The sequence below is a fragment of the Amyelois transitella genome, chromosome 2 (genome assembly GCF_032362555.1).
Source record: "Amyelois transitella isolate CPQ chromosome 2, ilAmyTran1.1, whole genome shotgun sequence".
NCBI lineage: Eukaryota > Metazoa > Arthropoda > Insecta > Lepidoptera > Pyralidae > Amyelois > Amyelois transitella.
In genome coordinates this window covers 11,517,703-11,795,000 of record NC_083505.1, presented here as the reverse complement: position 1 = coordinate 11,795,000, position 277,298 = coordinate 11,517,703, and the positions used below count along the sequence as shown (strand labels likewise).

At 35.7% G+C, this 277,298-nt stretch overlaps 11 protein-coding genes across 24 annotated transcripts in view; 5 read left to right on the top strand and 6 right to left on the bottom strand.

Annotated features, from left to right (window-relative positions):
* LOC106143694 (patronin) overlaps positions 1 to 55,633 on the bottom strand; it is a 68,468-nt gene extending 12,835 nt beyond the window's left edge. For 6 of the 10 annotated variants that reach the window (XM_060946940.1, XM_060946959.1, XM_060946952.1 and 3 more), the window contains exons 1-22: positions 52,629 to 53,122; positions 34,499 to 34,594; positions 23,436 to 23,651; positions 21,682 to 21,873; positions 21,040 to 21,284; positions 20,454 to 20,545; positions 18,782 to 18,895; positions 16,588 to 16,758; positions 15,960 to 16,187; positions 14,766 to 15,107; positions 14,302 to 14,427; positions 13,853 to 14,049; positions 11,146 to 11,205; positions 10,296 to 10,366; positions 9,693 to 9,930; positions 7,900 to 8,136; positions 3,581 to 3,745; positions 2,675 to 2,778; positions 1,575 to 2,015; positions 900 to 1,005; positions 548 to 664; positions 1 to 54 (exon numbers count right to left, since the gene is read on the bottom strand). The exon at positions 1 to 54 is cut by the window's left edge and continues 66 nt beyond it. In XM_060946940.1, the coding sequence (XP_060802923.1) occupies positions 1 to 54; positions 548 to 664; positions 900 to 1,005; positions 1,575 to 2,015; positions 2,675 to 2,778; positions 3,581 to 3,745; positions 7,900 to 8,136; positions 9,693 to 9,930; positions 10,296 to 10,366; positions 11,146 to 11,205; positions 13,853 to 14,049; positions 14,302 to 14,427; positions 14,766 to 15,107; positions 15,960 to 16,187; positions 16,588 to 16,758; positions 18,782 to 18,895; positions 20,454 to 20,545; positions 21,040 to 21,284; positions 21,682 to 21,873; positions 23,436 to 23,651; positions 34,499 to 34,594; positions 52,629 to 52,748 (3,732 nt within the window). In that variant the 5' untranslated portion in view covers positions 52,749 to 53,122. Of the gene's footprint in view, positions 55 to 547; positions 665 to 899; positions 1,006 to 1,574; positions 2,016 to 2,674; positions 2,779 to 3,580; positions 3,746 to 7,899; positions 8,137 to 9,692; positions 9,931 to 10,295; positions 10,367 to 11,145; positions 11,206 to 13,852; positions 14,050 to 14,301; positions 14,428 to 14,765; positions 15,108 to 15,959; positions 16,188 to 16,587; positions 16,759 to 18,781; positions 18,896 to 20,453; positions 20,546 to 21,039; positions 21,285 to 21,681; positions 21,874 to 23,435; positions 23,652 to 34,498; positions 34,595 to 52,628; positions 53,123 to 55,220 lie in introns of those variants that run through there. The other 4 variants (XM_060946947.1, XM_060946944.1, XM_060946964.1 and 1 more) reach the window with 4 other exon arrangements.
* A 500-nt stretch (positions 55,634 to 56,133) lies between these two features.
* On the top strand, positions 56,134 to 57,951 carry LOC106129003 (serine/arginine-rich splicing factor 4). Its single transcript, XM_013327420.2, has 3 exons — positions 56,134 to 56,688; positions 56,879 to 57,204; positions 57,813 to 57,951. The coding sequence occupies exons 1-3, from the start codon at positions 56,304 to 56,306 to the stop codon at positions 57,897 to 57,899; spliced, it is 798 nt and encodes a 265-aa protein (XP_013182874.2). The 5' UTR covers positions 56,134 to 56,303; the 3' UTR covers positions 57,900 to 57,951.
* Positions 57,909 to 58,761, bottom strand: LOC106129004 (mitochondrial import inner membrane translocase subunit Tim13-like). The gene has a single exon (XM_013327421.2). The coding sequence runs from the start codon at positions 58,633 to 58,635 to the stop codon at positions 58,363 to 58,365; it is 273 nt and encodes a 90-aa protein (XP_013182875.1). The 5' UTR covers positions 58,636 to 58,761; the 3' UTR covers positions 57,909 to 58,362.
* Positions 58,762 to 59,223: 462 nt separating this feature from the next.
* Positions 59,224 to 60,628, top strand: LOC106129001 (U11/U12 small nuclear ribonucleoprotein 25 kDa protein-like). Its single transcript, XM_013327417.2, has 3 exons — positions 59,224 to 59,487; positions 60,051 to 60,122; positions 60,248 to 60,628. The coding sequence occupies exons 1-3, from the start codon at positions 59,341 to 59,343 to the stop codon at positions 60,482 to 60,484; spliced, it is 456 nt and encodes a 151-aa protein (XP_013182871.2). The 5' UTR covers positions 59,224 to 59,340; the 3' UTR covers positions 60,485 to 60,628.
* A 42-nt stretch (positions 60,629 to 60,670) lies between these two features.
* LOC106129002 (uncharacterized) lies at positions 60,671 to 77,582 on the bottom strand. The gene is made up of 20 exons (XM_013327418.2): positions 77,444 to 77,582; positions 77,102 to 77,361; positions 76,219 to 76,316; positions 75,672 to 75,839; positions 74,903 to 75,067; positions 74,248 to 74,457; positions 73,474 to 73,874; positions 73,065 to 73,393; positions 72,500 to 72,644; positions 71,590 to 71,742; positions 70,889 to 71,149; positions 70,085 to 70,279; positions 69,306 to 69,491; positions 68,413 to 68,545; positions 67,330 to 67,421; positions 66,474 to 66,610; positions 64,838 to 64,995; positions 63,577 to 63,713; positions 62,832 to 62,942; positions 60,671 to 61,431 (listed from the first exon to the last, which is right to left on the bottom strand). The coding sequence occupies exons 1-20, from the start codon at positions 77,474 to 77,476 to the stop codon at positions 61,294 to 61,296; spliced, it is 3,510 nt and encodes a 1,169-aa protein (XP_013182872.2). The 5' UTR covers positions 77,477 to 77,582; the 3' UTR covers positions 60,671 to 61,293.
* An 823-nt stretch (positions 77,583 to 78,405) lies between these two features.
* Positions 78,406 to 95,685, top strand: LOC106128973 (tyrosine-protein phosphatase non-receptor type 23). 2 transcript variants are annotated; one of them, XM_060945466.1, is made up of 22 exons: positions 78,406 to 78,617; positions 78,687 to 78,889; positions 79,343 to 79,665; positions 80,029 to 80,202; positions 80,855 to 81,141; positions 81,919 to 82,109; positions 83,112 to 83,256; positions 83,751 to 83,882; positions 84,287 to 84,386; positions 85,076 to 85,275; positions 85,820 to 85,952; positions 86,237 to 86,410; positions 87,264 to 87,413; positions 87,885 to 87,971; positions 88,132 to 89,817; positions 90,442 to 90,869; positions 91,491 to 91,634; positions 92,108 to 92,236; positions 92,554 to 92,732; positions 93,111 to 93,280; positions 93,770 to 93,892; positions 94,479 to 95,685. In XM_060945466.1, the coding sequence occupies exons 1-22, from the start codon at positions 78,531 to 78,533 to the stop codon at positions 94,697 to 94,699; spliced, it is 5,466 nt and encodes a 1,821-aa protein (XP_060801449.1). In that variant the 5' UTR covers positions 78,406 to 78,530; the 3' UTR covers positions 94,700 to 95,685. The 2 variants fall into 2 exon arrangements, with proteins under 2 accessions (XP_060801449.1, XP_060801444.1); XM_060945461.1 differs by having other exon boundaries at positions 88,126 to 89,817.
* A 17-nt stretch (positions 95,686 to 95,702) lies between these two features.
* On the top strand, positions 95,703 to 246,047 carry LOC106128974 (protein spire). Of its 3 annotated transcripts, none has more exons than XM_013327375.2 (17): positions 95,703 to 96,459; positions 137,985 to 138,022; positions 183,348 to 183,474; positions 197,754 to 197,908; positions 201,724 to 201,927; positions 203,569 to 203,741; positions 203,849 to 203,912; positions 204,513 to 204,627; positions 231,901 to 232,016; positions 237,253 to 237,364; positions 238,875 to 238,986; positions 239,322 to 239,466; positions 240,115 to 240,261; positions 240,824 to 240,925; positions 241,585 to 241,722; positions 242,285 to 242,496; positions 243,438 to 246,047. In XM_013327375.2, exons 1-17 carry the CDS (start codon positions 96,195 to 96,197, stop codon positions 243,634 to 243,636), a joined length of 2,424 nt encoding a protein of 807 aa, XP_013182829.2. In that variant the 5' UTR covers positions 95,703 to 96,194; the 3' UTR covers positions 243,637 to 246,047. The 3 variants fall into 3 exon arrangements, with proteins under 3 accessions (XP_013182829.2, XP_060801464.1, XP_060801458.1); XM_060945481.1 differs by lacking the exon at positions 95,703 to 96,459 and adding an exon at positions 130,419 to 130,561; XM_060945475.1 differs by lacking the exon at positions 95,703 to 96,459 and adding an exon at positions 130,422 to 130,583.
* On the bottom strand, positions 210,211 to 212,289 carry LOC132901752 (uncharacterized). 2 transcript variants are annotated; one of them, XM_060945498.1, is made up of 4 exons: positions 212,019 to 212,289; positions 211,280 to 211,340; positions 211,092 to 211,151; positions 210,215 to 210,992 (listed from the first exon to the last, which is right to left on the bottom strand). In XM_060945498.1, exons 2-4 carry the CDS (start codon positions 211,329 to 211,331, stop codon positions 210,706 to 210,708), a joined length of 399 nt encoding a protein of 132 aa, XP_060801481.1. In that variant the 5' UTR covers positions 211,332 to 211,340; positions 212,019 to 212,289; the 3' UTR covers positions 210,215 to 210,705. The 2 variants fall into 2 exon arrangements, with proteins under 2 accessions (XP_060801484.1, XP_060801481.1); XM_060945501.1 differs by lacking the exon at positions 212,019 to 212,289 and having other exon boundaries at positions 210,211 to 210,992; positions 211,280 to 211,560.
* LOC132901999 (uncharacterized) lies at positions 216,757 to 219,426 on the top strand. Its single transcript, XM_060945486.1, has 2 exons — positions 216,757 to 217,223; positions 218,203 to 219,426. Exons 1-2 carry the CDS (start codon positions 216,937 to 216,939, stop codon positions 219,119 to 219,121), a joined length of 1,206 nt encoding a protein of 401 aa, XP_060801469.1. The 5' UTR covers positions 216,757 to 216,936; the 3' UTR covers positions 219,122 to 219,426.
* Positions 217,354 to 219,847, bottom strand: LOC132902001 (uncharacterized). Its single transcript, XM_060945493.1, has 2 exons — positions 219,428 to 219,847; positions 217,354 to 218,149 (listed from the first exon to the last, which is right to left on the bottom strand). Exons 1-2 carry the CDS (start codon positions 219,603 to 219,605, stop codon positions 217,563 to 217,565), a joined length of 765 nt encoding a protein of 254 aa, XP_060801476.1. The 5' UTR covers positions 219,606 to 219,847; the 3' UTR covers positions 217,354 to 217,562.
* Positions 246,048 to 248,168: 2,121 nt separating the features above from the next.
* On the bottom strand, positions 248,169 to 250,733 carry LOC106143633 (cytochrome b-c1 complex subunit Rieske, mitochondrial). The gene is made up of 4 exons (XM_013345762.2): positions 250,411 to 250,733; positions 250,178 to 250,330; positions 249,109 to 249,286; positions 248,169 to 248,608 (listed from the first exon to the last, which is right to left on the bottom strand). Exons 1-4 carry the CDS (start codon positions 250,613 to 250,615, stop codon positions 248,323 to 248,325), a joined length of 822 nt encoding a protein of 273 aa, XP_013201216.1. The 5' UTR covers positions 250,616 to 250,733; the 3' UTR covers positions 248,169 to 248,322.
* Between the last annotated feature and the right edge of the window lie 26,565 nt (positions 250,734 to 277,298).

The window sequence follows — 277,298 nt, the reverse complement described above, 5'->3', positions numbered from 1 at the left end:
CGCCTGCTCTTCCTTCCTGGCTAGTTTGAGTTCCGCCGCGGCTTCTTCCCGAGCCTGGAATATATCATTATAAAACATAGTTATAACGGTGCCGTGTGGTTTCCGGCACCATTAGAAAAAAAAGAATAAGACCACTCCATCTCTTTCACATGGATGTCGTAAAAGACGACTAAGGGATAGGCTTATAAACATGGGATTCTTCTTTTAGGCGACGGGCTAGCAACCTGTTACTATTTGAATCTCAATTCTATCAGTAAGCCAAACAGCTAAACGTGGCCTATCAGTCTTTTTAAGAATGTTGGCTCTGTCCACCCCGCAAGAGATATGGACGTGATTATATATATGTATGTATGTAAACATAGTTATAATCACGGCCTTATAGATTTTGCTATTGAAAACCCTTTCATTAAATGATTTCAAGAAGACACTTCTACTGCTTCATTTTGCCGTATAGAAAAACTCCGTCCGCCTTTTTTTCTTCGTCTATGGTCACCAGATTGTAAACATTATGTGAGTGTGTGTGTGTGTGTGTTTGCGAGCCCCCTACCTTCCTGGCGGCGGCGGCTGCCTCGGCCCGCGCCCGCGCCGAGTCGGCCCGCTGCCGCCGCTGCAGCGACAGCAGCATGATGCGCTCCTTCTTGCGCTCCATCTCCTCCGCAGAATTCTGGAACAGTTGTTATTGTCGTTGTAAAAAAAAACAAGAAAGTCAATAAACCGAAACGGTGCTTAGAATTTTTATTAACAAAATCAAAACTTTCTAGAGATTTTCCTATATAAGGGCGATCATTTGACCATCAGCCATCTGGTTAACATCTCAAATCGTCTGTCTGAAACTTAAGATAGCTCGCAGAATATAACATTACATTACATACATATATACATATATAATGTAATGTTACCGGGTCGGGCGTCATCTCGCCGATGATCAGGGCGGCGGGCTCGGCGGCGGCGGGCCGGGCGCGCTCCCGCGGCGGCTCCGTCCGCCCCGTCTCCGCTGCAGAGCTTCTGGAAAAACAATTATTTATTTAATTAAAACACCTTATATTGTACAATAGGTGGACTTAATACCATAAGGCATTCTTTACAAGTCGAACCTTTAGACCAACCCGAGATTGTAATTTGGGTGGTCAAAAATGAGATTATCAACAATTCAAGTTAAACTAACCAAGTTGAATACAATTAAATAATTATTAATTATGATGCAAGTGTGAAAAGATACAAGAACAAAATGTCAGCAGTACAATGACTGTACTGTACACACTTCTGTAAAAGATAAGGCTGACATTATTTTCGTTATTTTCGAAATACAAAATATCCGCTAAGAAAGGGGTTTTCAACATCCTCGTAGAACAAGAATTTAATTTCGTGTTGAGAACTATTGCTGTAATTATGACTATACCTTTAAAATAACGAAAAATTGCTAGCTCATCGTTTATAGGAATAAACTAATTTTTACTGGCATTCCTATTAACTTTCACAAAGTCCGTGGAACAAGTGTAAGACAAGCAGGGGGTATACACACGGTTATTTATTCGTCCGCTGTAAACATAACGTAGTAATCTAATGAATCTCACCTGTGCACTACAAACGGTTCCTCCTCCGGCGCCAGTCTCTCACTCCACGTGTTCTCCGGACTCCTGTCGGGCGTGTCAAACGACCTCTCTTTCTTCGGCGACCCCCTTTTCGTCCGCAACGGGGGCTTAGGCCTTTTGGGCTGGTCATTATCGAACGATATATAGAAACCTTTCTCATTCTTCTCACTCTCCTCCTCCATTTGTTGAAAGGAGTTTCTGTTCAGCGACGGTCTGGTAGGAGATGGGATTCTGTAAGTTCTTGTGCCGGAGGAAATGTTGAGGCGATTGATGCCTTGTCTCAGGGCGTCGTCCTCCGCGTTGCCTATGAACGAAATGTTTTGTGGTTCCATGTCGTCGGGGGGTGGGGGAGGCTTCTGCGGTGTGTGCAGTTGCTGGAGACTGACCGGCTCTGGTCGTCTCGATTCGGGGAGAGAGCCTTGTCTGTAAGGGGAATAGGTCGTTAAAAAATATGTTTTGTCTCACATTATTTATTAACTTATTTTACATATTAAATAATGTACAAATGGCGGACATTATGGCATATGACATTCTCTACCAGTCTACCAGTTGATCAAAGACAAAGATGTTAAATAATAAAGATATAAAATAATGGTAGTTACTTCTTACTGATTCTAGATAAACGAGAAGTTTATAATTTCTGATAAGACAAATGGTTATACTTTAATCGCGTAGACGTTATCACGATATATGTCGCTTCTCTTTCTTCCTTTTCAATTCAACTTATTTACGAGAAAAGAGCCTAATTTTTATTACACATTACTCTTCACAAACGTTCGTACTTAACGCTCTTGAATAGCCATACTTTCCTACAAATGTTATAAACGATATTGCCGATATTATGTGTGTGTCTGTCTGTTACGCTTACTGGATGATCACAAAACACACAAAAATTAAATTCGCTATCGTAAATTGAATATGCTCTGTAAAGACCTAAACTGATGGAACACTAAACACACAAAAATTTTATAAGCTATCGCAAAATAAATATGATCTACCTACATACCCCTATAATGGTAGACCACTAAACACACAGAAAAATTAATTACGCTATCATAAACAGAATAATGACGTATAGAGACCTGTGCGCGGCGCCGGCGCGGCGCGGGCTGCCCACGGTGTAGCTGGGGTGGTTCTGTGGCTCGCGCTCGCCGCCGTTCTGGTAGCCAGAGCCGGAGTACTGCACCTGACGATACAATACATACATATGGTCACGTCTATATCCCTTGCGGGGTAGACAGAGCCAACAGTCTTGAAAAGACTGAATGGCCACGTTCAGCTATTTGGCTTAGTGATAGAATTGAGATTCAAACAGTGACAGGTTGCTACTAGCCCATCGCCTTAAAAAAGAAACACAAGTTTATAAGCCTATCCCTTAGTCGCCTTTTACGACATCCATGGGAAAGAGATGGAGTGGTCCTATTATTTTTTGTATTGGTGCCGGGAACCACACATACTATACATTTGTTTGCAAAATTGGATACAAGGTATTGACTTATTGACGTCATATCACTTAAATCTAATTATAACTACTACATACATTACCGATATAACTTTTACACGAGTGTCGCACTTTACAATAGCACCACCTTATAACTGAGGGATAGCCTTATAAACTTGGGATTCCACTCGTAGGCGATAGGGTAACTAAAGTAACTTGACATTATATGAATATCAGTGCATTCGTAAAGCCATACAGCTCAACTTGGTCTTTCAGTCTTTTAAAGACTGTTGGCACTGGCTACCTCGGGTTCCAATAATAAAAAAAAACTGTGAAACTGTAGAGCATTTTTTTCATTTAATATAAAAAAACGTCTTTATTCATATTAAATAAAAGAAATATTTTTATGTTTTCTATTATTTACTTTATCACACTTTTTATGTACGGTCGTCTTATCTTAATTTTCATGAGAATTTCGTAACTTTCATATAAGTACTATAAATAAGACCTAATTTATTGTTATTAACTATATTGGACCAAAACAAACCTGGAATGGTTGATTCTGATTCTGGTTCTGATTCGTTCTGTCGTGCAGAACAAAACCCTGGGGGTTCCAATTGCGTTCCGACGGAGGCTGGGGCGAGGGGGACTTCCACGTGCGAGGCGGCGGTTCCTGTGGTTGTTGGAACTGCTGGTGGTTCTGTTGGTGGAGCTGGAAAATTGGAATTGATTTATTATATTTTTTTTTAATGCGGTTTCTTCCTATCTGAATTCGTTATTCAAACCAAAAACCAGAATATAAATAGCGTTTTATAGGAAGCCCGTTAGCTTAATTGGCGTGAGGTTTGCAGCGCTTAATTTTTCGAGCTCTTCTATGCTTCGGAAGGCACATTCAGAAGTTGGTTCCGGCTGTCTCGGCTAAGTCAGATTTAGGCGCATGAAAATTCTGACACCAGTGTCAGTCCCTTACTTACATTACAAACAACTGTGATAAAATTTCACAAAGGAAACTTCCGGAAAATATGTAGAAAGTGCGACCACCACCATGTATTTGTTTTCCAGTGCAAATATTAACAGTTATATGTAGATTCGTAATCTACTTCAGTCTCTTGAAGAGACATTCGTGCTGACCTGCATTGTAGCTGATCATTAGTGTAAAGTGTAAGTGCGCTTTGAGCTGAATCGCCGACATACAAATTGCAATCTTCGCTTTTTTAATAATACATACATACATACATACATAAAATCACGCCTCTTTCCCGGAGGGGTAGGCAGAGACTACCTCTTTCCACTTGCCACGATCTCTGCATACTTCTTTCGCTTCGTCCACATTCATAACTCTCTTCATACAAGCTCGGCGGTTTCGGGTACTTTTGACCTGACCCTTTACCAGGACGTCCTTAATTTGATCAAGATACGTTCGTCTAGGTCTTCCCACTCCGACCTTTCCCTCCACACTCTCCTTGTATATCTGCTTAGTCAACCTGCTTTCATTCATCCTCTCCACATGACCGAACCATCTTAACATACCCTTTTCTATTCCTGTAACTACATCTTCTTTCACATCACAACATTCCCTTATCACGCTGTTCCTTATCCTGTCACTCAATTTCACACCCATCATACTCCTTAACGCTCTCATTTCCACTGCATTTATTCTGCTTTCATGCTTCTTTTGCCATACCCAACTTTCACTCCCATACATTAATGTCGGGACCAACACGCCCCTGTGCACAGCCAGTCGAGCCTTTTTGGATAGTTTCTGACTGCTCATAAAGGCATGCAAAGCTCCATTCACCATGTTCCCCGCGTTCACTCTCCTTTCCATATCACTATCATACTTGCCATCTGATGTAAACTTTGATCCTAGATATACAAACTCTTTTACTTGCTCCACTTTTTCTCCTCCAATCAAAATATTACATGCTGTCATTTCTTTCTCCATTTCAAAAACCAGTGTTTTAGTTTTACTTACGTTCACTTTCATTCCTTTCTCTTTTAAAGCTTCATGCATACAGTTTACCATCTCCTGTAACTCCTCCGCTGATGACGCCAGTATAACCTGATCGTCGGCATAGAGCAGACATTTGACGAGTAACTCATTCATCCTTAATCCACTTTTAGACTCTTTCAAATCTGTCAAACAGCTATCCATAAATAGGTTGAACAGCCACGGTGACGCAACACATCCTTGCCTAACGCCTTTCTCAATCTTAAACCACTCAGTGTGCGCTCCGTTTATCCTGACACAAGCACTCGAATCCTCATATAAGGATTTCAGTGCTCGTATTAAGAGACTGCTCACCCCATGCATAGAAAGTGCTGACCACAATTCATTCCTCTCAACTCTGTCATAGGCCTTTTCCAGATCTACGAATGTGCAATAGACTTTTTGACTCTTGGCCAAAAACTTTTCGGCTATGCACCGCAAGGAAAAGACCTGATCAGTACATCCCATTCCCTTTCGAAATCCCGCTTGAGCATCCCATATTTTGTCATCAGTTTCATTCCTGACTCTATTAATCAATACCTTAGCATACAATTTGCCGACGACGCTAAGCAGGCTTATACCACGATAATTTTTGCAGTCCAGCTGTGACCCTTTTCCTTTGTAAAGTGGCACGATAACAGCCTTACACCAATCTTTTGGTACTCGGCCGCTTTTCCAACACAAATTGAAAAGGCAGTACAACTGACTAGCTACTACGCCTTTTCCTGCTTTAAGCATCTCGACCGACACTCTATCACACCCAGCAGCCTTTCCCGCTTTCATACTCTTAAGTGCTTCCACAATTTCGAACATTTCAATTTCGCCTTCCATCTCATTCTCTTTTTCTTCGCTATAGCAGAAATCTTTCTTATTTCCTTCCTTTTTTTCAAATAAACTTTCAAAATAGTCCTTCCATATCTTTAGTACACATTCTTCTCCTTTCACAACGCTACCATCCTGGCATCTGATCCTAGTCAGCTCTCTGGTTATAGTATTTCCTCGGGCTGACCTTACGGATTTCCAGAATACTTTCAGATTTGACTGAAAGTCTTCTGATAGCCTTTTATCAAAATCCTCTTTATACTCTTCTTTCTTTCTAATCACAGCTTTCTTAACCAAATCTTTCATTTTCTTATATTCCTTACGTGCTTCATTCACATCTTCATCTATAACCTCTTGCATTCTTAAGTTAGCTTTTGCTGCTAACAAATCCAGCCATGCTTTCTTCTTTAATCGCACAAGTTCTTGCACATCTTTACTCATCCACGCATTTTTGTGATTTTTTCCTTTCCTTCTTCTACTTACACCACACACTTCAACAGCTACTTTCACAATTCTTTCTTTAAATTCCTTCCATCCATCTTCAATATCGCTCATTTCCTCTAAATCTTCAAATTCATCCTTCAGTCTATTAATATACTTCTTACCTACATCCATATCTTGCAAATTTTCTACTTTTACTCTTTCCCAAGCGCTGGTTTGCTCCGTTACCCTGTGCCGCCAGCGATTGAAGATACCCCTTATCCGGGATATCACCAGTAAATGGTCCGAGTCAATGCCAGCACCGCGATATGCACGGGTATCCAGCACTTTGTTCTTCAATCTTTCATCTACAATCACAAAGTCTATCATACTTTTTAAAATACCTTCCACTCTTGTGTAGGTGTGGATCTCTTTATGTTGAAACATTGAGTTCGACACAAAAAGATCCCACTCTAGACAAATTTCTAATACACTTCTTCCATTATCATTCACCTTTTCGTCACCAAACGCACCAAGCACCTTTTCATATCCATCACGCTTTACACCCACCCATCCATTAAAATCACCTAACATAATAATCTTCTCATTTGGCTTGGTAACTTTCAATACTTCTCTTACACTATTCCAGAACTCCTCGTTTTCGCTTTTTGCTGATGTTGTACCCCTCGAACCCACATCCCAAGGTGCATAAACACCTAGAACGAAGATCCGAGTGATTCCAACTTTCAGCCTAATCCATAGAAGACGAGGGCTGACACACTCATACTCATTCACGCACTCAGCCATTCGTGCAGAAAGAATTAGACCGACCCCTTGACAGCCTCGGCTGGTACTGGAAATTCCAGACCAATACGCCGTGTAAGGGCCGTGCTGCGTCGCGTCGCATCCTTTCCGCTTCGTTTCATTCACGCACAACACATCCAAACGTCTTTCATCCATCATCTGGCATACTTCCTCAATCTTATCCTTCATTCCTCCTCTTACATTCATCGTCGCAAAGCGGCTTTCAGCAGACCGCATACCGCTCCCGCCGGGAACGAGACGTGATGGGGTGCGGACACCATCGCCGCCATCTAGGTGCTCTTTCAAAAAATTTGCATCCATGCGATTCCCACGAGACGCTAGGGAAAAATTTTGTCCGCCCCAGCAGAGCCCCGCATGCCAGGGTAAGGCTAGCCATTACCTGGGGGTCGCCCAACCCCATGGCGGAAGTGGCACGCTCGAGACTAGGCTCGCCCCTAGCCATGCATCCATCGGCGCGGCAGACCTTAGATTGGCAGGGATTTACATTAAAGAGGAATCCCAAGTCTATCCCTTAGTCGGCTCTTACGACATCCGTGGGAAAGAGATGGAGTGGTCCTATTCTTTTGTAATGGTGCCGGGAACCACACGGCACGGCTTTTTTAATAATAGTTGATATATATTTCTATCAACGCGAATACTTATTTTACACTGATAAACATATTGCCGTAATTTTCTATACCTCGGTACTGGTTATTGTCCAACTCGTACAGTTGGCAGCACTGCTCGCTAGGTACATTCGTCTCATACATCTAAGACAGTTAAATCTCTCTAACTACCTTCACTATTACAAAAAACAAAAAATCACAAACCTGCCACCCTCTCATCTCATTCTCCTGCTGCATTTGCGCGTGCTGGGCCCACGTCCGTCTCTGAGGCGGTGCTGGACTATCATGCAAGTAGAACCTTCCGTAATCTTCTATATCTCGGTACTGGTAATTCTCCGGCTCGTACTGCTGGTAATAAGGCTCGCGGGCTATGTGCGGCGTCGAGCCGAACGCGTTTAGAGGCGGCCGCGATACGTTGTGCTGAGAGCTGAATTGGCTGTGCTGGAAGGTTAACAAGCCGTGAGGAGTAAAGCTATATTTCGTGGCTTTATTTACATTTTTATACCCAAATGTTTTATGGTAGAGATTGCATTTGCGATTTGTACCATCTCTTTCTGATTTGTATGTTTTACTCTTATCCTACTACTATTATAAAGGCGAAAGTTTGTATGGATGTATGGATGTTTGTTACTCTTTCACGCAAAAACTACTGAACCGATTACCATGAAATTTGGTATGTAGGTAGCTGAAGACCCAGAATAACACATAGGCTAGTTTTTATCCCAGAGTTCCCGCGGGATTGATAGGGTTTCCATGCGGACGAAGTCGCGGGCGGCCTCTAGTGGTGCAATAAAGAGTTTTATCTATCTACTAGAGGCCGCCCGCGACTTCGTCCGCATGGAAACCCTATCAATCCCGCGGGAACTCTGAGATAAAAAGTAGCCTATGTGTTATTCTGGGTCTTCAGCTACCTACATACCAAATTTCATGGTAATCGGTTCAGTAGTTTTTGCGTGAAAGAGTAACAAACATCCATACATCCATACAAACTTTCGCCTTTATAATAGTAGTAGGATAGGATCTATTAATACATTATCGGTTGAAGACAAAACGGCGGGATGATGCTGCACTAACTGTAGTTATAGGTAAGATCAAAACTGTTATTATTTATTCTAATTATTTTTATCTATATATTTATGTACATCAATGAAAAAAAAAATATGACTAGTACTTAGGATAAATTTAATACATGGGCATTTATTTCTTGGGTATTACTTATTTCCAGTAGGACCACGACAGGAAAATATTAAGAAAGGCATTGGCTTGTGTAAATAATTAAAAAGATATAAACTTACTGATCTTATTATAAAAGTTATTATTAGATTTAGTGAGAGTGATTGATACTATCATTGTCAAGTCATGTAATCCAAATCATTTGACAAACTGCGGTCGGTAAACAATTCAGTCTTCATTCTGCTGTGGATATGCCCTGATGATGACATAATTTTTTTTGTGCAATAAAGCATTTTGAGGCATTTCTAGTCGGTATCATTGTTTTTTGTTAGCAAAAGCTTGCTTTGGTCCTATTTTATTACAAGTTTTTGTTACTGTTGCCAAAGTGCAAGGTTATGGGCCTTTGCTTAGCTTGCCGTATTGTGTGTAACATACAAATATACAAATTTAATCTTGTAGCCGCATCGCCTAGTAGAATAACTGTTATGCCGGGCGAACCACCTTTTGCGTCAGATGCTGCTTTTTTTAGAAAATTGTTGTTGTTGCTGCAAATATTGTTGTTCTTGCTTACATACATATAGTTACGTCTATCTTCTTTAAAAGACTGAAAGGCCATGTTCAGCTTGGCTTTATGTTGGAATTAAAATTCAAATTGTGCCTGGTTACTAGCACACAAGAGGAATCCCAAGTTTAAAAGTCTATCCCTTAGTCGCCTTGTTCTAAATCCATGGGAAAGATAAGTGGTTCTTTTCTAAAGTGCCGGAAACCACACTGAACATTTGCATTGTTGCTTTGATAAATATATACTATATTACAAAACTAACCAATTGTGGAATGTTTGGCTGATAATTCTGAAATGGCGCCTGCGGTTGCAACGCCTGCTGGAACATCTGCTTCGCCTGCTGCTGCTGTTGTTGCAACTGTTGTTGTTGCTGCTGGAGCTGTTGTTGTTGCTGTTGTAGTTGTTGTTGTTGCTGCGCCGCCTGTTGTTGCTGCAACTGGCTCTGCTGGCTGGCGAGGCGCGCGATGTCGCTCTGTATGTCCTGCAGGCTGGAGTTCATTCTGTAACGTCGTGATTTTAATGCGGTATGGTTGGGCACGATTTGTGCGTACTATATTGAATGTGTAGAAAACAAGTTATCCTTGTATATGAACTGTAAAGATCGTAACATGTAACAATAAGCGTGATGTAAATGAAACTGATAAAAAGTGGGTAATCATTTCAGTTAGTGATGCTTGTCTATGGTCCAGTGTTAGTTAAAAATTCACTGAGGAATGTTTATGTCCATACATATAAATCCCATTCTGTATTGTGTATTTTAAAACTTATTACTTTTTAAAACGGCAAGACTTTCCAATTTTTATTGAATATTAGAATGAAATTTGATGTTATGAAATAGTTGATAAAGTATGTATTAATAACTTACTTGGCAATAGATTGTTGATACTGCTCCAACGCTACGTTTTCCACAGATTGTGTGGGCACGTCCGCCAAATCCTAAACGAAATACATTGTAAAATTTAAAAAATAAATAAAGTCATCTTTTCATAAATCAGGCAGAATTTGGATGAAAAGCTTTCGCGTTTGGAAATGAATATTTGAACTATCGAAATATTTTGGTTAAAATTTATAATCTGTTAATATTTATGTGAAATGTGACGTTAAACTTAACAGATGAACCCCAATGTGTTTTGGAAAAAATAAATTGTTACTGGTATGACATACATGCAATTTAATATAAATTTTGACATGCATATTAAGGCCATATTGACATGCAAATTTTGATCAAACGTGAGGAATGACGAACAACAATAAGATGATAGCGATGGGCTTTGAATAACTCATTAGCATAAAGTTCAATACTTCTTCATTATTATAAGTAAACGAGTATTTTTTTAACCTAATTTACACCACTGCTGGGCAAAGAAGAAATTTTTTTTTTTCATTTGCCTCTATTATGAACCAAATAATTTGTCCGTTTTTTTTCGAAATGTATCTTAAATCCTTTTACAATAAAGCACACAATTCTCAAATATAAAACTCTTTGGTTTAACGTATAAGGATTGTGTACTTTATTGCAATCAATTGTGATCAATTTTTGTAAGGAAAGCATCTCTAAAATTATCGAAACTCGAAAGGTTGGACATATTTTATTTTATTTTGCTCACATCTCTGAATTTTGTATATAGTCGATGAACGAAGCCTGCGAAAAAAAATCCCTGTCGAAAGCTGATTTTACATCAATCGACCCCGCACCCCCCGGTGTGATAGTATACCTGATTCTGCGCGTTGTCCTGTTTGTGTTCGTCCTCGGCCGGCGTCCGCGCACCCTTCCCCTGAAACACGCACGTGCAACCGCCACCGTCACTCCGCATGCTTTCACAGTTGATTGGGATATGTCACGCTAATTATGTGAATGTCACGTTACCATACTTGGGTAAGGAGAATTTTTGGAATACATATGTCATGCTACTTGGGTCAAGTGAATGTCACGTCATGATACTTGGATGATAAGAATTTTTGGGTTATGTCACGCTAATTTTGTGTTATGTATAATTGCTAGTTATGAATTGGGTAATAAGATTTTTTAAACATATTAACCTACTTGGGACTACGTTTTTGGGAGTACGGCTCAAACTTGGGCATTTTGAATCTCAAATTTTACTCGGGTCACACGAATGTGACGTCATACTCTTTGGGTTATATGAAGGTTACGTCAATTTATTAGTCATCTTTTAAATGTCATGTCACATTTCTACGACTACTATCACGTACATGTATATAAATTGAATTTTTCACGTTTTTAATTTTAAATTGTCAAGCTACCAGGGTCAGATATCTACGAGTACTATTGAAATAAAGGGTCACTTGACAACGTGATGTAAGGATTTGGTGCGTGTATTAATTTACAAACAATGAATTTTTGTTTTAGCGTAAAATATATATTCTACACTCTATTCGACAGTTATACTAGTATTTTGATTCAAATTCTCTTGTTGGAATCGAATACATTCTTAACTTATGATCATTAATCTGCCTCCGTAGCAAGGCACGCGCGTCGCCGTTTTATGACGCGAAATACTATACCTGTTTCACTTTTTATTATGACGTGAAACGGGACAGCGATAGATATTGGCGCGATAAAAACGGCGTCCGGTGTAACATTCTACGGGAGCTGGTTATTTAATGATTGTTAAAATTTAATTTTGGAAAAAAAAAATATTTATAATGTCAATTCCTATGGAGTAAAGTATCAAGAAATAAGTGATAAATACATCTAACATTGCATAGTTTTTAAAGAAATAAACAAATCAAAGAAAAGAGAGCCTAAACAGTCACAATACGGGGTATGTGATACGAAAATATATGCCAATCAACTGGTACATGCTTTAAAACAGTGAATTTCTATCGTGGACATTTGTACCTAAGTGCTTTTAGTGACAGTTAGACTATGAGTGACATCTTGTATTTTAACTTAATAAATTATTGATACATTTTATATACCTTTAATACTCTCATCTGCTGACTGACCTAATCGGTATTTCTTGTTATAAATGTAAAAAGTAAAGAACATGATTTTATAAAAATAAGTTTTATAAGAAAAATTTAAGCAACATGATTCGGCGAAGCCAATATAACGAAATGAAATCTCGCAACGTAACTATGAATGATCTTTTATTTTCTGTACACTAATTAAAAAGGCTGCCTCAATCTAAGATATAAGATTAGGCGAATTCTCGCTAACTCATATAAGCGATTTAATTTACAGAAAAAATTACCTAAAAATTTATAAAGTAATGAAAATATGTCAAAAAATGTAACAACTCGATATATATATCGAAAGCAGTGGAAAGCGTGTACAGATGTTCTATTACGACGAAAACAGGTGAGCATTAATTTTATAATATTGCCGGTTTGAAAAAAAAACGGTCCGTTAATTTAAGCATCAGTTATATTCACATTAACAATAGAATACAAGATTTAAAAAGTCTGTACAAATTCATTTTTAAAAGATAATTAATATCAACAATCAAAAAGTCCATTTGTTAAAAACCGACTAATGCCTTTTCCAATTGAAAAAAAAAAAACAGATTAAATAAAACGACAATCCAATGTCACCTGCTTTCTGTAAGAATCTGTCAACAACTAACTGTTCATATATGTTGATTATAAAAATGTGAAAATAAAATAAAATAAAATAAAATACTAGAAACTAAACCAAAAGAGGTTGTATCTGACCAGCCACTCACCAAAGAGGCCAGCTGGTATTGCAAATATGTATCCTAATGGAAGAAAGAAATATTTTATATGTGTAAGTAAAAATACGTTACTGAGAGACAAACTTATATGCTTCCAATTGCATAATTAAAGTGTACCAAAAATTATAGGTGAATTTCGGTGTTATATAGTAGATACAAGTAGTAGTAATTTTTATTGCAGTCTAAAATACTGGCAACATAATCTTGTATATTATTTTAAATCTACCACACTTTCTACTTAGAATATTCTTGAACTTCATGACACTATGTTAATATCAGTTATTCCACACCACCACCTAATCATACAGACGACTGCATGCATTTTTTATTTACTTTTTCACCACATTTTATTTCGATCCCTGTTTGTTGAACCAGTTACTTAAAACCAAACACACATACTCCCAAAGGCATCTGTCGTACACAATACAAAACAGATAAAAAAAAACAACTCAATACCTAATTCAATACACACGCACACTTTCAAAATCCCTATATACCATGTATTACGCCTTAACACACTCCTCTTAACCGCAAAATTAAATAAAGATTTTTTAATAACGTCGAAAAAGCCATGAAAACATCGTCTTTTTTGTCAAAGTACACAAGAAAACCACAAGTTTAAAAAAATAGTCTTGAATTACCACCTTAAAATCATTTCGATAAAAAAAGATTTTATTTCATGACTTTCTTGCCAGCCAGTGTTTCTATTATAAACTCCACTTACCCTTGTGACTGCCTGCAGAAACGCCTGTTGTCCTAACTGTTGTCTCTGTCTACTCATAGCGACCTCCATTCTTCTTTTCTCCTGTTCTATCCTCCGTCTCTTTTCCTCTAATTTAAGTCTAATATTATTGAGTTGTGCGGCCATTGCTTGCCCGCCGCTCGGTGATGTGTTCGCGTCGTCTGATAAATCGTCGCCATCTGAAAAGCAAAAACACAGACTATAAGAATAGAAACTTTTGCAATATTGTGGGAAGACGAAAACGTTTGTACTGCGGTAAACTATGTCAGGTTAACTTAAAGAATATTCCCATGGTTTGCATGTTATGGAATAATCCTTTCTTCTTAATTCAAATTTTTTTTCACGCCTCTATTCATATTCTATAAGTACCACATACATGGTGCTCGTGTGCTTTAAAAAAATATGTAATGTCAACAAACAAAATAACTCACTCGGATGATTTTCTTGTTGCATAAACTGTTGTTGCCACGTCGTCGTATTGGGGGGCGGCGTCGAGAAAGACGTGCTTTTCCGCCTCTCCACCGGGTCATTCTCTTGGCTGTACTGGGATTGTAGACCTGTCGAACAACCCTTGTTAAAACTTGTATTTTTTAAAACCTAACTTTGTCTGTTTATCGACGATGAATAAACAACAAGTAAGTGTATGAAGTTTTCCATTTCATGATTGAAATTTATACAATGGGAATATGTGGTCTGATAAGCGAGTATTAACAGGCAATGTGAGTAATCGATATTTGTGCAATTCAAATACGTTATTGCAAAATTTTTAGCATTCCAAGCTTGAACATAGAAAGCAATCTAAAATCAACCTTTTTTTTCAACAACTTCGTCGTTCCATTTTAAAAATACTAAAATTTTAAAAATGGAACGCGCGTTAATTTTTTTAACCACAAACCTTTCTGGTCACCGTTACTCCTAATCTTATTCAAGTCAGCGAAACTAGTTTTAGTTCCGTCGCCGTCCGTCGAGTCTCTGTCGTTCAAGAAGAATCCATCTCCGCCCCCTTTGTAGTTGAAACCGTAGTTCTGATTTAGCGTTATGGTGTCGCTACTGAGCTGCCTCCTGATTGGATAATACGGCTGATCGTTGTCGTTCCCGGTTTGTGGTTGGGAATGTTGTCTTTCGATTTTCTGCCTATCATCTTGTCCGTTTTGGAAATCGCCGTGGAAGAACTGTATTGAACCTCTGATGTCTTGGCGCGACGATCGGAGCGGCGGGTTGTAGTTGTCGAGCGGACCTGAGAAGTAAATGTTGCGATTCAATTTAGGATGACTTGACGCGAATCTGTAGCGTTTCAACTGCGCCATGACTAAAAAACAACACTAGATTTGTCTTTTTTATTACGAAAATTATATTTCAAACATTTCTTTATAAAGAACATACAGGTTTAAAGCGACATGTGACACTACAATTTAATTAAAATGAAGTGTAGGCTGTCTGCAGCCGCGCCCACTGCGAATAGTTTGCTCTCACGCGATGACCGTGAACGTAATGATTTTATGAGGTGAATTTTGGTAAATGTGTTTTTGAGAGCTTGGACAGTGTAACATATGTCAATGTCATTAGAATTTATTAGACGCGGTTATTTTGAATTTGACCATGTAAAATTGTGTGCATTAATATAGTGTCTCATATGGAATTCCTAATGTAAGCGATGGGCTTACAACCTATCAATATTTGAATCTCAATTCCATCATAAAGCAGCTGAATGTGGCGTTTCAGTCTTTTCAAGACTGTTGGCTCTGTCTACCCGGCAAGGGATATAGACGGGACTATATGTATGTATGAATTGCCTAAGTATGTTCAAATTACGTGTTTATAGAATTTGCTAATATTAATAAGTTTTTTTAATTACCTATTTTTTCATATCTGGGTTGATTAATTGTTTTTTTGAGAATATAAGTATACTAATATTTTTCACTTCTAGTGCGTAACTGGACTTGTTTAAATTTTTGAGTCATTCCTTACTTAGGAAGTGCAATATGCCTTTGATTTTAAATTTCCCCTCATAAAGAACTTGGCTCACATATTTCATCGGTTTTCACACACGCCGCGGAGTTTAAACCATTATGAAAGCAATATATATAACCTGTGGGAGCGGATATCTTCCTGACGTTGGCTACGGTAGCCAGTTCCTTCTCCGGATTCCTGCCGGCGAAGTGGAGCCGGTCCTGGGAGCCGCCGAAGTTCTCCACCGTCAGTTGGCTGTCGTCAGATATGGAACTCCTTCGGGAGCGCCTCCCCGCGTACGACTCGCGAGACTCCGCCCAGTTTGACGGACGCCCCGCCGCCACGTGTGGGGGGGTGTCTGATGACGCTATTGGCAAAAAATACTTTAGTTATTAGTTTGGTTGCTGTGATTCGCAATTTATCTGTCAATCAATATTTGTGTCATAGCACTTTGATGATTGATTATTAAGACAATCAGAATTTGAGTGAAAAAGGCAGGTAAAGTTACGTTCATTTGTTCTAATGATAATCCATGTTCTTACGATGAGATAAAACCACCTACTTTAAGGCTGCTAATAATATGTAACTATAATCAAGTCTTGCAGGGTCGTGAAGGTGAAATGAGAAGTATTCGATTCGTATGACAACCTGACTTGCAGAATCGTGATCACAGGACTCTACAGAGAGGTCAGACAGGTCACAATCGGGTCTTACACAATGAGTATTATGACTTGACGATCAGTTAAAGAATCATAAAACATATATACCGTCATCGTCCCTCCTGGCGAGCGAGGCCAGCGTGGTGACGGCCCGCCCGCGGTGCACCACGAACTCGTCCCGCTGCGGGCTCGCGCTGCGCCGCTCCGGCGTGGAGCAGGCCGAGCGGCCCGCCAGCGCCGCCACGCGCGCCCGGCCGCACGCCGACGGCGAACGGCCCGCTGGGAATCACACGGCACTGGTGAATTAATGTACCTACTGGAAGTCTGTTGTACAGTCGTGCAGGGCAGAAAGCTCCGATAGGACGATCTATACGAATTGATGGTAGAGTATCTGGCCTCGACTGTACGATCGAACAAACATTTAGTTTTCTCCCACTTGCGAAGGAAAATCATTCTTTCCCGAAATCTGCGATATCTGAATTGGTTCAAATAAAATAGAACAACGACGAATAGATTTAAAGTTTTTAGCCGGTACAATATAAAATATAATAGGCCGGTAATAGATAATCATAATATAAAATTTTTAGTTACATCATAAACAAGGACCATTCACAGGTTTCAGAATAAAATATTCGGGCGACCATTTCTTTTCCCTTACTTAGCAAATAGGAGAAATTTTGTTCAGATACATGTAATAACACTATATAAATTCTATTAAAGTAGCATAACAATGTATTGCATAACGACATCAATAAAAAAAATAACTTCATTAGCTTCCATCTGATCGAACTGAAATTACTTACGCATTATCTAGAAAATAATATAAAATTCTACTTCAAAATGCAACTTAATAAAAACATCTATATCATACTCACGATTAACACTGAGATCTAGACAGAATACAAATTATCATTAAAAACTAATACAATAAAGCTGACATAGTATAGGGAGTCATGGGGGCATAAATCAATGACTCCGTTAGTGCCAAAAGCTTGTTATTCAACCACATGCCAAAATATAGAAAGTGTTATTATAAAGCAGTTAAATATTTATAATATCAAAGCAGAGCGTGTTAGTAACATAAAAGTTAGTGTTGAATACAAATACACTGTGAAAATAGAGAAGTTAGATTGAACACAACAAAAAAAAAAAACCACAAAATTACGCAATAATAAACAATTAATTATAACAAAAACAGTTAATAAAATAAAAAAAAAAACAAAAGAACACCCCGGCTTGTGTTTTTATTATACACAACATTGAAAGTTAATCATTCCAATTTCATTTTAGTTCGTTTTAAGTAACGAAAAGAAAAAAAAAATACCACATTGATAATAATTGGTCCAATGAACGTCATACAGACAAAGAACGCGTACAGATTTTTTGAGTATAGGTTATTGATTGGGTGCATTTTCGTATTGCGTAAGAAATAAAATTTATTATCTAACACAAAATAACATTTTGTTTTTTTGTGGGTATGTAATTAAGATATTAATAGGTGGCTAATTCTTCAGATAGTCACTAGCCCAGTACATTGACTAAATTATACGATCTTCTTGACTAAATTATAGAGTTAGTAAACTAGACTCAAGTATAGAGATCACCCTTGACAAAATTATAGAGTTAGAAAACGGCTAGCTGGTTCAATTTATGTACTTTTTATGCCCACAAAACTAGCAGAATTTTTTTTATTTATTTAAATTTCAAAACTATAAACGAAAGCATACATTTCATCATAATACATCCCTTAAAACCTATTAAGACAAGATTTCACGAGGCCAGTCTTTAAATAAAACCATTACAAAAAGAAGTCAAATATATTTAATACCCTCACTTAAAAAAACTTACATTTCAAAAACGGAACACAAACGGTGATACAACACAACAAAAACACAGAACGTCGTGTACAACATAGCCGAATTAAGTTTACACCTCGCTGAAATGCGATATCGTGGCGCCAAACTTATAAAGAACGACAAAAAAGTCTAGCGCTTTTTTAATATTTCCACTCATTTTGTACTTGCCACTAGATGGCAGCACCATAATACATTGATATGTTTTTTTATTTTTGCTAAGTTAAAGTTAGATTTCAATACGCAACAAGAAATTCCGCGCAGTTCATATAATTCTTTAGTTGGTCATCTCGTGATAAATCATAATATCCTGTTACCTGCAAATGGCGGCACACTGTCATCACTTACGCCGACCACTACACTGTATTTTCAAACAAACAAACAAACATACGCCAGCGAGGTGCAAACAAAACGCAGTCTATATTGCAAGCACGCGACGCGGTAAGTACCTGCGAATGGCGGCAGGTTATCGTCGGCGCCGCGCAGGTCGGGGATGGGCGCGGGCGGCGGCGGCGGCAGGCAGCGCTTGTGGCGCACGCCGTGCTCGTTGCTCGCCGCGCACGCTGCGTCACACCGCCACCGGGGCTCGGTTTTAGAAACTTATTACAGTACTACCACGTTTAAATGTGTCGCATGTTTGGCAATGTTCGACGGCCGCTGAATGGAGCAAAACTCAATAAAATAACGACCTTATTACAAATACGTTAAACTCGAATTCGAAAACAAAATGGCTCTTGCTATCCTCGTTCATAATATTCAAATGGCGCGATCTGATAGGCTTAAATATTTTTGCTTCGTACAAAAATAAGACTTCTGCGCGGGCACGTAGGTAGGTGTAACTCATGAAAGTGGTAATACTGTACGTGGTTAAATATTACGCCGGCGGTGCAGTGATGACATTTTATTGGGGGAGGGACATTTACAATTCGAATATTTCATTTCGGACATCTCAATGAGAATTTTTGAGTTTTAAACATTTATAATTTATATTATAAATGTAACTTTCAACCAATCAAATATTTCAGTTATATTTAATTGACTTGTAAAATAGAAAAACCTAATCAAAATTTGTTACTTTTACTTACAATGGTAACTCGTAAGTTTACAATCATTCTTCAACTGTTTTAAAACGAACCGACCACAGTCCGTTTAATTATCAGATTTTTCATAATAAACCTATCACGTCACCCTGCCTTATCTTAATTTCATAACCTGAAAAATTTCAAATACTTTCCTAAACTTTTCACTGACCAAGTCTCTGTTATAAGACCAATTATCTCTCGTTATACTGCTTAGAATGTAATCGAAGGTTTGGTTGGGTTTTGGCTTTTTACCATGTAAAACGTTTACCTGGAAGTTATCGGCCCGCGGAATTCCTTTGAAGGTTTTTAAGTGATGAGGCTTTAAAGCACATTCAAGATCTCGGTTACTATTCTCATATATACTCACTCAAACGGCGAGGCGGATAACCATTCAATACGAAATAAAAATAAATGTCTCGCCAGTTTTGAGTAAGCTGAAATGTTGAAAAATAGCACCCCGACTTTATAGTGTAGGATACGCAAACCGCAAAGCAAGACAGGGTGACAATATTATAGGAAAACGTTATGCGGATAAAAGCTATTAATATTTCTTTACTCCACTTACCTCAAACATGTACATTTTTAAGGAATTGTTGGAAAACGAGTCAAATTAAATATTTTGAAAATAATTTACTAACGACCGATATTATGTTAGGGCTCATCATAACCACCACTCTATCTATCTGATTTATCAGCGAAATGAAATGAGCTACAATCTATAATTTTATAAATAATAATTGCACATTACAATTAGGTAGTTTGAAAATTATTTTCACAATTTTATTTAGCACTTATTCCGATCAACGTTCAATTATCACAATAGCATATTTAATATAAAAAAAAAATAAATAAAATGTACATCCCAAAAACCAAATTTCGCCTACGACTTAGCTCAGAGCGTTCCGCCTCCTTAAATTTGTAGATTTATATTATTAGTAGGCAAAGAATCTTTGATATTATGACCACATACTCCCATTATGTATAATTTGACATGCAATACTGGGATATAATACGGACAAGTTGGGTAGGTCGTACTCACCGCTGCCTGGGTGTTTGACTGCTTTGACAGGGTGAACTTCTAACATATTGAAGAGATCTGCCAGCATTGCTATTAAATTTTGTCGCATTGATCTGGAAATCAAATGAAAGTATCGTTAGTTACCATTAAAACCCCAATGCAATCAGCACTGTTACAACTAGAGCCCCATAAAAATAAAATACAGCCCAAGAAGGTCGGCACAAGCACTAGGTAAGGATTTTAACTATATCTACAATTGAAGGAGAATCTCTCCTTAAATAATTATGGGGGGAGGGAGTCAGTCTTGGCTCGTCCATAGACGTACCTATTGAAACAACTGCAGTCCGCTGTTTTTTTAGATCGACTTTCCTTCTGATTATTTTCAGAACCTTTTAAACGAACTATGACACTCACCCCTCATATAAGTGACGCCCTACGGCATTATAATATGAAACACATTGTGAGGCTAACAGTTCTGTCAGAACTCGTAATCTAGCATGAGATTGTGCCGGAAGTATTGTATGGACGCCATGCGTCCCACGCGTCCAATGACCAAGGTCTAAAAGTACCGATTATACCATTGTAATAAGCGACCAATGACACTCACCCCCTCATATACGTGACGTCTTCGGGCATCATATGGAACACGTTGTGAGGCAAACAGTTCCGACAGAACTCGTAGACCAGCATCAGGTTGTGGAGACAGTCCTGTATGGACGCCATGCGACCCACGCGGACGGAACTCCGTGGCAATGCTTCGGGACAGTAGAAGGAGATGAGGGCAGCTAACGCCGTGCCGTCGCACAGTTCTTGCAGGTTCGTTACCATTGGCACGTGGGATGAGGGGTCCTCCTGGAATTAAAAATGATATGATGAGATGAATAAATCTAATCAGAAGAGCACTTGGCCGTGTGGTTTCTGGGAGAATAGAATAGGAACACCCAAATTTTATCTCTGGATGACCCAAGAGGTGAGTTAGGAGAAAATAGAATCTGAACGAAACTAAAATACACGACAATAATTAAGCTATTCAAGTTTTGTTTGCAGACCAAACAGTTCCTCTGTGTAAGATGTGATTCTTTAAGATTTATCCACAAAAGGAGTCAATCTACGTGCAGTAAATTTTGCTGGGCGCAGTCCGAGGCTGACTAGCGCCGAATAATAAGGTTTAAAAAATTTACTCTCATAAAAACTGTAGGCGAATCTCTTCCATAGAAATGGGGCAGTATTCTATATGATGGTATCTCACCTCGGCCTTGTTGAGAGCCGCACAGGCCGCGTTGATCCAGCACAGGAGCCCGTCTTCGTGCGGCACATTGCTGGGCGCGGCCAGCGGCTGACTAGTGCCGAACCGCTGCGCCGCCGCCGACACGCGATCCAATGTGACTACTTCCCGCGCGTAAAGCACCATTAGTGCTTCTATGACTGCCATGTGTGCACTCTGGAAGAGAGAAAAGTTATGTCTATCGATTAGATTCGGAGTCTCATTAATTCAGTTTCGTGTGTAGAGTCTGTCTAGCGAGTCGTGGCATAACAAACCCCATGGAAAATTTGCGAATTACTTATTTTTTAACATTGATTATAATACGAAAAATACATTTCGATATAGCCTGACCAGTGTCGTGTCGTGTTTCCAAAAAGTGTGATAACAATCAAGTAAATTGATATATCGTAGTACATACAGTTCACAACTATAAAAAAATCACTAAAAATTAGTTATTTAGAAGTACATTTTTCTTGTGCAATTAAAATTGGTAAAAGAATTTAAGGTTGTAGCTACAGCATTTTGTCATATCTTATGTTTTGCTTTTGGACCATTTTGGAAATTAGTTGGACGTTTAACAATATTACGTGACAGGATGCGAGTTATAAGGAAATTATAAAGCATTTTCAATTACGTCTGCAGAAACAATATCTACTGAATCGCTTTCTCACGGACTAAATAAATCTGAAATCACATAACCAGATGAAAGGTGTTCATCAGTGTCACCAAAAAGAAGCAATTCCGATAAAAACATTAGAAATATAAATATTATGTAAAAAATCAGATTAATTTTTATCAATAAAATACTTACCTAATTCATTTGTTTACATACTACCTACACAAATGTTTATTATAGTAATACATAGATAAGATATCGTTTATATTGATTCACATTGACCTTTCTATTGATTTTTAGCATGTCAACAGAATGTGGTCAATGTTATCTTTCTAATTTAGGTATGTAACACACCTACGCGTAATATTTATGACCCATAAAGTAGGTAGTCGATTAGTCGCGCTGTCGATATTAATTTTAATCCCAGTATGAGGGCAAGAATTTATTGCTATTGTTGCAATACTTCGAATACAAAAAAAATCATATTAGAATAACGTAGAGTTAAAATACAAATTATATTTATGTATTTATATAACAAATACAATGAATGTTATTTATAATCGAGGTTCATTAGATTGCAAAATCAGCCGTTGGCTTCGGAGCCGGTGGTCTGTGAAAGACAAGATATTATGTATTTTTTCTACTCATTCCGCTCTACATTACTCTTTCTCCTCAATTTATAGACCTTTGGTCAGATGACTGTTTAACCGACACACGCTTTTTAAAGTTGTTGAAACCCTAGTATGTGTTTGTCTGAAAAAACTGTATTACTTACCATTCTCAAGGGGTAAGTCTGATATGGACCGTTTTCGTGAGTGCGCAAACGGGAACGTGTTAAGAATTTTGTAGCAGTTGAGATTGTGTGTCTTACTCGTACAAGAAGGTGTTACTCACCATTCTCAAGGGGTTAGTCTTAGGCGACCAACGCCCAAATATCACAATATAAAAAATTATAAGTAAAATGTACATTCCAGAAACCAAATTTCGCCTACGACTTAGCTCAGAGCGTTCCGCCTCCTTAAATTTGTAGATTATTATTAGTAGGCAAAGAATCTTTGATATTGTGTCTCTTTTTTTTGATGTTGTGTGATGATTGTGTGTCTTATAAGAAGGTGTTACTCACCATTCTCAAGGGGTTGGTCTGAATGAGGACAGTTTCCGTGAGCGCGCAGTCCGGCGGGTCTGGTACGTGGACTCCCTTCCTCGCGAGCGTCTGGAGGATGTTCCAGTGGTTCAGGCTGTGGTAGTTCGGATCTGAATACATGTTGGCTAGCGCCAGGCAGTACAGCTCCGCATTCGCTAAGCCCCCCACTATAGGAGGCTTGAGGTGCTCTTGGTCCTAGAAGAATGAGAGAAAAATGCTTGAGTGTTTTTTTTTTATTTACACATATTTTCCTCTCTTCTAGCATTTGTTTTTTCAGAGGAGTAAGTTGAGCGTACTTCAGTCTCGTCTATTTTCTAATAGTAATTCATATTTTTTGCTATTTACATTGATTCATATAATCACGTCTATATCTCTTGCGGGTTAGCCAGGCCACGTTTAGCTGTTAGGCTTAATTATAGAATTGTATTAAATAGTGACTGGTTGCTAGCTCATAAATAGAATCCCAAGCCTATCGTATTTACAAACTTCCAAAAGCAAATCTCGAAATTGAATTCTCGAAACTCGAAAACACTGCATTGCAAATGAAAACGTTAGAAGCCCAAAGAATTTTCAGGTAAGACGATATGAGTATTTCAGAGTAAATCGCTTGCACAAAGGCCGATAGAGAAGAGTATTAATCAGAGACAGTTGGTGCAAATATCTGGGAAATAAATGCAACCCGCAGCGAGATTGCAGTATGAGGACAAAAGGCGGTTCGCCCGACTTTTAATATCGTGTTGAAAGTGGACCAATGTCATGACCTATTTTTCTTACACTAAGCAGCTTCTGTTTTATCATTTTAATCTATAATGATCTCGAGAAGGCATTGGACTGTGGACATAAGAGTCTTATGAAACAAAGTGGCAACAAAGAGCTAAGCTAATAGAGTTGATATCCACAAAATTTGAGTGATAGGAATTCCAAGCAAATCAAGATTTTAAAAGTGTGGCGTCATCAATTACGTCACATGTAAACTGTCAATCATAGCGAAGGAATTCACGCGCTCAGCCAATAGCGAAGCGAAGAATCTAAATCGCGATTACAAAGATTTCACGGAGCTTAAATACAATCTCCGACTCAACATCGTCGGTTCCCCAGGCATAAGACCTAGCCTGGCGGTAGATCTTCCCTTTGGTGGCAGTTGAGCCTAATCATCGCTCCCGCTACATAAGTATCGTGTGTTTACTGTATGGTACATATTGAATTACACTCTTTACCAAGTTGTGTTTAAGACTGGGAACAACGTTCTATGGACTGTACAATTTTACTTGTCAGGTAATGTGGGGGCGTTTTCAATTAAATACTTAGCAAAGCCTTGTGCTGATAGTATATACTATATCGGAAACGAACAAAAGTTAAAACATATTAAATTCCCAATCCCATTTGTGGTTTAAGTTGGAAACATTGAAGGCAAACCACAAAAATGTCAGCAGAAAGTCTAGCTCGACCGCAGACGTCGAATGCCTGATAACACCTGCCTGCCTATCGGTGATTTTACAAGATTCACTCAGGTTTGAAATTTAAATGTCACTTATTGTTTGGAAACTTTTGACCAACATTATTTTATATTATTGTATTGCTAAATAGCAATACAATAATGTTTTTCAAAAGTTTTTCAAAACCTTGCAACGGTTTAAATATTTGATGTGGTTTTCAGCACTTTAGAATAGAACCACTCCATATACATTCCATGGATGTCGTAAAATGCGACTAAAATATAGGCAAAAGATAGATAAATAAGCACACAGATCATCAAAGTGGCATTATTAACATCAACAACGTAGATGTTAATAAAATCAACAAAGTGGCATTTTTTTTTCATAAAGTAAAGCGCTTCGTAAACAATAATCAGGTTGCAAATAATTAGATAATACTGTCCATTCGTTTCAAAAATTAATATGTACATAGACGAGTGTTATACTGTTACTATACATTTTTTATGAAACCCATACATATAATCACGTCTATATCCCTTGCGGGGTAGACAGAACCAACAACCTTAAAGATACTGAAAGGCCACGTTCAGCTGTTTGGCTTAATGATAGAATTGGGATTCAAATGAAGCCTATATTCCTACTTTTTATATTAGAATACAGGTACCTAATTTCATATAAAGAGATCTTTGTCAACAAATTGAGAAGATTGATAAGATGCAAAGTTTAAAAGCGTAGGCTTTTTAGATGACATTGTACTTATTTCTGATGATGCAGTCAATCTACAGATTGCGTCACAGTTTTCACTAAGCAGCGAAATTAAATGTCAGCGAGTCAACATTACGTCAACGTTTTTAACGGTGCAAACGCAACAAATGGGTGCGCCGGTGGTGGCAGGGTGAACGGGTATCATTAGTTATGTTTCACCCCTACTATATAAATGGGGATACCATTTATATAAATATCACTAGCTGACCCGGCAAACGTTGTTTTGCCATATAAATAATATTAAATAACGATTGATCAGTTATCGACCAGTGATGAAAAATGATTAAATTACTAAAATGATTATTGAAAAATAGGGGTTGGTTATAGAAGGGTATAAATTTAGGGTTGAATGGTTTCTTTAATGCGACATAAATAAAAAATAAAAATTTGTATAGAATTGTAAAAAAAATTTTAAGGGTGGACAACCCTTAATACTAAGGGGTATGAAATATAGATGTTAGCCGATTCTCAGACCTACTGAAAATGCATGCAAAATTTGGTTAAAATCGGTAAATCGTTTCGGAGGAGTACGGAGACAAACATTGTGACACGAGAATTTTATATATATAAAGAAAAGATAAAGATTTCAATAAATTTTGAAGATGATTCATGGATGTCGTAAAAGGCGACTAAGAGCTATTAAACAGATAAAGAATATACTTAGGATTCTTCTTTTAGGCGATGGGTTAGCAACCAGTCACTATTTGAATCTATGTAATCTTGAATTCCATCACTAAGCCAAAAAGCTAAACGTGGCCTATAAGCCATCTCAAGACTGTTGGCCCTGTCTATTCTGCAAGGGATATGATATATGATATATAGACGTGATTATATGTATACGTATGTGGAGAACGATTCACTTGACCGACACCACTGAATGTGTGAGGGCAATTTTTGAAAATATTACGAGTACAAGCGGAAACTTCGTTTATATGTGAGGCTAATAAAGTGACTGATACCAAAATCCAATCCAAGCATAGACAGAACCTCTACAGAGCCGTCAGATTTAAATCATTGAAATGGTTCTAGCTCTACTGATAAAGATATAATTCTTATTCATAAGGTCATATCATCAAACATCTATGTATACCAAGAGGAAAATATTCACATACAAGGTAAGGTAAAACAAAGTTACGTATGAAGCCATATTCATAAATGGCTGTGTATTGTATTCAATGGAAACTTTCAATACAATTTCAATTGAAACCCGATCACGTATGAATTTACATACATCTTAAACAAGTAGGTACTTCAGTATATTGATAAAATCTTATAATATTATTTTTAAAATTCAAATTCAAAATTTTTATTTATTACTATAGGATACTTCATATCTATACTAATATTATAAAACTGAAGAGTTTGTTTGTTTGAACGCGCTAATCTCAGGAACCACTGGTTCGAATTGAAAAATTATTTTTGTGTGTTTTGAATAGACCATTTATCGAGGAAGGCTTCAGGCTATATAACATCACGCTGCAACTATTAGGAGCGAAGAAATAATGGTTTGGTTTTTGGTTTCACAACATAGTTTAATGCCGCTTCCAAAGCGTCAGTGCAAAAGAAGCGGTAACAAATCGAATGAAATTAAAAAAAAATATTCTAATATTATGATGACATGTGGAGAGGGAAACCGATTAGTGGTACTTATATTCATAATGTAATCAATAAAACAGGTTTGACTGCGAAATCGTCATGACACACATTACCATCTCATTGACGGCGAAGTCAAATCACAACAAGTTGTGAAGCTTAAGTTATTGTATCTTTATAACTGTTTTTATATGGCAGTGTTTAGGGCGTAACATGAAAAATTCACTCAAGCCTCTTTTGAATGGTTTATCACTTTACTATATAAATACTTGTAGTAATCAACTATTGTCTAAAAAGTTGAGATTTTATACACATTAAAATTAAGACCTTCACAAGACAAAAATAAGATATACATATTTAGAAATATCCATCGTTATATGTTTGAAAAATAAAAATTCCATCCTCATTTTAAATAAAATTTTTGACAAATGTTATTTTGGCAATATTCTTTTTTATTTCTGTTTGACAAATAAATAAATAAATTTCATTTATAATCAGCTGGGTAGTTGGTCTGAAGATCTAAATCTTAACTGCTAATAAAATAGCATAAGGATTAAATAGTGGAACGATGTAAAAACTTATGAAGATGTAGATATCACCACTAATGATTCCGTGGAATGCTCAATGACCGAGTGGAACACAAGAAGCCTTGACCCGACCGGGGCAAGAATGCCGAGAATGCAACTAGATGCTAGATGCATGCCAGCATCAGTGACGACGGAAATATTCCGACACGGTTCGAAAGTAACACATTAAAACGCGGCGCATAACCTCAATTCATTTCCCTAATGGAAACCGCTAAATTTAAGATTAGATGGATGGAGTTTAAATCCATTCGCCTTGAACTAAAATGATGCCGCTGCATTTGGGGGTCGTTGACATTTTAGCAGATATAACAGCGCACGTTCTACTAATAGCTGAAGAAACCATTAATAATACAATTTCACGTAAGTCTACTAAGTGTCGTGTAGCAGAGCGGTTGTAGAGTTTAGAGATGTTTATCGGAATTGTCATATAACAGAATGTTATTGTTTGTAAACCAAAATTTAATATAATAAATAAAACCCATTTAAGAAAAGGAAATCCTTGTTACAACATTTGTTGTTTGAAACAAGAAAGAAAAAGCAAATTTAATTAACCTAAATTTAAATGAAAAGATAACACTTATACATAAACACAAGTGTAACAAAAACACACTCGCGTGAAAATTCCAATTTATATTTGAGGCACGCAACATAATTCGTATAGTAAATTTAAACAATGACAGTCTACAAATATATCTTTGCGGGAAAAAGGAAGGAACTGAAATACTGATTAAAGATTTAGAAAACGAGATGACAGTGGTGAAAAACGTACAGAAAATTAACCTGCATGTTGAGTAAATAAATTCTTAATGAATCGTCTAGAACACAAATCACACCTTATCTTGATAGTTCATATTATTATATTCTGCAGTGTCTTCAATTATATTTACTTCGTCTATTGATCAACAATCAAAGAATTTTCTCCCCGCTTCTCTGTTGCGTAACTACAATGCGCATTATTTGATTTTGCGTGCACCAATTAGACTCAATCATGCTTACCATCAGGTAGATGATGAAGCGCATTCAAATTCTCAATACAAGAAGATTTTTAATTTATTAAGTTTTCCATTAGGGTGGAAAACTTAGATACATTCACGTAGGTTCTTGAAATGTACTGTATATAGAGACGCAAGCCGCCGAGACGGCGCCCCTCTCCTTGACCCGACACGCAGACGACACAACGTCCTTTTGTTTTGTTTCTTGTTTTGACATCTCACACTTACAACCTTTACAATGAACTGGTCATCTCGAAGGCATTGTTGCCAGCGAAAAAATATCAACTCCACCAACTATTGTCGTTTCGACCTGAGATTTCTAAGTCTGATGCGTATGCGGAGAATCATGTTTTTATTTCTTCGGTATAATAATGTGTAGCTAACACATAATTAACGAAACTTAATGATGTTTCAAATATAACACCAGTCCAGTTGTAAGTAAGTACAATGCAATATACAGTTTGATTATAACTAAAATAAACAAGTTTAAAGAATTGCTGAAACAATGAAAAAGAGATCAAACAAACTGTTGAAGTCTTCCTTGTATTAAATTTTAACTATTAGAGGAACAAAGTATCACCGTACCATTCACCATTATAAATTAATTAGCAAGACAATGATTCACAATAAGTATAGAGCGATACAGCCTGAGATCATTGAGTCAGTGTCGTATTGAAATGCTGCCGTTGACTCATTGATCGAAAGCCTGACGGCGACACCACAGAATGATAAAAACGTGAGAAAAATCGCGAGACGATCATTGTGAGTACAATACATTTTAATGCTATTTCTGCTGTAAAAAACGTTTGTCGACTCGTGGAAAAAATTTTCGCCATTTGAATAAAAAGAACTGTAGAAGTAGTTTAAACCGAAAAAAGTGAAATGTTTCTTCGATCGTAAAATTATTAATGAAAATGATCAAAAACATAATATTGTAATAGGTTTTACGACTCATTTCGTTTTCACTCTTTATATAGAACGTAAGGAAATTATGTGCCAGGTTGAGAGAATTTAAAAGAATTTAAAATAAAATAAAAGATTAACGCATATATAGCCTCCAACCACTGGCAATATTGCAGTGCAGTTAATTATTAAAAACTTTCAATGAATCGTTATACATAGGCTAGTGTTGCTTGTTCCTAAAGAAATCTTTCCTAGCAGGTCGTACCCGTACCATATATTGCGAGTGAAAAGAACAAAAGATCACAGGTTACCCGAAGGCGGAAGCTGCACAGACTATTTTTACGGAACGACGATCCTATATTTGCCCCGGTGAAACTAGACGAGATGGCAATTTGGTCTTTACTACTTTTAAAATTGAATTCGTAATAGGTTCGTCCCGATTGGAAAATAAAATGCTGATCAATACAATTTACAACAGATCAAGTGTTATTATTGAGATTTATTGAGTACTTATGAGTTCCTGAGGTTATTATCGAAGAACTTAAAAAAAAATTATTTAATACAACTGAACCCTATGGTACTAAAACCAAATTGGTGTAATAACGTCTTGAGAATTAGAATGAACGAAACAATAGAATGGACGTAGGAGTCAGTGACATTCCGAGATATCAATTTGGTGACAGGCTGTATTTACCAAAGTTCAAGTGTTTATTAAGCCTATTATTACTAAGTTTAGCTTCCTATCATCTTACAGTATTCACCATATATATATATCATCTTACAGTTATTAAGAATTCCGAGAATTTAGTGAACAAGACTGGAGTGGAAGCATTGAACTCGGGAATTCTCAGGAAATATCGATCCAATATTTATAATAATTTTCAGTTTTTGCTAAACGAAGCTTTTTTCAAAAGAAATTTAGCATATACGATAAGTGCCAGATTTTTTGTTTGCTTACTCCCTTACAATTGGCCAGATCTGGTTCGAGAGATTTATTTGTATATATCGTCATCATTATGCAGATGATTATAAAAGAAAAACTTTATTACCATAATATTTACTAAAGTATTTCTAAAAGTTGCTTTAAACGATAATATTTAAGCGGGTGTCTCATTTGTAATCTGTAGAATATAGCTCGTCCTTTTTAATTTAAAACCTTAGTATTTAATAAAAAAACTAAAATCATCATCATTTGCTTTAGAGACTTGCACAAAGTGCACCACTGGACCATGGGATTTGAACCTGTTACATCATCATTTTTGTTGTACATCCGTAAACAAACACTAATCGTTTCTGGGAAACTAGTAATTAGAGCTCCAGAAGCAAGTTTACGGGCACCAGTTCCACATACAACTAGGTTAACCGCCCTTCTTACAGTCTTAATAATTGGTTAACTGTTTAATGACCTATTAAAAGCATTTCTTACATATATAGCTCAACATGGTTTTCTAGATAGAAAGCAAGGGACTCTACAGACCCACACCTCTCTCTTATCATAACATGTTTTCGATTACATTCTCAGCTATCGCCTTCAAGCTTGGGGTCTGCAAAACAACATGTGAGTGATTTACAATCTGAGAAATAATAACTAGGTCGAATGCATATCCCTTACCAACCCCATTGATATTTGCACGAAATAAAAAAAATAATTAAGTATAAAAAAACATCACCTATCTCACTCGAGCGTAAAAGAAATATATATTTTTAAAGAATAAGTCGTTTAGATTGGGAAGAAGCTAAGTACTTTCATTCCTGTAATTTCTGCAAATTTACATTAAATATCGGATTTTAAAAGGTTCCACAAAGAATTTACAATTTCTTGCAATCAATTTTCCATTACAATGTCTTACTATCTTCCTCCATTTCTGAATCATAATGTTGATTTCACACACGCAAATGTCACCTATATTCTGATAGCGGATAGCACACTAGTCACCGGTATGATGGCATAGGACACTCCCAAGAACAAATTTCGCACTGAATTTCGATACTCGCGTGACTTCGTACCAACCCCACGTTACTATGGATCGTCCGGATCAATATAAAGCCTACAGCTAAACCTGATGATATAACCGGCTTTATTTCAAGGGCAATGAGGTAATTGTGTTATCAGAGAAGTATAAACACAAAAAAACATTTATAACTGTATATTGAGTTAGTTCAAAGCTAACAGTGTATATAAAAAAATCTCATACCTAAAGTAGATATAAGTATTTTAATTTGTAATTGCTGATAATGATGAAGGTGGCCGGGCCGATTGATATCATAAAATGAGAAATTTTTCATAGACAAATTGGGCCATAAATAAATCAATTTATGGCCCAATTTGTCTATGAAACAAGATGCATGCTAAATTAATTTTCATTTGGATCTTGGTGAAGTTAGAGTATAAAAGTATAAGGGAAACAATCTAAAGAATAACTAAGGAGACTTATAAAACCAAGCCGACTGAAACTTGAAATATTACAGAACAGACGGTCTCTGAAAATAAAACCCAGGCATATAAAAACTTAGTTACTTACGTAAGATTTGCGCACGAAATTGAAGATTTATATTTTATAACATAGTGTTATTAAACTTATCTCTCTATTCCTTCATCACGAAGTAGCATTTTATTGTCAAGTTGTGTTAAGTACCACATCGTCAGAATAACTTTTCTTTTATGAGAATATTGTTATATTTGAATACGTGGTGTGAATAATGAGACGATACTCTAAACACTGTGAATTAAAATTTTTGCTTTAATGAAAATATCTGAACTAATTCTGTGGTATTAAAAGTAGTACGTTACATAGTTGGAAATAAATCTTACTCGATTGAAAATATTAAACATTTCCCAATAAGTATTTAAGACCATTTGTTCTATTTCGGTCATATTTCTCAACCGAATTAAAATATTGTTCATTGAGCAAGTCTAATGGGTGCAATAAGAGTCTGTATTCAAACGCCAAGTCGCGATTGCTCAATAACATTTGATTGATTCAGTAAACAAACGAAGAATAAATGATACCTACTCCCGGAGAAAACATCCCGAGATAAACATATATCATTCATTAGACGTGTATTTACATTATAAATAATTTATTGCTTGCAGACGAAACGAGTAGGCGGTCTCATATACTTTACGGCACACTTAATCGTAACTTTTATTTGTTTTTTCATTCCCAGATTATTTAAGACTTCCGAAGACCGTCAAAATTGAAAATCCAGAACATCAACACAACTAATATGTGAAACTTTAAGAACAAACATTTTGACCTCCCTCCAATAAATAATAATCATAGGCTGTGCATAAGAAGATCCGTGAAAATGGATCAAAGTTTGGCCACGAGTAATTATAGATCTCCAATCCGAAAAATACATACATAAAATCACGCCTCTTTCCTGGAGGGGTATAATAAAAATACATTCGCTAAAGTAAAAAGTTGTGACTTTCATCAGTAAATTCAAATAGGCTAGGAGATTTACATCGAAAACCTAAGCTTAGTTACCACAGTAAGCTTCGTGTGCTTACATAGGGATCGCATGTCAAGATGAATGAGATCGTGTCCCCTTATCTATGTTTACATCGCGAAGGGATTTAACTTTAACCTATCTTGTTTGAACATGGCGCGTTCTAGATACGATATCCCCGTTGTATAACCTTGAAACTATTAATGAATTCGAAATATTATCAAAATTATTTTGCCAGTGTGGCAGTTGTAATGAATTTGCTTTTTGGGTGCATCATTAGATCCAGTCTCAGGTATAAGCCCCGATCAGTTTCAATATGGAATACGACAATTCTGACTTCAATTTACTGTAGGTGTAAAAAGATTAATCACCTATATTGAAAATTAAGATGTCACTAATGTTTTATACTTATACATTACTTGCTAATAAAAAAAAGCAAATTATGTTATAGAGAGCATCTCGGGCCTCTACTAATAAATCACCCATATTTCCCACACTTAAACAGAGCCACGGCTCAAAAGTATCAAAATCTCCGTGTACCTATGTCATAATAAAAGGAACACACAACATCAACTGTAACCCGTTCGACAATTTCAACGCGTACAGCATTCTTCAAATGAGCTAACACTTCTTAATAAGACAACAAACAAACAAACCGGCGTTAAACAATGTTCACATACATACAATTGTAGTGAAATTGGACGTGAGAAATATCGCAGGGTGATGACACGTAACTGACGTGTGTCTAGTTGGTGAAATGTAACTGTAATATCAGGTCTTAAGTGGTCAATAGTACAATTTAACCTTTAGATCTATGACATAATAAAGACTGAGGAAAGCAAATTTCAGAAAAATCGGAAACCCTAAATTTAAATCTAACTATCAAAAAGTATTTACATCTATTATGAACCAAATTAAGTTGGTTAACAATATTATTGGCTCTCAAAATATGATACAATAATATTTCCTAGCTAAAATATGGGTTGCATCAAATCAGCGAGTACCGCAATGCTACAAAATGAATGGCCGCGAATTCTGATAGAAATAGGAAACGTAGCCAGAATTTAAGGAAGTAGAACCGGGAGTCATACCTTTATTACTAATTGTTTCTATGATTGCTTCTGTAAATACAGGAAATTTTAATTAGCAAAATCATTATGGGTCAAATGTTTCACATTCGGAACTCTCTCTCTATCATCTTTGAGTGCACCGGTAGCACCCACCATGGCTATGCTCCAGACCTGGGATCACTTTGTCCGGTATTCTACCTCCTCAATTACAATTACACACATTAATAATTATAACAATCGTACCTCGTGATCCCTATACAGCGGCTCCTGTAGGTTCTCCGGGACCCTGTTATTGAATGCCTTCGACAACAGCCATTTGATCGACGCCCGCTGTTTTGACTGAAACAAAAATAAGATACACGTGAATGTTTTATTAACATAATTGTAAAGCGGAGTTATTACTAATTGTTCTCATTTGAAACTCCAATACATCTTCGTGGAGTCATCACATATTTGTCTACAAAACTTTTTGAATATCTTAAACTATATTTTGATTGATATGTGGGGCAGCAGATAAAGAACCAGAAAACAAATGGATGTTGCTAATGAATGTTTCACACTATTTCAGTACACCTATGTATATTGTACTTTGTTGTTAAGTTTAGTCCTAATGAGAGCAACCAGGCGCCCCATAACATAAAGACAAGACATTACGAGGAATGGAGTAATCAAGCGCCGTGTGCTGACGCTAAATACTTGTGTAAGTAATCTGTGGCTTAGTGCTTCTGGTTTTGTTTAAATATAGGCAGAACTAGGAATAAATTTACATAGAAAATTTTAACACGCTTAAGAATTCTTATTTGTAAATTTTGTACTTTTGTGGTTAGGAAAAAGAGGTCGCATGATAATTCATGCTGCAGCATCACCTTAACTTTTGAGACATACAAGTTCCTAGTAGTAACAAAAATAACGATAGAATTTTTAAGTATTACAGAAGAGTTACCTAGTTATCTATTATTAGGTATTAGAATAAATTGCTTCTTGTCTTTATTTATCAGAGTAGAATAGGAATGTGTTCAATGCACTGTTTTTGTGTTTTTCATTTTGCCAATGAACATGCATACAAACAAGTTGCTAAATAAATTCCAATTAGGTCTAAAAGACATTCAGTCTATCATTAAAGCAAAAAATGAAAAATAAAGATTATCCACGAGAAGGAAGCTATTTGTGGCGATGTCAAGTTTACTCAACCAGGATCTTAATTTGTAAGGGTCAAATTTCTGCGGTTTTCGATACGCGAATCAGAAGTAATAATATGGCTCATTATAATTTTGTGGTGACCGTGCCCTGTGCGACAATTATTGGCAAGCACACTATGGCAACGTCCGCTTATTGTGATCGCATTCAGTGTGTTGTCGGGTCCTTGTCCTGGTTTGGGCAGTCGTGTGAACATTAAACTACTTTACCGGATTGAACTTTAAATTGTTAAAAGTAAAATGTCATTGCTTTCACTACTTGATTTTCTTTAACAATTGTCAGTACAAAAAGAAATCTAAATTGGAATAATATTCACGAAACTTACATTAATCCGAAATAAGCACTTAAAAAACATGCAAATGATCCGTAATGATCAAGGCGCAAGTAACCATGTTGGATAATTAGTACAAAACCAAAAACATAAAATGCAAGTAGCATGATATAAACATTGAAAGGTAATCAGATAAGGGCTCATGTCATGCATGACGCAGGTTTCATGCAATTTCATGCAAAAGGAAAAGCTGCTTCAAGTCAAAACATTGCGATAGTATCCTTATCTGACAATCTAGGGGGAAACACTAAAGTGATGTAAAGAATTGCCATTCAGTTTGTGTTGAACGGACTGGTATGGTCCGATGGCGACATCGAACGAGTATTTAAATAATTAACATGTTTACTACACCGCACATATATTCATTAAATTTATAACAAGTATGTAAATTAATTTATAATTAAGTCAGGGTTATGGAATTATTTATATAAGGCAGAGGTTAAGTCTTATAGCTTAGGTACGACACATCAATTGGACAAAGACCAATGTGAGCTTTCTTGCAAGTACTGGACCAACAAAATTATCTACCTACAACAAAATTATCTACTAAATTATAACAAACAAGCTCTCGCCTCAGATTCCCAATAACTGTAATCTTGCAACAAGTTAACTATACCAATAACAGTTAAAACGCCCACACTATCGTTGCGCTGAACCAGAATTTACAACATTATGAGAATCTTACAACTGCAATGTCTGTAATATACTGCACCTACAAGAACAAGACAAATTATAATACTATGCTGGTTAAATATTATAATAATGAATACACACCACATAATGTGTATACTTTATATTTTCATAACAAAGTGCGTTATAAAAACATTAACTAATCATTCAATAGGAGTTCCGAGACACAAAATGTCACGGTAGAAATTCTTATTCGTAATTAAAAGTAGTAAACGAAGAAACCTAGTAAAATTCGTTCTGGGTAAATTATCTTAAAAAGAAGTAGCTGTACAAATTGTATTGCGCCCTAGAGTTAACTCCACATTTGCGATTCCGGCAGACCTGGGTTTTGGCAAGGTCATTTAGGTAATGGCGCACCACAGATTGGTTTCAAGCCCTTCTGCACACAGAAAATTTAACTTTACGAGGGTTAAATTCAAACCTCAAAACTGTAAGTGTGGTCAAAACATTTAAAGGATTTCAAAGATTACATTTTGCAACAAAGAGTTCGCCTTGAACTCTGAACCTGACAAAGACAATTAGGTAATATCATTAACCGTTCAATGACTGTCCAATCTGAACGAGACATCGTCACGCAAAAGCATTCACGCTGCGAACGCTGATCTGTTATTACATTAGAACAAATTGATGGTTAAACACTTCTTGTAGATGCTGGTGCTGATATCGAACGCGAGGAATTATAATGGCTGAAGAAATTTAATTGAACCACTGGTTTATTCGCTCCGTGAAACAATGGGATAGATCAGTTTTATAAAAAAAATTATTTATACATATTTTATTTCTGAAGAGGTTTTTGGGTGTGGGTTGTATGTTGATAGCAGAAAATCGACATACGTATTGTGTTAAAAGTAAAATATATTTCTGTGCGGCTAAAAAGTAAAGGCAGACAACAAACTGATATTGAAATTATGGAAATTGGCATGCGTATAATGTGATTTACACGTAGTTCTTCTCTCTCAGAACCAGGGACAACTTGTATAAGATACATGACATAATTAACAAAATTGGTTTAGTATCACATCACACAATTCCCTTAGGTCAATATACAAAATGGAACCATATTAGGGGGGTGGTATGAAGAGAAGAGATGCTAACAATTCCGAACTGAATCTTTGAAGTCATGCGAAACGCATAAACAAACGTGTCGACATTCTGAATCATAATCTGAAATACGACGACAGGAACCCGTCGAGAGAAAACATAATAAAAGAGTGGGAGAGCTATCAATAACAGCATCAGAGCGCCGACAAATCATAAGACAGAAAGGTCGGCGCGTGCCGGCGCATGCCGCCCGGGTAAAAATAGGCCGATGCAGAGACACTCCCAAATAGAAGCCACTTCGACGAACACTCGGTAAGGCCATAACTAAATTAAGAAAGGCAAACAAACATTTCTAAACTTTTATATTTTCCAATAGATAATATAGGATATTTGAGATAAGCAGATAAACTAGAATATTGAAATGAAAATAAATTGATGGAAATCACAAACATTTAAATTTTATTTGAGGCGATTAAAAATAGTATAAATGATAATTTAAAAATCTAAATTATAAAATTGTTATGTTGGCATCGCATATATGTGTATTTATGCGTAAACTTAATTTATTAGTGGTACAACCAGGTGTTTACTTGAATCAAAACACATTTACATTCCATTTATTTTCATAACTTGTCAAATTACTCTTTTATAAACCGTCCGAATTATGAAGCATCCGATATTAATAAAACCGACAAAAATTCACTAATTCTTAAAGTCTGTTTTATGAAATTTGTGCCCAAAACAAAATTCAACTCAGCGACTTCAGGGAGCGTTTCGCTCGTAAAGCGTCTATTAAAGTACTTTCATGCGCCACGCTATAACATATAGCAAGTGGAGCGGGCAAGCCACTCTCTACACTCAATTCGTACTGGTTAATTGCTGTACAATTAGCGAAGTCACCACACACTCGCATTTCACTCTCTCCCGTGGCTAAACTAACAAGAGGCTTCGTCGCTGAGGTGCAGTTGACCGTGCCTTCATTGGCGGAAGATGCCACTTCCTGCCAGGCATCAGACTTTGCAAAGAAAACAATCCAAGCGTTGAACAGACACATTGACAATGACATCTGATGCTATTATTAGATTGATTCAGATAGTGTAGATCCGGAATATTATTTACGATAGCCATGAGAGATCCGTGTGGTTCCCGGCTCCAATAGAAAAAAGAATAGGACCACTCCATCTCTTTCCCATGGATGTCGTAAAAGGCGACTAAGGGATAGGCTTATATACTTGGGATTAACTTTTAGGCCATATATGCCAATCTAAGGTCTGCCGCGCCGATGGATGCATGGCTAGGGGCGAGCCTAGTCTCGAGCGTGCCACTTCCGCCATGGGGTTGGGCGACCCCCAGGTAATGGCTAGCCTTACCCTGGCATGCGGGGCTCTGCTGGGGCGGACAAAATTATTCCCTTGCGTCTCGTGGGAATCGCATGGATGCAAATTTTTTGAAAGAGCACCTAAATGGCGGCGATGATGTCCGCACCCCATCACGTCTCGTTCCCGGCGGGAGCGGTATGCGGTCTGCTGAAAGCCGCTTTGCGACGATGAATGTAAGAGGAGGAATGAAGGATAAAATTGAGGAAGTATGTCAGATGATGGGTGAAAGACGGTTGGATGTGTTGTGCGTGAATGAAACGAAGCGGAAAGGATGCGACGCGACGCAGCACGGCCCTTACACGGCGTATTGGTCTGGAATTTCCAGTACCAGCCGAGGCTGTCAAGGGGTCGGTCTAATCCTTTCTGCACGAATGGCTGAGTGTGTGAATGAGTATGACTGTGTCAGCCCTCGTCTTCTATCGATTAGGCTGAAAGTTGGAATCACTCGGATCTTCGTTTTAGGTGTTTATGCACCGTGGGATGTGGGTTCGAGGGGTACAACATCAGCAAAAAGCGAAAACGAGGAGTTCTGGAATAGTGTAAGAGAAGTATTGAAAGTTACCAAGCCAAATGAGAAGATTATTATGTTAGGTGATTTTAATGGATGGGTGGGTGTAAAGCGTGATGGATATGAAAAGGTGCTTGGTGCGTTTGGTGACGAAAAGGTGAATGATAATGGAAGAAGTGTATTAGAAATTTGTCTAGAGTGGGATCTTTTTGTGTCGAACTCAATGTTTCAACATAAAGAGATCCACACCTATACAAGAGTGGAAGGTATTTTAAAAAGTATGATAGACTTTGTGATTGTAGATGAAAGATTGAAGAACAAAGTGCTGGATACCCGTGCATATCGCGGTGCTGGCATTGACTCGGACCATTTACTGGTGATATCCCGGATAAGGGGTATCTTCAATCGCTGGCGGCACAGGGTAAGGGAGCAAACCAGCGCTTTGGAAAGAGTGAAAGTAGAAAATTTGCAAGATATGGATGTAGGTAAGAAGTATATTAATAGACTGAAGGATGAAATTGAAGATTTAGATGAGAGGAGCAATATTGAAGATGGATGGAAGGAATTTAAAGAAAGAATTGTGAAAGTAGCTGTTGAAGTGTGTGGTGTAAGTAGAAGAAGGAAAGGGAAAAATCACAAAAATGTGTAGATGAGTAAAGATGTGCAAGAACTTGTGCGATTAAAGAAGAAAGCATGGCTGGATTTGTTAGCAGCAAAAGCTAACTTAAGAATGCAAGAGGTTATAGATGAGGATGTGAATGAAGCACGTAAGGAATATAAAAAAATGAAAGATTTGGTTAAGAAAGCTGTGATTAGAAAGAAAGAAGAGTATAAAGAGGATTTTGATAAAAGGCTATCAGAAGACTTTCAGTCAAATCTGAAAGTATTCTGGAAATCCGTAAGGTCAGCCCGAGGAAAAACTATAACCAGAGAGCTGACTAGGATCAGATGCCAGGATGGTAGCGTTGTGAAAGGAGAAGAATGTGTGCTAAAGATATGGAAGGACTATTTTGAGAGTTTATTTGAAAAAAAGGAAGAAAATAAGAAAGAGTTCTGCTATAGCGAAGAAAAAGAGAATGAGATGGAAGGCGAAATTGAAATGTTTGAAATTGTGGAAGCACTTAAGAGTATGAAAGCGGGTAAGGCTGCCGGGTATGATAGAGTGTCGGTCGAGATGCTTAAAGCAGGAAAAGGCGTCGTAGCTAGACAGTTGTACTGCCTTTTCAATTTGTGTTGGAGAAGCGGCCGAGTACCAAAAGATTGGTGTAAGGCTGTTATTGTGCCACTTTACAAAGGAAAAGAGTCACAACTGGACTGCAAAAATTATCGTGGTATAAGCCTGCTTAGCGTCGTCGGCAAATTGTATGCTAAGGTATTGATTAATAGAGTCAGGAATGAAACTGATGACAAAATATGGGATGCTCAAGCGGGATTTCGAAAGGGAATGGGATGTACTGATCAGGTCTTTTCTTTGCGGTGCATAGCCGAAAAGTTTTTGGCCAAGAGTCAAAAAGTCTATTGCACTTTCGTGGATTTGGAAAAGGCCTATGACAGAGTTGAGAGGAATGAATTGTGGTCAGCACTCTCTATGCATGGGGTGAGCAGTCTCTTGATACGAGCACTGAAATCCTTATATGAGGATTCGAGTGCTTGTGTCAGGATAAACGGAGCGCACACTGAGTGGTTTAAGATTGAGAAAGGTGTTAGGCAGGGATGTGTTGCGTCACCGTGGCTGTTCAACCTATTTATGGATAGTTGTTTGACAGATTTGAAAGAGTCTGAAAGTGGATTAAGGATGAATGAATTACTCGTCAAATGTCTGCTCTATGCCGACGATCAGGTTATACTGGCGTCATCAGCGGAGGAGTTACAGGAGATGGTAAACTGTATGCATGAAGCTTTAAAAGAGAAAGGAATGAAAGTGAACGTAAGTAAAACTAAAACACTGGTTTTTGAAATGGAGAAAGAAATGACAGCATGTAATTAACATTATAAATGTTACGATTTTGGATTTAATGATTATTTCAGAAGGCTAATTTCAAGTAACAGGAACCACTAACGAAACGTTTCATTAACAATTTAAATAATAATTTCTTTATTTCTGTACCAACTTAGATCAAACATGTTTGTGACCGAGATCTCCTTTTAAGTAAGGAATTACCTGTGTTAGGAGATACCGCTCTTCAATAACAACAAGTATTTAAGTTTACGTAGTACATCATTACAGCTAAAAAATTTGATGATTATTAAACTCAAAGAGGTGCATTATAAAATGGTAAAGTTAACGAAGCAATTAGGATTGGATTGAGGCTTCGGACCAGCCGCTGGGAACTGGAAAGGTGCGTTGGCACCTGCACCCACGCGAGCCAAGGAGGTCGGCGCCCACGCCACACAGCCTCCCACAGACAGCTTGCAGTCCTGTTTTTACCTCATACGTCAAAACGGGATAACTAAAAATACACTTAATAAACCGTATCGATTGTCTCGAATGTTTGGCGATCATTTCGGACAGTTCTATTAAGGATCTTCGAGGCAACAAATAAAAGTTAATATGTGGATTGGAATGCACACTCCTATTTCTACTTCCCACAATAAAATCCTCAAAAGCTTATATTCAACGATCGATAAACCTGACCATGAGACACAAGTGCCGACAATTTGCCTTGTAAATGATTGTTTATCGTTAGAAACAAGTGAAGCAAACAGGCGTTTATTTCCATACATACGGAATGCATTAGTGAATTAGTGTCGTGTTTACAAAACTGTTTTAATTCCCAAGGGGAAGTTGAATACGGCATTTTAATGCAGCAAAGTCGTCCTGGTTGAGTGGATGGCAAAACAAACTATTCTTAAAACGGCCTATTAATGGCAAGATGATCAAGAAAGCACGCGTGGAGAGTAATTAACGCTGTTTTTTGTATGAGGACTACAAGTATGATGTAGTTTTGAATATAAAAACAAGATCCTCGCTTTAGTTTTTCTACTGACATCTGCATTCACCATACGGTGTACATATGTACCTACATCAAATTAATTTTGAGATTCACCTGTTGAAGGTGGACATTATTCAAACAAATATTGATGTTGCAAATTTCAAGTCATTGAATTTCTTATTTAAGGCAAAGGAAGACAGCTGACATTGTGCTTCAAAAGTTTCATCACGATTCAACATTCAAATGTAATGTATAGAGCGGAACAAGAAGTGAATCACTACTGTCCAAATAAGGCGACAAGTCAAAAGCGGTCAGGAGAAAAAGATCAAGCCTTCGGAACATGTACTTTAATAAATAATTCATTGGAAACTACACAGATGGCCATCTAATGCAGTGTTAAGCCGAGATACGATTAACTGGATTTTTGCAACGCGGTGATTAGTCGTAAACGAGCATGCATCTCCTTCTAAGGCAACGGGAAACGAATAACTGGTATCAACAATTCTATGAAAAGAAGATTGCTTGAAATATAATAAACGTGACCGGAATAGAATATCACACAGGTTATTTAAAAGTTATTGACAATAAAAAGGACTATAGAAAAAGGAAATAGGAAGTTGACGAAAAGTATAGTCAATATTCTATAACTACAAATAGAAACGATGACTATTGCCAAGGACAAAGATTGAGAGTTAAAAAGAATTGTCATAGCTTTCGCAGCCAGTGGAGCTACTGGAACTAATAACCTTACAATCAGTTTAACAACACAGGAAACGGCGAATGATCGGGGCACTTCTGAGTCATCAGATTGTGCTACCTGGACGACTGTTACTCACAAATTTCTTAGTAATTTAATTGTATTTTATTTCAAATTAGATATAATAATAGGAAAACATACTAAGCGTATAGCTAAATATCTGCTAAATTATTTAAGAATGAATGTAAACCATAACGTAATTTTAAGGACAAATCGTCGACAACAGAGCAACTGGATGAAGTCATAACTAATGGCAACTATAAATATAAAGCCCACGCGACGACTGCCATACATTGGCTTTATTGAGCACATAAGGCTAACTACCATATAAACTGAATAGTTCTTGCTTTATTACTAGATAAAATAAGAAACCTGACAATTTTTATACCAAGGCCGATACTCGAAAATGTTATAACAACAGCAATTATTTCATGTTTGATGTCAATTATACGGATGAGCCTCACTCATAGATGGATTTTAATGTGACTAGCGACACGCGAACGAACGGCAATGAAAATTATACAGTGGCCTTAGGGCCTACGCTGATATTAGCGAGGCACTGTCAAGGCTTGTGAGCTCTGCATAACTAAGGAAGTGACAGGAAAACACCAATCATGTACCGTAATTTTAATACAATATGATAAAGCAATTATAATTTAGGTAACCATCGAAAACATAATCAAAATAGTAATGATGAAATCAAAAAAATAAATATTTTATAATGTAACTGTGTACGAGATAAATTTAGCAAACAAGACATAATTTTGCATATCTGCCCGTTTGAGGTAGATAATTCACAATGTCAGATAAATGTTACACAAAAATAGACAGATAACACAGAAAATATATAAAACTGCATCTTACTTCTTTAGATTTGATACTATACAATATACCTGAGCGTCATTAAGAAGCAGTAAGTGTGGGTTTAGATTTCTGATTATATCTAGCATCTACAATGGATAGTGCAGACGCTGCGCAGACAGTCTGGGTGAAAGTAAGAGATGTCTAGCTCAGGGAGCAACCAGACGGTATACACATTTCGTAACCAATAATATAGGCACCGGACAACCGACGATCGATATGACCAACGGCACGGCTGGACATTACATAGTGGTTACGTCACTGTTTGACCAAAGTGTTTCTATTCAGATGTGTTATTAGGCTGTATCGAAAGTTGTTCCGGAAATATTGCGACAAGTATTAAATATTTGAAGAAGCATTGGAGAGGCAGATATTTTTTGGTACCAAGAAACGTTAATGTATGCCGATCACGGTAGCAAGAGGCTCCGGTCACGGCGACAACGTGTTCGTTAAGTAAATACGAACTTGGGAACACATGAATGGGATGGCGCAATTCATGAAGCCGTCATGTGGTAAAACTTCATTTATTGCCAAAATTCTTTCATACATCTAAAACTTATAATTGAAAATTTTATCCAACCGATCTGTTTATATAGTGATAGTAATACAAATAGAAAGTTCATTGTAAGTGTTAAATTACATTTAAAACATATCAAGTAAAAAACTCAAAATTTATACTAAAATTCCACAAAATTAGTTAAGTAGGCGTAACGACATTGCAAAGGATTTGTTTGTTCGCTGATTAACATTGGCCACAAGGTTCGAAGCCTAAATACTAGAAGGCTTTACATGCACCGACATACAAATTTAAAATATTGCAATATATATTTTTATTAATATATCCAATTATATATTTAGTGCCGTGTGGTTCCCGGCACTATTACAAAAAAGAATAGGACCACTCCATCTCTTTCCCATGGATGTCGTAAAAGGCGACTAAGGGATAGGCTTATAAACTTAGGATTCCTCTTTTAGGCGATGGGCTAGCAACCTGTCACTATTTGAATCTCGGTTCTATCATTAAGCCAAATAGCTGAACGTGGCCATTCAGTCTTTTCAAGACTGTTGGCTCTGTCTACCCCGCAAGGGATATAGACGTGATCATATGTATGTATGTATGTATGTATATTTATTATTCGTTTGAACTAATCATAACAAAAAACTAACATACATACATATAATAACGTCTATATCCCTTGCGGGGTAGACAACACAACAGTCTCGAAAAGTCCGATAGGCCACGTTTACTAGTAGCTATTTGGCTTTAAGATTCAAATAGTGTCAGGTTGCTAGCCAATCGTATAAAAGAAGAAGCCCAAGTTTATAAGCATATCCCTTAGTCGCCTTTAACGACATCCATGGGAAAGAGATGGAGTGGTCCTATTCTTTTTTCTATTTGTGCCGGGAACCACACGGCAACAAAAACTTAATACAGTTAAACGGTACATAACCAATAATGTAACCTGAAATTACAGGTCTTACTAGTTTCTTCACCCCTGACAGATAACATGAAGCTTCAAGCTTGAGTTAGTGAATTAAAATAACATTATGGTAATGTCGAAGATGGAATTGATCCGGTTCTATTTACGTTGAAAATATAAGAATAAAAGGGATGTTTGAAATACGCTTACCATTTTAGATTTTTACATACACATGTCACGTCATTATCTCTTACAGGACAAAAACTAAATACTCACAAGACGCTACGCAGCAAAAAAACGTTTAAAATTTAAATACATCAGTTCGGGTACTCTATCCGCATAAACTTCGTTTAGATGATTAAGGGAGGCTTAATTTTTTTGTCTTTTCTTTAATTTTGACAACGTTGCTGCATAAAATTTTCCGGGCGTAAATTATCTGGGATACGGTACTTTAACTAAAGAGAGTTTGACTTAATTTGTTTTTCATGTGAAAAAATTAATCACCGGTTAAATTGAGTTTGTAACTTACAGTAGTTTGGTCAAGTGAAACTTGAGAATCAATATGGTTGATATTTAATGACACTGGCGCTAACACAATAGAGACCATGAATAATAACTGTATATGATTAGTTCTTTTTCACAATACCACAAGTGTTTCTCACAGAAATACATAGATAGTATATGAAGACTATGAAACAAGTTTTCTCCTATACATTCATAGATTTCCAGGAGTTATTAAAAGCACTGATCTTATATCATATCAATAGATAATTAAGACAACTGCAATCCATGCAAAGATTGGACTGTTACGCGCCAATAAATATAACAACAATGTTTACGAATGTATTTAAACATGCAACAATATGTTTAAATGTCGCAATCTTGATACAAAACACAAGTCGGTTAACTATCGGCTGTAACATAGTTAGGCAAGCTTGTGTCAGGAAAAATACCGGTAAGGCGTGACTCGCGAAATAAGAGTTGATGCACGCGCGTCTCCATTTCATGATTTCCCACGGAGGACAAGACTATTTCAAACATGCCTGGAATCCCCACAACTTTACCTGCTGTTGCCCAAGAATCTCATTCAGAGGATGAGGCGGTTAAATAATCATGCTAGGAATTTTTAACTTTTGTGAAAGTACTTTCACAGTGGCTTCAAGGTATAAATAACATTTAATTGCGCTAAGTATAATAATTTGCGTTGCGAAACGAGATTTTCAACAGCAATTGCGAATCATATAATAAAAATGGTAAACTATAGCTATTATAATCTCTATTGATTTATTGTTCTTCAATTTTATGAAACGAAATGTAATGCTCATATCAAACATAAAAAAGCAAATACATGCATTAAGGGCGCTTAAGCACTATAAAGAACTATAATACCAAACAGAAACTTATTTATTCCAACCTATTAGTGTTTCATTAGTAAGACAGATAGAGGTTAGTATCAGTGAGATGCACGTGATCAATGTTTCAGAATCTGTTAATTTGCTCTTAGTAGATTAGCTACGGCTCCTTGGGAATTGGACATGTTATTTATTCATAGTTTTATTTTCATGATATTGAAGATTACAGGAAGGTATAAAAACTTATGTTTGTAATGTTACTCAATACACAGAGGCGATGTTTAAGCTTCTGTTTACTGCTCAAAAAGACCAAACCAGTTTAGAATATTGATAAAGTGTGTCATGTTCATGTAATATATGCAAATTTAAATTTGTGAGTACGATTTTAAGATCCGAACATAATAAATAAGTTAAATTTTGTGATCATGTAGCAATGAACGTGACAACAGACTTCAATGCCTCTGCTATAGTATCAAATGTAAAAGTAAATTACGATGAGACAGCGAAACGGCTTAAACCTTGATCTTGACTCGACGAAAGTCGCTACGGAGCTATAAATAAAATTTGCACAGCTCGTCAAAATTTTATTTCTAACGGAATAACGATATGTACTAAACATGATACTGTTCAAGTACTGTATGACTAAGTTATGTCGAGGTCATTCTTACGTTTGCATAGTAATTATAGCAGGCATTAGGGCCAATCAACGAGTATAATACAAGTGTATTCACAATACATGCACAATACGTATCATTTCAATCATTCAAAGGCAAACCTATGAATGAACGGAAATAAAGATGAAGAAGAAGAAAGCCTATGTGAAATTGTATAAAACACCTTTTAGTTACAACTACAAGAAACACAATTTCGTGTGAAATAACGACGTGAAGTTAAACGTAGCAAATCAATCGATTATTTCCATACCTAGATAATTATCTCAGTGAACAATCTAATCAAAAAATGGTTCACTTAATGCTATATTTAATGAACCTTACAACATTGTTTAATTTCTTCAGATCGAAACGACCCTACGTCAAGTTAACTACAAAGCGACATTTTTATATAAACCGTCATGGCAGACGCGTCGTTCGCTTCCTGCTCGTTTAGACTCTTGTTGAAACTGATCCTACAATGCGCAGCAGACTGGACTTCGACACTATTGAAATGGGGTTATTCAACTTGCAGTTCTGAAGACTCGAGAAACATAAACGACTTAACACTAAAAAGTACTTGTTTCATGTCGTTTTTCTTTAAAAGATAAAGAAACAAAAAAGCTTTCAATAATAAGAATGGTCATAATTGTTTAAGATGAGTTAATAAAAAATCGGTATCTACATATATGCTTTAATTACAAATTAAATAAATACTAGAAGAATCATTGACAGCAAGTTGAAAGTAACATTGGACGACAATGCGCGTAAATCATTCATATTTTTGTCTTTAAATTTTCTTGGGACTTCTTCTTAAAGGACACTATCTCCACGACAACATTATTGGAACAACGCCAGACACTATTATCTAGCAAATAAACGGTTTTAAACTTTCTGCAAAATCAACTGATAAAAGTCAAAACTTCGAGAAAGATAAAAGTATAAACATTACCTGCGTCGAAAGATAAACAAAGATTACGATAAAGTTGATAACACTTTTTTAAGAAAAGCTGATAAAAGAGTCTTAATAAGCGCAGCATTCATAAGAACAGATTTTCCAAGTTTTTGTCTCAACGATTTTCATCTCGTTGCACGCAAGACTTATTGGTATACAATCACGTAACGATTAATACAATGCGTTCCTTTTCATTTGCATAACATAATGTATTTGTGTTGTGAATGGAGAGAGCGGCTTCATTCATCAGATGTTTGGGCCCACGGGCGAACGTCTGATTGAATCTGACCAAAAACTTGCCTACAGGCTAATTTCACTTTTCGCATTCATTCATCGGACGTATAGTGACGATTACAAACGGTAACACCTCAATGCACACGTGATTGCTAACTTTATTAGTACTGACCAATTAAAATTTAAATATCGTATTACAAAACAACTGGTTTAAGATTTTTACTCCTTAATTACAAACCACGCTAGAGTTTATGCAATACTTTTAGCCATCTAAAGAAATTAAAACATGCAATTAGGCATTTCTCCCTATTACGTACTCACTAGACGGGGAAAGGTTGGAAGGTGAAGACTTCAAACATTTTAAGAAATAAATTATGACTACTGAAATGAAAACGATACACATTACAATAATATCAGACATCAATGATCTCTTGTAAGTAATGTAAACTTCATTTCACACACAGATGTTTAAAGTCAGGCGGCCGTATCTTCTGCCGTGTGTAATATAAAGCTTGCCACATGAAAGTAACCGCCAAACATTCCTCTTATAGCTTTCTCCAAGTCCATAAGATGCATTGTATCGAACTGTCGGAGCCGAGCTGTGAGATTACATTATTAAGAGTAACTATTACTTCGCGTAACCACAATTAGACGCTACTGAGGTTTAGTAAGGCATTCTTTAAAATCACGAATAAAAGAAAATCATTTCATTCTTAGTTAATTGACTTACTTTTCAGTACAATAATGTTATGAAAATGAAGATTCTTCTGCCACACGTTTAGAAGCCCAATAAACATATTACTTAATCAGCAAAGCATTTTTAATCTACATCGAAAAGCGTGATCACGGGTTTATCAAAATTCCACATCTAATTAAATGGAAGTTATTTTAAAAAGTCACAACTTCACATATATTTTACGCTCATTACTCTTCTAAAATATTAAATTTATATCGGAGCTAAGTAAATGTTCATACCATGCCAGTGTTTAGCTGTGAAAGTTTGAAATCTTGGCGTAGTTTAAGAGGATTAGCATCTGCGATACCAACACTTTCATCTTTGCAAATAAATTAGATTATATAGCTACAGCACGTTTTATTATTTGCACAAGATTTTCAAGATTCTAAGAATGACAGATGGTGTGTCAAGGACAACAAGTAGTAGCGGGCATAACATGCACTCTAGAGGGCCACCAACTTATAAAAATGTGGTTATAATTAGTAAAATATTTTTAGTAACTAGGTAACCTAAGTTAATTAAGTCATAATTGACGGTAATCGTAAAACATTAACAAAGGAAGTACCTTCTTATTATAATGATTTAACGATATCAGCCGTACTTCTTACTAAGAAGATATTTAGCTGAGAAATACGCACTTTTATATTCCTGATTTTGTAACAAGAAAACTGTTTATATTTTCGAAAATTAAATTAATAGGTACGGTACAATCTGCCATGCCCAATCACGATTTCTGTAGCGGATGTGTCGTAATTCTAACTACAGAAAGAAATTGTTAAATAGTATCGAAGAACCAATCTCCGCGATACAATTACATAGTTTTAACTCTAGCATGAGATCAAATGGCGTTGTTGATAGTATTCGTAGTAAATAACTGTATAATGCAATGCCGACCACTTAGGTCAATTTTGAAACATCCAGTTTCATCAAAGGCTCAGATAATATGATTTATTTACAGATCGCCTTTGCGTAACGTTCCCCCGGCAGTTTGCAGCAACCTACATACTATTTCAGGCGACGTTACTCATTATTTCCTATAAGACTGACCGAATAAATCGTTAAAAACCTATAAGCATTGCATATCCAAATAGATAACAGTTTAACTGATTTATGTTTTTGATGGAATCGATTTATTTAAGACATAATAATGAAATAAATAACATTGAAAAATTATACTCGAGTCGAAAGACATTAAAAGTAAAAAAAGCAGAACACCTTTGCATTCTGAGGCTTGTAGACTTGATTTTGTTGCAAAATATGTATTGACTATTCACGTGCCTACATAACAAGGTTCCATCCATATAAGAAATAGAACTGTGGGCGGAAGTATGCGCTGTCAAAAACGACAAAGTCTGTCGAAACTTCGTGCTTAGCACTAGAGCGACCAAAATAATGGTCAGAATCGAAAAACTATTTTCTGTACAATTATAAATCGTTATAGCGATAAACGTTTCCGATAACATTTAAATCGTTAATTATTTCTATCGTTAGAAAGCGTGTGAATTATGTACCCAGCTGTTACTGGGTCATATATAAGTTATGTCGTACTAACATTTAAGTTATTTTTCCGTGGAATTCTAATGTAGACTTCTTGCGGCAAACACATGTCTATTTCTGTATTTCAAAATAGGCATTCCAGCACCTCTTTTAGGGCAGACTAGTTCTTTTTGCCACACACGATGGGCCCTTGGGCGAAAAACTAAACGATTGCTTTGAATAGGTACTAAATTGTAATTCAGTTTCCCATTGACAATATTCTATTATTACCGCATTTGTTTCGTGGCGTTTCTTTACGCACCGGTAGCTCGTTTATTACTGCAATATCCTGAAGAGCATTTTAATATAACTACAAAACGATACTTACTGACAAGATCAAGTAACTAATAGTTTCGTTTTTTCCTTGAATTTAGTTTTGCTAAATGTTTGTAACTGTGACATTTGATTTGCAGCATCAACTCTCAGCGTTCCACGCTAATTCGGGGTAAAAAATCGAGTAAACGCCAAAGTGATCTGGGTCGGCATCCAACGTGGTGCGCACTCCTTTCGCGGTCGGGAGCCAACGAGCCGTGCTCTCCACGAACGAGATACAGCCACGGTCTGATGACCTAACCTTGTATCCATCCCGTATATTCCTCAACAGATGAGGATGATATCATCGAGAAAAGAAATATTGTAATAGAACGTCAGCGTCGGGCCAAGGCCGGAATTTCGATCGATGCTAATATAACAACGGAATAATAAAAAGGAAAGTAAGGTTGATGACCCTTGAACGGTCAGAGTGGACTAATGTTAACATGCTACATATATATGTTCGATTAAAATATTGGTAAAAATTAGCATGAAACAATAACCGTAGATAAACAACCCGGCACAAAATAATGCAGTGTTTTCTCAGAAAATTAATAGGGAGATAATTTTAATGCGATACATGTTCCTAAATTTTTATATACACAAGAATGTAATAAAATATTGTGTTATTTGACACTTTCTGCTTAAACGAGATGATAATTTTAATGTTAAATTTAGTCACATTAACTCTTTTTCCCATTGTGAATAATGGTTTTGTGGCACTTTCTAAGGCTTTAGAAATACTTTGAATGGTAGAAACAGTTTAGGTTAATGCGTTAAAACCACATCGGCTGAACTGCTCGGGGCATTCAGTTTTGTTATTATTTGATTGAGGTTTCACAATATCGAATGTAGTCTTAGGCAGGAAGGTAAAGCCTTGAAGGATCTTTCCGCTAAGACAGACTACTGCTTTGTAGATCAGGCTAGCCAGTGCCTAGCTATATTTAAATTTGGATCTAGTAAGATAGATTAGAGAATGTGGGAGTTACCGAAACCTCAAAAAAAGCTGCAAAGAAAGGTTTGCTGTGTTTTATTCGATCTATAACTAATAAGTAATTTAGACCACTTGCGAATGACGAAAATATGCATCGAACCATCAGGAATGCTGTCATACGTTATCTTAGCGATAATCGAACAATGATTACTTCGATCACCACGACTCACGGTGTCGCATCGATAAACAAGTCATCGAGTCGCATCAACATTCCACATAACGTTATCATGTAACGGCTCAGCCACACCAAATTACATGCGAAGCATATACAACTGTTTCTTCAACATTTCTTAGACGGTCAATCCTAGATTGTTTTATGTGGTTGTAGATTAAGAGGTCGTAGGTTCATTTTCACGAGAACCCTTCAGTTACAAACACGCTTATTTAAACAAATTAATGTAAAAGCCAAAGGCCATGAAAAGTTTAAAGCCTTGTTCACACAAAATCAAATGACAACACAACGGATTAGCCAACAAGTCAACTTACCGATACGGCGACAGATGTGGTGGGCACCACGCCCGCCTCCATGTCGCGCTGCCCTTCAGGAGCGCTAAGGAAGCGGCGCAGTGTGCCGTACCCAGAGGCCGAGGCGACCATCGCTACCATATTTCACAAGCACCGCACCAGACTTGCAGAGGATCGAGTCCTTAGTCCTTTAAGTCGCGGTGTGGTTATGAGCCTTTCGTAAATAGATTAGCAAAGTACTAGATTGAGTCTTGACAGGTACGACGAAAGACTGGTGAAAATAATTCTGACATGTGACTGAATAACATTTCAGTAACTTTGCAAAATGTTCCTTCATCCAATGTGATGAGAGACAATGAAAGTCCTGTTTATCAGACTCCTGAGCTCAAAAGCTATCCAACTATAAAAGACTCGATCTCAATTTTGACAACTCTTTACAGAGAAGGACACGAGCCTCTTCCCACAACACTACACTGTCACGTAGATGACATCACTCACGATGGCTGGCGGACGTCGGTGCGATGCGCGCGCGCCGTGCTGCGCCCGCGATGCGACTGCTGACCGAGACGCTGCGGACTCCCTACCCCCTACCAAGATTCCTAATCCGAACCGAAGTTATGACTTGAGATAAGTAACTATAACGCGATTTGCTGATCTTGGTCTTTTGATTGATTTAATTTTAGAACAGGTGGGAATAATACGAAAACTGGGCCGTGCATTGAGACCAAAAGTTACCAATGACCAAATGTTTACCAATTAATAAAAATAGAGTATCAGTTTTTGTTCTCTCAGATTTAGTTAAACTGTGGATAATAGAAAAATAAATTGTAGAAGCAACATGAAAGTTGTTTAAATAAGTTCATCAGAGAAACACTCATTCGAAATTAAAAAAAAAAACTTATCAAATTCACTTAAAAATTCAAGTTCAAAATTAAGTTTATCAGAAACAAAATTACGTAGTTGAATAAGTCATATGGTAAAATGAAGTTTGCTGGTATCATCACATTTTTATAAACATATATACCTAAATATTATTACGTTTATATCCCTTGAGGGGTAGACTGATAGGCCATGTTCAGCTGTTCGGATTCACAAAGAGACAGGTTGCTGGCCCATTGCCTAAAAGAAGAATCCCAAGTTTATTAGCCTATCCCTTAGTCGTCTTTTACGTCATCCATGAGAACAAGATGGAGTGATCCTCTTCTTTTTTTTGTTGGTGCTAGGAACCACACGGCACATTTTTATATCCTTTATGATTGATATAGCCTAACAGTCACTAGACTTGATGACTAAATTGCACCACAGATGGATATCTTAATGATGAAATGGTGATTCACATTAAAAATTCAAAATTTTTTATTCATTTTTTAGGATACTTCATATCGCTTAATGATTGTCAAATCTTTTGATTTCACAACATTGGTTGACGTCAAATAAATTACTTAACCTAAGTTTACTGCCGCTTCCAAGGCGTCAGTGCAGAAGAAGCGGTACCAAACTGCACTGCAGCATTTTCTTCAACAACGTAAACTTCCCAACTATCCAAACTTAAATATCAAGATAGAAATAGTGACAAGTTGCCATAATCCCTGCCTATCTTTTCTATTTACTTTTTTCACTACATCCATATTCACAACTCTTATTACAAGCTCATGGGTTAAGGGCACACTAAGGGATAGGCTAATGAACTTGGGATTCCTCTTGTAGGCGATGGGCTAGAAAACTGTCAGTATTTGAATCTCAATTCTATCAAAAAGCATACAGCTGCACATAGCCTTTCAGTCTTTTTGCAACTGTTAGCCCTGTCTTTCCCACAAGGGATTTAGACGATACTGTAAGTATGTATGTACTAACTTGTCTTGAACAGACTAAAAGGCCATGTTCAGCTGTATGGCTTGTCAATAGAATCATGATGCAAATAGAGACAGGTTGCTAGCCCATCTACCTACAAGAGAAATCCCAAGTCTATTATCAGATGCAACCCCCTTAGTCGTCTTTTACGAATTCCATGTTAAAGATACGGAGCGGTCCCGTTCTATAGTGCCAGGAACTACACATAACACTGTTTATTTTCTTGCCAACAATAAAAGGTTATAATAAGTTGTTGGTTATAAAAAAAAGTAAATGTCTAATTATCTACACATAAACCTCAGGTTTGTTAATAAAAATGATGCTTTGATCAATTATTATGTATCTCATTACAGTAGCAAAGACAAAAGAATCCATTCAATTACAATTGCATTTGATGTGACAAATATGGCACATAATAATGTTCTAATACAAATTATTTATTCAACAGCAGTGTGGGCTGAGGCCAACATCGCCCACTGCCTACCTTGGACACTTCTATTTAGTTTTAAAGGTGATATTGTCATTCCTTAAATTATAGTCCAATTCTATATCAAATTTTGGGATAATTGGGATGCGCATTCTAAGGAAAACAAACAATTTGTAGTAAACAACCCACGAAAGTATGTAAGAAAAGACATAAACGGAAATGCTAATTTTAATTTAAACTACCCTGACGACAACACTCAAAGAAAGGTCAATTTCACATTCGTTCGTATTGCCTTGGTGCTCAACAACCGGCAATTAAAATAGTGTTCAGCTCACCTGTTTTGTATCCGCGAAATCTGCGGCCTCCATGTTGGCATGTGATCGCTCTTGCCTCTCCATGATCTTGAAAACATCAAAATCCTCTGTACCAGGGTGTCGTGGATGTGTATAACACAAGCTTGAACATAACAATCACGATGGACTCTACAATTCCAATGAAACAATGTCAGTGCTTCCACCAACACGTTCAGCGATTTCTGTCTGTCACGGAACAACGGAAGGATAACGTAAAAAGACAATCACACATATGGACACATATTGATCGTCCTACTATATTAAACCGTGCACCAACAAATATTATTTAGTTAAACGAATCGAAAAACACAGTTGCTTCTTCACCATCTTAAAAATTTCACACACATTCCGTCATCGAGGCAAACTGACGGTCGCTGCCCTACATATATTCCGGCCTACGCATAATCGAATCTAACACAACACTGACAGCTTACTTCAAAAAAAAATTCTGTGCTTCACAAAATCATTTGAATTTTTTATTTGTGCTTTGGTACCTTATTTTATCTATGTTGCTTTTTTGTTACATGTACCTATATTTCAACAGATAAAATCCGGTTTAATTTTTATGATCAACTTCCCGAGAAATATATACAAGCGCAATTCAGCGCATAGATAATGGCGGACAGAACGGAACGTATCATTAAAAAGCGCCCTCTTTTGATTCGTTCCGGAAAAACAATTGTTTTTTAAATTAAAGTTTTGAACTGTAGCACAAACGTAGCGGAGGACATATTAACATTTATCAAATTCTTATATACAAATAAAAATTGCCTCGAATACTTCGAATATTATTTTTTTGTGCATGTATTTTCTACATATTTTTAATTAATTTTACAATTTAACACAATTATGCTGTTTAAAGACAATTCATTGGCAATCTTTCTTCTGTTTCAAAAAACGTATGCAAATGCAAATGTTTGTACGGGAGATTATTTACGAAACTTATAACCTAAATGTTTTAGCAAAATATCTAACTTTTTAGTATAAAACTGTGCAAATTATGCATCTAATAGTTCTGTACTAAAACTACGTCAATTATGCATTTAATAGTTCTGTGCTGAAACTATGCCTCGTGAAAAATCTCGTTACCGTGATAGGCGTAGCTCGTCTTACAGTTCTGAATCGTCCTACGAGCGAAAGAAATCAAAAAGCAAACATAAACGTAGGTCCCGCTCGCGAGATCGCTCTGAGTCTAGCAGTCACCGACGGAGACGCTCCGTTTCGCGATCGAGGCATAAGAGGAGTTATTCTAGAAGCTTATCTAGGGAGCGCGATAGGTACGAGTCCAAATCCAAGAGGAGATCGTCTTCGCGGTCACGTACTAAGCGCTCTAAACGTTCTGTCTCGAGGAACCGGTCCCGTTCCAGCTCTCATGGAAGATCTAGATATAAGAGCAAGAAGTCGAAGAGGTCCAGGTCTTCTAGCAGTCGCTCAAGTTCGTTTGATATTGGTATGTTTGCAACTGAATCACTAATTTTTTTAGTTCACTTTAAAATAATTGTGCTGATCTTATTCAGAATTAAATTTGAGAGCAAAAATAATACCACTATTAAATATACTAATAGAAATTTAATATAGGTACCTCCCAAGAGTAAAAACATTTATACAAATTAATAAGCACGGTATAATTTGTTTTGCAGAAAAACCTCAACCTTCCAAAAAGGTGAACTTAGATGACACAGAAACAAAAGTAGAAAGGGCAATCAAAGCTGCCGCAGCTGCTGGTCTCACCATGACCAAAATACCAACTTATGAATACAAGGACATTGAAATCAAAGAAGATATGCCAACAATACACGACAGAAACTTGTTGGCTGAATTCAACAATGATTCGTTTGTCCAGAAGTCCTTCACATCTTCAAGGACTAAGAAACAGTCACAAAACATTGTCATAGACCTGAATTCTCAGACAGTGACAGTCCCTGAATCGGAGGCCAAGAATGATGATTCCATTATTAATTTTGATGTAAGTTTTTGGTTACTACATATTTAAAATCAGGTGTTTATCCTTTATGGGATAGGCAGTGTCAAGTCTTGAAAGGGCTGTATGGCCATGTTCAGCAGTATAGTTGTTTACTAGGCTGATTAGAACAAGCTCCATGTCCCTTTTTTACAATTAATTCCCAGGTTTTCCCCTGTAGGGATCATGAAATTCCCTATAATGCACATATGAAAAACATTACATTCATATATTGATTAAGGTATTTTATGATTAAGGCTAATAAACTTGGGATTCTTCTTTTAGGCATTGGGCTAGCAACCTGTCACATTTGAATCTCAATTCCATTTTTATACCATACACCTGAATATGGCTTCAGTCTGTATGAGTTTGTTGGTTCTATCTGCCCTGTAAGGGATAAAGATGTGATTATATGTATGTATTCAGAAAAAATATTTATCTTTCTCCTTAAATATTGTATTCAATATATACATGTATTATCCCTCATGGGGTAGACAGAGCCAACAGTTTCATAAACACTAAAAATGCTGTATTCAGCTGTATGGCTCAAAGACTGAATTGATGGATTTGTATTCTATGATTGTTGATATAGAAAGTATTTCTCTGTTTTGTAGGCAATCCCTAGCGAGGAGGAGCTCAAAGAGATGTGGATAAAGAAATTGTACCAGTACAGGAAGAAAATGCTTAGAGGAGAAATATAAAAAAAGATATCAACAGCACTAAAAAGTTTTATTGTACTTTACATTACTTAGTTCTCCATTCAAATATTTTACTAAATGACTGAACATAATAATCTACACTTTGTTCATTATGAGCAGTTTTTTTAAATTAACTAAACAACTGCATGAATGCAAACCAAATACAACCTATTTATTAACCAAAAGCCCATTTCTTTTTTGTCATTAACTTGAAATTTATGCCAGTACAGTAACAGTATTAAATTATACCATACAAGCAATTTGTTCATCAGTTCTTTTGGCTGTAGTCTTCATGTTATGTAATGATAATTGTTTAGTTATCAGTAAACACACAAGTTAACCTAAAATCTTTTATTGAACACAACATAACAACTCGCAGGCAACACACAATTTTAACATTATATGGTACTTCTATTATATTTACAGTACTGCTTTGACTCGAGACAAACACAAGAAACTACAGGCTTCATAGGTTGTTCCTTTCTCTCTGAATACGACTGCTGTATGTCCGCGAGACAAGGTTCCACGCATCCATATATCTGTCCATGCACATAGCGATACATTTTTGCTCGGAGTTATCTAAAGCTGTGCCCGGCTTATTGATACATTTCTTGAAGCACTTCTCTGACATTTTTGTAAGCAGTTCCTGTGCGTTTGCGATCGCGATTTGTTGCTTCACCTGATCCATTAACTCCTCTTTCTGTGCACCGCTCAAAGAGCCCGTTGATAAAGTATCCATTGTCTAGTTTATTTCTGGCTTTGAGTAGGAAATTTATGTTTATCTTAGCCGATTTAGCCCCAATTTAAGTGATAAAAAGCTGGCTGGCTGATGAAACTAAATGTCAGACTTATTCTAACCTCAATTTTATTTTCTGACAACTGTTTTGCACTTCACTTTGGCATTGACATGCGTTATCAGGTTTATCGTTTACGACTAAAGCCTTTCATTTTTTAAAAATGAGTAGCTAATTACTCCATGAAAGAAATGTTATCATGTCGTTTTTTCTCCCTTTCTACTACTCCAGTTAAACTTATAGCTAGAAAGGGGGAGAATATAAGACATATTTTATATCCTTTATCAACTTTCGTGAAAAAGCGAAGGCCACGCGATTTGTTACGTTCACAGATTTAAAAACATTTTGGTAGCGTTTTATTTAGTGTAGGTGAAATGTTGCACGACGACAGAAACTAAATTGAAAAGTCATATCCATTGAAAGTGTTATTTTATTCCGTAGGTAGCTTTAAACTATGTTTACAAAATCGAAATTGAAAAAGTATTCATATTATTATGTCAAAGTCAAATCGGTTAAATTGAAAAATTTTGACTTGTGACTTGTTTTGTTTGTTGTTATTTTCCTTCAATTCTTTTATTTTCTAAACTATGACCTTTTGCAGTACAGAGTTTTTTAAACTTAGATTTTAATGTGAAAGATTTTCTTTCATCATGGATGATATAAATGATCTGGCTAAGACGTTAACTCATGACGACCTCATAGAGGTTACTAAATCTTCACTGTGTACATTGATTACCTCTGATCGCCTTCTTTCGGATCTTCCCCCTGATATTATACTGGAAGAAATTATATCACAGGTGAGTATGGCACACCTACATTTTGTAGTTGGCTATGACTGAAATATGATTTCCGGATAATCCTGCGCATTAGACGAGAGATCCCGGTATTTAAATTTAAAAGTTTTATTAGTTTTATTGATTGTCATATCTTTCATTTCACAACATTGGTTGACATCAAATAAATAAAACTAAGTTCACTGCTGCTTCTTAAGTATCAGTGCAGAAGAAGCGGACATCCAAACTTAGAATAGAAATGTGGACGCGAATACATACATACATAAAATCACGCCTCTTTCCCGGAGGGGTAGGCAGAGACTACCTCTTTCCACTTGCCACGATCTTTAATTATGATTAATTGATTTAAATACTAAAATATATAATTTTAAATGGAATGTATTGCATTTCCTTTTGGTGACAGACTAGCAACCTGTCACTCTGTCTCAATTTATTATTTAAGCGATGTTATTGATACAGGTGTGATATGAAGGTGACAGTTATAAGAACCAGTGGGAATGGCGACAGTGATTATATCTCCTTAGTAGGGAGCTATCATGAAAATAAAATGCACTTGATGATTTCAGATAGCTGTAGAGCATGGACAGTCAATAACAATATTCATTTCAAGAGAGGATGAGCCAGTGCTGAAAGTTATAGTAAGTATTTAACCGCCTTCAACAGACTTACTATTCACATCCACAAACAGATATGGAAGATTAAAGTAACCAAAAAAAATTCAGGCATCACATGGGTTCGCATTTAATATGATTTCTAATTTTAGGTACCTCAAAACGCCACAGTGATTGACCTAAAGAAGGCGATAGCGAGACATTTTGAGCTTCATCAAAAAAGAACTGGCAACAAAGTGAAGATCTCCTGGAAATATATTTGGAGAACTTATGACCTCAACTTTGATGGCATAATTTTGGATGATAACTGTAGTAAAATAGACAACTACGGGGTAACAAATAAAGTAACATTGACTTTCAAAAAAAGAAAAAAGAAAAAAAATATATAGAATGTCTAAATAAATCTTTATTTATTTCTGTTCCTTACATAATACAAACATTGCAGAATTTTTGCATCAATTTAAAATTAATAATTTTGACACAAACTGTACAGAAAATAAAAATCCGTAAATGAGCTTTATATTTTGAACTTAAACAAAATGACTACATAAATCTAATGGCAATGCCAATAATAAAAAATATACAGCATGATGAATTATTAGTTTATTTTATATAAGTATGTATACTTTCCATCATATCAGGTAAGACAATTTGATGAATTGTGACATAAGACAACAATTAATTGGAATCTCACTAACTCCTAAATAGACAAAGTTTCAAAGGTTCCACAATAGTTACAACTTATTATTGCTTGGACAACTATGGATTTCCACTTAACTATTATCTTTACAGACCTCTCCTGCTTCCTCAACATAGTCTGATACTGGAGATGCACCAAGTAACACTGTAGCTGAGTAACAAGTAGAAGTTTTACTTGGCTCAATTTCTTTCTTTCTCGTGTAAGTCGGTTCTATCAAATATACATTTCAACTACCAGTCGCTTGATCATTAGCAAACAAATAATTAACGTTGCACGTCATTGTAATGAAAAGTTTTTAATTAACGATTTACTGAGTGTAGTACTTAAATATATCTATCTACCTTAATATATTGCATTCAATCCGAGTTATTCGGCCGAGTACGAGTATAAAAAACCCCGCCGAACACCGAGTATCAACCGAGTACTCGACCATCTCTAGACTATGTTTGCACTAAATGTGCAGAATGCAAACTGTGATTATCTTGTTATATGTTGTATCTATAGTTGTTCGAAATCTGGTTGCGGCGGGGGCTCCTGAGGCAGGGGCTCGAAGTCCCCGAGCGTGTAGTGTGGCTCTTCATGGCGGGGAGTAGCCAGAGGACGGTCGTACGCATCCTTTAGCAGTTCTTGATCATGCTGAAAATTAATCTATATGTTATCGGGTGCGTTTATAGGTAAATCTTTTTGCTGCAGTGACAGCAGAGCTTGGTTACACGGAGTGACTACGTTAGTTACTACCGTATTTGTTTGTGACAGAAAATGTAATGGAAAAGCAGTCTTTACTTATATATTTACATTACATTATTATAAATCTGAAATCTTTTACCATACTTCTGTCGTTAGTCTCGGATGTGACCTAAACCCTCGTGAAAAGAGTATGGGATGCACTTAAGACTATAATCCTGGAGTGGGTAAGTCCGATTACACAAAGTGACTCCCGTTAGACCTCTGTTACACATCTGTCTCATGTTTACACATCCCGTTGTCTAAATGTGCAAGGTTCGGAAATTCAAAATTCAAAAATTCAAAATTCAAAATTTTTTATTCATTATTGTAGGATATTATTATATCGCTTAATAATTGTCGTATGGTTTAACAACTTGGTTGACGTCAAATAAATTACTTAAAAACTAAGTTTACTGCCGCTTCCAAGGCGTCAGTGCAGAAGAAGCGGTAACAAACTGCACTGCAGCATTTTCTTCAACAACGTCAACTTCACAATATTAAATTATACTTAGAATAGAATGTGGACGGGAGAATACATTGCTCACGGGAGATTTATATATTTATGAGATTTAATATTGAAAAAAGAAAAAAATATATATATATATATATTTTATGGATTGCCAATTTTAAAAAGATTTATGTACAGAGTGTACTGAAATTTTGATATAAGTTCAAATTAAACTACAATTAATTACGAGGTTCCTGTGCCAAGCTCGAGCCAGATGTTTTTATCATTAAGGTAATCATCAGTCCTATAATAAGCCTTCTCACAAAGTACTTTCTTTACATACTCTTTGAATTTTCGGTTGGGCATATCAAGAACAGACTCCGGCAACCTATTATAAAATCGTATACAGTTCCCCATAAATGATTTACTGACTTTGCTAAGCCTATGAAACGGCATGACTAATTTATGTTTATTACGTAAATTTCTATCAGTTGTGGCACTAACTTTTTGAAAAAAATTAAATTAAAATGTTATGCTATACTGTGCACGCAGCCTATTTTTTAACAATTTACACAGATTAATATGTTATCATCCAAAACCCAGTCCAAACGGAAAAGTTCTTTTTTGAACCTCAAAATTCGAACCCGGGACCTATTGTGTCAGTCCAAGCGCACTAATACCCCACAAGGGCCGTTAGTTATATGAGAAACAAATGTCTGTCTAACTAGGGATGGTTTACTAAGACTATGATGGTATTAGAGATCGTGGCAAGTGGAAAGAGGTAGTCTCTGCCTACCCCTCCGGGAAAGAGGCGTGATTTTATGTATGTATGTTTGTATGTATGATGGTATAACTCTAATACCTGGTCCTGCTGCAGCACGGAAGGCGGCGCGAGGTCGTCCAGAGACAGCTGCGTGTTCAGCACCGAGGGCGGGGCGTAGTCCGACATCACGGGGACATTGTCCACCGGTTGCTGGAAAATTGCATAATTAATATATTTTAAGAAACTTGAGCATCAAAGCCGTTAAGCTGCTGGTAAAGCACATGGGAATATGTGGTTCCTATTTTTGAATGGAAATATAATATACATTTATTGTATGATGATTATATGATGTAAAAAAACAACATAAAACTTTTAAAAAGAACAAAAAGAACAAAAGGTATATTTATTTCAAGAACATAATTTTGCCAGAATGCAGACTTCAAAATACATTTATCCAGGTTTGTTGTTGTCTTGCACAGCATTATTTATGGTTCTTTTTCGTAATGTATGTATTTTTTATTTATTTAAACTTCATGCATGTAAAATGTACAAGTGGACTTAATGCCACAAGGCATTCTCTGCCAGTTGAACCTTTGGACCAAACTGAGATGGATGTACGGGTAGTGCTATTTTGCAGTATGCATGTGCACTTTATCGCACCACCAACTTAAAACTTTTCTGTTTGGTCAGCTGGCAGACTGGTAGAGAATGCCAAACGGCATTAAGTCCGACTTTTGTACATTGTTTTCGTGCAATAACATTTTAAATAATAAAAAAAAAAACAGTAAGTATTCAACATAACATGACAACCTTACTTTTCTACTAAATCCTTTGTCAGACTTACCTCGTTGGTGACATCTTCGGGCTTGTTGTTGGCAGCGGCAGGCTCCTCGGCCTGGACAGTGTTGTTGCGGGCCTCCTGCTCGGAACTGTACGCTGTCTTGTGCTCGCAGATCAGCAAGTGAGTCAGCATGTCCGTGCCTGACAATGGAACATACATATTAATTGCTGCGGGTAGTTATTGCACTAAGACTAGAACTACTACTTGCATAATGTGTTGTGGGATTATTAGCCTATTATAACATCCACGTGAACAGTACAGATTCGTATTCAAAAGAATGCTGAAAGCTTTAAAAGATCATCTATAGCGGTTATTATTTTGCTGACTTGTTTTGACTAAAATTTTGGTCCTCCATCTTCCTCAAAATTTGGTTCCCTCACCTATCTAAACTAAGCCTTTTTTATTTAAAAAATCTTCAATCTTCTATAAAAGACCGGTAAACAATAAAGGAATTAACGAGTGATTTATTAAGATCAATCAACAGCTTATATACTAAGGTAAATTGTGAGAAGCGGGATAACCTCGCCGAGTACGTACTATGTGTTTCACGTGCAACAATATTATTTACTCTCTCTCTCTTACTACCGGCATAGTCTGTAAGAACCTCCTGTTCTTCACTTTCTCACCAAGCGATCCATTAGAAACTCACTGAACGGGCCGAGGGTCTGTTAGGTCGTGTCTGAATAAACCAGAATTTTGGTTGTTCGGCGTTGTAGGCAACCTTCTTTGTTTACGGTTGCCATGATGTTGTTTTAGAGTGATATGTAAAAATAAATTTTTATTGTAAAAGTTTCTCAATTTTTATGTTCATAATATAATTATCTTAAACTGATTATTTTCTCCTCTTTTCACCTTCTATCTTCTGTAGGAATAAATAACTTTTATAACTATGCCGTATGGTTCCCGGCACCAATACAAAAAAGAATAGAACCACTCCATTTCTTTCCCATGGATGTCGTAAAAGGCGACTAAGGGATAGGCTCACAAACTTGGGATCCTTTTTTAGGCGATAGGCTAGCAACCTGTCACTATTCGAATCTCTTTTCTATCATAAAGCCAAATAGCTGAACGTGGCCAGTCTATTCAAGACTGTTGGCTCTGTCTGCCCCGCAAGGGATATAGACGTGACCATATGTATGTAACTATACTTCCTACAGCGTCGTCTTACTGTCGTCTTGTCTCAGTTTCCTTTCTTCCATCAGTCTGTCATTCAGTTGTCAAAATGTCAAGTCAAAGCGTCCCGTCTGTCCACGGAGCCACTCACCCACGATGGTGCTGTAGCCGCAGACGCAGTGGGTGACGTAGTCGGCGTCGCGCGGCGCGTCCTCCAGCGAGCTGGGCCCGGCGCAGTACGCGCTGTGGTGCAGCATGGCGCGGTAGCACGAGCTCTTGTACGGGCACTTGCTGCACGCTGTCTCGCCGCTGGAATGGAAATAAATACACCATTCATATGGGAACTAGCGAACTGTCGTATAAGGTGACTAAAGAATAAGCTTACAAACTTGGGATTTTTTTTTAGGCGATGAACTAGCAACCTGTCACTATTTGAATCTCAATTATATCATTAAGCCAAATAGCTGAACGTGGCCATTCAGTCTTTTGAAGACTGTTGACTCTGTCTACCCCGCAAGGGATATAGACGTTACGACCAAATTAGTTCATAGTTACACATCCAATTGCCTGAACAAGCAAGCTACTTCACTATGTTCTCCCATACCGTAAAAGCATAGGTTAGTAATCAAACTAAGGTACAAGACTAAAAAAATAATTGGCAACATTTGAACCTAGTACCAACCAGGGCATCACGCTATTTTTTCACAAATTTTTAAATCTAGTATTTTAATCTTCCCGTCAGGTAACACCAACTCTTAACTCTTCGCATCACTGACACTTTGGAAACGGCAGTTAACTTATTTTTAAGTAATTTATTCGATCAATGTTGTGAAACCAAAATAATACAACTATTAAGTGATGTTTGAAATGTACCATAATAATGAATAATTATATTGAATTTGTACGATAACATCACTAAGCTGCGAGAGAAGCCGGTTGCGGCAGCTAGTATAGACACGAACTCACAGGAAGTGCTTGTCGCTGTCCAGCGGCGAGTCGCACTCGCGGCACACCAGGCCGTCGGGCAGCACCAGCGTCAGCCCCTCGTACGTGTCGTTGATGACATAACATGGTGGTTCACTAAGCTGCGAGAGAAGCCGGTTGCGGCAGCTAGTATACACACAAACTCACAGGAAGTGCTTGTCGCTGTCCAGCGGCGAGTCGCACTCCCGGCACACCAAGCCGTCGGGCAGCACCAGCGTCAGCCCCTCGTACGTCTCGTTGATGACATGACTGGTGGTTCACTAAGCTGCGAGAGAAGCCGGTTGCGGCAGCTACTATAGACACACACTCACAGGAAGTGCTTGTCGCTGTCCAGCGGCGAGTCGCACTCCCGGCACACCAAGCCGTCGGGCAGCACCAGCGTCAGCCCCTCGTACGTCTCGTTGATGACATGACTGGTGGTTCACTAAGCTGCGAGAGAAGCCGGTTGCGGCAGCTACTATAGACACACACTCACAGGAAGTGCTTGTCGCTGTCCAGCGGCGAGTCGCACTCCCGGCACACCAAGCCGTCGGGCAGCACCAGCGTCAGCCCCTCGTACGTCTCGTTGATGACATGACTGGTGGTTCACTAAGCTGCGAGAGAAGCCGGTTGCGGCAGCTACTATAGACACACACTCACAGGAAGTGCTTGTCGCTGTCCAGCGGCGAGTCGCACTCCCGGCACACCAAGCCGTCGGGCAGCACCAGCGTCAGCCCCTCGTACGTCTCGTTGATGACATGACTGGTGGTTCACTAAGCTGCGAGAGAAGCCGGTTGCGGCAGCTACTATAGACACACACTCACAGGAAGTGCTTGTCGCTGTCCAGCGGCGAGTCGCACTCGCGGCACACCAAGCCGTCGGGCAGCACCAGCGTCAGCCCCTCGTACGTGTCGTTGATGGCGTGACTGGTCGTGTCCTTCACCGGAGGGCGGGCTTTGGTCTGGAACATGGTAAAAAAATATATATATTATAGTAAGTACTCTTTACTATGTATATAAAACAATACGTGATACCTTGAATCCAGTTTTGAAAATAAATCTTTTCTATTCTGCTTGTGCTAAACAGAAAATTCCACTAATATCCATCTTCGCAGTCTTGAAAGACTGATAGGCCACTTTCAGGTGTTAGGCTTAATGATAGAATTGAGATTCAAATAGTGACAGATTGCTAGCCAATAGCCTAAAAGAGGAATCCCAAGTGTATAAGCCTATCCCTTAGTCGTCTTTTACGACAACCATAGGAAAGACATGAGGTGGTCCTATTCTTATTAATATGGCACTCCAGTGTATCCTGCAAATAGGGAATTACATGTCAAATTTCAAATATCTTGACTGTTTATATGTCAGTCAGTGTCCTCTTATTGATAACATTAAGGTTACTAAGAACTTTTCTTGACAAAATATATTTCAATTTAGCAAAAAATATCTAACTGAAGATAGGCAAGGCACATAAGCAGAAAGTTGCAGTGAACCACCAACTCTCAACCAATGAAAGAATAAATTAAAAAATATTGCAGGCAACACTTGGATTCAAAAAGAGAGAACTCAAATTCAAAATGATAAAGAATAATTTATATGTCGGTATGTATTATTTATACTTTAAGGGTTACTCAAAGAGTTTGAATTATTAACTTTAGTAAAGATTTCAAAGTCCTGTTACCTTAGGCTTAGTGACCAGATGTTCCTCGGAGCACAGCGGCTTGGCATCCTCTACAGTGTTGTGGTCACGGACCTGGTGCTCCTTCATTTGACCTGGAAATTAAACTGCTGGTTACACGGTGCCATAATACAAGTAATATACAAGATTTTCGATGAACAAGTAATTAAATTATGTACAACATCTATCCATCCATCAATATAATAACGTCTGTTAAGTGCCGTGTGGTTCCCGGCACCAATAATAAAAAAAAAAGAATGGGACCACTCCATCTCGTTCCCATGGATGTCGTAAAAGGCGACTAAGGGATTAGCATTAGCTAGTTTATTAAAACTTGGGATTCTTCTTTTAGGCGATGGGCTAGCAGCCCATCACTATTTAAATCTCAATTCTATCATTAAGCCAAACAGCTGAACGTGGCTTATCAGTCTTTTCAAGACTGTTGGCTCTGTCTACCCCGTAAGGGATAAAGACGTGATCATATGTATGTATGTATGTATGTAATAACGTCTGTATATCTTGCGGAGTGGACAGAGCCAGCAGTCTTTAAAGACAGGCCACATTCAGCTGTATGGTAGAAATGAGATTCAAATAGTGACAGGTTGCTAGCACATCGCCTATAGGTAAGGAGAATCCCAAGTTTATGAGCATACACCTTATGTACAACATGCTTTCTTAAAATGTCACGGTTATTCTCTTAGTAGCTTCTTACTACATTTTTCTTTACCTGGTGGTCTATTTATAAGTGTTGTAAGTCTCTTTTATAAGTTATAAGTGTTGGGAACACGACAGCTGCGATTCCTGCCCTCGTAGCATTGCAAGCGCGACGCCGTTTTCATCGCGCGAAAAACTATCGCTAATCCGCCTTTTGGATTTCACGGCGGCTGGTATGTAAAATAAATTTTTATGAGTACTAATTAATTACATCAGGGGTTTAAATCAACATACATACATACATACATAAAATCACGCCTCTTTCCAGGAGGGGTAGGCAGAGACTACCTCTTTCCACTTGCCACGATCTCTGCATATTTCCTTCGCTTCATTCACATTCATAACTCTCTTCATGGTTTAAATCAAACTTACCGAGATGGACAAATTTCAGCACGCATCTGTTGCAGCGCACCTCCAAATCTTTATCCAGGTGGAGTTTCAAATGGTCTATGAACAGCGCCACGTTTGACGCCAACTCGTGGCCGTCCGCGTAGATTGGTATCACCTGGGAGTTAACATATATATTGATTGAAAAAAAAGGGAAATAAAATACAAAACGACAAAATTGTTTAACAAGACAGGTCTAGTGGAAAATGAATCCATTTTTTTATGTTTTCATATCTATTTCATAACTTAGTTTTTAATTTTAAGACTTCGCTTTTTATCATAGTTTCTTCCTAAACTCAGGATTCTAGACACTTAACGATAATATTCATAGTTGAATTTTGCAGAGCTGAAAAAGAAACCTTATAGAGACTACGCTCGTGATCATAATGGTCTTGACGGAAAACAAAGTTATCAAAGATCTTTTTTTTTATCACCTACAGAACCATTAAATAATCTCTAATTCATCTTTGCGTGTTCCCATTTGCACCCTTTGCCACAAAGCTTCCTTTCCTTCTACTTACCCCGGTTTGTGGCGTCATCAGTTTCATAGTGCCGTGTAGTTCCCGGCACCAATAAAGAATAGTAAGACTAGTACCACTGCATTTCGTTCTCATGGATATCGTAAAAGGCGGCCAAGGGTTAGGCTTATAAATTTGGGATTGTTCTTTTAAGCGATAAATTAGCAACCTATCACTATTTGAATTCTCAATTCTATATAATTGATCTGAACATGGCCAATTAGTTTTACTACCCTTAATTAACCCAAATTACAGGTATCGGCAAACAACCAACTCCCTTCACGAATGTCATCAAAAAATTTACGCACAGGACTGGGATCTAAAAGAGAGAAGTCAAACAGCAATTGTATATACAGCGACCTTCAGACAGCGCGGGCACTGCGCGCAGCCCGCGGTCGCGTGCGCGCGGCGGAAGTGGTCGAGCGCGGCGCGGTGGCTGGAGGCGCGGTAGGCGCAGCGCGGCGCCGCGCACACGTACGGCAGCTCCAGCGGCGCGTGCGCCTTCTGCATGTGCGCCGCCAGCGTCAGCACGGCCGCGAACCGCACCTGGTCAATTGTTTTATTCCATTTGTTACACAAATCTATCGGTATCATCGTATGATTGCAGTTTGTTACCGTTTCTTCTCTTAGTTTTGACTAATTTATTTATTTGACGTCAACCGATGTTGTGAACCCAAAAGATATGACAATTATTAAGTGATATGAAGTGTCCTATAATAATGAATTAAAATTGTGAATTTGTATTAAACAGCCGATATTAATGGTTGTAGACAGTTGTATGTCTTGGGATTTAATTACCAAATACACAGTTCTCTTAATTTTGAGAGTTCTACTACTACGAGTGCGCTTGTCTGTGACACCGGAAATCTCGAGTTTGAATCCTCGCCAGGGCATGATAAGAAAAGAATTTTCTCTGATTGACCTGGGTCATAGATGTTAATCTTTATAAGTATTTATTATATTACAATATAGTGTAATTTATCTTGAAAAAAAAAGCTAAAATTGCATGTGTGTCAAGCACTTGTAGGTATATCACTGGGGAATGTGAGAAGGGATATCATTCGCGTGGAAATTTCGGAAATCCTCTATTGCTTTTCCTCATTCATCCTAATATATCGCAAACATTAAGCAGCACATACCTCACATATGAGACACGCGTAAGTAAATATCTCTGGCGACTTGGTGTCGAGCGGGTGGCGGAGCGCGAGGTGCGCGCGCAGCTCGCCGTCGGGCCGCGCCAGGCAGCAGGCGCACGCGCCGCCGCCCGCCACGTGCTCGAACACGTGCTCCATCAGCGCTATGTTGTTCGACAGCTCCGTGTGGCAGATCGGGCACTGAAATACAGGGTGACATTTAAAACAACTGCATCCTTTTAAACATAGACTATACCCATGCTTCTGAGCTGTTTGAGCCTATTTTTATCTAAATTAAATGTCATCATTTTCACATTTAAAAAACCCTCAAAAACTACGTCACACGCTTTTTTTAAGACAAATACTACAAAAAGAAATTAAAACAAAACATGTAAATAAATGTCTGAAAAATTAATTATTTTATTAGTATCCAGATCAAGTAAAGTATAAAGTTGTCGAGATCGCTCAGCTGAATGAATTGTGTCGTTGACCTCTGAATCTTACGCGTCGCTTTTCCGCCGGCCGGGGTGATATGACGTATTTAGGATCGCGGATTTTGATACGTTTATTATTTTCGTACTTTCTGAAATATGAACCTATATTTTTCTTTTAACGTTTTTAAATATCCTTTAAATGAGTACACTTAACAGTTAAATTTATGCAGTTGAATTAAAAGTCACCCTGTATGAACAAAAACATTTGAAAAAGAAAAAGAGTTAAAACTGAACGTGACCTAAACGGTCTTTTCGTGATTGTGGGCTCTGACTACCCCCTGTAAGAGATAAAGATGATGATGATTTAAAGACTTACCTCAACAGCAATAGCCACCCTCTCAACCGGTCCATCGCCCCCAATCTGTCCAAAGTAGTACCGCTCCATGGACACAGTCTCCTCCGGTTTCGCCTCCTTCTTGATCGCCTTCAGCGGCACGTCGTCCAGCTCGTCGTCCAGCGCGTACGTCTTGGCGGCCTTGCGTCGCGACCTGGCGGCTGGAGTGCCGTCTTTGGACTTGTCCTTGGGCTTGCCCTCTTGCTCCTGCTTAATTTTCGTACGACGGAGGGCGAGAGGCATCTGTGTAGGCGGAAATTTGCTTAATGAAAACAAAAATCAGTATTCAACAAGGTTAAGAGAAAATTTTTATGTTACTGAAATTCAATTTCATCTCTTTTTTAGCAACTAAAAAATTATATATATAATATGAAATAGTACTTTACGATAGAATCACTTCATCTCTTTCCCATGGATGTCGTAAAAGGCGACTAAAGAATAGGCTTAAAACTTTGGATTCTTTTTGTAGGCGATGGGCTAGCAACCTGTCACTATTTGTATCTTAATTCCATCATAAACAGCTGAACGTGGCCTTTCAGTTTTTTGATGACTGTTGGCTCCGTCTACTCGACAAAAGATATAGACGTGATTATATGTTATGTTACTCAATTCTCTTCCGTTCTCAACCTATAACAGGAATCTCAAGTACACGAGCCCAAGAGAATATTGGGAATAACTATCACCTCTTCTTCCTCATCATCATCGTCGACGTACGTGGTGACTGCCTTCCTCTTCTTCTTGGGCGGCGGCGACGGAGAAGGTTCCTTCTTCCTGCGCCCGCGCTTCGATCTGGTGCCGCTCGTTTCCGGCTCGGGCTCTTCAGCTTGCTTGCTTTTCTGATTGGTGGGAACAAGGAAATATTGTCAAATGTAATCAATCAAATGAGGCTAATGTTTTTATTCTTTGTGGATAAATAAAGGAAATCATCTATATTAAATGATAGCGAAAAACACTCAGTCACGGGAACGTGACTTATCACGTATATCTCGAAACTATTACTAGGCCGATTAAGATGAAATTCGGTAAGAAGGTAGATTCTAGTTAGGAGAGTCTGCTTAGGCTCCCTTTCTCCAGTATTTTTTGTAAATTCCTGTGAGAAGAGGAGGTAACTGTATTTTTGGTTTTACGCGGGCGAATCGCAGCCGTTATTTAATAAAGTCGGTGACAAATCAGTTTTAAAGTGCTTCTAGAAAAGCCAAGCCTGGTATTTTTTCGCTTTAGACAACACATAAACCTTTCAGTATGTGTACCTTTCAGTATGTGTGTTATCTGACCGCGACTAACCCTAGAAACCCAGCTTACTCAGAAACCTCTTTTCATTGATTCAAACCCCAAGTCAATGGTTTAGGAAGTGTGATCATAAATAAACCTTTTCCTTCTATATATTCCAACATTATCCGACTTTTCACTTCAGGATCTTGGTCACCCTGACTCCTCACATTCCAAGGGAGGTTCTCGCCAAAAATGGTGATGTCGTCATTCTGACCTGACTGATTATGATTGATGTATGACTAGTATGATAAAGAAACAATTGAAAAAACTCAAATACTATGCCGACCCCACGTTGAGTGAAAGAAAAGGTGATATGCTGACCTTGGTAGGATACTTCCAGTTCTTGAACGGGTTAGCTGCAATCTTGTTCAAACGCACTGTTATAGGATCTTTGGCGTCCAGTTTGGTTTGTTCGGAGATGTGCAGCACGATGTTGTCAAATGCTTGGCCTGGAGAGATGCCATATCTGCAAGCGGAGAAATAATATTTAAAGGCATTACTTCTTTGTGTTCAAATTTGTATTAAATGCTATTTGCAATTATGTTTAGGGAGTTCAATAGTAAGTATAGGTTATGATAGCTTTCGTTTAAAATTTGATAACCTCATTCCTAAAAATTGCATTTTCAGTGGCAGGAAAGGTAAAAACTTAGGTCTAGATTTGAATGAACATTTTTGTGAATGAAATATTTTATCCCAAACTTACTACTAATATGCATAGAACTATTTTCACAATTTACAAGATATATTATGTTGACAACTAGCTAAATATTTAAATTTAAATTCTATTACTATTCCATCATGAAGCCAACAGACTATTGGACACTGTTCGCTCTGTCTACCCAGCAAGGGATATGGACGTGACTTAATGTATGTAAAATTCTATTACCTTTCCCTCCAAACAAGCTCATCCAAAAACTGCTGGATAATTTGCCTGGACAGCAAAGACAGTGTGTTCTGGAACATTCTCGGCACGATTCTTCTCAAGTACTCCATTATATTCGCGTTGCTATTCCTCGAAGGCTGGTCAGAGTGCGACGAGGCCTGGTGCACGTTCTTGAAGCCCATAGACACTAGAGTGCCCTTGTCTACGGTCAAATCTGTGAGGATGACCGATGAAGGATGCACCCAGTTGCTGAGTGGTTCTAGGATTTTTTGGAAACGCTTTTTGTAGTTTTTCTCGTGTTCAGCTAAGGGTTCCACGGCGCGCAGGCGTATCTGTAATGTATTTTCGTATTATAATTTTAGATTTTATTCGGACAAAATAAAAATTATCATTTTAGTTCAATAAAACTCACCAATTTCTCAACCGGATCCAGCACTCCCAAGACTTCCACCTTCACCTGCCTCTGGGTGCCATCGTGGCTCGTTGTTCCAAGCGATATCACTCCCACTTCTACTTTTTTCCCGGCTCCACCCAACAAACTCAAATGCTGATGTATAGCCGATGAGCAAATAGCTCTTAGCCACGTAAACAGTCCTTTCACATATAAATTGTCCACTTTGACCCATTGGACCACGTTTTGCACATTGGTTTGGCAAGCCCAGTGGTAGATTAGTTTGAGGATAACGCTCGGAGGGAAAGTGGCTCCCTCGAATATGGAGCTGGAGAAGACGGAGACGAAGCGGGTGGGGCAGCATTCAGAGATCCACACGTAGCCGCCGGAGTAAGGGAACTTCGACACGTCCGAGTACATGCCTGGAAAATATGTCCAATATTCAATGATACTTTATTACGTCCCATTAAGAGAACATGTATATTTAAGGAATAAATAATTAGGATTCTGTAACATATGAAGCCATACAGCTAAACATGGCCTTTCAGTCTTTTCGAGACTGTTGGCTCTGTCTGCCTTAGTATGGATATGGACGTGACTATATGTATGTATAAGGAAAGTTCAATAACGTAAGTTTTTAGCACTGGTAATATCTGTCTATACTAAATTCTAATAACCACCTACATGATTAAACATATTTACATCTTAGTGTCAGAGCCTCTGAGTCGGAGGCAACATTCAACTTTGCATTCAATCCAGAATGCTAAAAATTCATTGATTCATTATATAACTTACCAAGCTTCAGTTTGTTCCCGGAATGTATGACACACCACTGCTCGGAGCGCACCAAGCCCTGCTGGATCAGCCACTCGGTGAACTTCATCGGAGTGTGCATCAGCACCGACTTCACCTTGCTGTCCAGGGACGACCGGTCGGACGGAGGAGGCGCCTCCTTCGATCTGAGGTACGGTCGAGCTACCACTACCAACGATGGGAATGTTTTGCCTGGACATATGGAAAAAATATTACAAATTAAGCAATTGAAATAAACTGGATACATTTTACCAAATTTCAACTTAAAAAACTATTAAGTAAGATAAATTAAGTACTATGTAGTTTTGAGGAAAGTGGAACCTCATCTTGTGGATGTCATCCTATGTGATGAGTCAGTTTTCTGTTACACAAACCACAAACTTATTTTACGGCTGGTCAATCAATGAGGGGTCCAAAAAAAATCAAATAAATGTCAAGTGCGTGTCGGGCCAAGCGCATTGGAGGGTTCCGTAATCGGAATGCCAACTTTTAGTTCACACTGATTAATATCTAAAAACGAACTTTCTAATATTTATAGTCTCTGAGAAAAACAAGAGACAGACAGACAGACATAGGCGACACTAAAATGGTTCCTTGTTAACTAAGGAACCCTAAAAGTTAAGTAATAACTTCTCACCTTGCAGCTTATTGAATGAAACTTCCCGCGAATCGGCCACATTCTTGCTGCCGTCATCTTTGGTGAGGTCCACGATAGCCGTAGCCTTGGTAGCACTGCCAGTTAACAAGCCACCAATAGCGGTGGCTTCTGACGGACGTACATTGGTCACCACACTGTGTACATCTGAAATATTAATAAGACCAAATCAATTTAACTTAATAAATGGTATCATCCTGTTAAAACTAAACATATATAGCTTCAAAATTCAAAAATTTTTATTCATTATACTTCATATCACTTAATAATAGTCAAATCTTTTGGTTTCACAGCATTGGTTGACGTCAAATTACTTTAACCTAAGTTTACTGCCGCTTCCAAGGCGTCAGTGCAGAAGAAGCAGTAACAAATATATTGTCAAATTAAAATATGGAATTGAAAATGAAGAAAAAAGGTGTACACAAAACTTGAGACAATTGAAAAGACATTCTCTGACTATCGCTGCAGAAAAGAGACATAATAGAATAGAGAAAAAAAAATTTTTTTTTTCATTCAAACGACATCAAGTAGTTACATTTAAATTTAAAATGCTTATATAACAATGACAGCTGCACCACCTCTAGCATAGAACGCGCGACCTGTTTTTATCGCGCGAAAAATGAAAGCTGTCCCGTTTAACGTCAAAAAAAAAAGCAATGATAGCTTTTACCTCCAAAATACTCAACTATCATTGGAAAATATAATAAAGTGGCTGAAAGAAAAATCCAAATAATCATGTAATCAAGCTTACTGGATGGGGCAAGCGTCTTGTCCTTTGTTTTGGTATCTTTTTCTTTCTCCCTTTCCTTCTCTTCCCGTCTCTTCTTTTTCTTCTTGTGGCGAGTGTCAACAGGCGATTTTGCGCGTTCGGGTGATGGAGAGTAATTACGGTCTTCATCTCTGAACTTCTTTGGGCGACCTGTGAGTTCATAATAGATAATTATACCTAATGTGTTTTTTAAGAATAAGTATATAGTTAAATATATCATCCATATAAAACTTACAAACATTTTAGTGTTTTACCTATTTAATTTTTTATTTTATATTTGAATTTACTAAAATGTTCTCCTGCTCCTGTAGCAAGGCACGCACGACGCCTATTTTATCGCGCGAAATAAAAACTATTGCTGTCACATTTCATGTCATAATAAAAAGCGTAACTATTACGCTATTGTTTTTCATTCACGCTATAAAAAGGGCGCCGCGCGTGTCACTCTATGGGATTTGCAATTCTTAAAGAACTTAGTTAAAAAAAACCTTGAAAGTTTAGTATTCATGCTATTAAATAGATTACAAACCTCTTCCTTTAGGTTTTTCCTTAGATATAGATAATGATCGAGATCTAGACCTCAGGATTTCAGCACTCTGCCTCTCCAAATCCTTCAACACTGGCTGTCTGTAAACAATCAAAATGTTTGAAACTAATACATTTTCAAATATTGGACAGGACATTTATAATTACATAAATATTGTCTGATAGCTGACTCTGGTGCGCAGTCACTTTCAATGTAAATCTTTATCGATAAAAATCAACTTTTAAATACCTGTCTTTAGTAATTATTCATATTGTTAACCCATGTACTTGAAATTGAAAACTATAACCATAAAAAAAGGAAGTGGTGACAACTGGGAATAGACATTTATTTATGTATTAATTATCATTAAAATTACATGAGATTTTAACATATTTATTGGTGTTAAACTGTTCACTGATAAAAACTATACAAAGAAATCATACCAGTATTTCAAATTTCTTTTAATTGACTATTATGAATCTAAATTAAAATTAATAACACCAGTTCTTCATAGTGTGTTCTTCATATGTAGATTAAGATGTAACTTTCCATTATCCTGTCATGATTTTTATGATTTATTTTTACAATAAATAGTGAAATAAATTCTATTTTTAATACTTATTGTAACAAAAAACAGTAAAGTAATGATATTATATCACATACTTACTTTAATTAAAAACACAAATAAGAATCTATAAGAATAAGGTATGTACTAGCACAATGTCTTTTATTAAAAAGACCAGGTGTATCAAGGATAACAAAACAACACTAAATTAACTTTCAAAATTAAAATAATTGGTTGGACAAGATCATACACCTTTGCTGATAACCTGATAATGATGCTTAGGTTTTAACATGGTAATAAAAATATGTTTCTTATACTCACTTGCCAAGAAGTTGGTAAGCTGTAAACTGATCTCCATTATAGACAATTTCACCACCAGTCTCCTTTACCATATCATCCAGCTTGTTCTGAATACTTTTGTATTCATCGTCGGCGTTTTTATAGGCTTGTAGTTGAATCTCCGAGAGCTCCTCTTCCCAGCACTCCAGCTCCAAAGTTGGTACATCTGGCCCAAAGTAAGTCCTTTTATAAAGATCAGCTTCTATAATCTCCGCCTGTGGAGGAACAACCTCCGGTATATCCTGCAATAAATTGAGAAAACGTGAATGGCATCGGCATTCTAAAGGTCAAGAAAGATAGAAAGGGATGATGAATATATATTACTTCAACATCTTCTTTTGGTTTCTTCAGTTTCATTTTTGGGTTTTCACGCTTCAAGAAATTATATCGTACCTATAAATCAAAAATAAACAAATGCATCTGCAACCGCAGCAGACGCAACGGCAACAATATGGCAACCATAGACACAGATATTATAATTTACACCATTAGTTGTCAATTAGTTGTCAATATCCAAGCCCAAAACATCGATATTTTAAATCGATATGCACATACATACATAAAATAACGCCTCTTTCCCGGAGGGGTAGGCAGAGACTACCTCTTTCCACTTGCGTCGATCTCTGCATACTTCCTTCGCTTCATCCACATTCATAACTCTCTTAATACAAGCTCGGCGGTTTCGGGTACTTTTGACCTGACCCTTTACCAGGACGTCCTTAATTTGATCAAGATACGTTCGTCTAGGTCTTCCCACCCCGACCTTTCCCTCCACACTCTCCTTGTATAAATCGATATGTAGTAGGTACTTGTCAAAGCAAAAATATTTTTTTTGTATGTTCTTTGTTAATATTGGTAGTAAAATAGAGTGGACTACTACAATTTTTAAGTTCTTTAAGTAGCAAAATCAGTACAAAATACTGAAATATATTCACACTATTAACAAAGAGAAAAGATTTATATTGTTGTATGTTTGTAAGGAATAAACTCAAAAACTACAGAATCGATTTTAAAGCTCAAATAATTGAAATCACGTCAGAAGTCTTTAAGGAGAACTGAGAAAAACATAGGTACCCTACCTTATACCATTCATCGACGAAAAAGACTGTTTACGTAGGATTTGCGCTAAACAACAATATCCATGTGCGAAGTCGTGAGCAACAGCTACAGTAAAGTTTTTATGGTCTTTTATTTAAACATAGAGTCGATTATCGTTTATAAATCGCCTCCCTATGATATGCCTACCTATACAGTCGAACGTCGAAAACAAAAATGATAAAAAGAGACAGCTTCGCTTGACACTATTTGATTGACATTCAAGAAATAAACCAATTTGTGATGAAATTTATTCATTGTAATATAATATTTGGGATTTCGGTGAAGTTTTGGCTATAATTTAAGTCTCAACAACATGGAAGCTGTCCCTAAATTACCGATGCTCAGCTTCGAGCTGAAGTCGAGTCCAGAAAGTACACATTTCGGGCCTAAACTTAAACAGGTAAGTAGGTCTTTCTAAACAGATTTTTTTTGTACAATCTCTTTGTCTAATTCTGTGTTTTTCCTTCAGTATATATCTGAAGTTTATCGAGAGGATCCAGATAGTTACAGCAATGAGATGCATCAACTCGAGGGCCTGCGGTCGGCCGCCGTGAGGCCGATTAGTGACATAACGGGCCTTAGCGTAATGAACAGATACTTTTGTCAGCTACGTGCTATGCAAAGCCGTTTCCCAATGGCGAAAGGACAACCCGCTGCTTGCACTTTTGTCTGGTGAGTTAGTTACCTATATTAACTACCTATATAAACTGTTTAGAACATGATTCATATCTTGTGCAGTGTGGATCCCAGCACCAATATAAAAAAGAATAGGACCACTCCATCTCTTTCCCATGGGTGTAGTAAAAGGTGACTTAGGGATAATCTTATGAACTTGGGCAATAGGCAATATTTAGGGATTGAATCTCAACTCCATAATTGAGCCTGAGCTGAACATGGCCTGTCAGTCTTCAAGTCTGTTGACTCTGTCGTCCCAGCAAACAACATGATTCTCAAATACATATATTATTATGATAGTCTACCCAGCAAGGGATAGACATGATTATATGAATGAATGAATAAATTCATCTCTTGTTTCTTCCATTATTCTTTTGTCAATATGTAACCTGTAACATTGTATAAGGTTATTTCTTCTTATGAAGTTTAATAAACTTGTAATGTTTTCAGGAAAGACCTCTATGCCAACATGAACTGTTCACTAGCAGACTTGCGTTTCGAAATGGCTTGTATACTTCACAACATTGGGGCTCTTTTGACTCAACTGGCTGCTTCAGAGCCTCGTACAACAGCAGACAGTCTTAAGGCTGCGTGTACTAGATACCAGAATGCTGCCTGGGCATTTCAGTATGTTAGAGAGCAGTACCCTCAGCCAACAGGTGTGGATCTGTCATCAGAGATCCTGAGGTTGTTTCAGGAAATATGCTTTGCCCAAGCCCAAGAGTGCATTCTTGATAAGAGCATCCAGGATACCAAGAAACCCAGTGTAGTTGGTAAGTTTTAATTTTTTTTTAAACAAATCAATTGCCTTCTTGTTAGTTATGAATCTATGAAATCTGTTAACATTTCCAAACAAAAAATAAAATAAAAAACACCAAAAAGTACCATGGCGCTTAATGTGTTTAAGATACAAATTCGCATTTTAAATTATCTTTGGCGTTATTCTATCATACATAACATATATTTTATTTAAATTCATTATTGGATTAGACATTTGTCTCCCATCTCACTTTATAGTAGGTGACAATGAAGATAATGTGACATGCCTATCCAAGGGATCCATTTATTCTACTTTTAATATTTGCAGACAGTACTTGTAAAGAAAAAAAGGTTTTTAATGAGATTTGTTTTTTCAGGGGCTGTGGCCACCCAGGTCCTTATATTCTACCGAAACTCCATGGGTCTACTCGGACCATCTGCTGGAGCTGACACGGTACATGAGATTGTTGGCACCAAACTCTACAACTATTGGTATCGGTACCTTCAGTTCAAATGTGCTTACATCGGCTCTATTGTTTGCCTATATCAAGGTGAGTATGATGTGTCATTCTAGTTTTATTCCAGTAGTATATATTTTTAAACCACCTTAAAAAAAAAGGTGGTTCTCAGTTTAACCTGTTTGTATGTTTACTTTTCGGTGATAAGCTCATATCTTTAAAACTACCCTTCTTTTTTTAATAGAGTGATTAAAGATTAAGGTTTAAATGTATAAAAGCTATCTGTGCAAAGCCATCGCAAGTTTATACACAATATTTGTAGGCTTACAATGGATAAACTTACCCCAGATGCTTTGAACATAAAAGAAGTGCCTATTATTTTTCAGATAGTCACAAGACTATGACATGTCATATTTTAGGGACACAGACATAATTCAATACTAATTTCAGAGCAAAGTAGACTAGGCGTTTAAATAGAATATAATACAAACATACATAGTCACGTCTATATCCCTTGCGGGGTAGACAGAGCCAAAAGTCTTGAAAACATTGAAAGGCCCCATTCATCTGTATGGCTTTATGATGGAATTGACATTCAAATGGTTACATAGGATGCTAGCCCTCCGTCTGCAAGAGGGATCCCAAGTTCAAAAGCCTATCCCTAAATTGCCTTCTACGACATCCATTGGAATAATATAGAGTGGTTCTTTTCCAAAGTGTTTTATGCTCTTAATAAAATCTACAGGTATGCATGCTGAAGAACAACAGAAGATGGGCGAGCGGGTAGCTTTCTATCAACAAGCGGTTGAAAAACTGGCCGAAGCCAGGAAGCTTGCCAAGTACATAGAGCCAGTTCAAATAACCCAGGAGGCTATGACCTTCACCAACGACGTGGTTGAAGGTAAACGGAAGGCAGCGAAGAATGAGAACGAGTTTATTTACCACGAAGAAGTGCCGGATAAGGATCTGCTGACGGAATTGAAACCAGTGTGCTTGGTTAAATCTTTGCCGATTAATTACAACGATCCAGATGTGAGTAGTTTGATTACTCACTTTCTTTTAGATAGAGTTATGTCTATATCACTTGCGGAGTAGACGGAGCTAACAGTTTTGAAGGTCAAAAGACTGAAAGGCTTTGTTCAGCTGTTCGTCTTAGGATGGAATTCAGGTTCATATTGTTTGACAGGTTGCTAGCCCTTCGCCTATAAAAAGAATCGCAAGTTTAGAAGCCTTTCCCTTCGTTGCCTTTTACGATATTCATGGATGGAGTGGTCCTATTCCAAAATGCTTTTGATAGCTTAATTATGGGTATTACTGCATATTTTTATCAACATTGTCTCTCTCTACATTGTCATTATGTGTACTATCCAAGGACTGTTTTGTATCTATACTAATATTATAAAGCTGTAAAGTTTGTTTGTTTGAACGCACTAATCTCAGAAAGTACTGGTTCAAATTGAAAAATTCTTTTTGTGTTGATAAACCATTTATCGAGGAAGGCTTTAGGCTTTATAACATCACGCTGCAACTATTAGGAGCGAAGAAATAATGGGAGAATGTGAAAAAAAACGGGGAAAATTATTCATCCTTGAGGGCTTCAATGATGCCCAAAATAATTATTCTACGCGGACGAAGTCGCAGGCACAGATAGTTTTGTTATACATATTCTGGTTTATGTGCAATAATGACTTTCCAAACAAAAAAAACAAACCTTTACACTTTGATATTTTCTTGCCAGTAATGTCTTTTTTTAGGGTATCAGATTTTATAGTTAAACCACATAATAACCACACCATATTTCTCCACCAGATCTCTGGTCCCGACATATTTTCGCGTCTGGTTCCTATGGGGGCTCACGAGGCGTCGTCATTGTACTCCGAAGAGAAGGCAAAACTCCTGAGGCAGGTGATGTCGCAGGTGGACGCCAAGAATACGGAGCTGATGGAGTTCATGTCGTCATTACAGTTGGATCAGCTTGAAGTCATACAGAATGAGCAGAAGTGAGTTCCGTTTTGTTAACCCCCGACGGAAAAAGAGAGGTGATATAAGTTTGACTTTTCTGTTTGTTTGTTTCATCATAGCTCACAAACGGAAGATGCGATTTCAATTAAGTTTTTCTTGAATTAAAGGTGATTTACGTACGAGTGTTCTGAGACTTGTTAGGTTAAAATCGGTTCAGCTATTCAAAAGTTGTGAGAGTTGAAAGTGGTGAAGGGAAACTGAATGTCGGCGAATATACTCGAGAGAAATCTGACTGATCGAGAATATTGATGATATATAAGAGAGGCAAGACAAGAGTGGATAGGCATTATTTGGACTTTTTTAACATCTTAGACCTCATCTTGCTTACGTTCTATATCAAAAGTGCGGTTGTATTGAAATCCTCATCCATTTTTGAAGTAGGTTAACTAAAGGGATCATCAAAGGATTAATGCACTTATATTGGTATTGTCACCTATATGGTTTCCTTTGTCTGGGTCCATATGTTTTATTAATTCACGATATTCTGCTTATCTCTAGTAGGCTGAGGCATATTGGTTACAAGAAAAGCGATGTGGCACTAATCGGTCTTTGACTGATAAGATAAACAAAAGTAAACTGACAGTCACAAATAGCGTATGTGAGTAATGACTCAATGGCTTGTTTACAGCTGGGATTGAATCATTGTTTTATTTATATAAATTTCGTTTGATAGGAATTCGAGAAAGTCAGTTATTTCAAAAAACATACAAACATAAAATGATTACTCTTCTCTGAAGGGGTAGGTTTGGCAGGCTAATGCATCTTTCCGCTTTCCAAAGAATGCCAACGCGTACATGTTACTATAAAACGCCTATAGCTTAGTCGCCTTCTACGACATCCATGACAAAGATATGGAGTGGTTCTATTCCAAAGTGCCGGACACCACACAGCAAAGTACCGGAAACCACATATCACTTTCCTCTTTTATATATTAGATTTTTATTAAAGGAATGTTTGAATGAATGAATTTATTTTCACAGGATTCCGCAAGAGATAGTTGACAGATGTGCTGCAATGAACGCCAAGCAGGAAGTCATACAAACGTTGGTGGACTCCATGAACAGTCTCGCTGAGACCATCAGTGATGTGGAGCATATGCTGACGGAGATCAAGACATTGATACAGGTAATGAAGATATTTAAATAAAGAATGATGTCCTAAGTCATTAGGACACGGTGTCTGTCAAGACACCGGGGTTTGTTAACAAACTTCAGCTTTACCGATTCTATATGAGGTCGTGGTACCGAATTCAACTTTCAATTTGCCGAATTTTTTATTAAGAAAACTACAAGAATCTGGATTACCTTTCCCACATCTTTGTTCCTTGATACATGTTAATAAGGGACTTTCAAGGCAAGTTTAACCTTTTTATTTGATGATTAACTTAATGAAAAAAATATGAATTGTGTTTATAATAGCTATTATACTATTGTTTTGTATTAATATTTTAATGTTAACTTTATCCCATAGTTTATGTTTTAAATCAACAATAGGTGAACTAAATTCTAAAACCATTATCCGCAAGTCGTGAACCTTTAGAAAATATCAAACATCAAACATGAATCCATTGTCAATTTGAGGTGTAGATACGTAACTATATAAATTTCCTATGAAATCAGGAGGACACCCGCAAAGAGAAGGAGTTCCAACAGGTGATGGGTCCCCGCCCTCCGTCGCTGGTGCAGACGGAGTACACTCGGGAGTACCACAAGTACCAGGAGGCACATTCCAGAACCACCGAGAGCAATCAGGTGGGGTACTTTAGTTATGATTTCGATAAACATAAGTACAATGACAATGAGCTTGCATGAAGTGAGTTATTATGTGGATGAAGTGAAAGAAGTATGCAGGGATCGTGGCAAGTGTCGATGTCTACCCTTAAAAGAGCACCGTTTTTCAGAAATATATTTTTTAAAGAAATAAGATTCTTAATTTGACAGTATAAGCTGAAAGTGCTTGTGTCCAGTCCACCCTGAAAAGGTCATATTTGTTCAGAATATTTTTTTAAACTCGTAAGGACGTGATGTAGTTCCTAAAATTCTTCAAAGCAAAAACTTTTTTTCTCCTATTGATCACTAAAGTAAAAATCTCGACAAGAGAATTATGTATGTTATAACTTGTGTAAATTACAATTTAAACAAGTTATTATATTCAGGTTCTGCATAAAGCTATGACCCTACACATCGCCAACCTGCGACTGTTGGCCCAGCCTCTAGACGTGCTGCAAGCCAAGATTCCCAGCGTTGAGAACATTGGTGAGTATCACCATTATCTCTTGTCCGCCCGGTCCAGGTAGAAGGGGCAGGATGAAGAAATCCTGGCTAGGAATAACAATGGTATTGAAACTGAAGAAGAAGACGAAGTGGAAAGAAAAGTGTCGGAAGGCGTACCCCAGGCCCCGAAGCATTGTGGCAGAAGGTGCTATTAAAAATATACGGATATGAGAGAAAATGTGAGACCTCACGGTCTCTCAGGTCAGTACAAGAGATCATTATCTTGTTAACTTTGCACAAGGTCTCTCAGGTTAGCACAAAAGATCATTATCTTGTTAACTTTGCTTAAGGCTCTGCGTTGTTTCCGGTTTGGAAATATCTAGATATTGACCATTGTTGTAACTTGGTTTGAAATGGATGCTGTCGAGGAGAAAAATAAAAGGATATATTCCGCTATAGAATACAATAAAATATTTTTAGTTTTAATATGTAACTGCATCAGTATCACCCGTCACGAACCCGAATCACGAATTATTTTCTATTTAAAATGTTTCATAACACGTAAATCTTTATGCTGAAAAAAGATTCAGTAATTTTTATTTCGGTTGTCTACCTAACAGGTGGGTTGACCGCCTTCAATCAAATGTCGATTAAATCTGCGTTACCTCCACTGCTTTACATAACTCTAAAGATGCCTTGGAAATTACTATTTTTTTCCTATAAATTCGTAGAAGGCCTAGACCGGGAGACTATGATGGAAATGCGCCGAGTCGTCGGCAAAGCCAAGGAGATGCAAACCCAGAGGGATTCGTTAGTGCAGCAATTTAGAGAAGCCGTCACATCAGATGATATCACAGCTCAATTATTAGCAAGAAGCTCTGAGGATGCCAATGAAATATTCAAACAGGAGATTGAAAAACATACGCCTAAGGTTAGTTTGAAATTAAATTTGAATCTTATTAGTATAGCATTTTGTTCAAATCTGTGGAAGATTCCCTTGTACCACAACTTAGAGAAGCCGTTGCGTCAGATGATATCAGCGCTCAGTCTTTAGCGAGAAATTCAGGAAATGATCATGGAAATGAAGGTGAGTAAATGTTTGATTTCAAACCGTTTATGTCAAAATGTAAATCCAGAGAGTTTCTCGTGTACATCATCATAATATCGAGGCTCAGCTACTAGCAAGGAGTTCTGAAGACAAATGAAATATTCAAGTAGGGATTGAGAAACATAAACATAAGGTTAGTACATGATTGATTTGAGCCCTAATGACTTGGATTAAATTCTAAAGAGAAGAGAGCATGGTTTCACATGTGTTTCTCACTGTAGTAGCACCGGTTAGCATTCAAACTAATGAAAGTAAACTCGGCAAAGATTCAATGGGTCGGTGGGATAAAAACCAGAGAACAGTACAGAAAAATATTTAGAAAAACTGAACCAATTTTTTTTTACTTAAACCTCCTTCTTTCTTTCAGGTGAAAATAATTGAACAAAACCTAGCGGCTCAAGAGAATATAATAAACAGGCTGACGTCACTGTACGCCAGTTACGGCGAATCTAGACGGCTGCTCACCGAAGTGTTGAGGAAAAGAGAAGGACTTATCAACGGTGAGTTTCTCTCAGTTGGTAGTGGTTTTTTTATCTTTCCAAATAGCGAAAGAAAAATTGTGAAGTTGAAGATGGCAAAGAAAAACATTTTTTTATCACAGCATGTATATTTTTAACACACATTACGAGTACACGCTCTTTTTAGCGATAAAGTTTTTTTGGTCTAAAGGTAAAAAATAACATGTATTATGATTTTTACCCTCGTAAAATTTCATGTATGCATGTTTTAGTTTGTCTATGTTTAATCTCTAAGCAAGTTATTAATCTTTTGTCAATCCTTCTAGCTCTGATCACTTCTTACGACACATACGAAGAGCTTTTGGGCAAGTCACAAAAAGGGCAGGAGTTCTACAAGAAGCTGTCTCACAATATGAGCACCACATTGAATAGACTCCGAGGTATATGTCAAGTGCAGGACGAAGAGAGGACGGTGCTGTTGGCCAAACAGTCCGCTAAAAGTGAGTGTTTTTAACAAACAAGTTATATTTTATTACTAGCTGTGGCCGCGACTTCGTCCACGTGGAATAGTTATTATGGGCATCATTGAAGCCCTCAAGGATGAAGAATTTCACCCGTTTTTTTCACATTTTCCATTATTTCTTCACTCCTTATAGTTGCAGCGTGATAGTATATAGCCTAAAGCTTTCCTCGATAAATGGTCTATTCGACGGAAAAATAATTTTTCAATTCGGACCAATTCCTGAGATTAGTGCGTTCATACACACAAACAAACTCTTCAGCTTTATAATATTAGTATAGATAACTTATACACTTGGGATTCTTCATATAGGCGATCGGCTAGCAACCTGTCACTATTTGAATCTCAATTCTATCATTAAGCCTAAAAGCTGAACTTGTCTACCCCGCAAGGGATATAGACGTGATTATATGTATGGATGTATTTAATTATTAAGACGGCACGGAGGCCGAGTATGGACACGATCGCCACAAGTGGAAGAAGAAGGGAGAGGCCTATATCCAAGACTGGTTCCTCAAAAGGCTACTATTATGACGATGATTTAATTATTAATCAAGGTTTTAAGATTCACCTTCGGGTGGGGATAGAGACACTATTTTTCCACAATACGTAAACAAAAACCTCTTCAGATCCGTGAATGTCATCTTGTGATGCTTGTGCAAGTTCTCTTTTTTTGGTTTCTCACCAAAGAATAATCTCAAAAAGTTATTATAGTACATTTCGGACGGTTACATTCGATTAATACATACTTACATTACATACAGTCTACATTTTTATGAGTCAAAAACAAACATCTTGTTTATTGGTTTTATCATGTAATTTTCTCCTCCCAGCTCCTCCGACTTCAGCCGCCACCACACCGGCCCTGCCCACCGCCCGGACTTCGGAAGCGACCACCGCGCCATCTTCTGGATCCCGGAAGCTAAAAGATTACCTTCCGTACATGAAGAATAGATCGCTTGCCGCACGAATACCTCCTGCTGGTGAGAAACCTTTATAGATTATGTACATTTGAGGGGGTTTTTTAAAGCATATATGTACTTATATTCATAAAATTACGCCAAAAACTACATCTTTCCACTTTCCACGATCCCTGCATACTTCTTTCGTTTCATCCAGTTTCATAACTCCCTTCATGCAGGCTCGTCGGTTTCAAATACTCTAAATATATTTTTTAATGTTGCCCATGATAAAAGCCTCTCAAAAAAGCCCTTCCTAATGTCAACCCCTACCCTTAATATAAGCTTATATCTTTCGCTTCGTAGTCTGTGTGTATCGTAATCCACAATGATGCAAAATCTGTTAGTTGCTCATAGCAACGTAATAACGAAGGTCAAACGGTTGTTGCTACGTGTAATTACCCGATTTACCCACTTTTGAACCATGGTCGTAGCGGACCCCAGACTCCTTACCTGGGAGGAAGCTAAGAGATGTTAATAAAATTTACATTGCAGCCCAAATTGAAGCGGTACAACCGGATTCATATTACCCAGAGTCCATCTACCCCACTTCGGTCAGACCAGCGCCACTTGGATCCGAAGGTAAATCTTTTAAACAATTTCTTAATCATATCAGTTTGGTAAAATATTATAGATCAAGGCTTTCTAAATGAATAAATCAAATTACCGTTATTGATTTAGGTCAATAGGACCGTTCCACCGCCTTTTATATGTTTAAATAAATAATTTCTTCCAGCTACAGATTTGTCACAAATGCCCGATGGCGTGGTCCCAGGAGCGCAAAACCCAAATCCCTACATGAGATACAATTCGCCATACGCGCCAAGCGAAACTGACTCTTACGTCCCCACCAGCAGTTACGGATACCCGAAAAATTCCTATGAAAAGCCCGAGGAACAACAATACAACTACAGCACATCATACACCCCACCACAATTTTCTACGCAAATGGCAGACCCGCAAATTTATTCGAACCCCTACTATTCGGCAACTCAAAACAATACAACCGCTGTGACAGATTCCCAGAATACTTCCTACCCTAACGTCAGTCAAGCCAATATGGCGCCTACGACTTCGCAATACGGCACTTACACCGATCACTATAACCCTGCTAATCATATGAGCACTATCCCTGAAGCGCCTTCTGTGTCACAGCAATACCCCTCACATAATCAGGATTTTAATACGAACTTCGCTCAAATGCACGTCTCTGGCCCCAAACAAGAGCCAGGCTACGGCGCAGATTATTCCCAAACTTACTACAGCGTTCAATACCCACAAAACTCCACACACAATATGGCCACTTACAGCCATGCGCCGCAAAATTCAAACACTAATATGACCCATTCTCAAATTCCTACTGATTACAACTCTTTAAATTATCCATACAGCAGTGATCAGCAATACCAAGCGAACCCTGGAGCTTCAACAGCGTATAGCAGTACTGATTATGCTAACTACATGTCCCAAGCTTACCCTGTTTACACAAATTCGGAGAGTATAGTTACGTCTACTACCAGTGTTATGCATAACCCGACCAGCCATTCCGGCATTCCTTCTAATTCAGCTTCCATCCCAGCTGGTACGGCCACCAGCTTTAACATGACCAATCCTTCAGGTGTTCCCAATACAACTACTCCAACTTTACCTCAAAATATGACAAATCCAATCAGTATCCCTAACAATCCAGAGAGTGTGGCCAATCCAGCCGCTATTGTACGTCCGTACAACGTTCCCGGTCAAGATCCCAGCTACATTGACCCAAATGTATTGTCTCAATTAGACGCTTTCGATAAGCCAATAAAATCTCACGTGAGAGGTGAAGCTCTTTCCGCAACTACATTCAATTCAAATTTTCCATCTTATCCCACTCCGCAAACAACTTATACTCCGTCTGAGCAAAGTTCGCAACCGACGCCGTCTTACCCCACTCCCCCAATGAATTATAATCCGGCCGAACAAAGTACGCCAACGACTTCTTACCAGTACACTGATCAGACGACAAACTATGTCCAAACCTTCCAAAATCATCCGGGTTATAACTTCAACGCAGCGACTGGAGCTTACGAATACAGCTATGGATCTCAAAATTCGTACAGCGGTTACTCGAACCCAGATCAAGTGAATATCAATCCTCAATCTGTGGAAGGGGCAAATTGGTCTGCTCAGGGTGTTTATACAAGTGCTGGTGGTTGCGACACTGTACAGTCACCTTCAGAAGCTCCTCAAGGAGCGTCACAAATTGAACAAAATAATCAGACGTATTATAATGCGCCATATGGATATCAAACTACAACAATGCCTTCAAATGAAGTGGTGACTCAAGTCGAGCCAGTATCGACTAATTATGGTGCCGACGTAAATCAATCGACTTATATGCAGTCAGGGCAGGCTCAGGATACGAGTGTGACATTTAGTAACAACCAAGGTAAGAGTTTGTTGTAATATGACTGAGTTCTAAACTTTTGCAGATTTTTAAGACTTTTAAACTTTATTTATAAGATTTGGTAATAAATTATGAACTTTTGGTTGCTAGAATATACCAACTTCAACCTTCTTTAATATAATATATGAATGGAAAGCGACGTTATGCCCAAAAATGTACAGAAATTTTTAAAGTAATGAATACAGGATCTTTGAAGAAATGTGTTGATTGTCGCGTTTGTACTTTTTATATACATTAGAGAACAAATATATTTTGTGTTGTTTGTATGAGATGTGATGTCAACGTAGGATATAATTTATATATTATTGTATTTTATATATTCAAAATCTAACTGTTTTATGATTACTTTCAACTCCATATTCATTCCATATTTATTTGGTGTTGGAAAATTTAACATTATTTTTGTCATTTAATTACGCAATATTTTTCTGTAATTTTTTAGTCTTGCTATTAGCCTAAAAAAATAATTTTAATGTTTACTTATTTTAGTATAGCTACTAGACTAATTTATCTTTCTATAAATGTATTTTCTATCTATTATAACTAACTTTAAATAAATATTTCTACAAATGACAGTCTTTTATTTATCTTTCATTTCCTTTTCAGTGACAACTCCCAAAGAAGAGATGGCACCGCCGAATTTTGAACCAAACCCACCAGCGTCTGAAATAGTACCAGAAACGCCGAAAGTTGAGGAGAAAGTAGTAAATGAATCAGTTTTTGATCTTCTATCTGATATTGATTTCACAGTTGAGCATAAACCTTTACAGCCGGAGATCAAAGTGCCACAGATTTCCGAAAGCGCTTTAAAGAAACATGTTTTTACGCCTAAACCTGAAATAGTAAAACCAGTGGTGAAAGAGGAAGTTATTGAAAGGCCACCTAAAAGGGATATATTCGCAGACCCTGGGCTGTTGAATAAGTTCACACAAGAGGTGAAGAATTTGCAAATGTTGGTCGATTCGTTGACCAATGTGACTCAGGGGGGGATGACGGTGTTAGACGCAAAGTGGAAGAAGTTCCAAGAAGTACAGGTTGGTGAAGTGAATATTTTTGAAGTCTTTCTCTCTTCTTCTGAACACGTTTAATTTAAATAACGTTTATAATTCTGTTCTCGTCTTAATTTCCCAAAATCTTATTTGTACCATCCGTATGCCAAACTTAAGAAATAAATTTTACAGTTTTATATATTGAATCCATTTAGTTGAATGTCGTAGATCGCGACGACTAAAAAGAAAAGTTCCAAGGGTAGTTCTGTCGGCTCTCGGTCGATCCGATCGCTAAGATTAAAAAAATAACGTCTTATCCGTCCTGGCGTAATCTCAGATAGATCCTAACCTCGCTGCAGAGTAGCCTAGGTTGATAATTCAGGTTTACATGAATGGTTTACATGAAGCGACTTCCGCCTTATCTCCGCAACCATTGCAGGGAAACCTTACCAATATTGTGATATCATGGTACCTAAATAATTGCACTAGATGAATGTGCTCTTAGTGGCCTTTTACGACATCCATGGAAAAAGATGGAGTTGTCCTATTCTATAAAGAGCAGACTCAATATAAGTAATTTAAAATTTTTAAAATAATTGAGATACAAATTTTTAAATTTGTGCTAATGCATCTCACAAAATTTATTCATCTTGCTATTTTTCGTAGACCAAAGAAAATATGACGAGATCAAAGACTATGGCGATGCGGCACTGTAATGGCAACATCGTGACGGAAGTAGTGCCTTATGACGACTCCAGACTGACACTCAAGTCTGATCCTGACGCGTATATCAACGCTTCGTATTATAAGGTGAGTACACGATATGTCGAAATGAATGTTGAATGAATGAATGTTACGCTTTCAAGCATGAATTTATTATTAAATAGCTGTTTCTCAAGGGTTTTTTCGCCAATAAACTAATAGTTCACTGATGTCTGAAAATAGCATACAAAAATACTGATAAGTATAAAAATAATTCTCCTCCCACCCCTCTAAGGGGCAATACAGGTGTCTGATTTTTTATTAAGATTGTCAGTGAACTATTAGTCGCACTAATTTCGGTTTGCGGCCACAGTAAATGCCCACACCCCTGACTCACCCAATCCAGGTACCATAATCAAAGGCACACCCCGGGCTCCTCGCCAAAGAGGTGAGGATGCAACCGGGACTCAAACCTGGATGAAGAAGGAGTAAATGCCCACAGCCCAAGTAAATTGGGTTGCAAAAAAATATCAGCCTGTACTGTATTGTAAACGTAAATTAAAACGTACATTTCATTTCAGCAATTGACCTCATGGTGCATTCCTTTAGTGATATCGAAAACGCCTTCCGAAGAAGAATGTGGAATATTCTGGAAGGCAGTGTTAGAGTACAAGATCGCCTGTATTGTTTGCTTACTTAGCGAAATTGAGGTGAGTTGTAAATTATTTTTTTAACGACAAACATAATTATATATGTGTGTATATTTTGGTTTTTGGTAGAGAAGAAAATTTTGTATTTATTCTTAAACTGTAAGCATATTTTTTTAAAATATACATTTTCTAAATTAGTTTACCCAGAAAGAAAGGGTCCTATTCATTTTAAATGCACCTTACATTATAATTGAATTTGCAAGCTTTTGGGCCTTGGACCACACCTATTACACAAAGTAAATATTTTGCTTGTGACCCACTGTACTTGAAACAAAAAATTATTATCTCTATTTGTTTCTTTTCTCTTTTACGTGAAGATGCAGGGGAAATTCTACTGGCCGACAGCTAAAGGTCAATCATTGGAGTATCCTGGCCTAAAGGTCACCTTGGACGACGTGACCTGCACCGTACACTGGACTGAAAGAAAACTCCGTTTGACCAGCGGAAGTTCTGTGTTGGCTGTCACCCATTTTCAGATCAACGTGTTCCCAGCCAAGTGAGTATTCTTCTCTTTTTAGGCTCAAATAAGGGTGCTGCTGTTAAAGAAAGCAAACGCGAGAGTATAGATTCGTATTGTCGATTGAAAATGAGCAACCTAATCGTTATTAGTTTATAATATTACTCAAAGTAGAACATCAATTCATATTGAAGAGATTTTATTAGTGAAAAGAATATTGTATTGATAAATGTCGCGACACGCAGTATACGAGTACTACGCCCAGCTAAGACTCGTAACCTTAATTGGGCGTACTATACAGCGTAACTTTCGGGCATGTTATGATTCGTGAGTCTTAACCACGCCACGCTGTCCATGCGTATATCAAATTCTATTGTTTACAGTTTTAAGAATCTTAAACTTTTAATTTTTTCACAGGATCGTCTGTTCCCCTCTTGTTCTCCTAGTAGACAAGGTGCTATCGCTCACCAGCAGTGAGTTATCTTGCTCGTGGCTGCAGTGTGCGGCGGGCGCGGGACGCAGCGCGTTGTTGGCGGCGCTACTGGCGGTAGTGGCGCAGATACGCTCCGGGGGCACCTGTCTCATTGGTATGTATGAGGGGAATACCTGAATAAAAGTACTTTTTCTGGCGAAAGGTCATGTTAAGATTACCCTAAACCGACGAGCTTGCATAAAAGGAGTAATGAATCTGGAAGAAGATAAAGTCTCTTCCTACCCCTCCGAAAAAGTTATTTTAAGTAAGAGACTTAAAAACCTATCTAATTAGAAATGTGAAAGTAAATTTGTTTGTTACTTCTTCACGCGTTACTCTACTACCGTCTGCTGACCATTTTTTTTTTAAATTTCATCCATACGTAATTAAGAGTGTTTTGAAGGACATAGTGTACCTTTCATCCAGGTAAAAACTACAGTTTCCGTGGGATTAGCATAATACTGTATTCTTTTGTAGGTGGCAGGTAATTTGCGCAGGGAAAGCTGCAGGTAATAGCTATTATTAAATACACATTGTTCTATGTGCACACCTTTTTTTATGTCCCAAAATGGGATTTGATATGAAACCTTCTCGTTATCAACAGATATTCTAGACGAGGCTCTCATAAACCTCTGCAAGCACAGAAGCAATGTGTTAGAAGACACCAAATTCGTGGCGGACGCGTACCGGACTGCTCTGTTCTTCGTGCAGGGCGTACTTTGCTCTGGTGGGTATTACTATCTATATAAACCTGTGTTCAAATATTGCAGTATGTTTGGATACCCATTAAGCAATTTATTGTCTTTTTCCTCCTGGAGTAGTCCCGGTAAAGCCGTTTGGTAAACTATCGTTATCCTGTTTCACGTCATAATAAAAAGCGAAACGGCGATAGTTTTTCGCGCGTTAAAAACGGCTTCGCGGGGTTAGTAGTAGTTATCTCCTTCATCGTTACACTCTTGACAGAGTGGCCGTGGTCGTCATGTAGTCAAGGAAGAAGAGGGGGCAATGAAATATTCCGCACGATACACTTTATTTATACATACATATAATCACGTCTATATCCCCGGCAGGGTAGGTCTCAAAGAGACCAATGGGCCACGTTCAGCTGTTTGGCTTAATGACAGAATTGGGATTCAAATAGTGACAGGTTACCAGCCCATCGTCTAAAAGAAGTATCCCAAGTTTTTTAAGCCTATCCCTTAGTCGCCTTTTACGACATCCATGGGAAAGAGATGGAGTGGTTCTTTTATTTTTTTTATTGGTGCCGGGAACCACATGGCACTTTAGTTATACGTACTGCATATTCCAAACAGGTACAACCATGTTCAACGGCGAGGCTGTATCGTTCCCGTCCGGGGCCGGCGTCCTCCCCCCGGTCCCCCCCGCCCCCGCAGCGGCGCCATCTTCCGGACAACGCAACAAATTCTCCCGGGAATCCTTCGAGGAGATGAAGCAGTCCCCGGGACTGAAGAGCGGCGATATGAAAGACCCCCTCAACTTTTTGGACCCCCTGTGGAGTTTAAAGAAGAAATGAGAGAACTAAAATGTTTGTAATGTTTATAGGAAAATCCATCAAAAATAAATAGATTTATGTTTTAAAATAAAGATCTCGTGTCTGTTTGTTTCCTTGCAAGATTTTAACTCTTAGACAACAAATTTTTTAATTCCAGTAATTATAATTAAATTTTTCTTATAGACGTCTTAAATGCAAGGTAGGCAAAACGAATTGTCTTGAAAAGATTCGAAGGCTGGATTTCTATGAACGTCATAGAAATCCATTCGAAAATCTAAGGGTTTATACCGATTAATTGCCATTTTAACCCCCGACGAAAAAAGAGGGGTGTTATAAGTTTATATTTGATTGGTTTTCCTTTTTGTATGCAATATAAAGTATTTACAGTGTGTCATTCTTAAATTGCATTTAAAAGTATATTTTAATTAATTTGTTATTAACATGATTTATGAATTTGGTTAGCTCTTATATAAATTTAATTGGATGAAAGTGGGGGGATATAAGGCTACATCTATTCGATTATCGGATATATAAATATTGTCACGTTTTATCAGGGATTGACAGAGTCTCGGACTGTGAAACATTAAATAATTTGTAAGTATTAATATATCTTAAACTTTTATATCAATTGTTCTATCCTATTGTATGGGAGGGGGATGAGGCTGGATGTGTTAAAATCGATTTGATATAACATAATATTTGGTAACAGTGACTGACGGAAAAATTGTGGTAGCTTTGTGAACATTTATATAATTTATATATATATATTTAAACTACAATATTAATTAATTATATTAGTTACATTCCGATATATGAAATACTACTTGTATGCAAAATAAAATTTTTAGGTGTTGCAGTAAAATGTTTATTTAGAATTAAATCATACTCTAGATTGTATAGTAGTATAAAAAATATAAATTAAAGCTAAAGTATTAACCGTTTGGATGAATATTGAAATTTTAGTTCAACGGTAGTTGATATTTACAGTGTACTCAATAAAGTGATTGCGACTGAATGTTGAGTTTTATTTGTATCTTATCATTGACGCCGGCGTCTAATTACAGCAAAAATATCTGATAGTGTTTAATACACTTGGAGGTAGCTATGTGATGAAGAACAAGGAAGCCAAGTAGGTACCAGAATCCAGGATGGTTGAGACGATAGGAAATGTTTCCGGGGAAGGGCGCATCTCCGTTCGTACGGAGGCTGCGGACGGCGAGAATTCGCGCCAGTCTGGCTCCGACCGCCGTCCGCGTACCACGTGTTACGTGCCAGCTTGTACCGCACCGCGCACGCGCGATCGCGATCGTGAACCAAACTAGAAAAAAAAACACAACCACCCACAAAACAGTGACAGTGACGTTTCGGGGGGAGACGGTGACAATAACACGCTGAAATAAAATTATGCTCAATTAAATTTGTCGATGTAAAAATTCTAGTGCTGAACTTTAGTGAAGCGATCGATCGCCGCAGTGTTGTGATACCGTGATGGTGAAGCCTCCTGGTGGTTAGCGCGATGATGCGCAAGGAAGGCGTCGGGGCCGCCGGCGGCACGGAGTTCTCGCTGGACGCCGCCGATTGCATCAACTTGCAGCAGATCCTGCAGGCTTTCAACTCGACGATAAGCGAGGAGCACGCGTGGGCGCTGTTCTACCAGGCCGCGAGGTGTTTCCAGAAATGTTTGGCGGAGGGCTCCAGCTGCTTCCTGGCGACGGAGCCGAGGCACGTCCTGCTGCATAAGGAGGGTACCGTGCACCCTAGTACACTGCTGCATCCAGGAGGTAAGTGATTTTTTACGTGTGTTTCAAAACGACTACGGTTTTACCATAACATAATTTTTTCCTCAATATTTTTGAACGCTTTTGGAAACGCGCAATTTAGTTTTACTACACGCGCAATACGTTTCTTATAATTCATATCTACGAGAAATTGTGTATCAAATGTGCCATCCCCTTACCCATTGGCCTGTACTTACGCCAAACAACTTCTACAAAAATTTATAGAACGCATTCAGCCTTGACCCCCTAAGTTAGGTCAAGTTTTTAAAGACTTGCACCTTTTTATGCACGATAAATACCTACATAGAAAAGACTAGCTACTAATGAAACTACTAAAAGAATAAGCAATTTTTTTTTGACGCCATCCCAACATTTCTCTTATCAGTGTTATCTGACACGACGACATTGAATGGTGTGCCCCGGTAGGTATGAAAGTTGAACAAAAATCTACTCTATCTTTGCTGTGCAAAAGATTTTTTATATTAAAATTTCTATTGTGCATCTCGAAAGTATGAAATTCTAGGATCCTACTTATTTGCATACTGCATAACATAACACATCGTGTGTTTCATAAAATCACGTTTACATCTGAAAATTAAACATGAAATGATCATTTTATCTTAAAGACCGCAGTCTCCATTTGAAATATTATACGTTTCTATTGTAAAACCATTAATAATGAATGTATTTTGTAAATGACCATCTAGAAAGTCATCTGTCTACCCCGCAAGGGACTATATAGACGTGACTATACTACACTATCTATATATTATAAAGTTGGATAAATAATATGATTGTTAATGACCTTGTGATATTGGCGTGTGTGCTCTTTTCTCTGTCGTTATCGACAACTGAACAACGTCACTACTGTGATTAATTATTTATTGTTTATCGATAGGCTTTTCTACACTAATATTATAAAGAGGAAAACTTTGTTTGTTTGTTTGTTTGGTTGTAATGAATAGGCTCATAAACTACTGGACCGATTTTAAAAATTCTTTCACCATTCGAAAGCTACATTATCCACGAGTAACATAGACTATATTTTATTTTGGAAAAAAAATAGGGTTCCGTAATATGTTTGGATTTTTCGGACACAAACTGAAAAAAATCAACCAAAAAGTTACTTATTTTGTGTACGCTGCCTAAACTACAAAAGATAGAAACATAAAATGTTTTAATTAATTGTAGATCTTATAAATATCTACAAAAAAGTCCGCGACACACTATACCTATCTATGTCGAGTGAGGCACAACAACAACATTTTTATTTAAAAATCTTGAATTTTTTTTTTGTCTACATTTAAACGCGTTTTTTTACTCATGCTATTAATCCTTATCAAAATAAATAATTTCATCAATAAGTTTATGTTTTAGTTTATGTAGATAATGTTTGAATGATTAAAATTGGACGGTTGGTTTTGAAGTTGTGATGAAATTAAAATATTACGATTTCTGCTGCACGGCCCGTTGCGAAGTGAGCAAGACTTAGTTAGCCGCTTTGCGGGCAGTCTTTTAGTTAGTTCTAATAGAGATATATTTAGTATCGGCTGTGCATCTGTGCGAAGCCGGGTAGTCATTTATATTTTTCGCAGGAATAAAATTCATTTAGTATCGGAAGCACAAACTGTCAACTTATGTCATGTATCATCGATTTATTCAAAGTCGTCATTCACTTGCATGCTTTACTACACATTGTTTTTCTTTTGAAACTATATCGTAGTTTAAAAATAAAACTATGTGTAGTAAAGCATGGAAGTGGAATAGGACCACTCCATATCTTAAACGGATGTCGTAAAGGTGACTAAGAGAAAGGCTAATAAACTTGGGATTATTCTATAGATCAGTAAGCCATACAACTGTACGTTGTCTGCCAGTTTTTTTTAATTCTTGGCCTTATCTACCCCTCAAGGGATATGCCATGACTTTATGTATGTATGAATTAAATATGCCAGTCACTTTTCATCTCGCGCTGATTGTTAATTTGTTGAAGTCAATCAAGAAAAAGGCTTACGAACTTTGGATTTTTTTGGCTATAAGCTAGCAACCTGTCATTCTCTTGGTATCTCAATTCCATTCAACAAGCCTTCCAGTCTTGTGACTTTTTCTTTCTACGGTAAGAAATATATTTTTATATTATTCACTACTTACTCGGCTCGGAGTCGTACTTCTGTACTGGGCTATCTACAGGAATCTTTGTAAGTGCAAAGATGTAGTTATTTCTACTATTACTACACTTCTTGTCGAGTAGAAATAACTATGATATGCACCAATCTCTAAAATTTGGCGAATGGGTTGGAAAAAGCCTGAAAGGGATATCCCGGAACTCGTTTGGCGAGGATTTCAATCTATTCGAAAATAGGTCATCGTGTTATGTCAGGTCGTGTGTCAACCAATCTCCACATGCCTTCATTGCCTTGCAGTTTCAATTTACGCCTGATGCGATTTCTATTAAGCCTATCGCTGACCTATTTGCGAAGCAAGTATTATATTAAGATGGATCGTTCTTCAACAATTAATGATTTATGATCAATATTCATGTGAGAATATCCACAGCGACAACAGCAGTCGTTGTTTATTGGATAATTATGTCTTTTAAGTCAAGGGCAAAAAATGCATCAATACTTCCGATTCGAATAGGAAGATTGATGAATGTGGATTAAGCAAAAGAAGTAAGCAGGATGTTAACAACAACACAGTAGTATTAAAAGGAACGACAAGGTTTAATTGAAATAGATAATGGTATTTTTTTTCAATTAAAGTAAAGATTGGTCTTTACTGTCCTAGTTTTGGATAGATACCATGTGTCAATATTTTCCTATGCTACGACACTTATGTATGTGTGTGGTAGATAGGACTGTACTCCTACATTATTTTGCTAGACGTTATTATAGAACATATAGTTGACATTATTTACAAAGCATGTCGAATAAATATGGATGAAATATATGGATATTATAGTCATATAAAGTCTACTCCTTTATAGAAATAGTTGATCTATACAATGTTAAAACTATCACAAGTCACGCTTTCGTGTTGTCTTTTACCTTCTAAGTCTTCCTTATTTGTTGCATTAACTTTATTTGTGTTGATACTGTCTTTAAACATTTTATCGTGTCACTGAAAATAAGTAAACCAAGTGAATTCAAGGTGAGCTCTCTAAATAGACGCCCACGTCTCAATCTGTTATGTCATCGGCAAGAACCGCAATTTTACGTTATTCAATGTCATTTCCGCGATAGTTGCTTCGAAATATATAGAAATAGATTTATTAAAAAATAGATTTAGTAAGTATGAAATGTAAAATGTACAAAGTTTAATCAGATTTTGACTTAAATTAAGTCAGGTCAGTGAGGGATTCAGGACGTTACGGAGGTAACTGAACACCCTTTATTTACTTGATCTGGGACTTACATAAAAACACATACGTTAAAAATACAATATTTGCCAATAAATCAGTGTGGTGTCGAAACGCACACTTCCTTCGTCATTATTTAACAAACGTTCTTAGGCTAATCGATCAAATAAAGTTCGTTTTTTCATCACGACCATCCAAAGACAATCAACAGGTTGTCGATCCCCAAGAGAAATCAGGTAAGTAGGTACGATAATAATGCAATACTTAATTACATTGAAGCGATAAATCCCATTCGCTTTATTAGCCTATCAGCCCGTTATTTTAGATCGAAACGCTCCTCTCTTATCACCGTTAACATTCGTGTCATTTCACATTGCCATTGTATTTATCATTATAAGACTACTATCTCTCTACGGACTCGATAGAACTGAGTTTTTCACCAAGAGACGAATAGTTTTTGCCGCATACAATATTTATTAGCCGTATTGTTCTGTCAAGATGTCTGCTGGGAAAAGAGCGCCCGGAAATCTTTTTGTGCTGAGAGAAATTAAGCGCATAGCTGTCATATCATACGGTATATAAGTACTTACTTGTTTCTAAATTCATTGAGAGATTTGTTTGCTGGTCTCAGTGAGGGATCGAATGCATGTTGCAGGTAATGTTGACAAGCGATAATTTACACAGTAACAATCTTCGATCATATTAGTCGAAGGTAACGATAAATTAACAACGTGAACTATTTTGTCGGTTTCCATTTGATAGAATCCTGACCCTATTTATTTTTAGTCTAACCAGGTTCATGGCGCCAGTAGTTGTTCGGACTGAGAAGTATGGCATGAATTCAAAGCATATTCAGGTTATGTTTTGTTTTGTCTGTCGTTCAGATTTTTATTTATTCCTATGGCTTTCAATCATTGCCATATCTTAAAGTTATCTTAGTAGGTACTGTTTGGAACTTGCAATCGATGTGTGTGCAGTATGGCAGCTATTTCCCAACTACGTGCTATATTAGCCCTAAAATTATGCTGAATGCTTCTTCTTCTAAGTTATCATACCTACTTGTATTTTATCCAAATATAGATTTCCATCGTTCCTTAATAAGGAGGAGAATTTAGAAAAAATGAAATCTCGTGTTACATCAATGTAAGTTTCAATAAGCTTTCCTTAAGATTTTACGTTAGGATACTATCTCGATATTCTGGAATACTTCGATACCTGTGGGAACCGGGAACAAGTGCAATTAAAGGCTCTGGCACAAAAAATGGTTGGACGGGTCGAGGAACCCAAAGAAACTGGGCTTCATTCATAGATAACGAGAAGAATATACAAAATCATTACTTTTAAAGAGAAATATTTCGATTTGACTGTTACCCGTGGCCCTTCTCCCGTGGGAAAAAGGTCTCCCTATGACACTTCTGAGTACAGTTTATGAAATCAATCAATTTTAATAACGAAGAACTATTTCAAAGAACATCTATCTATTGTAAGTACCTAAATATTATTTTTAGAGTTTTGTAGCTTCGCAATGTTGCAATCGGTCTTAAGCACTAAGTACAGACAGTAAGATTTCTCTTTTATTTTGACGATACATTATACACTAGATTCTAATTCTGGCCTGTACCCCAGTATCGGTTTTTATTAAATTAATGGAAGAAACACCGTTACTAACACACATTTTATATAAAAAAGTTGTTTTTAATAGTGACTAGATTGACTAGTTTTCATACATACTAATGAAATGATTGAATTGAAAATTACACTGTTGGTCTAACACTTTGGGCTTTAGATAGTTTGAAATGCGATGTAGATTAATAACTTCACATACATATATATATTGTTACGTCTATATCCCTTGCGGGGTAGACAGAGTCTTGAAAAGACTGAAAGGCCACGTTCGGCTGTAGACTTTGGTTTTGGAAGCTAAATATATTAAATTGCAAATTTTTCCAAAATGGTTTCCGTGGGTGAATAAGAACCTTTTTCTAATCAAAATAGCGTAATAATTCAATGAAAGTTAAATGACAATTTCTAGGCAAAGGCCGTAAACTGATCTTCATATTGACCGCTTGAAATTTAATCTGCTGTATCACGTCTTGTTTTCTTCAACGACATCTTGGCTACAGCGCTAATAAAACTTAATTCAAAAAGTGTGACAATTATGTCTATAAAGTTTGAGGATTTATTATCCAAATTTAAATTTCCTTTATTATTTCGCCAAATAAATAAAATTCGAAAAAAAAAGAACCAGTAGCGGTATCTTTGTTGCAGTCACATAAAATCCAATTTACATAGGAATCCTTTCTGCTCGGTCAATAAATGGATTTTGCCTTTATACGTATTCCACAAAAAACTTAACTACCCACAATAGGGACCTTCTGGATTTTTCCAATCTATTTTGTACCCTATCCTCATAGTTTTATAGACATCTTTTTTTTTTACCTGCCAACTATTCTAAGAATTGTTCCAATAAGGGATACAGGTATATGCGTTGACACCTCCGGTGTGTTATCAAAGGAAAAAAATAAATAAATTGAACAATACTACTTCAGTGTAGAATCAATATAAGTTTGTTGGTTTATGCGTAAGATTTTTGAAGTGGGCTGCTTAGAAGGTGAAGGGAGACATGTGATATATACATTATAAGGTAAGTTATGATAGATATTATGTATAACGTCTTTACTGATTTTCAAACCTACTGGTATTTTAATCAAATTCGGTTGGGAGGCTTAATAATGAGTAGACTGATTGACCCTAAGATACAAAAAGGGAAATTAATTATATTTATCATGTTTAAAAAAAATTATGAAACAAGTATAAGCTGTAAATGCGTACCTATAACAGTAACATATCGTATGCATTGAGATAGTATAATAGTTTGAACATAACAACACGGAATTTGTTTTGACGTTGCATATTTTTGACCTCAGGAGTCAAAAATGTCATCATAATTGTCATGATTGATTACTTTGAAGGGGACGCGAAAATGTCAACTGTCCTTAAGCGAGTGCTTAGAATATCTGCTAAGATTTATCGTCTGAACTAATGGGCGACCTTCCACAGCCAATAGCCATCTATACGACAACCAGAAGACCTCCAACTATAATACTTGCTCATTTGGTTAATTTTATTAGGCACTTATTCACTCGAAGACCATAATTGCGCATGAGTTTGCGATTGTGACACCGCCATTCATAGTCAGGGAGCTTGACGCGAAAGTGTCATAATAGGTGGGTTAGGTTAGGTATGCCACACGCTTGTGAATGGTGGAGAATGAATGAGTACTATTTCATATACTTTATGATGTTACAGTGTCCTCGGCTGAATTCTGATTTGTGAATCATAATTATTTACTTATGGATTTAGCGGATGTTTGTATGGAGTTAATGAGAGACTGTTCTGTCTCATTATATATATTCCCAGTCAGTACCAATGACTCGTATACATACAGCTTCTTCACCAGATTCATATCTGGTGAAGAAGCTGTTAAAAATGAAAAAAAGATTTTAAAATTGCCATCCATACTGCAAAATGTCTATTAATTTGCCACACATAGACACACCAGACGGTCAAGTAAAATTAATAACACCCCTCTTTTCGGTTGATAGTTAAAAACAAGTTAGGTCCATCGGACCCGTGCGCAATCATATTGTTCTATTATTCAGGGAACAATGACTGAAGATGCTGTAGGTCCGATTGTTACACTAGAACTGCGAAATGAATGGAGAACCTGAAGGATTTTTTATTAGATTACATCTCAGAATTGTTTTTCAAGGCGAGCATTTCCTAAACGAGCATCACCAAAAAGCCGTTAAAATTGTTAGTTTTAATATTTTTTTATTTATTAAAGCGATGATTTTGTGCTGGACAAATAATACATAAATATGTCGGTTATATCACTGAAATATGGAATGCGATAGTGAATGAAGCTTATACTTATCTATTTATTAATATTATCTGCCTACATTATACTCATCACTGCTCCATTGATGTGGTTTTCTCGCACGATACAAATATTTTAAACTTTATTCAAAAGATTAGTCTTGTTAAGATTTTGTGTAACACGATACTGTCAACCGTTTCACGAGATATTTACATCCAAACAAACAAAGCAGGAAGTGAAAACCGAATACGTAATGAGGACTTCAGTCAATGTTTGTGTGTAAAATTTACGTTAGTTACAAATTGGCATTTTTGTTCCTAAAACATATTCTTCTATGTATAACGTTGGCTAACGCGTACATTCGCCTACAGAGAAACTTAAACCAAGAACAGGTGGTTAACAGGTGACAGGACATGTTAACCTGCAGGCCATTGTACAAGGTCGGTATTATTTCACGGCCTCTGTGGCTCAGCGGTAGTACGCTTGTCTGTGACACCGGAGGTCCCGGGTTCGAATCCCGGTCAGGGCATGATGAGAAAAGAACTTTTTCTGATTGTCCTGGGTCTTGGATGTTTATCTATATAAGTATTTATTATAAAATATAGTATCGTTGAGTTAGTATCTCGTAACACAAGTTTCGAACTTACTTCGAGGCTAACTCAATCAGTGTAATTTGTCCCGTATATATTTATATTTAAAAAAAAAAAAAAAAAAAAAAATTTATTTATTTATTTGAACCTATGAAGTCAATGAACCTATGCATCTTGGTGTTATACTCTCTTATCTTAACCGTTTGACCAACGACGCTGTAATCTTAACTTTTTCATTTATTTTATACTATAAACACACTTTCCTGGGGCTCTCAAAACATCGAAGAAAAAATCTAAACAGTTGATCTGATATTACAGTTTCAATCTTTCCTTCAATGAACAGAGCGTATATAAACAAAGATGTATTCCAAGATAAGGGTGTTGGCACTGTGGCCTGGCGTCAAGGTCGCCGGATCGATATCCACCCTTTGTGACGTCACGGTACAGTTGTAACTCTGGGCTATTTGCGTCTTACAACCCCAGGGTTCTCGTAGGGTTCATATTTCAAAGGAAATCATTCTTATGACGTCAGAAGCAACATCATTGTGACGTAGAAGCATATTGAATGAGTTTGTAGGTTTTCTAAAAATAGTGAACATTGAAAGGGAGTTAAGATTAATTTGCAAGGGAATCTAAACCTAAACGTATTGGATAACATAAGTTGTCTAGATATGAAGGCCTTTTTAGTGATGTTTCTCACCGTAAGAACATCGATTAGCAATTAAACTAAGATACCTATATAAGATCTACTAAACTGTGTTTCAACTGTTAATTTATAGCGGTTTTGATTTTATATTTGGTTGCATCGTGTTCGGATTATAGCTTCTAAGAAACAAGAAGGCATGTAAGAAAAAAAAACCCACTGAAACTCAGAATGCATTTTATTTTTAAATTATGTAAAAATCTGTAGACTTTGATCTGTAGTTGTAACTTTCCAACGATCGCTCTTAAAAATATTTGTTTTAGGTAATAAGTGTACAGTCTTAATGAGATGCCACTTTTACTGCGAAGATTGATAGTGTCCGATGATTTATTACTAAGTTATCTTTTCGCTTGTAAAATGTTTATACGTTCTTAGACAAAAACTTTTTATTCGACAATAAAGTTAGGGTACCTACCGTATACACATTTCAATATTGACATTCTGTGAAACAAAATTTTACCTGCTTGCTATTTTGTACGTCCTATTACAAACAGATGTTTATTTGAAGGGAAACTTTGAGGCAATGGGCCGGATTAGTTTTAACCTGCTCATCTGGTTGCTCGCTGCTAATGTGAAATATACAAACAAAATATGCCATCTTTTTTCAATGCAACCTACTCTGTTTTTAAAACGCGACGCGTTCACGATTAACCCTTTTCGTACTATAAGTAAGATGTATTTAATAGATCTAAGAAAGATACTGTTTGTATAAATTCCCTTATTAAGATGGAGCAAAACGAAGGCGACTACTGTCAGACTTGCTCTCTCACATAATTTTTCATAATTATCTTGATAATTTATGAAGATATATTCAAACAGCGTGTAGTTAAGGTATCTGCGGTGGATGTCTCGTCAGATTGCGAAGCCAGTATGTCTAGTTCTGTCCTAGGAAGTGCTAGGTTTACACCGCAAGGGACACGCGACACCCGACTCAAGGGCCGATTCCTGTTGCTACTACATACATATGATCACGTCTTTATCCCTTAAGGGGTAGACAGAGCCAACAGTCTTGAAAAATTGATTGATTCATCGTGATATATTTGAGAACTAAGCTCTTTTACGACTGTTATTTTCTTATTAACTCTAGTTATAGTTTGTTTACATCGTTGTTATACATGTTCCGGAGTAACCATTAATGTTTATTTCACGTTTTTATGTTGGCAAATTATTTTTATATACTTAATAATATTGGACTTACGGCTGATATATATGGTGGGAACGTAATGGAGGTATTATAGAGTTTGCTAACATTATAAAAAGAACAATTCGTCCAGTTAGTCTTCAAACTAACAAATCATTAAAAGCAATTAGTTTTCAGGAGCAAAGATAAACCAAATGATTTGAATAATCTTTGCTCCTGGAAACTATCTGCTTGATTGGATTAAGACTAATCCAAGCAATCGACAAGGAAAATTGCTCTTACAATCCAGTGCCAACAGGAGCAAAGCTTGACGGGTGTTCAATTAGCTTCAATCGAATAGTCGTATCGATTAGGAGTACTGGTTCTCCGAGTAATCAATCGATAGGTTTCCAGACTCGACGTTTATCAGTTGGAAAGTGACTTTTTGCCTGTATAACGACTCGCGGCCAGTTTTTGTCAGATGAGTGATTGATTGCAACATTAACAGTTACATGCCATTAAGGTGCAATGTCTAATTTGTGTTACTCGCTATGATTATACTCGATATTTAAATAGGTAAACCCTTGCCTCAATTTTGTATGCGATCCTCTTATTGTCAGGTTGGCTAGAAGATATCCCACTTAGGAATATAGTATATAGAAAGACCGCCTTTGTATAGTATTTCTGTTTTGTAATGAACTCCTTTAGTGAACAATAAAGCATTTACTTACTTACTTGTAGGTTTATGTGGTTGACGTACGTTGATTCGACATATTCTTTTGCCCGTGCATATTGAAGTCTATCGTGAATGTCATGTTGACAGTAATTTTTCCTGATAAATAGTACCCAGGGTAGTGTCCAGGATGTAAAGATATAGATATGTAAAGTTTTATCGTAACCGAAGAACATTGCTAAAAAATATCACAGGATGATCCCCTGCATTACATTAACAGCATTATTAAAATAAAACATAATAAATATATAAATCTGTAGGAGGATTTATTAAAAGAATTGCCTTTAAGCCCTTTCCCACTTAAATAAATTCAGACTTCCTACACGATTCGTCAACTAATTTGGACGATGCAATTAAATAAAATGCTAGTGCACTTATTTGAATTAGTACCTAAGTGAATCCTCGTATTTTTTTAAATTTAGTCTATACGGATTTTTAGGGCGGCATGTAAGTGTTTACTTGTCTTACAAAATTAAGGTAACAGACTTTAGAAGATAAAAAACATGCAACAACAAAAAATGTTGACGTGACTAAATATTTGTTATCATTAATTGTAGGCTGATATGGAGCAAATGACCTTTGATTTGTACTGATAGGCACAGATTACATTTAGTTGATACACTTTGATACAATACTCTACATTAAAAATTATATTAGTTAGGTTATTATATAAAAATGCATTGTCACCTGTGAACCGATTTGAAATACCTACGAAAAATGTAAAATGCGTCAGCGCAATGTTGTTCCCGACAGAGTCGTTAAAGCCCATATAGGGACAAATCTTTAACATTGCGAGATATCAATACATAAATCCTGGCTGATGATGGTCAGCTGAGTCAAATCCACTTAATTTTTTCATATGTTTCCACTTACATCAGAATTATCAAAAGCCTCTTAGGATGTTTTCGTGGTTGTTTTAGTCATGTCTTTCACGTTTAAGACGAACTATATTTTTAACAGTATTTTTAATAAAAGTATTTTATCGGTCACCAACTTTGAAGTTTTCATAACTTATCCGCATTAATAAACACCGTAATACGTTTTATTATTGTCAAAGATAAAGATATTGTTTTATTTTACATATTTTATGGCTTTGCGTATTGATATGATTAACCTTATATGCTACTCATATACACGTTTATCAGAACTACTTCGTAAATTCATAGATTACAGTACTTCGTACATTACGCACTTAGTATAAGAAACGATTAACTTTTTGAGATCCACTTCTAGGGTTTTGATAACAACTGTTATTTAACTATGTTATTTACAGATTGTACATGATAACAATCTGTAAATGATATTTCATTGTCTAAATATTTAACAAATCAAACCCCATATTCACGTCAATAATAATTATACATCTAAGTACACTTCCTTTCCGTAATGCCCATCCCTATTTCCCAATGGCATATTTTATTAATTGTTTAATCGTGATCGATGTATTAAGCAATGAGACGATGTTCTGGCCATCGGGTTTAAAAAATTACACCTTCGATCACCCAGGCAATGTCCGGTTACGAACGGTTACGAAACAGTCTTTGTGTTTACTATGTAATGATCCATTTATAAAAATGAATTGATGAACCAACTCTTGCCCAATACGGTTCGAATTATAATGAGTGATCGTTCGGAAATGCTACTATGAAGTTTTTGAATCTAAAGCGTAGCTTTTCTTTATAGAAATGTAAATAATAACGTTAAGGATTAAGAGTTTATAAAGGCCTATACAGGCGTTCATCAGTGCACATAGTTAAATTTATCAGTTATACACAAACACTAAGGAGTATCAGTCACAATCCTTGATCAAAAAAGAGACATCCTGGCGAAAAGTCAGGTCAAAGTGGTAAGAAAGATGTAGTTAACTCACCGACTACGTATAGTGAACTAAATACCTTTACATGAATAAGAGGTTTCGAAATAACATCATTATATTTACTAGTGCCCGGTGTGTGGCTAGTTCTCCTTAACTAACCTACGCTAGGATTTATCACAGTTTAGTTTATGAGTAAGATAACAAGGATGTTTTTGGGTTATGTTTTGGTAACCTAGATCCTTGACCTTTATTTTAAGTATTATAAATTCGTGCTACCGTAATCTTTGTTGGTATTTTAAATCTTCGATTTAACTATAGTTTTCTACAATTATATAATTTTTTTTATATTTCCAATTTTTGTTGGGATGTTGACACGGTTTCGGTTAGTTCTCTGAATAAGTGTGAAATAATATTTCCTAAATGTATCTGTAAGATGGGCTATGAATTACTCAAGTCAGGGCCACAATCATTTAATTCACCTCCATGAGTCCGAGGTGGTATGTGGACTCTTAATTTCTAGTAAGTGTAGATAATGAGTATAAATGTACTCATTATCTACACTTTATTTTATCTCGGAGGTTTCGAATCATGTTACAATGATATGTGGTCACCGTGAGACATCCTTCTTTTACTCCATATACAATCTAATCACGTCCTTATTTCTTAAGGGGTAGACAGAGCCAACAGTCTCGCAACGACTGAAAAGCTACTTTCAGCTGGCTTTATGATGGAATTTCTTTTACTCGTCGTTAAGGGTACTACTACTTGACATGACCTTTTTACCAGAACGTAGTAAATTCTGTTCATACTTAGTTTACATTGTGGATTGAAAATTAATTCAACGTTTGTTTCCACACGTTTGGTGGAAAATTACCTTAATTATTTTAATTTTGAAATTTATTTTGTGAAGGTACAACAGTTGGGCAACAAATTGGTCAAAGCTTGTAATTGCTTCGATAAACGATGTTTCCTTCCCATAGTGAGTTATTGATTGTACTCGGTTATATTTCGTGGTGTCTTAATACAGTCGACGCCCCTGGGTGCTTGCTATAAATAATGAATGTTTAGAAGAAAAATCTTAACGTATTTTTTTAAATAACGTATCGCGTGTATGCTTAGTGTTTTGATTTGAAAAATAGTTTATTTAAAATACATGTTTGAAATTTCATCTTTGTTTCGTTAATTGAGGATTGGTTTGTAATTCTTCATTAAAAAATAAAAAAATTGGTAATTTTGAAAACTGAGCTCTGCAGGAATAGTTTCCACATAGTTTTAAACTACGTTACGTACTTAGTTATGTTGAGGTGAAAAATTCGGGACCCACTCATTTCTCGGATCGTGGGCATAAACGGACCCCGGACACGGGTGGCTGTATCTTGAGTTATTGATCTGTATACACGTTGTTTTACAAACTCTCTTAATAATACAGGTACCTGTTACAAATCGCTTGGACTAATGAAATTGTTAGTTTCGAAACTATGCCTGTGCTTTGGCCGTATGCTATGGGAACCCGAAGGCTTCCCATTTGTTTGCCTTTAAACAAAAGTAAATTATCAACAATTATCTTTTGTTGATATATTTGAGAATAAGAAAAATTTCATTTGGTGCTTGGTTGAATATCTTTCCAGTACATCTGTTTTATTGATAGTAAAAGTACATCATGGATACGATTTAAGAGCATTGGTAATTTAGCTTAGATAATTTTATCTAGTTAAAAATTCTAAACTTTTAATATTACTTCTTCTTATATAAATATGATTATAATTTATATTAATTAATATTATCAGTGTAAGACATTTTGTATACCAACCTAGATCGTAACAGAAAATCTAAGAATATTTTTCTCCACCCAGTTTCTGGAACGTAACAATGTTAGTAATAATTATTGACGACTATTGAGGCTCAATTTAAGTTTTTAAACGATTATTGCATAAACATTATTTATTTATTTAAATTTTTAAAGGTGATAGTGTTCTTTTTTTAAATATTCTTTTTATCGGTTAGTATGATGCAACATAGAAAACCACAAAGTCTGGCTCATCTTTTTTTTCTTTTGTGCCAGCGTCATGATATCTTATTCCCACCCGTGGGAACAATAAGTGCGAATTAGAGTCCACAACGAATCTCAGATGTTAGATAAAGCATAAAACAGCTTGTTAACCAACTAAAATGGAATCGCGTTTGTTTTCTTGCGATCGAAATCTGTGCAAAATCGCCAGTTTCCTTTACGGTAATCCTGTCTAATGTTATCTATTATCTATTCAATGTCACTTTCGTTGCCTCGGGTGGGTGTTGCGATAAATTTCATTGTTATATGGATATTAATGTTGTATAACGTTATTTCTATGATGATTAAATATAATGTCCATCCATTTGAAACTTTACGACCGCGACGGAGTAAGTTTATTATAAGCTAGCTACTGTAACAATGTGGTGAATACTCCTTGATAAAGATTACAGAAAAACGTAAAATTTTAACAGTGAGAAAGGCTTATGAACATAAGATTCTTCTTGCAGGCGATGGGTTAGCAACCTGTCACTATTAGTATCTCAATTCCATAATTAAACCATACAGCCGAACGTGGCCTTTCAGTCTTTTTACGACTTTTGGCTCTGACTACCGAACGGGACAAACACGTGATTATATGTATGTATGGGTATGTTTGTTAACCAACAACCTATCTTAGAAATAGTGCCGCGCGCTTCGGCTCATTAACGTCGAACGAGGATAGACTCCGTTAGCTATTATTGAGTCTATAATGTTTTGTCTAATGCTCATTACTGCTGTACCGTTAATTGGTTTTGACCAGTGCTGTGGATTCGATGCGGCCCAAATCGATGATTTTATATAATTAACAATATAACCTTGAAAATATTGATGTCATCAAATTTATAGTAACTAATTTTTGTAGACAGTTTATAAAGATGAATTTGATCGTCGAATTATCTGTGTTTTAAGATACAAATTTATTTGTCTTAAACAATTTGACTAACAGAAGTACAGTACGGTTCTAAGATGGTGAATTCACGCATGCGTAAGAAAGCCACTTTTAGCCGGAAAAAGCTCTTCTTATACAAAAGTTAAAATTGCATGTGTGTGATCCTTTTAGTAAGCAAAATCAAACATTCCTCTGAAAATAACACCGCATACTCACGTATTACGCTAAAATCCCTTACGAGGTAAACAGAGCCGTCAATAACAATACACGTTTAAAGTGGAAAGTCTGATGAAAGATTCAATTTATATATATATTAACTCATATTTTCCTTATAGGTAGAACACCAGCAGTTTCTGCAATCAATTCTTTTCACTTTGCATACACAAGTTTGTTATCAAGATTGATCTCGTGATATGCGGTATCAGGCTGATAAACGCACGATATTAATCTGAATGTCACATAAAGTGTCTGGGAAAAATACACCGTGATTACGTGATAAGACGAAGTTTATTAATTAATGATTAATCAAGTCTTTGCGATTTTCAAAGTTGCTAATTGTGATTTATGGTATGAATATATACTCTTGAGTATTAAATCTTACATTAAGAATGAAACTTTTGCTGTTATCTTCCCTTTGAGGGACAAAGACGTGATGTATGTAATAAATTGATTGAAACTGGTATTTAACAACAATATTTAAAATTCTGTAATGCGCATACGACGGTTAAAATATTCAAAAGGTGATATCTACACCGGGTAGAAAATAGTTAATAACATGATACTAATGTATATTTTGTTTGATATGATATGATGTAAATAATCCTTAAACAGGTAATTAATTATTTAATAATTATAGTGCCAATTTGTACTAAAATCAAAATATAATAAACAACCATGTATAAAAAAGCTTGTTTATTTTCTACGAAAATAGAGCTGGGCAGGTCTGGGTGGTCTTAAAGTTTTTTTTTTTCACTTCGCTACAAGTTCTCTATAACTAATAAATATAACCCAATGAGGGCCAATTGACTGTATCCCGAGAGTATTTCATCGTTTATTTTTTATGTTTCTTTATTTCGGACTATCCTTTGTTGTGTCATGTAACTGAGCCAGGAAGCTATTGATAAACGAAAATCTAAGCTAAAACAGTCAAGGTTTATTTGGCAAAATCATTAGGATCTCTTTGTGACCCAAGATATATTTATTATTATCAAGACACTATTTTATATTAGTATAACAAAATTCATTTAATGTGGAAAGAAGCGTGGAAGATAACAAATAAAATAACTGTTTATATTCTCAAAAATGTATTCTTAGTAAGTCAGTACAACATGACAGCTTCACTACTTTTACCGTTTATAATCATCATAATGAATCAAGAAATATATTAATTAAGAAGGCCGTCATTTCAATCTTTAAAATTTTGTAAATCATTAATTAAATTAAATTCAGGTACAAAACGCTCTCCACTTTCTTCGCGTGGGTGCCATCAATCACGAATAACTTTCTTTGGAAAAAACAAACTGATGTCAAAATTTGACAGTGCTAGACACACAACATTGTTTAAATTCGCTTCGTAAACTCTCGGTTTTGCCAAACAATGACCTTCATTAGCGTATACCTCTACAATCAGTTTACGAGTACTATATTATGTTCGCGAAGTAAAATAGGGTCTATTGTCAAATAATGTTTCATTTTCTGTTTGATGCATGCAAGGGTTGTTAAGTGTGTTAAAATTTTTATTGTTACAGTGTATGAATTGAATAATTGTTTTGGTGACCTTTGTGGCCAACTATCTCTTATTTTTGATTATTTAAAATTTTATCAGTCCAGTAAGACTTTGGTTGTTGATCATAAAGCATTATGATCTCAAACATAATGCTTTATGACCTTTTTTTTTGTTTTGTATGAGCAATTACCAATTCCTTTTCAAACTGTGTTCAGTCAGATAATATTTCGTGCATTGTTACATCTAGTTCTACCGGTTTAGCCAGTATGAATGTATTAACAATATCATCTTCAATACAATGACGAAATATACTCGTATGTCCTTGATCGTAATCCCAATACGGCACACGACAACCTTAGACCGTGTGAATCTTGCGACACCCGATATCTTGTCATTGATGTCCAAAGAGTCCATTGTACGCTCGGGTTGAACAAGCGGCAATCAAAACATCGTTAGCTTAGCTAGTTTTTCATCTTACACTGTTATGCAAATCTTTAAGTGTTTTTAACAATATCCATTTCACAAAATCACAATATGTTTAAGATATTTTGTGGACATTAAAGTTTTTGTCTAGTACAACAATTGTGTTTTCAAGATGGAGTTGGTTTTCCAGGCACATTAGGCAGTAGTCACTCACCTACTTCTTGATCGTGTGTTGAAATCCAGGCTTCTTGCGATGGTTGTGCAACCGGAAATATCATATAACAGCATCAACTCAGCTTGACTTTTTTATATTTTTTTTACGTGATTTTAATAAGTGGCTAAATCATCAGTTCAACTAGTGAATGAGAGAAAAAAGTGATGATAATGTTCAATGCAAATGTGAGGTACAATGACATAGGTACATCGATGTATTTAAAACAATCGATCAAATAACACCCTAAATTTGTAACCAAAAACATAAGTTACCTAAACGAAACTGAATCTCATTAAGCTGAAAAGGTTAATGACATCATCAATCCGCAGCATAGTTACAGAGATTAAAGAGCGATGCAAATTGAATGTAATAGCATTGGTAACTGACACATGATTCAGACATGACAATGCATTCCTTTCTCTAAGTGGGGCGTGGGTGCCCGGCCTTGGATCGCCCCTGGCTGCCATTTCACGTCAAACAGTGGGTTCGCATATGATGGTTTTATCAAGGGGTGATCTAGATTATTACGTTGAGTAATGACTATGTAGAAATTGTTGAGCTCTTAACAAAGTTCTGATGTTTGCATCGGTTCTGTCTGTCATTTTTGGGCCCGAGCAATGTTTTATCTCGTTTATAAACATTGATGGTTATCTTTAAAAAGGTGTAGATAATTTTTAGTCAAATTTTATAAGTTTACTTATTACATTTGTTGCGAGTATTACATATACGAGTTATATCAGTAATACCAGTGTTCAGTCGTAATGTAATGGTAATCGCAAGAAGATTTATCAATTGATAATCTTTACTATGAGTCATTATTAATTTTTAAGTAGGTACCTACTACTTATTGCTCTTGCAACATGTTTGTTATTATTTTCTTTAGCCTTTATTTTTTATAAAACCTTGGTTGACTAAATTGGTTGTGTTAAGAACGATCGGCATTTCAGCTGTTTCAATACTCTGTATGTCTGTATTATGGCTGAACCTACCCCGCAAGGGATATATGAATGCTATGTATATAAAGATCGAAATTTAAGCAAGCCCATAAAAAATGGACAGACAAACGGAATTAACAGTGACAGTTTACGTCAAATCGACGTTACTAGAAAAAAACACTACTTGTTTTAGTATTTATTTTTTGATTAAACGGGGATTCAACTATTCGGTTATCGTCTTAGTAATCATAAAATTGGTGCAATCCACTTAAAAATTACTGTCAAATCACATCTTTATTGACAACACGTCAGATTTACGAAACTTGATTTTAATCTTCAGTGATGAACAGCTTCCGCCCCGTCTGTGCAGTTTGAACTACTCTCGCCCCGCGGCGCTACTTGTTTCCACAGCCTCAGGTCATCGTTATGTACTTGACTTTTAATGCCTATTACACTGAATTGGTTATAACTGTAATATTTTACTCGGCTCTTGTAATATTTAGATTGATTACTATTGCTGTCATTAATTAATATGCGCATTTTTATTGCTTAGTCAATGTTACGCTCATGTTGTTAAAAAGCTATTTCTTTAGATGAGAATATTCTCTTAGGTTTCTTATGTTGTGGGTATGTCTTAGAAAATGTCATTTTACTTAATGAAATGAATCCCTGAATCTATATAAATCTCTTTCGTTACTAAGTGACTGACTGACAACAGCGAACAGTCCCAATCGCTGGGTCTCAAAATTTGAAATTTGGCGTGTCGGTTTTTTTTGTGATCTAGGGGTGCACTAAGAGGGTTTTTCGAAATTCCCGCGTGAACGGCAGTTAACAGACACCACTTAAAGCTATCACTTTCAGGTAACCTTTGAATTGTGTAAAAAACTTCACCCAGAGAAAAGATAAGCAGGTGGCGCTGAGTTAACTTATAGCCTATTCCATTGTCAATATATCTATTTATATATGTTATAAATTATATGTTATTAATAATTAGGTAGTATTTTTTTATGCATATGGGTCCTGTAACCTGAAATAAACGTAGTTTATTTATTAACATACATACATACATGCATATAGTCACGTCTCTATATATCTCGCGGGGTAGACAGAGCCGAAAATCATGAAAAGACTGATAGTCTACGTAGTCAAATACATAGCTGGGATGGACACTAGCTATAGCTATACTTCTCTTATAAGTGAGAATTTATGAAGAAAGAAAATTAAGTTTAACAAGGTTTTTAAAGAGAGACGAGTTATGAATATGTTCAAATGCGCATAAACATGAAGAATTCACTTTGTTTTACTACCTATTGTACCTAGACTTTGTCTCAACATACATTATTATTAAACAACGCCAGATTTCAATTAAACTTCTCACATTATTTCTGTATTCTTTTAGGGATCAGGTGATGAAATAGCCATGTTGAGGTTTATCTACGAAATGTAATGGTTAAGTTATTTTTAAACCGATTAGCCCACAGCGTGCTTCCTAATTTGGAGACTTAATTAGTATCTTCAAAGATAAAGACAAGATTGTATCTCGATGTAAAATTAAGTTGTTTATTTTGTTATTAATGGAGTTTGAAACTTTTCTGTTTGTAATATTTAATTTTTTTTGGCAATTATAATAGTTTCTTAATTTAAGAGAAACGTTTTAAAATATCAGTTTTAATTATGGCTGGTGTATATACTTTTCAGGTATGAACTCCACTTCCACCAACAAGTAAAATTTAAACTGCTTGTTGTACTATATATAGACATTCATATATATACCATAGTTCTCCACAATGATTTCATCATAACAACACTGATGGAGTACATCAATGCCTACCGGTACTGATGTCACGTGATGAAGACATGAGTGCGGTCAGGGTGCATGTCGGGACACGATGATAATCTGGAAATCCGATACATACTCTCAGAAACCGCAAGGACGCATCGCATAGCAGCGGTGATGAAGCGCATGCGTTCTAGTATTCATTAGAAGAAAATATTACTAGTAGTAGTATGAATACTACTTAGTAGAAATTATTTACTTGGTCAGACCATCGCGTTGGTGACCGGCTTCGTGATTGCCAACAATAATCTGATTTTCAATAGTGACATCCGTTCTTCGTTATTTTAATGTAGTTGTTTACATAAGCAATTCAAATACTATATGCAAGTTATTTATTTCAGCATCATACATACATACATACATATGATCACGTCTTCATCCCTTACGGGGCAGACAGAGCCAACAGTCTTGAAAAGACTGATAGGCCACGTTCAGCTGTTTTGCTTAATGATAGAATTGAGATTCAAATACTGACGGGTTGCTAGCCCATCACCTAAAAGAAGAATCCCAAGTTTATAAGCCTATCCCTTAGTCGCCTTTTACGACATCCATGGGAACGAGATGGAGTGGTCCTATTCTGTTTTTTTTATTGGTGCCGGGAACCACACGGCATTTCAGCATCATAATAATCTAGTAATTACTTACATAGAAAAGGCGGAATTTGTTTATGCATGTGGGATAGCGATTAGTTGGCAATCTGGCAGAATTGACCTTGGGGGGTTGCCAGTGGGCTGTTATTGGTAATTAACCTTGGGGCTACGTAACACCACTTACAATGTCACGACCTCATTATGAAAACCGTAATTTGAGTTCGTTTATGTTTGTGTGCGGTGTTGAATTTCTTTGGTCCTCTTGTTGGCAGTTGGGCCCTCCGGAAATAGCACAAAAATTAGTGCGATGTTTGTAGAAACAATAAAATGAACTATTTCTGGAGTACACGCTCGGCTCCGGCCACAAAAGATCTTATTTTTCCTCTCATTTTGGGAAAATCCCCCCTTACTGCACCCCTAGACCACTTAAGGAACATGCTAAATTTCAAATCTTTAGACTCAGCAGATTGGGTTGTGAGTTGATATGTCTGTCTGTTGATTAGTCTTCTTTATTTTATAAGAAATGTAGTTCAGAAGATGATGAAGACCACTTTTGCTAAATGAAGGTCCCAAACATGTACAATAAATCAATTTCATCCTAGCATATTTGAAAATCCCAATTTCCGTTTGAAATCCATATGTAATAAATTCGGTGAGATTTTTAGTCATTATTTATGTGTCTGTCCACTTTTTTCTTTCACTGAGCATAGACAATTAAAAAGTCAACGACCATTCGAAAATCGAATTCAAATCAATGTCAGTTATCCCGGGTCCAGCGACGTAACCTTGTGACGTCATTGACGTAACCGTCAATGACGACACAAGGTGAGCCCGTCGCCGTCCGTGACGCCCTGCTTGTTCCCTCTTGCGTAAACTACACTGCTGCCCTACAGATAAAAAAAACACATAAACTAAGGGTCTGGGTTTCATGATTTAAAGTCATCATTATCCTAACGTTCCTGGGTGTGTCCTCTCTGAGTACGATCCCGATTCGAGGTTCGCCGCCTGATGGCCCTGCTTACTCTCTTCTTGCCTTACCTGCAGTGCAGTGATATACAGTCAATATATACTTAGAATAAAGAGATATGGGTTGGAATAGCTTGTTTTATTAAAATTTTACTTGTTCCCCTTCTGGCGTCTCTGTGGAGGTGTCACCAGAGGCCATCTGACCCCACATACAGTTATTAAGACTTTAAGAATGAATAGGATTCCTGGTTTTAAGTCATCATTCTCATGGCATAGAGAATCCGAGACTCGTTTGCGATAACGATCTTGGAGTGGGTATGGTTTTTACACCAAAAGACTCCAGTCAGACCTGCAGGGAAATCTAACAGAGTTTGGATCGTGTTTAAGATTATTTTTGTATTTTACTTTAGTAATAATTAAAAAAATATATTAATAATCTACATGTAGATTGAACATGAAATTTGCTTAGCTGCATTACTGTCCAACACACGGTGGTCCAAGTCAATTACCCTGGGTAGGTACAGTTTATGTTCTTTATCTTCCAATCTTGATTTGTATCACATATGCTCGCTCCGTCGATGTTTTATATACTCATTGCCTACGTATTAATTTCTTGAAAGTTTGTTTAATGAAGGTATTATAAGGAGATATGATTTGATTTGTGTTTATTTAAGAATATTTTGGTTGATACATTATTGATTCGTTTCTTGTTCTATTTGTTTACCTTTTGAGCATTTTTTTCTCACTTTCTTACCGAAGACACTTTCATTATCATGTATTGAATAAAAACTTTCAACTTTCCCGCCAAAATGTCGGCGTCTTGACAGTTTCAAATTAGGATCACATTTTGCACAATTGGTTTACGAGAACGCATTCTGCTCTAGATTCGCAAGTCGCAGGCGACAGGTGCTTTCCGCCTGATTGGTTAACGATACTTAAGTTCATTCATCTGTATGTGTACAGCCCTAATTGAAAACAAAGATACTACCTTATTCTTACTTTTTTTCCCATAACAAAAGTCTCGAAATTACTTTGAGGCTAACTCTATCTTTGAGATTTGTCTTGATTTTATTAATGTATTTTTTTTTATGTTCTGACTGGTAGAGCTATTTACATTGTAACTTTGGGTCAATTAAAATTTTGAAAGACAGTGTATCATTGATTTATTTCATTTCTGACCGACTTCACAAGACTGTGCGAATAGTCTTCATTATTCAGTTAGGTATTTTAGCATTTCGACTTAGTCAAAAGTAATAAAACAAGAATGTTAATACGTAGTAAGCTGTTACATTTTGCATTAAACGTTGTTCTCGATAAAAACATTTGATGCGACGTGTTAACATATTTTATATTATTGCATAGAAAATCATGTGTTTCCGGTCTAGTAGTAGCTTCAAAAGGAAATTCGAAAGTTATATGTAGCAAATTTCTATATGAACATTTGTTAACACCTACACGATTAACCATAAAAGTTGATATTAGGTAAGTTTAAGATAGGAAGTAACGGATAAGGATACAAAAATACTTAGCATAATATATTATAATATCATAGATCATAAAATGAAAAAGAAAGTGTGGCCGCATGAGCTACATTTTTTGTGAACACGTTAAACAAATATGAGATCATCTCAATAATTATAACCTTTCAAATTGTTTGCTGCGGCAGGTGATAAAAAAATATAACTTTTTCTTGTAATAAGTTAAACAGAAATTCACTAATTCAACCTCTGCTTTCTGGCTTTATAATCTGAAGCGTGCGGAAGACAAAGAATTCCAGACAGTGAAGATGCAATAAAATCTTTATTTTGTTGAACAAAACTTTGATTAACTTGTTGCAGTAAAGTCTGTTAGCTATTACAGTTAGATTGAGTTTAGTTTTCATTAGTAATAAGCCGTAAGTAAAACAATCAAAGTGTTCAGAAATAGTTTTTGAGGGGACTTTTTGCCCCGTACCAAATCGCCCGTGAAATTTCTAACGTGATGGGTTCGTGGTCAAACATCAAAAAAGTGTCATTGGAAACATGAAAAAATGGCATTGAAGTGGATCGGTCATTGCATCTACTGTCCGGCGCTTTGTCTTTATTAGATAACGTTTATATAGGTATCCATTTAGACGAGTTGTCAGGTGGAAAAGTATTATCATAATTTCTGATCTTGTAGTCGGTTTTGCGTAGGTCTTTTACTTCGGAAATATTACGAGAAATTATTTGAAGATTAGAGGAGCTATTGAGAATTATTTTTAATTCATAGCTTCCAATCTTTTTAGGTTCTCCAATGGCAAAAATTTCGTAATAAATTGCGCTGCCTCATGTTTACTCTGTTGTTTGTTACGAGCATCTGATTCACATAATATGTTTTAGAGGCGTCTTTATTATTCACGATTTGAGTTCTGCCTTTGTTATCTCCATTAGATAATGTGCCATTGCCGACGTAATGTCTGTATCTTAAAGATCTTCTTTGTTCACTTTACTAAAATGATATCTATCATATGACTTTCTAACTTTCTTATCCTTGCCTTCATCGTGGGGACTTTTATTCATATCCGTACAAATAATATGACATATACATATACTTAAATTGTTATCGCCCGATGTCTGCACTTGAAAGGCAAAAAATATAAATGAGGGATCTACCTATGACAATTAGAATCCTAAATATTTAATTTTTAGATTTTCGCATCACGCGCTAACTATTGCTCTGATTTGAATGCGGTTTTCTCAGATTTAACTTGGTTCAACTTAAAAAATGGTGCACAAAAGTTTCTCCCCGCACCTCTCTGAGGGAAATACTAGGGGTCAGTTTTCATTCGTTCTATGGCGGATGCAGTCACTGGCAGCTAGTTTAGAAAAATATTCTGCCTCTAAATCGGCGATAGCCTCAATTAGTAGAAGCCACGATAATTCTTGTTCCACTTGTGTTACTTTCCAAGTGGCGACTGGGTAACGGTATCGGATGCTTTGTCTCTAAGATGAGACTTCTCAATTGGCCCTTCGTTTCTCACACACACTACTTTGAAATAATCGTGATAGTTTTCAGACCTACATATTCGTTATAATTTTGGTGGCTTGGTCGTGTGATGCTTGATATTAAACTATCACTGTTACAGCATGATATTGTAATTTTATGGATGGATAATAACAGCGGAGAAACATTTTTTTCTGGTGTCTTTTATTAAAGAGTTTATTTTTAAGGCAGTACCTTTTAAGAAATAGGTACCATGCTGGGATGGTAGCGAATTACAAATCATAGTGTACTGCTTCTTTCCCGCAAAGAGTGTAGAAGTCAATTAAGGGAAATGCTTTTTAACTTGGCTGTTAGGCGATGGGCTAGCAATACCTCACTATCTGAACCTCAATACCACGGGACATTATAGTCTTTTTAAGACTGCGTTTTCTGTCTACCCCGTTAGGGAAACGTATACATATTTGTATTTATAAACAATTATCACTTCTTGTGGCATAGGTAGTTAAAAATAAAGTAGGTACTACATTGTGGCTGTTCTCAATCCCGCTGTTACGCCACTGCCGGCAACCTGCGGTGTTTCACTGTCAATGTCAAGTGATGGATTAACGCCACCGGCTGCTTTGGCGGTTCTGATCACCTTGTGTCGTAAACCGTTCAATTAAGTCATAGTTTTTAATATATATGTTAATGAAGTTAAAATTCGAACTATTAAATCAACAAAAATAAATATATTATGATAAATTAATGTGTACAAATTACACAGATTGAGTTAGCTGCGAAGTAAGTTCGAGACTTGTGTTATGAGATACTAACCCAACGATACTATATTTTATAATTGATACTTAGATAGATTACCATCCAAAACCCCGGCCAATCAGAGAAAATTCGTTTCCCAGGTATGGATTCGAACTCGGGACCTCCGTGGTGTCACAGACAAGCGCACTACCGCTGCGCCATAGAGGCCATCTAAATATGATTTTCCTTTCGATTTCTTTAAAAAAAAAATACACAAGAAATATTTTGTCAACTTGAGTGTTCATTCTAGTTGGACACTTAAATACCCGAACTACTTAACGACATATTATTGTCATGCAAGTTCAGACATGTAAATCAAAACATTCTTGAGTTTTCCACCGTCACCCCTCGTCCACAGAAGTCCGATAATGCAACCTGATTGTTGTGCTAGTCACCCACACATCTCACCACATCTCATACACTCAACGTGGTACTTGACACTGTTCCACTGAATGCCAATGCCAGGTGAGCTAAATCCAAATCATTATTAACAGCTAACGCTGATATCGAAGACATTAAAATGCAAAAACCGCTAAATTCATAAACGATACTCCGTATTAACATGTTAATGATTTGAATCGAATTGATTTAATAAATACTTGCATATATTATCAAAGCCGATTTCTTTAAAAAAAAAATACACAAGAAATATTTTGTCAACTTGAGTGTTCATTCTAGTTGGACACTTAAATACCCGAACTACTTAACGACATATTATTGTCATGCAAGTTCAGACATGTAAATCAAAACATTCTTGAGTTTTCCACCGTCACCCCTCGTCCACAGAAGTCCGATAATGCAACCTGATTGTTGTGCTAGTCACCCACACATCTCACCACATCTCATACACTCAACGTGGTACTTGACACTGTTCCACTGAATGCCAATGCCAGGTGAGCTAAATCTAAATCATTATTAACAGCTAACGCTGATATCGAAGACATTAAAATGCAAAAACCGCTAAATTCATAAACGATACTCCGTATTAACATGTTAATGATTTGAATCGAATTGATTTAATAAATACTTGCATATATTATCAAAGCCATCCATAGTCGCGAAATTGCTTTTTTATTGACGTTGACATCACGAACTTGCAGTCGTAAATTGTATTGCAATATCATATTAATTTTCAGAATTAATTACTCTGATTTAGATAAACGCTAACGATCGGTCACGAGATTTTGTTTTGAAATATTTATCTTATTTTGTAATATCAAGTTCAAATTGCCAGTCAACCTTGGTAATGAGAGTTGGGGAAAATTTTAAAGTTTTAATGTTTGCATGAATAGATAAAACTTTATTCTTGTTGGAAAAAACAAAGTTACATAATCTCACGAGAACTATTGTTAGTTCAATATTTTATATAGTTATTTCCCACCGATATTTTACTATCATGGCTGCAAGGTGCAACGACTAGAAATACATTAAAAGTTGCACTTTGCTCGAGATAAGTTTATTCAGCGCCCACAGTGCAGGCAGTCGCAGCGATATTATCATAAAACTCAGTAGCTATGTGCCTTCGTGCAGAGTAAATATTTGATATTTGTACTCAATTGCTTTCCAAGTGCTTGTAGTTTGTGCTGCACTGCTACAAATTCTGCGCACTCTAGAATATTTATGAAATCGTAAGTGTCGTTCTGTGACGGAGCAAGATAAATAGAGATAATAGATACTTTTGAATTGAAAATATGGAAGAAATTATTTTAGATTTAATGTTTTATTGATTGAATGTTTTTGAAGATTGAATGGGCCTTTAGTCTCAAGTTTCATTCGACAATTGCCATTTATGGAAATCACGTTTAGTAATAGAAAATGATCAAAACTTAATCTTCGACCACGAAGAATTTGACACAAAAATTATCCGCGGGCTTTCAGTAGAGGTATTTCAATGGTTCTCGTGCTGCCTCTGGCCCGAATATGAGGTTAAATAGAAAGAATTGTTGGAAATCACGAAAGTTTGGTTGCGGCAAACTCTAGCGGCGTTTACGGTCGCGTGTTGACGTTAGGCTAACGTGGCATGCAACTGGAAACAATTTCAAAGATTGGAATTAAAATATTCTAGAATTGGTGTTCATAATTTGAAAATTACTTCATTAGGTCATGCTGGGGCGTGGTAATGCTGCTCCAGATTTCCTCATATTTTTCTAGTTTTCGATTGAATGTGAATATATATGTCACATTTTTCAATATAGTATATAACCAACTTTGTAATATTTAATGAATGAAAATAACACCAACAGCTCTATGTACATAAGTCTTGAATGAATAAAAGCTTCATTTTAGGTCGAGATAAAGCTCGTTTTCTAAACAAGGGAAAGAGCTTTTTGAAAATTAATGTTAATCATGTTTTTGGATCAGATTTTTAAAGAAGTTTGTTTGGGCTACTATTTTTCAATAAACTCTAGTCACCCATTCGATCCGTCAGTCCCAAAATAACTCTTAGTATCTTTCTTACTTGGATGGGCCATTGTCATCATTCTGAATTGTTTATTACCCCAGTTAATAATTTCCTTCATCCTTTCGCAGTCAACATCGATGTGAACGCCGAGAGCCCGTGACGCGTGACTCCCTGCGAATATTCCCATGCGATGAGACCCGCAGGTGGCATTGTGTTGATGAATTATTTATGATACTATTGTTGCCTTCACGGTCAGATGATGCTGTATTTTTTATAAGTCTTGCTCTGTTCTCTAGGATTTTAACTGTTTTACTATTCAAACCAATTTCTTCGGTTGTGTTTTTTTTTATTTCTGTTATTGTACAAATGAATTACGATTCATTTGTAACAGGTACGCTCGCTTAGGCCAATACTCCTTTGAAATACGATTGCGTCGTATTGTAGAGCGGAAGTGGATTTATTCAATACTTTTTTGCAATTTATCAATGGGTACAATATCCTGTCTTCGTCGTTTGGTTGAAAGTCCTTTTAAATACCTCCTTTCGTTCCGTCCTATCGTCCTTTTAAATAGTGTGTAATTGGTACCCACGAGAAACAGGTCTTTAATAAATAACTCAAGATGTTTTGCATCGCAGTTGTTTTCTCATTTTATATCTTTATCATCACCTACTTACATCGCGTTGTTTGTCCAACATAGTTGACTTGTCTCACAGACTTAGGAACCGGACTAAGTAAACAGTTTATGCTTTATTACCCAGGAATGTGTTTCAAGGCCATAAATCTTCTAGTTATTGTTTACAAAACCTTTACGTGACAACTTTCTTAATTCGCGACTCGAGTTTAATTTGACGTTGTTGTGCATATTAAACACGATTCTTCTTAGAAATTACTTGTTTCTATAACTCTCTCTGCATATCCGAGTTGCACTACATTTCAACATCTAGATATTTGCTGCATCTTTTCATTTTGTGCGGTTTGCAGCGTAGGTATTCATTTTTCAAACCATTGAGATGAAATTGAAATGACTTACGAGCACTATCACTGTTATTAATAAATTTGTGCTGAAAGATAACACGCATTTACCACCAGTAAATGTAACATCGTCATTATCTCTGGCGTTTATCCTAAATAAGTACTTTCTGATTGGAGCGAAGGCATGATCCAGAAAAAAATTAGCAGTGTTTAAACGTATTTGTTAAACTAATTACTTATATAATTATTGGCGAGTCATTTGTAATTTTAATGCATTTTTTTACGCTCACTCATCTTTGGAAATGAAATTACATATTTACAAGTAGTTATCTCCTTTGTGCTCTAGCCGCCTTAATAAATGCAGAACTATCAACTCCCAGCTATAAAGTCTCACTCGCAATTTACTTTTACTACTCGTTTTACATGCTGTTCACCGCCTGCTCGTCATTTCCAATTTATTTGTTACATATTTATTCATAGCTTTTTCACTTTCGTTCTATGATGAATGAGATCAGTGATCTTAACTTCGCGTTTTGTAATATAAGCGAATACATTTTGTGTTGCGTCATTTGTATTATTATTTTGTTTATCGGTTTTAGAAGTATTGTCATTGTCATTTTCTTTTAGAATAAAGTTGTAATTTCATTCTGTTTTATTATTTTGATGTAACAAAATTTTACTGTTTTCTTTGTAATTTTTGAGGCAAAGAAAAAGCACTTTGTATTAATGTTTTGGGTATTTAGCAATCTATAGCTCGGGTTCGGGTGTTAATCAGGTACCAAAAAACCAACGTGTGAAGAATGGAAGACTTAAATTGGGATATCATATGAATGAACAATAAGTTTGCTTGAAATGGAAAGAAATAAGTAAAGGAATGAGTTTACTTAAAGTGGAAACGTGTAGAAGTATTTTATGTATGTATACCTATTGCTTAAAACGTTGGAAGTGCGTATGTCTATGAGTGCGTTTACGTTTTTCCTTCAATCGCTTTCTATTCTTATCTATTATACATTCTCCATCGACGCTATGATTTATTTTCTTTTTACCAATTTCATATTTTGTTACGACGATAACTGGCCATTCAAAACGTCGAAAGTAATCTTCTGAGCCACAAACATCTCATTGCCAAACCATAGCTACGAAATTACGCGTCATTTTTTTCTGTTCATGACCCATTGTTCCTATAACGGTATGTTTTGACTTATCTCAAGAAATTATGACCTGTAGAGCTTTTGAGTGAAAAGGTGAATCTCATAGCAAGAACCCTGTTTTCCTTTGAAAGTATTTTAGACTAAGATATTTTATTGTGATAAGTAGCATCTTTGAATATTTCATATTAAGTCAAAACATATCATAATGTTATATCAAATCATATTACGTTAAATTTAAGGTATGTTTTGTTAATGAGATGAGTTTATTTTAAGTTTTATTCTTATTTTCCTTGATGTACTCGTACTAAATATATAAATATTTGATATATTATCTCTTTCTATGTCATGAATTATTGGTGCCAAAGTCATATCTGTTTCACTAATAAGGTTACACATGAAACTAATCATACATTTAATACCGCCCATTTCTCCTAAACTAAACACCATGAGGTCGAGACAAGCGAGGGGTTATGACGACTTAATGATAAAATGACGCTTTCTAAATCGTTATTATGAATCAAATGTTTGGATGACCACAACAATGCGAGGCGCTGCGTGGTCTGAGTTTTTGCGCCAGCTTTAACGTAGGGTCCTCAGCCTTTCTAAAGTATATAAGTGGATAAATTTTCATGATCGAACCGTATAAGAAGACTTGTCATTTCCAAGATAAAATCTTGAATGGAAATGATCTCTAGCGCTACTAGAACTATCAAAAATTGAGGGTCGTGCCGTGAATCTTTATTAATATTTTTATGTGTTTCAATCAGTAAACATATTTGATGAAATTACTAAATATACAAAGGTTCTTTTTTTTGTTTTTTTTTTCTTCAAAACTTTGATTTTTGGTATCAGTATGCTTTTGCAAAGTCTGTTATTATCTTTGAATCTAATTTCATCATATCACTGTTAGTAAGTTGGAAATTTGTTATGTCCAAATATCAATTTTTACTGGAGAAATTCTTCCATGGCAACCCTACTTTCACGACACCAGTCCTTATTAGTGTTCCGATATTGTTCAAATTTCGATTTCGTTTGACCGCCAATGAACGTTTATGGTATATGGCACTGGTCGTTATGGACTCTTTTTACTTTTTTTAACGTTGTTATATTTGGGCTTTTCTTGAAAGTAAAATAGAACCAGAGGTAGTAATGAGATTGGGATGCCATTATCAAAATTGATGGATGTTTGTTTTATATCGTTTTGATTTTGGTTAGCCAGTGCCATTACTACAGTCGCGCCTTAGATACATACAATACCTATACTCTTATCAGTCTTATTTATACTAATATGCTTTGTAGTATCTATCTAGGCAATTATTTGTCTATAGTTTTAGGTATGTTGCTTGTTAATCTTGTATGTCCATAAGATTAATCTTGGAAATGACTCCACAGTTATATCATTATTTAAGTTCGTTTTTTAGGTGGCATATCGCAAAATGTGAAAGGCTTTCTTTGTTATCGGCTATCATACAATCGCGTAAAATAAATGGAGTTATTTGTTGATAAGAAATATGGTTATTGATTATTTTTCTATAGCGTTAACAAAAAAGTAGAAATACAAAAAGTATTTTAGGGGTTAATCTAGGGGTTAGGGGGTTGACTTTATGAGACAAGACCTTTTTATTTATTAATATATGGCCGAGTTCAAAAGTTTATCTCATTTCTGTTCTCTCCCATATTAAAATTAAGTAATCTGATAAGCATATCAAAGCGGAAAGATCTGAGGACCTTTTCGATAATTGGATAAAGATTTAGTACACATCAGGCTCAAAATTTTTCATTTGACCTAGGACTTCGCTCCTTATAAAATTATGTAAACAAATACCATTTACATCTCAATAATCGATCAAGCATATCTACAAACAATTGTCAGCGGCTATTTGTTTAAAAACGATGACATTTCCGATAAAACGCCAATGTGTATTGTAAACCGATCTGTATCTGGTTGTCCTCTTGCAATAGGTTAGCTTTTCGAAATGTCTAATTAACCTTGTTTCGCAATTCGACCATTTTCATATACATTGCTGCTTTTCCTTGGGAGTCTCTTGCAGTTAGAAGTTTTAGTACGCATTGCGATTACATGTACGCTGTTTGAATGAAAGATGTGACAGTTAAATCTGTTTTATGGAAACCGCACGTGATTTGCGTACTCTTACAACAGCACTATTTCGAAGATTTTCTTCAGACTTACAGATTTCATTAATCTTTTTTTCACACATTTTCAACGATTAAGAGTAGAGTCATCTTTTTTAAAACATCCGCAGTTCGGCCCCTTAATTTTTGAGGCGTTTTGCCCACCCTTTTCAGTCAGTTTTGCCTTCTAAATAGCAATGTATACAGATAAAATGTGCATGTCAATTTGTAGCACATCGTTGTAGTAACGTTTTTCAATAGATTATCATTCGGATTAATAAATCCAGATACGCCATTTAGAGAGGCATTGGACAGTGAGGCTGAGGCGTTATTAAACGCTTCCTTGTTAGTGGTCACTTAGGAAATATTGTGGACACGACGCCCCGCAGCGGTCGCTTTCCGTGACTTATTGTTTCTCAGCTGGTCTGAGTTACCTCGTTCGCTTTCGGAAGTTTTATGGATGAATTATTAAGACTTTATTCCATACCTTAATATGCACGGTGCTCTGCTTCCTTGGGAATCACTTAAAAATACTTAGCGCTGTTTTTTATTATATGTCAGAATTGAGTATGCGTTTCCACAAATTGCTGCTGCGTGAAATTATTCATGTTCAAGATTTTTATTTTTTTACATCACAATAATTTTTGCTACTTTTTTATTTGTTACCTTCTACCTTTTTACAAGTAGACCAAAGTTCTATTCCCACTTTACAAAGGTTTCGGCTTTAGTTGTTTTCTTATCAGGAACAATACTTCTTTCACTCGTCCGAACATTTCATCCCTGAACCATATTGAGACCAAGTTTTATTCATAAATTGTTTTATCACTTGAGTTCTTAGGTCTATTTACAGAAGAGTTTATTCTTAGTGAGTATATTACAGAAGAGGTTATTTAGACGATTGGGGAAGAATATATTCTTACATATTTTCCGAATAAAATAGTCCATTTCTACCAGAGATATCGAATATGTGTGGCAAATCTTAGTTTAACTCTACCATGATTTCCAATTTATTTGTTTCTTCTGACACGTTTATTAGTTACACCTACAAATTTTCATTAAGATTAATATTTCACCTGTCTCACACAACGATTACTCAGTCGACGTGTCAGTGCATCTATTAAGGAAATTGGGACAAGAAATTAGCCGTGGTGTGAAATCTGCGAGGAAAGCAGATCTTGAGTTAGATGCTCGCTTTCCGCCAGAGAAAGCATAATGTGCCCCGGGCTCCGTATATTCTTATAATTTACTTAACCGCGTTACACTCTCGAGTTTTCCACCTTCTGTAATAGAAAGACGATTAATTTTAAAGGGATGATTCAGTATATAGTTTAAATCCATGTTTTTATGTGGCTCTAAATTAGAAATTATTATTTCAATTTAATGGTTTCAAAACACTGTATTCTGTGGTTTTAATACATCTTTTGAAAGTCATGAATCACGCGATGCTATAGATAATTTTTTGTATCATATGCGGTATCTTTTAATTAGTTTAAAATTCTACAGTGTTTTGGTAACTGTTGTAATATCCCTTTAAAATTCCTTAACTACAATATAAATGACGCTCATTTACTTTCATAAGAAAATACCCTCTTTTAGATAAGTAACGTAACAGAATCCATAGGCAGTAAGTGCGTTAATTAACCGATAACAGCTGTTATGATATCGTAAAGTTGGCGATAGCGCACTGAGTTACCACGCGCGATCGCAACCGAGTGGTTCGTGATAACGAAGTGACGATTTACGAGGTGCCAGAGTTGATAGACTGATGGGGACTGATGTAGAAAACTTAGATGTACAGTCACCTGCAGATCATATACAAATTTAAGTGCTTTAGGATAAAATAAAATGAAGAGTGGCACGTGAGTCTGCAATACGCAAATGGTATCAAATCATAGGATTAATGAATACGGAATATCTAATGTTAATATATTCAATTACAGCATATTAGTGCAAAATAATTTTTGACACAAGTTGGTGTCGAAAGCTATAATTTACATTATATTGCCTTTAGTTTTGCTGCTAACAGCTGTGGTAGAAGGTAAACTAGGTAGCTATAATAAAAGTGATAGTTTATAAGTTAATGAATTTACAAGAACCGTTCTAGTTACCAAAAATGTTGAAATATTAGTATGGGTGTAACATAATCGGTAATGTCTAAACATGTTATAGTAGGTACTTAATAGTTCACACATGTGTTAATACTGTAATTTCCTATACCGATCTGACTCAGCCTGTCAACAGCCTGATTTATAGCCTGTTAACAGTTTTATTTCGTTATCGTCGCTAATTGAGTCCCCACTTTCCACTGTCCAAACAGACAATAGAATACCTGTTAATGGCCAATCACTATATTAGACGCGGCCTTGCGCCCACGCCTGTAAACAGAGCGAAATGTCATGTGGGTGGTGCGAGGGAAATAGGGAAGTATTGTTTAAACTAATTCTTACAAAAGATTTGTTAAGAAAATTTTAAAGAAAGTGCGCGAACTACATATTACGATCGGATTGACAATTCGAGCCAGAGAAGCAGACAGGATAAAGGCTTGTGCAGAAACCCATACTCTTTCTATATTTATTTATGTCTGTATAAAGGAGGAAATCAAATGATAGACTGAGTTAATATTTAATGCACAACCCAAACAGCTGATTCAAGAGATTTAAATTTCGCATGAAGGTTCCTTATGTGACATATGGGTACACTAAGAGAGGATTCCCGAAATTTCTCCTGGGAACAGAAACTAAAAGGATTTTAAATGAGTACAGTTACTCTAGTGGGCAGTAAAGTCCAACAATTCAAAAAGTATAGCAAAACAAAAGGAATATAGTAATGAGCAAAGCTGTGCAAGTCAAAGACTCCTAAAACAACACATTTCTGAATTGTTTTCACAACTCACGTGTTCCAACTCTTACATAAGATCTAATTTGCAATCGGAACCTAATAGCAGTGTTTTAGGTCACGTCCTTGAGCCTACAGTTTCGTTTGGTAAACACGCTTTATCTTATCAACATCACAGTTTTAGTGCACTTGGAACGAATGGAATGAATTTTATGAGTCTAGGAGACGGAATGGCCCCGCTGTGATGATTAATCTTAATATTTTTTTTTTAAATATATAAGATAATCAGCAGAAATTATTCATTAATTTCTTATGTACCATGTTATAACGCGCACGTAACGTACCTTTATTTTATCTCCGACGTTTCGAATTATGTTACAATGACCCGCGGTCACCGAGCGATTTTTATACCTGTATTATTTATAAATTCATAGTATAATGCAACGTGAAAGTTTAAAATCAGTTGTTACAGATTATTCAAAAACAATGTACTGATGATTGTGAACGTACCTATGAGATTTTAATATCGCGCGAAAATCGATGGCTGTCCCGTTTCACGTCATAATAAAAAGCGTGTCGCGTGCTGTGCTGCGGGAGCTGGTGGAATACCTATTACTTACAATAAGTATGCCTGTACAATGTAAATGGCTGCGGTTGAAAAGTTTAACATTCTTTATTTAGTTAAAACAGACATAGAGGACACTAATGAAATATCTCCATCGAATCATATTATCTAGATAAATGTTAAATTAATAATCTTTCGGGTAAAAAAGGTTAACAAAATTTCTTGGATTATAGTACCTATTTTATTTTATTGTGCTTGGAAAACATACAGCCATATCTTGTACAAATCTATAAAAGTATAACATTAGTTAAGTTGCCATCATTTACATAGTGATAAACAGATGACTGTCTTGTGAGTAGATAAGATATGAACAAGGTGATTTGAGTAGTCTACATTTGTATCTACAATTCAGGCCATAATTTTACCTATTATGTTTGATCTATCCGAAATGGGACTGAGATAAAAGTAACTTATGTTAATCTAATGAAATAAAGATTTATCGTCATTACAATATGAAAATATCAACTGCTGATGTATTTAGATGCAGACCGATTTCAGAGGGAAATTTGGAGTTGGGAATCTATGATAAGCGTTCGTGTACTTAACAATAACAGTGGTTTGCTAAAATAATGCTTTACACTATTCACTTATTACATCACAAAATTATTCAAATAATAATCTAAATACAATAGTCGTCGTTAGTTCCAGGATTTGCGTTAAAACAACGATGATTTTTATCAAACCATTAGTGCAAGAGAATCAAAAGGTTTTTTCGGATCATTTACCTCAAGTGTAATCAAAGTGACCTAAAAAGGGAGAAAACAATTGTTGGAGATAATGCCTATGTTGCAAATCCGATTGGGTAACCTAACACCTACTTGATAAGTGTTGAAGTGAACCGTGTGTCATCATTTATGTGGGTTGATCAACAACATGAGTCTAATTCACCGAAGAGATAACTGGGAGTTCATATTAAACGGAAAGCTGACTGTACTGTATATGATGCAGCAATACTTAAACTGACCTGTCAGCAGACTAGGCATAGTCTTGTTAGCTAGTACCGATTTACTTAATCTGTAATGATAAATTCTATATTCAAAATAAATAAACCACATCGGGGTATCGCAACCTACAATCGGATTGACATTTTGCCTAATTATGCTGATTCCTAAATGTATTTATCACACGATTTCTTAAAGGTATAACAGAATCTGCATTATGAGGCCGTATTTTGCGCATCACTTAATTTTACTGCTTATATCATTGTCTCTGTTTCTCAGCATAAAGTATTTTCAAATTCCCGTTTGTATTCTCAATCGTTACCTCCAAAACTCGGAATCTGTTGCATTGCGAAATTGAAAATTTTTGGTTGGCAAGGTACCTTGATAATTTTTATATTGTGTGCAAAAAAGAAATTTTATTCTTATTGTACAAAAAATAAGTTTAACCTTGTTACAAATCACCTTGAAACACTAAGTGGTTCATAGACTCCTTTCACAAGGTCCTTTCATTCCTGACCATTGGGTGGATTTGCCGCAGATATTCCAGAAATGAACTCATATAGTAGCGGTGGGTCTGATCACAAATTGATTACGTACATCATTACCCCCTACGTGAGACCATTCCTGGTTTTTGTCTTGGTCGCCGCTCACTTATTTGCCACAGTGTATCTAACGTTAGAAACTGCCTGTTGCTAATTGAAACTTTCTTAATTTTTTTTTGGGTGGTGCGTTGGTTTGATGGTTTTAGTACTTTGTCTCAGGAGCTGTTATTTTTATTTATTAGCATGCAAAAGTTAAGTCCAACTAAGATTGTGGAGTTTGCCTCGAGTTTTATTGAATCAATTGACACATTTTATTTATTTGAAATTCATCAACAATACCTACTTTCAGTAACATCACCGTGTGAAGGAACAGATATTTACAATGTAAGTAGGTTGCATGTTTGGTTTTACTAGTGTTATTAAATATATCAGCGTTAAATTGGCGGAGGTAGCCGAGGCGACTATTCCCCGTACTGATAAGATCCGAACAGTAAACTCGGTGTGCATAATTTTAAAACCCCTTTGCGGTGTGGTCTTGTCGGGCAAGTGCAGGATGGCGCGAAACTGGCATTCTGTTTCATCGGTAGCTTGGCTATTATTTTGTTGATACATACAAACATATAGTCACGTCTGTATCCTATATATTCCTATATATCATATATATGGGGGGTACGCCCTTGACTATGGATTCTGAATTGGGTGAGTCAGGTTTTAACACGAAGTGACTCTCATCTGGGAACCTGAACCCGTATTGGGTTATAGTTACATTATCCATTCATTATTCAAAAGTTAAATGAACAAAATTGAGACATGGGTGAAGCTCCGGACGGGAGATGGTATATAAGTAATAATAATATATAAAAATCCTATAAAATGTCTACAAACATTGAAGTTTAATAGTCAACAGACAAATTTGGCTTCTATATATATTTGCAGCAAAATTTATGGAATGGGATATGAAATGGGAAAGACGAAAAAAAATGACATAATGGCACTAGTTTATAGTTTGGTTTCTGGTAATGGCGTTTTTGACGCAAATCATTTTTTGCCAGTAGTGTTAACTCGTCTTAATACTTAAGTGGATTTTATGAAACCACATAAATTACACAAATTAAGTCACATCATGGTACGAAAAACTTATATTACACCTTAATCGCAGAAACAAGGCAATGAACTATAAATTGATCGTACGGTAATCCGCTTTTCGTAAAACGTTGCCGGCATGTAGTGTTTTTGTACAATCAACAAAATCAGATTGTGGAACGAGACCCATTTGGTCAAAGGAGGTTTTTATGGATCTACTAAGAGATCATTGTTCTTGAAACAAATATTATATTTTACTCCCTTTCTTGTCAGCGATATTTCTGTTTTTTCATTGCATCCCTTGATCGTATTATCAGCAAATAAAGTTCGTGAAAAGCAACATAAACATTCATCATTTAGTTAATCTTGTCCATAATTTTGGCATAAATACACATTACTTAACACATTTATAATTTTCGTAAAAAAATTACCGAATGCAATTGTAGTACTCGAAAATTGTTTCATGTCTTTGTGATAGGTGTAGGTACCTACGCACGCGCATGGATGTTGTAGATGTTGGTTTCCGTGGAACTGTAATGTATGTATATGTTATAATGTCATGCCAGGATGGGTTTGTCACGCGCAAAGGGTGAATGCACTGAGCAAAGCTCGTAAAATAAATCTTTGTATTTGTCTAAATAATCGTCTAGTCCTAAGAAGGATTGTAGAGATGAGAGACGATTCGTCTTACTGATAATATCCGTGCGAAAAGAAAGCAATGTAGACATGCAATACTTAATAATGTTCAATTCTATTGCAGACGGTTCAGCAGAATTGTCACCATTCTGCTTGACTTCTAAAGACGATAAACACATTGCTATTAATGTCTTAATTTGTCTTCTATTAAATAGGTCGTAAAAGGATGAACCGATGAGATGCTTTTACTTGATAGTCTTGCAAGTGTACATAAATAAAATTTTGAAATGCATAGTTCTCAGACATACTGTGATTGAAAATGATTCTAATGGGTCAGGAGGGCCGATGGGATCTGGCCAAATAATGCTACCAGAAACTAAAGACAGCTCAAACAATTTTGTGATTACAAATAAAGTTGTTATTTGATTTGAATTAAGATAAAAATATTTGACATTCATTCCAATATATTTTAATCTGAATCAAAATTACAAACGCTTTATTTTCAGCCTTGAAATTTTACAAAAAAACGTTCTGATGTTGTCATTAATTTACGTTAAGGCGGAAACCATTAGAAGATTAGCCATGCATTTGGGTCGTTAAGCTGCTCAATGAACATTTGTTGAATGTTCAGGTATTATGTCTCGTCTGTCCATTTTACTTAACTCATTAACATCCCAAATTTACTAAAAGTGTCGTTTCGTTTGTATTTTTTTTTGCAAGTTCGTAAAAACCAACTTACTCGGATTAAACATAGCTTTTGAATTTTTGATTGATTTGGGTCTCGAATGATGAATGAAGTATTTTGTGTCGTTTAGCTAGTATACCGTAATGTGGGCCACAATCCGTGAAGCTTTTTGGCGGATGGTGCGACTTGGAACACGTCAAGATGAGAGAGTTGGTAAAACAAAGACAAAAAGATGATGACAGAAAAAGGAATGGTAAGATGATTTTGTCATGTGGAGCGGAGTGGATCAATGAAAACAAATTGACTAAATATATGTACAAGAGTGTGAATGTAAACGTTGGATGAGGAAGGCCTAGACGAATGCTCCTTGATCTAATCGGATATTTTTGAGTTAAGATTACCGTACAATATTGATGATGCAAAAATAAGTATTCAAGAATCGTAGCAATTAGAACGATGCAATCTCTGCCTAGCCCACCGGGAAAGAGACGTTATCATATGTATGTATGAAGGCAAGTTAAAGCGCATGCGTGACTGCAGCACATAAAGCTTAGTTGATTGCATTTTTGTAGGTTTGAAAGAAGTATAGAAATGACATGTGATTTGTAACATTGAAGATGCTTTGTTCTTTTGAGATATTTAACCTCAATTAATAAGAAAGTATTGTTTTATTTTTACCAGATTGTGCTAGTAGGATGGTTTTGTCTTTTTATTTATTAACCAATTTATGAACACAGATAACTTGAGATGCTGTATGGCGTGTATTTGAAAATCAGAAGGTGTTGTGAATTTAAAAATCTATTATGATATGTATGTAGGTATGTCAATTATTGGGTGTCCACGATGGGTGCAGAGCCAGTCTAAATGCTAGTTTTTTCCATAATTAGAAATTTTAAATGAAATATTTAAGAAGAAGATGAAAGTTAAACTTTAAAACTAATTGATAGATGTTAATTTTAAAGTGCAAGACGAGAATAAAATTAAATAAAGCGGCGCCTTTGCTGTTAAGTAACATGATTATTATCTTACGTTTTACGAGTCGGCCTTTATTATTATTGCAATGCAAAACACCGGAATAATACCACACATCTGACGTGTAATAAAACGGTTAGCGGTAGTGCTGTGCAGAGTTTTGTGTTTAACTTACAATTCCAACTAATGTTATAAATGCGAAAGTAAGTTTGTTTGTTTGTTACCCCTTCACGCGTTATCTACTGAACCAATTTTCTTGAAATTTATATTATTAACAGATTAGAGAAGCACATAGAGTACTTTTTATTAGTAAAAACTGTAGTTCCCGTGGAATTTGCGAAAATCGGTGTGTTATTCTGAAAATATTGAAGTATGGTCCCGGTACGATTTTACTAAATTTACATCGCACGTTGTAAAGTCATAAATCAACTATGTCAAAGCTACTTGTCCATAAAGAAAGCATAACGACAATTTTCTAACCCCGGGTTTCCCCGGTCATCGACCCTCATCATGGTGCTCTATGAAGCATCGTTATTCTGCGACATCTTGCAAGTTTACTAGACTGTGGCGTTGTTGTGTTCTCAAATTGAATTTTTTAGGCTGTGAAGTCTAACTCACAAGACCAATCGCATTAATTGGAAATTGATATTGTTCGTATATTAACTAGTTGCTGCTTGCGACTTAGACCGCGTGGATTTTCAAAAATTTGAACGCACGATGGACACTAATCGCTTAAATTAACTAGGGCCTAAATGGTGCCCAGGGTTAATTCCTTGAAAACAAGAAAAATTTAGATCCATTCAGTTGTTCAGGATAACTGACAAAAATTCGTATGTCGACTTCTATATTTTTGTTAAAGAAAAATACTTATGTTTAATTTACAGAACCATTTTTACTGTTTTATAAAAAAGAATAATTTGCCGGAAACAGTTTTTGTAAAAAATATCATTTTAATTGTTTCAGATGACATCACAAGGGAACAAGTAACATCGGAAACAAAGGTAAGCCTATTTCTAAACTCAAACGTCAATTACAAGGAATCACGGTTTCAATGACTTTTTTAAAGTGTAATTTCATTTCCATTTCAATTAAGATTATGATTGCCAGATATTACATACTATACAAAAAAAAAACAGAAACATCGGTTTAGCTTTAAATCGCTTAATGAACATTAAAAAAACAAGCATTTAATGAATCTTAAAAAACCTTTTTTAAAGAAAAATACTTTATTAAACTATATTTACTTACATTTTTTAATGTAAAACCAACCCTGCCGATAAGAACTGGCTCTTAAATGTAAGAAGATGTAAATGTGCAGTTTTTATTTTATCACACAAAGTGCATGCTATCACGCGTTACGCAGAAATGTAAATTCGCCAAGTATGCAAGTCCGATGCGATGTTAAAAGGCCCGCCGCGATAGATATAGTGCGGTCAATGAACTTGTAAAAATTAATCTTGCAGCCTCTTTTTCCATTGCTGCCTTCAATTGTGACGTGGGCAAAGTGTGGAACTTAGGTTTTTAGCTTTAAAGAAATGTAGAAAACATTATGTTTAATTTGCGTAATGACAGGCTTGAATAAATCAGAATTATGGGAACAATTTTAAAATTCAAAGGATGCGGATGATTTTAAAGTCACCTGTATAACAAAATAAAATTAAAGTTATAAAGGGAAACGAGAGTGTGTCTGTGGTTTCTTTCCAAAATCTGTGACACAATTTTGCCTGTATAAATTGAAAATGTTGTTTTGTTACGTCATCAATAAACTCCAATGATTGATATAATAAATTCAAAACGCAGTGTTTGTTTACTTCTCTTCTCATGAAACAAAGGTTGAGGGGTCGTGGGCATCAAAACAACATACGTGCAAATCCGTTATCTGAGTGCATTCAAGAACAACCATGTTCCGCAGGTCTGAAAGGAGGTTGTAATCGAAATTTATGAGTAGACCACACGTTGGCACAACCTGTTGTTTATTTCACTCATGCCATTTTTACCGTTATCCCAACTATAGAAAGTTCATATTGAATTGACTAGTGAAATGTTTATGAGAAGAGTGATCAAAGATAGAATGCAATTATACAATTCATAATTTAGAAGTGCTGGTGTTGGGATATTCACTACGATACAATTCTGTTTAAGTCTTTGTAAAATTATTTTCATATCACTGTCGGTTAACGTTGTGATGTTTAAAAAATCTTTTTTAACCCAATCACTAGGAACAGAGTATTGTATCAAAGAGATGGGGTAGAAAGCAGCCAGAACGGAAATCTTCTCAATCGTTATAACTTATGTCAAAACGGTGACTATTATTTATCAATAAGTATTTACAATCCCAATTAATGTAAAAAGGTACTGACGTGAGATGCGATAGTCACCACCGTCGATCAAACTGATGGATGTTAACTCCAGTCGTGGGAACATGGTTGTGTGTTTGGTATCTTCGTTAACTTAACGGTTTCTTGAAATGATCGAATGAATAGAAACACTTCTTGCAAGAAAACGAAATGGAACATCCTTGAGAATTAAACCGTTGTACTCAAAAAATAAAAAAGTTATTTATCCGAACGTCCACTACAATGAATCTTAATGAACAAAAAACGTATCATACATATATTCATGTGTTTTTGTAGAATAAAAGTGATTTCAGTTTCCAAGGTAGTATTAGGCAACCAGCAGACCGTAAAAACTTAGCTGAAATATCATATGCGTATCTGGATTCGACACTAATGGCTGAGAAATCTAAATATACACTGTAGCTCTCGCACAAGTTTGTTTGCGTATTACGTGAACATCTCAAATTTTCACATGACTTTATATAACACTATTCAATAACAAGTTCTCAAGGATACGAACAATCTGGGTTCAATCACATCGCTCTCGGTGAATGAAGCACAACCCAGCAAGTTGTAGGAGTCCAACCTTTGTTTGGTTCCGTTTTCAATAAAGTGCTTTTTCAAATGATTCGGATTTCATTGTAAGAAGCAGGAACCCGCAGAGGAAAGAACCAGCGCCTGCTCAACTACTTTTTGCGATAAGAATCGAATAAGCGAAAGTGAATCGATCGCTGGTATCGATCATGGGTTATGAGAATAATGTCTCGACGTCTAGAGAAATGTAACGAATGGATTTATTGCAATTTTATTGTGTTTGATATCGAGTTTCTTTGATCGAGATCTCGCTCTCGGTCAGTTTGTGATTATATTCAATTCATAAGAATTTAATTCTAAACTTGTACCAGTCGGTATAATACTGGCGATGGTACTTACTCTAGATCAAATTGATTATGTCGTACACAATCTCTACTTTTCTTCCTCTCGACTCATCAAATATTTCTCAATGAAAAATCAATGTACATTGTCTTATGCTTTACTTTTAGAGATCTTGCCTAGATTATCTATCTTTAATTATTTTAATTGATCTAGTAAGATGTTATTTAGTTCGAGTTTAATTTATGACAACACTAGTCGTATGTGCTGGCTAATCAGTACGACCAATATGCCGCCTGCTGTGTTTTCATCATAGCCAGTTCCATCATCACGTTAATCTGCTCCACTGATACTAAATAATGGTCCAGTATCAACATCGACACCCCGCGTGCCGTAGCAATAATTACGAGCTCCAACGACATGTTTACTGCCGTACCACACCGCTCCAGAAAGTCCTGTTACTTCTGATTTACGATGATTAGGAGCAAGTATATACAGATGTGTGTCGTAAATATCACTTACTGTGAATTTACTATGTACAAATTTCTGTGATAACTTGAGGATTTTCTATAAAATTTGAAGATTTTTATGTATGTTTTATATAAATTCAATTAAATTTTTTTCGAAAAACTGAATAACAAATCCGTTTAGGTTTACAAGTTTGAACTATTTGTGTTCGTTATATTTCGGTGTTTTAATCGTTTTGCCACAAATCAGCTTATTCTCGTTTTGCGAGACTAATTCTTCATTATTAGAGTTACTTTTAATGCTTTTAGTTGGTTCTGATAAATATGTTTTTCTACTATTTTTTTTCTTATTAGAATAAATCGCATGGAACTGATATTTATAAGTAATTTATGACTTCTGACAAATGCGGCATTAATATACCTACATACCGTTATTTATTCATCGCTCTTACTGCTAAGGTGCGTGTTCACCGATAACAATTTCCAAAACTGTGGAAAATTTTTGTTAATTGAGATTGCAATTTATGAGCTTTTAAATTTATTCTGCTTTAAGTGTCAATGTTACATGTCAAGTAATACCCTGCAAAAGTTGTGGTGGTCAGACGAAAGCCGCTTTTGGCTATCTAATTTGCAATACAGAATTATAGTGTAAAGGGCACCCGAGTTCCTACCAGGTTATGATGAAACTGGAATTAACCCCAGGAGGAAGAAGATGCTATAAGTTTTGAAACTTATGCCTTATGTTTTCTATTATCTCATTATTTTATTTGTGTATATCTTTTCCCTTATACCTCTCATAATTAAATAAAATATCAATGTTGTAATTTATTGTAACCCGAAAGTATGTTCGCATTGAGCATACACTCTAAGAAAATGAGCTTTAAGTAGAAATTATCACTCGCATAGTAATGAGTAACTTCATCGATTGCCGCGGGGACCTGTCGCCGACTGGTTTCTTTGGCTTTGGCATAGAAGCCTTATTATCAGAATAAATCAGCTTAGCGGCTTACAACATGTAATAAGTAATATTGCACATTAGGAGTTTGATTAATGGAAGAGTTAAATATGAACCAGTGTTGTTGAAGACAGTTATGTTAATTTACTTATAAGAAGCGACCTAAATGCACTCACAGATAGTATGCGTGCCAAAAGACAAAAATATAATGGAAGACTATTATTTACCTATAATTATATAAAATAAACTGAAAGAAAAGTCGCGATAACTTTAAATTCTAACAGTTTCGTAGTTTAGATGATTGTTGAAGATAAAATAAAATACACAAAAATTGTGATGCAAAATCTCCAAATGTTAGTCTAGTATTGATTTTTGTATTTATATCATTAGACTAGAAGATTACAGCTGATGATAACGTTGTTAACCGAGTAATTGTTTTACCTTTGACATTGTAATTAATGGCAGATGAGGTAATGCTATTAGGTCTGTCGGTTCCACCGCCATTTCCTGGCTCCAATGACTTCCGGTCGGACAATGTGTGCAGTCGTTTCGAAAAATTCCATGTTCATTAGTGTTTTGCACAGTTTTCAGATTGGAAAAGGTATATTTTTAAAATCAATAAATCCGTCGTTTTTTGAAAAATGGTAATGAGTATTACGAGTATTAAGGCCTACTTTATATAGTAACCCGTATTAGCCCAATATTACAACTTATATAGATAGCGTCAAATCTTTCGAATCTCTGTTTTAAAACTTCGTAATTTTTTGTGAAAATTTTAACTAACTTTAAACCTACATCATTAAAGAAACATGTAAGTACTTTTATTTTATGGACGTATTATCCAATTAAACATATCAGAGGCAAGTATTTAATTGGTATTGTGCCCACAATTGCTGGCCTCAATGACGTGTTAGCTTTTGTTGATGATGCTGTTCCGCCATTGCTAATGACATACAAGATTTATGTAATTATAATTGTTTAATTTAAGGAGATTAAGGAATGATGTCTTCATGGATTTTTTGTTAAGCACCTACATAGTGTTGTTTAGTTTTAATATTTCAAATTTTCCATTGATTAATTTTCATCCACTGGGTTTTTGTCCCTTAAACGTTCTGTCTTCTGAAAGAGCCCGAGGCCCGCCTATAACCATATAGGCGAGCCTCGGGCTCTTTCACAAGAAAGGAGATTCTCCTAGCCCTAAAGGGTGGTCCCTTTAGGGCTAGAAGAATCTAAACCATCTCAGTTCATGGTTACATTCTGCTTGAATATACCATAAACTAATACACTGCAGGCACATCTATATGATGATGAATTTTTTGATTGATTAGTCAGCAACATCGAAATATCACCGTCTGTCGTCGTACACTTCACCTTGACACCAACAAATCATTCGTTCATGTGATGAATACCAACAGTGAAATATTACACAGAACCGCTCAACTGTGAAACTTCTGACGATTTGATGTCGCTACCGTTAGATCACACTTCGTTGAATTTTATGATGTTATGATATTTCTAAATGCCATGTTTATTTCTATACGATTGTGGTTTGTGGTCTGTTTATGGTGTGCGATGATATAAAATTATAACAGAACAATAAAGGGGAGTTAGATCCATACGTCTTTCATTTATTATATCGCGTCAGTTTTATATTGCATTCATTACTCCAGTTTTATCACCTTTCTAATCTCACAGCTCATCGAATTAGACCTTTTAAAGCTCATCGGTGCTTTAAAGAAGATATACTACGGAAGGGACTTGTAGTATTCATCTTATTCTTATTTGTAAATATCCATACATATATCCATGTACCTCATCTGCGCAACTACGACCACTCTGACAAGAGTGTTCGACTGAGAAAAAATACTCATACTGACATTCAATGTGGAGTAAGAACTTGTCGCTATTTTAGGTCAGTTTTGAACATCCAATCCGCAACCACAGAACAAGGAAGATATCTAGACATCAGATAAGACTGTTGCGTTCTGTGGCCATTACACGTCGCTGTTAGAGATAGCAATTGCGTTGGTTATTGGATTGTTACGCGCCGCCCGCGGCTGTTCGATGCCTTTGCTGAACTTGACATTGATTCCACGCTGCCAATGCTCGTTCACACGATGATAGTCGCTGTGTAAGTGCAGTAAATTAATTTGAAAAGTTTTTTAATATTTTACAAGGTTTTGTTGAATGAAATAAAGCGTAATACGAGTATAAGCATAAAAGGATTTAAGTAAAATTTATTAATTTATAAACTTTTTTCTTGGATAGTGCTCGTAATGTAATAAATATTTTTTATATGGAACAAAAGATGCTTAGTTGCTAAATTGGAGTGTGCTTTGAATTCATACAACTCAAGATCACGCTTACAATCACAATTAGTTTTTATTTAAGTACTTCAAGAATTGATATTTATTTTTAGATGCCACGTACGTAGGTACTTATAACGAAACTAGTATCTATATATTATACTTTTTGTGTCATTCTTTTGAGGCATAATGAAAAAAGGATTTGTTACAGGTTAGTAGCATATGCTGTTAATGTTTTCATTTTAGATTCCTATGAATTGGATATGAAAATGTATTCTAATCATGTAAGAGATAGCGAACGCTTTTAATCTATAATGCGAATCACCAGCGATAAAACCATGGGTCTTGAGGCAAAACATTATGGATCAACAAAACAACCGTTAGACGGTGATAGGTAATTTCAAATAGGTCCCAGGGAATGTTTTGTAATCACTCCAACAGTTACACTGTTTTTCCCTACTTTACGTGAACCTGATGACTTATCTATCATACATAAGTTGCCTAACGGGCCCCAGTTACTAGAGTATCTTATCCAGCAAATATTTCAGAGTAATGTTGAAGATCAATTAAACATTTTAATAAAGGTTCACAAAAATGTGCAATTAAAATTTTTTTTGAAGACTGAATTGACAGGATCTATTGAAATCATCTCACAATCATCAATTTTCTCTTACAAAAATCTTATTAAAGGGAACAATATTTCTCTACAGACAAGCGAAATAAAAATAGTATAAAACGATACAAAGGCGGTATTTATATTGTTGGTCAGATATGACTAATCGCTCTCCAAATCTCTACGCACGATTCCCTGATTTTTGCCATTGTCACGTCTAGCCAAACCAACATAATTGACGTTCAATAACTTTGCCATTTCGACCGTCACAACCTCACAATGTTTCTTTCACATTTGACCAACAATCACTTCATCTTCTTGTCATTTCATTTCTGACATCGAAATTATTTCGAATGAATGAACTAGATATGAATTGTCTAGAGACGCTACAAATAAATTTTGTACCAATTTGGATTAGTACACTATTGTTGTGTTTCGACTTTGTCTAAGATTTTCAAACTAGAATCCCACGATTCTCTTGTAAGTGGTACTGCATTGTATATTTCTAAGTTTCCTGAGACAATTCTTGACCTTGTTCTAAATTTCATTTGTTTCTGTCCTCTGTTGCTCTTGATTCTCATCTTTCGGGACATCAAAAAGATTTAAAAAATTTATATCTTTATGATTTTCTACGCATATAAATAATAGACTGCCTTCGTATCATCTCGTTAAGAAAGGTAATTAATATGCCGTCCGAAGAATCATTAAGCGACTTCCTTTGCAAAATTTATTACTTTGATAAATTAATGTTATGTCAGACTTAAGTAGCTTTTCGCCTTTGGAGGACATGTTATTAGAATTGACTTCAGTTTCTGTAGTTTTCCTCTTGGTGGCTTTTGTAGATATATTAATTTACCCGTGACGCATATGCCAAGGGTATCCCAAGGTGCTTTAACGAATAAATCGATTTCTATAAGAAACTTATTAATTCGTCTTAGCGACACAAGTATGCAAGTAGCGTCTCTAAGAAAATTGTGATGATAACATGCGCTAAATTTATGATACCTTCTATTTTTAGATATTGACCTTTGTAATGTGTATTATAAATAGCAAAGGATTAAAACCGCACATCGATAAACAATATAGATACGACATACATTACATAGTTAATAGCATCTCGACGCGGGGCGTATTAAAAATAAATTATTGTAATTGATAATTTTTAAATAATTGTAATCGATCAATACATTTTCCGGACATTTATTTTTTATATTTACATGTGAGTGATTCAGTGAAGTATTAATGTTGTATTTCTAATTGTACCGATTGGTACTAAAAAATCATGTTCTTTATCATATAATTTTATTGAAGAGAAAACATTTGCATTTTAATTAGTAACAATTCTAAAAACTCTGTGCCGTGTGCTAATTTCGATGAAATATGGTTCAGTGGTGGATAATAATTGTAGTAAAGTATTTACTAGAATTACTACAGAACAAAAGTTTCATTAAAATCGGTCTAAGTTTGCTGAGGAAAATGAGCAAAGCACAATTTCAGAAACACTATTTCCTACGGGTCAGACCGTACAAATCGAGTACTGATCGGAACGGGGATGACGATGCACTGACAGACCGTGAAATCTTTAAACGTCTTGCGGCATAGCAGAGGGCAGACTGGGCGACGTCTTATCTTTATGTGAGGTCTCCATTTATAAGTATTTTTGCTAACTTGAGGTTCTGCTTATTCTTTTACAGATAAAGATTATATTTTTATAAGATAAATAAATTTGACATTTTAGAGCACAAAATTTCGCGTATGTATATATACTTAGGTATTCAAAAACAATTGACCCCGTTATTTCTACCGGTAAAGTTAACTTTGAATTCACTATAACCAAAGGATTATCAAAGATCTGGAAAGCTAATTCACACTTGTACGACCGCTCCGTAAAAGCCTTTCATTCCAAACCACCATTTAATTCAGTCTTCTTTAGAAATAGAAATTAATTTATTTTTTAAAAAGGGACGCAGGTTATCCCTTAATGACGTCATTAAGTTTTATCTTATCCAACGAATAAAAATTTAACTTTGCAGTAACTTTTTAACAGAGCATATCGTAATTAGTAAATCTCTAACAAGACTCAACGGGCAGAAATACTCACGATCGGCACGAAACCGGAGGCCCAGTTCCACTTTTAGGTCTTCAAACCTGTCCACATTCATCTCGATTGTCCCTAATAGACTTCCCTGTGTTTGAAGGGTTATTGGTTTACTTGCCGCAATGGGAAATAATATATGTATATGGAGTTAAGGTGGTGTTCCACTGTTGCTGCTGCTGAGATAAGCTACAAAATGTAGTTACGTGTATCAAAATAGGTATGGTATATACTGTTCAATACTAGTGATTATTGCTTCATTTTCATTCCGTATGGAATAAAGTTATGAATGTGTATGTATGTGGTATGCTTTAGGTGTGAGTGTACAGTTGAAAAAAATATAATGGAGCAATAGCGAATATAAGATGCACTATATATCGGTAATGAAAGTTTTAAAATTATCGAGCTGCCGAGTAACCGTAGCATTTTTGGCGGATATAAATGATCCACCATTATTAACATCTCTCGTCTTTTAAATCACCCACTGAGTAAACAGAACAAACGGGTTAGATTTATCAAATTCATCGCTTCTAATCGCGCAGCTATATCATACGTGGCTATGGAATAATGACTTTGTAAAGTTGAACGCGGTTCCTTGCAGGAATGTAACGTAAATTGGCTTTAGCAGGATGTTTTCTTATGGTACGGTTATGGGCGATTCGGATTCAAAAAGGTATTGGATCTATTGCTTACGGTTAGTTTATTTATTAGAATGATATTTATCATATTAATAAGAACGAGTTAAAATCTGTTAAAAGAGTTGTTAATAAAAAAGGGAATTGTCGTTATATTGATTTCATACTATTGAATTAAACGTTAACAGTATGTTACTTCGACCCATTATTAAACAAAATATAGCCAATCTTTTATATACACATTGTAATCTGGAACTGTTTTTTTGTCGTCACACATATCGCAGTTTTCAACTACTAGGTCACACGACTTAAGCAATCGAGTAACTGAATCGAGTTGCCATATTAATTTCCAGTCGGAATGGGCGCGTGGATCGGGGGCAGCCGAAGATGTTAACGGAGGCCGCGCCCTGCGCCTGCGCTGGGAAGAATAAGGTGGATTTATAGCAACTCGATACACCAATCAAGTTTACAGTTAGATGTTTATTCGATGGTCGAATCACGAAGGAAGCTTAAAGCAATGCCTAGTGTTATAGCTAATTGGTTGTTGATCGAATGTAAGATTAATAGACTTTATTGTAAGTTTTAAGCTTCTTCGATTTATTACTGCTATGAGATCGACTTGGTCATCTAGACAATAAAATTTCGTTGGCAAATTTTATAAGCAGAACGTTTAATTGAAATGGATGCGTAATAACTTCATAAAGACAAATAACTTCATTAGACATCCACTTTTTCCAGTCCGTGTTCGAAAGGAAATATAATTGAAAAATTTATTAAGAAGTAATTTCACATGGTTATTGTCTCGCTACAACTAAATATTAGTAACGTAGTAAGCATACATTAGAGGTAAACCAATAACCGAAGGAATCCTTGAAATAATATTGGATTGACAATCAGGCGGGTCTGCACGTGCGATAACGGGAAGAAATCGATCCTGCCGGTCATCTGCGGTCAGACCACGTGGCGACAGACACACAGACAGACAATAATGACAGACACGATGCTGCCGGTCACCGCAACAACCGCATTGATACTGCCATATATTAAGATGTAATTTATATGTTGTTCGATGAGTTTAACAATATAATACATGAACGCCTTGAGGGGGTGTAAAGGAGTCACTTAAATTTAAGTACTCATTCTATCTTAATATGGACGCAGACGTGCAACGGACAAATTTGTATGTTATCTGTACCTTTTAAAACTCGCATAATACTCTAACAAGCAAGATTTTTAATTAAGTGTGTCAGCCTTTAGTAGGCCTTACCTGCTCTATACAACTCTTTCATACTACTACAAATATGTTAACGTTGTGAGATTATATCAGTTTCTTTTCCTTCGTACAATGTTTCTGCATCAAATCTAGACGCCCATCCATAGAATTGTGCTATTTTAGTACCTCAAAGATGAAGAATGTAGGTGCCATCTTCCACTTCAAATCCGATAAGCAAGTATTAAACAGACGATGCGCCTATTATTGCAAATTGCCAAGACTGTGTACAAGCCCTTACTTATTACAGTTCTGTAGAAACTAATCGGTTCTCAGTACTGCATATAATTGTATTCCTATTAATAAGTAGAACGAGGAATATGATTGGTTTGTCTGGCCTATTTCCGTGAATATAGCTTTGATATTAATGAAACTGTGCATTATATTAGCATTGACATTTATTGACACGTGATAACTAGATAATCTAAGGAAAATCCGTACAAATTCTTAACTGTTTTAAGCATAAAATAATTAACATTCAAATCATGTACAAACTGATTTCATTTGATGACGTACGAAAGATTGATAACATTATCAATTTCGCTAAAAATACTTTCAGTTATCATGTATAGGCCATGTGTGAGTAATAGTAATCCTCGCTTATATATTCGTGATCAATTTTTTTTCTTTACATACATACGTCTATACCCTTTGCGGGATAGACAGAACCAGCAGTCTTGAAATACTGAAAAGCCACGGCCAGCTTTTTGGCTTAATGATAGAAATGAGATTCAAATAGTGACAGGTTGCTAGCTTATCGCCTAAATGAAAAATCCCAAGTTTATAAGCCTATCCTTTAGTCGCCTTTTACGACACCTTTCACACGCCTTTTCTTAACTGGGCACAAAATAGCACCTACCGCGAATAATTATGTAGAATGGGAAACTTTCAGTTTTATCACAGGTCGAGTGAGGCGAAGTATTTGCGAAGCGAAATCATGCGGAAACTCTATTGAGAAGGTGTTGCTAGGTGTTGTAAAGAGGCTAGCCCCTTGATCAGCTTTAATGAAATGCCATCTGTCCCACTAGTTTATAGGATTAAGTTGATGCTCTTTTGTTGTGTAAAAGGGCATCGAAAAAAATATATTTGTGAGAAAGGTCTAAAAACATAGCCAATAATGTCGAATAAGAGCAACCAAGCAAACATACCATAATTTTCTTTATTTTATGTTGTTCTATAGCATGCCCTTAAGTTGGGTAGTCTTACAATGAATCGAAAGTGAAACAAGGAATGTGCGTTGGTCACAATAAGTATTAGAATTATATGTGAGCCACCCAAAACCGATCATTATAAAACATTACCGTAGCTTGTTTGTTTAGTACGCAAAATTCTCTTGCCAATTCGCACTTCACCACTGTTAATGTAGCCACTTTTAAGTGACATGCAGTTAAAACATCTAGACAGGTAACAACTTGTACAAGCATCGTTTTAAATGTGTCAGTTGGCCAGAAAGTCTCTATGTTTCACGGCAGTATCCTAAACGAAATGGGCATGAGCATTAAAAGTTATGGAGCCCATTCTTCGCGTCAAGTTTTTGTGTCAGTCGTGTGCCGTTGAATATTTTTAGTTTCCGACATTTTTTGCATCATCTGTTTAATAATAATTTCTATATTGTCCATTGTAATATTGGAGTTTGTGAAACATATTACATATTTTATTGACATATTCTATCATCAAGCCATATCTATATATAGCTGAACATGGACTGACTGTTAGTTTTGTTTACTCCGCAAGGGATATAAACGTGAATGTATGTTTTTTTTCTAAATTGGTTACAATTTTTTAAAAACCCAGTAAAGACAAGAAACATCGTCAGATAATTAGCCAAATATTCTTTAAACTTTTTCCCTTAAAATGTGAACACGGCAAAGTCGCCGTTTTGTTTAAAAATTATGCTTAACCTTTACCACAATCAAACCTGTTACCAAAGATTTATTTGTCCAGTCTCAAAAGACGTTTAACGATAAATCTAAACAGGTACCGGTCATTGATACATCGATATCTGCGATTTGGAACCGGTCGGTGACCGTTAACGGCTGATCATGATCGGTAACACGATCGTCTGTTTGTTTGATCGGTTTTCGCACGTGGTTGTTAATGAGCATATATTGGTATTGAGTCAGTAAATCGCTGGTGTTAATTGTCATCATTCGATTATTTGTCTTTTGGATCGATATTGTCGAAGTAGATATTGATTCAATATTTTTTTGTTATGCAGTGAGTATAACTAGATGTCTGAATTGTTTGTTAGACAAGGTACCTGATTAATTAAAGTAAGAGGCGATCAAGGGAACGAGCACTTTCACGAACGTACAGCAATAGCATTTTTAAGGCGTGCTTGGCGTTAGACAGGCCACCTGTAAATATAAAACTAACTAAACCAATAATTTTCAGTAGCGCAACGTATGAAACTGAAAACACGCTAATATGAGACGGAGATAACATAGAGAATGGGAAATGTCAGCAAATGGCCACTCCCAAGCATAGGTGGATGTTGTGTCCGTAAACATAGAAATGAGAGAGACCTCCTACTCTTATAAATAGTTTGTGGTAGTATGTTAATCAGTGTTGGTTCTTACCTGTTTCAGTCCTTCAGTTAAGAATAACCATCGGATAGCTTTTAGAACGTAGCTGGTATGCCTGTTTCAAATATTGATGTTACGACAGTATCAGTTAGTAACTGTATCTAATTGAGTACTATTTGGTGCTAGGTACTTGATTTTTTTTTATCACTTATCAGTTACTAGTGGTATCCTAGACGCTTTGTAAGTGTTCCTTCATCAATATTAGTGATTTTCTTGGCGTAGAAAGCTACATGAAACTTTGAATATTGTTATATCAGTTTAATATTCTAAGGTAAACCACCATACTCGTGATGTAAGCATAACCTTATTTGCATCTATTCCTGTCTCGTTTTCTGGATTGAAATTGAATCTAGGATATATTTAGCAACAATATTATAAACTATTCTGTCGTAATAGCTATCTTAGACCTTTCAACACACCATTTGCGCACCAGGAAAAGTTGGAGGATGGACTGTCTCTGAAAGTGAGCTTTCCATTATTTTGCATTCAAAAGGTTAGCCAGACTTTCTATCGAATTATTGTGTCGTCGCTATGGGATAGCCTTTGTGAGATTATCGGCGGCCATCTCAACACAGTGAGAAAAGTATACAGACTTTACTCGAATAGTAATGAAGGTGGTATGGTGGAAGTTGAAGTATAAACGGCAATTATTATTAAATTGTTGAGCATAAGTTTAATTATTTGTGTTACTCATCATCAACATTTCAGCTACCTTAGGTTAGTACTGGACATTGGCCAGCTTTCAACAGGTAATGTGCATCCAGCACATTTTTTCACCTAAAAAAGTTATAGGACCATATAATTAGTGGTGTTCCTAGGCTGCTATTGGCATCACTTTTCATTTCAACCTGATCGTTAAATTGTTTAATTATAAAATAAAATAAATAAATATATACGGGACAAATTACACATTGAGTTAGCCTCGAAGTAAGTTCGAGACTTCGAGATACTAACTCAACGATACTAGATAAAAGATAAACATCCAAGACCCAGGCCAATCAGAAAAAGTTCTTTTCTCATCATGCCCTGACCGGGATTCGAACCCGGGACCTCCGGTGTCACAGACAAGCGTACTACCGCTGCGCACAGAGGCCGTCAAATTCCGTCGGCCGTCGTTTGATCATTATGATTGTTTTAGTTAGACTTTAATATCATAATAACACACATGTATATAAAGAAATTTAACAATTCTTTTTTGTCACAACAATTGCTTTTGTTTTGTACAACTTGAATTATTACATAATTTGTCTCCTACTTAAACGTGTAACCAAACATCTCACAACGATTACCAAACTATTTATATCACCAAAAACAGCGTAATTACGCGAGCATGTCATTTCGTGGTCATCACAACGGAACAGTCGGAATTCCACGTGCTTCGCTGGCATGATGATTATTTATACTTTTTACAAGTTTTTTCGCTACAACTGTATCAGCAGGTGCTTGTTCACCTGATGCTGCCTTCACCTGCTCGCAGTTAGGGTTCAGCTTGTGAAGAATAATGAATACTATAAAGTCCCTAATGAAATTTTATTAGACGTTCGATTCTTCAATGCTTTTTCTTACGACTTTAGTCCTCCGTACGTATCAGTTGTGTTGTAGATATTGTCTTTAATGCCTCGCAGGCTCGAATATAATAAAAAAAGTATTTTTTGTCAATTTAAATAAGGTCTTTTTTTAATTTAATCATCAAGGTAAACAATTACCTTATAAAATGAACATTAATACTGTAATACACACCTTTCAATATTTCTTATGGCTTCCGCTGATCTTTATTACTAATTCATTACAATTTCGGCGTCGACCTATATCGTGAATATCAACTAGTTCATTGCAATTGTACGCCTCTTACTGCATGTGGTGTGGTGGTACCGTTGTAATTATAAGTTTTGTGGTCAAATTGCCGTTTTCTGTTTGTGTTCGTGTCTAGAGTATAATAGATGTCGTTGTCTTTTTTATTGTGACAAGATTCTTTACGATTGGTTTTTTTTTATGTCATATAGGATAGTGAAGATGTTGTTATACATTTATGTTCATATATCTCGTATTTCCGACCATATTTAAGATGATTTTACGGCGAGGAAATCTGCACATTCGAGCTGGATGTGTAACCATGTTCGATCCAATACGGGTTAAGTTTACTTGCAAAGGTTACGGAGGTCAGAAGGGGCTCCCTTGGTTTTTAGATTATTATAATTAGACTCACCCAATCCAAGATCCATGGTCAAAGGCATACCCCGGGCTCCTCTCCAGAATTATGAGAATGCAACCGGAACTAAAGCCTGGAGGATGAAGATATATGGTCGTTATTTTTCTCGTGGCAAATTTAATTGTATTTACCCAGGTCTGGATATCAAGCTCAATTTTTGTAATATGTTTCGTATATATTAATTTGAAAAGCATTGGCAGAATCTAGTTTTCTAAAGGAATTTCAGTGATAACTTGTCTTTTGTTTTGATTTTATCGCATCCAGTCTACACGAGAAATTTTGCCAGATACATATACTTATATGTTTATAGGAACTATTATTTTTACTTTTTTGCTTTAAAGAAGGCTTCTGCAACTATGGTTCTATTAAAAAAAACTTATTAAAGATTTATTAATTTATTCATCCGGTGTCTATAATTAAATTATCTTTGAATATATTCTACAAAGTAAGAAGTATTCCGTTATCAATAATTATTTAAAACATATTTCGTATTTGCAATACCTATTTACACTTTCTGTCGCCGCTTTCTTGCTCACGTCTGGGAATGCCGATTACCAATTACAATCAGCCGGCTCGCATACTATTAGCTGCGAATGCAATCAATATGCAATGTTTTGTATGCACTAGGTGCTCACTTCCTTTTTGTGGAAATGATCGGTATCTAAAACGGCCCTCTTTTCTAAATACCTTCTTTATGTAATTACTGGACTTTCCCATATGTCTTACTCCTTTCTTAAATATTTGTACTTATAAAGAAAGATCGTATATTATCAATACCCCGAGCTCCTCTCCAGAGTGGAGAGAATGCAACCGGGATATATGTAGTTTATTATTATAGTTTTCTACACTTTTCGAAATTATACTATCGCTAATGTTGGTTTTCACTTGTCCGTCTATGGGGTAGGTTAGGTTGCCAAAGACCTACGGATAAAGCTTTTTTGTTAAGAAATAAATTTTTAAGGGTTTTTTGTACAGGAAATTTTACGAATATTTTGCCAGAGAGGTGTCTTTTATCTTATCATTATCATAAAGATTGTAATCATGACTGAAAGGAGAAAAGGCTTTAAAACTTAGGAATCTCATTTTAGGCGATGGACTAGCGATGGCAGCCTATCAGGTCATCTGAATCTCAAATACAATATTTAACCAACCAGCTGAAAGAGGCTTTCAAGTTTTTTTTAGACTATTGTCGTGTTCGTAATTATCAAAGTCGTGATATGTATGTATAAAGGTAGACTATTATCGACCCTATAGAAACCTCATGCTAACGGAGAATCAAACATGTAAGGAGCCATGGAGATGTGGTCCCGTACCGCGCAATTTAACTAATCGTTTAGAAACCGTAGCTACCAATAACCGGTAAATATTAGAATTAGCCGACAGTACGGAGCGGCCGGCGTATCTCCATTATTGCCATTACTGCACTAATTTCAAGGGAAACGTGTTGTTTGTAGGTACAAGAAATCTTGACAATGTTATATCTACATTCATACATAAAGTCATGTCTTCTTTTCTTATCTTACATATATCTATCGCTTCATCCATATTCATAATTCTTTTTAGACAAGTTTGGCGGTTTCGGGTTTCGCCTGGACCTCCCTGATTTGATCAAAGTACGTTCGCCTAGGCGTTCCCTCCTCAACCTTCCAGTTAACAGAGCCAATAGTCTTGAGAAGACCACGTTCAGCTGTTTGGCTTAATGATAGAATTGAGATTCAAATAGTGACATACATGCTAGCAACCAGCCCATCGCTTAAAAGAAGAATCCCAAGTTTATAAGCCTATCCCTTAGTCGCTAAATTCGACATCCATGGGAATGAGATGAATTGGTACTATTACTAACTACACGGCACTATTCGTTCACACCCACCTTTTGTGTTATCTCGAATTTTAATTTATATTCCTCTGATAAAGTACACCTGTAAATTTCCATTTTCCCGGAAATTATGGGAAATCTTTTCTTAGTTCACCCCTATACGACGCAAAGACCCTATACGCCAAATTTCAAATCTCGCTAGACCCAGGGGTTTGGGCTTTGCGGTGATACAATACAATACAAAACAATTTATCTTTATATACCAGTCGGTCAATCAGTTTCATTTTCTTTTCATATATTCAATTCACCTATTTATTTTTTTAAGTGTGTTATTTCGTATGGAACGGACAACTAGGATGAATTGGTTTAATCCTATTAATATCATTAAATAGTTTGTAGATCGATTTTTCCTCGTCTCTCCTATATGCAGGAAGGAAACGATTTCTAAACGCTGTCAAAAATATACGTACTTCATTAGACAAGCATCCGTTTTATCTTTTATTACTAAAATACACGAGATTGCAATTAATAGATAACTTAATGTTATGGGAATACTTAAAATAATATTTGCTTTCTCTAGCCTCGGTAAATTCTCTGTCAGACCCAATGGTTGAGTGGTAGACAATGCTTCTAGCATTAAGTCCGCCAATTGTGCTATACATTTGTACATTAAATTTTTAATAAATATTGTTGATTTTAAGCAAAAGAAAGGAAAGATGTACACTTCATACACTTAATGAAAATAAACATGGCCAATTTGATAAAACCTATCAATGTATTCATTAGCTGCTGAAAAGTGTAGGGTAAATCATAAGCTTAAGTCATAAAACGTAAGCGCCGATTTTCTGACACAATCCTAAGTAAAATTATAAATGTGTACATTAAGTTAATTCGTATAGTTTTTGGTAATAAAAAAATAATGTTTGACGGCAGTCTGCCTGTTGGTAAACAAGATTAATGTACGATAAATTTTGTACCGATTTTGACGAAACTTGAGAGGACTACTTTGACTAGGTTACTTTTTGGGAAATTTCTATGGGAGCGGAAAAATAAATTTTGGATTTACGCGGGCGTTGCCGGGGGCGAAAGCAAGCAGAAATAGATTAGTATCTTTCTTTTACTCAGTCATAATAATTACTATCAGTCTTTTCAAGACTTTTGGTTGGATCTGTCTACCTCGCAATGGATATAAACGTGATTATATGTATGTTTGTATTACTCAGTAACATAGAATTGTTTATTTTTGTATCTAAGATCTTTCATTGAAGAGCTTACAAGTTTCCTATCGACAAGCTAACCCTAATCGATTCATAAAAGTTCAATTCAGAAGAGAAAGTGGCCGGGGCGCAGGTTGGTTCGGATTCCACACTTTATAATACAAATCGTATACATATACTACTCGTATATGTATATATATACATATTCGCAGCGTCAATTTGGCGGTCAATAACCGTTATACGTCAAGTATTATCATTCCCCTACCATGATCGACAGTATTACGATCTCGACTTCCTAAAAGTGAATTTGTTTTTATTTTTTAACTAAGTACATATTATATAAGTTTTTTCCAGTTTGGAAACAGTTCGGAACAATGCTTAGAAAACTAGTCACACAGTAAGCAGTGGGTAATAATTAATAGTTTTTATCCAAGAAACACATCAGATTGTTAAGTGTGTTAATTGAAGCGTTGTATTATCTCTCGGAGTATAAATGATCTTATAAAGGGGTTTGTTAATCAATTCCTCTGTTTCCTATTTTTTTGTTCGGATTATTAACGGCTTCATGCTTCAGTATATCTTTACTCACGCTAATATTAGTGTTCTACGATGTTATTCTTATTATTTAGATACCCGGGTGAAATGGTTTTTTTTTAGTTAGTCACTTATTTTTTTATGAGTAAACATTTTACTTTCATGCCAACAATGTTGCAGTTCGTTAATTACTTTAAAACAACGTTTATTATTTTTTCTTATTATATTAAGATATGGTTTTTTAACCCTTTGGCCGTTAAGCTTATTATTTCATTATTTACAGCAGATGAATCTAATAGAAGAGCGGCATAATAATAACTACTCAAATATACATTATAAATTATAAATAATGCGATTTCGACTAATGGTAAAATATTTTTTCCTTATTTAGGTCTAAATTTATCACGTTCGAATAATTTTGATCATAGTAGGGGTCAGCGCGTGCACTTACATCGAGATGAGAATTTATGGCATAATTTTACATTCAATGTGTGTCACTGAACCAACGTGCGGCGTAAAGTGTTACTGGCGTCTGCGCATCGTTTGTAACGACAATATTCCGGATAGCCACCAATTGTGTAAGATTTCCCGTAATAACGAGGTTGGATGGCGTGTACTGGGACCCTTTTTTAACCTTCCTTGTTTAGATTTTATTTTCACATTTGTGATATTAGGAACTTAAAAAAAACATACGGTACCCATGGATACTCATTTGGGCAGGTATTCAAAAATGTTATGAGTAAATTATTTAAACAAAATGCCTGCAAATTACAACAAGAGGGTATATGAAATCAAAAAGCGGAACACATAATAAAAACTCGATCAGGAATTCCTAAAAACTACCCGTATCAAATTAAATTACATCCACACGATAAAAATTAAAGCGTGAGAATTTAATACATTCTAGTTTTTCTTAAAGAATAAGTGACCGTGACCGATACAAAACATAGTCTTGAGACGTGGTAATTATAAAGATGCCCGACACCTAGGGGAAATTATTTTTATTTTAGAATCGGTCTGAGTTAGATTTGATGAAATTTGATGAAAAAAAAATGTTTTGTAGAAATTTCTTGGAATTTTGTTATATGTTTACTAAAAAAATATTTATAAAAAGCGTTAAGATTTTGAAAGAGGTTCTATAAAAAGAAACATACTTAGCTAAAATTTAAGATGAATTTGCTTTTGCCTAAAACCACATAGAATTATTTTTCTAAGGCTTAAAAGACTGAAGTAACTACCGATGAATCTGATGTTAACATCATCGGTGTAATTAGCTCTCGTATCTATTTGAATTTCATCATATTGTAAATGACTTATGCGTACATTATTTTTTAGTTTATTACATAAAAAACCTTTAAAACCTAAAATTTTTAGACGCAGCGGTTTGGATTGTACATAGCAGTGTCAGTTTATTATTCAGTTTGCACCATTATTCTTATTTTAGTTTTGATATTTATAGATACTAGATATAATCTCCAATAAATTTTGTAAACGACCATGCAGCTATTTCCAAACTAAATAGTTTCGTTGCCGCCACTGTCTCGGGGCCCGCAACCCACTGACCAACTCCCCAAATACTCGAACAGGTTGCCTCTCATCAGACCCGTCCGGCCACTTGTCTCCCAACTGGTCCACCAACTCGTCCGGCGACATGGGCGTACCGTACGGCACTGCACTATCGTGGCAATTAGCGAATTTATACAAATACACACTTGGCAGCGTTATGTCATTACCAAAAACACCTTTCCCTGATTTAATGCATGTTATTTTCGAAATTGGTTCAGTAGTCGGTGTAGCAATTTTTCCGTTAAAATCACCTTTCCAATAATTATCTTTAAATAGTTAACAGGTTCGACTTGTTATGCAATCGCAGATAATGTGCAGAAAGTAGATCGAGCGTAAGTTATACAAAAGGATAGTTAAATAGTAATTAAGTCAAAAAAATAAAATTAAAACATGCTGCCGTATAAAGTCACGGAAGAAATTAAATTCCCAGAACGTTGCGCCGGGCAGAATTTGAATGTACCGTCATTACGGTCGGTAAGGCTCGAAGGACGGGCTATTTTTATGACCAGATAAATGTCCAAGAAAGTACTTTCCATATTTATTGTGCAGCACTCTCTCCGCCAGGTGATCTGGGTCAATGGGCCGTCATTCGCAGGTTATTCAATATGGTAATGTTTGGAATTCACTGGGATTTCAAAGTATACACACTAATGGTTAGATATTGTTGAACGTTTACAACTGTATAACAAAATTAATTGCTTGATTGGTGTACACATTGGTGTACTTTTTTCTTAGCTTTTTTTGACGGTGCAGTACCAGCATCATTCAATATTTTTTTCTTGAAGATATGTGTTATAATTATACATATCGGACTTTTGTCATAATTATAGATAACAGAATAATTTTTCAATCATAACATAAGTAAGTTACATATTAAGTTCTTTTTATTCCTGTCTTTAGTAGCAAAGGTAAAGGGCAGACATAAAGCCATTTACTCCCTTAATGGATTAGTAAATATGAACAGTATTTTTCCCATCTAGTGATTTTGTCCTTAAGTCTTCTCCTACGAAATCCACAGAAAATGCTTCTTTGCTACGGTAGCAGAGAATGAGCTGTGAGGTCATAAATATTTGGAAAGGCCAAAATATTTACCATAGGCTCATAAAATATTATAGCAAACCATTCACTTTCATGCATAGAAATTAAAAACTATGAGTCACAATAATGTATGTGTGCCATAGCAACGGTGTCATTAGCCGAGGGGTCACGCGTAGTCCGGGAGGCGAATGAAAACTTGCGTCAATTTTGTCAATAGGTTAGGACTTTAAAATACTACATTATTTATAGTTTATTTTTGGTCTTATCTTATGGTGTTTTTCGTATAATATAAAAGTACATGTACATAAAGTTTCCGTATCAATTTTACGGGCACGTCAGGAATCATCGCAGCTCTGCCTTTCAATAAGATGACTATTGAAGACTTGAATTATCTTCTCCTACGGCCTTACCAATTATTTATTTTCTCCTTCTGACCGTCTGCTATTGTTCTGTTTCTACCATCTAAGCTTTATTACAGTCCATTTCTATAGGTTCTCAAATAAAGGTTAACAATTTTGAAACGTCTTTTTGTTGAAAGAATACATTTTTGTCACCACATCTTCTTTCACTCCACACATTTCTCTTACATCGATATTACTAATTCGATCTTTTAAACTGAACTATGCTATTAACCATACCAATGTAGTTTTCAACAAAAAGACTTACAAGTTTGTTTGCTTCTATGTTCCATAAGAGATGGAATATATAAGAGTTTTCACGCTTCAGCATCCTGGGCTAACAGCTCACAATTCGATGGGCAGACCTTGCAGGCTTCCGCTCCACACACACGATGCATCGAACTGCACTCGCGTTTCTCATGCGAATCGTATATTGTTTTAGTTATTTCGATTTGATTATAGTTCTTATCTTAATTTCGTGTGATGTGTATCTTACTATGTTTTAGTTTCGGTGGTATTACTTACGCCTTCCCTACAACATTATAAGTTAGGTATACCACGACAGGCATATTCTTAGTTTTTTTCTTTTATAAAAAAAAGAGCGTCAACAGAAACTAAATTATACAATTATCCACATCCACAATAGATAATAATAAAGAGAAAAGATTTATATTTTTGTATGTTTGTAACGAATACATTATGATTAAAATTTTTATTGTGATCTATTTCTGAAAGTTGAAATTTGAAAGTTATTCACCTGTGAATTCTAAGTATTTTTCGATCTGCTTACATAAAGTTACTTTCTTTCGTTCAATCATAACAGCATATCAGCCATACAATGGGCCCACAACAAAAGAAACATTCAATACACATTTAATAGCTAATACTCTGTTGCATTCATGATACAATCATATTAATACATGTAAACATTAATCGAATGTTCAGTATAAAAGAAAGTTGCTTTTTACCTCCTTGGGGAGCCCGGGGCCCGCCTGAAACCGCGATCAATGACAATTTGTATTAATTAACTTTTGAATCTTGTTTAACATCAAACTGAAACAAAAAAAAAGTTACTCATACGTAATAAACATTAAACTTTATATATACATATACAATCCACTACGTCTTTATCCTTTACGGGGTAGACAAAGCCAACAGTCTCATAAAGACTTAAAGCCCCTTTCAGGTGTATAGCTTCAAGATTGAATTGAGATTCAAATAGTGACAGGTTGCTAGCCCATCGCGTAGAAAAAGAATCTTAATGTAACGTATCAGCCTGTACCATATTAAAATTAAACCGTCACCTTATTGAAGCGAGTTATGAATTTCGTGGCAAGTGGAAAGATGTAGTCTCTGCCTACCCCTCCATGAAGGAGGCGTGATCGTATTGACGTTTATCTATGTAACTCCAGTCAAAGATCGCCGCATTTTAACACTGACATTGAAACAAGTGAAATTTTAACCTGTACACGAACTGCCAATAACCGCCCGTACAAAACATCGAGATTCGAGACTGTATGAAAGCGAACTCAATCACTTTCATCTACCATTTTTTTGTTCGCCTGTAATGAACAACACAAAAAGATATTTGCATCTATGTGGTACATCGTTGCTTTTTTTCACTCTCGAAAATTTGAGCACCTTGAAAAGTTGAGTTAAGTTAGTAGCACACTGGATGCTATACATTTTTGATTTTTTATGCTATGTGTTACTTATTGATGACAGTAAATATTATGAGGATGTGACTAACTGACAGTTGTTGATTGCGATCTTATTGCTTTTTATGTGTTGTGTTCTGTAATTTTTTATCTGAAGTTTGTCAATTTTTGTCTTTTAAGTGTATTATTATAAAAAAATCTTTATATTTAATACTGTGTTTTCTCGTTGCAGGTAAATCGGCCGGCTTTATGTTTTAACTGAAGGTTTGAACTGATTAAAATGCTGAATGTTTTTTTTTTATCGTTAATCAAATTATGTTGTGATTTTTTTCGAAGCCTGTTCTCCCAATATTTGGAAAAAGCGCACTGAAAAGTATGCTTAAAATAAGTATAATTGATGTGGTCTCGCGAAGTAAGGATTCTTAAAATTGTTGAACAAAATCTAGAAGTTTTCATTTTACAAAGTCGGAGCCGTAAAGCCGCAGATGTGCTGTAATAACTAATTAATTAATTACTATTAATGTAATACGAGTATAGCTAATATTTTATAGCTTGCATTGGTCTGTCGACTGTTGCCAGAACCAGTTTTCTTCCAAGCTGCCGTCATCGCAGCATCAATCAAGAGAATACCACTGTCTGATTTAATTACTCATCATTACACTTTTTTAACGGTCTTATTTGTCAATTCGGACTTTGTAATTTACTGGTTAAGGTGGCTTTAACCCTAAATTAAATTACACTTGGTGGGACTTGTTACCAGATAATAAATTTTGGATCAAAAATAAATCGAATGGGCTTTAAGAAATGTCTCTGTAACATTATCTTAAAGCTAAAAACTAGTTGGAATTAAGTTCACAGAATATTATTGTCATTTCGCTAACCGATAACGTTTTCTGCAAACTAAACTACAATTTCTTTTACTTTCGCATCGTGAGAGTATTGGTAGACTTTGAATCACGTTTTCGCTAAGCAATAAGAGATCACTTTTTGTTTTTATATTGTTTGGACTTAAAGTAATTTATTTCATTATCCGTGCCCTTTTTCGATGGAATAAATATTACAATCTGTGTTTATAGTACAAAAGTTGGGCAATTAGTTACATATCAATAATACATATAATCATGTCTAACAGTCTTGAAGACTAAAAGTGGAGCTGAGCTATATGGCTCTTTGATGGCATTGAGATTCAATTAGTGACAGGTTGCTAGCCCATCGCCTACAGGAAAAATCCCTAGTTTATAAGCCTTTCCCTTAATCGTCTTTTACGACACGCATGAGAAAGTTACTGAGGTCCTATTCAAAAGCGCCAGGAACCACAGGACATACTAATTCAAAAAAAGTACCGTAATTCATTTAATTAATGGTTGAAAACATGCAAGCAACTTTCTTATGAAAATATTTTCCGAAATCGTTGGAAAGTTCAACCGAATAAAAATAATGGCACAATGAGACCACTTAGCCGTGTTTACTTTCGATCGAACGTTACAATTTGCACGTAATTCTCGCCCACATTACGTACCCGATTAGCGTCGTGGTAAAAAAAAAACTATGATAAGCCAATTTGTTAGTGCTTTTAGGGTTCCGTAGCAAAATGACAAAAATGGGACAAATTAAAGGTAATTTTTTTTTTATTTACCAATTCACGTAGTAATAAATATATACATATAATCACGTCTATATACCTTGCGAAAGACAGAGTCTATATGTAGTCTTGAGAAGATTGATAGGCCACGTTCAGCTGTTTGGCTTAATGATAGAATTGAGATACATATGTATGTGACAAGTTGCTAGTCCATCGTCTAAAAGAAGAATCCCAATATAATAATTTAAGCCAATCCCTTAGTCGCCTTCTGCAACATCTATGGGAAAGAGATGGACTGGTTCTATTCTTTTATCTATTGTCGCCGGGAACCATAGGTCGCGGTATAATAAACACTAATAATAAAAGAGGTTCTGTCATGTTCGGCCGTATCCCAGCCATTTGGTTCAGATTCAGAACATAGGTACTTGACTTTATGTTTAGACTCTTTTTATGAGCAAAGCCGCGGAAGGAAGCCAGTAGTGTAAGGACGATAAAACATGATTTTTTTTATTGTGAAATGATTTTGCATGATATTTAGATTTTCTGCTCGGCAACTATTTTTACTATTAGGTACTACTATCATTAAGCCTCCTAAGCTAAGAGTGGCTTTTAAATTTTATTATTTTAAAGGTTTTTAATTTAAAGGTGTGATATGTTGTTAGTAAGTTATTCTGTAGTGAGCTACTCTACTTATCGCAAACCGTAAGCACTTTTACGTCTGCAATAAAATAAGTAATTTCCGTTGTGTGAATGCGTCCGAGATTGAAACATTTAGCTGGAGGTTACTCTAGGGTTTCGCTCGAGTCTATCTCCCGGGAGAATTCGGGAATGCCGAATGAGTTAGCAACCTTGGCTCTGGATGGACTGGTCCAATGCCTAGAGGGTGATATAACAGAGCTCTTTTTTTCATCTTGGCGTATTCCAAGTATCCTCCGCCACTATGCTTCGGGCCCTGGGGTGGATGATGATACAGAATTGGGACGTCATGCTGCCCACCGTCTTTCTTGCCTCCCTCTTCACCGGCCGGGGACCATATATACTTAACCCCTCTCGTGCGGTCGCAGCTTTCCTTTTGTCTACTTCGGCGTTTTCCAACTTAAGTAGCTCGCTGTCCTCGGAGATTACTTGTTCGATCTTGTGCCTTACAATAACTCACTAATTTATCCTGCAAACGTTATAGTTTGTTTTTCTTAAAAAAATGTAAGCCTAATTGAATAAATATTGTTGTTAACTTTTGAATCTTTTAACTTGTCTTATCACACATTACCTACAATATTAACCTTAAACTAGTTATCCGAGACGTATTCGCACAGTTAGCATTTATAGACATAAACCTTACTCAGAATACCCCCTTTCCAATATTTCAAACATGAACAATATCTATACACTACTTCACGAGAATAGCGCAAACATAAACAGACGGAGTAAATAGGGGACTTTATTACATGTAGTGAAGTTACAGAGTTTTACTTACAATATGTAGTTTGCGTGACGCGATGTGCAACTCTTGTATTCGATTCAAATACCTTATCTTATTATCTTCATTAAGGTGTCGGGTGATACGCGGCACTCTGCAATTTTCACGTAACCCTGTTTAGGCATGATTAGAAAGGCGTCAGTCACGCGAAGGTGCCATCTTTTTACCTCATTCCACTATTTATCTCGTAACCAACGTTTAGTCCTCGACGTGCAGTGATGCGTCCATATTCTAAGCCGTTGTGATGATATGTGGAATTTAGTAACATGCATATTTTAATTAAATTCGTAGGTGATAATAAATCTTCTTTTTATATGAGACTGGCGACTTACAAATATGTAGATCATAAAAAGTTAAAGTAGTATTACATACAATATGATCATAAAAATCGCAGATAACATACGTTTTAAAAGGTGAAATTATTTTTATGATCGACTTCTCTCTGAAACAAACTTATCATATCACTTACAAACTTTACCTCTTAAGAATACCACAGTTTCTGAGATACCCGAGGAAGTTGTTGTTGGATAGTCTAAAACATGGAGGGAATGTCTGAGACATTTGATACAGGGGCACTTTTTTATTCACTACCAGATCAGTATGAATAGGTACGCAAATCTCTTTAGATTTACTCAGTTCACAAAATAATGAAAGAAATTGTGTCAGCATTAGACGTGTGCCGTTTTTTTGCAAACGCAATTTTGGGGTCGCCTCTGTAACTCTGTAATATTCAATAAGTATTACACACTAGTGGTACCCACAAATAGGTTAAGTGTTTCAAAGTAACTTGTAAATATTTTTCGACAATGGAGTCATAGCGTGTACGTGTATTATTTTTCATGTGGTCAATTCCTTGACCGATTCCCTGTTCTTAAAATATAACCATTATTTTATCATTAATTTTCTTATAATCGTATTCCATCCATCCACATAAATAGATATCACAATCAAAGTTGATGATTTAAGAATGCGTTAAGTTAAAACACTACTCTCTCCCGCAGAGGTAAGGAGAGACTATATCTTTTCCAATAAGAAGATGTAGGGGTTTTCATAATATTTTTTTTAGTTTTAATTGTAAATACATCAAATAATAAATAAAATTATATTTTAGTAATAAACGGACAACCTATATCACTACTCATACGCGGAACTCTTTCGTCCTGCCATAAATTCGGCGGACAAGTAAAATGAAAAAATGACAGTTTGACAAGTGTCAATCTTATTGTATTGCTAGGCCCGTTTGTTGCTATACGCTTGAATATTAATTTAAATCTTTCATTTCATCCTATATCCATTTCCCTATTCTCTTACTCTGACTGCGCTTCACCTTCTATCAAGTAAGCTTTGAATCTATCGCTACAAAGAGATCTTGTATATTTGGACTAAACGACATTAAAATAATCTCAAAAAGAATTTAGACAAACAAATAACAAGTAAATACCTGAAGCACCTTCGCTATTTGCAATAGACGAGTACATTTCCGTGATAATTTATATTATATACATATATTACCGTCTTAATAGCCCACAAACCGGCAGCGTGTATCGATACCATTTAGGGTATGTCACAGGCTGACGGTTCCTAGTGACTTGAGGCTAACAATAATTATAATGTGGGTGGTTAGCGAGGCCTCCACCCACGGGAGCCGATCGCCGATTTATTTTCACTACTCCGCATTTTAGGCTAGAAAGCAAGAGTCCACTTTCGATCTCAATGTTGGTAATTTGCCTACATTTGATCTGCGTTGGCGGAATTTGCACAACTGACGCAGCGAAAGGGTTATCTTTGTTGATTTGTAATTGGCAGTTACTCGGTTATCCAATGTGTGTGTTATGATTATGTGGGTATAACAAGAACACGTTTAAATAGACAGGTAAATAAACGCTATTGTTTAGAGGCAATTACTAAAATCTAGAATAATTAAAAGTGAATAAAGATATAAATAAATTTGAATGTAATAATAAAAAAAATATTCAACGAATTATAACTAAGGAATTATTTCAAAAGAATAATAATTAGTTACCCCAACAATATGGAAACGTGAATCGATTACTTGAGTATACAGTATCAATGGAAATATGGTTTCTATGCGATCAAAGTAGATAACAGTAACCGAATCTCACGACACGACCAGACACACATATTTTACACAAAATATGCACCACTAATAAAGGGCATGACTTGATCCAAGAATGAATTTGAGATCATTAAAATTGGTATTGGGTGTACTGATTTAGTCGTATACCTATGTTGGAATTTCATATAAACGTTGGCTTGACTTGGAGTGGCTTTTATAAAAATCTTCTTTAACATTCTTTTGATTTAAGATCTGGGTATATAATTGGCAATAAGAGAGAGTGGATGAATTGAATTGACCCCGATGTCGTGAATGGATGCGAATTTTTCGAACATTACAATGAAGCAGGCACAATTAATCCCGAAACCCCTACGAGTAAAAAAGGAACCGAACTTGAGCTTTTTTTATAAACAGTTAATGAAAATCATGTAATATATGACGTATAGTTACAAGCGTATAGTTATAAGCGTTACTAATCTGCGATCAACATCCATCGCACTTTTCTTCCGAGCGTTTTGCACATGACTCCATGAGCTACGTAATTGATAATTGCCATGGCGCGCCGTACCAGAGACCGCGCGTCTGTCAGCGTTGTAGGTGAAGTACATGGGGAGATATGTTTTTTTAGGTAGATATGAGGGAACAGGAACGTTTTATATTTTTATTTCTTTCTCTTGCCCTTTTTGTCATATAAGGTGGGGTCGGCTCTCCTAATCAGAAACAGGATTTTCTTTTCAGTTACTAGAAATTTCTATTTCACATGCAAACACATAAGTTATCGTAATATATAATAAAACTAGCGACCCGCCCCGGCTTCGCACGGGTGCAAAATTATAAATGTTATTATACATAAAAACCTTCCTCTTGAATTACTCTACCTGTTACAAAAAACCGCATCAAAATCCGTTGCGTAATTTTAAAGATTTAAGCATACAGACAAACAGACTAAAATAGCGACTTTGTTTTATACTGTGTAGTGATTGCATAGCCCGAATGTCACTATTACTGCAAATCAACTCTCCTTTTTCTCTAATCCAAGGCAATCGTTCGCTATGGTTACCACGCGTCTGTCCGCGCCGTTTAGTTCCGCTGCGCCGGCGCAGTTTCCGTGTGCATTGTGTTACGCATTGCACATTCTACTCGTGAGTACATTCTTGACATTTCCACTTTTTTGTTGTCATTTGCTAATCTCTTGGCATTCCGCGTATTTTAAGATGATTTCTTATAGGTTCCATGAAAAAATTGATGAAACGAAGTGTGTGCGTCTGCGTGGAAGGGAAAGAGGCGTATTTTTGTAAATATGTTTATACACCAAGTTAGAATACTGTTATTCCTTTTTCTCTTCATAAAGACATAGTCTTAATCATATCTATCTCTCATTGCATTTCGAGTTTCAGATTGCGCCTTCAAGGATCTTACTTGCTACGCTTGTTAACTGGGATTATATTTTTGTTTTATATTGTTTAAAAAAATCATCTTAAATAACGTAAAATAAGCGGAGTTAATGCCAAGAGGCATGTTCTGCCTGCCTTTCTAATCACAAACACACACAAACAGTCAAACAAGAATGTAGATAACCCGAGGAATAAATATATTAAGATTAGAAATTTATCACATGTTATTTCTCATAAACTACACACGAATCCACCACAGGTTAATCCATAGTTTATAGCAAAGAGAAATGTCATATCACTTGAAAGCCTGTCATATCAGCAAGATTAATTTCCTTGTTTCTCACACTATTTGGAACACAAAGCGCTGGTCAGCTTTCCGCGAAAGGTCGCGAGCTTATCAAGCTCATTCATTCAGACAAAACCTTAGCGCAAAATATAGACGGGACAGAAGTTGTTCCAGGACGGTCGGTGGTCGAATTGTAATGTATGTATATTAATCATGCAATTAAGATTCAGACAGTGACAGCCAATCGCCTTAAATAACAATCCTAAGTTTATTAGCCTATCCTTTAGTCGTCTTTTATGATATCCATGGGAAAGCAATGGAGTGGTCCTATTCTAATGTTCCGGGAACCACACGGCTTTTTTTACCTAGCTGCAGCAATATGATATTAACGTGAATGTTTGACTGTAACAGTTCAGGGAAAGCTTCTGTAACAACTCTATTTTGTGTCGTCGACCACTTTCCTGTACAATTAAATCGTCAACTGTAATCTCTTTAGAATATTGTAATGTAGTATGGGAAAATTCCTTAATGTATACTGTTGGAAGTAAATGAACAAAAGCAAAACGTAAGGGCTTGAGTATATTTGTATGTGTTTTTAAAAGCGAGCCCGTGTTAGTGGAGTTGCTTTATTGAATGTTTAATTTTTTTGACACAATTAAGTTATTTAATTAGTAAGTCTGAAGCTATTTCTCTTCATTGATTTTTAGGGTTTTTGGAATTCCTTTTCATCCCCTTCCCTTTGATATATTTAAGTTATGTAAAGTTTAATAAGAGTAAGCATATTTTTAAATACTATTTTAAAATTCAAAAAAAATTGCGTTCGAAGTGGTTCTTGTTGCTTGCTTAAAGAAAAAAGTGTAATTAATGAGTGCTATGCTACGCGCCGTGCTACACCGCTACGCCGTAGCTCTGCGACTAATTGCATTGCTACGAAAATACGTAGTACGCGCGGTATTGTTATTAAAATTTCTATATTTACAAAAAACAAAACAAGGCGGTGAAGAAACACTCTCTGTCAAAGCAAAACTGTTTGTTTTTTGTACATTCTATTTTCTGGAACAACTGGACATATGTTTTTTTAAAACTGGAACACTTGAAAGAGAACCATGATGGATGACGAAATTATATCTTGATAAAGATCGTTTAGGCACACGAACGAAGTCTTAAGTATCAACCAATAATCTAATAAATAACTTTTAGGACATTATATTTTTAATGTGTCACTGGCACTGTATTCCAATATACGTAAAAAAAAAAAACAATTTTGTGCTTTGGCTTCTGTGTGCCTGATGCTAGGAAAGATGAAGCCTCACAAATTTTATTCGCACCAAATAATCCACTAAAACAATGTCCCACTACCCAAAAATTTAATAGTGGTGTAAATTAATTAATATATCTACATTAATTTCACATGCCTTTCCCCGGATCAGTTGCACAATAGCCGTGGGAAGACCCACGTCTCGGTAAAATTATATTATTTATTGTCCCCGACTTCGTCCAACTTTATTTTGTAGTCATTGTTACTGTGTTACGAAACGCATTTCACTTAAGATTTTAATTAAGTGCCCTTTCGCGTCAACAATGCACGATGATTTAGGTATGTTGTGAAAGGTAACATTGTATGTTTAGCGCGCGCATAGAAGAGTACCAATATCGATTTATCATCAATCAATGCATACTTATAATAAAACAGAAATGAAAAGTTTAAAAAGTATAAATCTTGTGGGCGAGTAAGATTTCGAATAAATGTACGTTATATATATATAAATATACATTTTCCCAGAGGGGTAGGCAGGGATTACATCTTTCACTAGCCACAGTCCCCGCATACTTCTTTTCCTTCATCCACATTCATAAATCATGCCAGCTCATCGGCTCCAAGTACTATTGACCTGACCTTTTGCCAGAACGTCTCCGAATAATTGTACGTTTCTGTATAACTTTTTCATAAGTGACCAGTGAGTTGTACAATGTAAACCTTAAAATACAATAAGTAATTAGAAATATACATAACGTGCATTCTTACGTCGTTTATATTACGGGCATTTTGTGCACTAAATTCTACAAGATAATACAGTATGCGCGGGTCTTTTCTAGCCCATAAATCAATGGTCCAGCTCAAGGAGTTAAAAAGTATATGGAGCTTGCATAAAGGTTGTATTTTTTTTTAAATAGGTAACTACTGCTTATAATAAAACAAACTTCTTCACAAATTGCTTAACTAATTAGTAAATTCGTCGTGTAGACAAATTTCTAAGCATAAAATGATCTTAGTTAACCTTTCGGTATTATTGAATAAAGTTGTGAATTGTATTTTTAAAAACAGATTTTATTCGCCAAAAATATCTATACATTCTTTACATTAAGATATGCAATTTTTTTTATAATTTGTTAAGTTATCCATATGTTTTGCGGACTTGCTTGCTGAATAATTAGATAATCATAGAAATACACCCATATTTTCTAAACTCCTTGGTTCGACTAGTGGTCATGGTTATTTTGAGTTAAATATTCAAAGGTGACTTTAAGTAGAGGTTAATATTATGGTGCCGTTCTGACAGTTTGACATAATTATACGGGCCCAATATTATGCCATAATAATGCAGGGTATGGCCTATATTGTTTATGGGTTGTTTAAATATCTTTGAGGTTCAAAGTGAGTTGGAACAAAAGTTGTTTATGTTTAAGAAGCATGGTGTGTAATCAAGTGTTTATATAATTGCACAAAATTGCAGCGTATGTTGTAACTTGAACGAACTTTCAAGTATTGTACAGACACAGTTTTGTCCTGTTTTGTTTTAGGTATGCTAAAATCAAAGTTTGTGACAATCAAACCCAGGAAGCTGCCATTGCTGTACACGGCGCGACAACCGGCGCCGGCGCCGATCCGCGTCCATTCTGCCGTCTGTTTTGCATAGGTACTTTCTATTTCCGCCAGGCGGCGCTACAAGCCATAGCACCCCGTGTTACGTAATATCAACGAATTAACAATAGGACTTTGTCTATCCATGGGCCGTACCCGGGACATGGACGGAATGTGTTTAGTTTAGACTTAGGAATCTAAAAAGTATTGTTTAGTACTTACCATACATGATCTGTGGATGATGACTGAAGCTTTGTCATCGGCACGGATACTGACTCCTATACTAATGAGTAGATTTCGTTGTGTTTAAATTGTTGATCAAACGATACATTTGAATTAAATAACAGATTATAAGATTTACATAGTTCTAGCTTAGTACCTCAATTGGAGAATCATCAGGTGATCTTGGTCAGTTGTCACAAAAGAGTACTCTATTTCAGTAAATTGGAAAATGACCCTTTTTAAGTTAATAAAAGACGTTCGATTGAAATAGAAGTAAGTGGAGAATGCACACAGGCTCCCATTCGATTTAACCTTCTAATACAGTTTTTTCTCGGAAACATGTAATGCAATTCACGGTAACAGGTATGATGTAACTGTCAAGATGTACGTTACATTGTTTACTGTTAATTCAGCAGAGACGTCAGATGATGATGTGATGATTGCATTTTGCACGGTTATATGGTACTTTATTATTAAAAGAAGATTTACTTCTTTACAAAAATAATTGCTGAGGACATATTGAACTTTATGGATCTTTAAAAAAATACAAATTTAGATTGATTGGAATATGGGAAGGGAAAAATGATATCTCCATAATGATTGAATCCTCTATAATCATTGAATTTGACAGCTGTAATTGTAATCCAGCTTTATTTTAAAATGTTGGTACCTTGTCGTGTGGATCCTATACAAACACAGATCAAGAATATCTGTGATTTTAATTATAAGGTTCATTGTTAAATATTATTATCACGCCTCTTTCCTGAGGGGAAAGCAGAGGATACATTATTCCAATTGCTGTAATCACTGCATAGTTTTTATGCTACTTATACATTCATCAATAGTTATCAATCGTTCCAATCAATCCTTTTATACGAAATATATATTCACCTTCATAATTATAATAAGTGAAAGCAGATAGTGCAGTGAGTACGCAAGTTTATTTCTTGTAGATAAATTCTTAGATACACATAAGACATGAAAATAAGAGCTACTTGCTCATTCTCTTCTATCATCAGCTGCGTCATGTCACATGACATAGCTGATGATAGAAGTGGTAGAGCAGTAGCTCTTATTTTGGATCTACTTGTCACAATTAACAACGGCCAGGGTGTTCGTTCTTGAAAACAAAACCATGAAGGTTTTACACACATCCTTATTAGACAATACACTGGAAACTAATTTCCTCCTTTACAAGACCTTTCCTCGTCAACGTAAAAGCCGGTCCCTTCCCACATTTCACTGGCAGTGCCGTAAACTATCACTTACATATTCAATCATTCTATTGTATAAACATGTTTCCTGGTAGGGCCGCCGGGCGTCGCCACTCGGCTGTCGTGACACTTCCTCCTGAATATTTAGCATCTGTGAAACCCATGGACGTTGGTACGTCTGTATGCAAATCGAGAAAAGTACTGTACAATGTAATGACAAGACTTTAAATATTATTATGTTGTGAGATCAAACGGTCACATTTTATAAATTACATAGGCATTCTATGTATAATAATTTATGAAATGTGACCGTTTGATGTGAACACGCCTCTTTCCCCTGTTTTCAGGAGGAGGTAGAGAATACAGCTTGCCATTAACGGCATGATCTCTGTATACGATCTCATTGCCTATAAGATGAATACCAAGTTTATAAACCTTTCCCTTAGTCGCCTTTTACGGCATCTATGGGAAAAAGAGATGGAGTTGTCCTATTCTTTTTTATATTATTGCCGGGAACCACATGGCTTAGCCAAGTATTTTTACCGGGAATGGATTTAAGTTTCATTTGCCTTCATCAAGCTTCTCTTGCAAGCTTGTCGATCTAGAGTATTCTTGACTTTTCACCATAACGTTTACGATTTGATCAATAGTACTAGTAGTCCCTTTTTCACTCGCCTTGTATATTTGCATAGTTAACCTGCTTTCATTCATCCTTTCCACATGACCAAACCATTCTTACGACGTCCTCAAGAAATATGCTGCTTCTGTTTTGACTACAGTAACTTGCTACTTCTTGCAAATCAGGGTAATCGGCTGATTAGCATGACAAAGACGGAGACAGGAGCGTGTAGGTAGTAGGCGTCTTTTTATGTTGTTCGGGTTATAGATGAGCCTTTGCAAAATACCGTTGCTTTGGAGTCAAGGTTATGGTTTTGTTACGGCATATTATGCTAGTCTTATTTAAAATGAGACTATCATCTCTTTCATACGCTCGTATTATATTATCGAAAGCCATTTAATATTAATAAAAAAATAAGAGTAATATTATAAGAAATACTAGCGTTTACCTGCAGCTTCGCCCGCGAGAATTTAGTACCACTTACAGAAGAATACGGGTTTTTGGTGAATACCACGGAAACTTCAGTTTGTACCGGCATGAAAAGTATCCTTATCCAGACTCTTAATCATATAACAGCAAATTTTTTTCAAAACAAAATCATTTATATCCCAACGGGATTAAATCTTTTGTAGGTATGTTTAGGTAGTAAATATTAATTCCTTTTTTATTCCTCCTTTCCAAGAAAAAACGAACTATTAAAAGTATATTTTTTTTTGCCAAATGACTATAATAATGATCCGTTTGCCTTTTCAATATCTCGCCACAATACATGTAGAAGTTAAAACGTGACATCAGATGAGCATTCTGACCAATCCACGTTTACATAAAAAAAAAATAACCCAAATTCTAAGTACCTACATATAATGTAAAACATTAATGTTTGTTTGATTACCCGCTTGTTGACCCGCAACTGGTTAAATTGGTCGTCCATATTCGCCATCTACAGGTTGTTCTATTTTATTTTCTAGCCAGACAAATTTATCCCCAAAAAGATGTATGTAACGTTACTAGTTTACAGCTTTTGGAGACCACTGTTTTAAAAGAGCCTTTTCAACCAGTCACCTCGTTATTCGAAAAGATTTTATGGCATGGTGTCTTCTATCGCTCTAAGTTCTCCGTTCCGAATAATTTCAAGCTTTAGATAGCACCATAAAATCTTCAAATACTATAACACAACTAGATGCGTTTAATATCCATTATACGATCCGTACAAATTAAGGACTAGGAAGGAGAGACGTTTAGGATACGTCGCAGATAAGAGTGATGAGAGATAATTTAAAAATCCATACTGCAATCTTTATTAGGAATAGTTTTACAATCTTTAAGAGGACATGGGTTCAGCTAAAGACGATCGCAGGGGAGACCACAGCGGCACACCGTCACAAAGGCAATAACGAATAGGGATTATTTGTACTTTTTTGTACCATCTTAGACCTTATCTTGCTCATCACCAGACAGATTGAGGAAAATTTTTCCATGGGTCAAACGCACTCAAATTTTGAATTAAATATTCATACATACATACACGGTCACGTCTATATCCCTTGCGGGGCAGACAGAGCCAACAGTCTTGAAAAGACTGAATGGCCACATTCAGTTATTTATGATTGATAGAATTGAAATTCAAATAGTGACTTGGTTGCTAACCCATCGCTTAAAAAAGAATCCCAAGTTTGTAAGCATATCCCTTAGTCGCCTTTTACGACATCCATGGGAAAGAGATGTCCTATTCTTTTTTTGTATTGGTGCCGATACGTAATCCTCCTGTGTGTGTGATGTTGTGTTATGTTGCGACAAGCGCGACAGGCGGCAAATCAAATTAATCGAATGCACTGGGTCACGCAATGTATTCTCATTTCATTATTACAATTGGGGCATTGAAGGATCGAATTAGAGATATATAAATTTGGAATACTACTGAATGTTTGTTTGCGCAATAAAATGTTTTGCAAAGCACTTGACTGAATTCAGACGTCGTTAATTATTCAGTAGTTAATTCCGAACGCTGTTAATATTTAGAACATTGGTAAAAGCTATTTAAAACGTCTAAATTAGGAATTAGGCACTGAATAATTTGAGACGGAATATTCGCTTTACCTAGGATCATTATCTATTGAGTTATGTTTGGAATATATTACATACATACATACACACATTCACATTTTTATTACTTTTTAAAATATATAATTTTTTTGTGTGCGTTTGATCTCAATCTGCCTGGTGGTAAGCAAGATTAGGCCTAAGGGGGGCACGCAAACTCAAATATTGTTGCCTATTAACTCTTGCCTTTAAAATCCCCAAGTAGACGTTGCGGGGTAGACAGAGGCAACAGTCCTGAAAAGATGAAAGGCTACGTTCAGCTGTATGGCTAAATTATGGAATAGTGACAAGTTGCTAGCCCGTCGCCTACAAGAAAAGAAGAATCCCAAGTTTATCAGCTTTTCCCTTAGGCGCCTTTACGACATCCATGGGAAAGATATGGAATGGTCCTATTTTAAAGTGCCGGGAAACACGGCATTATAATATATTGACTTTTTTTTATTGGGGAGGATAGGGGAAATTTTATAAAATAATACGGTTTATTAAACGTAAGTAACAACCAAAAGGGGGTTTCCCCCTTTTGGTTGTTACTTACGTAAAGTTTTAAAATTTAAAGAATTTTTGATATTTAAAGAATTCATAGATTAAATGAATTTCTTCCACAATGTAAATTAAAATTGTACCTTCAATGATACGAACGGAATAACGCCAGTCTTATCGAGGCGCCTTGCTTCGTGTTAACTTCTGTGGCTTCCTTCCGATCAGGAAATGGAACGCAACCTCGTTGACAGTATAGATAAGACGATTGCATGCTATGAAGGTAGTTTATTTGTGTTATCAAAAACAGAGTGTTTCTGACTTGAAAATTGGAACTTCTTCAAAAATTTAGAGCCTAACTGAAAGTTAAAACAATCAGTTTAAACTTTAAACAATCAGTTTAAACTTTCAGTTAGGCTCTACATTTTTAAAGAAGTTCCATATTTCAAGTTTTAATTTCGATGTAGTTTGTGTGGTAACGACGTTCCTATCTCTGAAAGTAGACTCTTGTTGGTTCAAGATCCGCTTTGGTAAAAAGGAAATTATTTAAAAATGGGTATAGTCCGTACACAAGGACACAGTTTTACGCTAATTAGTTTTTATTAAGAACATAATTGTATTTGATATCCAGATAAGAGTCGGTAAAATAGAACTGACCTATGTTTTTAAAGAAAGTTAGAAATAAGACTTTCTTTTAGAGCATACGCTTAGACTGTCCGACTCAATAGAGTACTCTAAGCTTTTTTGTCACATCTCAATACGAGATTGATATCTTACAATTAAAATTCTCTACCAAATTAAGTATTACACTATTCGAAATTAATTCGTTGACACAGCAACGATCCCCATAACTTACGTTCTGCTCCTTTAACCCCAACTTTCTCCAGCCGTATATAGGGTATTGGTGAGCCGAGACAGTGACCGAGTGAACTAAGATCACAAAATAAATATGCTATAGAAGAAATGCGATGGGCTAGAAACCCGAATCTCAATCAATACTAGTCATTAACCGCGAATTAAGAGCTCGCGAATACTTTTTATAAATTGTGAATATCTCAGAAACGAATTATCCGATTTTATGCCTCACGTGTACTTAAAAATTATATTGACAGATCATACATTGTTACATGCTTTTAAACTTATCGCGTTACAAACAAACATAATACCACGTAAGTAATATACTTTTGAATCAGTTTGTTGTGTCACATCTTGAGTGTTTAAAAATCTACCAGACTGAACGCTGATAACCAATATGTTATCACGATTTTGTAGCACGGTGCCCACTATCATTATTAGTTCTGTTTGAGTACAATTATGATCACCATTAAATTAGCTTTGAAATTTACTTAGAAGTTCGATAGCCTTTATGAACAAATGTTCTTTGAAAAATTGGTACAAACAGCAGGTAACACCGGCTGTCTTGCCTGTTATGCATTTTTTTATTTATTATAGTTTTGTTTAATACTTGTACTTATTTTTCTCACTTTCCAAGCAGGATTTGACTCTTACAATTTAATCAAAATCTATACAAGTATCGTTAAATTATTTAATTTACATTAATTTTAGTCGAATAATTTAAATTCAGATAAATAGACTTGTTACATTTTTATACCCTCTTTATTTATTTGCCGTAGTCAAGTAGGGCTTATCATCCCGCGGGCATCTGCGGGTCACGGGACTGATGCTGGTAGAATTTATTGTGGCTCCACTGCTCTAGTGCAAGTGTTTCAGGTTAACAACACAAATTGTTGCTTTAAAGTAATGGGATTGGAGTATTTGCAGTTCACAGTTGTGTAGATTTCGTCTAGATATACTAGAATTCTACAGTTAAACACGTAATTTAGTATACATACTTTTTTAACCATCGTTTAGCCCGTGTGGTTTAGTAGTCTTATAAACTTGGGATTCTTCTTTTAGGCGATTGGCTAGCATCCTGTCACTATTTGAATCTCAATTCTATCGTAAAGCCACATAGCTGAACGTTAGTATACATACTTTTTTAACCATCGTTTAGCCCGTGTGGTTTTCGGGACCAATAGAAAAATAATAGGATTACTACATCTCTTTCCCATGGATGTCGTAAAAGGCGACTAAGGGATAGTCTTATAAACTTGGGATTCTTCTTTTAGGCGATTGGCTAGCATCCTGTCACTATTTGAATCTCAATTCTATCGTAAAGCCACATAGCTGAACGTGGCCTATCAGTTTTTTTAAGACTGTTGGCTCTGTCTACCCCGCAAGGGATACACACGTGTTTATGTGTATGTATGTATGTACTCTTTTAACCGTACCAAACAGAAACCTAATTAACTGACTGATCAACACACAGCCCAAACTGCTTCCGGGTAAATTTTGAGCTGATCACCACAACACACGACAGACACAATTCACACATGAGAGTACGCAGCCATGAAAGCAAAAGGTTGATGATATGATTTCTGTAATTATCCAAATGAAATACTATTAAAATTTATATTGCAATAGAGTTCGCACTAACCTGTACCCGATTATAGCATGCCTTATTCTCACGGATACTCGATTTATTTAGGCACATCGCACACGCAGAAAACTACCCACGCGGTAATCCACGTAACTGACTTTTTGTCCACATCAGTGCTCCCATCTGTCAAAGTTAAGTGCTGTAAAAACGACTCAGCCTCGTATTAAAGGCATTAGGCGGCAGATGGACTGGTAGGACAAGCCTAGACTTGCCTATTAAAAGTTCTTTGACATGCTAATATATGTAGCTATTAGCGCAATGTGTGGTTTTGTGATAATGTTTCCCGTGTTTGGAATTCCAGTGCTCATAATACGGGAATAAATTAACAATAAACTAGTTGTCGCCTACGGTTTTGTTGTTGCGAATTCCGTTTACTTACAGTGTACTGCTTCTAGGTATGGCATTTATTGAGGAAATTTAATAAGAGCACAATGTGGAGAACGAAGGAAAGAAAATAAAAACAAGTCATATGCTAAAAGAATTCGGTAAAAAGATTTTAAATTTTAATTTTTCTACAAAAACTTTATTACCTTTCAAAGTAATTTATGACGTTTTTTTTTCCATATAAGTATCAATTACCAAGCAGAATAACATCGTCAAAATAAAAATGCAAAGTCCCAACTTCTATTATTCCGATTAGATGGGATATGTGGTATCAACGAGAAAATAGTGGTATAATATTTATAAATAAATCTGCTATCTCATGACAAATGAAAGCCTACTTCATATGATGTAGCCTTAATGCAACACTCATTATTATATGACAAAACAAATATGGCGCATCCGGCGGGTTAATTGATTTTGCACCTGCGCCCGCGCAGTAATTACGGCGTATGATTAAAGGCTCCAGGGTAGCTGCCGGGAGAAAGTGGACATAGCCTGTGGCAACGAACTGGCAATCATAGGGTACGATGTTTTTGTCACTTTATGAAATGATCTAGGTTTTTGCTGCGATTAAGCTCGCGGGTTCCTGTGACACCGCGTAAGACATTTTCTAACGTAGGTCCTTTTCTCGACTGCAATTTGGTTAACTTCATATTTTAAAAAGTCGATTTTGAAACTTTCACACATAATGAATTTTCCAGTAAAAAAGGTAGTCCAATTCATGTAATTTTTACTTACTGAATATTTGGATTGTGGCAAGTGGAAGGATGTAGTCTTTGCCTGCCTGTCAACAAGGGAAAGAGGCGGGATTTGTGTATGAATGTATTAATATTTGGATGCAACACAGTGTAATATTGCAGTTGGATTCTTGTACCTACACCATTTTGGTATCCTCACTTTAAGTTGTGTTTAATACCGATTTGTTCAATACTAAGGAGGTGACTCCTGTCTCCCAGTTAAATTGGGTTCATATATGTTGTCCTAAGTGAAAGTGCTTTGCTTACCCTTAGTCAACTCCCATTTCAACCGCGTACAATTTCGGCGCTGCTTTCTTCATCATTACAGTATTTTATCGTCGAACACATGTAATTTTTCTGACGCATTATGTGATTAAAGACTGCCGTGGATAGTCGAGACCGTACTCTTAGAAATCAAGAGTAATCACAGGCCAGTGTCAATGAGAGATTCTGTGATTGGGGGCTTTTACTTACAAGGTCTGATTTTGTTGCAGAAAGCAAAAAGGTTGGTTCAAATCGTATGTGCAGTGCAGTAGTCGGTTTGTAATTTATTATAAATTGATGCTAAATGCATTTTAATTTGATTCTACCTCTTTTGAATAAGAAAACAAATACTTACAATCATGCACAATTGGTAAAGTATTAGAAAGCGAAAACGGCTGAGGATTTTTAAACTTCAAAGGATTGACTTGAAAATATTACACGAGTCTTTTTAATAATAAGACCTGTCGCACTTAGCTCCATCTCATAGGCCGTGGCAAAATTAATACAATCCGACATAAAACCTTAACCATTTCATTAATCTTGTTTCCAAACCAGCTTTATGGCAAGTTCACATTGTACGGGTTGAAAGGACGAGTAAATATTAGGCAAAATTGCTGCATAATCAAAGGTTGAATTAAGTAGGTTATGGATATTGTAATCAAACAATCGATCCAGCTGACCTTGGCTATATGATGCCACTTATGATCTAAGTCTTGTTTTGTCAACAATAACTTAAGTTGCATCCCAAAAAAGATCTGGGCGGATCGGGCTGCAAATTGGATAATTTTCATATGATTCAAGCATGTAGCCTTTAAAATCCGAAGAAAACTTCTTAAAGTAGAAAACTTGAATTTCGAAACACACAACTCCCAACAGCTTGGTCAATTGGCAACACATTGACTGCATGGGTAATTGAAATTAGTAGCATTTTTTTCTCGCACAATATGAACCCGATATTAATGGGTGCAGCGTTGCGTGTCACAGACGGGAGCGGTTGCATTCAGACAAAGTTGGGTAACAGCTTCACAATGGTCAGGAGTTCCAAACAACGCGTTTGCTAAGCCTGGCCATTCATTGGTCAGATACACGATCTGTGGAAGATGACTTTGGCTCTGGTAGGAGATGGCCTAAATATAGCATGACATTCACTGGTAGGTACGAGAAGGCGACGTTTATATTGTCATCAGAAGGCATCTCGGCATAAAAGGCGATTAATTTGGCTTTGATTTAATTATTTATTTAGGAGTTAGTTTCTTTGTGATAGTTTCGAAAATATTTGCTACCAGCATTATCTATTTTTTTTTAATATTTGAAATTTTCCAAGATTTAGAAACTACTCGTACTTACTACAACTTCTTTCTAAATATATGCATACAAATAACCAATCTTTATCAGGCAAAGCCAAAAGTCACCAGATTCGAGAGATTTAGCTGGATGGCTTTATGATGGAAGATATTTTATGGTGGAGTCACAACTTTGGGTGATGCACGAAAGACTGAACGATTATACGGCGCAATCTCCTTTGCTCAGTGTAGCATATGTTGGGTAATTTGTAGTACAATAGTGTGGTCTCGTTCCAATAGGTGCTCCTGATAGTTACGGCTGGTGGCCGCGGTGTTGCCAGATCAGTTGCTTCATGTTCTTGAATAAGTTATTAGCTCAGCTGTGGTGTTGCCATGCGTGAAATCTGCCTGCTAAATATAATATGCAAATTTCCCAGATTTCACCTGATAGCTTTTGTACATTTCGTGGCAAACTTTATAGCAAATGAAAAAGTTACTGTTTTAATATTTTAGGCATTATTGTTATTATCTTTGTTCCCAAGAGATCACCTTATTGAAGATACGTCATATTTTAATGTTTATTCCTGAGTGCATTTATTGGAAACTTCATCCATTCGTGCAGAGTGGTGTCATTAAAACTTTTGCCTAATCCTTTTAAGTTGTGTTTAATATTGTACATTATTTACAAGTTTATTACAAGATTTCAAATATGTCAGAATTATGAAATTCGATTATACTTAGTTACAAATCGCAAACTAAAGAAAATGCCATACTTCTGATGGAAAAATGCAACGTCGTATATTCTGACAGGTTTCAAATGATACCTCGTTAGGTTTATGACAATAATCTTGCGACGCTGTACCTCGCAACTTATGTAAAACATGGCTAAAGGTTAAGTCATGTAATAATTCGTAGGCCAGGGGTCATATCACATTTTATACTTGTAATTATACATGAAGTAAACAATATTGTTACCGTACCTTATTATGATTGATATCGTTGATATGATGAGAATTTATCTACTTTTATTAGATTTACATCAATACAAAAAATATAGAACCAAGTGGTGGCTTAGTAGCCTCGAATTTTCAGAATTTTGACTTGACCAAGAAAAGATTTTGATTGTTTACGAACGCTAGAGGTTTCTTTTTCACCACGTACGTTTTTGTTTACGATGTATCCATTGCTCAATATAAAAAAATAAAAATTATGAATGTAGGCAAATATATAGGCCCTTACAAATTTTTATCAACAATCTAGTAGATGGTAACAGGAAAATAAGCGTTTATTGTATTTCACGTTCTCAAAACGACCATGGTTGATTAAAATAATTCATAGAGACTGAGGAATTTCATCGTTTCAGTAGCACCCATATCGCATGTCGTAATACCGATTACACCACTCATCTTCTAATCTATGGCAGTCATCAGTGCACCTCATATATTACTTATGCTCCATATACAGACCGCTTTCGCTCCAACTTTAGACCATTCAGACGGAGGTGGGTCTGGCAATCCGGTTATGCAATAGTAGTCATACAAAACAATGCCACTGTATGGATGACATAGCAGATAGCTTATTTTGGTAGAACTAGACTTTAGGCCGGTGTTACGTTACTGCATGTAAATGTGCATTTATATTTGCATATATTATTGATAGCAGTGATTATTTTCTGATTTTTTATATGTTTTTAACAAAGTTCAATGATATTAGGTTGAGGCTGAGTTTTGTGGAGGAGAAATATAGTGCGAGAAAAACATTCGAATATGACTTGAACGGTAACGAATGTTCACTCAAAATCAGATTATTTTTTATATTGAAACTATCATCAAATTAGTTTCTAATGTCATTAAGATTTCCAATTCAATGTTCAATTGAAAGCATGTTACGAGCCAAGAAAGTAAATCTACTCAGAATCTCACATTCATGACTTTTATTAGCCATCCAAGCCTGATTGAATTTACGTAAGTTATCAATTAGAATCTACAATCTTCGTCTCTTGGTAGATGTATGTTTAATTCTTATATCATTAATGTGATGATTCGACGTAGTTTTACAAATTTTAGTGCACCATTTAAACATGAACCACTTAATAGGATATTATAGTGGGTTCAAATCTAGATTAAAAAATCGGTTACTTCAACTACTTCACCACCGGCTTTGTCCTACTTTTCTTCGAAAAGATAACTTCTTTGAAGTGGTCCTATTTATTCTGCCATACATTACTATTTGTAGAACAAGTAGCAAGTAGTACTGACTCTTTTCTCTTGTTCCAGCTGGTGGTGAACCTGGCGATCGTGATCTACCGGGCGCTGGACTACACCCACTCCGAGGATGAGGAGCGGCTCATATCCCCCGACCTGGAGGGGCTTATCACCGAGATGACGGGGTGCGATGATGGAGGTAAGTGTACATATAGACATCTTTATTCCTAACAGAGTCGCAAAAGTATTTGGGAAATTGTCTCTGAAATCTCCAAGGCTACGTGCGGCTGGCTATAGTTATGAGATTTGGATTATGATACAATATTAGTTTTGGTACATTTAGTTACACTATTGAATTAGGCTAAGCCTGTAAAAAAAGTGTATATATTGTAAAACATATACATACATAAATAAATTTATTCGTCATTCGTACTTGTTTACATCACGAGGAGAACCACGCGAGGTCAAAAACAACATACAACTACAGGATTTTGATAATATTTAAGAGATTGGGAGATGAATGGAGGAAGCTCCACTAAAGTCCACCGACAATAGAAAGCACTTAAATTTAAAAAGAGAAGGGGTTTCTATTTCAAAATTTACATTATAGGACTTCCTCTTCTTCTCTTTCTCTTACAATTTTCTTTGAAACTCATTTGCGTCTTTTATAGCGTTCGTTTAATATTATTTTAATCGCATATGACCAATTTAATTGATCTTTGATTTACCAATATATAATCGGCATTATTGATTGAAATAAATAATAACTACTATCTATCTTTTAACCCTTTTCAAGAAAATACATAATTAAATAAGGATAGTTTTCAACTTTATTGTAAATGTGAAATGTAGATAGGTACCTAATGTTAAGCAATGCACTGGAAGAGAAACCATAATAACTTGCAAGCCGATATAATAAATCTGCTCCTGAAATTAGTCGCGTAACTTCAGCGTACTCGTGTAACTGCCAATTTGAGCTCGTATCATTGTTGAATCGTAGCTGGAACAAAAATAGACGTCACAGAAAACTAACTTTTTGAATACTTGATTTTTTAAGTTTTGTATTAAAATTATTTTGTTCTTAATTTGAAATTATACGCATTAAAATCTGTGTTGTAATATACTTAAGTACATGATCACGGCTATATACTTTGCAGAGCAGACAGAGCCAAAAGTCCCGAAAAGACTGAAAAGCCACGTTCGATTGTATGTTCGAGTAATCAAATTAAAGTCGTGACAATGATGAATAAATTTTGAGTTATCAACTTCTATAATATATCAAAAAAAGTAAGAATCAGTGAAAATTGTATCAAAGCCTGTAAAAATACAAATCTGATGAGTTTTTATAGAATCTGTATCCATAAAAAATAAGTGATTGTTATATTGGATATTATTGTTTCTTGTACGTTTTACCTTCTGTCGTAAATTTTTATTTTAGGCCATTTTTATTTTCGGGTAATTTTATTTTTTTGACATTACCGTTTTGACATTAGAGTTACCATACTCTTTGTTTCAACTGTGTTCATTTTATAATTTACAATGGAAAGACCGATAAAATACACAATGGGAGCTTTCGGCTTCTGTCTCCAAGTTCAGTTTTCTCTGCACTGAACTTTCACCTCGCTGACCTTTCTGCCTCGTCACGTCCGGCAAACGTGTTGTTTGCCAAACGGATGCTTAATAGAGAAACATTTAATAACGTTTGATATACTATTGTTTGTACGGCGCCATTGTAAACCTGTAGATATAAATGAGAAGCTTTCTCGTATTCGTTTCGTTGTGAAATACACCGAGTTTTTATTTGATAGTCTTAATTAAAATATTGATATTTCACGTCATCTTTAACTGACTTTATGACATAAGGAAGGTTGTCAATCTCGTTGTTTAGTTTTGAGATCTTCTCAAATATTTTAATCTTTGAAAAAATTACGAAATTTGGAGATGGTTAAGTTAAATAAAGTAAAAAGCCGTTATTATTACCATTCGAGATATTGTGCTTGTTAAATTCGCTGATAAAAATGTTAAAACAACACCAAACATTTCTGAATAAAAAAATCTCCTACTCCATTTTATAAAATTTTGCATATAGAATAAAACTACTAACTACTACTAAATGTTAATGATAATACCTTCCTTTTTTACTCTCTGGTTCTTGTCAGTCGATCAACGGACTTTTCTCATGATCGATTTAAATATTCTAATGTTTTAAGTAGGCTTACCGCAACGGGACCCTCCAGTTCGCGTGACCTCACCAAACAGTGGCTGATACACGCACAAAGCCGCAAGAATACAATTAGTCTCGACCCGGATTCGAACCCGCACTATGACAATGGGCAGAGGAGTGCTATCAATGATTCCCATGCATCGGCTCCCATACGCAAAACATTAAAAACTGGGTCTACCATGGAAATAGTGCGATACGGTACACAGTAAAGATAAGAACGGTAATTACTAAGTAGATACGGGTAACAGTTGATCTGTTAGCACTACTAACCTATTTAGGTGTTTTTTATTTTTATTTACATACATACGTATAATTACGTCTATATCCCTTGCGTAGTAGATAGAGCCAACAGTCTCGAAACAACTGATAGGCTATGTTCAGCTGTTACGCTAAGCGATAGAATTGAGATTAAAATAATGACAGGTTGTTAGCCCATCGCCTAAAAGAAGATTCCCAAGTTTATAAGCCTACTCTTAATTGCCTTTTACGACATCCATGGAAAAGAGATGTAGTGGTCCCACTTTTTTTTCTATTGGTGCCGGGAACTGTACAGTACATTTTTTTTTATATAAACAGAGTATTTAAGTTTTGGCGAGCTTGGACCCGGAAGCATAGTGGCGGAAGGTGCATTTGGGAATACACATGCTGATAGAATTGACCTCACCTTTTACCAAAATATTCCCGACTTAATCAAGAGTTAGCCAACTCGATTTTACCGCGAAGATGCTCAGATATACTAAAACTTATATCGAACTGTATAAAAAAGGGCTGCATAGTCCAAAGTAAATGTAATTTAACTTTACCAACCTACAAAAGGAATGACCAGAGCAATCTAATGAAATCTGAGACACCTAGAAATGCTCATAACATGATTCAGCTCTCAATCAAACAAATATGTTTTTTAAGTAAATATATAGTGGCAAAAGTGGTTCATCTGCATTCAAAACATCACGTCGACAAATTAAACTATTAAAAATCAATAAGTTTTAAAATACCATGGTAATGAAGCCATAACGAAAACCAAATGATGGGATCGTGTGAAGAGATCCATTGCCATGCACGAAGAGCCATCGAATACCCAGCATGGGTCGAATTATATTTCAATTTGTTTGCCCCACGGTAGCCGCGTAATCCAATAGAATGATTAAAGACGTGCGTAGGTTTATCAAGAGATAAGTTTCTACGAATAGTTATGTTTTTCTATGATAAAGTAATAGACATTTGTTTTCCGCGTGGGTCGTCTAATCACTTTCCTTAGGTACATATTTATAATGATATTATACTCGTAATAAGATAAATATGCTTGTTTCGTTTTTGAAGTACGAATGAACATTAGTTTTAGATTTATTTTTATACTAATTTCTAGATTTTATTTTCATTTATTTATGCGTATGATTCGGATTCGTTTGATTTTATTCCCTGCTCTTCATTGATAACTAGCTACATGTAGTCTATAGTTATTTATTTTAAATTATTTAGCAGTAGGCAACACAACATAAACAACACAATATTAATAAAATTTGACGTGTTAAACCAAATAATATGAAAAGTCATCCCCCTGGCGTAAATCCCGTTCCTAACTCTCTGAAAATTGTAGTCTAATTGATCCTGTGCATTAAGTCGTGCACTTAAATTATTTATTCGACCACCTCGCATGTTACGTGTCTTTTGAATCTTCATGCTTACAAAAGTTTTCAAAGTAGCATAGCTAGTGTTCATACAAGACGATATAAATCAGCTTTGTAATTACGGGTAAAAGTGCACAATGGAGAGAATTCCGAAATTTAAATATTCCCACCGCATTCCAGTGCAATGTTCCGTTTGACGTTTCCGTTCTTTTATTTTTTTGTGTCCACCAAACTTGTATCTACATCCCTCTTCTAATCATACTAGAGGCGGCAACTTCGTCCGCGTGAAAACCCTGTCATAACGTTATAATATTATCATTATATATATATTCATATATTAAAATATTATCTCACAAACTTTTGAATTTACGTATTACATTAATAAAATTTCGTCGACCAAAATTCAGATCAAGTCATCGAAGTTAGGTTTAATCACAATGAAATCTTACCTACAGTATACATTAACATGTACAATCACTCTTGAAAAGGTTCTATAACCACTATTACTTCAATATCTGATATGACAAGTTGTAGACATAGAATGTAATAAAACTGAGGTACAAAATTCTTAATTTTGTTGTTTGTTGACGTCATAGCAATATCGCGTAGATATTACACGAGTTAACAATCTTGTTAACGATCCTAATAATAACTATTTAAGATAATATTATCCGGTGTAAAAATCCAAATCATGTTTGTATCATAGGTTATCAAAGGAATGAAGAATGAGAGATTTTGTTGCTTATTGCGCAAGAGTTCCTACGAGTATCATTCTAACTTAAATACCAATTTGACAAAACCGAGTAGTTTTCTTTATTTGATCTTAAACATTTTTCTTAGTAACCAGTTTAAAAAAGCAGCAGATCTGTACATTGATGTAGTCAATTTCTGTCAATATCTTACTAGTATATATTGGACCCTACAGATGATAGTTCTGTTTCCTTCACATACGACCTCTGCACGGCTCCCAACTTCGCTCACAATGGAACGAGACGATTTGTTCCGCCTGTATTTCATTGACTTAAAGTAACGTATTCATTAGATGCATTCGCTCTAGAATCTAGAAGAATCACATTCCCAGAATATCTTCTTATTCCCTTTCAGGCAAGTTTCATAAATTTGTCTGGAAAGATTACATAATGCAATAAGGACGCTTTTTGTGCATCATACAATTTAAGTTATATCTGAAGAATCATTTACACAATCCAACGATAGCAATGTTCCGGAAAAATCTTCACCTTTCAAAAAAAAATATATTTTGAAATTTGAAAAAGTTCAAAATATATTAGAAAATGAACTAGAGTGCGTCCACGAGAACCGCAGTAAAACGAAAAATCCACATTTATTTCGCTCATATGTATCCGCTCTTATTGCATCCCTAAACTACACCACATAACCCCTCAGGAGTCATCCTCAGGAATCTACATGGTAAATTTTACATAAAACCTAGCGGTTTGGGCTGTGCGTTTATATCATCAGCTAACTAGTAAGTCACTATCCACTTTTATGAATGACTCGTACACTTTGGGTTCATCTCTTCAAAAGACCCAGATCAATTCAAAGACCAAAATATTATCAAAGGAATGTCTAAGATATGGTTACACCTTAGCTCCCACAGTCGCTCAATCTAAATTAACTTGTCATATTTTCTGCTTTCGCGGTCGTTTTTGCAACGTCCACGTCTCGTCGACTCGATTCATGATCGGGTTGCAAGTTCTCGAATACACGTTTACGATTTCCTCCCGATGTTTCCTAGACTTTGCTATCAGCGTGATGAATTTATCGTGTTTTAATAACACCGCCGGAAAGCGTACCGTTTGTATCTAGAAAATTTTATGCCAATCATAACGTTCACAGGCTCGTATACTAACAGTTTTATTACTGGATTATTTGTGTTATTAAGTGCAACTTTACTGTAAAACATCTTCCTGTTGCTCTATTAAACATTTATCACGCCAACTTGTTATATAAAATATAGTGCCTAAGATACTTATATCCTTGCGGTGTTCCTTTATGAAATTTATTGTATTAAATGTTCCGAGCTGATTACAAATGTTTTAGCTACAGTAACATAGACTTGTTTTTAAAAAATATGAAGTTGGAAGGATGTAGTTAAGCGAGCTTTTTAAATAAGATTGCTTTTACGACGAGATCAGTGAAGACAAAGATAAATTACATTTCAAGGGAAAAACGTTACCCTAACGTGGGAACTTCGTGAGAATCGTCAGATCTGCATACAAGATTAAAACTTTCAAATTGTAGTACTTCTGTGCTTAATGCACGTGCCTTACATTGTTGTTATACGATTTGAACTTGCTTTTAGGAAAAAAATGTTAATTACGAGTATCTTTTCTAGTCTCGCTTTATTTTTGATCAGCAAATTTATATATTTTAAACTCTTCCTTTTCTGAGTAGCTGACTGACAGACAACGCATAGCCTTAAACGCTTGGTCAAGGTCAGACTTGAAATTTGTCATATAGAGTCCTCATGTTGTCGAGGGTTGCGCTAAGAGAGGATTCCCCATAATTCCCGTGGGAACAGGCCTTAACAGGATTTTTCGTTATACCATTAATTGGTTAATTACCTTTCTTTTCCTTAAATTTCAATAATTTTGTTTGAAATCATTCAACAGAAAGTTCTGATAAAACGACCTCTCAAATCGGTAACATCGATCACTAACGGACAGATCAATAGAGATACTGTCATTTGATAGAATCGGTTAAAATAGCCGAAGACATATGAACAATAGTGGACCAAAACGGTCAAACGGCAAGGATCATTAAAAGAATGGAGTGAACAAGACATTTTAAATACAATGCTCTTTCAGGATCATCATTTTCGTTAGGATAATTAAGTTTGATTATTTATTTACTGAAGAACTATTTTACGAATATTAATGTTGTTATGATGATTTGTAACGAATACCCCTTATATTTTATTCAGAATCAAAATAAAAGATTAGTGATGGTTGGGTTTCTGAGAATGCAAGAGCCAGTTTGAGCATTTTTATTAAAAGTCTAAGCATCATAAGAATCCGCTAGAAAATTAATTAAAGTTTAACCATACTCCATACGGTTACGAGCTCCATTATACAAGCGTTGTTGCCGCGTTCACCTGCCCAATGAGGCCGTCCGACTGACCCGCATCCTGAGATACTATCGATACTCGATACTTTCGATTCGATTTATTCGCCCACATCGGAATAAACATGTGCATCTCTACGGTTGTATCTCATTTCAGTTTGTGATATCTGCATCTCACATGCATACATATAATCACGTCTTTATCACTTGCGGCGTAGACAGACTCAACAGTATTAAAAGACTGAAAGGCTACGTTTAGCTGTTTGGCATAAGATGGAATTGAGATTCAAATAGTGAGTGGTTGCGAGCCCCTCGCCTTCAAGAAGAATCCCAAGTTTATTCGCTTTTCCCTTGTTTTTTAGCCTTCGGCTATTGGTCTATTTGACAAATAACGTAGAGGGATGTTATTTTCTGAGTTATGTATAGTCCATTTCTATATGACTGAAATAAACAATATGTATATCTATACTATATGTCTTTTTTGCTGATCATTTCTCGGCCCTCGACTTTAATTTTTTTTATTGCTAATCGGTAAGGGAATACATCCCGATGAAACCAACACATTCAGGCATCAAGGTTAGATTACCCTAAAGTTTGCAGGGGTCAGACGTGAGTCTCTTCGTGTAAAAACATGACTTACAAAATTCAAAATTTAAAATTAGGTAACTTGCATATAAAATTAACTTGTTACATGTGAGAATCAAATGTTATTTACGGTAAAATTTTTTTTTTACTATTATATCTTTCTGTTCATTTTTGATACGATCATAGAATTCGGAATAATAGAAGACTGTAGAAGTGGTGAGTGCTGGTGATAATTACCATCATAAAGTTTTCATATTATTTGACAGCCTTACTTCTGGGCTTCCGTAGCAAAGATAAATATAGTATTTACCAGCTGCTTCTCTTTCCGGGCAGGTTGTAAAAATCAATCAAAGGGAAGGCTTAAATTCTTTATTAAGTTATGCAGCTAAATGTGACTTCCCAATATTTTCGAGTTTGTTGGCCGTGTATCCCGTAAGGGATAAAGACGTGATTATATGTATGAATCTATGTTGACAGCTTTATAATTGCGCAGAATACTGCGTGCATTGCCAAACGGCGACACATCATTCCCGCAGTTCCACATTTAAGTACAATATGGCATTTCTATTGTAACTTATTTTTACAATTTCTACGGATACGATTAACATTTTACGACTATTGATAGTCATGTAGTTGACACGAATAGAGTTATACGTCGGAATTATCGTTCGATTTCCTATAGATTGTGTAGTTCTCCGAAAAAGACATAAAATGGTAAGGCACAGTAAAATGAAAGGGGGTAATTTACAGTTTTACAACAACACAGTGATGAGCTACATACATGCAGTCAAATAGTTATAGAAAACCATATGGACATTTAGATATCAATTTAAGTGTTAGACTTTGGGATTCATATTAAAAAATAATTGAGTACGCCCCCGATACCGCCAGTGTGGAGTTAACTCTCGTTAGTTTTCGTTCCCGTGGGAATTTCGCGAAACCTTCTCTTAGTGCACCCCGAGATAACCAAACCACACATATGTCAGTCACTTTTAATAGGTATTATTAACCGCCTTCAATAAAAGGTAGTTCTTAGTTTGACCTGTATGTATGTTTGTCCGCGATCTGGCGTTTCGCTGAACCGATTTTGATGCGGTTTTCAGGTTTGTTTAAAGTTTCAATGTGTTTGTTACGTTTAAGAGAAGTTTTTTCGTCTGTATAAAACAAATCTCTATTCCACATTTACATGCTATGTGCACCAGCTTAGATAATCAAATACAGAATTACGAGTAGTATCGTCTTTTTGTTGGAATTTATTAAAAACATTTCTTTATATTTCTGTTAATTTTATCATCATGTCTTCTTCGTCAATATATCGTTGATGTTTAAAATAGTATCGTTTAAAGTCACTGATGTTATCAGGGGAAAGCTACGAGTATGTATGTAGATGATACGTAGATCTTTAAAATAAAAATTTTATGACACTGTTTTGGGACGTTACTGACCCAAATAAAACAGAGGACACTCTCTCGGGTTGAATAAACTTTTAATAACACTCTTAAAATAAAATAAACCAAACAAACACACGTGTAATTGCATTTAATATAAATAGTATGAAGTTCTCCAGTTGTACATTTGACGTGCATAAAAATTAAATAAAAACATACATTCATACATAAAGTCACGTCTATATCCCTTGCGGGGTAGACAGAGCCAACAGTCTTAAAAAGACTGAAAGCCCACGTTCAGATGTATGGCTGGGTTGATATAGCCCATCGTCAAAAAGAAGAATCTCAAGTTTATTTATAGGGATTTAGTCTAACACCCTTTTTACAATATTAAGGTTCCCTTTGTACAGTTACCTTTGTCGTGTGGTTCCCGGCACCAATAGAAAAAGAATAGGACCACTCCATCTCTTTCCCATGGATGTCGTAAAAGGCGACTAAGGGGTAGGCTTATAAACTTGGGATTCTTCTTTTAGGCGATGGGCTAGCAACCTGTCACTATTTGAATCTCAATTCTATCTTAAAGCCAAACAGCTGAACGTGGCCTATCAGTCTTTACAAGACTGTTGGCTCTGTCTACCCCGCAAGGGACATAGATGTGATTATATGTATGTATGTTGTACAGTAAATACGGTTACGTATACGAAAGCTTTGCAAACATTTGCATCAGTCCACGGGACGGGCCTTGCATTGTCGCTATAATCCGAGCTGTAATCGGACCACGCCCTTATAATGTTAGCCGTGTACACTGAGCCTTAGCGGGCATAGTTCGATTGTAGTTTTCACTCTGTTAATGGGACGTGAGAAATTTTATATTGCTAAGTTTGAGATGCGGATCTAGATGTTACGAATATAAGCAATATCTGTGCTATTGAAATATTGGAGAGAATAAATTATGCAGGGATTTAAAAGGGATGATAGCTAAGGGGAATATAATTATAGTTTCTGCCTACCGTTCTGGGAAAGGGTCGCTTATGTATGTGATTCAGAAGCATTATGCGTATACATAACTCATCAATCTGTTTGCAAAATAGCAATGACCTGAAAATTTCTCAAGAAGATTGAGTAGATTTCACAGGAAAATTATCCGATTAAATTCTTAGTCACAAGTGAATGTCTTAGATAACTGTTAGTGAAATAACGTTATCGAACCGATTCCGATACCTAACTGCTTTTCTTAACATCTATAACGTTATATGCTATTCGAGACTATGTGCCGTTTTTAATTAAGCTACGGTAATTGTTAAAGTTGAACGATTTTTGGTTATAATTATTCATGGTATTATTTGTAAGGGTTGGCAGAAGGCTGTCTGCACAAGTTTTTAGGTTAAGTAAATTCTTGTCATAATTAAAATGAAAATATTTTAAGATTAATATTATAAGAGAAAAAGAAAATTATACATTTAATCATGGGCGTAGAATATATGTATATGTTTTTATTTTGAAAACTGATATGTATATAAATTATACATGACTGTTTGAATCGATTATGACTCCTGACAGACAATGCAATGCCGAAATTAACCGGTGTTAAAAACTCTTTCACATAAAATTCTATTTCAACGTTATCCTTGATTTACATAAATTAATAAATAAAGGTTACCCGTTATCCTTCAGAGCATTAGGTACCACATTTTTTTTTATTTGACACGACCCACGCAGCCGAGCCTACGGGAAAGCTGGTTCAATAAATAATTACACATTTCCCACGTTTGTAAAGTAACATAATTCTCCGTAATCGTTAACACTATTCCATACCAGGATATCATAGCTTGTAAACCAATAGCATGCTAAGCAAATAAATAGCTGAGTTACGCAAACTCCATTTAGGTTTACGATCCTTGGTTGTTGAAGTGTTGGATTACAATGCGTAGGAATTATTGTTATTGTTCGCCTATCAAATTGAGAATCGACAAGAGTTTATCATGTTTTTATCCCTCATGGAGTAAGTATAGGAAACAGTCTCGAAAGAACTGAAAAACCACATTCAGTTGCCAAGAATTTGATTAATTGTCAAGACTTGTCATGACTTCATTGTATGAAGTCTGAGTGTGGGTTACCATATTTTAACTTGTTGCCAACTTCTTATCTAAACCTCCTAAAAAAATTTAATTTGTATTGCACCAATCTCTAGTCACCGTTAATAATATAAAAATTGACGTAAACTAAAGCCAAAGCTTTGCTGCAATTCACACTTAGGGTCTTCTGTTTTACCTTTCTTAGTCAAAAGTTATTACGTTCAAAGCACGTGGCGCCTTCCTTTCGCCTAACTCTGGCGTCTGCCGACTATAAAACTATACATAAACCTGAGAAATATCGACTAAAACTTGTAACAAAACCCTTGTTAGGCTAATATCCTTGCCGATGACATGGCCTTATGTAACGCGTTGTGTAATTGGATGGTCCCATTCTGATATTTAATGTTGTATTGCTGTCATGAGATGTATCTTCCGCTTTTATTGTGGATCATTTATACGAGAGGACAAACTTTCGCTCGAGTTAACTGCCTTATTATTATAAATAGTACATTTTCTTTATCATGAATTATTTTTGTGTTAATTGAAATTGTTATAAATATAGTATAACTCTACTATTGTTATTTCGAGCGAGCGATTTAAAGCGAGTATTTTATCTGTATTTTGGGTTAAACCCCGGCCAGGTCTAATATGTTTTTTAAACCTGGGTCAAGGATGTTCAAATCCAATTTGGCCATCTAATTTGAAACACATAACACAAATCTCTTATGGAAGTACATATATGTGTTAGTCCAATTTTTTTGTGAATACCATCGCCTGACGAAATCAAATGATTAGGACTTTAACGGCGCGTTTGATTTGAAAGGACCGATCATATAAAAGGCCACGTCACGTCTATGTAAACAGATAGTAAATATTGATGACTCAGCCTCATGATGCAAGCCATGGGTCAACGGTTACTAAATTATTGTAGGCGCCTGCAAATCGCCGATACACTTAGATACGATAATTGCTTAAAGGATATAGAACTATATTGTTATAAAAATAAGGTTCAAAAGAGCTTCCTTTGAACTTAAGCTTTTCGTACACTATATTGAATAACGATTCACGATTTCTCTGTATCAGACTACTAGTATCAAGCGATTAAAGATCAAAGGCTTCCTTCTGTGAGGCTAAAGCAATTATACTTATTGAGTCTCATAATGCTGACTTTAGAAATAGTAGCTTAAATATTTTCTAGCTCATAAAGCAGGTAGCAAGGAAGAAGAGAAAATTCTTTTTCGGCACGGCACGTAAATTTTTTTTTATTGTATGTCTGATAATGTCGTACGGTTTTCAGCACAATTGTAACTGTGTGACCTATAGGATCACGCCATATCTTTCAGCGTACATTTTCAGCACCATGATGTTAAATTACCTACATATATATTATGGTCCTTATTATATTACTCTTACGCCCGAATACTGAAACGTTACTCAAATATTTAACGGCTACTTAAATGTTTGAGTAGCTCTTAAACACAAAATTCGTATTCTCAAACGTAAATTATAAGCATGTGTTAAATTTAAATGACCCCATAATTAAGTTGCGATCAAACGCCACTCAGTGTAAAATTGGTATACTGAAACGCTACTCAAGGGTAGTTAACTGTCAAACGAACTGTCAAATTGATTTGAGCGTCTCTTAGATCTGAGAGTGGTCGAAAGGTCTCCTAAATCTGAACTTTTATTTGTAAATTGAAACTTAAACATTAAAAAATGTCTTTATCATCGCTATCGTCTCTTTCTGATCATGAAAGACCTACAGTGAGTCGCCGAAATGTAGAAAAGCTAAATGAATTTGAAAAATACGATGATGTGGAGTTTCGTGCCCGGTTCCGTGTTTCCAAAGAGACAGAAGAAACTATATTACCAAATATTGAAAATGAGCTTATAGCGCAACCTATAGGGCCAAGTGGCAATCAAAATTTTCTTGTAAGGACAACAATAATCAATACATATTTTTCTAATTAAACATGGTGTTTTTTTATAAAACCTTTATTAAATAGTATAATTTTCTACCTCTTACATCACATTACATTCACTTATTATTCATTATTGGAGACATTACATTCACTTTGGCAATATTCTTTTTAGACCTCTGTTTGAGGTTCTCATAACGAGAGGAGTTGTTGCCAACTTCTGAAGCCGCTTGCAGCAACAGCTTTGTACTGCTGGCAAACAGAATCCCAAGCTTCATGCTTCTTTAAAATCATGCTGACATTCGTTTCCTTATTTTCAATGATATTCTAGTATCTAAAAGCATACAATAAAGTTAAACATCCAATAATCTTATTTGTAATTGAACGAAACGGCAGTTTGTTTACAGTTAATATTTTATTGTTTATACTCACTTTTTTCCAGTTTCCTTTTTTCTTCCATAATATAAGTAAAGAGTAAATAATAAAAACTTTTCAAAAATAATACCGCGCTCACTCTAGTATCAGGTATCATGTCATTAGGCTAGAACGTTTCATTCTACGACAATTTGGTCGTAATTGTTTACGTTTACTTTCGTGATAATTTTTATAATAATACCAGAACATTTAGTAATAATGATTTTAAACCGAACCGAAATTTTATTTTATTTGTGTACCGAATAAAACTTTAATTGTTTTAACTCATTTAAGTAGCATTGTAAATATTCTTCATTCAAAAATGTTGCTTAGAACGAGACATCGTGAATGTTACCATGATTTAAATTATTTGATGGCTGCTTAGCTGAGTATGCCTTGAAATCATTTGAGTAGCCTTTGAGTATACTACTTAAATCTGAGATATGCTTAAATTTAAGAGCCCTTCAACTGAGTATAAGATTTGAGTAACGTTTCAGTATTCGGCCGTTACTATCTGTGCCTATTTGTGCTTTACTTGCCTCGTACGACTCTTACCGAATAAAATGTGTTATTTAGCTCTTAAGCCAACAGTTGAATAAATAGAGTGTATTTAAACTATTTGCTTATTCAACTGATGAAAAAGAAAGGTCTGGATAACAATAAATTACTTTTCTGCAGAATTTTTTCTAACATTACCTACCTGTTTCTAAAAGATATAGAGGAACGCAAATCACCTATGCTATTAATGATTATCAATTTCACGAGAGGCTTCGCGCCATAGCGTGACAATAGGCGGCGGATCCGAGGCATGCGCTTGCGCAACATCGGGTGTCAATAACTGTAGCGGATCGTGATCGGCGTGTGCAATCGGACCACACGTGGTTGCCAAGGTTCCGAGCTATTGTCTGTTGATCGCGTCGGCGGGCCAGTTTTTTTTGCTAAATACGAATTTGAATGTTAAGAAAATATTTTAGTGTTACTGGACAGGAAAAATATTTAAATTATTATCATGAAAAAAGTAGCTATTTCCAACCTAATTTGGATAAAAGTTTGGTACTCAGTCATTGGTTAAACTGGTGAGAAATTTGTCAATAGCGTGCGTTACGAACGCAAACGACAAAAGCTGTAAAAAAAATAACTGATTAATTAATTAAATTACAGATGATGAGGAGGAACTTGGCGTCCTGTCCGAAGAGTCTGAGACGTCGGAGTGCGGGCGCGCAGACACCGACGACGAGGGCATAGAACGGGACGCCGAGCCAGCGCCGCGGCGCAGGCGCAGGCGGCGGAGGTTCACGCTCAAAGATGTTGTTGAGGTTGGTTCTGCTTATTTTTTTTAGAAATAAATATAATTTAAAGGAATGCAGAATAATTACAAAGGTGAAACTTGGGCTTCTATTCAAGGAGAGAACGCAACCGGGACAAGAACTAGAATGAATACAAGAACGTCCTGCGGAAGATTAGTTCAAGAGTATCCTAAACCAGCAAACTCCCGTGAAAAATTGTATAAATGTGAATGAAGCAATTGAAATAACGCAGGGATCGTGGTAAAGCATGATCGTGATGATTATGTAGGTCTCAACCACCTAGAGGGGGAGCAGAAGTGATTTAAGTGATTATTTTCCTCATAAGAAATTTTTCTAAGTAGCAAATCGCTTGATTTGATATAAATGTTTCAGATGTTTGTACTTAATTATTTTCGAGACACTTGTGAGTTTAAGTGATTCACTTTCCCAAGTCATAAACTCTTACGCATTTACCATTCCATTTCCAAACAAGTTATAATATAACACTTAACGCATTAAAATGTCAATACAGTATCAAATTCACTTTAAAGTCCATATAGATATCAATATTTGGTCATGGAATCCCTTTCCCTAATATGGTTTAGTGAAAGCTAGTGTCGTCTCGTCAGTCAGAGTGGTGTGATGCAACACTTGTCATAATTTTTATGGATAATCTTAAGGTCTCAAGAATCAGGGTGATTGAAGGCGTCATGTCAGTAGGGAATTTGGGAAAAGAAAGTGAATATTATGCCATTATTGTATTTTGATAATCTATTTGTGTTGTCGTGTCTCTTAACTCCACTCAGCTTATATCTATCGATTTATGTTTAGTGGCAAAAAAATATTTTATAATAAGTAATCGTTTATTTTTTACATTGATGTATATATATAGATCAATAGATCTAATAAATTAAATTGTTTAAATGTTAGCTTACCTAAGCTTTGAGGCCAATATAAAATTGGTTTCGATTCCATAAGACCACCCACCTCAGCATGGCATTTCGTTTTATTTCGAGAATGTAAGCTCTGTCCATCCAGTAAGGAATAAAGACGTGATACTGATAAATGTTAAATTCAATGAACAGCTTGATCATTGAACATTCGTTCATTATTTCAATACACAAGAAAATCAAGTTGACTATGAAGTGTATCATACTTGTATAGAGAGGAAAAACACTCAATTATACTACTTTGATAGAGATAAGGATCACTATCATCCTCTAAGTGAAAGTCGCCACCCAAGTTACCTAAAAAAGTAACACTTATCTTTTTAATTTTATTCACTTTTCGTGTAACGATGCCTTTATGTGCGGACGGACTGGTTTCGATATACTTAACAAAGTCTTAAAGTTAGTATCGTTTCATTTGTTTTACGGCAAAACTTTCAACTCGTACTTTCTTCGGGGCATCGTCATTAAGATTTTAATGCTAAAGATTTAGAATGACTACTTACATTTAACAGAGAATTAAGGTAATACTGACTTTACTAATAGTAGTGGTGTACCAAGTGTGCACTAGAAGTGGAGTGTTTGTCGTGATGATGCCTTCTTCACGTCGAAAGCTTTTGACCTTAATTTATAATTTTCTAATTGATGTATTGGCTCTTCAGATAAATTGACTTGAAATAGGGTTGTCCGATGTCAACCTAATAAAAAAAGTCTATCTTGTTCGATATATTTATATACATATTCTGAGATCAAACAGCATTCTCGATTATTATTATGATTGTGCGATACTTTGTATATACATATTTAAAAATGTTACAGTCAGGTCATACCTAATAGATTTTTACGAACCCTGAAATTGGCAAAATGCATTGATACAGGCATTGTTTTATTATCCCGATTGTCATGGTTGACTCGTAGTTTAAATCCATCTTCAAAATCAAGAAGATGGAATTCTCAATCTTAAATTTTTAAAACTTCTCATGAAATAGATCTTGCTATCAATTTCTCCTAAGATCTTCCAACAGTTCCTCGTAAAAGTGACTGCAAATACACGCAAAGAAAATACTTGAGCGCTATTTCCTCTTGTTTCAGTAAGCGATATCTCAGAAGTAGGTCAGTAGGGCGGAGTCTGCCTCAATAATGTAGTGATGTGCCGCCCTCAAAGGGATTTTTCAAGGGACTTTTTTGATCTCGATCTTTGAAACGATTTATTTGAATCAGTTCTCTCAAAACGTATTGTAAGTAATTGCGAAGGTACCATGGTAGAATAAGTGTTGTCAACTTCTGAGTTTTAAAGCCGTTTTTATTGATATACCTTAATTTAGGGTAGGAAGGAACCTATAATTTATTTCGTTGATATTTTTTAAGAAGCATAGATTTTTAATTATGTTCATCCCGTTCTTTTCTGTTACAGATGTATGACTCTGTAATTTATGTTACGTATGATTACAATACCTAAAGTTTGTACAGAATTGGGAAAAACTAGGAAAACATAATAAAAAATAAATAAAAATACTAGAAAAAAATGACATATTGATATTTTGTGATATGTGTAATGAACATTAATGTTTCTATTATGAAACAAAGCTTTGTGGTTCTTAGAATTATGCCCATGTCTCTCAAATAGTCAGCTGCGTGAAGTTTAGACAAAGGATTCTTGCGAAAGCTGTCGTGCCTACCGTTAACCTTGACATGCTCATTATGTTAGTATATTGACAGGCTCTTACCCGTAGGGGTAGGTGGAGATACCACACTAACTGCTCTTTTAATACCCAAGATTCAGCAGGTACCCATCGCCGCGAAAAAAATATCTAGTAAACCTAATAATGGACAATTTTGCCAACAAAACACATGAGAGTGATAAATAAAAAATACCCAAGATCCCTGCCAGTTTTGCTTATCTACATATATTCGTTTATATAATTTTCCACATGAAGCTATACAGCTGAACGTGGCCTGGCTCAGTCTTTTCAAGACTGTTAGCTCTTTCTACCCTGCAAGGGATATAGACGTGACTATTAACCTTATTACCTTAAAATATTAACATACCTAGTACATATGCTATGTACTAGGTATGTTATAAAATATTAACATACCTAGTACATATGCTATGTATGTTAATATTTTAAGGTAACCTTGTAGATTTAGTGTATTCATGCGTGATTTTAAGAAACGTAGAAGAGCCCGATGGCGTCGCGAATTTATACAACGAATATTTGTAGAATAAATGTAGGTACCTACTGTGATATTTAGAACATGCATTTTAATCATTGAAGAATGGGAACTTAGGTTTAAAAAAAAAATTAACGCAGTTTAACCTTTCAAGATACTTATTGGTTAAAATGTTAAAAAAGTAAGGTTTTTAACATGATTATGTGGGTACCTAAGTGCTTAGGTAACAGATCAAACAGCAAAGGTAGCCTATTTGTGAACCTAACTAACAATACTAATTTCCGAATTCCTGCAAGTTACCTACGCAACGGGGCTGTCGCAACAAATACCTGGTAGGAGTGTCATATCAATTTGTCAGCAGAAAATGATAATCTGACTGTTTTGATACTTGGATTATAAATATCAAAATTCAAGAGGAATACTCTCGAGATTTGTACTTCATCCATTAGTTCTGCATCTGAGGCTAGATATAAGTAGAATATTTTGAAGATAAGGAAGATTTTGTCCAACCAAGTAGTGTTTTTATTTCAATTTTATTACAAGTAACGTATTCCAAAATTGGGGTCCAGTTCATAACAGCCTCTGTTGACGGTATCCACTTTTGATTAATCAACATATAAATTAAAGTAAGATCTTTCAGTGTAGCCAAGATTGAAAATTAATTAGTATGTCGGAGTCTACGTTAAGTTCTTATTCCAAATAATAAATAATTTATTTTCATTCCAGCGCTGCGTTTGGCACTGCGGCGGCGGCGGCCGATGCGCACGCGACGCCGCGGCAGCGCATTACCGCGCCGTCTGCAGAGCCCTGGTGGCCGAAGCCCTGGAGCTAGCCTCCTTCCTCGCCAGGGTGAAAGTGGGGGGCGCCCGGGACATGGGCGCCGCGGAGGATTCAGCCACACATTTGGACACGCTGCAGTTTTCGGATTGGGTATGTGTTAACCGATTTTTGGAAAAAGGGGTTCGGAATAAGTCGGATATTTTTTGTTCGATTTTTGGGCTGATGTCTTGGGAGCATTTGTAGAACAGACACTTAAAATTTTTATTTATATAATTATCCTTTTGTTAAAAAAGTTCTCGTGCCTCGCTTAGGAAACAGTAAAACGTAGGTACCTATGGAAAATGCATATCTCATTAAATGAGTCGTGATCTACTTAGAATTAAAAAAAAGGATAGAATAAACGACTTACTTTTAACATTAAAAATAAAATCAATAGTAACCAGATTTTATACACTGTGTGTGAACGAAACACATCTAAGTGCATATAACGTATTCAAATGAGTTCACATTGTACGTATAATTAAAGGCGCCTCCGCCTAAGAATTCAATTTACCATGAATTAATTCAGCGCGTGAAAATATTCATCTCGGGTAGGTATATTGGCGCGTTTGGAATATTGATTTGTTGATAACATTTGAAGGGTTAAGAAGACTTAAGTATAGGTATCTATAAATTTATTAGAGTATTATTATCTTTATGTATGACATACTATGCGTATAATATAAATGCGTACCTATAAGTAAATGTTTTGAGACCTTGCCTTGACCTACGTGGTTTAAATTTTTACTTCATCTTTTATGCTTTTTATTTTGATTATTTGTAAACGATCGTAGTTCCCAGATTATAAACTCAGTAACACTATTAAGTATTAATATAAATTTGTATATTTTTATGTATTTTTATGGATTAGTCTATCCATCCCGATTGGCATCAACATTGAATTGAATAAAATATATGATTTATTTATTCTCTGTGTAATCTAACACGAAACTTTTTCGATCATGCCCAGTCGAACCGCCGGATCTGGAGAGCCTTACAAGTACGTAGATATTGACAAACTTTGGAATATGGAAATGCTTGTAAATTAGGTATATTTTAAGTTGTTCTAACTTTTGTATTCCCTATATTAAAATTAGAAGAAGAAATTAATCGTCATGTAATATCCTTTCTTGCTAGTAGGTACTTACCTATTTATCTATTCTTACATATTTTTTCATTTTTAGTTATTAAAACTACATATAATAGTAATACCTAAAATACTGTTTTATTTAATTTATCATTAATTGACGTACATAATCTTTTGTGAGTATAAAATATAAGTGCCCGCCTTGACTATGGTATTCGAGTTTGCTCTGTGGTTAGTTATATTATAAGTACCTATACGTATATCATTTAACTAGTAACTTCTTATAATCTATTATTTTTTTCATAGCAGTATACTATCTTCACATAAATTTTCACTACCTATTTTATATTATTTCATAGAATACCATATTTTGATCAAAGATTGATTTTATTTATACCTAATTTAACGATAATTTAGTATGTTACTCTTCGATATTTTTACGTTTGATATTCCTAAAGTTCAGTTTTAATTTATTTCAATTTCGGGTTTGACTGCATGAAACTATGTATCAACTTTTTTACAAAAGACTGGGAACAAATTCAGTAAGACCTGTACAGTTTATTGTTCATGACAAAGTTTTATTTTATTTATTTCACGTGCCTGCAGCTTTTCGCATAGCAATTGTTACGTTTTGCGTTTAACTTAATGCTATTTCAAATTTGCAGGCGCGGTTTTGGATGCAAGTCATCGGTGAATTAAGAATGGGTGTGAAATTAAAGAAGGTGAACTACTCCAGAACACCAATAGAATATGAACTGACTCCGTATGAAATCCTCATGGATGACATTAGGTCAAGAAGGTACACGCTAAGGAAGGTAGATGGCGCTATACCTCAAAGGTAAGTGGATGTTTTCTCTCTTAGTTATAAATATTTATGTACATATTTAATTAATGATCTTACTATTTTGAAAATCTGTAAAAAACTTTAATAATTATTTGTTCCAGTGTTAAGAAAGACGCGCATGCAATGATACTCGAATTTATTAGAAGTAGACCTCCACTCAAAAAGGTAAGCTATAAATAGATATACCTATCTTTCATATGAGAACAATAATACTCTTACTGATTTTATTGTCTGTGTTGTTAAAGAAAGCTAATAAGTTAAAAAAATAAATAAATTCTAATTATTATTAAAAATAAATTGAATATTGCCAAATTGCCCAACATTAATTCAAATCGTTATACAGTTTATAAAGCATGCTGATAGCAACGGATTCAGTCCGATAAAGCTGAGATAAATAATTTAACCTTCTCTAGAAAGTGATAGAAATATTAATATATTTACACATTTAAAAATTTGCGCACCCGATATTTTTTTTGACCCGCAAATTATGTTCGCAACCTGATATTTAGTAGTGAAAATAGCAAAGTCAGAAGGCGACTCTGGACCTTGAAGTTTTGCAGTGGAGGCTGCAACCTACCACACAAAGTTGAGATAAGATTTTGTTGGTGTGATAACGGATTAATAAACCCGTACCGGTGGTCACACCATTGGTTTGGCAATTTGTATGTTCGACTACAAACAGGTTGTAAAGTTTTTAAGACCACGTAAGACTACGTTAGACCACATCTGATCAATTGAAAAATGTATTTCAATAATTTTGCTTAGGCATCAGAACGCAAGCTTCCACCGCCCCGGCGGGAGGTGACGCCCCGGGAACAGCTCCTGGCTTCCATCCAGGTCGGCAGGCAGCTGCGGCCGACACCATACTCCAGGAGATTATGTAAGTACTTTTAATACTAGGTACTTTACTTACAGTTTTTGTTACATGAAAAAAACAAATATTGCAAACCCTATGTACTTATAGAAAAAAAAAAATGCTCAAAACAGGTGATTTTATGTGTTATTAGTGATCCTTTCCAGGCTATAGAAGTTTTAGGAAATTAAGAACTTGGACAGCTACCTTTTAAATAAATTTTGTTCAATTTTGTTATATGAGCTGAAGTAAAATGCTAAATGAAAGAAATTAATATCTTACATACGTATGTATATATATATAGTCACGTCTATATCCCTTGCGGTGTAGACATAGCCAGCAATCTTGAAAACACTAAAAGGCCACGTTCAGCTGTATGGCTTTATGATGGGATTGAGATTTAAATAGGTAGTGACTGGATGCTTAACATAACATAACATAAAATCACGCCTCTTTCCCGGAGGGGTAGGCAGAGACTACATCTTTCCACTTGCCACGATCTAATTCCACAGGATGCTTAATATAAGGAATAAGCATGTATATTACTTGTTTATTTCTCATTTGACTAGAGCTTGTCTTTTGTTCGTCTTTGTTCGTTCTATTTTCTGTTATTTTAACTACCAAATATATACGGCCTAAATCTTTTATGATTTATGATATTGGTTGAACTAATTGGAATTAACCTAGTAAGAGATAAGTAAGTAGATATAAGTTCAAATAAAAAATATATTTATTAATGTAAATTTACCTTAATACCTTGTTCCAGATTCCCATCCCATTCCTGTTCCATTGTGTCCTTCCGAAGTCATATAGTTTACTTTTATGGGTATTATTTATTAAAATTTATACACCCTATTCTTACTGTGTTTGGTTCATAGTTAAGTCTTGAATCGTGAGCGCCTGATCGAAAATCAATAGCAATTAGTTTTGGAGATATTATTGCTATGTTTAGTATCTTTATATTATATATATACGAAGCTATACAGAGTGTAGGTAAGAAAAGTCAAAGCAGAATGTAATGCCTTCATAATCAGTTTGTCGTCAAAAATTTACTTTATCTGCGTAGGCTATGCAATTACTACGGGCAGAGCCATGGTGGATCGGTAGTTAATATTTAATTTGAACTTATATTTCGTCGATCGTTCTTTAACTCTGACCCTGGCCCCTATCCAAGGGAGGACGTAACTGGGACTAATGCTAGTTAAGTTATGATTTTTATAGACTTACTAATCAGTGCGCCAAAGTTGAGACACAAGTATTATTGAATGATTTCGAAAGAATTCCAAATGTTGTAAGTGGTTGTAAGTGCTAAGCGAGTTCACTGTGAGAACATGACGAAATCGCTCTTATTTTACTGATAAAGATGAGATAGCAATCTGTTCCGTAATAATTCTCACACTTCATTGTAGGTACTTATACCTTCATGATAAGTTTTAACATCAGTCAGTTCTAGTCTTCCATTCTGCTGGCTTTTGCCTCAAAGGGCGTATTTTAAAAAAAACCTAGAAAAGGGCTATATTATGTCGTTAAAAAGATACATGACGAATCTTCCTTCTTTACCTATTAAGTTAATCGTAGAGTTAGATGGTTAGATGGAGAGCGAGTTAGGTAAAGAATATATTACTTATGCTTTATCAATGTTTTTGAATAGCTCCTCTGGCGTTTTTTCAACGCACCGAAGAGCGATTTTTCGGACTGCCGACATTTGCTTATTTTCCAATAGCTTCGTTTATTTTATAACCACTTCTTATGGATGAAAATTATTTTTGAGCAACACAGTTATTGTCCCTGTAATTATAGGGACTTGACTTCCAACTTTAGATTAGAATTTGCATTTTTTCTGGCAATTAATAAGCAAGAGTTGATTCTGAAGAACTAGGTACGTTTACTTATAATATAAAATGCTAAATAAATTAATAATTTATTAAGTGATCTTTGGAGTTAAGCTGTTAAAGATTTTCCTGTTATTGTTTCTAAATGTACTTTTACTGTTAAATTTATTGAAAAGAAAAGAAAATCAGGAATTAATATTTACTGGAAGATTTTTTAGAGTTCCCATTTGGTTACTTACTAATTTAACTATTTACTAAAACCTCTCTTTATAAACCAGTTTTAATTAAGTCCCAGATTTAGACTATCTAGGTCAGCTGGGCGTCCGTCTGTCTGCTGAGATATACCCGGTCTAGGTCGGCCGGCCGGGATCGACCGGGTGAACCGAGTGACGTCACAGTTCACGTAACATTGCCGAAAACGGGTTGAAGTAATCCGGGAAGCAATTTTAGGATACTCTGGTTGGCGGAAATTTAGGGTTACGTAACAGTTTAGATTTTCTACAGAATGCCTATCTACTGTGTCTCTTTCCCAAGTACGTCGCAAAAGGCGACTAAGGGAATAGGCGCATTCACCGAGGGCAACTTTTAACATGATCAGTCAGTCAGGTTAATTCATTGTCATTAACCAATAATAACCCAATTAACATAGATAATTTCGTGTTAGACCATAATGCCAATAGACCTGTTATGTAAATTTTATATGTATATAATATTCAATCAATATTGTATTCTGGACAACAATCACAATACTTACGTAGACAGTGTTTCTAAACATGGCGACTCTTTCTCATTGAGACAAAATATTTTCTTAAGAGGTATTAATGTAGTTCAGTAGTAAAAAAAAAGTAACCAGAAACATAATGTATATATTATTACTTGATTATTTACTTGTTTATGTCAGATTGTTTAAAATATAATAAGATTTAATAGGTATAGTATAAAATAATATGACTTTAATTAATATGTATGTTATTTTACACCGTGTAGGTATCTATTAAATGAGAAATATGATAAAAATTTAGAAATTTTAATGACTTTATACAATATTCATAATGGTGGAAAATTTTATTTAATTTGGAAATTAGCATTTATTTCGGCATGTAAACAAATTGAAAATATAATTAATAAATATATTAAAATTATACCTTAAATAAACATGTGTATCAAACGCGCAAATAAAGTCAAGTTGAACATATCGTCTTAAGGTACCGATAAATGGCATGAAATCCAATTTGGTGGTCTAGACGTGATGTAAAAAGAGCAAAATAAAAAAAAAAACCGCGCCTTTTGTATTCTACTATGATTCCAGAGTAGCAAAACGAATAAGTGTCGTAAGCAAGTCTATGGTTCTGTAACTTTAATGATTGTTAATAATTTTCTTATTAAACGACTGATCATTAGTCTTTATATTTTGCTATGACTTTTAATATTTCCAAACAGAAGATAATATTTAAACATCACGTTTATCTAACCTTAAATCAAATATACTAAATAAACATTTATGAAATTAATCTTATCTTTGAAATGAACTTCGGAACACATCAACGTTCTAACTTCATTTATTTAACGGTAGCTCACGTGATAACAGTGTTTTCATTAGCAATGAGAAAATTCAATGCGTGAAGTTTGAGAACCGCTGCGATACAGCAAGACCTACAATCTTTACGTTTGCACCAGTCGGTGTCTGTTACCACAATCGAACGGTGGTGCGAGTTTGAACTTATTCGATTTTCAAATAAAAATATTTTTGAACTTAAACAACTGAAGTGAATGAAACCAGCTAGTGTTTAAAAAAATCGAATTTGTGAATCGATTAATGTGGAGTGTGTGACCTTTAATTCGATTAGGAAGTGTTCTGTGTCCGGCTTCGCAACCCTTGCCGAGTTACGATTGTGCTAATAAGATTTCTTGTTATATCAATGTTGGGATCGTAGTGATTGAAAGGGAAATAGTATTGGATTTTCTGATACTGACTTTGACGTAATTGTGATCTGTTTATTCTAAATCTGTGCTGATCTGAATAAGTTTCTGGTGGGATATTAAGAAGAACTCTTTTTATGATGGGAGTGTGTGTAACAAACACTCTGGCGATGGAGATAAGTCGTAAGTAAACGTATTTCATTGTTTTCTATGCAAGCAAACCTTGAAATCTTGGCACTACTTTCTGATAAGAAAAGCCATGATTGTATAACATATGTATGTTAATTTTTTTTACTAAAGCGTAAATACTTTGATTAGTAGAAAATGTTCAATTTATTCTTCAAAAGTGTCAATAATGTTGGTATACCTTTTGCATACCTTTACTAAATATAATTAACTTGATGTCGCTGGAGCACGTAATCGATTAAAGAAGATCGGAAATCGGTAATACCGATTCGATATCCCATTCAGTGAATAAATAATTGAGGTCGATAGAACGTGATAAAAATTCAACCAACGTTTTTTAAGTTGTTGATAGAAAATTACGCAAATTAAGGTTTAGAAGTTTTTCATAATAAATACTATTTAAGTTAATAAATAATAAGTTAGTGTTTACGTTTTTTCCTCCTGGCGTCAGTCCCGGTTACATCCTCACCTCTTTGGAGAGGATTCAGGATGCGCTCTTAACCGTGACCCTGGATTAGGTAAGTAAGATGAAGAACCTTATTTTATTCCTTATTCCTTGACGAATCATAGTATAACCTGCACTATATGAATACGCCTATTCCTGTAGTGGAATTGTACCACATTCATGGTAAATAGATGAAGTGGTCTAAAGTGCAAGAAACCAATATGGCAGTTAATTACATGTCGTGAAAAGAAATGGCAGCTAACAATATATTTTATTGAATCTTTTCTCAAAATATATTTTTAAGATTATACATTCGTATCCTATTATTATTATCCCTTAGGGTGTAGATAGGAGCCAACAGTCTTGGAAACACTGAAAAACCACGTTCAGCTGTATGGCTCAACGAAGGAATTGAGATTGAAAGAAGAGAGAGTGAAAGACTACTAACCCATCGCCTAAAAGAAGAATCCCACGTTTATTAGCTTTTCCCTTCCTTTATTTTTACAATGGAACTGCATTGAAAGAGAAGCAGCTGGCACACTATATTTTTTCTATGCTGCTAGACCCAGAAGATACCTGATAGGGTAGACAGGGCAAATGGATATAACTACTTCTGGGTCGCCATATGTAGGCATCAGAAGCCATTAAAAATCCATAGAACACCGCCTCAGGCTGATGATTTTTCATAGAAATCATTTCTCCGCGGGTCATTACCCCGTCTCTTAATGGACGATTTACTCGGAAAAGTGGAAGAATCGGTTCGTAATACTTTCTTAATATTTATCACAATTTAATGTTGTTTTTTGTTCAGTGAATCGAGACCGCAGTTTTATTTTGCTGATGTAAGTTTGTGGTCGGTTTATGGTGAAGTCGTTTCGTTGATTGATTGATAAAATACTGTTTTAAGTCAAAATTTAACCTTTTTCAGGAAGGCCAAAAAACTATTTCAAGTCTCATCAAAGCTTTTTTTCGCATTTTGTCTTAACAATAATTACATGTTATATATATGTTTGGAAAGCTGAAAATGCGTATTTTTAGACTTTTATGTATATTTGTCAGTTACCCTACAGCTGACTTTCTTTATAACGTTATATTAGATAAAAAAAAATAGAAAATAGAAATAAAACAATTAGTCAAATAATGTTGCAATATATATTTTTTAATCAGTTTAATGAAATAGTTTAGCAAACAATAATGAATACAACAAAATTATTATTTATTATACTTACATTATTAATAAATCGTTACTTTAGATAGTTTCTCTATCTCAAGCTCCGTAAACTACACTTTACACTTTATTCTAATGAGAGACAATTTGGTACGTTAATAAAATATGGCACATAATCAACTCTATAATCAATACCCGTACAGTAATAATACTCGTAGTAACAAAAAACACAACCTACAATTATGAGAACACAAAAAAAACTTAACAATCTTTAAAAATCTTCGAAAAAAATACCTTATTACTAGGTATTACTTCGCTCTTCTATGAAACTAATAAAATTTTTGTACTTAATGACATAATCAATAATCCTCTTATCAATAATACCCTTGCTAGTAATCTTAGTAAAATAATCACAGCCTACAGAACATACTTAGTAAACAACACTTAATCATTATCTTGGAAAAGACTTTTATAAAATCCTTCATAGAACTTAGGTATATGATTAGACTTTAACAGACTTTTTAAATCAGACTTTTTATTTTCACTTAAAGCTATTAATAAGCAGGCTTCAAAGGAGGTAATATAGGAATGGTTTTTAATAGTTTTAATGTAGAAAAATCTTCATCAGCAAAAGAATTTTTGTAGTACAAAATATCCGGGGATTCAGCCTCAATTTTAATAACTTTCATTTCAGAAATTTTTGTTATTGTTTTCATTTTCAAGTCGTTTGCCAACTTTTTCAAAGATATAAAATCATGGTAAGACAATTCGTTGACGTTATATTTCTCACCAGATTTTTTAGAAATATTGTCTTGTATAGGATTAGCGCCATGAGTAGAATCTGAAATCAAATATAAAAAAAGCGTTAAAAGGTTATGTGTATGATAAGTCATTTATCCTGCAAAATTAAAAGAGAAGGTTAAAGCCAAAGACTACTTACGTATTATTGAAGGCGAAACGGTAGGCTCAATATTCTCTTTCTCTCGTATATTATCGGATTCTGAAAAAAACAATTTGGTCAGCAACATAACATCGACAAAATTAATAATTTTAAATTCATGTTTAACCAATTATTAATTATAGTTAACCAATAACCAGTGATGAATCTGTTATTATACTGTTATTTACCTTCGTCCTTTAATGCTTTTGCCAAATCCAATATTCTGTCGACTCTCCTCATTATTCAAGCCTGAAAGTGTTATTTAAAATATGGACATAATCAGTAACTAAGTGCTAAGTACCTACATACAGATACAACATATTTTTGTCGCAGCTAAGAGGTAGGTAGGTACTTATTTAAAAATTTATGAAGTAGAATATACCATTATAATTTCAAACAATGCTACATTTAGATACTTTTAATGATACGATGTAAGACATTATCATCATAAACATAGTTAAAATGACAATTCGTTCTATTTAAATTAAACCAAACAGTATAATGCAAACAAATTGTTTTCTCAAATATGGTAACAAAGTTAAATAACGGTTACGTTGTTTTAAATTATAAATAAAAATCTTTTGGAATAATGTTGAATAGGGTAATATGGCAAAATTAATCTCTATCTTACTTAAATTACAAAAAATATCAAACAAACAAATTATTAAAAACTGCAACAACTCATAATATTACAATATTTTTTTATTAATGAATTTGAAGACTGTAATATTTTTATCTGATATAAGGTGGCAAATTAAAATGTATCACTTTTCAAGATAGTACTGGGTATTTTATTTGTTATAAACTGAAATGTAACATTATATTACAAATATAAACCAACTACAAGATAAATTGTTAGGACAAGTATTGTTATAACAAAAAATATTACATTTTATAAGAATAATCTTGAATGGATAACACACTTACCTTTTCTGTATTAGTGTCTTATTTCAAGTTACAACGGTTTTTACGCGGACGACAAACACTACCGCTCGTTTCAATGTGACACGTAACACTATTCAAGGACGTGTCATGCGAAAACTTGCTTAGTAATAAACCGCCACAACGCCCTCACGCGGACATTTTTGTAACTAAAGTTACAACGATATTTGATTTTGATAGAGAATTTTAATATGGATCGAGTGGTTTACTTAACTCAAAATCACGATTTTTCGACTTGTAACAGTATTTGATCGGATGTGCGATATTATAAATGTACCTCCGTGGGAATGTTAAGTAGGTATGTCGTGAATGCGTTTTTCGTAAAAAAAATCATACATTTGGTGATTTTTATGGCAAGAGTCTTTGAGCTTGCTTACCGCAAGGCAGATAAGGTCAAACGCTCTCAAATTATTATAGAAAAAGTTTATTAGCTATTTCACTTTATTCCGTCTACATTTCCTGGTCATTAATTTATATGATTATTAAATAAAACTTTAATTTTTCAATGAATATATACCTAACATAAGTGTCATTTTCCTCTTGCCGTTAGTCCCGGTTTAGACCTCACCACCCCGGAGAGGAATCCGAGGTGCGCCTTGGACCAGAATTTTGAATTGGGTATGTCCGGTTTTTACACGAAGCGACTTCTGACTCCTGACCTCAGCAGCCTTTGCAGGGGCACCTCACTCATATTGGATCAAAGTTAAACATCTAGTTGAATGTGCCGGTTTCCTTATGATATCTCTCTCTCTCTTGTCTCTCTCTAGTAATATTAATAATGATTATGTAGTCCTGTAACCTGAGCTTCAGTACTATTTTTAATTCTTGTTTTAACTACATCATTTTTTAACCTTCCAAAGTCGTGAGCACGCCAAAACCATGACTTGGCGATTCGACCTCATTTCGAGGCATTTAACGCCTACGTTTTAAAGAATTAATACCCGCTATAAAGCAAAAAAATATCGTTTACTGGGACACTTTAATATAATGTTTATCTTTATGTGTGTGAGAATAGTCTCTAGGTATTAGAAATGATACTCAATTAACAATGAGGTGCATCGATTTTAATTAATAACACCACATAAGCAAACAAGCGCTTATTCCGAAGGGGTACATATTTTCCCTTGTCACTCGATCTCAAGTATGGAACTTCTTTCGCTTCATCCACATTCATCACACCTATAATGGAATGTATAGCAACATACAAAAAAAAAAACAGCTTTTCTATTCGAACGTTATCTATATGACTGCATTTGAGCAACGTGTCATTGGTGCCTTTCCCGCGAGTTCTTACGACACGGCTCCACAGACAGACAGATAAGTCGTTACAGTATAGGCAAATTGCTCCGAGAGACTTACCAGTCACGAAGTAATCAGTCGACCGAAGCCTAAAACTTTAGATTTGTTTTGGTAGATATGTACCTTAATTGTAGTGAAATACCTTTTGAAGTTTCATGTTGCGGCCGTTCAGCCTCCATGGACAGACATACGCTCTGATTTGAAATTTAGACGAATATAACTGATTGATAGATTAGTAAAAAAAAGACTATCGATTTGACTGAGAAGATGATGACTAGACATGGCACGCCTTGAACGAAGATCTGATAATGTGTTTTTATTGTGATTGACCCACCAGATTCTCGGCCATTTCATAAAGTAACATCATGTTTATTAGAACTACCGTTTAGCCAACTGGGTCTGATTGGGACCCCCCAGAGTGGTTAAGTCCGGATTGGTCAAGAAGCGACTCGTGTCTAACCCGGCTCAAGTCAAGGTCGTCACATAGCCAGTCTCCTGAATGTGCAGGATGATTTCCGTCACTGTAAGATCATCCGTTGGCAATTAAACTACCAAGTGTACAAATTATTTCCGGATGCAAACTGATAGAAATACTCTGTAACTAATTTTCAAATGTAAAATTTAATTCTTAACCACTACCAAATTGATAGAAATATTGACGTTGCGTATTTAAAAATACTTTTTCGCGATCGAGAAACGCTTTGTATGCAAAATAATGTTGACACAAAAAGTAGACATTGAACTCTGTTTTGCAAAGGTTTCTTTCTGAAACCAGGTCTCGGTATTGCTTATAATAGAGTCATGAAGAGGTCGTGAAATTTATTAGTCGGGGTCGGTGGGTTTATTTATGTGCTTACGGCATATTTATTTTGTAAAATATAATTATATAGTTTTTAAATTTTTCGTAGTTGATTATATGTATGTGCGAGTGTGTCAGTATCAGCATTAGTACTTTGATCACATAATAATCCACATATTATACTTATGGTATGATTAAAACAAACTAACGGCCATTTTTATACAAATGACCAAAATTTTGCATCGTCGCCCATGATACATACATACATATGATCACGTCTATATCCCTAGCGGGGTAGACAGAGCCACCAGTCTTGAAGAGACTGATAGGCCACGCTCAGCTGTTTGGCTTAGTGATAGAATTGAGATTCAAATAGTGACAGGTTGCTAGCCCATCGCCTAAAAGGGGAATCCCAAGTGTATAAGCCTATCCCTTAGTCGCCTTTTACGATATCCGTGGGAAAGAGATGGAGTGGTCCTATTCTTTTTTTTAATATATATATCAGGCGTAAACTGATTCAATTTCTTAATTTTCTAATGGGTGACCGGCAAAGAATGCTATAAGCATTATGTTCACAGACCTGTTAGTAGTACCTTACCTTAAAACTTTAAAAAAAAATCATAATACAATTTTTAAGTCTTTCGTCAAACATTGATTTTGTCGATTAAAATCTGTATCAAATGCATATCAAGGTTGCGTGCGTTCCCTTTACTTGATATTAACTAAAATGAGTATCGCACATGATCCGGTTTGAATATCAAATTACCTGATTGCACACCTGAATCAGATTTATTTAGATTCGTGGCTGTTTAGTTCCAGTGGTTTATAAATAATTATCGAAAGAGACTTTTTTTTTAATTTTAGCTTATTGTGTTACTACAATGTCTAAACTGTAATTATAACAGCAAGGTTTCATGAAAATGTGTTCAGTCGTTATTGCGTTAAAAAAATACATTATCACAAACTTTCACACATATAATATCAGAAGGATTCGATCCGATTATAGCTTCAGCTTTGAAGGCTCAGGATTCATGAAGGATGCCTATTATTTAGTCGGCCATTATAAATCTTTTTCTGACTGGCATGGGGTCTTTAATATTTATCTCTACGACTTCTTTAGCTTAGGGGTAGTGCAGTGTGTGAGCACCGGAGGTACCCGGTTCGAATCCTGGCCAGGGCATGATGAGAAACGATTGTCTTATTATTGGCCTGTGTCTTGGATATTTATCTATGTAAGTATTTATTTAGTATCGTTGAGTTAGTATCTCGTAACACATAAGTTTCGAACTAACTTAGAGTCTATCACAATCTGTAGATATAATTTGTCCCGTATAGGTATATTTATTTATATTTATATATCGTTATTTGCCGTTTAAATATTTTGCAAAGATTTTACTACGAGCGGCTGCTATCTGACAAAAAGTAATGACACAAAAAAAGTTTTCTTGCTCAAACTATCAATCAAATTTTCACGTCCTGTCGTGGGTGGTGTGTGGGCCGATAAAGTTATCACTTGTACAATGTACACGTTAAGTTTGTTATGACGTTTAACACCGACAAACAAACACACGACCTGATGCCAGCACCGTTATTCATACACAGTTGGAACAATGTTTATCACGCACGGCTTGTAATATTTAAAATTATTGTAAAATAATAATTTTAGATTTTTATTATACAAATAATATTTAAAAGGAAAGACAAGAGAAAGCTATTGTGATAAACGACAAGTGACCAGTAAGTTCCTGAGATTAGCGCTTTCAAACAAACAAACTCTTCAGTTTTATAATGTTAGTATAGATTGGGTTAGCTGCAATGACGGAGATTCAACTGTAACATAACATATTATCATGTTTATATCCCCTGCGGGGTAGACAGAGCCAAAACTCATCACAAGACTGAAAGCCACGCTTAGCTGTTTGGCTTAATAATAGGATTGAGATTTAAATAGTGACAGGTTGCTAGCCCATCGCTTAAAAAATGGACTACCAAGTATGTATATTAGGGATAACCCTTAGTCGCCTTTTATTTATTCAACTGTACTACAATTTAAACAATGAATGTCACAATGTTCAATAACAATGAAAAGTGTTTTGGGAGAACACTCCTGGTGACGACTGTGAACATAGTTAGCTAGTATGTTAATATTTAGATGACAGACAATAAATGAGATCAAAGTTGATTTTATACTCATATCCGTGTTAAATATTCTTTAATAAAACTTGCCACGATCCCTGCATCTCTCGTCTTCATTTACACTCATAACTCTCTTCATGCAAGCTCGTCGGTTAAACTTCTCTAATTATTTAAGTTGACCTTTAGCCAGATTCAACTCAGATAATATTAAAAATTATCACAATTTTTGAGTCCCCATCGATCTCCAATTTCGCTTTATCGTCATGAAGCCAACAATCAGACGTTCACCCAACCTCGCTGTTTGCCATTCACCAAGCGCCTCCGTTACCGTTACTTCGACAATTGTAGTTGCATCATTTTTCGTCCGATCTTCTCCGTCTTTGGTTGTTATTTCTTTATTTATTTGCCTTTTATCTAATAGACCCATCGAGTAAACTACTTTGGTGTAAAGATCTGTAATTTTCTCAACTTAGACTAGAAATGCTTTTAGGCCGTGCGCTGCGTTAAGCGGGTGCACGGCGCGGGCATCCGACGCGGGCATCCGTCGCGGGCATCCGCGTCGTGCTCCGTCGCGGACAAATAGCCCGTCGCGGGTATCCGCAACGACCTCCCGCTAAACGCAGCGCCGCCAGTACAATTTTAGACGTGCGGGTGTACAGTCGATTCATAATGGATTATTTGTTGATATACTACCTAGCCAAAAGACGACGTAGACAACAGCGGCAGCCAATCAGCCCATATGTCTCGTCCAGAATGTTGTGTGGAGAATTTGTAACCAAGTTTACGCTATTAAGAGAAGATGAGAGGAGATTTTTTAAGTATTTTAAAATGTCAACGTCTACATTTGATGAATTATTTTCGAAACTTGAACCATATTTGAAACATAGTGCTAATACTCTAAAAGTAAGAAGTGTATCAATTATATTACCAATAGAGAGGTTGGCAATAACGGCAAGGTAAGTAAATAAAATGTTTTTCTTGATATAAAATATTTTTATTTTGTCAGTCAAGATCACGCATGTATACAACCAAATCAGTTATTGGACTTATCATAATCATAAGTAACAGTAAAATCACAGTGATTGGATTTATCACTTATTATAATTAACAATATTTTAATCTACAATTACTTTAATGAGAACTAAGTATAACAATTTGGTAGTGTAGGTACATACGTAAAGTAAATCAAAATCACAGTCATTGTAATTATCATAATTAACAATATTATAAGGCTACTTCCAATCTTTGTCTTTCTTCAAATAGAGTATAAATGCAGTAAATAATTGATAATAGGATTAATGTTCTGCTTGAGTGTCATTTGTCAGTACGATGTTCGATAAATCCTCCAATGTAATAACATTTTCTTTTTCAATGTCAATTAATAAGTTTAATACCTTTGATCGAAACAATAATTTTTGATATGTAGACAATTTTTTTATGTTTGGCATAATAGATTTAAAAAATGACAAGTCTTCATCATTTTCTTCGTCCTTTTTGTGTTGTATGGATTGTAATAATTGTATTTCAAAAGGAGTCGGCGACGACGCCTTTTTACGCTTTGATTGTTTTTGCGTTTCTCTGCTTGCTGTGTCATTTTCATTTCCAGATGTACTGGTCTCAGGTATTAACACCTCACTAGTGTCAACTATTGGGTGTTGGGACAATTCAAGTGTACTTGTATGACCCGAAGAGTCGTCCTGAGAATTTTCCAAAGATTCTTGTCCTTCTACTCTTTTGTTAGAGTCCAGAAAAGTCATAATATTATAATAGCTGTACCCTTTTCCTTTTTTAGCACCAGAACCAGACTTAAGTTTCTTGTTACTAGCTTTGACTTTCGTATAGCAATCTCTCGCGGTTTTCCATCGCGCTTGTATTTTTTTTTCTGAAAAATGAAAAATAATACATACTTAAAAAATAATTTTGTATTTTTCACAGGTACTTAGTAAGTGGACATACTTTCGTGGATATGCACTTGGCGTACCATGCGGGACAATCTACCATCCGAAAAATTGTTAATGATGTCTGTCAAATTATATGGCAAAGACTGAAAGAAGAATGTATACCAGTATTTACACGTATGCGATGGGAAGACATAGCAGAAGGCTTTTTAAGCAACACAAATTTTCCTAACTGTTTAGGTGCTGTAGATGGAAAACATATACGGATTATAAGACCACCTCACAGCGGATCACTTTACTACAATTACAAACATTACTATTCCATTGTCTTGCTTGCAATGTGTAACGCAAACTATGAATTCACCTACATAAATGTTGGAATACAAGGTAAAGAATCTGACTCTTCAGTTTTCACCAACAGCACTTTATTTCAACAGATGCAGGATGAGCTATTAGATATTCCTCCTCCAAAATCATTGCCAGTGCTACAAAATAATAAACCAACCAATACTGCAGCTACCACACCAGTGCCATACGTCATAGTTGGAGATGAAGCGTTTGGACTGTCTACACATCTTATGCGACCATATGCGCGGGCTATTGCAATGGATCATAGAAAGAAAATATTTAATTATAGATTGTCAAGAGCTAGACGTTACATTGAATCAACCTTTGGAATAATGGCCAATAAGTTTCGAATACTTCATCGTCCACTTAACGTTTCTAGAGAACATGCCATTTGTTTCATAAAAGCAATTTGTATAATGCATAATTTTGTACGAAAAAGAGACGGATTCGGTAATATCAGCGATGTTGTCATAACACCCCGCCATATCCGCGATATCACAAATGGATTTGGGCTAGTTCAAAGAAACTCGTATACAATACGAGATCAGTTCGCTGATTACTTTGCCACAAACGGTAAGGTATCGTGGCAAGATCGCTGTATTTATTGATTATTTACTTAAGTTAAAAAAAATTTGCTCGTGAAGAGGTCACAATACAATAGTTAAATAACAATTAACATAAGTAAATACAAAATGTTTACTAAGCCTAAAGGTGGGTACAGACTATGTAACATATTACATGTTATTTTAACATGTTTTATATCATTCAGTGTCCACATTATCTGAAACTTGTTATATAGCAATGTCGTATAACATGTTATGTTATATAGTCTGTACCCACCTTAATAAATGAAAGAAGTAAATAATTATGTAGTAAATAAATTTATAAAGTCATAATAAAAAGTAAGAATTTACCTGTTGACTTTTTTTCTGTGTCACTGAAGTCCTCATAATTTTCGTATAATTCTTTACAAATCTCGAGCCATGCAGCTTGACGCGCATCCCTGTCTTTATACAAGTTGTTAGACAGATCCCATAAAGCGGGGCGACATTGCACTTCTAAAATAACACGTTCCGTATCAATATCACTCATGTTTATCAACTTGATTGTACAAGCACGGCGCGTGCGACACGGATAACGCAGCGGCGCTCACTGATTTTCTAGAAACATCTCCGCTCGCGTGCTCCGTCGCACGGACACGCGAGCGTACCCCCGTCGCCCGCGCCGCGTGTGACGGGCGTTCCGCCTTACGCAGCGCTGCTCTATGAATTTACATGAAACATCACGCCGCGCGGGTGCCCGCGCCGTGCACCCGCTTAACGCAGCGCACGGCCTTAGTGTTTATTTCTTTTGTGATCTCTTTAAGCTTGTTCATCTCAGCTGATCTTTATTGAATATCGCATAAATATAGGAAGAAGTAAAAAAAGCGTATCCCACTAGTCATGGTACGACAACGGAGACAATTTTGTCTTAGAAGTCCCATGGGATTGATCCCATAACACTAGGATACAGATTTATCTTTCGTTCCGGAAGACGACAGCGGGAAATAGTCAGTTGACATACGGTGGAGGGTTACTTACCTCATATATACAAATTTTTATACAAAATTCAAATTCATGTTATTTTTTATGACATAATGTTAAAATTCGATCAAGTCTGATTCTTAAAAGAAGAAAAAAAAGGTAATCATTCTATTTGTGTACCGTATATAATAACAAATTGGGAAGAGATCGTTTGTTTTGACCCTAATTTGGCAACAACACAACACGAAGCTCCTCTCACGTAGCTTTCAAATCAAGCAATTAAGATAAATGCTCAAATTATAGCGATGTACAACGCAACGATGCTATTTCTGTATATTCCGAGCCCGAGGATTAAATTTGAGACTTGCATACCAAAGTGCTTTTTAAACGGTTTTATTTAGCTCACCCCGTTTGTTTTATTTATTCTTGGGTCAAATTTAGTAATTCAAATTTCACCCTCTTCCTGTCAACCGACTAATCTGAAATTTTGTATACACTTTGGATTTTGGTGACAATATAATTATGTTTATTCATTATCATTATAAATTCAAGATGGCCGCCGTTACAAAATGGCGGATAATTTAGGTTTCATTAATCCCATCAATATGGGTATCAAATGAAAGGGCTCAACAAGCAGAATACAATATACTATAAAAAATTGAAATCCAAGATGGCGGCCACTACAAAATGGCGGATAACTTAGGTTTTATCAATCCCATCAACATGGGTATCAAATGAAAGGTCTCAACAAGTAGAATACAATTTACTATTCAAAATTAAAATCTAAGCAGTGGGATAAAATGTAGCCTATGTTACTCCTGAAGGTTAAGTCTATCCCTGTGCCAAATTTCATTCAAATCGGTCCAGTAGTTTTTGAGTTTATTCGTTACAAAAACAAATAAAAATAGGTAAAAAAACTTTTTAAGTTAAACGGTTTTATGTTAAACATACATTGCAATGTTTAATATAAATGTACTAAAAACCAAAAAATAATAAAATAGATACAGTCGTGGGAATTATAAACATATGCATAGACTAGACTAAAATAAAACCGTGGGGCACGTCAATTGTCTACAATCGTTGATTAAAATGTTTGTTTTGTAATGTTACACTATAATTAGGCAGTTGTTCAACCGACAACGATGGACGTGTGATAAGTAGGGCTAGAATGTGGAAACAAGTTAGCAAGCTCGATTAAGCGAGTTTTAGGGTTTCATAATGTTGAGCGAGTAGTACTTTTATCATAAGTTTTGTCGATTAAAGACAAACTACGAGCAGTGAAACGATTCCTCGCTAGCCAGCAAAATAGTAAGTAATTTGCGCACCGTCTGCGGGCCAACTGCCTAACGACGAATTAAACGATTCTTCTATCGCACATTAAGTCTATAATTTGTAGACAATTGACGTGCCCCACGGTTTTATTTTAGTCTAGTCTATGCATATGTTTATAATTCCCACGACTGTATCTATTTTATTATTTTTTGGTTTTTAGTACATTTATATTAAACATTGCAATGTATGTTTAACATAAAACCGTTTAACTTAAAAAGTTTTTTTACCTATTTTTATTTTGATGATTCAAACTTTGTTGTAAGAAGCCTTCTACAGTTCTGTAAATGCCATAGGTTTTCTATGTAATTTCCTAATGGCCCACGAATTAGAATTATGTTATTTGTTAAATTACAAAATAAGACTGATGTAATTCTTACAAAGATGAAAATAGCTCCCCAACCCGACTACAGAACCTTTGTTAACATTATGTTTTTTATTTAAATGTTACTTGTCTTACAAATCCTGTTCTTTGTTATTAATTGTTAGTGGTCAACATTCCTGTTAGTGATTGGTAAATGTCATGTGCACAAGGTTACCCTCATTCGGAACTGTGGATATTATGATCTGATCGAGAGTTTGTGATTAAGGTCTGCAATTAAAATCGGTCCAGTAGTTTTTGAGCCTATTCATTACAACCAAACAAACAAAATTTTCCTCTTTATAATATTAGTGTAGATTGGATAAGGCATTTGTTTTCTATCTCACATGATGGTAGGTAAGTGACGATAAAGATGAAGATGTTACATGCCTCTTTAGGAATCTCTTTCAAACAAATTATTTTTAATCACTCTCATCTTTGCTAATAAATTTAAATAATATTTGCTTATAATTTAATTAATTACTTAGCTTGTTTTCCTGGGTATTTCCATGTCTATGAAAACTGTGTTTACATTGAAATTCACATTATTTATTTTAGATTAGAAATGTGTTCCAATTATTGATATGTAATTTTGTTGAACTGACCTTTTGTATGATATGAGCATACTCGGTAAACCAGTTTGGAGGTATGAACAATCTGACCTAAGCAACAACAATAAGTATAAATGCAAACCTTTTTTTATTTTTAATAAAAAAAAATTACAAAAGCTATCGTAGCTATCAGTGTGAGTATAAGGTTCGGTTCCCTGCAGAGTAAATAACAACAAAAGACCATATCACATCGACCTTATTAAAAGAATGAATTGACACCTTTCGTGACTACTTATTGACTCAGCTTGCATGCCATCTCGACCCTGGCTTTCCCTCTTAACAGGCATGGGAACTTGTTAATCTGCTTTTTGTACTATCGCTTCCTCAACACAAATGCAGATTTTCTCAAGGGAAGTCATTGTATTTGTATAGCAGATGCCTTGCACTAATAGGCGCCATTAATTTGATTAAAAGCATTCTTTTAAATTGGTTTTATGATTTACTAGCGTCCCGCCCTGGGTTTACACGCGATAACCTGTCTAAAAAATTGGTCTTTTTTTCTGTTTTAATTGTTCATTATTACGCGACACTTCTCTTCTTTAAAGATTGTCTTTTGATTTAATATTGCGATTGCGAATACCCATGCCGTATTTCAAACCTTATTTTAAAATTGGTAAAAATTCCAATTTAATTAATTCGTTATTTTTCCCTCCTGCTATAAATCTGTTCCATGTGACCTTGTAATAACGTGCTATCGCTTACTTTGTGCTCGTATGTTCGATTGCTCAAGTTAGCACGACATGCAAAGGTTCAATACATGCTCAAGGCTCTATCTCGGCTATTGTTGAACTTATCGGTAAATCTATATGATGTTGTAACACAGCACCATTTTCTTCATTCGGATTTTGAAATGGCAGGTCCAGTCGCTTAAGCTTAATTTGTTTAGTGTATTTCAAGGTTTGAAATTCAGTTTAGTTCACAAATAGATATTAATGACTTGAAATATTTAGAATTGAACATGTACTTAAGTACATTTTCTTGTTAAAGTTATTTGTTTTCATCGGATTACTGCTGAAAATTCGACATAGGTACCTATTTTTCATCATAACTGCCCTAAGTTACTGCCATGAAAATGAAATAATTGATAACTTATCCATCCTATTGTAAAACTAATATATCTACGAGGTACTTAACTGAATACTTAAATGGTACTTTACATAGGTATTAACATTACCTATGTGAAATAACAAAAAAAAACATTTAAATTATTCTTTTATTACAAAGCCAGCTGCTACAAAAAAAATATTCAGGCCTACATAATACATTTCTACAATTTAAAATCTAAGAGCGTAATTCAAAACGTAATGCGTATTAAATGGAGCGTGATAAATGTGTGGACAGTTTTTCTTAGGTATCTGATTCATGTTGATGTCTTTCTATCAATCTTTTCCATTTACACTTATATCAGACGTCACATCCAATTGGATTGATGTAGGTCCAACAGATTTATGAAACAAGTTATATTTATGTTTTCGTGGCGTCTGACGTCATCGTGAAAATGCTATATCTCATGAATGCAGTTACCAATGAAAGTTCCGTTCAATAAGTCCCGTTTTTCCCCTAATATATCACGCAATGGTCACCCCTGTTTCACCCTCAGCAAGGACTGTAGTAAGGGCGGCATTTTGAATTAAGAACTTTTGATGTTTTCCACCGCGCATGCGTCTTCGAGTACAACCCCCGTTTTCCAATATGGCGACGGCCGCCAAGAGTTATACACGCACCCTCTATTTACAATACGTTCGTTCACGTTAGATTTTTTTTTTAATTAATCATAGTAAATTGCAAATTTGGTTATAATCGAATTGTGATATTCTATCGCTATTTTCTTTTATTTTCATCGCGTCTTTATTTGAAACGACTATTGTTTTCAACAGTGACGCAGTGCGAACAGATGTGCTTGATTACGGTGTCGTTGTAATGTGTAGTGAAACGTAAATCAAATTAGCTTAATTTCACACGTCAATTAATTGCTTAATTAAAATAAAATTATCGACTCTACATTTGTTAGTAAGATTCCATAGCGTCAAATTGTAACTATCTAACCTTATATAAAAAATAGTAGTTAAAAGGTACATACATTAGTTATTATAAATAAAGAATCATTGAAACCTATAAAATAAAGGGTAGGTACTTGCATTAAAAATAAAAAAGTTAGTGTAAGAATATAAAAACAAAGTGTTCGGTATTCAAAAATATTCCCGCGATTTTCGCGTGTTCTTCGCGTGACTGGAATCCCATCAGTCAAGCTGCGTCGTTCGAGAGTATCGCCGGCGGCCCTGCTGCTGGGTACAAGGCCGGTTTCTGGTCTTATCGAGCCAGTGCGAAGTCCTGAAGAGCCAGCATTGGACGTCGCGCAAGACAAAGCCTACTGGGGCAGCGTCGCTACGGCCATGACGAGTAATGTTTCTTCCTTTTGTATTGTTTGCAGTCTATAAAAAATGAGGAGTCCCGTAATATTGTCCCTTTTTATGACTTGAGATAAATTTGACTAGATCGTAAAATTTATTGTTGTGTTTTGTTTATTTATAAAATACTTATCAAACGATTACATAAACAAGAAAATTTATATGATCGAAATGAATAAGTTTTAATATCGATGATTACCCAATTTTTAAGGGAAACAATATCTATTATCTATACAAATATAAATTTATTCAATGAATAAAATAAATAAACATTCAATGAATACTCACTGTTTTAGAGTTGAAAATATAATATACGTTACACATAAAATCAAATCTTTAAGTACTCATATTAAAATTAATAAAATTATTGGCAAGAATGACAATAAAACATTCCAAAAAAGGGCAAAGTAATACCGCGGGGAAATTTTGCATTTTCCATGTGTTACTTTGCAAAGAGTGCTTAAAAGAATATAAAAGACAGCAGATATATTTGCAAAGAAAAATTACAAAGGTCGGCAACTTTGAAGGCATCGCTTTTCACGAAAATTTACTTGAAATTTGTGGAAACCATTATTTTTAAAAGCGTTACTTATTATTTCTTGTTTATTGCTAAGCGATTGCGCCTAATAATACTATTTATTACTCTTATGCCTAATGGTTTCGGAACAATTCCGAAAAAGTCACACAGTTTGTGTAAGCAGAGAGAGAGACTTTACTATAGGTACTTATAACTATTCACTAGATTTCTTCTTGTCAATTATTGTATTTACCTTTCACCTTTAAATATTGAAGTTAACCTTTCATTATGATATTGATGTCCAGGTACTGAAATGTCAGGGGTCGTCTATTTTAGTAACTCATCCCGCAAAGTTAACTGAAACTGTAAGTGAAAACACGTATCCGGGCCATTCGACGGCCTGGTTAACCAGCTTGGATTCGTTTTTGGTGTCTTTATATTGGATTAGACCACCAACGACCTAATTTTCGATTAAACTAAGCTGTATCTTAAAGCCAAATAGCTGAACCTGGCCTATCAGTCCGCTCAGGACTGTTGGCTCTGTCTACCCCGCAAGGGATATAGACGTGATTATATGTATGTATGTATGTATGTATCTAGAAGGGCTATTTTTTTTGGTCATTTGTTTAGTAATAAAATTTTCAATAAATAAATATCTTTAAAAAATCGACTGTTTGGAATGCTAATGCTAAATAATGATGCATAAAAATATCCAGCTCCTAAAATGTTATTTCTTAAAATCAGTTGAAAATCATACTTTAGAGTTTCTAAAGTGTTTTGGCTGTAAAACTTAAAGAGATAAAGACAAAAAAGAAAATTGCTTTCGTAAAATGCTCTACATGCTCCACATATAATGGTATTTTTAGATTAATTTATCAGAGTTCATAGAAAATGGATAGGAAATTGAAATATGATCCTCGTAGGCGTACTCTTATTAACTTTGTGTGTGGGTGTTCCTTGTTATATGAAAACCCCTTAGTGAGTTCCCATCCGAGATAACCTGAATGATTATTAATGTTTAATCCCCTATACATGGATATTATCGAACCTAAATTGAAAATGTCGCAATTTTCATTTTTTTTATTGTTGTTTTTATTAAACTAAAACAAATCATATCATCAATCGACATCAATTCTACTTGCTACGATCTCTGCGTTCTTCTTTCACTTCATCCACATTCATAACTCTCTTTATGCAAGTGGCGGTTTCGGGAACGCTTGACCTGACCCTTTGCCAATACGTCCTTAATTTGATCAATTTACTAAAAGAAAGTGGTTTTATTTTTAGATATATATGATATTTATTTTTAGATATATTGGTATGTTATTATTAGATAGATATGAATAAAACACTAGGTTTTAGTTATTAAATAATGTTGACAGAACCATTGGTTTACAGTATATACAAAACGACAAATTTTGTCTTATAATATAGTTTATAGAAAATTTGGGTGCGTGCATTAGTCGTAAATCCGCTTAATGGTAAAGCAAGCAGCAAGACTGTTTCTAAATCAAATTGTCAAATACTAATACGTGTCTTATTTTATCTCAAATCCCACGGGAACAGAATTTTTCATATAAGTACGACGATCTTTAAAAGCTGACCTGTTAATCTGCAGATTACCACCTCAGGAGCCTGCAATGCGGACCCACGTTGAGCGTGATTAAGTGCCGTTTTAACACGACTCTCTGCGCTAATCTGTGTCTATGAAAGTTTATAACAGTTCTTAACAGAGTAGTTTGTAACAATGTTTTAAATTAATTAAAGTTTCAGTTTCAGGAGAGTACTAATAAACCTAGTTTTGATTTGCTTCTTGTTCTCTCGCCTTCACTTTCTTCTTTAATAGACGTCATTCTAGTGTTTCCAATTTGAATATTATTGGATAATATCGTGGTTAACTGTTTACGCAACTGCCTTTTCTTGTGTTTTCAATTTGGCTAGTCTTGAATTTTATTATTGCATTGACCATATAAATTTATTTATATATTTAAGGACTTTCTCTTTCCCACGGATTTCGTAAAAGGCGACTAAGGGATAGGCTAATAAATTTGGATGCCACTACTTGAATCTCAATGCCGTAATAAAGCCATACAGCTCAATTGGCCTTTCAATCTTTTCAAGACTGTTGGCTCTGTCTATCTGGCAAGGGATATACTAAGACGTGATAATATTTTTGTATGTATAATGCCTTTTACCTTTGTTATAATTGTTGTTTTAGAGTTTTTTTTCGCACTTGCATTAGCTACAGAGCTAGATGTCAAATAAATGTGATAACGTCTTTTTTTTAATCGCCTGTATAGACCCACGCAGCCGAAAACCTTAGCTATTTAAGGCTTAAGCTCAGGTTTCACCATGAAAAGATATTGAATTACCTTTAAAAAGAAGTGTTGTACTCACAACTAAGTGAGAACATAAGATTACTCGACGGTACACAAACTTTCTTTGTTGACTAAACAGTCCTTGGATGAACAAGAGACGCGAAATCTTTGAAAGAAAAATTAATGATCTCATGAAACCACAGCATGAAGCTGACAGTGATTTATGATATGAAAGTATCAAGGTGCGTAGCTGTATTGTATATATTGACCTCCAAAATGTTAATTGCTATAAAAGAGAGCATGATTTCTCTCATACATTACATTTATTCATATACCTAATGACGCCTTGCGGGGTAGACAGAGCCGGCTGTCTTGAAAGACTGATACTCTCATCTATACATTAAAGCATAATAAATCTTTTAGTTAAAGATAGTGTGTAAGCCAAAAAGCTGAACGTCTCCTATTAGTATTTTCAAGACTGTTGGCTCTGGCTACCCCGCAAGGGCTGTAATCTTTTAAATGTTCCACTGTTGGGTAGACTATGCTTACATGTTTTTGTCATATTTAGAATTTTATCATCTAAAGACTATGTACTTACAAGATTCTCAAAATAATTTATTTATTAACATTTGAAGATTGTTTATTTACCGTTATTTCAATACATTATGATAGACTATAAATACAACTGATCTCCGAAACCCTATCTACTAGAAAGCCAAACATAGCTTGGATCAAAGTGGATTTTAATAGCTTGCCGAAAATCCAAATCTCATTTATTTGTAAACGTTTCTCTCTCATCAACAAAACCTTCGTCGCTCTTGACAGGCGCTTTACCTGTTATAAATTAATTGTAATTTCCTCGCTGGAAAATAACATTTACGTGGAAAATTACCAAATATTTAACAATGATATTAGCTTGAAAATCTCTACTTTTTTTAGAATAATTTATGGACCTAACATTTGCCTGTATGTATTTATAATCATTAAATTTGCTGTGTGGTTTCCGGCACTATAGACTAGAACCACTCACTTCCTTTGGAGGTTATAATAGGCGACTAAGGGATAGACTAATAAAATTGGGACAGTCATACAGCTGAATGTGGCCTTTCAGTACTACCCCGCAATGACGTGAATACCTATATGTATATATGTATGTATTTAGAAATATAAATTTTACATTAGCGTACTGTATTAACTATAAACTAATTATACATTTCTAGTAATTGTTTATCACTAAGACTACAACAGAGTATGTCCAAGTCTTATTATTTGTACGCGTTACTATATCTAATACTCGTACATTGACCAAAGTACTAAGTCACTATCAATCATCATATCTACATCAATTGCAATATAATACGATAAGATTTGGGACAAGATAGATAACATACTTATGCGTTGGTACTATGTCAGAAATACCGAGATTTTACGGCCTAGAGTGAGTTTTAAGTCTTATCAGAAAGTTACAACACAGTTTTGATAATCGGATTAGTTACTGAGTTCTTGTAAAGTATTTTTTTTAATTTGTAACTAGAAGCTTCTCATGACTTTTCCTGTGCGAATTTTGTTATTTGTGTTTTTAATTAACTTAATTCTCTTTCTCATTTTTACGTAATACCAGCCATACCTTCAGGTCACTTCGTTAGTTTGGAATTTTTTAATTACTTTTTATTTTTTACATCTACTACAGACATTCTATCTCAATTCTATCATCATGCCAAAAAGCTGAACGTGGCCAATCAGTCTCTTTAATACTATTGACTCTGTCTACCCCGCAAGGGATATAGACGTGACTATATGTTAAAAGATAAGACATGTGATAGCCAAATCTTTACACCACAAAATTAATGTACCATGTTTAGCAGATCTTTGTCTAATGTCTAAATAGTCTTAATTCATAGAATCTCTCAAGAGATAATTATCTATTTCAACATAAAACATAAGTCCTATCTCTGCTTTGTTACTATTAATGTTGTTGAGAACAACTATGAACAATGAAACGTACAATGGCAACACGTTTATCCGACAATTATGTACTGGTTACAACATTCCTTGACCTGTTGCTAAAGAGATACCTAGATTACTTATATACTTCGTAGTAAGAAAATATCATGTGGCCAGAAATCATATCGTTGTCTTTTTCTACAAGGGATTTCTTTCAGTTATTCGAGTTCCATCAGGACTTTCTTAAAGTATCATTCACATCACATGTGCCGTGTGGTTACCGGCACCAACAGGAAAAAGAATAGGACCACTCCATCTCTTTCCCATGGATGTCGTAAAAGGCGACTAAGGGATAGGATTATAAACTTGGGATTATTCCTTCAGGCGACAGGCTAGCAACCTGTCACTATTTGAATCTCAATTCTATCATTAAGCCAAGCAGCTGAACGTGGCATATTAGTCTTCTTAAGACTGTTGGCTCTGTCTACCCCGCAAGGGATAGAGATGTGATTATATGTATGTATGTATCACATCTTCTATCTATTAAAATAAAATTCTTCATCAAGATCTTCTTCTTCCGATGCCCTTAAAAAGGTGGTCAGTTCTGCACACGGCCCAGTCAAAATCACTGAGTATCTAAGGCTACAAGTCGTTTCTATGTGGTTTTTGGGACAATATCACCATAAGTTTCTTAATCAAGTTTACATCCATATAATCACATCTATATACTTTGCGGGATAGACAGTCCCAATAAGACTGAGAGGCCACGTTCAGCAACCTGGCACTATTTCAATCTCAATTACATCCTTAATCAAGTTTATATCAATTTTAGCTACCTTGGCAAACTTATACAAGTTGTAGTAAGAAATGTTATTTCAAATGACACATTTATCCCCCTCTTCTGTATACGACGCGTTTACGAGCCATTACTTAAACACAATTAAAGCGATAGAGGGCGTCACACCCTGAACGTATGTTTCGGTTAAGAAAAATATTTGGTAAAGTTTGTTCCCTAATCTATTCCGTCCGTATATATTTATTATATTTGTTCTCTTTAGCGTAACTGTATTTTCAGCTGTCGCTGCCAAACCGGGGTATTATTGGCGATTTACAGCACAATAAGTGATACATTTACATGCTGTAAGCAAAATGTTATAAATGTCTTCACAGTTAGATACTTTTATGACACCGCCTTCGTAGAAAATGCTCTTTTTGTTAGTGATTAAGTCTTTAAGTCTAAATTAACAGGATCCGATAGACTGGTCTTACACTTCACGAATTAAAAAAAAATTATTTTTTCCCGAAATGTAAGGAAAACTCGGTGGTTTTATTAAGGGCGTTGATGGCAAAAGCAATATCTGGGAAAACCGATATCTTCCGTGACTTAAGTGTGATCGAGACGATAAGACTCACTTCACATTGGGCAAGTCCAACTTAATTAAGACCCACACATTGGGCAAGTCCAACTTAATTAAGTCCCAGCAAGTTTAGTAAATTTCGATTTTATATTGATATGCTAAAGAAGTTTCAAATTTTATATTTTCGAATAAACCTACTTACCATACATTAAGTTATTAATTACATAAGGTAATGTATTTTGTAGTTTTTTTTTATTTGCAATGAAATGATAAGAAGATAAAAATTTAATATTCAAATACCTACTTTACTACAGATACAGATCTACAATATTAAACTATTAACTAACTGGTATACGTGATTACCAACTTGACTAGCGTGAACTTAGACGAGCGTCTTAACCATCAAGTGAGATTTATGTAGGACATTAGTTTTACTTACTCTCCTGAATTCATTAGTCTTTAATTCACTTAATGAAGTGAGTAAAAACATTGTGGTGTCGTCCATATTAATGATGGACGCTAGTCATCTGTTCTTTTGATTAAAATTCTTCGTAACATTCAGTTAATAGATTTTTTTATTGCTGAAAAATTTGTATCAAATTGTTTAAACCTATCGTCAGTACTTAGTGAATCTGTTTGTACAGTACAAATAAAAATATACTTCTTTTTAAACAGCATGTAACTTACATTTTCATACATATCATACAGAATTTCACGGCTTAAATCACTTACATGATGTAAGTGATTTCACGGCTTAAATCACTTACATGATGTAAGTGATTTAAGCCGTGAAATTCTCTATTAATTTTACCGTCAACTGATTGACTCGCATATCAACACACAAAATAAACCATTGGGTGGCCAACTGATAGGTCAGAGATTTGACATTGGACATGTAGGCTTCTAATGTCGTTTAAGGGACATTAAGATAGGCTTTCCTATAATTTATGAAAACCGAAAGTAAGGTAATAAAGAAACTATTATAGTACCTAGTTATAAAAAAATATTTTTGTTACAGCGACTAGCGGTTCAGGCAGCGGGCCGGGCGGGGGTGAGGCGCGGCGCGGGGGTGACGTCACGCCGCATGCGCAGCCGCAGAGGAGGCTCATCAAAGTGGACTTCGACAACCTTGAGGTAGGACCTATGGGAACTTTTTGAAAATAACACTATCGTAATCTGTTAATAAGATTTAATGGCGCTTCTTCTAATACCCCATAATAATGATAGCACCATTTGAAGAAATTAAAAGAAGCGGATTATAGTAAAACAGAAGGCATGTCGATGAGATTTTTAGTTTTGCAATAATGAGTTTACGATTCCTTTTTATCATTTTATCATGTTGGTATTTTATCAGCAAATACCTAAGTAGGAAATAGGTAGGTAAGCTAATTTAAGGACATAACACAATTTAACTAGACACATCCAAAAATTTTCGTAAAAATAGTTTCAAAAAATATTTTAACCCGATTCAAAGCCTTAATTTTCCTAAACTTTGTACCATAATAAGGTTCAATATCATAGGAAAACTTCAAAGAAGCAAGCTTAACCGCATATGATGTGTCAATAACCGGTGAACGTACCTTATTAAGTACTTGCTCCGTATCGGCAAAAAATAAATTGGTTCTTTGCAACTCAGCAGTGTAGAAGACGTATAAAATATGACATAATACTGCTTTATAAATCACCCAAGCATGAAATAATTATTTTATAACAATAACGCTAGTATAATATTGATAGAAAACATGGCGTTAAAGATTTAGATACCTAAGTTTATTTTACGGTAAAATTACACAGATTCAGTCCCAAAGTTCGAGATCTCTGTAATGGCGTTATGGGATATAAATTTTATTGATGGAAAAGATATTTTCCATTTGGACCCGACCAGGGAACCATTCTTGGTCAGGATCAACCCAGGATCTTAGTTCTGAGGGCATTGCGCCATGAGGCCTTCGAATGCAGCAATATAGTCTTGTCAATAAGAATTATACGATGCAATAAAATCAACTGAAGTCGGTATGCTACTGATAACCAGTCATGACGTAAAAAATACAAGCAAGTTACCGAACGCCGATACATCAACGCTTACATTCAGGGCGCTTATTCTGAAGTTGTATCGGATACGCTACGAAGCCATGTCAAGCAGCTTTTGGCACTAAGCCAAATGAGTAAAGCTCAAATTGCTTCGACGCTATGATTTAGTACGCAGGCTAAGGGCCCAGTCACACAAGGCCTCCTCAACACCGACGAACAAAACTGAGGAAAACCTCCGTCGCGAATAAAAAGCTTTTGAAATGGCACGATGGTAGAACGACGTCGGTACTCGTAAAAATATCTTTATAAATAAAACTGTGGTGTAATATTTAGGGAGATAGATACAGTTTCGGTGACTAGTCATCAAGAGGTTCAGTGAGGTGTAAGGTGACAGACAACCTTGAGGAAGAGAGCTCACCACATGTGTATCTGAATTAATTCATACTGTTATTGTAATCACTTGCTATTGATATTTACAATTAGCGCAGCGAATTCTACAATATCAGAGCTTACAATGTTAACATTTAATTTAGATAAATTGATCAAATAAATTAATCGGGAGACTCATCTAATATAGACCTCATTAATACATGCTAAATGTCGTATGCGTTCATTCGATAAATCAACGCGCTTATCTAGCTTCCTGTTACATGTTTCCGTTCCTTTTTACGAAATTAAACAGATAGTCAAATACTGAAAGGAAAGATGTTTACGTATTATATGGTAATATTTAATATTGGTCTGGTTTCTATGCAAAAATTGCAGAGGTTGGACGGGAATCGCTTCATTTATAGATCTGATTCACCCAATTCAAGGAGGCTTTAAGGGCAAACTCCGGCCTCCTTTTCAGAGTGGTGAGGTAACCGGGTCTAAGTATAGCCAGGAAGCAAACTGGAACACAGAAACGAAAGATGTTACGCAATACTGCTCCAATATTCATCTCTCCTCTCACGTTTCTACTGGAAGAGATGTCTATTGAAATAAGTAGCATCTTACTGTGTACTGCAATTACTGTATAAAATGCTCCTGTACATAATTTTGTGTACATAAGGAAATAAATAAATGTTTCCGGAGAATACAGAGGATTACAGATCTAACTTAGGCAATCTAGAATCACGATCAAATGCATCCGCCGGTCCCCAGAGAGATTAGGATGCAACCGAGAATAATTCTAGGAGAATGATTATCACTCAATCAATCATTGTTACAAAAACAAAATCACGCGACGCTATCAGCGAAAAGTCTAAATCGCGCAAGCAAAGATTTCACGGATTGGAGCATATGTACAAACTCCGACACAACATCGTCGGAACCACGGTTCCCCAGGCATAACACCTAGCCTGGCGGAAGAACTTCCCTATGGTGGCGGTCGAGCCAAATCATCGCTCCCGCTATAATTATTCAAAAGTGTAAACATCTTCGTTGCCAAAAAAAAACTAGTGCCAGTCTAAATACTTGCCAATTAAAGTGCCTCGACGAAATTAACGGTACTCGCGTATCCTTCATAACAAACCGTTACACTTGTATAAACAAGACACAGTTTAGGTCAATTTCCATGAAATATCTGTTTGTTTCATCGGAACAATAGTTTTGGATACTTGGATATTTTTTTTGCTCCGGGTGATTGACTTAGGATTTGACTTCATATCATTCTTTATATAAGTAGGTTATAAATAAGTGCTCATGTTACAAAACTTCAGTAAACTTTCTATTGAATTGAACGGCTTTTAATGTGCCCTAACAATGTTATTCGTCTGATAAACAATCGGGATTAATTATTATACAATGTTTATATAATTTCTCGATTAAATACATATCATTAAAATGCATGTATCTGTTGTTTCCAGTTTAAAATAGTCACTACCATATACAATTAATCATTGTTTCTTCCTCATGCTTAGGTTTCTTTTTTTTTAATTACCAGGCATAATCAAAGATTTACTTCTATGTAGAGCATCCTCTAAAAATAAACCAGTCAAAAAACATGTGATGCATGTTTCTCATAGAAAACCAGCCCCCAACAAAAACTCCATTCAGGCAGACATGCAACGTACCGGTTTTGGTTCCCATTGTCGCATAACGCATGCTAAAACTGCATTCTTCTGCGAACAAGTGCCTTATTTATAATGCCATAAAGTTGAAGAACCTTCGTATTATTTTTCGGCCTACTCTAATTCTTCGCGTGTGCCACATACATACCTACTTACTTTCAAAAGTGGGACAAACTTTAGAACGGCCAATAAGCCGGTTGCAATGCAATGAAAGGAGCCCGAGGCAATATTTGTTCAATTGAGTTTATTAAAAAGACCGCAAGCATCGGAAATATATTTTTACTAATTGAACGCATTGGGCACGAAAAAGACATTTATGTAATGATGAACATGCTATACAACACATCTATAAGGTCATAATCGCTGGCGATCTGCCAAAAATGAGATGTTACTACTACCTTCACGTGCTGTCCTTGTTTGGCTATATGCCAGCTCATTAATAAACAAGATTATTGCCGCCATTCTTCAAAGAAACTCGTATGGAATTACGTTTCAAGGAGCCGCCGGAACGATTTAAAGATGGAACGTGCCACAGATGAAAAACGAAGATTCCTTTATTTTATTTTTTCTATTGCCTTTATAACTGTCAGTAATTTTCTGTCATTGCGTCATCTAATTTATAAGCAGAACGAGCATATTTTTTGGTTATTATTATATTCTATTCTATATTCATAACATTTGGATTTAGTGTGTACCCAGCTTTATTATAGACTACTTAGTTATATTTCTTTTTATTAAAAAAAAAAAGGAAAAGATGCAAATAATCGCGCATTATTCGTGCTCGTAACGGAGTTTATTTCATTAATAAAAAATGAAACAAGAACAAGGTACTTATGTAAGTGATTTTCAATGCCAAATTTTCTTCCCTTAATACACAAACTAGGTAATAATTTCTTCTCAAAATACGAGTAGCACTTTCAAATATCTGTATGTTTATACATTACACAAGCAAAAGCTACAGATTCAAGACAGGTTCCATTGTGTTTCACCTGCATCCGTGCATCTTATGCAATGGAGTGCGGCGCAGTGCCTTCCAACTTTGACATTTAAGGTCCATTCCACAACTTTCACCAACCTATGTATGACCTGTAAGGTCATTTCGCTAGATATTGTGTGTATGTATATATGTGATATGTTTTGTATGTTTTTCTATACAACTACGTTATGTTTGTCAGTTAGATGGTTTTGGCGTAGCAAAAGTTAATTAGTTAACGAATGCATGCCAATTTTATGGGTTTGTTACTCGAAGTGGTGTGAAGTGTTCGAGTCTGTTGGCTCTGTCTACCCGGCAAGGCGTATATAGGCGTGATTATATGTGTGGTACTTTTTTCAAATATCAAAGAAACTAGGTAACTACGAATTCCATCATGTCGTGCAAAACGCGATTACCGCGAAAGAAATTCATAAAGTGCTTACAATTGCATCATTGACTTTACTGGGCTAGGTCGATGACTCAGTTAGTTTTCTGAGAAACTGGCTGCCAAGAAAGAAGACGTTCTGTGGTTCTACTCTCCATTGAATGTTTGTATTTTAGTGCGAAGTTAAATTTGTTGAAAAACATCACAAACTATCCTTTTACTCTGTGCCGATATAATACTAGAAAATTACTCATAAATAAGGTCTTTAAAATAGGATCCATAATGCACCTACAAGAGATAGACACATACATTCTCAATTTAACATTCACTTCTTTATTATCTTTAATAATTTCAGTTTTAGTTATATTACGTAGCACCTAGGAAATTACATTAACAATTAAGGATATACCAGCGATGTAAGTAGATATGTAGGTACTACACACATTATTTCTACATTTCTGTAATAGGTTAAACTATAACACCACTTTTTTGACCAAACCTCCAATTTTGGCTTTACGTTTGCTTATTTATTATAACCTGTTAAGGAGCTAGACAGTTGAGAAACGTGGTGAAGGGAGGGTGATTATAATCGAGATCTATGCAAAATATGGCGGCGCTAGTTATGTTAGTAAATATTACAAAATCATTGCAACATTTTGGAGCCTACTTCACTTTGAACGATAAAATGAGTAACTGAATGTGTAATTGCATTGGGACATTTTTCCATATAAGTGTTGTGCTAACGAAGAGCTGTTATGGCAATTTGCGTTAATATTATAAACCCGAAAGTTAGTTTTAATATAATTGATACTTTAAATTTTCGTGGAAATTGTTTAAGAATAGAAATTTAAAAAAATAATTACACCATAACTTTAAAATCCTCATAACCTAAGAGCAAAATTAAAACATGAACTGGCAACATTGTTTCAGGACGACGAAGATGAGGATGATACAGAAACCTGTGCCAGTCCAGAGGTCCTCGCGCCCCAGCCGTTCCCAAGGCATACGGCCCCACAGCCACCCAAACCCTGGAAAAGAACTGGTGAGTAACACTCTTAATGATCCTATTGTGGATAACAGACTTCAAGCTCACGGTGTATTGTCTTTTCAGACTATAGTGACAGTTCTTAAGGATGATGGAAGACCAAGACTTTTGAAAAACGACGATGGCACTAAAATTAGATTAGCTGTAGGGTATTTTCAAACAAATTTAATAAAAATACTATTCTTGGAAGACGTAAGAACAATCAAGAATACCTACAATTTGGCGCATACTGCATACGCATGCACCACAATATTGTGCTTTTACAAAAATAATTTACTTTATAATACTTATTTTAGTCAGATTAGAAAGATATAATCAAGTACAGATTAATACTACTAAAACATCCTTATATTAACAAACAGTTGCCTAAATGAAGAAAACAATATAGAAATGTGACTCAAAAATTTAATTCTGCAAAGCTACTTATGTCATTGACTAAATTCAACACACTGTCCTGTTCCTCATGCACTCCTCACATTGGCGTTCCTGATACAGAAGACCCGCCACGGGCCCCACCACGTACCAGGATTTCCCACGACGAATACCACCAGTTTTGCGACGAGACCCTCGAATGTATGACAGCATGTGTTTTCAGCATGATGTCATGTTTTGCGTTGCTCTGTTTTAATTTTAGATCTGTTTGGCTTATCATCTCACAAATTTTAGTTACGTCATGTTATCTTGTCTGTAATTAATTATAATACCTTGAAAATTTACCTATTCTGAGGCTGGCGACATCAAATAATTCTTTTTGGTTATGTCCTTTTTCCCGGTGATACCTTAGCTCTGATGCTACGGAGGTCGGAGTCGATATTTTTATATTTTCCTAACTTAGTACCTACTGTATGTAAATGTGTAAGAAAAAGTTTTCTTTTGTAAGGTTACAAGTTTGTTAAATACGAACCATAAGTTACCTGAACCTTTGCAAAGAATTTATACGACTTGCTAGGCACAGGAACTTTTTCTGAATAATAGTTGCACTTATTTTAGAGTTTGACTTTCACTGGATTCTAAGTATTTCACAAGTCACCTTTACGATTAATATTTAAAACACCTTAACGATTCACAGGTGTCAGTTGTGTTTCTTCACCAAAGCTCTTCACATTTCTAACAATCACGTATGTTTTTGAAACAAGTTAAGAAATTTGGAAATTCTTGTTCCGATGTCCCTAAATATAATAAAATGTTATAAATTTTGCTTCATTTAGATGTAGATAAAATAGAAATGTTGTATTTCGTTGTTCTTTTTTCGTCTTTTGAATCTTTTAAAAATACCATTTATCATGCAATATGTATATAGGAATCATTGTCATAATAATCTTTTACGTAATAAAGAACGTAAAAATTGAAATTTCAGCACTGTTAACATTAAACACGCGTAATACCAAAATAACATAGATTCTAGAAATCAAATCACTTTTGTTTTCAAACTCATCTCATTCAATGTGCTTACGTATTATTACAACTTTTACTTGTCGTAGTGTTTCATTGTCCTCAATATTTTCAGCTTACGACCTAGCCACCCAGTGCCCATCCCGGCGCGCTTCCATGAGAAGGCACACGGTCACGCACGCAGCCTGCCCACCCACCGATGGCGCTCATTCGTTGCCACACTCAAGGTATGATCGTCGGACAAAGGTCCGAATAAAGATAGAATTACGATACAATAAAAATAGTCATAGGACATTTCAATTATAACAAAAATAGGTCTAACCACAGGTTAGGTTTCCTTTTGACCAATGTGTACACGATTAGTGAGTTGGTACCTGACCATATCACATCATTCATACCTTCATCAAGTTTGGTGGCGACGTCTGCTAAAATACAAATATAACGAAAACAATATACTAACTAAATTTATAAATACGCCAATTACTAATAGATTGTACACAATATACCCACTTTATGGCCTATTTAATTAATCATTTAATTAAAATTAATTATTCATCTCCAGGCCAGGCTCCCGCGCGTCCTGCGCCGGCGCAGCGTCTCTCGCGAGCAGCGACGCCGACGCCCAACTAGGAGAGCTCTCCTGGTCCAGGAGTTCCTTGCAGGAGGAGCTCATCAAGTCGGTTAGTGGCAGTCCCAACGGCTCGCATGTGAGTAGAACGTAGTTTAGATCGGCGGAGGAATTATGGAATATTCATAAAAAGAAGAGCGATGAATATATTGTTTGACTAATCTGTTGGTCTGTTGTTTAAGACTTATTTTAAGTTTTTAGACAAACGTGTTTAAGTTTTCTTGGCACAATGATTTTTTTACTTTATCAGTGAAATTAAATCGCAATTTAATTTATTCTTGAACGTTTGTATAAAATCTTAGACATTAAAAGTAGTTGTTTGTGGGTAATATTGTAAGTAGTGCTAGTTAGATCCAACAGTAATCATTTTGGGGAATAGATTCAGTGTTATACTTTAGTATTAAGTCCTAAATTTTTTGTTACATATATTATTAGTAGTACGTGTTGTCAGTCCAGTAGATTTTAATTCAAACTTTCAAACAAAACATTCACAAGTACATTTTGCATGTATGGGAAACAATTCTAATAGTGATATATTCATTAAAGTGTACACAAACGCTTTTATGGACCATCTGCCAGCTAACTATAATCACATCATTCTTAACATCGTTATTTGGTGGAATTCCCCAGCAAGAATCAAGGTATATATTTTTTCTTAGAAAATCTGCCATTAGCTAATTGAAAATGTCTTTATATGACAGCATTGACCGAAACATTGTTGTTCCAGAAACAATGGCAGGACGCCATAATGTCCGATGACCGGTTGTCTCTCACCCTGGAGGAGATTGTCCACATCAGGTCGGTGCTCACCAAGGCGGAGTTAGAAGTTCTGCCGGTGGAAGGCAGGGTCAAAGAAGACGTGGAGAAGAGACGGGTGAGTAAAAGATTGAAGAGACAACGTATGACTGGTTGTCCCACACTCCTGAACAGGCCGTCTATATAAGGTCGGTGTTCACCAAGGCGGATTTGCAGGTGCTGCCGGTCAAAGGCAGGGTCTAAGAAGTATTGGAGAAGAGACTGGTGAGTAGAAGATTATATAGAAATAATGTTTGACAACTTTTCACTCACCCTGGATTAGATCGCCCACATATGGTTTGGGCTCACCAAGGTGGATTTGGAGGTGATGCCTGTGGAATGCAGGGTCAATGAAGACCTGAAGGAGGAGGGGAGGAGAAGGAGGGGGTGAGTAATAGGGAATTCTTTCTACGGTATCCGGCTGGGACTTGTTTTTCGTATATTGAAGAGAAGTGACTTCAGTAGTGGTAAATAGTCTGATTTTATTGTTTTTTGTAAAGTCAACAGCAGTTAGTCCTGAACAGGGGTTTACTTTATTTAGGAAGAAGTTATTATGACTTTTATTCTGTCTATAAAAATGCAGATTTTCGTATCAGTAAAGTAATTTATGGAATTTATTTTCATTGTTTAATATTTTTCAGGTATGCTTCCTATGTTTGAAGACGAGATTCGGAATATTCGGCCCTTGGGGTCAGAAATGTAAATTGTGCAAAAAGACTGTCTGTCAAAAGTGTTGTTCAAAGGTAAGTTATTTTGCTAGATTTTGTTGTATTAACTGCCTATCTTACTCGTTTTGATAAATATGAAACAACCAGTAACAACTTTACTCTAACTGGATATTACATCAAATTTAATTTTATGTCGGATTCAAATATTATGCTTTCACCCCCCATTTTATTACCAGTAACAACAGCTTTACTCTAACTGGATATTACATCAAATTTAATTTTATGTAGGATTTAAATATTATGCTTTCACCCCCCATTTTATTACCAGTAACAACAGCTTTACTCTAACTGGATATTACATCAAATTTAATTTTATGTAGGATTTAAATATTATGCTTTCACCCCCCATTTTATTACCAGTAACAACAGCTTTACTCTAACTGGATATTACATCAAATTTAATTTTATGTAGGATTCAAATATTGTGCTTTCACCCCCCATTTTATTACCAGTAACAACAGCTTTACTCTAACTGGATATTACATCAAATTTAATTTTATGTGGGATTCAAATATTATGCTTTCACCCCCCATTTTATTACCAGTAACAACAGCTTTACTCTAACTGGATATTACATCAAATTTAATTTTATGTAGGATTTCAAATATTATGCTTTCACCCCCCATTTTATTTCAATCATATCATCATATCATCAAAGTGTAATGTTGTCCCAGATGCGCATTCCGACGGAGCACTTCGCGCACGTGCCAGTCGTGTTGCTGAGCCCGTCGCTGCTGCCGTCGCCGGAGGACGAGGCGCAGTCCTCCTTCCCCAGGAGTCTCATGTCGAGGCTCGTGTCTCCGGAGCATACGGTGAGTTTTTCCAAAGTGGCTACCAGGACTAGTGTTTAGGTATAGTAAGGTACTTATCAAGAACTTTGAATGTGTTATTTGAGTTACTGCGTGTATCTTAACTCTTTTGTTTTTTTTTTAATTATACTGTTTAATACTTTTTTAGTCTGTGTGTATCTATTTTGCTGAGCAAGGCCTCCCATTTCTCCTGCACTTGGGTCAAGGTTTTAGAAATTTATCCGACTTTAAAAATGGAGGATATCGATTGGAGGTTGAACTATTTCTTCAAAAGTTGTTGTGCCGTGTGGTTCCCGGCACCAATACAAAAAAGAATAGGACCACTCCTTTCCCATGGATGTCGTAAAAGGCGACTAAGGGATAGGCTTACAAACTTGGTATTCTTTTTTAGACGATGGGCTAGCAACCTATCACTATTCTGTGAATCTCAATTTTACCATTAAGCCAAACAGCTGAACGTGGCCATTCAGTCTTTTCGCTCTTGTTGGCTCTGTCTACCCCGCGAGGGACATAGACGTGACCATATGTATGTATGTATGTTGTTATGTGTATTTATTCCTCGCAGAGCATGGTAGAGAACAGCGTGGGCAGCGCGCCGAGCAGCCCGGCGGCGGGCCGGCGCGGCGCTCCCGCTGCGGGCGGGCCGGCGGCGCGCTCGGCGCCCGGCTCGCGCGGCGGCTCGGCGCTGGGCTTCGCGGAGCTCAGCGTGCCGCCCGCCGGCCCGGAGAGCATGCCTGTCGGCCACTTGGCGACGCCGCCTTCCACGCTCGATCGGAGGTAACTGGCGTGACTGATATGTTATTTTCGTCTCTCTCTCTCTCTCATCTCTGTGTGTTCATGGTTACTCCCTCTATAGAAGCGTTTCGGGGCACGGGTTCCGCCTTCCGACTGTTCTCTCTCCACTTTGTCTCCATGATCTTTTCAGCCTGCCCTTCCTACCTTACATTCTTCTTCCTCTTGATTTTGTCTCGGTTGCATCCTCACCATTCTAGAGAGGAGCCTGGGGTATGCCTTTTGGTCATGGATCCTAGATTGGGTGACTCAGGTTTTTACATGAAGCGACCCCAATCTGATCTCTGCAACCTTTGCTGGTACCCTTGCTTCACGATGTTTTCCCTCCCAGTAAGAACATAAGTTAGTGTCTGTGATATGTAGTTGACGAATAGTCTGCGGCGTATCGGCGCTCGGCTTCTCGGACAATCTGAATATGTCCACCCGTTCAGTCGCGCACTTTCCCGTACCAGAAAGTTCTAGGATAAAAAGACTGTTAACTTTTTGAGAACAATAAGTCTAACTTCCCTCTGCACACTTATAACATACATACGTACCATACATAAAATCACGCCTCTTTCCCGGAGGGGTAGGCAGAGACCACCTCTTTCCACTTGCCACGATCACTGCATACTTCCTTCGCTGCATAAGGCCGTGTGGTTCCCGGCACCAATACAAAAAAGAATAGGACCACTCCATCTGTTTCCTATGGATGTCGTAAAAGGCGACTAAGGGATAGGCTTACAAACTTGGGATTCTTTTTTAGGCGATGGGCCAGCAACCTGTCACTAGTTGAATCCCAATTCTATCATTAAGCCAAATAGCTGAACGTGGCCCGCAAGGGATATAGACGTGACCATATGTATGTATGTATTCCTTCGCTTCATCCACATTCATAACTCACTTCATGCAAGCACACTTACAATTCGGTCGCTAATTAATTGTAGAGCGCGCTACGGCCGCAGCGCGACCGGCGCGTCGGCGGCGGAGCGGCTGCGCGGCGTGCAGATGGCGGTGTGCCACGACTGCAAGGCCATGGTGCTGCAGATCATCAAGTCGTCCCGCGCCGCGCGCTCCGCCTCCCGCGACCGCGCGCTGCGCACTCTGACGCTCGACCTCGCGCCCGTGTACACGGCTGACTGTTAACGTGATAACTATATGTGTCTGGCTGTAAAATCTGTTGGAATTAAATGTACTGGTAAGTGTCGAATCTTGGATGAATAGGTTTTTTTCATTTTGGTGCTCTAATGGGTTTATAACAAGTCGCAGTGCCACTATTTGATGTCATCGCGTACCACGTGCTCTAGACTACACGACGGCGTGCGCTTTAGTGCTAGTTGGCCATCAGATTTCTTGAAATACCTCTTACTTAGTGTCTCAAGAATGTTTTTTGATATTTCGTAGTACTAACAATACTTACTTAGCCTCTTCGCAAAGAGAGCGGCGCAAATTAATAGGTGTTGTTTATTGCATTTACGAATGTAGCAGGCAGTCCCTACTGCACACGATATTGAAGTCGGATCTGAATTATAGGATTCAACACATTATATATACAGCATGCAGTAAGGTGCCGTGCCATCAAAGAGAATTTTCAATATCTACATCCGGCAAAAATAATATCACCGATGTCACTCGTGTAAGAACACGATCTCAAAACGGCCTGTCGGTAGTCGGTTGGAGACTAAAATCTTGCGTACGAAGGACCAGGCGGCTCTTCTTACATAACTCTAAAAGAATACTTACCAAATGAAAAACTAAGAAATCAAAAACTATTCAACTGAAGGTTTCGACACACGATTGGTACATTTCTTTTTGGCGCCCCGGCCTACATATTGACACAACATAGAGACTTTGTCTGGGTTAACGTGATGTGTGGTCGAATTACCTATTGCATTAAGTTACCGTAAACAAATGCAACACATCACTAATTATAATGCAAAAGCTCACGAAATTTCCGCTCAGAAAAATGTCTCGGTTTGAGATGATATACAACCTTAGTCAATATTTTAGACTAGGTAATACCTTAGCCTTTTCCTTGCCATACATCTTTTTGCACATTTAAAAAGCATATTTGAATCCACAAAATTATTAAATTTAAAATTTCACCAAAAATAGAGCATTTTAAAATAAATTAAACAATAGCCACAGAAACACAGGCTTGCATAAAAAAGGACATTTTAATGACATTCGCAATTGTTAAAATCCCTAATTATAATATAAATTAAAACGAATCAACGTAAAATTTTACGAAGTACAGTCTCGCTCAATGAGTAGGTATAATAATGATAATACTATGATGTACTTACTATTTTCTTATTACTGTGTAAATTTCTATGCAATAAAGATATTACAAACAAACCAACTATATAACCCAGATGATAAATTGCATTTTACCTAGGGAAAAGTAGATCTGAATAATTAGAACAAGGTACAATGTACTGAACAATCGTTATATTATAATGAGAGCTTCCGAGGTTGTGTAGAATCTATGTTGTGTCTTTTCTTTTTTGTGGACCATACCGACTTATAGTAAAGTCATCAGCACAGAGAATAGCCATTTTTGTAAGAGCATCTTAACACCGCATCTTTAATGTACGCAGTTAATGCAGATACCGTGTTTGAGTTACATTGAGTTATTAAAGAAAAATAAATATGTATATAAGGTGAGTGTTGACTGCTGTAAAGGAAAACGCAGTGTTAATACGCTCCTATGAGTATTTGTGTCAGTGACGAGCTGTGAAAAGAGCCTTTTTAATGTAGACAAATTAACTTTTGACAATACCCAACGACCTTTGACAGACGCGAATTCTAGGTGTACCCGCAAATCGTCGTAGGAACAGATATGAAAATAAATGTAACAAAATTTTCTAAAATATATTTTGTTATTTTTAATGCTTCTTTTAAGGTAACTGTTAATTTATGAGGATTTTTTAAAATTATGATGATGAATAGACTTTAAAGAAACCACGATTATGTAATTCAATCTTGTTCAATCTTTTCCTATGATAATACCTACATATTGATTATATTTTATTTTTTGTAATTCGCACAAAACATTTTTGTTTACAATAATTAAGTAAATATACGATACCTATTCATATTCAAGAGATACTCACACTATTTAAAATTATATGTAAATTTAATGATATATTCCACGAAGTCGACTAAATTAAATAATATTTTGTCTGGTGTTGTAATAAATGTATTTATATTTTTCCGAATGAAAGAATGTTTTAATATGTCTACAATTTGAATGTGAATCAAAATATCTGTGTTCAAGAACAATGATGAGCTATGAATGTTACTGTATAAAGAAAAATTATATATTAAATGTTAAACTTATATTCCGAGTAGATTCTGTATTTAACTGTACAATTTCAATCGTGTAGTAAGTATACCCCTCTCCATATTTTGTTATAGATTTACATAAAATATTTCCAAGAATTACTTAACATCATTGTAATATAATGATGCATACTAAATTGCACTTATTTATAAATCATATTAATAAAAACGAAATCTCAGCAAAAGTGTGACAAGTACCTTTATTCATTATTTTCTTTCTTTTTTTTAATAATAAAATGGCATTAATTTCCGTTAGTCAGCCAATTTACAGATAAGAACCTGTGCCATACATTTTAAGCAGATTTACTTACAGTTCAAATGCATGCATGAGTTTTTTTATGATCGACAGTAGATATTATTGAAAACTCTAAAAAATAAAAAAAAATATTATTTTGATTTAGTAACTAAGCACCTACTCACTTAGATATTTTTCAACAAAAATATAAGGGAAGAAATCTGATTTTTTATTGAAAAATATTTGTTTATTTTTTAATGAGAATAATTTTAAGCGTGTAGTGTGAGAATAAGTTTTTTTCATTAGATCACATTTAAAATTAAAGTTTAAAAATTAGAATCTATATTTGCGATTGAAACTTATTCTGAGATTATATTCGGAAATTAAATCACAGAAAATATCTATCCCAAATTCAATATTGAAAAGAATAAATATCTTTCACACTACACTCATTGAAATAAGTTACAACTAAGTAAGTACTTTGTATTTATTTTGGCAGCGTTTGTGTACTTATTAAACTTGATTAGGTACTCGATGAAAATCAAAATCGGCGTGTACTTTATATGACCGGCACTACTTGACTCACAATCCATTATCCATTATAGTTATTTTTTTTTGTTAGCGTTTATGAACACTTGTGTAACTGGCAACAATCTGTACGTAATATACCTGATAATTGTTTTTTCTATTAACTTATTTATGACAATTTGTTTTGTAAAAAAAAAGTGAAGATATAAATTTGTAACAATGTGTTCATTTTTTGTAGTTTGAAAACAAAAATTAAGTTTTTATACAATTATATTAAAATTATTTTGAAATACAAATATCAAAAAATAAATTCTGTGTCAGAAGTGCCAGGTCCAGCCAAGTCTGATTGTTTCTGATTTGATTGGAGATGTGTTACGATTCTATCAGTCATTTGCCAAATATATAACTACTTCCCCTTGTTTCTTTGTAAATAAACTTAAGATTCATTGTCATTAATTCCTAATTAGTTATAAGTTTATTATGAAAAAAAATCTTCGTTGAATTTAAATAATTTCTGGTGGAGATCAAATGCTTATTATTCCCTCCGTTCATTAGATAAGTTACTGTTAACATAATATTTGCATATCATAAGTTTTCACTTTCAATAGCAATAAAACGAATTGGGCCTAACAATTTTATTTCTGACTGTACTTGTTCAAAACATTATGATTACTCTGGCATCTATTTAAAATTCACAAAAAAAAATTGAAGATATCGAATCCCAGTTAAGTTTAACTTTTTGTAAATGTGTGTAAATTATTGTAGTCTATATTAGATGTTATGTAGATTATCTAAAGCATACATGAAAAGAAAATAAAAATAACGAAAATAAAATCATTGAAAATCGTTCCCTTGTCGTTTTATTTAGTAGTAATGTAAACAAAGTTTGAGAAAAATAACCTTATCAATGCAAATTATTAATTACACAAGACGGCTTTGTATCAAACGTCGGTCGTGTGAGGTATGTGGGTGGACAAATAAAATACATACATATAATCACGTCTATATCCCTTGTGGGGTAGACAGAGCCAAATGTTTAGAAAATACTGATAGGCCTCGTTCAGGCCTGACTCATTTGAATAAATTCATGATTCATGACCAGAGACGATGTACACTGCATTTGAGCTCCCTCCGCTGAACAAACAGAGGAAACAAACTTTTTGACACCCAATTCTCTTCCTCCTGGCTTTAGTCCCGGTTGCATGAAAATGTTCCCGCGTAACCTCTTATTTTACTTTTTACTCAACAAAAAGTCAAATTTAAATTACCTACTTTGATTTTTACTATTTCTAAATTTCGAATCTTGAATTTAAGTAGTTTAAAATAATATAGCAAATCATACACCTAAGAGGTTTTAGTTTAATTTATTCCTACTACTCTATTCCCTATCTTTTCAATGTTGCCCTCGTTATAGGATATTAGGTTCTATCTCAAAAGTTTTGTAAAATTTACGTCGTCAGAAAGTAATTATTATATTAAAAATAAAATAGCCTTCAAAACTTGCAATTGAAAAATTTATTTCTACTATAACATAAAACAAAACCACTGATGGAACGAAATAAAAATGACATTCTAATTTAAATCACATTTATTGATTCTATTGATGAACAATAGGATGGTTATCCTTAACGATAAATAAATTTTCTAATCTGGCCACACTAATGCCAAACTGATTTGACGTTTCGGATTAGTGTTGCCAGTGGTAATAAATACGGTCGTTCGTTTTAACCTACGACGAGTACGCCCTCTCCGAAGCTGTGCGGGGGCACTTCTAGATTGAGGGGAGCGGGTCCTTTGCGGATGCGGCCAGAGGCGTCGTAATGGGATCCGTGGCATGGGCAATAGTATCCTCCGAAGTCACCTGCGTTGGCGATGGGTACGCAACCAAGGTGGGTGCATACTCCGATGACGACAAGCCATTTGGGGTCTTGTGTGCGCTGGTCGTCACTCTCGGGGTCGCGCAGGGAATCAACTGGGACCGCCTTCTCGGTCGAGATTTCGTTATCGGTTCTGGGTGAGATGGGTAATGAATTAGTCAAATACATTTTATGCTATGAAAAAAAGACAAACCATTCATTCCTGAAAAAGTAGTGTTTTCATAGGATAAGTAAAAAACATCTTTGTATTTCACCTATTTTTAAGTATCTGAAAATCTACAACAAAATCTACTTTTATCACAGTTTAAATGTAAAAACTCTTGGTTGGGATACCCAATAATACAACATGACCATTCTAATGTGACCAATCTAACCTTAACCAATAAACTGAATCTGAAAAAACATTATGGTTGTAGATTTTATCCTGAGGACGTCCATTGGAGTTCAACCCTACATTTAACTCTGACGTAAATGATTAATTACACATTATTTAATTGACAGAAGATTTCGAAACATGATATAATTTTAAGTTCACTGGACATCATAATAGGGTCAATAATTTTCAAGGTTTTGGTAAAAACAACCCCAAAATAATATTAAGTTGTTATTCACAAAGGCAAGTATTAATCATACCTATGGCGGACAAACAGAGGTTTGCCTCTCCACTTGAATGTCATCGATTTACCCTCAGGAATATCGGACATCTTGATTTCAATTTTAGCCAAGGCCAAGACATCGGCAGCAGCTGACATGGATGACACGAACTGGGTGACAACAGATTTAGCAGCATAGGCACCAGCGACACCACCAGCTGTAAAATATTACATATACATAGTGTGAGATCTGTTATGGTGTAGACAAAATCAAGGCTCAAAAAACTTGGAAGCCAAATATGATGGATTTGGCTAGAAGGCTTGATGACGGATATGAGATTCAAATAGTGTCAGGTTGCTAGTAAAATCAAAAAAGCATCCCTAAAAGATGATCTCAAATAAAGTTTAACCACATGAATAATAAAGAAAAAAGGTTTTCATGTTTGTAACAAATAAACTCATAACCCATTGGATGGATTTCAAAAATTCTTTCACCAAGGTACATTATCCAATGGCAAGGAATTTTTTTAATACATTAGATTTCACATCAATCTATATTTATAAAGGATTCCGCGATAAAAATGCTTTTGAAAACCTGTTCTTGCTGCGCTGGTCACACATTTGAGTATATATGCATACAATGTATTACTAAAATATTAGATCATTTAACTAAAATTATGAATAGTACTCACAACTGACCCCTGGTTAAGCTCTAGTCTGGTTTAGTTAATAGGAAATCAAGATTCTAAGACAAGTCTGTAAATAATAATCTATTTATTGACAATTTAGACTTGACTTGGAATTCTTGTCTTTGACATGGAAGTCTTAGTCTTTCCAATTCAAAACCATATGGTTTTGAAAATATCAATAGAATGATATTTGATATAATTTATGCAATTACTGTAACACAGTATTGGTATGGTCTTTGGTGACAAAAACTATTGGCATTTTATCAACAGACTATTGGCATAAATTTTTTTCTGACCTTACACCCTGGAGTCTATGCATTTTACACTAGGGTATACCAAAAAATATAAACCACCTACAGAAATAAATATAACTTATTTCTAACAAGAACAAATAAAAATAAGACAACAACATTAACTAACCTCCAGCAATTAGGTATGTAAATGAATGGCGTTGATCAGCACTCTCGTTGCTTCTAACAGTAGGGTCCTGGACCTCCTTACGGCGGTAGGGGGTAAAATCAGGGTATGAAATATCCGTGTGCGCAAACCGGACCTGGGCAGGTTGAAAAGTGCCTGAAAATGACAACTTGTTATGTAACAATATCTTTACTGAATGCATAACTTTTATTGATCATATTTCACTAAATACTAACCTGAACTCTTAGAAGTAGGTCTCAGACCCTGAATAGGCAGGGCTCCGTACAAAGTCTGCACAGTAGTAGTTTTAGGCAGGGGTTGGGTCACCAACTTGTCGACTGGCGTTGCGACCACCACGGCTGGCTTTAAGCCATTGCCGACTACCGTAGTAGATGCTTTGAAATAAGGAGCTAGATGCCCCGCCCTTGCAACAGAAGTCATTTTGATGCACTTGTAGAAAAACGCAATAAAATTGCTATATCTCGCTTAATGCGAGTGGCAAATTCTACGACGGATGAAAGAAACGTCAACCAAACAAATTGAATTGAAGTTATAGAACGAATGATCTTAATGAACTGAAATGTCACAGATTTCAGTATTGCCATGTGTAGTAAATATTCTTACAGTCTTTAGAGTTTTAAACACAATAAAATCTGTTGTAAGCGTGGGTAAAGTTAAGATTCACAAGTTTTAATTATGATGATGAATTAGTATTCTCAAGGCTGCGTAAGTGTAGGAAGGCCTATCATGCGGTATGTTTGTATCATTAACAAATTATTTTTAAAATTACTCGATGTACTCGATGATTTTGTATTTTATTATATACATTATTGTGTTAACTACATCATGTAAGTATAAACATACATACATTTATCGCAGTCGTACACTCTTGATTGGAGTGATCATGATATAAAATGTACAAAAATTACGAAGTAAGTACGTTCAAATAAATTACAAAATTATCAAAATATAAAATTATTCCAAACGACAAAAGACAAAACAAAGTACAACACGTGCGCATGCAACTGGAAGATACAGGGCGTTACTGTGCGGGGGCATACCACTCGTTACTAAGGTAACGCTGTTTTTTGTAACCTGTGTGTGTGATTCGTATTGTATAAGCTAATTTCGATCAGGCGTTTCTTACCGACCAAATGAAATGCAGAATGAATGTATTAAGCTGTGCGTAATCTTAGTTAATTCTGTCTGATTTCCAGGAACTATGACGATATCCATTGGTTTTGTTTGTACGTTAATATTATTGTGTGAGTGGCCACAGAAATTTACTATATAAATTAAGATACCACTTCTATTATATTTTCAGTTACATGCAAAATGAATATTTTTGTTGCTGCCAACACTCAAAATGAATGAAATTTTGGCAGCTATGGCATCCAGAAGACCAGAAGTTGACATTGACAATAAATTCAAATTTCAATCAAATTCAAATCAGCTGCTCACCTGCGGTGAAGTTTAAATTTTAAGAAAATATACGTACTAAAATGTATGAACGTTAAAAACTACGTTAAACTGCGAGTGAAATCGTCATTTCGGTAGGTGAGTGCCTCTATTGTTTAACTTTACATACATTCATATAATCCTTGCGGGGTAGACAGAGCCAAAAGACTGAAAGGCCATAGCTAATTGAAGTAATTGAAATTAGAGAATCTCAGAGAATCAGCTGCTGCCAGCCTTCTGAACTCACACACGGGTTGATACTAAAGCTTTTCGCAGTTCGATTTTTAAACGTAGTTTTTGTATATACTTGCGTACATACATACAATCACGTCTTTATCCCGTACGAGGTAGACAGAGTCTACAGTCTTAAGACTGTAGACTGTAGGTCACATTCAACTATAGGTATGGCTGAATGAAGGAACTGAGATTCAAATAATGATGATCTGAGATTAAAATGATAAAGTTTATTAGCCTTTCCCTTGATTGACATTTACAAATTGCATTTTTATACTATCTGTGGCTTTTTACTTTATTTGAGGAATTTTTTCATAGAGATAGAGAAGAATAGTTCCTTAAGTTCAGGAGTACCAAGAAAATAATTCATGAAAAACCACCAACATAACATTTATTTATTAAAATTCATTCATTCATATAATCAAGTCTGTATTCCTTGTGGGGCACACAGAGCCAGCAGTCTTGAATGACTGATAGGCCACGTTCAGCTGTTAGACTTAATGTTAAAATCAATATTCAAATAGTGACAAAATTCCTATAGGAGAAATACCTTTTCTTCATTAAATTTCTCACTGAAAATTTACCTAGACTAGGTATTTTGAGTATTCCAAGTTGCTAAATAATAACCCTTATTTGTACCTACTAAGAAATTGTATGAAAATTATTTGATTAAATATCTTTATTGTATTTTTTAACAGCAAAGCCTGTTATAACTGATATTAATCTTTTGTGTTGTGTTATACTATTTTTAAATAATACAGGTATTAAACACACACATAACATACCTTTATTTTGTCTTGGACGTTTCCAATTATGGTTACTGAGTGACTCTGCTAGTTTTCAGTCTCTCAGTGACCAGGGATTATTGTAACATAATTCAAAACCTCTGAGATAAAATAAAGGTATTCCTTCAATACCTGTATTATTTGTAAAAAGTAAAACTTTAAATAATATCTTTACATACAGCTGTTTGGCTCAATGATAGAATTGAGATTCATATAGAGACAAGTTGCTATCCCGTCGCCTAAAAGAAGAATCCCAAGTTGATAAGCCTATCCCTTAGTCGCCTTTTACGACATCCATGGGAAAGAGTGGTCCCATTCTTTTTTCTATTGGTGCCGAGAACCACACTGCATTGCTGCCTGCACACTTATTCACGAACTTTAACAAGACATCGTATCATCATCTCTTTATCTTCTGCGATTACCAAACAGAAGGGTTAGTGCGAGTTTTACCCAATGAAACGCGTCGAGCGAGTAATCACGAATTTGTATGGAATTGCATTAGTGCCATCGCGTTACCACTAGGTGGCGCTGATCAAATCACATAAAAATTCGCGTTCACTTGCTCGACGCGTTTGATCGAGTGAAACTCGCACTAACCTCTCAGATATTTAGAGAGAATAAATAAGATAGATTTTTTCACTCTCAAGCTTCGTGAATGGACTCTCTGGCCTAAACCAAAAAATTTGGTATTACCCAACAGCCTTGGATTGCATATAAATATTCATTGATGGCGAATTTAGCATTAAAATTTCATTGGCATTCAGCAGGTGGGTCCAACCTGTTTTGGCGACTATAACATCATAATTATGCACGTGCTTCTCTACATAAGTTGTAAAAAAGCATATTTATAGGCAATCTGTGAGACAAATCTAAATACAGACCCGTTTATTTAAAGGTTGTATGCGATTGAACGCGATATATATGTTTTAAAAATTACTTCACAGTTTATAGCCGAACCTTGATCCTATATGGGTTAGGTTCCCCTGCAAAGGTTGCAGAGCGGAGGTCACATGGGATTCGTTTTGTCTAAAAACTCAAAATCTTTATAATTACACAATCAAGGATCATAATCTGATAACTGCGGGAAACCGTCATCTGTCTGTTCTTTTTGTCTTAGTCTTCTGTCTATCCGTAAACGGCGACTGCGGAAAATTATAAGCTATACAAAACCTTGGCTTGCATTTGAACTAGCTTTAATGTAACGGAGGTTAGACAGCAGTCGCTCCGTGTAAAAACTAGTTACCTCGTCAAATCACCTACATTTAGGTATAGTATACTTCGAAGTCTGAAGTTACTAAGGATAAGTAGTTCAGGATGAAACCGGGAACAATTTAAAAGATGAGATCTGTAACGTTTTTGTAATAGACGGCCACTTGTTTCGTTACGTCTTTTTCCTTTTTCTTCCTTTCTGGCTTTAGTTCCGGTTGCATCCTCACCGTGTGGTTCCCGGTACCATTACAAAAAAGAATAGGACCACTCCATCTCTTTCCCACGGATGTCATAAAAGGCGACTAGGATTCCTCTTTTAGGCGATGGGCTAGCAACCTGTCACTATTTGAATCTCAATTCTATCACTAAGCTAAACAGCTGAGCGTGGCCTATCAGTCTTTTCAAGACTGGTGGCTCTGTCTATCCCGCTAGGGATATAGACGTGATCATATGTATGTATGTGTGCATCCTCACCACTCTGGAGAGGAGGCCGGGGTATGCCTTTGACCATGGATCCTGAATTGGGTGAGTCAGGTTTTTACTCGGAGCGACTCCCTCCGCAACCTTTGCACGGGAACCTCAACCGTATTGGTTCGATCCTGGTTACAACATGCAATTGCTTGAATGTGCAGGTTACCTCACTATTATATGTATCGTTACCAATTCTCGTTTATTTGCTAAGAAACTTTTCAAAGGCGCGCCTATATAAAGTCAGGCTTTGTGCAGCTTTTATGATGGCTCCATTCACTAAGGTTTCTATGTAAATTAAAGTCATGAACGTTACTGAAGCCGACCTTTAGTCTTTGGTCAGTCATTATATTATATCCACAAGTTTGTCTTCATAACTTCACAAAACTGTACCTACTCATGACTATTAAAAAAAATAGCTATGATAAATTCCCCGGATGCGTTTGGTACGTGATAGTAACATGAGCCGCCTCATTAAATTCTATTTCTATTCAGCTTGCGACCAACTGATTTGTTATCTGTACTAATACATACATATAATCACGTCTATATCCCTTGCGGGGAAGAGAGAGCCAACAGTTTTGAAAAGTATGGTTGGCCACGTTCAGTTGTTTGGCTTAATGATAGAATTGAGATTTAAATAGTGACAGGTTGCTAGCCCATAGCCTAAAATAAGAATTCCAACGTTATAAGTCTGTCCTATTGATGCCGGGAACCACACGGCACTAATACTGTATCTATTATTTTACTTCTATGAATATTACATCTTTATCGCTTACGGGGTAGACACTTGACAGAGCCAAAAGAAACGAAAAGACCTAACGCTAAGTAAATTAGACTTTCCCTTCCCACAAACTATGGTAATCTTCGCTATTATTTCCGTTTTTGTTTTAGTAAAACCGCCATTTTCAACTGCATTTAATTCAAACTTGCATCAACAGATGGCGTTGTGCGTTTATTGTAAATTTTTGATTATAATCTAATAGTTGTTAGCATAAATTATTATTTGAAATGGCCACATTCGGCCTCGGAATGCTACTACAACTACTTGTAGTGAAGTAGGCATGTTCTATAAACAGTTTCATGGCCACTGCGTTTTGTTCACTCGCGTCCGTGAGCGTCGCTGTACACGTGATCACGTTGCGTGTACCGTGCCGCGGGAAAATTGAAGGAAATTTTTGGAAACATTTAATGTTAACCTTTTGCTTTAATTGAACTTGATGTTTGTTTTGTTTCCCTTTTTTTTTGTTCTGTCGCTGTCGGATCTTAATTCGATCTTAAAGACATTTAACTCAACGTGCCATTCTACAGACTTATTCACTCTTTGATTCTATATATAAGGAATAAAGACATTACATAAATGTATGTCACGTTTATCTGTTTTTTAAATAAGTACCACTAGTAATTAAAAAAGAGGTCGGGGTGGGAAGACCTAGACGAACATATCTTGATCAAATTAAGGACGTCCTGGTGAAGGGTCAGGTCAAAAGTGCCCGAAACCGCCGAGCTTGCATGAAGAGAGTTATGAATGTGGATGAAGCAAAGGAAGTATGCAGGGATCGTGGCAAGTGGAAAGAGGTAGTCTCTGCCTACCCCTCCGGGAAAGAGGCGTGAGTTTATGTATGTATGTATGTATGTAGTAATTAAAAAAGATATCTCAGAAGTTCGTATGTCCTATCTACAACATCTGATGTTAGTAAAAAGGCCTAATAGAAAAAGAAGATCAATAAACTGTAAAGGTATGTTGCACTACAGATATAATATAATTAAAGAGAATAAAAGTTAATATAGAAAGCTTAATCAATAAAGGACGAAGATTTCTGTAGAATTGAATTCACAGCTTATTCGGATGCATTAACTCCACAGTTCAATGTTTGGTCAAAAGAATATTTCGAGCGTTTGTGTATCCTACTGCCTAATCGCCCACTTCTAACGTACACACACATGCACACTAAGCCTTGACAACTAAACTCACACTGGGCAATAAATAACGCACTTGCGTGCGCCGCAGATACCGTCGCGTTTATTTTGCATAGAATAATTTGACTATTGCTACCGGCAGGTGTTGACTACATAATAACAAAAAAATATATATTGCACACGCACACGTAATTGCTTATATCTAAGGTTTAATTATTTGAATTTACTTTCAAAAACTAAACCTGTATAAGTGTTCAATCTAATTTAATGAAATCTATAAAACCTAATGATCCGGCTAATTGTTACGACCTCACATAAATCTGTAAACTGTGACCCATATAAAAAGTAATTTAATGCCTATGATGACCTTAACATGCAGTTGATTTCCGCGGTACTAGCTTCTGACCGTGTCGTCACGCACACTTTTAAACACGTTGTTGGATCGGAGCGCAGCGCAGCGCCGCACAGATTGAAGAATGTTTAGATAGATGGCGCCACGTATTGTGTGTGCGTTTCTTAGATGCGTTTCAGAACTGAATAGAGCGACTGTATTATATTTGATGGCGTTGATGCGAGCGGGGCGCTCTTGGGAGGGACGGCCCAATTTGAAGCGCTCTAGCCATTACACAATGAATTTATCGTCGCATACAGCTGACATATATTGCGTGCATGTCATGTGCGCCATACATTTGGAATGTTTTGGCAATTAGCGGTTCACTAGTTGAACCTCGTTTCTGGCTCGAAAATTAATGACTTTAAATTTACATAATTGTTGCTTTTATTTGATATGTTAACAAAATTGTATATTTCTAAAACCTTGTTATTGATCCTTAAATTGTGATGAAGTGTTCTATTAACACTATTGAAGTGTTTAATAATTTAAATTCGTACATCACATCTTATTAAATAACAGATAACCTGTAATCTCTCTCACATCTTGGCGTGTTGTTTGAGTTGCACACTCTATGATGTCCTTTTTTTGATTTTTATGTCCCAACTAATATTATAAATGCGAAAGTATATTTGTTTGTTTGCTACGTATTTACAAGATAACTTCTGAATCATCACGCATATTCTAAATACCTTAAAAACTATAGCTCCCGTGGGATTTGCGTTAACCTGTATTTTTTATCGGTGGCGCTAAATTCGTCAAAAACATATAGGAAACTATGTGAAAAGCTGCATTAATTAAACGATCCCTAACCTATTGATATAACTTTGGCTACGGTCCAAATGGAGTGGTCATTTTCTATAATTTGGCAACATCGCGACTCTTCCGTAGCACCTGCTATCAACGGGTTGACTTCGTAAAGTTCATTCCACGCCATCGATTTTTCGTGACTCGTTTAAAACTCGTTCCTGTAACCGATTTCCGTCGATATTAGCATTCACAAGGCAAAGGGCAAGGGCGGTCTCGTTATTCAATGCTGTATTAATTTACTCTAATGACATTGTACGATTGAACTTCATTTTTGTTCCACTTGTATCGATTTCGACATTGACATTGCTATTGTTTAATAAGATATTTAATTGGATCATAAACGTTTCATACTAATAATTGGACATCGTAAAATTTATTAAAATACTAATTTAATATAGGTAACTGGTTCCTGAATAATACGTTATGTTTAACAAAAGAGTGCTGTGGGGTAGGTAGGATATTAAAGGGAATGCTCAATATGAAAAGAAATATTGAGATGTATGTGTGAAGTAATACCCACACAGCTATGATGCTTCAGTTTTTGTTCGCATTCTTAAGTTCATTTAGTCTTGATTTCTGTCGATTAGGATAAATGCAAGTAGTTGTTGAAAGAAACGTAAGAGCTTTTGATTGTGATGTAGCACACGTTCCTGCGTTTAAATTTTTTCCACATTAATACAATACAAATTTTCTTTATTGCCCATAAAAATAAATATGTAGTAGAAACATACATAACGAATATTTTGAGCAAACGTGAACTTATCGCTAAGCAATCCCTTCCAGCCAACCTTTGGGTAATGAAAGTTAACAACGGGTAATACTGAACTGAACCGGGAACTGACAACTACTATCATTCTAAAAAATGCAATTTCCTAAAAGGATGACAGGTTATTCAATTTTTTTTTAATTTAATATATAAAAAAAAACTTTTAAAACCTACTCGTACTTATCTAATGTGGAAAATTTGTTTGCAGTAAAAGCACCTTTCGATCGAATTTGAATAAGGAGACACTATCGCAGATGGCCAGGTACATGATGGGGCCGCATACGGAAACCTTCCGCGAACCCAAGGCCACGGAACCAGTTTTGGACCGGTATCATCATAATGCCCGATCACAGCGAGAGGGAGTCCAAAATATCGATGTATAGTTGAAAAATTTTGCGATTGCTACATGGCTTAATTTATTAATTCAGACAGTTGTTTCTTGCTTTTCGCTTTGCTTTATAATTTCTGTTTTGTGCTTTAAGTTTCATGGAAATAAATGAGGTGAAAATACCTATTTGACAAGTTTCTTTCAATCTATGTTATATAGTAAAAATGTCGAACTTTGATTCCAAATGTGTTGAACGAATGTTAATAGTTTGTCTTAGTTTTTTTTTGGGTATTTTTTATGTTATTTCATCAGTTTTTACTTCTCAAATTCTATAATATATGTATAGGAAGAATTTTCTTTTAGTTACTGAAGAATTAGTGCGATGTTAAAGAATTAAAAGAAGAATGCCCTTCGTACATCATTGATGAATTGTTAGAAACAGCAACTTCAGTCTAAATTTCTATATCACCACTAAAAAGTTTATTTTAACAATCATTAAATTACTTTTGCAACATGAAATATGCAATATGAATGAAACTGAATGAAATGAAGTAATTGCTGGGTACGCGGAGATGATCCATTAAGATGTATAAAAATACTCCCTTATCTGTATATATCTATGAAAAATAAAATTGTTGGTGTATAGATTCAGTGGTTATATATGCGAGTCATCTTTGCCTTTTAGTAAAAGTTTGCCACCATAACATTCATTCACGTAGTACCTACTCAAATAAACTAATGCAATGCATAACATTTAACAACACTGAAACAAAGACTCTTCTATTGAATTCATGCGTATTTTTGACAAAGAATCATTAACGATTAACATCTGCTCAGCACATTTCATAAGCTAAAGCTTCCTGTGTAAGTACATCAACCTATAGGCAAAATTGAATCTCATTTTGATTAATTACTTTAGATTTTTGTACTCGTGTTACATTATTTTAGCTAATTTTACCTATGAGTATTTACTAGGTACGTGCTAATATGATTTTTATGTGTTTGACATAAAATCTAAATTAAAGTCGACAAATACTTTTAACTTCGTTTGTACCTTTTAGCACTGTGTGGCTAAAGGCATTTCCATTCGGAACTAATATGGTCAATGGTCACTTACATGTGTTTTAGTTCTAATAGGAAGGGTTGGATCGGCATTTCGCTATGGGCTTGTTAAATTAAAGTACCTATTGGCGTCCGCTGAGGAAGGATTTTGGATCCCATGAAGGCAAATTTCACAGGTAAATCTAATTAAATATACGTAGGCACATAAGAGGTCACCGTAAAAAGTTCAGTATCATTACAAAAAGAACTCTTGACAACGAATAATAGCTGAACGCGGCTAATCAGTCTTCTGAATACTGTTGGCTCTGTCTACGCTACAAGGGATATAGACGTGACTTTATGTATGTATGTAGGAATAATAAAGGTATTTATTTACGGAAGCGTTAACCTCTTTAATAACACTCTTTTTTCAAACGCCAAATGCATAATTCTGCACATTAGCGACAAACGCGAATTATTCTAGTGCCTGAACAAAGGAAACAGCGCTAGCTTCAAATTCAGTACAATGTTCCTGGTGTTTAAGATCAATGACTTGTGTTAAACGTGTGCGAGGGGTGAAGGCCACTGAATCCATACAGCTGAAATAATACCTAGTTTTGTTTTTTGTGCTCTATGCAATTTGCCAGACTCTTTGTTATTTGACAATATTTGGTTGGATTAAAAAGTTCTTGTTCGCGTGGGACATCAGTTGCTAGTTGAATTTTATGAATAGTTCTCGTGGCATTATCGAAAAAACAGACGGTACGACTATTCGATAAATAAATTAAAAAAAATAATAGACCAACTATAAATTGATATTTTTTTTTTGTAAAACAAAGTAGTAAACTAAAGTATTAATTATTATTACGAAGTATTATTTGAAAATTCAATATCAATCATTGTCATTATCTTAGCCGCGAAACTCTAAATCATTGACTTCCTATTATTATCATTAAATATCCATTTTATTTTCCCTAAATCTGTCTTCATCTTTCAAAATTAGTCAAATTTATGAGCTATTTTCACTTCAATTACAATTTATATTCGAATGTTTTAAAGGCATACGAGTAAATTGCAATCTAGTGCATCCGGAAGAGACTGTAGAATTAAGTAAATCGTCTAATCAATGCTTTTTCAATTACATTTTATGGAAATCTTGAATATAAAACATTTTATTACAAAGCGCAATGCAAGACCGACATTGCAAAAATTTTGCATGTGCAATTTCGTAGCAATGCTACGAGTTGCGTAGGGATTGTAGCTGTGCTACGTGCATCGATGCAGTCGTAGAGCTTCGTAGAGAATGCATCTCGTAGCATTTTGCTACGCGAAGATTAAAGAAGAAATATGTAAAATGGTATTCTTTTTAAAGGTACGGATAAATAATACTAATATTCATTTTTTTAAACATGTTATCGAACATTTTTTGTACCTGCCTATACATTAATTTGCCATCAACATATACAAGATATTAATATGTTTTTATTTTTGTTCGTAATTAGCATACTTTGCATAATAACCGAGGTATATTTAAATTCTGATACATATAGATAGAAATATTCGTTTCCCTGAATCGAAAGTTTACCTTCAATGAGGCTACTAACTCTTTTGCTAGCACTGCAGAAAATATAGAAAATATCAAACTTTACGCTGATAGAACAAGTCTATAATTATCCATTGACTAGTCGTTGGCTAAGTACATGCGCAGGCGCAGCCGCCATGACACGAGATGCTCGTGAGAACGGTCCCGGGTAACGACCGCTCGCCAGTTTATTTTCATTCCTATGTTTTGGCGAATGCGTCTAGTCTGCTGTAATGCGAATAACCATCAACCATCAGAACTATTAATGCCGCTACTTTCATCACATATACATTTTCAGTGCAATAGAGGAACTGTCACTGTTTTTGTTCATTAAATTTTCGTAAACGTTTCTCATTGGATGCTTTCGTCCTTTTGTGTTTCGCCAAATGTCTGCAATTTATTATTATGGAAATACAAGGATTAATCTGCTAGGGAGTTTTAAGAATATTTACCTTTTTTTTAATCCACTGAATAATATTATTAAGAAGTTTTGAAGAAAACAACCTCGGTAGTATTAAAATGATAGAGTAACAAATATCTACCCACGTTGGAAAGTTTTGCAAATTCCACATTTCTTCAGGGTCGACAGCGCTACGTAACAAGGCTTTTTAATTGCGTTTGTTTACCAACAAACTTTTGCATGACATTGAATAGGTCTAACTAATTGGATTGACTTTGACTCTTAATCTAGGTACTCTCACACGTCACAATCCATTCTTGGTTGCGACATCGTAATCACGTTAGTTTAAAAAAGACTGGAGGTAAGCTACGATTTAGCTAATGTTATCGTATGCCTGCTTAGCAAATCCTTGGGTCATTTTTGTTACTCATTTCTTTGTCTAACGTCTTCCGTGGTGAAATGGAGCTCTGAAGCGATAGTGATGTTTAGGGTTCAAACACTATATAGGAAAGATCTTTCGCCAGTTTAGGTGCTTAGGAAACCGCGACACTAACGATGTTGAGTCGGAGATTGATTGATTCTTCAATCAGTACAAACTTTCCCAATTTGACTTTTTTATTTTATTAACATACATACATATATATAATTATATAGTCACGTTCATAGCCCATGCGGGGCAGAGATATGCCACGTTTACTGTTTGACTTAATGACAGAATTCAGATTTAAATATTGAGAGGTTGCTAGCACACCGCCTTAAAAGGAATCCAAAGTTTATAAACCTATTCTTTAGTCGCGTTTTACGACATCCACGGGAAAAGATGAAGTGGTCCTATCCTTTTTTTGAATTAGTGCTGGGAACCACACGGCATAATTTTATTTTGGCGAATTAAACTTGCCATAGTGCAATAGTGCTAGGTTCTTTCACACAGGTTATATTCGTTCAATCTGCTTCATAATACTCGTGTACATGAGCGAGTTTTCAATGTTTCAACTGCATTTTCAATTGGTCTGTAGGTAGTCATGAATGTATTTTAGTTTCGTGAATCATAGACGCTTTATCCAACGCGCATAGGTAAATGTTTAGTCAGAGTTATTTTTTTTTGTGGGAAATAAAAAGATTGTTGTAAATTATGTGAGGCCAAAGACAATAATCTATAGTGCAACAAGTTATAAATAAGGAAAAAGCAGTATCAATTATGTTCGAGGAAAATAATAATAAGTTATACACGTGTATTGCATCATTATTTTATTATGAAAAATGAAGACTGTCAAAACATAAATCTTGCTAGGATGATAATTCTATTTTTTTTTACTAATAATGTTTAGCCATGATTGTTCGAGCGCGATATCTTTAAACATTAAACTAAATAAGTCAGCAGGCATTATTTTCACGTAAAAATGATGCTATAAAATCCTTAATAGGAGTAGATATCTATTTGCATCGACTATAAATGTATTTTGCTACTCATCAATGCTTGACACATGTCTTCTGCGAACATGTGAAGGCAGGTCAATAACCTCAAATTGAAATTAACATCACGTGCTTGCATGAGTTTAGAGTTTTTCACTAGCAAAATATATTTTTAAAGATATTTCGACTGTCTTGTGTTTGGGTACTTCGTCGACAAGAAAACTTCTAATGTAAACATTATTGTTCCGGTAACAACTTTGTATTTGTACATATAAATTACTTACGATACAAATTTTTATCTAATAAAATGAATTCTATACATAGTAAGTGCTTTTGGGCAAAATTCATTACAAGGTAGCTTTCAGTTTTCTTAAATAACATTTATTAAGCTGTTTACTTTTGTAACAAATTTTACTTTAAAATTTGCCTTTCCTCTATGTCGTTCTTCTTTTAAAGAATTTTCTCTAATTTAAACTTCATCACGTGCCAATTTACGCTGGTTATCAGTATCTACTTTGTTTTTAGTTCGACGCACCACGTTACTAGGGGCCCATGGTCGTTCACGCATAATTGGTCTCAAGCTGGTCGCAGCATTACGTCATCGCAACGTGCGATCGGAATATTCGGAATGTACGCTCGTTCAGTCGTATTATAATAAGTTTTGGCTCGATCTTCATAAGATGGTATAGACAAAATAGCGCTTCTATTCTTATTAATATTTCAGTATGATGATTTTTTTTTCTTTGTTAAGTATTTTTTTATTAATTTATCCTAGCTTAATTATTAAGTACTTGTTTGGTTTTTGATAATCCACCTGGATCATTCTGCACGTCCTTCTTCTTGCTTTATTCAATGTCGAACAGAATTTTCTTTGCCCCTTGTCAATAGAAGATTTAACTTCCTCACAATTTTCTTTGCCACTTTTATTTTATACACAAACTCCAATGCACATGTCTAATGGAATTTCGAAGTGCTTTTATCTCTTTATACTGTACATCTAACATTTCCATTATTTTTTATCTACCTATCCAGTATTTGTCCGTCGCGCGACCCTACATCGGCGTCTTTCATTAGGCGCGCGCCCATTTGTTCAAGCTAAGTAAGTACTTGCACTTCATAAAGGCCAAGTCTAGTCTTAACTCTATGAATGGCCACATCATCAGCAGCTGCCGCCCGTGACACCTGAACGATAGCCGGTTTCGACCGTGCCCATCAAAGAACACTGCATAAAGCGTTCTTAGAACACGTTTCAAAAGTTTACGAACTTCGCCGGTGATTAAGCGCAGTTTCGAAGTGCTTAAGGTCGATGGCTGTGAAAGAAAGCCTTTGCTTTAGATATTATAAATTTAGGAAAGATTTGCAAGCGCGCACTTTTGCAGAAAGAAATAGTGCAGGTATTATACCGTTTTTGACATGGTTATTAATCGTGACTGTAGATATAAAATCTTAAGTTAATATTTTATAATTAATGACTCCCTTTAGCCTTATTTGTCAGAAATTCAGGACAACTCAAATATTTATTAACTTAGATCCTTAAATTATACATTCAAAGCCAACAGTTATTTATAAAATAAGCTGGCTAATTTAAACCCTAATAAAGCTCAGCACACTCCAAATCATGAAGAGGCTTTTAATTTGCTCCATAATTGCCACCGTTCGGATAGGCAGATGATGTTTAAGTGCTTTAATGTTTGGTGCCCGTAATATTTGTTGGGAATATCAGCCGGGTCCCAGCGGAGGCGCGTTCGCTGGATTAGGCTGCCGGTGGGGTTGCACAGCTCCCGACTCACCTTGGAGAGTAATTATAATGATCGGCGCCGGAACCCTAGTCTGGGACGGGAGTCCTTCCTGGAGAGGCGTGCCGGGCGGAGGGTGGCGCAGCGGAGGTACGCCTACGCATCAGCTATCCTACTCCCACTCCTCCGACCCATTGGCAAATACTAACTCCCTCTTGCTCACACGTCCCGTCTCGCCCCCACGCCCTCACGCACCGTAATAACCCAATTTGTAAGAACCCCCCATTTTCAAGGACGGCCGTCGGTCTTTATGGCGGCGGCGACGGCGACGTTGATTCCTCGACCTTGTTTATTTCAGTTTCTTTTTGTTTAGGAACTGCCTGAACTTATTTTCGTACGTCTGTACCGGGCTAGGCCGCGTTTGTTTTTTGTAATGGAGCTTGATGAAAATTTGAAATGTTGATTACAAAGAGAGCTACCGTTTGACCGGCCAGGTCCGTAGCGCCTTTGTGTACGTCGTTGTTCAATACCAATTATTCAGGACTCGTCAAAGGTTCTGAAACACAGAATATCTATTCCTTTAGACCAGCCACGATAAGTAATTGGATGTATTTTCTCTGAATGTCGGCCAGCAGCCCGTAAATTTGTTCGTTACCCTGAGTAAATACAAAGTTTCACAGATTTCAACGTGAACATTTACCGAATGCGCAGACCCTGCGATTCAAATTTTCAGTTCAACCTAGATATGTGTGCTTATCGTTAAATTACTTATTTGGTGGAAAATGGCTGAATGTGGGGCCTTTGATTTGTGATTCTGAAATGCTCGAGGGTTAGATACAAATGACAGAAAAACGGCGCATATGTACAGTTTCGCGTGTGGGTGGTTGTAGCCTCATTTGTTTAAGCCGTTTCTAAGTTCAAGGTCGTCGACAGCACCCTTATCAAATCCCGTCCTTTTGGGTCGTCTAGACGGCTTCACACCTCCAGCCCTTTTAGCGGTCCAGTTCGGATGTATTTTGATATTTTTCTTTTCCTTTTGTATGTTACATTTATCTTTGTAATGCTCTCGAAGAGAAGTTCTTTCCGATATTAGGAGTATGACTTAAATTTCTTTATTTGATGACGTATTATAAATATTTCGAAATGTATGGTGAGTTAAGTAGCAGTCATAGTCAGGAATTTGTCTTTTTAAGAATGCACTTAATATGGTTTTCAAATTAATACAGTTTACCAAAACCCATAATATTACACGTTTTCAAACAATATTCTTACAAAATTTAAAGTTCCATAATGTTCAGGTTGCAGCCTTCTAATAAAAATTATGCATTTTAGGAAACATTTTTTAAAACCATGCCAGGCGAAGCTGGACATTTAAATTTTGTAAATTTAACTTAAGGAATCAAAGAATATTTTCTTTTTAAATTGAACTTTAGAAGTGGTAGGTACTGTCCTAAATCTTCCAGTGCGTACACGTGTTTTGATCTCGAATTCAGACAGTTTTCCTAGAATTTCAGGCTCAGAGTCCCGATCGCCCTTTTCGAAGACGGGAGAATTCAGCCACCCACCAACTCCCGCATGTAGGATTACAATTTCGAATACTAAAAGCAAAAATGTAGGTCATTTAATTTTCGACAATTGAAGCGGTCGGTTTAAGTTTGTCAGTACCTTGTCGGATCTGTTGAAATTCTAGCTTATAATCATCCAGTAAGGAACCCTGAACATTCAAACAACCTTGATTTAATATGGTTTAGGTTCCGTAGCTAGTTGTGGAGGTCAGGTAGTCGCTTTGTGTAAAAATCTAAGTTAACCCTTTCCAGAATAGTGGTTAAATCGTCCCTGCGCTCAATGAGAGGTGAAGACTTATCCGGGACTGAGGCCAAGAGGATAATAATAACTTTATCAGCATCCAGCAAATGTTGATCAGCTTCGGTGTGACATTTTCCTTCTTCCCCTCGATGCAAAATGTTTCACCGATAAGCATGGCGCCACTAACATGAACTTTTTTCGTGCCGCTTTATAGGTTGTGTACGACCTAGAGCGGACGCACGCATAGAAATTATTAAAAACTTTTTGAATAACCATGCAAAAGTATTTTTCAGATTTAGATTTGGTTGAAAATTGCCATATTTTTGATATAATATAAATTTCACAAAAAAAAGAAGTGGAAAGAGGTGTGGTTTTAGAAAGTCAATTGAAATATTTAGCTACAAAGCTCTTTAAAACACGAATATCACTATTTTATTTTTGTATTAATTTGCGCTGCCTAAGTATCTGTATGAAGAAAAAATATCTGTCTATTATTTTTATAATTCATCGTTAACATCACGTCATCATCGAAATTCGGAAACTGTCACAAAGTATTTGTTCCGGTAAGTAAGTAAATATGAAAATTTTTCCGCAAAAAATGTAAATGGCCTGTCTTGAAAGTTCTCAAGTCTGCGGCGTATGCAGGGCAGAATAACTTATAGCATAATAAGCGCTGAAAATCGAGGCCGCCGAGCCTGGTATCGGGAAATCGGGGGAAACTGGCTGCCGGCACGCACCCAGACGCACGGCAGTCCAGTTATGTTGAATGTTCCATGATGTTAAGACTCCCCTGTACGTAATGGCATGGCCACACGAGTGGTACCTTACGTGTTTTGTCAGCCAGTAAGCGAGACAGAACTGAAGGGACATTAAAGGGTTTTGTAGGGAGACAAAAAAGGTGCGCTTTTGGAGAAAGCAAACGCGAGAGCAGCGCACTTCTCTCATAATTCGGCTCGTATGACCGGATGGTTGGAACTACAACGAAATTGTACGTATGTACGCAAAAAGCGCATATCTCATAAGTTACCTCTTTTTAAAAAATGTGTTGATAGATGTCCTCTTTATATTCGAGCTAATACAGATATAGCGGCGAAATTTCACCTTGGATTTATATCATTTGGAAATATAAGCGAAAGAACATTTCATGAAACCTACCTACAGGCAAAACTTAAGCGTACAGAATAGTCTTAATACAAAAACCTTATCGTGCAGTTTGCAGTCAACATTTTAAATGAACCGCCATAGTATTTCTCGCTCCGAACATCGTCCTTTCACACGATTTCCACCATAACGGGCGATGGATATCTAAAACTGGTTTCAGGTCGTAAGCAGGCTTTATTGAGCACTTCTCTAATAATCTGATATTCCCTACTCTTGTTCTCCAGGCAAATCTATACTTTAGAATTTTGGTGTAAGGATGAAAATTCTGTAGCCTCCCGACGGCCTTAATTGTAAGGTTTCTTAACATTCCGGTGTTTTGGTAAAACAAAATTCCTTTGTCACCTAAATAACCAATATTATACATATATTTGATGAGTGTGAACTAGTTTGGATTGAGCATTTCCTCATAAAAGAAAAACAGGTTTTCTTACAAAAATAAAGGAAAATTTTATTAATTTATTGTTTCTTAGATTCTATAAAAAAACAACAAAACAAAGGAACCATGACTAAGAAAAGTTAATAGAATAAATCACCAAGAGATACCTATTTCCTGGCCTACATACATTAAAAATACTAAAAAACAACCACAACAGAATTATAAGACTGGATAGATACAGTAAAAAATCGTGAATCAACCGCCACAGTTCAGTCACGTACAGTCCGAGCGAATGCAGTGCAAGCAGAACTGCTGGTGACCTTGAAAATTCACTCTTCTAACATCGGCCGCGAAAAACGCTCGAGCTGTTTAGACTAAGAGCGTCGCCAAAAACGTTGGCAAACGCGGATTGATAGCGACTTGCAAGTAGACGGGGCTATTGCCCTCCCCATACCAATGCAAGGCCACCCAGGGCCGCACTCGACGCCTCCGTAGCCATGACGATGTGGGTGAGTCGCGTTGCGATAGAGACGCCACCCCGGCTCCGCTTATTTCCAGCTCCTTACAATTTCCTTCAATGGCGTTAGGTATGAATTTACCTGTAGACCGAACATTCGAGCTCGATATAATTCTGCTTTTCCTAACTAAATTGTGCAGATTATTGATTTAAAGCTCCCCCGCTGAATACAGTTACCAAAAAATATCGATTAGAAATACCTATTTGAAAACTCTGTCGATATTAAATATCCTGTTCAGTGTTCGTCCTTGATGTTTGAGGTCACAATATTGATTTCTCGAGAGTACAAGGTATGTTTATATCAAACGTATCTATTGATTTAGATGCTGACTGAATTGTTATTTAGTACATATGTACTAAAGGCTGTGTCCTGAAAGAGAATGAGATCTTCACGTGACAAAATGTGGGAGTTACTTACTTAAATTATGGTGATAATTAATATCGCCTCTGGTTACCCTTTTAAAATATTAAAAGTTGCCTTTCATGAACATAAAAAGGAAAGTCGTTCCCTGAAATAGAAAATTATTATTTTTATTCATCGACACAGCTTAGTAACAGGCTAAGGAGGTCACCTTTTGGATTAAGGATATAATCTGTGATAGAAAATTATACGAACAACAATAGGTAACAAGTAAAAAATTAAAAAATCACCTACCTACACAAATTAATGCCGAATCCAAAATTTAAATAAAAAATCATATAACTTTTGAATTGAGAAAGAATCCTAGACAAAGAGTGCAGAATGCGGCCCTGTCTGGGAAGTACACTGTATGCCAAGTCGCAGCTTGCTATTTGCGGGCACCGGGCCTCCAAACCACTAGCTCCGAACTTCGTACCTCCCCCGCGGCCCCCACCCCACCCCGCTTTGAGAACTACTCAGGACTTGAGATACCTATTTGAGCCCGGCGGCGGATTGGATAAATGCCTGAGGCAGATTGGCAAATCCAACGGCAATCTACATCAAAACTTCTTTACCAAAGACAAATGGAAAAGTGAGTTTAGTGTAAGCTTTTGTAGCAAACCGTTTGACCAATTTTTCAAATTTTGGCATTGGTCGAGAAGTTATGTAACAGATTTAGGTAAGATACATATGGTTAAACGAAAATGGATACAAATATGATTATTTTTGACTAATTATGGTTTAGGTTAGCTTCAAAACGATTTATTTCATGTGTTGTTTCTTATACATAATATTTTTCGATCATGATTGTCGTGCGGCCTAAGCCTGACAGTCGTAGACAGAAGTGTTTAGCATTCGAATACATTTCATATATACTAGCTTGTTAAGTAGATAAAGTGAGAAACATGCAAACAAACAATCTTTCGCATTATGTAGTAGAAGATATTATGCGGAAAAAAGTATTTTTCAATAATATAACTCAAAAATATACCAAAAAAGTACAAACATGCATCTATAGCTAAATTATATCATACTCTGATGACTCACCTATAGTCAAGATTGCACGCAATAAAACATGAGATCATCTTGCTGATGTTGTAGGAGTACAAGGCGAAGTACATCGACACCAGTAACTAATTTCAGAGCACCTTCCTTTTTATATCGATCAATTATACTATCAATCATTTGCATGTATACAACGGTTTAAAGATCTTCATTCAATTATGGACTATGCCTGTCGGCGTAGTTTGGAAAATACTTACTAACAAAAAGTTACCTGGTTAAAATAGAGAAAAAATGAGTAAGGATCGTTGCAATTGAAAATGAATTTAATCTGGTCGAGCATGCCAAACGGCATTAGGTCCGCCCTTTGTACAATTTTTTTGTGCAATAAAATTTTAAATAAATAAATAAATTTATTGGGTATAAATTACATTGTGAATTTTCTAAATAAAAAAAACCTAAATTTAGAAATTAAGTTACTGTAACTCTCTTCATGCAATCTGTTCGGTTGAGTTACCCTTGACATAACCTTGTGTTTAAAAAAATGACTATTTTTAATCTTTCGGGAAACTATTCATTATATTAAGCGCAGGGGGAAATTTCTTCGGAAAGAAGTCTGACACCCTTGGATACAATATAATTAAAACTTCGTGACTTCACTGACAATTACTTATTCACTTCTTAGCTCTTATTCAATTTTAAAACTTAATTTTCAGAGTATTTCTAGAGTAAATGGAATTCATTTATAGATTTTCTCACTTTGTTTTAAATGGTGGAAACAATTTATACTATACTTTAACTTTAAAGACAAATACTTATTTAACAAGTACATTGTAGGTATGTTTGAAAATTTTTATAAATATTTTTTTTTTTATATTTAGCTGTTTTCAATTATTTGTTTATTAAAATAAAACATATCTTTTCAAATCTTCGGGTTCGGGTTTAACTTCTATGTTAAAATACTCAAATGGTAGACAGAGTCAGCCTTCACCCTTGATATTTCCTTTTCCATGGTCAAAGAAATTCTAAATAAATCATAACATTTTGTCAAGAATAGTAATAATAACATATTAGGTAAAGGCGATACGTATGGATGTTAGTAGTCTTATGAAGGTTGGATAGAAATGTTAATAAAAAACCAGCAAGACAATCTTTTAACAGTCGTTTTCGACTGTACTGTGTATGCTGGAATCGCTAAGAGGAAAAAGACAAAGGGCCCCGGAATTTAAAAAACGGGTCGTCCAACGTAGCCTTGAAAACTAGAGCCTTTTAGCCTTGAAGGAAGCCAGTGACCACTATTAAAAATATTTGTTTACGAATTTAGAACTGCAAGAAAAAGAAAAAGTCTTTTACGATTCTTGGACTACGAGTAGAACGTCTACTACTTTATCGCCAATCAATGTTATTTGATTGATTTATTGAAAGCGACTGTTGAATGTTCTAGTAAGACGAACTAATAAGATAGCACATTTTATATAACTGAATATCAAATTCCCAAAAATAATTCTACAAACGAAGCGAATTTATTAAAAGCGGATGAAATGTCCTAAAATTTTTCGAGAGACTTAGCAGTTCTATACTAGTAAATGGATCCTTTAAAGGCTAGATTATAAATTCGTCTGTGTTTAATAGAAAGCGAGTTGAGAAATTATCGGATTTTCGGATCCCTTGTAAATAAGTCAGTGGAATATCAGCCGACCCTGGGAAGCTGTGAAAGGGATCGTTGCTATAGGAACGTATGGTTTACCAGGTCTCAATACGCAATATTGATTAGAGATGAAAATGTGCTCTAAAATTATTTTACGCTTCACGAATTGTTTTGATTGGAATTTCGCTAATTTACACCTTAAGAAATGTATTTATTATGAAATTTTCTTTAATATTATTGATTTTCCTAGCATTTAGCTAGTTAGCCAACTTTTAGAAAAAAGCGAATCAAATTTTTATTTGGATTTTCATTATAATTGAATCTAAAGACCATATACCTTAGGCGGATGTTGGATGCGAGGATATTTAGAGGCTGGTCTTGTGAAAGTCCCTGAGGACCAAAATTTAAACAAATATAAGAAAGTTATGATAATTATACCGAAGGAAAAGCAAACTGTTAGATTTACCTGTTATACTGATTTTTTAAATAATGGAATTAATATACGAGTAGATAGTTAATTTGATATTACCTAGATCCAGACAAGTCCGGAATGATACACGTGTTACAAGTTTTATTTATTAAATATTGCATATAATCTGACCGTTCAGATTGATGATACAGTAGAGGTGAAAGTGCAGAAACTTATATGACCTTATAAAAAATAAGCGGAAACTATATTGATAACAACAGCAATAAAATAAGTGCTCATAAGATTAATATTATTTGGGTTTGGTTTGAAAACGGTCATGTATCATAAAAAGTTTAACTAGCGTTTTCCGAGGTGAGGTTTCTTGTGATAATTTTGAAAAATACAATTATTTGCCTTTTCTTAAGTGATTATATGTAGACATTCTCTTTAAGTAAGTGCCTACCATTTAGGTGAAGTTCGAATCCAAAGTAAAATAATAATTTGCCTTATTCCACTGTAATGTTTTCAAACTTTGTAATGATTGATTATGCGTTTTGTTACAACATTCAAACTTGTTGAAAACATTTCCTGATCTTTGCGTTTAGATATAATCTTACCTTCAAACAAACCATGACCGTGAACATTGATTCAAGTTCATTACGTAACTCAATGCGCTCATCTTTTCTTATAGCATTTCATACAAAATTGACACATACGTGTCTCATTTTAAAGGTGGAGATTCGGCCCTTAGTCAAAAATTTTACGTCAACTTTGTTTTTTCTTCAAGTTTCAATTTTAGTTATTGCTACTAAGCTTTGCGTCTTCAGTCATCTATTTGTTAATTTTCTAATAATATCTGTTTTGATAAAATTTCTCGTGAGTGGAAATGAAAATAATAATGGTTATGTATATAAATTTCATCAACAGTAAAAACAGATAGTTAAATTCAGTTTGGTAGGTAGCTTTAAATACAAGGAAGTATTCACTGTTAATATTATGCAATTCATTGGTTGTACCTCAAATGACGTAAGCTTCCATGGTAGGTTCATGGTCGATAGCAAGTTCATACTTACATTCAAGACAATGAACGAACACATGGGCGATTGTTTATTTATTATTAAAGATATGATTAACAAAAACATGCTCGTGTGTGTCTATAGACAAATAATATCTAAACTCCCCGAAATATTTTTATATATATATCGATTACTGTGTAACTTTAAAGTTTTTAATATGTAAATGTCTCTTATTATAAGTGAGCCTATGTGCGCTTTATTATTGGTGTAGTATGAGTAAGCTTAGTAAGAGCTTTAATGCTCCACTTTCTTTGTATTTCCCTTAAAAACAAACAATGAACGGATTAATTATCTCTCTTAAACCTTTTAATACCACCTACGCAAAATTCTTACCAACGAAATTTTCCGTCGCAAATCCAATTCTTTATAATTCGAGATCGCGAGAGTAAGTAGTCAGATTTTCAATACAACTTAATATAAATTTAAACAACTTAAGATTTGCAGTAGCTAGTATAAATTTTTGACTTCTGAAAATAATCTTGATAATCTACACCAAAGACTGTTTCCAGAAACGGTTAATCTTATTTCTGAGTTCGACAGCTCGAACATTGTTGGCTTTGTATCCGAGTTTTTGCTGCCTTTGTAACCCAGGGCGAGTTTGGGAAAATTGTAATTATTGATTGGACAAATTAGAAGGTGCTGCGTCAAGGTGAAGTGTTTTCTTTGTTTTAGATTTTCAGTCTCTTTTCAGATTTATTTTTCAATTTAGGTATTTCAATTTATTTATTTCCCTTATTGGAACAACATTGCTCAAAGCCTGGCACCGTTTTTGTAGATTTTTTATTAACAAAAGTCTTTGTGGAGTTTCCTACATGTTTGTTAATTGATGGAAATAAGCTAAGCATGACAATAATACAGTAACTTTGAATAACATAATATGAATATTTCACTATGTGAATGAGTAGTCATTCATTAATATTTGTAACTCTAACATTCTCAGATAGACTTACGCCAATCAGATGGTTGTAAAATTTCTGGTTTTACTTCGACTGTTTTGGCCGAAACTAAGGTACATTATACTAACTAAGTATATGAAAAGCAATAGATTTAAAAATACGGGTATAATTTTGGATTTTATTGTGCGTATGAGATTGTTGCTTCTAGTCTTGGCTTTTTGGCGATGTTATTAATTAATTGCATCACCATACTGCAAAACGACTTAAGAATGTAAACAAGCTCTTAAGAGTTTTGGAGACTATTATTATTCTAAAGTAAGTTTCTGTACACGTCTAAGTACTTTTCTTTTTATGAAGAGTCATTGTCAGTAGCATCTATTTGTTTTTTTTTTAACGTAATCATTAACGTCATATTTGGTATTCACTTAAAGATTGCAGTTTCATCATCAGTTTGGGAAATCCTTTTTAGATCGTGTATTGACTATACGAATTTTCAAATACGATTATAAGTGTTTTTGTGTGATCACGATAAATTCTTTAATAAAAAGATTTTTTTTTTCAGCGCTTACACACGTAAAAATACCCCTCTATTCCGGATAGGTAGGTAGGGAATCTTGCCACTTTTCAGACATCCTTTACTTCTTTCGTGCACATCATTACGTAGGTACTCTTGACCTTTCGCCAGCGCAATTACCATAAAATAAAAATGTAAACAAGTCTACACTTAAAAAAATATCTTAGAACCCGCCAAAGTTAGCAACAAAATTACTAAAACTTCGATGAGCCTACAAAATCATCGATGTAGTGTGACTGTGTGTCGCTTCATGAATAAATGTTAATTTCATTACTTAGTTGCCTTGAGGCTCGCGTATTAGCGGCCAAGCGCAGGTTGTCAATAGAATTTTGCCTGGAATTTTATGCTCATGTTGAATTTCAACAGGACTTGGAGGCTTTTGTTTCAAAATGGCGTTACGTACGTTGATTTTTTTCATGTATTTTCGTTATTTTTATGTATTTTCACTTAGATCTTGTTATTAGAAGTATCCTTAAGTTGCTTACTTACAGTGTTTGCGCGTAAATTTTTGCTATTTTAAAGCTTATTCCTATTTCCAACATGTTCTTATCAATATTTATAATCTTGCGATAAATGCAGGCTTGCGAATCAGCAGGTAGAGCCTGCATGCACAAACAATTCGGCTAGCACACACGGAAGTCGAGAATTTTCCCATCTGTGTTTGTGTGCTAATTCTTTTCTATGTGTGCGAACGTGCAGCTATCTGCCCGAGGTCGCCCACATCTGATCAGTGCAAATTTTGTTCGTTGGGATCACTGTCCGCATTCAGGGTCGCACGGCCGTATCTCTAAATTTTTGCCTGTTAATTATAAAAATAATGCGTTATATAACCAGATGCAGGCCTCTCACTCTAACACCGGCTTGGATAGATATGACTATTCCGTCGCCACCGGCGTCGCGACGCACACATACACAGGTAGCAAGCAAGAAAAAATACATCCACGAAATTCGACTATGCGTTTCCGTGTGTGCGTGATTGACGCTATCGCACAATGCGATTACAGGTCCGCATTGGAAATTTTCGGGTTTAAATTTTTATTTTCAGTATTTCAACATTATTTTTCGTACCTTTAACAAAAATATTGTTTTCCTTATGCCCGTGTTCCCTCTAATATTTGTTTTCAGTGTCAGGCGTAAAGTTACGTTGGTGTTTGATACCTTGACATTGTATTTCCAGCACAACTTATGATTATCTCAAGGTAAACGTTGAATTTTTTTCATGGTTGTCGCGGATTTAATTCGGTTTGCCATTTAACTATTTCTACCATGTACTAAATATATTTTGAGTATTTAATAAAATTTGTTCTACCCTTTTAGATATCTTTTATTCTTTACCTATAAATTGTTTTGACTTTGTCCGGGATGTAGGTTTTAATTAATACATTTGGTAAGACTTATGTATCAGATGAATCATAATATTCAAATCTCACGGTTGTAAAGAGCTTCTATCTTTGATACTACTTTTATCGAGGTCTACACCATCATAGGAATTTCCAGAAATGATAAAGTTGCTTATGTTACCCCTGTTTCACAAAAATTATCGAAACGCGCACTGAAATATGTTATTTGTTACAAACACACATCACCCGTTAAAATATTCTTACTTATTTTATGGACCATGCAATAATAGTGCCAAAGTTCAAATTAAAAAATTTCAAGTTGCATTTATATAATATTATCGCCCAATTCGGCACTGGCCTTACACGTGCCGCTCGGGATGCGATCTTTGGCAGTCATTGTATGCAGGCATCGCTTATTTGCGCACTATTCGCTCTTCGCCCCCCGCTTCGCGACGCCCCCTCGATGCCTAAACATTTTGGATGTTTTGGATACATGCATATAGTGAATGTGGCTGGTTTGATTTTATACAACTACTCTAAGTCAAAAGTGCCGTGTGGTTCCCGGCACCAATACAAAAAAGAATTGGACCACTCCATCTCTTTCCCATGCACCCGTCGTAAAAGGCGACTAAGGTATGGGCTTACAAACTTGGGATTCTTTTTTTTGGCGATGGGCTAGTAACCTGTCACTATTTGAATCTCAATTCTATCAGTAAGCCGAATAGACTTTTCAAGACTCTTTGCTCTGTCTAGCCCACAAGGGATATAGAAGTGACCATATGTATGTATGTCTAAGTCAATCTCATAAGGTCAACTGGTCAGTGCGGCGGTGTTGCATTTCTTTCAGGCACACTGTGATTAGCTAGCTAGCGATTCTGAAACGCTTGCGTTCCATCTCTGAAAATGGTTTGATTTTGGTCGAACTAAGTAACTGCGGTATCGCCGTGTAAGGTATCTTCACTAGCGATGAAAGCGGTTAAAGTTTAGCAAGAGACGCCAACTTTCGAAGTGCTATCGCGATACAGTTTGGTTGTAAAAGTTGAGAATTGTCAATGGTGGCCGAAGATCATGTATTACAACACTAAGCATGTTTAGGTATGTTGGCGCTGAAGAAAAGTTGAACATATTATGGTTATTATTTTCGTTTATAAATCATTAGTGAAAACCAGGAAAACAATGGCTTAAAAAACAATAGTTGACTGTAATTAAGTATCAAGTAACATGCTTTTTCTAGGATTAATTAAACGCGACATACTGCAGGTCACTTACTTGAAAAATGTTCTAACCACTAAACTACGAAAGCATTGGACACTAAATTATACATACTTCATGATACCGAATATGAACAAATCGTTCTGTCATCATTTTCAATTTGGTT

What these genes read in the sequence shown, in the direction of transcription:
- LOC106129003 (XM_013327420.2), top strand. Translation starts at nt 56,304, where the DNA reads ATGCCTCGTGAAAAATCTCGTTACCGTGATAGGCGTAGCTCGTCTTAC. An exon ending in CTCAAGTTCGTTTGATATTG is followed by an intron (nt 56,689 to 56,878) that starts GTATGTTTGCAA and finishes TTTGTTTTGCAG; the next exon opens with AAAAACCTCAACCTTCCAAA. An exon ending in ATTCCATTATTAATTTTGAT is followed by an intron (nt 57,205 to 57,812) that starts GTAAGTTTTTGG and finishes TCTGTTTTGTAG; the next exon opens with GCAATCCCTAGCGAGGAGGA.
- LOC106129004 (XM_013327421.2), bottom strand. Translation starts at nt 58,635, where the DNA reads ATGGATACTTTATCAACGGGCTCTTTGAGCGGTGCACAGAAAGAGGAG.
- LOC106129001 (XM_013327417.2), top strand. Translation starts at nt 59,341, where the DNA reads ATGGATGATATAAATGATCTGGCTAAGACGTTAACTCATGACGACCTC. An exon ending in TGGAAGAAATTATATCACAG is followed by an intron (nt 59,488 to 60,050) that starts GTGAGTATGGCA and finishes TGATGATTTCAG; the next exon opens with ATAGCTGTAGAGCATGGACA. An exon ending in AGCCAGTGCTGAAAGTTATA is followed by an intron (nt 60,123 to 60,247) that starts GTAAGTATTTAA and finishes TTCTAATTTTAG; the next exon opens with GTACCTCAAAACGCCACAGT.
- LOC106129002 (XM_013327418.2), bottom strand. Translation starts at nt 77,476, where the DNA reads ATGAAACTGAAGAAACCAAAAGAAGATGTTGAA. An exon ending in AACCAAAAGAAGATGTTGAA is followed by an intron (nt 77,362 to 77,443) that starts GTAATATATATT and finishes AATTTATTGCAG; the next exon opens with GATATACCGGAGGTTGTTCC. An exon ending in ATGATGATGAGGAAGAAGAG is followed by an intron (nt 71,150 to 71,589) that starts GTGATAGTTATT and finishes CCGCCTACACAG; the next exon opens with ATGCCTCTCGCCCTCCGTCG.
- LOC106128973 (XM_060945461.1), top strand. Translation starts at nt 78,531, where the DNA reads ATGGAAGCTGTCCCTAAATTACCGATGCTCAGCTTCGAGCTGAAGTCG. An exon ending in TCGGGCCTAAACTTAAACAG is followed by an intron (nt 78,618 to 78,686) that starts GTAAGTAGGTCT and finishes TTTTTCCTTCAG; the next exon opens with TATATATCTGAAGTTTATCG. An exon ending in GAACCACCGAGAGCAATCAG is followed by an intron (nt 83,883 to 84,286) that starts GTGGGGTACTTT and finishes TATTATATTCAG; the next exon opens with GTTCTGCATAAAGCTATGAC.
- LOC106128974 (XM_013327375.2), top strand. Translation starts at nt 96,195, where the DNA reads ATGATGCGCAAGGAAGGCGTCGGGGCCGCCGGCGGCACGGAGTTCTCG. An exon ending in CGCTGCAGTTTTCGGATTGG is followed by an intron (nt 201,928 to 203,568) that starts GTATGTGTTAAC and finishes TCAAATTTGCAG; the next exon opens with GCGCGGTTTTGGATGCAAGT. An exon ending in GATGGCGCTATACCTCAAAG is followed by an intron (nt 203,742 to 203,848) that starts GTAAGTGGATGT and finishes TATTTGTTCCAG; the next exon opens with TGTTAAGAAAGACGCGCATG.
- LOC132901752 (XM_060945498.1), bottom strand. Translation starts at nt 211,331, where the DNA reads ATGAGGAGAGTCGACAGAATATTGGATTTGGCAAAAGCATTAAAGGAC. An exon ending in AAAAGCATTAAAGGACGAAG is followed by an intron (nt 211,152 to 211,279) that starts GTAAATAACAGT and finishes TGTTTTTTTCAG; the next exon opens with AATCCGATAATATACGAGAG. An exon ending in CGTTTCGCCTTCAATAATAC is followed by an intron (nt 210,993 to 211,091) that starts GTAAGTAGTCTT and finishes ATTTGATTTCAG; the next exon opens with ATTCTACTCATGGCGCTAAT.
- LOC132901999 (XM_060945486.1), top strand. Translation starts at nt 216,937, where the DNA reads ATGGATTATTTGTTGATATACTACCTAGCCAAAAGACGACGTAGACAA. An exon ending in AGGTTGGCAATAACGGCAAG is followed by an intron (nt 217,224 to 218,202) that starts GTAAGTAAATAA and finishes TATTTTTCACAG; the next exon opens with GTACTTAGTAAGTGGACATA.
- LOC132902001 (XM_060945493.1), bottom strand. Translation starts at nt 219,605, where the DNA reads ATGAGTGATATTGATACGGAACGTGTTATTTTAGAAGTGCAATGTCGC. An exon ending in CACAGAAAAAAAGTCAACAG is followed by an intron (nt 218,150 to 219,427) that starts GTAAATTCTTAC and finishes TTCATTTTTCAG; the next exon opens with AAAAAAAAATACAAGCGCGA.
- LOC106143633 (XM_013345762.2), bottom strand. Translation starts at nt 250,615, where the DNA reads ATGACTTCTGTTGCAAGGGCGGGGCATCTAGCTCCTTATTTCAAAGCA. An exon ending in ACCTACTTCTAAGAGTTCAG is followed by an intron (nt 250,331 to 250,410) that starts GTTAGTATTTAG and finishes TGTCATTTTCAG; the next exon opens with GCACTTTTCAACCTGCCCAG. An exon ending in TACATACCTAATTGCTGGAG is followed by an intron (nt 249,287 to 250,177) that starts GTTAGTTAATGT and finishes AATATTTTACAG; the next exon opens with CTGGTGGTGTCGCTGGTGCC.